At 43.4% G+C, this 284417-nt stretch overlaps 10 protein-coding genes across 29 annotated transcripts; 6 read left to right on the forward strand and 4 right to left on the reverse strand.

Moving 5' to 3' along the window:
- The first annotated feature begins 26699 nt into the window (after positions 1 to 26699).
- On the forward strand, positions 26700 to 121155 carry LOC139408987 (prolyl 3-hydroxylase 2-like). Of its 2 annotated transcripts, XR_011634345.1 has the most exons (16): positions 26717 to 27332; positions 89440 to 89592; positions 94966 to 95155; positions 106129 to 106260; positions 108410 to 108537; positions 112734 to 112823; positions 115285 to 115325; positions 116030 to 116121; positions 116462 to 116589; positions 117032 to 117127; positions 117516 to 117666; positions 118007 to 118124; positions 118343 to 118418; positions 118661 to 118801; positions 119046 to 119468; positions 119994 to 121155. XR_011634345.1 is itself a non-coding variant. In XM_071153566.1 (15 exons), the coding sequence occupies exons 1-15, from the start codon at positions 26916 to 26918 to the stop codon at positions 119145 to 119147; spliced, it is 2055 nt and encodes a 684-aa protein (XP_071009667.1). In that variant the 5' UTR covers positions 26700 to 26915; the 3' UTR covers positions 119148 to 121155. The 2 variants fall into 2 exon arrangements, 1 of the variants encoding a protein (XP_071009667.1); XM_071153566.1 differs by having other exon boundaries at positions 26700 to 27332; positions 119046 to 121155.
- A 1124-nt stretch (positions 121156 to 122279) lies between these two features.
- Positions 122280 to 127149, reverse strand: LOC139410078 (coiled-coil domain containing 181). Of its 2 annotated transcripts, XM_071155514.1 has the most exons (6): positions 126946 to 127149; positions 126167 to 126271; positions 123725 to 124747; positions 123385 to 123531; positions 122920 to 123077; positions 122280 to 122615 (listed from the first exon to the last, which is right to left on the reverse strand). In XM_071155514.1, exons 1-6 carry the CDS (start codon positions 127147 to 127149, stop codon positions 122444 to 122446), a joined length of 1809 nt encoding a protein of 602 aa, XP_071011615.1. In that variant the 3' UTR covers positions 122280 to 122443. The 2 variants fall into 2 exon arrangements, with proteins under 2 accessions (XP_071011615.1, XP_071011616.1); XM_071155515.1 differs by lacking the exon at positions 126946 to 127149 and having other exon boundaries at positions 126167 to 126336.
- A 556-nt stretch (positions 127150 to 127705) lies between these two features.
- LOC139410079 (oxygen-dependent coproporphyrinogen-III oxidase, mitochondrial-like) lies at positions 127706 to 139823 on the forward strand. Its single transcript, XM_071155516.1, has 7 exons — positions 127706 to 128368; positions 129261 to 129404; positions 129616 to 129726; positions 129826 to 129967; positions 130567 to 130785; positions 133265 to 133369; positions 139118 to 139823. Exons 1-7 carry the CDS (start codon positions 127831 to 127833, stop codon positions 139200 to 139202), a joined length of 1344 nt encoding a protein of 447 aa, XP_071011617.1. The 5' UTR covers positions 127706 to 127830; the 3' UTR covers positions 139203 to 139823.
- Positions 139824 to 140241: 418 nt separating this feature from the next.
- LOC139408989 (proline rich Gla (G-carboxyglutamic acid) 1) lies at positions 140242 to 144886 on the reverse strand. 4 transcript variants are annotated; one of them, XM_071153569.1, is made up of 4 exons: positions 144810 to 144886; positions 143978 to 144023; positions 143299 to 143462; positions 140242 to 142653 (listed from the first exon to the last, which is right to left on the reverse strand). In XM_071153569.1, the coding sequence occupies exons 2-4, from the start codon at positions 143985 to 143987 to the stop codon at positions 142222 to 142224; spliced, it is 606 nt and encodes a 201-aa protein (XP_071009670.1). In that variant the 5' UTR covers positions 143988 to 144023; positions 144810 to 144886; the 3' UTR covers positions 140242 to 142221. The 4 variants fall into 4 exon arrangements, with proteins under 4 accessions (XP_071009670.1, XP_071009668.1, XP_071009669.1 ...); XM_071153567.1 differs by having other exon boundaries at positions 140242 to 142671; positions 144810 to 144869; XM_071153568.1 differs by lacking the exon at positions 144810 to 144886 and adding an exon at positions 144279 to 144348 and having other exon boundaries at positions 140242 to 142671.
- Positions 144887 to 150295: 5409 nt separating this feature from the next.
- Positions 150296 to 161603, forward strand: LOC139408992 (transmembrane protein 47-like). Its single transcript, XM_071153584.1, has 3 exons — positions 150296 to 150654; positions 157906 to 158046; positions 158143 to 161603. Exons 1-3 carry the CDS (start codon positions 150429 to 150431, stop codon positions 158319 to 158321), a joined length of 546 nt encoding a protein of 181 aa, XP_071009685.1. The 5' UTR covers positions 150296 to 150428; the 3' UTR covers positions 158322 to 161603.
- A 125-nt stretch (positions 161604 to 161728) lies between these two features.
- On the reverse strand, positions 161729 to 172398 carry LOC139408991 (TGF-beta-activated kinase 1 and MAP3K7-binding protein 3-like). Of its 11 annotated transcripts, none has more exons than XM_071153576.1 (9): positions 172171 to 172382; positions 170772 to 170946; positions 168684 to 169343; positions 167990 to 168611; positions 167674 to 167834; positions 167175 to 167268; positions 166977 to 167060; positions 165615 to 165671; positions 162305 to 162608 (listed from the first exon to the last, which is right to left on the reverse strand). In XM_071153576.1, the coding sequence occupies exons 2-9, from the start codon at positions 170871 to 170873 to the stop codon at positions 162460 to 162462; spliced, it is 1929 nt and encodes a 642-aa protein (XP_071009677.1). In that variant the 5' UTR covers positions 170874 to 170946; positions 172171 to 172382; the 3' UTR covers positions 162305 to 162459. The 11 variants fall into 11 exon arrangements, with proteins under 11 accessions (XP_071009681.1, XP_071009680.1, XP_071009679.1 ...); XM_071153574.1 differs by having other exon boundaries at positions 168666 to 169343; XM_071153573.1 differs by having other exon boundaries at positions 168648 to 169343.
- Positions 172399 to 173463: 1065 nt separating this feature from the next.
- On the forward strand, positions 173464 to 175942 carry LOC139408993 (uncharacterized). The gene is made up of 5 exons (XM_071153585.1): positions 173464 to 173654; positions 173940 to 173997; positions 174182 to 174552; positions 174774 to 174965; positions 175318 to 175942. The coding sequence occupies exons 1-5, from the start codon at positions 173518 to 173520 to the stop codon at positions 175394 to 175396; spliced, it is 837 nt and encodes a 278-aa protein (XP_071009686.1). The 5' UTR covers positions 173464 to 173517; the 3' UTR covers positions 175397 to 175942.
- Positions 175943 to 190638: 14696 nt separating this feature from the next.
- Positions 190639 to 205086, forward strand: LOC139408994 (nexilin (F actin binding protein)). Of its 4 annotated transcripts, XM_071153587.1 has the most exons (15): positions 190639 to 190968; positions 193413 to 193929; positions 194252 to 194443; positions 195058 to 195142; positions 195447 to 195595; positions 196904 to 197101; positions 199142 to 199318; positions 199904 to 200092; positions 200279 to 200470; positions 201213 to 201260; positions 201828 to 202025; positions 203127 to 203348; positions 203453 to 203644; positions 203826 to 204189; positions 204390 to 205086. In XM_071153587.1, exons 2-15 carry the CDS (start codon positions 193459 to 193461, stop codon positions 204401 to 204403), a joined length of 2691 nt encoding a protein of 896 aa, XP_071009688.1. In that variant the 5' UTR covers positions 190639 to 190968; positions 193413 to 193458; the 3' UTR covers positions 204404 to 205086. The 4 variants fall into 4 exon arrangements, with proteins under 4 accessions (XP_071009688.1, XP_071009690.1, XP_071009687.1 ...); XM_071153589.1 differs by lacking the exon at positions 201213 to 201260; XM_071153586.1 differs by lacking the exon at positions 204390 to 205086 and having other exon boundaries at positions 203826 to 204310.
- Positions 205087 to 238327: 33241 nt separating this feature from the next.
- On the reverse strand, positions 238328 to 250606 carry LOC139410080 (ALK and LTK ligand 1). 2 transcript variants are annotated; one of them, XM_071155518.1, is made up of 5 exons: positions 250333 to 250606; positions 246917 to 246970; positions 244186 to 244266; positions 240476 to 240549; positions 238328 to 238857 (listed from the first exon to the last, which is right to left on the reverse strand). In XM_071155518.1, the coding sequence occupies exons 1-4, from the start codon at positions 250604 to 250606 to the stop codon at positions 240485 to 240487; spliced, it is 474 nt and encodes a 157-aa protein (XP_071011619.1). In that variant the 3' UTR covers positions 238328 to 238857; positions 240476 to 240484. The 2 variants fall into 2 exon arrangements, with proteins under 2 accessions (XP_071011619.1, XP_071011618.1); XM_071155517.1 differs by having other exon boundaries at positions 244186 to 244269.
- Positions 250607 to 251667: 1061 nt separating this feature from the next.
- On the forward strand, positions 251668 to 260773 carry LOC139409709 (dynein regulatory complex protein 11). The gene is made up of 19 exons (XM_071155109.1): positions 251668 to 251717; positions 253664 to 253991; positions 255264 to 255383; positions 255741 to 255932; positions 256221 to 256292; positions 256582 to 256787; positions 256970 to 257054; positions 257142 to 257252; positions 257342 to 257417; positions 257570 to 257676; positions 258138 to 258224; positions 258334 to 258395; positions 258580 to 258662; positions 259076 to 259183; positions 259401 to 259600; positions 259758 to 259844; positions 259955 to 260132; positions 260293 to 260531; positions 260654 to 260773. The coding sequence occupies exons 1-19, from the start codon at positions 251668 to 251670 to the stop codon at positions 260771 to 260773; spliced, it is 2511 nt and encodes an 836-aa protein (XP_071011210.1).
- The last annotated feature ends 23644 nt before the right edge of the window (positions 260774 to 284417 follow it).

The following is a 284417-nucleotide window of genomic DNA, read 5'->3' on the forward strand; positions in this document are numbered from 1 at the left end:
GCAGTAAGTAATTCCATGTGGCATGATCAATGCAATGACTATACTAGTTACATATATTAAGGATTTTAGCCTGTTTAATTCATAAAATCTAACGAGGCTGTCTAGGCTCAAACATTTACGACAGTTTGGCGTTTTGAAGGAGCCATTGCTTCAGTCATGTAGGTTGGTGACAGGTTATTCAGGTTAGTGACAGGTTATTCAGATGTTTACCTGTGCCGATTAAACTTTTAGTCAGAGTCAAACACTTGGAATTACTATTAAAACACTAGAAAATTGTCAAGGAACAACACGACGTATGGCAATGAATATAACATGCTTGACAGTTCAAGGTGTGCGTGGGCTAACTCACCTGCGGTGGCCTCGGTGTCGTCGAAATGTTCCATTTTAATAATCATGTAAATAATGAAGTCGAGCTGGTCAAGTAGAGCAGTCACTCGTTGTATGGCTTGCCTTACCTGAGAATTGAAAGTAAATGCAGCCGTCCCGAACCTAGAACATGCCTTGTCGAGACATGGAAAAGACACACGCCCAGTTGAATCAGCGCAACTTTCGCGCATTCATCATTGGAGAGGACAGCCAACTCAAACAGTCACCCGAGACACTTTTTGTATTGAGTTTTGAAAGTGCAGTAACTGCAGTCGACTGTGGCATTTTTTTTGACGCAGTATTTGCAGAATAGCTGCAGTCTACTGCAGTTGTACACAAATTACTGCAGTAAAAAAACTTATTTTGGACGCAGTATTTGCCTCATACTTCACTCAGACTGCAATCTTTTTTTTTTGTTGTAAGGGAATGGCGCTTGTGTTGTTGACGGCGAGACCAACATATAATTTTGACCAAATGCATTTGCCATTCCAAATGCCAAATCCTTTAATTCATGCCGTTTACGCTTTTTTCTTAATTTAAGTTAATATGCCTTGGGCACATCTTCAGTGGTCAAAGACAGAGGATGTGTCAGGCAGACAAGCACCTCTACCGAATTAAACCAGCCTTTGAGTGTTGACTCAAAATGTGTGAAATTAGTTATTAGTTCTCCCTAGTCTGCTATTTCCCCTTAAAACGTCATGGTTATCAATTAGCATTGACACATATGCATTGTTTACCTTTTTTCTACTATACTACAGTTCAGTGCCATTTTGTCAATGTTTGTCCATTTCTAGCTGAACCTCATGAGTGTAGGCTACGAAGAAAGATTCATGACTTATTTCATTGTAGCATTTCATCTCATGCGGTATACCATGAAGTGTCAGTGGAAATATTAGATGTCATGCTAAATTATGAAGTTATTATTTTTTTCAGTTGATAACAGTGAGATGGGAAAGATTATGGAACTTGAGTAACATGTTCCATGTGAGTCCCCCTCCCCCCTTCCTCTGATTAGGTTGGCTTGAGAGTTCTCTCTGAATCTGAGAGTTCTCTCTGAATCTGATGTCACATTCCTTTGCATTAAACTAAAGCTGGTGTGGTTGTGTGGTGCCACACCTTTTGGTTTCTGCATGAGGACAAGATCAAAAACGGCGACGACTTTGACTAATAAACATTTGGTGTTATGATTTCCATTTGCAAAAACAATTTGACAGTCTGTATAATCTCATTTCGGCTATCCCCTCACTAAAAGTTGCGGATCGGGAACCTATTATTTGGGCTCCCGAGTGGCGCAGCGGTTTAAGGCACTGCATCTCAGGGCTAGAGGCTTCACTACAGACCCTGGTTCGATTCCAGGCTGTATCACATCTGGGAGTTCCATAGGGCGGTGCACAATTGGCCCAGCATTGTCCGGTTTAGGGTTTGGCCTGGGCAGGCCGTCATTGTAAAAAATAATTGTTCTTAACTGACTTGACTAGTTAAATAAATAAAACATTTGCCTGTATAGTGATTTAAGCTGCATCGACACCCTGAATGCTGGTATGCGGGTAGAGAGAGATCAAATGCAAACATTCTCATCATTGGGTGTTAGTTAAAAATAGGCAACAGGCTGTTTGGCCCAGGGCACTGTGTGCTGTGCCTGATGCAGGAATGATATCGGACTGGTTTGACAACAGCAGTCCTGGTGTCTGTGCTAAGAGGGAGTCACCTCTAATACATGCCAAGACAGTCTGCATGTGTTCAGTCACATATCTGTTTTAAGGCATAGTTTAAAGTCACTCTACCGCAAAGGGACTTTCTGTTGTACTGATCTACTGGCAGTGTTTAAATCATTATAATTTTACCACTTTTAACACTCTTACACCAGGTAGTTAAACTTACTCAGCTAGTCTGTAACTGCAGATAAGATACTTTCCTGGACTAAAAAGCCTTCTCAATGGAGCTTCTCAATGAAAATTCTCAATTGAGAGCGCCAAGACGAGCGAGCGTCCAAGACGAGCATATTCGGTCTGGGAAACTGACCCAATGAGTAAAAAGGTAAATAGTGTCACAGATTGTTTTGAAACACTACATTTCTGAAAAAGGGGGAAATACAAAAAATGAAATACACAGACAAGGGAACATAAACTTAACATAGACTGATATTCATTTTTACAGATCTTACCTCAACTTGTCACATAGTGTCTTAGGTGTGTTACTTCGATAGTCCACTAGATGGGGACCTTAACCCAATAGAATGACAATGGACAGCACTCTCCTCCACAGATGTGTAAATATACAATAGACCCTCACTAAGCTGGCTTCTCTTATGGATCTGGGAATTCATTTTTTTTGCAGGACATAACATGTTTTATGAAATATTTGAATTATTTATGGGTGTTTTGGTTCGTGGGCTCCATTTTTCAAAACAACTGGCTGAAATTATCCATCACTTTAAATCACCATTGTTCAGAGAGTCCCAATAATTCAAAATTACCTGCAAAATAATTGACCTGGAAACAATTTTAACCACTTATTGTGTTTTACCTACTGACACAGTGAGTAGCCTTGATTTCATTGATTGTAAGGTGACGGCCTCAAACCTGTGATGCGATGACAGTATCCAAGTAACATGATAAGACATTAGAGGCCTGTTTTAAGTATTGTAGTTATCCTGCTGTTTTTTTAGGATAGGGCGGTGCTACCCTAAATAGAATCCCATTCTAGTTCTGTGGTGCAACGTATGGTCCTTGAGTGCTAAAAATAAACGTATTTTTGTTTAAATGCACCCATGTTAATATTGTACGTCATTTTAAACATTATTTTAATTGGTTATGCTTTGCAAGTTTACAGGTAGGCTACGTATATAATGTTAATTATGCCATATTATATGGTAATTGTCTCAAATCAATAGATGACTCACTTTTTTTTTGTCAATAAAATCAAGTATATTTCAAATGTTTGTGTGTACTGACCCTTTCTCTGGCAGTCATTTTTACCACATATTTGATTATTTATTTAACCAAAAGACCCTTGAGTTTAGAAACCTCTTTTGCGAGGGATACCTGGCAAGAGGTCAGCAGGAAGTATTCAGCATGTAGATAAAGTACAAAATAACATACAGGAACAATACACTAAAAACCACCCTCTCCAGTTTTAAGGTCTTTTGCAGGTCGTTCCAAGACTGAGGAACGTTGTAGGATAATTATCTTTTTCCCCATCTCAGGACTGGCCTTATGAACAGCTATTTCCATGTACTCTTATACAAACTCATACAAATAGGTTAAGAAAGGGACCACAGTTCCCTCAGACTAACACGATCTTTTAGGTGTGTGTCACTAGGCCTCGTTAAGCTGTCCCGTTCTAACAGCTGGAGGCCTACCGTACATGTAATGCTTATCTCCAATCAATTTGCATCAAAATGGGCAATCCTGAAATGTTAATCAAGTCCATCATGTAAGCCTACAATCCGCATTGGTAGAATTTAGATTTTGTGTCAAAATAAGGATCAAAATACCTCGGTTTGAATTTCATATGGGTTAGAAAAAGTTGTGTTTATTAAGAAAATGAATGGAATAGTTCAGACTGTGATGCATCAGATGACCTGGCCTCCACAATCACCCGACCTCAGCCCAATTGAGATGGTTTGAGATCAGTTGGACCGCAGAGTGAAGGACAAGCAGCCAACAAGTGCTCAGCGTATGTGGGAACTCCTTCAAGACCTTTGGGAAAAACGTTACAGGTGAAGCTGGTTGAGAGAATGCCAAGAGTGTGCAAAGCCGTCATCAAGGCAAAGGGTGGCTACTTTGAAGAATCTCAAATATAAAATATATTTTCATTTGTTTGACACTTGTTTGGTTACTACATGATTCCATATGTGTTATTTCATAGTTTTGATGTCTCCACTATTATTCTACAATGTAGAAAATAGTAAAAATAAAGAAAAACCCTGGTATGAGTAGGTAAGTCCGAACTTTTGACTGGTACTGTATTACAACTTCAGTTTTGTATAGTGGTGAGTGAATTCATTTGAATTGATCTCTTAAGAAATTAATACACGAGTTGCCTTTCCCTTTCTAACACACCCATTTTGAGAAATTGCCAACCTTTTAATTCAAAAATATATTCAAGCAAGTCCCGAGGGGGTGTGGTATATGGCCAACATACCACGTCTACGGTGACTCCCATGTCTTCTTATGCACAAAGCAACGTGGATACAGCCCTTAGCCTGTGGTATATTGCTATTATAAACTGGCTACCAATGTAATTAGACGTAATGTTTTGTCATATTCGTGGTATACGATCTGATACACCAAGGCTGTCAGCCAAACAGCATTCAGGGCTCGAATCACCCAGTTTCTAACTATGTATAACCACCTGCAGGCTCAAGTCAGCTGTCCTACAGATGGTTTCAATACAGCCAAAAGTGGATGCATAACTCACTGAACACAGGTGCAACGCAGAGAGCGCAAGACAATGGTCCACACCCTGTCAGGAATTTCACTATAGAGGAGTTTACTTCAAGAGATTTAATATACATTTAGTCAAGGATATTGTATCAATCTGTCAGCGTTTTTTCCTATTGTCCTTTTGTTGTGTCTTTTTTTTTTATCAACCCACATTTTAGTAGACCTATCCTTTATTATCTGAAGCTTGTCATCTCATCTGAATACCATGACCAGCTTCTCAGATATGTTCTTGCTTTAATCGGTCTCTGTGGCTCAATGACTGCGAATGGACTTTTACAAAGAGAGCACCCGGTAACATCAAAGGAAACATGCCTGTCGACGCCACCAAACACACGATGTGCGCCAATTACAGGTCGTTCTTTCAGCCGCCGGGTAAGTTTTCCTACGTGTCTGCCCCCCAGTGGCGACCCGTCATTCAGGGCAGGTGGAGCAGAGCCCCACCTCTGTTGAGCCCCACTTGTTTAGCTAAAAATATATATATATATATAATCTGGCAGTAACATGTCTCACATATTAGTTTGCAAACAATGTAAAAAAAACAACAACATTGAGTTAACAAACCCGGATACAAACATGGTCTCTTTTATGCTTTCTTGAGTGAGGCAGCTCCAAAATGCAGGTGTTTCAGCCTAGTTCAGTGATTTCTGTGGTGGGGCAGCCAGAGGAAAATACGGAGCTTAGGGGTTGGTAATGTTCTCTAGTTGCGCCATGATTGGCTCAGTGTTCTGTCACTCATGGGGACACTACATCCACTGCAAAGATCTACAGGGAGAGCTAGAAAGTTCAAGCCCCCTTGGTTGCTGCCATGGATTTACATAGAAGTGCCCATCCATGAAGGTTTAAGGTCATTGGCCACTCACGATATAGCATCTAATGGTGCGGTAAGTTACTTGATGTCCTATTGCAATGTAAAAGACACAGCTGAGTAATACACTATACATTTAGAGAAATATAACTGATGACGGCAACCATTTATTGTTACAAATAGTAATAGTTTAAGTATATATCTTCTCTCAGTCAGTTTTACACTAATGACTTTGATATGGATGTGTTCAATGTACTCAATGTTTGGGTATGTGTGAGAGTGTGGGGAGTATGAATTTACTTTTGACCTCTGACTTGTGTGTGTGAGTAGCGGAGATTCAGACGACCCGAGTGCTGATGATCCTCAGTATCCTGTTTTTAGCCATTTTGATACTGGTGCCTACACTGGGGGTGAGACGCACCCGATGCCTGGAGGAGGACGAGAAGGAGAAAGTAGCCATTGCTGGAGAAGTGCTCTTCATCACCATAGGTACAGTAGGCTTTTTCATATCAGTAACGGCTGTTGTGTGACCGCCTGCGTTCAATCTACTTAGCTCTGAACAGTGCATGCTACATAGTGAAATGCCAAAAGTTTTATCGAATGGCGTAACGCAACTCAGCTCTGTCCGCAGAGCTCTGTCCCATCGCCTAACTGCAATGCTGCCTTAGGCCACTTGTGCAACTGAAAATGCTGATACTGTAGCCAGATCAATTCCATTTTGAGTGGCAGAAGCTGTTAATACTGTTTAGTAAGATATGCTAAGATCACTCTTCTCTGTAGGTGCTGCTCTGTGGTGCTCACAGTGTTTTATTTTTGTAAACCAACAGGTTTGAAATTGGTTGTGCTGGTGAGCTGGGGTGCAGCCCTCTGCTCTGTGGTGGGTGGATCTCTGCTGTGCTACAGGTGTCCCCGGGGGTTGTCCACGGGGCTCGTGCTCAGCTCCATCTTTCTCTCATCCCAAATTAGTCTCCATCCCCCAGGCCCAACTCCGACTAGGTTTCAGGGGCTAGACCATGTCTAGAGCCTACTACTCAAAACTATGGAGGAGTAGAGCCGAATACGTGTAATTACTGAAGCACGAAACTGTGTGTGACTCGCTTACACTATGTTATGATTGTGAGAGTTCATTTGGGAAGTCGGTGTGCTCACCTGAAAGTATTTTTTGTAAGGAATTGTGTTTGGATGTGTGAAGATGGTTGGCAACAGCCTCTGGTCATGATGTCTTGCACCTACCATTGCCATATGTGTTTTCAACCTAAAGTAAGTAAGTGCATTCAGTAAGGAATCTACTAATATTGCCAATGTCTACCATTTCATAACATACCATTATCAATATACAGTACAATACTGCAGAGTTGGTTTGCAACATTCTATTCTACTCTCAAAATGTCCAGGTTTTCCAGAAATACTGGTTGAAAGATCCCAGAATCAGCCTGGAGGGAATAAGCAGGAAAGTTACTGGAACCTTAAAACTATATTGCAGAGTAAGTGTCTATAAATATCAGCTTGATAGGACTTTGCCTGATTGTGTCCTGTTGTGGCCAATAGTTTACTGTTTCCTGTGAGTCTGATATCCCATGGAACACTCAAAAGTCAAGAGACCAGTGGCCGAGCAGGGAAGGGTGTTGCGGGCGTATTCCACCCACAAGAGTTGCTGGCTCCAGGTGGTGGGGTTTGGTGGAGACGAGGCAACGAAGAACCGTCTCCAGGTCCTGATTGGCTCGCTCCGACTGGCCGTTGGACTGGGGGTGAAACAGTGGAGGATAGGTTGGCTGACGACCCAATGAGGGTGCAGAACGCCTTCCAGAACCGGGAAGAGAACTGAGTAGCGCGATCGGAGACCCAAGTTGCTGGGTCCATGGATCTGGAAGACGTGCTGCACCATGAGCTGGGCATTCTCCTTGGCTAAGGGTAATTTATGAAGGGGAATGAAATGGGGGGCTTTGGTAAACCTATCCACCACCGTAAGGATAGTGGTGTTTCCATCTGATGGAGGGAGACCATTGATGAAGTCCAGGGATATATGAGACCAGGGGTAGTGAGGAACATGGAGTGGTTGAAGGAGGCTTACCGCGGAGTCTTATTCTGAGCACACACAGTGCAGGGGGTGGCGAATGCGGTGACATCAGGAACCATGGTGGGCCACCAAAAGTGTTGTTGTACAAAGGCCAGGGTCAGACGGGAGCCAGGATGGCAGGCAAGTCTGGAGGAAGGAGTCCATTCCAGGACCGGGGAGCGAGCAGAGTCCGGGACAAACATCCGGTTAGCCGGGCCCCCCCTGGTTCTCTATACGCTGGGACAGGACGGCCCCCACTCCGACGTCCGAGGCATCAACCTCCACCACGAACTGATGGGAAGGGTCTGGATGGACTAAGATGGGAGCTGTGGTGAACCGATACTTGAGGTCCGAGAATGCCCGGTCAGCTGCTGAAGACCACGAGAATGGAAACTTGGGAGAGGTGATTGCTGCGAGGGGGAAGCTAGGGTGCTGTAACCCCGGATGAAGCTGTGGTAGAAATGAGCAAACCCCAGGATGCTTTGAAAATGCACTCTGGATTTGAGTTGAGGCCAATCCACCACCGCTCTCACCTTGTCAGAGTCCATCTGAATATTTCCAGCAGCAATGACGTACCCTAGGAAGGAGATGGTGGAGCGATGCAGTTCACATTATTTTGCTTTAACAAAAAGCTGGTTCTCCAGGAGACGCTGAAGGACCTGTCGGACGTGGAGGACGTGTTCTTGAGCTGACCGGGAAAAAATGAGCTGACCGGGAAAAATGTTGTCAAGGTAGACAAACATGAACCGATTCAACATATCACAGAGCACATCGTTGACCAGGGCCTGGAACACTGCGGGAGCATTGGTCAGTCCGAATGTCATTACAAGGTACTCATAGTGCCGCTAGCCATGTTAAAAGCTGTCCATTCCATTCGTCTCCTTCCCGTATCCAAACCAGATGGTAGGCATTCCGAAGGTCCAACATTCAGAAGATCCTTGCCTCCTGGAGAGGCTCGAAAGCCGAGGAGATGAGTGGTGTAGGGTAACGTTTTTTAACGGTGATGTAATTTAGGCCCCGGTAGTCGATACACAGATGCAGGGTTTTGTCCTTCTTCTCCACATTGAAGAACCCTGCCTCGGCGGGGGAGGCAGATGGACGAATACTCCTTGCAGCAAGAGAATCCTCAATGTACCTCTCCATGGTCTTGGTCTCCGGACCTGACAGGGAATACAGCCGCCCCTCGAGGTGATGTAGTACCCGGGAGAAGGTCGACAGCGCAGTCGTATGCTCGAGGGAGATATGTACAGTAGCGTGAGCCTTATTGAAAACCTCCCGGAGGTCCTAGTATTCCGCGGGAATGGTGGAGAGATCTGAGACTTCTCACAAGCCCGTAGGAAGACGTCCCAGGGCAGGCTGCGCTGACTTCAGACAATGCGCATGGCAGAAGGGGCTCCAACCCATGATAGACCCATTAGCCCAGTCGATCAGAGGATTGTGCCTCTGGAGATGTGAAAACCCCCAAACCACGGGTGCATGAGGGGATTCAATGGACAGGAACTGCAAAGACTCACTGTGATTACCTGACACTCTTAGGTTAATGGGAAACGTAGTTTGGGTGACTGTCAATAGAGCGCCCATCCAGCGATCTGATGTCCATGGGAATGGAGACGGGTTGTGTGGGGATTCCAGCTCCAACACCAGGGTATCGTACATAAAGCTCTTGTTGGCCCTAGAGTCAATGAAAACCTTGAGAGACTATTGCAGTACTATTTGTTCTAATATTTGTTCTGTCTTTTCTGGTGGATTAAACTGAAATTGTCGGCATCTTTCTATTGGATGTTTTAAAAACAGGGATATTTTGGAGATTATTTCCTTTTCAAATAACCGAAAGTGAAAGGTTGTAATCTGAATGAAGGGGAAAAGACCATCACCCCTGGTGAGACAAAACCGCGACTCATCAGTGAAGACTGTCCATCCTGTCTCCTTGTAGCGCTGTCTTAGGTGTCTCACAGTACGGACATTACAATTTATTTCCCTGGCCACATCTGCAGTCCTCATGCCTCCTTGCAGCATGCCTAAGGCATGTTCACGCATATGAGCAGGGACCCTGAGCAACTTTCTTTTGGTGTTTTTCAGAGTCAGTAGAAAGGCCTCTTTAGTGTCCTAAGTTTTCATAACTGTGACCTTAATTGCCTACTGTCTGTAAGCTGTTAGTGTCTTAACGACCGTTCCACGGGTGCATGTTCATTAATTGCTTATGGTTCATTGAACAAGCATGGGAAACAGTGTTAAACCCTTTACAATGAAGATCTGTGAAGTTATTTGGATTTTTATGAATTTTATGACAGGGTCCTGAAAAAGGGACGTTTCTTTTTTTGCTGAGTTTTGTAAGGTTAGTAGTAGTAGTAGAAGCTAACGAGCTAGTGGAAGTAAGTTAATGTTAGTCCCTCAACCTGCTAAGATGAAGTGTACAGTAGGTACAGTACCTGCTGCAGAAAGGTGAGAAAGGTGAGATTTAAATATTACTTTCTGTAGGTAACTTAGCTAGCAAGATCTTATGTCTGGCTGGTGCTTATTGACTAAGTAAGCTAATAATGATGTCACGACTTCCGCTGAAGTTGGCTCCCCTGCCTGTTCGGGTGGTGCTCGGCGGTTGTCGTCACCGTCCTACTAGCCGCCACCGATCCCTTTTTCGTTTGTCTGTTTGTTTTGTCTTGTTAGTTTCACCTGTGTTCCATTGTATGGCTTTATGAGCTTCCCTATTTTAAGTACGTGTACCCGCCCTTGTTTTGTGCGGGATTGTCTTTATGTTACGTGTGTGCGTTTTAGGTAGAGGTGGTTATATTTTCTGGACTTGGCACCCTGTGTTTTTAGGTAGTCACTTTGTTGTCCGCGCCCTGTGTTGTTGGGCTTGTCATTTTTGTGTGCCGTATTAAAGAGCACTTTTCCCAAGTGGAACTCTCTGTGCCTGATTCCTTCACCCACCTAGTCCCGCGTGACAGAATCCCGCACCTGACAACATGGAATCAGCAGGAGCAGCCGCACCTTCTCTCCCATCGATGGAGGAAAGGGTCCTCCATCATACCAGTGTTCTCCACAAGATTGGTTCAGCGATTGATCTAATGATGGAGAGGATCGATCGATGGGAGAGGAGTGGCCTTCCCACCTCATCTCCAGCACCCCCTCCTCCAGCACCTCCTGCCCCTGCTACCGCATCCGGCTCCGGGGCTCTTCGGCTGGCGTTCGCACGGGAGTATGATGGAACGGCGGCTGGGTGTCAGGGGTTCCTCCTACAACTTGAACTTTACCTGGCGACCGCTCGCCCTACTCCCTCCGGAGAGGAGAGCGTGAGCGCCCTCGTCTCCTGTCTGACTGGACAAGCCCTAGAGTGGGCAAACGCAGTGTGGAATGGCCCAGACTCGGCGAGCGATCACTACCCCGAGTTCACCCGCCGATTCCGAGCTGTATTTGATCACCCACCAGAGGGCCGTGCGGTGGGTGAACGGCTGTTCCACCTGCGTCAGGAGACGAGGAGCGCGCAGGACTTTGCCCTGGAGTTCAGGAACTTGGCCACAGGAGTGAGGTGGAACGACAGGGCCTTGATAGACCATTTCCGATGTAGCCTCAGGGAGGACGTTCGCAGGGAGCTAGCGTGTCGGGACACCACCCTCACGCTGGATGAGCTCATCGACATGTCCATCCGTCTTAACAACCTGCTGGCTGCACGCGGGTGTTCGGAACAGGTCCTGTCGTTTCCACCTCCCGGCCCTCCTGCTCCTATCCCTATGGAGTTAAGGGGGGCGGCTTCGATGGGGACCAGAGGAGGAGTTTCCTCCTGCACCAGTTGTGGTCGGCGAGGACACGCGGCCGACCGGTGCTGGAGGAACTTGTCTGGGAGTCGGGAGGGCAGGCGGAGCACTACTCGATCACCCCAGGTGAGTCAGCGCCAGACTCACCCAGAGCTTCCTGTCGGTCATATGTATGTGTTAACCTCTTTCCCTGGATTTTCTCCCTCTCTACAGCATAAGGCGCTAGTCGATTCAGGCGCAGCTGGGAATTTCATGGATCTGGGGCTCGCGTTAAGGCTAGGGATTCCCCTTGTGTCGTTAGACCTACCTTTCCCCGTGCACTCCTTAGATAGCCGACCATTAGGGTCAGGAGTGGTCAGGGAGGCCACGGTGCCGCTGGACATGGTAACGCAGGGGAGTCATAAGGAGCAGATTAGTCTGTTCCTTATCGATTCACCTGCGTTTCCAGTGGTGTTGGGAATTCCCTGGCTAGCTCAGCACAACCTGGTGATTTCCTGGCGACGGGGCTCTTAAGGGGTGGTCAGAGGAGTGTTCAGGCAGGTGTATAGGAGTTGCCGTTGGTGCGACTACGGTGGAGAGTCCAGACCAGGTTTCCATCGTGTGCATTCCCTCTGAATATGCCGATTTGGCTATCCCCTTCAGTAAAAGGAAGGCAACCCAATTGCCACCCCATCGTCGAGGGGACTGCGCAATAGACCTCCTGGAAAACGCTGCACTTCCTAGGAGTCACGTGTACCCCTTGTCCCAGGAGGAGACAGTAGCTATGGAGACTTATGTTGCTGAATCGCTGGGACAGGGGTACATTCGGCCCTCCGCATCACCCGTTTCCTCATGCTTCTTTTTTTGTGAAGAAGGAGGGAGGTCTGCATCCGTGCATTGATTATCGAGGTCTGAATTCCATCACAGTGGGGTTTAGTTACACACTACCTCTCATCGCTACAGCGGTGGAATCATTTCACGGGGCGCGCTTCTTCACAAAACTGGACCTGAGGAGTGCGTATAATCTGGTGCGTATCCGGGGAGAAGATGAGTGGAAAACCGCATTTAGTACTACATCTGGCCATTATGAGTACTGCGTCATGGATAAGGGTTGAAAAATGCTCCAGCCGTCTTCCAATCCTTCGTAGATGAGATTCTCTGAGACCTGTTTGGGCAGGGAGTGGTAGTGTACATCGATGACATCTTAATCTATTCTGCCACACGCGCGGCGCACGTGTCTCTGGTGCGTAAGGTACTTGGGCGACTGCTGGAGCATGACCTATATTGCAAGGGTGTGTTCAATGTGTGTTCTTCAAACAGGCTGTTTCCTTCCTGGGTTATCAAATTTCCACCTCCGGGGTGGTGATGGAGTGTGACCGTGTTACAGCCGTGCGTAATTGGCCGACTCCGACCATAGTGAAAGAGGTGCAGCGGTTTTTAGGGTTTGCCAGGGTTTTGGTCAGGTGGCTGCTCCCATTACCTCACTTCTGAAGGGAGGACCGGTGTGCTTGCATTGGTCAGCAGAGGCGGGCAGAGCTTTCAGTCGTCTGAAGGAGCTGTTCATCAATGCGCCTGTGTTGGTGCATTCGGACCCCTTTTAGCGTTCATAGTGGAGGTGGATGCGTCCGAGGCTGGGGTCGGGGCCGTGCTGTCCCAGCGCTTGGGCGTGCCACCCAAGCTCCGCCCTTGTGCCTTCTTTTCAAGGAAGCTCGGTCCGGCGGAGCGGAACTATGACGTGGGGGACCGGGAGTTGTTAGCTGTAGTCAAGGCTCTGAAGATGTGGAGACATTGGCTTGAGGGGGCGAAACACCCTTTTCTCATCTGGACTGACCATCGTAATCTTGAGTATATCCGGGCAGCGAGGAGACTAAATCCGTGTCAAGCTAGATGGGCCATGTTTTTTACCCGGTTTCGGTTCACCATCTCCTACCGGCCAGGCTCCCAAAACACCAAAGCTGACGCGCTGTCCCACCTCTATGAAACCGAGGAGCAGTCCGTTGAGCCAACTCCCATCATTCCACCTTCATGTCTCGTGTCACTGATAGTATGGGAGGTGGACGAGGAGATAGAGAGGGCCTCACGGTTAGAGCCGGCCTCCCCTAACTGTCCAGCGGGGGCTCAGTACGTGCCGAGGGGGATCCGGGATAAGCTAATCCGTTGGGCTCATACTCTCCCCTCCTCGGGTCATCCTGGCATCGAGAGGACAGTGCGTAGTCTTAGAGGGAGATACTGGTGACCCACGTTGGCTAAGGATGTGAGATTTTATGTCTCCTCCTGCTCGGTGTGCGCTCAGAGCAAGGCTCCTCGACACTTGCCTAGAGGGAAGTTACAGCCCCTCCCCGTTCCACAAAGGCCGTGGACACACTTATCGGTGGACTTTCTTACCGACCTTCCCCTGTCCCAGGGAAGTACTACGATCCTGGTCGTTGTGGATCGGTTTTCTAAGTCCTGCCGTCTCATCCCGTTGCCCGGTCTCCCTACAGCCCTGCAGACTGCGGAGGCCTTGTTTCCCCATGTCTTCCGGCACTATGGGGTGCCTGAGGACATCGTTTCTGATCGGGGCCCCCAATTCACGTCAGAGTTTGGAGGGCGTTTATGGAGAGACTGGGGTCTCGGTCAGCTTGACCTCGGGTTTTCACCCCGAGAGTAATGGGCAGGTGGAGCGCGTAAACCAGGATGTGGGCAGGTTTCTGCGGTCATATTGCCGGGACCGGCCTGGTGAGTGGGCGAGGTATGTTCCTTCGGCTGAGCTCGCTCAGAACTCCCTCCGCCACTCCTCAACAAACATGTCCCTTTTTGAGTGTGTGTTGGGTTACCAGCCGGTCCTGGCCCCATGGCATCAGAGCCAGGCCGAGGCTCCTGCGGTAGAGGAATGGGTACAGCGCTCCAAGGACACCTGGAAAGCGCTCCAGGAGTCACTAAGACTAGCGGGAGAACGGCAGAAGAGGAGCGCTGACCACAGTGAGGCCACCGTGTTCGCACCGGGGGACCGGGTCTGTCTCTCGACCCAAAACCTGCCCCTCCGCCTGCCCTGTTGGAAGCTGGGGCCGCAGTGTGTGGGGCCATTTAAAGTCCCGGGGAGAATAAACGAGGTGTGTTACAGGTTACAACTTCCTTGGTATTACCGTATTAACCCCTCGTTTCATGTGTCTATCCTCAGGCCAGTGGTGGCTGATCCCCTGCAGGAAGGTGAGGTGCCTGAGGTCCTTCCGCCCCCTCTAGACATCGAGGGGTCCCCGCCGTACACAGTACGTGGCATTCTGGACTCGAGACGCTGGGTGAGGGGCCTACAGTACCTCGTGGACTGGGAGGGGTACGGTCCGGAGGAGAGATGCTGGGTTCCGGTGGGGGACATTTTGGATCCTTCTCTGCTGAGAGACTTCCACCGCCTCCACCCGGATCGCCCGGCGCCTTGCCCTCCGGGTCGTCCTCGAGGCCGGTGGCGGCGCACTGCAGGAGTCGCGCGTCGGGGGGGGGGGGGGGTACTGTCACGACTTCCGTCGAAGTTGGCTCCCCTGCCTGTTCGGGCGGTGCTCTCTCTCCCTCTGTCTCATTCACATGACCATTCACACAGTCCAGTCCCTCAGTCCTGTCCAGAATATCTCAAGGTCCTACAACACCCTGATGAGAAGCCAAAAGCCTGGCCCCTTGACTGGTCCCACAGGCGAGGGGTGCCTGGATTGTGGGAGAAAGTGGGCACAGGTGGCCTAAAGTGCCTGGCAGAGGGCCCACCAGAAATGCAGGGGGTGGTAGGTCTGGGGACAGCTCAGGTGGTGATGAAACCATTCTTTCCAGTGTTAATGGTTCTGAAAGTTAAGGTTTCTCTAAGTTAAGCACACAATAGGCTGCAGCTTTACAATTTTACAGCTACAGTAGAATTCAAAATGTGTTTGACAGTAATCTATGTTAAATTATAGGCCATATCAAGATGCATTGTCACAGCTCAATGATATCACTCACTGATGTGTTTAGATCGACAGATCTAAAAAAAAAAAAAATTCTATTGAGTTTAGAAACAAAATTATATACTTCGTTCAGTTGTGGCTGTCTAGCTCTGACAAAGACTTACTCATGTACAGTACCAGTCAAAAGTTTCGACACACCTACTCATTCAAGGGTTTTTTCTTTATTTTGACTATTTTCTACATTGTAGAATAATAGTGGAGACATCAAAACTATGAAATAACACATATGGCATCATGTAGCAACCAAAAAGTGTTAAACAAATAAAAAATAGATTTGAGATTTGAGATTCTTCAAAGTAGCCACCTTTTGCCTTGATGACAGCTTTGCGCACTCTTGGCATCCTCTCAACCAGCTTCATGTGGTAGTCACCTGGAATGCATTTCAATTAACAGGTGTGCCTTGTGAAAAATTATTTCATGGAATTTATTTCCTTCTTAATGTGTTTGAGCCAATCAGTTGTGTTGTGACAAGGTAGGGGTGATATACAGAGACAGCCCTATTTGGTAAAATACCAAGTCCATATTATGGCAAGAACAGCTCAAATAAGCAAAGAGAAATGACAGTCCATCATTACTTTAAGACATGAAGGTCAGTCAATACGGAAAATTTGAAGAACTTTGAAAGTTTATTCAAGTGCAGTCGCAAAAACCATCAAGCGCTATGATGAAACTGGCTCTCACGAGGACCGGAAAGGAAGACCCAGAGTTACCTCTGTTGCAGAAGATACGTTCATTAGAGTTAACTGCACCTCAGATTGCAGCCCAAATAAATGCTTCACAGATTTCAAGTAACAGACACATCTCAACATCAACTGTTCAGAGGAGACTGCATGAATCAGGGCTTCATGGTCAAATTGAATTGCTGCAAAGAAACCACTACTAAAGGGCACCAATAATAATAAGAGACTTGCTTGGGCCAAGAAACACGAGCAATGGACATTATACCGGTGGAAATCTGTCCTTTGGTCTGATGAGGCCAAATTTGAATTTTTTTGGTTCCAACCGCTGTGTCTTTGTGAGACACAGAGTAGGTGAACGGATGATCTCTGCATGTGTGATTTCCACCGTGAAGCATGGAAGAGGTGTGATGGTGTGGGGGTGCTTTGCTGATGACACTGTCTGTGATTTATTTAGAATTCAAGGCACACTTAACCAGCATGGTTACCACAGCATTCTGCAGCAATACGCCACCCCATCTGGTTTGCGCTTGTGGGCCTATAATTTGTTTTTCATCAGGACAATGACCCAAAACACACCTCCAGGCTGTGTAAAGGCTATTTGACCAATAAGGAGAGTGATGAAGTGCTGCATCAAATGACCTGGTCTCCACAATCACCCGACCTCAACCCAATTGAGATGGTTTGGGATGAGTTGGACCGAAAGAGTGAAGGAAAAGCAGTGATCAGCATATGTGAGAACTCGTTTAAGACTGTGGGATAAGCATTCCTCATGAAGCTGGTTGAGAGGATGCCAAGAGTGTGCAAAGCTGTCATTATAGCAAAGGGTGGCTACTTTGAAGAATCTCAAATATATTTGAGATTCCCCAAATATTTGTGCCCCCAAAAATGTGTTTAACACTTTTTTTGGTTACTACATGATTCCATGTGTTATTTAATAGGTTTTTTTATGTTTTCAATATTATTCTACAATGTAGAAAATAGTTAAAAAAAATAAAAACCCTTTAATGAGTAGGTGTGTCCAAACATTTGACTGATACTGTACGTGTTCATGTGTAATGAGTGCGCTCAGAGTCAGGAAGCAAGTACAAGGGAGTGAGTGTTTTAATAAATAAACAACGCGCCGACACGAAACAGAGTCAATAACACCTTAGGAAAGAACCAAGGGGAGAGACAGGTATAGGGAAGATAATCAAGGAGGTGATGGAGTCCAGGTGATGAGGCGCTGGTGTGCTTGACGATGGTGACAGGTGTGCGGGATAATCAGCAGCCTGATGACCTAGAGGCCGGAGAGGGAGTATACGTGACATAATGTATGTGTTGAATAAACCCTTATTCCATATCACGGTGGATTCAGTTTATTACTGTAACAGAGTTAAACATCAAATCAGGTTAAAAGTGATTTGAAACAATGCCAGCAAAATATAACCTAGACTAATTTACTGGCTGACTGCAGTGAGTTGGAAGAAGCTACATATCCAGTCGTCTTCCACATGATTAGTTGAATCAGCTGTGTAGTATTATGACAAAAACCAAAACACGCACCCCTTGGGGTCCCGAGGACCAAGTTTGGTAAACCCTGGATAATAGGCACATTTTGTGTGAACTCAAAGACTTTGGATCTCAAGCCAAACCCTCCTGTTCTCTGCCCTTACTCATTTGGGCTGCTCAGTTATTGAAGGTGAATTACTGCCATCTGCTGGATCATAAAAATACTGCCACTGTATTACATTCCTTTACCACTCTTACATTCGTAATGTTGATCACAACCATCAAAGCAACATTTGCCATGCAAATGAAGGGCATTTCATTAATTTTCACATTTGCTCAGTACATGAAGGGTGTCATTTCCAATGCTATCGAGTTGCCGACACCGATTGGAGGGTGAGTGTTGAGCCAATATCCTCTCTGTATCTATTTGCAGATCCAGAGGCGTCGGGCAGTAGGTCCTCTGTTATCCTTGTCAAATGAATTGTGGTAGAAAATTCCCATCAAATTCTGATTCATAATATAGCTTTTTCTTGTGGCCATGGAGTCTTTGGGCCAGCATAGTGCCCATCTAAATTCTAATGACAAATACCATACTAGATCGATTGATTATACCTAACCCCTACTTTCAGCCTTGTACACTTTTGGAATTACTATGTCCTATGGGAGCAGCCAGAACATTTTGGATACTGAACTTTCCAGTCCAAGGGCACAAATGAGCTAAATTTACTACAAAAAATATCAGATATACCACGTGGTACACATTGTTGAAATTAGGACAGGGTTTGATGTGTCTTACTGAGCCAAAAGCAACTGGAAAATGGGGTTTGTGCTTCAAGTTACCCTTTGAAATGTCAAACTCCATACAAGTGTCATCTGTCAACTTTCAGTAAAAAATAAAAATCGCACTTGAAGTGACCGTAAACATTTAATTAAACCGATTGAATCAAAGTTGAACAAGAGTTAGCAAAGTTTAGGATGAAGGGTATAAAGTCGTCGATGTTGTCTGGCAGCGTGGGATTGGTGCCAACAGCAAAACAACGTCCCCTAATGTATCCTGGAGAGAAAGAGAACAGGTGGCAGTGGAGTTATCGTTCAAATGATGTGAAAGGGATTGAGTACTCTAACACACAGGAAACAAGAAAATAGCCTGATGTGGACACCAGTTCAGCGGGAAACTATGTGAAAGTGTCAAGGAGTCATCTATAGTTAATACCACACAACATGAGAAAGAGACACACCTTGAGAGCATCATGCCAAACAGGAATTGTAAAGAAGGGTCTTTCCTTGAAATACAGGGAAGGAGAGGAGGGTCTCAGCTGAGGTTCAAGCGTTCCGATATGCTCTGTCCAGTTGTCCCTCAAACAGGCCTGTAGGTGCCATCAACCGGCCTACATACCATCTGAGTGAGTGAACTGTGAGGATGGCAGAGAGAGAGAGATGAATTATCAATGTTGAGCATTCAATAAAAAAATATAGTGTAATACTGTTCCAGAGTCAGATTGTCTCAGCACGGTAGGTTACAGCAGAGTTAGAGAGATATGCAAACATACAGTCATGGGGCCAGGTGTATTGCTTCTCATTAGGGTGTTGTAGGAGGAAGTAGTGTAGGACCTTGAGAGCTTCTGGATATGTGAATGGTACTGTGAATGAGAGAGAGGGAGAGAGGGGGGTCAGTAATCAAGTAATATCAGACTTTCTCCATATCACTGATCATCAGCCCCCCCTGAAAAGGTGTTAGGTTTGCATTCAGAAAAGTAGGCCAACGGTTGTAGCAATTCAATGTAGCATCCTCACCATTGTGCTTTTTCTACATCTGCCTTTCAGTAAGCAGGGAAATAGGTTCATGAGTTACACACACAACAATCAAAAGTCAGATTGCAACTCACTGTATTGGCTGGTGTAACTAGATAAAGTTCATGGTGATCTGCACAGATGCCACACTGTGTCCTTCTCCTGCGGGAACATTCTGCACCCACCCACACACACACAATATCAGCATGGGCTATAGAAAGGAGGCCATTCTAATAATTTGGTCAGGTACTTAAAAAAAAAAAATAATAATTAACGTGCATATCACAATCTAGCATAATGGTAACCTACTTTCTGGGCTTTACATGGGAGATTTTCAAGCATTTTGAATGAACAGCTGGTTGGGAGCCAAATGATGCGGCTATTTTACGTGAACCGAGCCAAATGAGCTCCTTGAGTGACAGGGGGGCGGGACGGGTCTCCGTGGAAAGCGGCGTGTAGAGAGAGAAAGAGAGAGATACTCCTTATGGACTCAAACGGGAAATATATACAAGAAAATACACTTTTTCACAAACACACAGTGTCTAAACTCTGGTGTCCAAACACCCAGCGCGTCCTGGATCGTCTGTCGGATGGACAAGGTAGGGTCACCCAGCCACATAATAATACACACAGGCACAAACGACCTGAGAGCACAGCAGGAAAGGGTGGCCACAGCACTCAAAGGAGTGATTGAAAAAGCTTCTTCTACAAGCGGTTATCTCCACCTTGTTACCACGAAAAGACTTCCACCCGTCTACCATGCAGCGGGTAAACGCAAGTATTTCCCGTGACTGTGCCTCAAAACCAAATGTTAACCTGGCCCACCGCTCTACCCCGGACTTCAACAGCCTTTATGACCAGGTCCACCTGTACAAGGCAGCAGTGCCCAACTTCGCCCGGACCCTAAAGGTCATCGCCCTCAAAAGCAGCCCCAACAAGTCACACAGGAGCAACAGATCAATACACACCTCAACCAGACCAGCGAGACACTCTCCCAGACCTCCGGGTCACAACTCCTGCAGCTCTGTTGCACACTGGGTATGTACATAGTCAATGGTAGGCTACAAGGGGACTCCTATGGTAGGTACACCTATAGCTCATCTCTTGGCAGTAGTACTGTAGACTACTTTGTCACTAACCTCAACCCAGAGTCTCTCAGAGCGTTCACAGTCAGCCCAGTGACACCCCTATCAGATCACAGCAAAATCACAGTGTACCTGAACAGAGCAATACTCAATCATGAGGCATCAAAGCCAAAAGAATTGAAAAATATTAAGAAATGCTATAGAAGGAAGGAATGCAGTGTGGAAACATACCAAAAAACAATTAGGCAACAACAAATTCAATCCCTTTTAGACAACTTCCTGGACAAAACGTTCCACCGTAATAGTGAAGGTGTAAACTTGGCAGTAGAAAACCTAAACAGTATATTTGACCTCTCAGCCTCCCTATCTTATCTGAAAAGGTCAAACAGAAAACCTAAGAAAATTAACAACACTGACAAATGGTTTGATGAATTTGAGAAACATATCCAACCTAAAACATAGTGACCCAGAAAACCTGAGTCCATGCCTTCACTATGGTGAATCACTAAAATAATACAGAAATACACTACGGAAAAAGAAGGAACAGCACATCTGAAATCAGCTCAGTGTAATTGAAGAATCCATAGACTCTAACCACTTCTGGGAAAATTGGAAAACACTAAACAAACAACAACACGAAGAGTTATCTATCCAAAATGGAGATGTATGGGTAAACCACTTCTCCAATCTTTTTGGCCCTGCAACAAAGAACAAACAGCAAACACATATACATGATCAAACACAAATTTTAGAATCAACTATTAAAGACTAGCAGAACCCACTGGATTCTCCAATTACATTGAATGAACTACAGGACAAAATACAAACCCTCCAACCCAAAAAGGCCTGTGGTGTTGATGGTATCCTCAATGAAATAATAAAATATACAGACAACAAATTCCAATTGGCTATACTTAAGCGCTTTAACATCATCCCTAGCTCTGGCATCTTCCCCAATATTTGGATCCAAGGCCTGATCACCCCAATCCACAAAAGTGGAGACAAATGTGACCCCAATAACTACAGTGGGATATGCGTCAACAGCAACCTTGGGAAAATCCTCTGCATTATCACTAACAGCAGACTTGTACATTTCCTCAGTGGAAACAATGTACTGAGCAAATGTAAAATTGGCTTTTTACCAAATTACCATATGACAGATCACATGTTCACCCTGCACACCCTAATTGACAAACAAACAAACCAAAACAAAGGCAAAGTGTTCTCATGCTTTGTTGATTTCAAAAAAGCCTTTGACTCAATTTGGCATGAGGGTCTGCTATACATATTGATGGTGGGGGAAAAACATACGACATTATAAAATCCATGTACACAAACAGCAAGTGTGCGGTTAAAATTGGCAAAAAACACACACATTTCTTTCCACAGGGTCGTGGGGTGAGACAGGGAAGCAGCTTAAGCCCCACCCTCTTCAACATATATATCAACGAATTGGCGAGGGCACTTGAACAGTCTGCAGCACCCAGCCTCACCCTATTAGAATCTGAAATCAAATGTCTTCTGTTTGCTGATGATCTGGTGCTTCTGTCACCAACCAAGGAGGGCCTACAGCAGCACCTAGATCTTCTGCACAGATTCTGTCAGACCTGGGCCCTGACAGGAAATCTCAGTAAGACAAAAAATAATGGTGTTCCAAAAAAGGTACAGTTGCCAGGACCACAAATAAAATTCCATGTAGGCACCATTGCCATAGAGCACACAAAAAACTATACATACCTTGGCCTAAACATTAGCGCCACAGGTAACTTCCACAAAGCTGTGAATGATCTGAGAGACTATGCAAGAAGGGCATTCTATGTCATCAAAAGGAACATAAAATTTGACATACCAATTAGGATCTGGCTAAAACTACTTGAATCGGTTATGGAACCCAATGCCCTTTATGGTTGTGAGGTCTGAGATCAGCTCACCAACCAAGAATTCACAAAATGGGACAAACACCAAATTGAGACTCTGCATGCAGAATTGTGCAAAAATATCCTCTGTGTACAATGTAGAACACCAAATAATGCATGCAGAGCAGAATTAGGCCGACACCCGCTAATTATCAAAATTCAGAAAGAGACATTCAATTCTACAACTACCTAAAAGGAAGCGATTCCCAAACCTTCCATAACAAAGCCATTACAGAGAGATGAACCTGGAGAATAGTCCCCTAAGCAAGCTGGTCCTGGGGCTCTGTTTACAAACAGACCCCACAGAGCCCCAGGACAGCAACACAATGAGACCCAACATAATCATGCGAAAACAAAAAGATAATTACTTGACACATTGGAAAGAATTAACAAAAAAACTGAGCAAACTATAAGGCTATTTGGCCCTAAAAAGAGAATACACTATGGCAGAATACCTAACCATTGTGAATGACCCAAACTTAAGGAACGCTTTGACTATGTACATACTCAGTGAGCATAGCCTTGCTATTGAGAAAGGCCGCCGTAGGCAGAACTAGCTCTCAAGAGAAGACAGGCTATGTGCACACTGCCCACAAAATGAGGTGGAAACTGAGCTGCACTTTAAAATCTCCTGCCAAATGTATGACCATATCAGAGAAACATATTTCCATCAGATTACACAGATCCACAAAGAATTCGAAAACAAACCCAATTTTGATAAACTCCCATATCTACTGGGTGAAATACCACAGTGTGCCATCACAGCAGCAAGTTTTGTGACCTGTTGCCACAAGAGAAGGGCAACCAGTGAAGAACAAACCCCATATTTATGTTTATTCATTTTCCTTTTTGTACTAAAACTATTTGCACATCCTTACAACACTGTATATAGACATACTATGACATTTGAAATGTCTTTATTCTTTTGGAACTTCTGTGAGTGTAATGTTTACTGTAAATGTTTATTATTTATTTTACTTTTGTTTATTATCTATTTCACTTGCTTTGGAAATGTAAACATATCCCATGCCAATAAAGCCCCTTAAATTGAAATTAAATTGAAATTGAAATGAGAGAGGGACGAATCTTTCTCCCTCTCAGTGGCGATTTTATCATGTAATCTTGGTAGGGTGCAACTTTGGTTTTAGAAGTGGGGGGGACATAATTATTATATATATTTATTTTTATCCAGTCAGATAAACACTCCAAACAGCCTACTCGACCGCTCTGAGGCATCCGCATGGTCCTAAAGCACACCATTTCCTCGGTTTGTATCACATTCCAATGCTAAACTGGGGGGGACAAAAATGCAATTTAAGATTGTGGGGGGACATGTCCCAGGACTGAAGTGGCACCTTCGCACACATTGCTGAATTTGAGATTTTCAACTTGTGTAATGTTTATCTCCAATGGCCGATGAGCACCGATACGTTTTATCTATAATTTATCTTCATATGAAAAATATTGAAAAGGATTTGCCAGTAGATTGCCGACCTGATGCATGATGATGACTGCTTGTCTACCTTGCTAGCTAAGATTTTGAAAGTATGGTGTTGACATGATTCGTCCAATCAAAGCCACGGTAGATATAATGTGATTTGACGTTGTTTTATCTGTGGCCAATGACCTTGAGCCTTCTTGGATGGCAACTTCTGATGTAAGTCAATGGCAGCACCCAAGGGGGTTGAATTTTCGAGCTCTCCCTTAGATTTTTCAGTGATGTCGTGTCCCCACGAGTGACAGAACACTGAGCCAATCACAGCGCAACTAGAGAACATTACCAACCCCTGTGCTCCATATTTTCTGCTGGCTGCCCCACCACAACAGGAAGTACTGAGCTAGGCTGAAACACCTGCATTTTGAAGCTGCCTTACTTAAGAAAACAAAAAAGAGACCTTGTTGGTATGCGGCTTTATTAACTTTTTACATTGTTTGCAAACTGATATGTGACACATATTAATTCCAAAAAAACATGCAAAATATCGCGTCGCCACTGCTTCCTCTCTACCGCACCTGCTGTCTCGACCTCAGAATGCTCGGCTATGAAAAGCCAACTGACATTTACTCCTGAGGTGCTGACATGTTGCACCCTCTACAAGTACTGTGATTATTCTTTGACCCTGCTGGTCATCTATGAACATTTGAACATCTTAAAGAACATTCTGGCCTTAATGACCATGTACTCTTATAATCTCCACCTGGCACAGTCAGAAGAGGACTGGCCACGCCTCAGAACCTGGTTCCTCTCTAGGTTTCTTCCTAGGTTCTTTCCTTTCTAGGGAGTGTTTCCTAGCCACTGTGCTTCTACAGCTGCATTGCTTGCTCTTTGGAGGTTTTGGGCTGGGTTTCTGTATAAGCACTGTGTGACATCTGCTGATGAAAAAAGGGATTTATAGTCAAATATGGTATATCGCCTAGCCCAAGGGACAGTTCATACACTATATATACAAAAGTATGTGGACACCCCTTCAAATTATTGGATTCTGCTATTTCAGCCACACCTGTTGCTGACATGTGTATAAAATCGAGCACATAGCCATGCAATCTCCATAGACAAACAGCAGTAGAATGGTCTTACTGAATAGCACAGTGACTTTCAACATGGCACCGTCATAGGATGCCACCTTTCCAACAAGCCAGTTCATCACATTTCTTCCCTGCAAGAGCTGCCACGGTCAACTGCAAGTGCTGTAATTGTGAAGTGAAAACGTCTAGGTGCAACAACGGCTCAGCCACAAAGTGGTAGTCCACACAAGCTCACAGAACGGGACCCATTGCGAGTAAAAATCGCCTGTCCTCGGTTGCAACACTCACTACCGAGTTCCAAACTGCCTCTGGAAGTAACGTCAGCACAAGAACTGTTCATCGGGAGCTTCATGAAATAGGTTTCCATGGCTGAGCAGCCGCACACAAGCCTAAGATCACCATGCACATGCAAGAGTTGGCTGAAGCGGTGTAAAGCTTGCAACCATTGGAGCAGTGGAGACGCGTTTGCTGGAGTGATGAATCACGCTTCACCATCTGGCAGTCCAACAGCCAAATCTGGGTTTGGCGGATGCCAGAAGAACGCTACCTGCCCCAATGCATAGTGCCAACTGGAAAGTTTGGTGGAGGAGGAATAATGGTCTGTGGATGTTTTTCATGGTTCGGGCTAGTTCCAGTGAAGGGAAATCTTAACACTACAGCATACAAATACATTCCAGACTATTCTATGCATCCACCTTTGTGGCAACAGTTTGCGGAAGGCTCTTTCCTGTTTCAGCATGACAATGCCCCACTGTACAAAGTGAGGTTCATACAGAAATGGTTTGTTGAGATCAGTGTGGAAGAACTTGACTGGCCTGCACAGAGCCCTGACTATACACCCATCGAACACCTTTGAGATGAGTTGGAACGTCGACTGCGAACCAGGCCTAATCGCCCAACATCAGTGCCCGACTTCACTAACGCTCTTGTGGCTGAATGGAAGCAAGTCCCAGCAGCAATGTTCCATGTGGAAATCCTTCCCAGAAGAGTGGAGGCTGTTATCACAGCAAAGGGGGGACCAACTCCATATTAATGCCCATGATTTTGGAATGAAATGTTCGACAAGCAGGTGTCCACATACTTTTGTAGTGTATCACAATGGCTCATGTTGTGGTATGAAAAGTTATTATTTCCCTTACCACACATGTTTGATTTGATTCGAATAATATGCTGTCTGGTAAGAAAGTGTTGAAAGGGGAAAATTATATAATTTAAGTATTTCTCATAAGAGCAAGTAATGACAAGTACCAGAAAGTACTAGAATGACTACATGTGGCCTGCAGGGGGAGACTATATCCAGTGATTGGACATTTTGAGAGAGTTACGAAAGGTGATATGAGGTACTCCAGGTATCCTTCGATCTCTCAAAGAAAATGGTTTATGTTTTTTTTTTAAATAATGTTTTAAAAATGTGAGTCCCATTTAACATTTCCAAAATTGTGTATGGTAATATCTAGAGGGTAGGCTTGCAGTGTAGCCTAATAAGCTAACAGTTACAACAGTACTCTAACACCTCTACAACTGAACAGTAGTTAGTTACACTCTACCCTGTGTGTTTACTAGTATAGACTACACTTCAAACAGTTCATCCAGATTGGATTTATACTTTTTCTTGTGAAGTAGCCTAGCCTATAGATTTAGGCTGATTGTTGCTATGATACAACTGTTATTCGTGCAGTACCATAGCGCAATTCATAAACGTAGTAACTAATTGTGTCTCAACAACACGGCAAAAATCACAAGAACTCAGTGAGATGTCATGACCATTAATTTCATAGCAGAGGGGGAGGAGTTAGTGTGTGTGAGGGGGGTCATTACAACAAATGTGTCCCTGACTGAAGTAGTCCAATTTCCGCCCCACAGCCGTCCGCAACATCTACCAAAGGACGCATTTAATGGGACTCGAATCTTCATTTTCAACTCTTACGTGACTGTCACGTTCCAGCTGGACTCCGCAAGCCGCCCATGGTAATTGTATTACATGACTGAGGATTTTGTACAAACTGCAAGCTAGTGCGCTTGAGTAGTGTCCCACCAAAGATAACTAACGACAGAAAGATGGATGTGCACTTTCCCACTAGTAGTATCTTGTCCATTGTCCTTCAAGCGCTCTTGTTGTCGTCTTCATATGGTTCGCTGGAGCCCTACGACCTTTTATACAATAATGCCGTCGACGCCTTTTACAGAAGTGACTATAAAGATGTAGTGCGATACATGGAGGGAGCGCTCAGCAGCTACGCAGAGGTCCGCCAGACTAAAGTCCGATGTCGACTGAGGTGCCAGGACCAGCACCCGTTTGACTCTGTTTCCATGGACCTGCAGTTCTTTGACGTGGTTCTCCGAAGATCAAATTGTCAAAACGAGTGCATCGAAGAGAAGGTTGGAACGCAGTCCATGCACAAAGTCAGCGAGGATGTCAACCAGGATTTCCAGAGACGAATCCCGTACAACTATCTTCAGTTGGCGTATCAGAAGGTAAGGTGTTTTTTTTGTATATCTGACAATCAGCGTTTGATAGGAAAGTTCTGGATATTAGTCACCCACCTTTATTCGGCTTACAGCGTATCATTCGGTGACCTACATACAAAGGCTACTGCGATAAACTCGTGCGCAGCTGGATCTTCACCGCTGTTGCTGCTGCTGAGCAACGTGAAGCCGTCGGTGTTGCAGTTTCTGGGGCGACGCAAGAAGATATACAATGTTTACATAAGTCTCTGATAGAGCCTACCTACTGTATCAGTTTTTGTTGCAAATCATTTTTGGGACTTTGAGTGGAACTTTGTTTCCGTTTCAGGCGTGTTCTCCTTCCCAGCTCTGTTATTAGCCTATGTATAGCCCTAACACAAAGGGCTATTGTAGCCAATGATAAGCAGCTTTGTGCTTCAATTTCTGTGCGTTTTAGTTCTGCGATATGTTGTGTGTCTATTGCAATATAGACCTGCGGGGAAATGAAGCAAACTGTGTGCGCAGGTTCGAGGCTGAGGGAGGGAGAAATTTCCATCACTCACATGAAGTGTGATCACAAAACTTGCTATCTTTATAATTTAACGTAAACACGACGTGCTCACACACGCACATATCCATCAATACCAGTGACATGCGGCGAGGTCTGATACCGCGTTCAAAACAACTGGGAACTCGGAAATCTCTGACTTCAGTGCGTTCAAGACAACTGGTAACGCAAAAAAAAAAACGAGCTTTGACTGGGAAAATTCGTTTTGAAAGGTCATCTAACCCGGAATTGCAAATCGGAAACTCTGGCTTCTTTCTAGAACTCCGACTTTCTGACTTGAAGATCACTGACATCATGTTTGACCTCGTCATTTTCCAAATGTCTTGAAGCCAACCATGAGGTCAGTCTTTCCGACCACTGAGATTGAAATTATTATATTATTTATTTTCTGGCCCTTCCTTTGAAATGGGTCCTTAAACTCAGGTCTTGGTCTTTCATCCCTTATCACCCCGTTACGCTAGAAAGTCACACGTTTAAAACGGTTTCAGAGGCAATATGCTAGCCACCCTGATCAGTTTACTTTTAGTTAGCGGTAAAACGGATGTAACAGCCAAAAGGCCGATTACGTGTGACGTCCGTTGGTAGGTGAGAACACAGCCTTTCCCATAACTTTTTTTCACTCCAATACCCATGCGCATTTATTATTGGAGCGCAATGAAAATGGATGGGACATATTGGGCGTTTTAGTGGATCACTTTGTCAAAATGAGTTGTGGATCACGCCTTTCAAAATGAGTTGCATTATAGGGATACAAATGTTCGACAAGGGCCTACATGTCACGTGAACTTTACCACAACCTTGTGATCAAAGGTCACGAAGTTTAAACTGCAGTCGACTGCTCCTCACCAGCTGCAACTTGTTGCCACCACCTGCATTGTCAACCAATCATTAGTGTTTTTGTTTGACCCACTTGAACGGGACAACTTTGCCTCGATGCTATGTATACAGTGTACAATAGTATTATTGACTAAAACAAATGTATTGATGTATTTTTCATTTGTTATTTTTTCAATAATTATCACAGGGTAGGTAAGCCGCATGTCACTGAACACTACACACATTAGCCCCTCTCCCAGTCTCTCCCCGCACTCATTCATAAAGTTTTCCAGACATGCCTCTGCCATTGAAGGGAAACAGGTACACACATCTGTTCACTTGTTTTCAATTTTAGAGAATTCTATGCGTTTTTACAGCCTGGTGGTTTGCTGTGCCATGCCAACTGCTGGCCGCAACTGCTGAAGTGTGTGTTTTTGCTTTGGCTGCCAGTTACTCCTTGATTTCCGTCCCATCTCACAGAAACTAATGGTATCAGATTGCAGGGTGCTTCTCAAACCCAGATCTGCAGCACTTTGTATGACATTGGACTGTCTGAAAACATATGCATACGCCTAACAACATCACAGAGCTGGTGAATGATTGTGATCTCCCCAGTAATTAAGCACCAGCAACATCGAATACTGCATCTTGTGGTCAGTTGATTGTGAAATAATGCAGAAATACCCACAAGTAGACAGAATCATCATCACTGTCCCAAATTGTCTCGGATAAGTTAGGCCCTATAGCCGACATTGACGCTGAGATCAACCCTTTCCTCAGAGCTCTTAGATTTTACTGTGCTGCTGGCAGATGGGTGTGGGAACAATGAGAATATCTATTTGAATTGTAGAAGAAATATCATTCCCTTTTTTTATAGACTCAAGTGCCCAGTTAATCATTCACATACCCTAATGGCAGTAATCGGGGCGACCCGACCAAATTAACATAGAATTGTGAGTTATAGATCTATCATTCCCGTTGAAAGCAAGTCTAAGAAGCGGTGTATCTTTTCTATATGCTCTGTTTCTATGTTTCCCATTATTTATTTTCATTTTTGCATATTTTACCCCAGCTTAAAACAGCTGGAAATATATTTCACGGCCTCCCTAGTGGTGCAGCTGTCTACTGCACTGCATCGCAGTGCTTGAGGTGTCAGTGCATACCCAGGTTCGATCCCAGGCTGTATCCTGACCTGGAGTCCCACAGGGCGGTGCACAATTGGCCCAGGGTCGTCTGGGTTAGGGGAGGGTTTGGCCCAGGGGGCTTTACTTGGCTCTAGTGACTCCTTGTGGCGGGCAGGTTGACCTCAGTTGTCAGTTGAATGGCATTTCCACCGACACATTGGTGCAGCTGGCTTCTGGGTTAAGCAGGCGGATGTTAAGAAGCGTGGTTAGATGGGTCAGGTTTCGGAGGACGCATGACTCAACCTTCGCCGAGCCCGTTGGGGAGTTGCAGCGATGAGATCGCAATTGGATATCACGAAATTGTGGAGAAAAAGGGGAGGTAAAAAATAATACATTTATATATTTCACAGCGGTTTAGATGGCATAATGATTCTCTACAGGATGTATTGCTTGTTTTGTCACATAAACTGAAATTAGGCAAAATATTAGAATTTTTGCAACCAGCTAATGGCAAAGTGATTTCTGCATATTGAAACTTTAAGGTCTATAATAATAGGGGTTAATTTAGGGCATGTAATTCACAATTGCATGAGTTTGGCTTTAGAAGGACAATTCTTTAGTTTGTTCCTAATTAATGTACGCATTGAGACATCTATGTCTCATTCATCCTTTACATGAACTAAGTGTGTAATTGAGATGCTATCAGAAGCCCCTGGATTTCCCTGAACTTTGAACTCAGGATGGGCATTGCGGCTCATCAAAGAGCCTAGTGGACACCCGGCTACACTTCCCCGGCTGCCTACAGACGTATTCGTCTGCCGCCTGTGTGAGTCATGGGGGATCCAATGCCAACTCGCTGACACAGGTCCCCCACCTTAGAAGTGGTGGGGAAGTCACTGTCTGCAGGCAAAGATGGTTCTGCTTCCCTCTATCTGGATTGGCCCAATGCTTTATAGACTGGGGGTGCTGCGGCCCATAAAATAACAATGTACAAGTCTAGACATTTGGGACAGACATCCTCTTAGGCAAGACCTTGGCCCAGCCCTGTAAATATTACTCATCTGTGCTGCAAAGGGGAAATTATTTTACCACCATCTGCACAACAGAGTTTGGTGGCATTATATTATGATATTTTCAAACAGAATAATAAGCACACAAAAAAAAGGCAGTAACTAATACCACCATGGCTGTTTAATAGATTTACTCCTCTGCGTCCCTGCATGTCTCCCAGCATGTTGATGTCTTTCTGAACTAACATGGCAGCGCATCAAGGCCTAGGGGTCCTGTGTTGACCTCACAACAGGTCGAGGGGGCGATCTGAGGCATTCCTATTGGTTGGCTTAATACGACAATGTTAGTAAGAGCAGGCTCTGTGAATGTGTGTCGGTGTGCATCGAGGTGGGGGCGCGTACTGGTGATTGTGAAAATAAACAACATTCCTCCACTATTTAACATTCCACCTCTGGACCCAGCCTCTGGCATAATGACCCCTTTCGGCCTGGCAGAGGGGCCCATAGACACCAACACAGACACCAACTGTTCTGCCCTATTAAGGCTGGTACATGTGTCCCCAATTCGCTCGTCATTTAGCTGGGCAAATATTTGTTTTCTCCCTTTTGTGGCCTGTTTGCTTTGCTAAAAGGAGAGACACGCTACGCTTGTGCATGAGGTAAAGGGAGACACTTGTACGGGCCGTGGGGCCTGACCCAGGTAGACAGCAGTAGTACCTGGTGGTTGGCCAGAGCTGGCTCCACAGCTTAAAGCCACAGCAGGATCAAAGGCCCTCAGCAGCCCCTGGACTCCCAGGACCTGGTCCCCCTGGCCCCAGGGCTCGATGCTAATCCAGTTTTTTTTTATCTGGATCAAAAAGGGTCTTAGGTGGTGGGCACGGCAATGGGTCGGGCACGGCTGAATTTAAGAGAACATTTTGGAGGTCCTGCCACACCAAATAGTGTCCCCCTCTACATCACCATGGGATTCGGTAAACTATTAGCGTCCGTTGCTATGTCAACAGTGTAATGACCTAATGATTTGAATTTTTGGAGATTGTTACAGCCTAAATGGCGTTCTTTTCATCCTCGCTATGCAAACAAGGCTGGTTTCCAGGGCAGTTTCGCTGTTTAAACAAGTTTTGTTGAGCTAATAAAATGAAAACATTCATTTGAACTACTTTTGGGTACCTTGTTAACATTACAACATGAAATCCATGTCTTAAACGTTGCTACGTTTCGGAAATGGCAAAGAAAACGTGTAATCTGCTTTACACATTAGAGTTACTTACCTTACAGATCAGGAAGACATGCTAATTCCCACTCCATTCATATGCAAATCCATTTGATTCATACACTGGCTTGTCTGGCTGCCATGTTTTTAATTTAACCTGCCCTTCCCTTATCTATACTGACATAATATCATTTCAGTAGTCCTGTTACGATAAAAAAAAAATCTGTCTCGCATAGCTCATTAGTACACCCTGGTGGTTGAATATATATCTATCTATTGTAGGTCCTAGGATACAACAATGAATAGTGTGGAGCCTAATAGATACAAACAAAGGATAACGAACAATAATGAACACCTTGTGAAACAGCTGTGAAAACCAACCTGGCAATATTTAAGATTTGAATACATTAACTTTGATTGTTTTTGGTACAATTGTGTCGTTCATTTCATTTATTTTTTGGGGGGAGGGGCTCACTCACATGGCAATCATAGACTAAAATACTGAATTCTGGTGTGTGGAATATGGAGGAGGTGGTTACTGTGTGGGTGGAAGGTTCTGCCTGTCACTTGTTTTCAACAGGCAGCCAGTCTCGGAAGGGGGACGTGAAGAGGGAGACTGCAAAGTCCAGGCACTGCTGCTCTCTTTGTTCTGAGCGTTTGCAGTGCTAGTGTTTTTAATTCATCTGTGTATCTCACATATTATGAGCCCGGTATGATGGAGCAAGAAAACATTCATAGCAGATAATGACAACATGACAATAACAGTAGATGATGTAGATGATCATATAGACAATAACAGGAGATGACTAACTCTGCTCCTGGAGAACAGGAGCAGAGTTAGTGGTTTAAGTTTACAAAGAAAGCGTTTCAATCCCGAATATTTGACTGTTACACTGTTTGAAAAAATGCTTAGGCAGCCCGTCCAAGGATTTCGATGGCAGAACAATCCTTGTAATCGCCAACCCATCTGGGGGAGGGCCACTCCATTCTGAGGGGAGTTTGAACTGGTGTGAACCAGAGATCCTAACCACAGTGCAGTAAGGCCCGGTGGGTGCCGTTTGTAATGGAAGAGAAATGTAATTAAATAATAACAGGGATGCCTCTCTTTAAGTACTTATTTCCCTTGTTATGAAGTTTGTTTGTGGCTAGATTAGTTACTGTATTAAAAGTATTTGCCATGTATTGCCAATTAACTGAAACGTATTTGAAGAGACAAAGGAACAATTCAATTTGATCACTTGAATAGCTGTATTTCTTGGAGATACGACTGGGGCCAGAGGTTCTATATGGCTTTGTCTAGGGCCAGATGGCGCAACGGTTTGATTTATAATGAATTCATTTATTACTTGACATATGAGGATAATCTGCCTTCACAAATTCCGTCTGCCCACCATATGACACATTGGACTGCACGTCGCTCTTGTATCTCATTGTGGACAAACTGATTTCCCATTGTTGCTTTGTTTTGGAAACTTTCCCCACCTCTCCCAGCGTGACTTTATGAATCCTGCTGTTCTTGTTCCCTGCTCTCTCTGTCCGGAATGCCTCGCATATTACAAGTCTATCTCAAGGCTCTACATCAGCGTTTCCCTAACTCGGTCCTCTGGACCCCAAGGGGTGCACGTTTTGGTTTTTGCCCTAACACTACACAGCTGATTCAAATTATCAAAGCTTGATGATTAGTTGATTATTTGAATCAGCTGTGTAGAGCTTGGGCCAAAACCAAAACGTGCACCTCCTGGGGTCCCGAGAACTGAGTTTGGGAGACCCTGCCACATCATGAGGACTCTAGGACTTGTGTTTTCCACTGTGAATAACTTGATGATTTGATATCCACTCAGCAGGCTACTTGTTGTTGTTCAGCTCCAACTGTCTCCAGCGTAGATCTCCTCTGAGATTAGGACTTGGACGGGGCTTCTGTTTCACTCAAATCCCTGCCTTGATCAGAGTGGATGTGTGTAAGGGAGTTTCAGTACGGAGGGATAGGGGAGGCTCGTGACCCTAACCAATTACAAGGACTCCTTTTACACCACGCCACCGAAGTATTGATCATCGTCGCATCTGTCTCATTCAAAGTGCTGTCATCACGCTGATCCAGTTAGCTAACCCGCCGACAAGGGCAGGAGAAGGAGGAGGTGTCTGTTTCTAGGAATGCTGGAGTTGGAAGCTGGGTTTTTTTTCGAGTGGAAAAAAAACTCTCTCTCTCTCCACGACGTTTCTATTACCCATGATACTCCAGCACAGTATGTGTCTGGCATGGGGGGAGTAGATCCTGTTATTGTCGTCTGTTACTGATAGTGGAGGATAGAAGAGCTGAGAAGAAGGAAGGGGTCGAGGGGATGAATATTATTTACACCAAACAGAGATCCAGAGTCAGGGTGACTCCAGGACAGAGAGCAATTTGATTTTCTTCCTCTGGAACCTTTCGATAAGGGATATTCCTCACAGATGAAGGATAGGACCTAGGAAAAAGGATAGAGGCTTAGGAGAAAGACAGGGAATGCATATGGTGAGAGGCCCCCCCCCCCCCCCCCAAAAAAAAAAAAACTTCTCCACCTTCCTGTGTTTTGAGGGCCAGCTCTAGCCTACAGATTAAGGACCCGGAGAGATAGATGTCATGTGGAACGAATGTTTTAGAAAAGTGTCTCTACGTACTCTGCCGTGTTGCTTTCATGAAACCTTTCGCCGAGTCGATAAAACTCTCCTTACGGTGCACCTTCGCTTCAGCTCATGGGCCAATCCCGAATCCTCCCCTGGCTGACTCTGAAGCATGCTATAACTAACTTCCTGCACTCTGCCCACGGTGAGCGTGGCCGGGCCTAGACGGAGTGGCACTCGGCTCTGCCAAAGACCTTCTGCATGACTACCTCTGAGCGGATAACAGCACAGCAGGAATGTGGGTGAACTTTCTCCAATGGACTGTACTGTATTACTGCATCACCCTAATGCTGTCTACCTTATTAACGATCAGAAGGCTAGGGGAAAGAAGGGAGGAGAATCCTGAGAATGACTTTCTAGAAGACTGCAGTGTTTGCACGGGGAGATGAGGCTGCAGACTCTGGAGGGAGAAGAAAGAGAAAGACCTGGCCAGGAAGTGACACTGTCAAGTGTTGACACAGTGTAAAGCCGTAATCAATCGACAGAGAGAAATTGCCCGTGCTCTTGTTTCTGAATCCAGGAACAGAGAAATCAAGCGTCTGCTGCTTATTTGATATCGGTTTCAGTTCCTTGCCATAGATCACAATATCCCTTGTCATGGAAGTAAGCAGTTGGATGGCGACGCAGTATCCTGATCCAACCAGCCAGTGATCAGAGAGCATGTCTCTCTCAGTTACTCTTGTTTTAATTAAAGAGGCATTCATCAGTTTGAGCGGAGGGCTCAGGGGTTGGCATTGACTGTGTGAGTGTGGGATGTGAATTATTGTGTGGGCTGTGAGGGGATGAACCCTTGGTTGTCTCCTTGGGAAGGATCCTGCCTGTGGAAAAAGGTGGAGTGTCTTGCCAGGCCCAGAATCTGTTAGGCTTGATTAATGACTATGTGCTGCTGAAGGTTTGGATCAGCAAACTTGTGGGACCCTCCACCTTCTCAATTTTGAACGATCTGCTTTTGTCCCCTGCCAGTATAGCAGAAGGCCTGGCTCTTTTGAATGACCAGAGGAAAAACCGTGAGAGTGTGTGGTGTGCACATGCAAACACGTTGTCTACCGTTATGTTTATCTACGTGGGTCTATGTGCATGTTCACACAAAAACAGGAAAGTGAAACTTTGACAGCTTCGAGGATGAACTGCTGTCAGGTGTGCGAGGCCAGAGAGAACATCCATAGAGACTAAAGGGACATTTGTCTATGAACTGACAGTTTGCTGTAAATCCCACAGAGCTACGCTATGGGCCTAGAGGGAGATATCTGAGTTGGGATTGGGTAGGAGGGGGATGATGTTGAGGAGAAAGACAAACTGTGGTGGACTTATTCCTAGGTCTTCCGTGGTGTGACGCACCGTCCGGTCTTTCACAGTGGGGAGAAATGGGAAGGGGGTAATGTACACTAAGGGCAGGACAGAATTGGTCACCACAGGTTTTTTTTTTTTTTGACCGAGGTGATATTGTCCACAGTCAGCCACTGGCTGATGATGTGTTCTTATTTTCTTGAGTGGTTCTCTGTCTTAAGAAAGAGTCCGTTTCAGCATGGACAAAGTCCTCGTTTGAGAAGTTTCCACAGGGAAAGTGACATTTCCCTCAGGTACTTTTTCCGCCCTACACTTTGAATGTTTACACCATTGTGTTCAATAAAGACATGAAAACGTGTATATATAATTGTTTGGGCGTTATTAGTTGAAGCAGACTGTGTTTGTCTATTGTTGTGACTTAGAGGAAGATCAGGTCAAATTTGATGACCAATTTATGCAGAAATCCAGGTGATTCCAAAGGGTTCACCTACTTTTTTTTGCCACTGTAGGTCGGCCGATACCGTAACTCTTTCTGCCTGACCTTGTGCTATAAAGTCATCTCGGCTCTCGTATTCCTTCCCTGGAAGTTTCTGGAGAGCTGGGCCCTTCATTTATAACTGTTGCATAAATGTAACACTAAATATATGCGCGTGCCACTCCTGAAAAGACTGCGCACACACAAAACTATTGAGATTTCTAAACTTACCGCACGCCACACGTACGCGTGTTTCCCCATTTATATATCTGGCCTGTCCTGAAACTGTGTGCACGTGAGCAAGCATTATAACTCCACCTAAAAAACAAAAACGCCCATCATTCACCTGTATATGGTGACAATCAATGTTGACACATTTTTTTTCCGGCACTGAGCAAGTTTGTGGTCTGCTGAGCTCAAACTTGAACATTGTGAAAAAGTGAAGTGCAACTACCAGCTCACGTTTACTGTGGACACTGAGTCTATACCCGCTTTAAGTTACAGTTTTAACAGTGGCCAAGTAGGCTACTCTGGCTACTTGGTCATAATGTAGGTGTACCAGAGTGGCCTACCATCAAAAACAATGGACAAAAATGCATCCCATAACATTTTAACATGGAAATAGCTGTTCTATCATTCAGCCTACAGTAGCAGAAAATGTGTGGTGTTCAATGTAGACCTACATTCCATGAGACTTTTGGAGAAAAAAAAACATGCAGGGCTTGACATTAACCTGTTTATCCACTTGTCCTCCAGACAAGGAGGTGACTGAACATGTTTTGTTGTTTGATGCAAGAAACCACTTTACAATGTCAAATTAATTATTATTCCCATACCATTATTACAGAGAATCAGACAAATTATACTACCCTCTGCCTATTGGCTACTTAGATTATTCAAGACTGTCTCAAAATATAACACTGCCCCTTTAAGACTTAAAAAAATGCTCTTTACCTGACTCGCTTTTCAAAGATGGCTAGAAATTAGGGATGTCCCACGCCTAAAAAAAAATGTGTAGAACGAGAGTCGTCCTGTACTTTCGATCAAGCGATTGGTCGAAATGTTTAAACTTGTTTTTCCCATATATAGACAGACACCCTATGTGTTTGAAAAAACATCTACTTCATATGCACTGAGCTTGTCTGATGCTTTAAGCACACTGTTTAATTAAATAATGAAGACACACAAATCACTCAAGAAAGAGCCAAATGGTCACACTGTTTAAAAAAAACAAACAGCGAGTGCTTGTGTGACTGGCGCACGTTGTCTCATTCTCCTCCCTACTGCAGTTAAAAGGCACCACAGCACAGCAAGTGTTTATTGCGCTGTTCGTGCTGTGACATCATTTCAGCCATTTTAGTTTCTTACTAGTTTCTGACTGAAAAGTTCTATTACCGAAATCCCTTAATTGTTTAGGAGAAACATTCCCTATTCCCTCAACCCTTTCTCTCTTTATGTGAAACATGTAAGCATCGCATGCATGTGACCAATAGGCTACAGGTATAATTGATAATAACAAACTCCGAAAACAGCAAGACGTGACAGTAAAATGGATGCGGCGAACGTGAAAAAGTCACTTGAAACAGGGAAATGTTTACTGGTTGCTCAGGAGGGAAAGAGGAAGTCAGATCTGTGGAAGACATTTGACCTAGTTGTGGAAGCTTCTGGAGATGTAAAAAATTTGACCGCTTGGATCAGTGTAAGCAACACTAAATTAATAGGTGTACCAGAGAGTCTGTTCTAACAAAATAAAAAAATATATAAAGCCTTTATTACAGCAGACTAAAAACAGTGGCATGCAGTATGAAGCTCGCTCATCCATTTATATGCAGAAGATACAGTCTTATACTCAGCTGGCCCCTCCGGATTTTGTGTTAAACGCTCTACAACAAAGCTTTCTTAGTGTCCAATAAGCCTTCTCTGCCTTTAACCTTGTACTGAACAACTCCAAAACAAAGGTCATGTGGTTTGGTAAGAAGAATGCCCCTCTCCCCACCAGTGTGATTACTACCTCTGAGGGTTTAGAGTTTGAGTTAGTCACATCATACATCACATCATCATTTTGGGGCAGCAGGTAACCTAGTGGTTAGAGCATTGGGCCGGTAACCGAAAGGTTGCTGGGTTGAATCCCCAAGCTGACATTGTAAACATCTGTAGTTCTGCCCCTGAACAAGGCAGTTAACCCACTGTTCCCCGGTAGGCCGTCATTGTAAATAAGAATTTGTTCTTAACTAACTTTCCTAGTTAAATAAATGTACAATAAAAAAAAATATACAAGTACATGGGAGTATGGCTGGACGGTACACTATTCTTCTGTCAGCACATTTCAAAGCTGCAGAATGAGGTTAAATCTAGACTTGGTTTCGTAATCGCTCCTCTTTCACCCCAGCTGCCAAACTAACCCTGATTCAGATGACCATCCTACCCATGCTAGATTACAGAGACATAATTTATAGATCGGCAGGTAAGGGTGCTCTCGAGCGGCTAGATGTTCTTTACCATTCAGCCATCAGATTTGCCACCAATGCTCCTTATAGGACACATCACTGCACACTACACTCTGTGAACTGGTCATCTCTGTATACTCGTCGCAAGACCCACTGGTTGATACTTATTTATAAAACCCTCTTAGGCCTCACTCCTCCCTATCTGAGATATCTACTGCAGCTCTCATCCTCCACCAACAACACCCGTTCTGCCAGTCACATTCTGTCAAAGGTCCCCGAAGCACACACATCCCTGGCTTGCTCCTCTTGTCAGTTTGCTGCAGCTAGCGACTGGAACGAGCTGCAAAGAAACACTCAGTTGTGGCTGCCTCGCGTGATGTATTGTTGTCTCTATCTTCCTTCCCTTTGTGCTGTCTGTGACCAATAATGTTTGTACCATGTTTTGCGCCGCTACCATGTTGTGCTGCCGCCATGCTGTTTTGCTACCATGTGGTTGTCATGTTGTGTTGCTGCCATGTTATGCTGTTGTCTTAGGGCTCTCTTTATGTAGTGGTGTGGTGTTGAATAAAGGTTCAATGACAACAATAACAAACAAGTGGTGAATTGCGGTTTATTTATTGTTTAGGCTAATTATTCAAAGCTCCCTTTGTTATTTAATTTTTAACCCCAAAATACTTGATTGCGTTTCAAAGCATGAACGCCTCATATGCTGTGAGATGGCACGAATGAATGAATGATCGATTGATACAGTAGCCTGTATAGGTATTGAAACATAGGCCTCTGTAAGTTACGGTATTAAGACTGAACAGGATGCTCTCTTAGGCCTACAGCTCGATGGTGGTTATACAAGACTACTACACAAAGGCTACTAATGATAACGACATTACTTATTATTATAATAGTAATAATAACAATAAGAAGGAAATCAAGAAAAAGGAGGCTACAGGAGTGAGAGCTGCGTGCATATTATGTGTGACAAACAGGTGCTGTTAGATTACAATGTAATTTTTCTGCCTGTTTGGAGCAGTGTAAACAACACTAAATTAATTCTAAGTAATGCCAGTCTGTTCTAACGGGGGGGAAATAAAGCCTTTATTACAGCATAGCAAAGGTTCAAAACAGCCGAATCTGTGAAATTGCTTTATCCAACATTTTGCCTTTGCATGAGGCTTTGTGCTTGCGGAATCAGTAGACTGTTAAACAAACACTCAAACAGGAAACAGATGCAAGATCTACCTTATTTCTGTAGATATGTATGGATGATTTATAAAGCCAGGCACATTTAACAGTTAGGGTCTTGATTATAGACCTAATTAAGTTGGTTTCCTCTCTCCTCAATTTTCTTAGAGGCAAGGGCTGTTTCCTCATCTCTGCTGCTGCTCCCTCTGCCGCATTGTTCTCAATCCCAATATGCTGGTGTACTTTGCTATTATGCACATAGCAATTTAGGGAAAGGCGCCAATTCTACGGCGCACTGAAGATTATGTTTCAGAACCGAGGACAGCGACCGTATCCAACACGGCAGAAAGCACTTTTGTTATAAAATAATATCAGATTTATTAGTGTTGCACCATTATTTTTGCATAATATAACCATATACAATTTCAGTATCACATCTCTTACAGTACAGCACTGTGCCCTCTGCGTGGCATCCGAAATTGATAATTCCACTGAGACAGGCGCAAATCGTCCAGTCGACACACATTTTGTGCTCTTGTAGAAAGCAACCCATCTTTGACTAGAAATTAACTACCTCTGGGCTAATAACTCACTAACTAGCAAAGAATATGAACCAATGTGCACAGGTCGCTACATGTAGCTCTCGCTTTGATCTCAAACCAAGTGCATCTACTCACGACAGCTCATGCTGTAAACACAGTCCAGTTCAAAGTGAATGGCACAGATCCATATGGCAATGGCTATTTGCTTATAGGCCTACTGCAGCTCTAACCGTTTATGGCACACTGGTCTGTGTAGAGTACGGGCCTGTGTCCTGCCTGTCAATGCAACAGAATCCATCTCCAATGCGCTCTGCCTACAAGAAAATCTGACATTTGCTGTATCTGACCGTGTCTGAAAGACAAAAACAATGCAAATTGTTGTGGACCTGTCAAAAGATAGTTTGAATTCAATAATGTTTTGCATTTACTTTTTCACTAAGCAAAATATACTGCACTCCCCACTGTCTACTCTGATTTTTCTGTTTAATTAGCCTACAGTAGGCCTAGTTACAGTAGCCTACATACTTCAATGCAAAAGATCTACTGTCTGTTCACTTGGTAAATTCTACTGTATGTTATAAACCGCATTCCCTTTCGGATGCAAAAACTTTAAATTATAATATCTAATAGGCATAATTAGAGATGTGCATGGTAATTTGTTGTATGGTTACTTCGGGAATATGAACTGATCATGGCCAGAAAAGGTGAGGAATTTGTTCCGCAATGGTTAGGATGTTAAGTGTGTTTTGAAATTGAAAAATTAAATATTGTTTACTCGATAAATTTGTCATTACGGTATTGCCGATAGTCCCGCTACAGAGCAAAACTGCTGCTATGCCAGGAGCCATTCAGTGCTTCGGCCACGAGCACTGCACAATGCCAAGGAATGTCAAGCGGCGAAAAAAAATAATCAGCAGCAAGCTAGCTCATTCTCCAACAGAAAGGTGCTATATTGAGAAATAGATTTTGGTCACTGTGTCAAACTCCTGTTGTAAATATTAGTTTAGGTTTAATTCACTAGTAAAAAATACTTGTGTCGACGTGCCCGGACATGCAAGCTAGCTAGCTACCTAAGCAGATAGCTGTGTGACTTGTCAGCAAAGATTATGTATAACTAACCCTTTCATCTGTGGTTTTAGCTACCTATATTAGCTACTATGCTAGCTAGCTAGAAAAACATGATGCTAAGATAACAAATAGGAGTTATTAGCCAACGTAGCTAGCTAATGTTAGCTGGTTATCATTTTGAACATGCACCATTTTCAACAATGAGCCATCTGACTTGCGGTGTTACCACAGTGTTTCTAATCCTCTTTGGTGTAATGTCAGCTATTTACTGGTGTGCTGATCTGACCAGCCGCAATCGTATCCGTAAATTGAAAGTTCATTGTCGGATTAGATGATTTTCGTAATAGGGAAAGAAGGAAGTGTTTTAGAATACCTAAATAAAGGTTGGCAATAGGTTTAGCTACCTAAGAAAATTCCTGCATGTTTATGGCCAAGAAAGATGTTCCTGTGTTCTCACTTCTCAAACTAAGTCATTCAGTGGCAACGCCATTGAACTAGTTAACATAGTAGCAGTAAACAGCAGCCAGCAAATGATATGCGTGGTCGAGAGAGATGTGAAAGGGAGCGGAATTACAGCCTCGCTCTATCCAATCGTAGCAGTGAGATCAAATTACAACACATCCATTTCTTGAAAGATTGCTGAACTAGCCAATTTAGTTGTTTCGAATTTTATCCTTGCAGCTGAGTTTTTTAGAGATGCGTCCTGACAGCTGAAAATGTTTAAATCTACAAATAAGGACGTTACGTTGGACCATTTGCATTAAATAGATGTTGTTTTATACCGTCAAACTAACAGCAGTGCCTATATGATGTCCTTCCATACAGGTATGACATAGGGCTCACGAGTGGCGCAGCGGTCTAAGGCACTGCATCTCTGTGCAAGAGGCGTCACTACAGTCCCTGGTTCAAATCCAGGCTGTATCACATCCGGCCATGATTGGGAGTCCCATAGGGCGTTGCACAATTGGCCCAGCATTGTCTGGGTTTGGCCAGGGTAGGCCATCATTGTAAATAAGAATTTGTTCTTAACTGACATTCCAAGTTAAATAAAGATAAAGAATTGATGCTTCTATGCAAATGTTGTTGATCAGTAGGCCACATCGAAGGAAAACAGGTTATTTTTCATCTGTAGCACCATACACTGATCAGTCAAAATGAGCTCAATAACTCTATGAGTAGGCCTATGCCATCTTAACTTACCCAGTTCATCATTGGGGCCATGTCTTTGCAAATGTAAATTGTAACAGCAGCTGTTATCTCCTTTCATCTTCGTGATTCTTTGCCATATGGGGTGCCGCGGGCAAAAGCCTCTTGTAAGGGGGTTTGTTTTGAGCACACGACTGTACTTTTTGGGTTCTCATCCGTAGACTCTCTCCGTATGATTCTTGCGTAGGTGGTAAGAGGTTAGTGGTGTTTGAGCCTGTTGTTGGGTCCGGCCTGCGGCATATTTTGCAGAGGACAGTTTTCTGGTCCGTGTCAGACTTTTCATACCCAAACCATGTCCATGTGACCGTAGTAGTCCCTCTTTTAGGTAGGAGCTTCGTGTCTCCGTGCTCTGTGTCACGTTCACTCTCCTCCACGTTTGTTTGTGTTGCAAATTTCAAATGCAAAGCTTCGTCCAATTGACAAAAAATATTACGTAAATATGATTTGCGACACAACAAAATAAACGATAGAGCATAATATGAAACGATTAGACGCTTTTCTATCGTCACACGATATATATCGTCATATCGCCCAGCCCAAATTACCATTTATTATGTTATGTAGTTAGGTTGGTAAAAAACTAAGTCAATTTTATTGTTTCTGGGAAGTTTTGTCATCAACATTTTCAAATGTAATAATATTCGAATATCGGCCTAAAATATCAGCCGTGGGGCCTCCTTGACCCCCAAAAATCGGTATCGGGCCCTCAAAACAATCCGTATCAGTCATTCTCTACTACAAAAGTCAATGGAAAATATGAACTGTCTGTTTTGCAGTTAAACTGTGCTTCAGCCCAGATAAAATAGAGCAAAATACTTGAAATATCTCATCTATTCACTTCTATTTACTACAATGAAGTGGGTCCAATTAAATGAAATGGCAGCTTATCACCACATGTTTTAGGCCTATAGGCTATTTTACATCACAGTCAGAAAAGCTGAGGAATTTATTCTGCCGAGGATCATAGAAGTAAAATAAATAATAAGAAATATATGCCTTTCTGAATTTATTTTTCAATTTTCCCTCTTCTCACTAACATCAAATGATTGCATCTTGTTATTGTATTTAGCTACCTGTTTTTTTTGTTATGAATAAGAGTGTCATCATATATTCCTGCACAAGGCTACTACTAAGCTACTTTTGGCTTCTTGCAATGCTTCAGACTTCAACCACTAAAAACTGTGCGTACGCAATGGTCTAAAGTTTGCGGGAGGATAAGCACATTCTCACGTCAGGTTCAGTTTTGATCAATTCCAACTTTTGTTTGAAAACTGGCACACACATGTTTTGGGGCATATTATTGTGTGTAGGCAACGTTTATAAATGAGGCCCCTGATGTGTTTAGGGTGGAGAAACTGAGTTTGGGGTGTGGCGAAAAAGGACTTTGAAATCGTCCTCTGGTCTTTTCCTAAATAAGGACGGATTTCGTCAAACGTCTAGATGTTATCATCTTTCAGTAAAGCCTGGACCATTGCTTGATTGGCCCACCCAGTTAAGGAGATTAGTTTAGCTAGCTTGTACTGCCCAGTCATGCAATGAATTGAACTCTGTCCTAGTGAATTGAATTAAACTTGACTGAAGTCCTCTGTGGAAACAGAGAATCTGTGGGGCTTTTGGATATGCCTGCGATAATATAGCAGGCAGCGGTCTGCTCCTCAGATGTCACGGCAGATCCATACGTTTCTGATTACCCACCGCGATTCAATCAACACACTGTGGTTCAAACAACGCAGCCAGGCTGCAGGAACTGATCGGGGGCCTGTGTTGTGCAAGCCGTGTCTAATCAGACTGCGGTGCCGTAAGGCCGAACGTAAGAGTGATGACAGCGATCTACGTTGTGATGCATGACTGGGTCCAATGTAGTGGCCATGTTAGAATTGTTTGCGGCCTTTTGAGATGGTAGGCTTGTGACATGTTTACATGTCTCTTTTAATGTCTCATAATGTGCTGAATGGGGTTGGAAAAATGTTGCTAACTTCCCCAAAACCCTGTTTTTACAGAAATCCTGTTTTGGCGGATTCTGGGTATTCCTGTCGCTCTCAGCTCTCACTCTCTCACCCCGAGACTGAGGCTATTTCCTGGTGAAATGTGGACCAGGGTGGCAGTATAACAAACACACACGTGTGTGTGTGTGTGTGTGTGAATTAGAGAGACAGAGAGCGAGACACATGTTTAAGCATAAGCTAATAGCCCAAAAATGATTTATTTCTGACAAGCTGAGCTTTTTCAATCTTGGAAAAATGTGAATATCCTGTTCCATGAGATTTGGACACAGAACACGATCTCGATATGGAGATTTTTTATAACACACCACTGCCACCCCAGATTCACATTCCACATGATGCTGGGCTTCCAAGTGGTAACCTCTTTTCTACTCCTCTTCAGAAGGGGGGGGGGTCATTTTCAAGACCTGACCTGGCTGCGACCCAAAGCCGACCTTTGAGGCAGGCATCATCTACACATCTGTTTCAGATTGTGTGCCACTTCTGTGAATTACAGCTAAATGCAGCCCTAACCAGCCATGATGGCTAACAGACTCCCTGCCTGCTCGATTACAGTGGTTTGAGTGGTTTATTTGACACACCTTTTACAACGAGTGCCTCACTGTCCTCCTTCCTCACCAGACAGCCCTGCTGAAAATTAAAGTTCAAGTCCTACATGTGCCAGGGTCACAACTCTTGACTTCCACTAGGTTATTATGACTAAGCAAAGTGCTGAGGGAGAGTGTATATGTTGGAATTGTCCACCACGTTATCCTTTATCAGTGGACCCGGGACAGATGTCCTTACAGAACCTTGACCGTACATCCTGGGGCTTCCCCCAAAATTCACAGGGGGGAAGTATGTCATGATCCTCACAGAAAGAGTGGGAGTTATTTCGCAAGATCTCCCGCTGGCTTCCACAGCACCCCAAGCAGATTAGCTCGGTTGATGAATGGGATGTGGAGAGAGTTTCGGAATGTAGTAATGAGTAGTGAATTAGAACTATGGAAATAGATGACGGTGATCTGGCATGACGTGATGACAATAGCCGCAGTCACTTGGGTTCATGCCTTTGGAAAGTGAAGTTTTCTTGTGCAATAAACCCGAGTAATAGCATTGTCTTGGAATAACGCGTAGTGCGAGGATGATTGGGTCGATGATTGGAGCAATGGGCATTCTTGGTTGAGATTCAATCAAATGCCTCTGACTGCTTCCTGACAAGGTCGTAACCCTGTGAAGATCCCACACTGGGGGTTGGGTTGGAGACGTTAGGTCAATTTTGTCTTACACTCCCCTGGCCTTAACGGAAGGAAATATGAGACTTCCCTTCTGAGGTACCTAGCTGTGAAAGTGTTCCGTCTCCTTCTCTTCATCTCCGATGAGTGTAACAGCTTAGAGATCAGTGTCAGGCCCTGACTTGGGCCCCTCACGGTCCCTGTTTGTACAGGACTTTTTGTTGTTGTCTTAGCTGTATAAAAGACACTCCACAAGCTTAACCCCCAGTTCAACCGATCAACGTTTCCCTTATGTCAGAGTCCTGTCCAGTTAAGTGGAGTCTGCCGACTTGATGTGGAGATTCCTCATACGAATGACTCCGCTCCTGGTGAGAACAGACCGGACCAGTGTGAGGAGATGAGGTGTCAATGTGACTGTTTGAAGAGCAGTGAAGGCCGGCGCAAAATCAACGTAGGCGGCTAGCCGCTGAGATCAGTGGGGGCAATGTACAGAACAAACAGCTAGATTGTGTCGTGTGCATTTGAAGTGAATGAGCAGGTCTAGTCGTAGTAGCTCTTCATGATCAAGGCTTTGCCCGATGGATGCTGTGATATGTACACAACTAGAACAGACTCCGCGTGGATGTCTTCCTGGAGAAGCAGGCAGCATCATGTGTTCTCTCTGTGTTTAGTACAGAAGGCTTATATGGAGAAAGAAGGATAGGGAGGAGGGATGGGGTAACTCATTCACTCTCTCTTTGAAGGTAGACGTTGAGTAGATGTGGATGTAGATGTGACGTTGAGGCGAACGGCAACGCGGGTCAATTTCCGCAACAACTAAGAAAGTTTTTAGCTCGAGGCTCAACTTCTCCTCTGTTTTGGGTTCCCAGGCTACCACGCTGTGAACGGCGTGAAATGAACCCGTGCACATGCGCAGATACCGTGTGTGACTGTCCACCTTTAGTAGTAGGCCATTGAAACCGAGTAAAACCCGTTTCAATTCTTTGACGACTATCAGCTCAAGTATACTGCTATTCATAAACATGTGTGAAGCTTTTTATTTTACATCTGTTTTTACAATGACCCCCTGCACTTGAATTTATTGGGTCTTGTCAGCTTTATTTGCCATGATATCAACTTGTCATTAGGGTGCTAGTTTCAAAGTCGGACTTAAGTAAAACGCTCAGCGGGCTGTGAATTGACACGGTGGATAAGCCCTCCTCGTGTTCATTTTCAAAAGTTGTGATTTTGAGAGAAATGACTGCGACCACCACATGACACATTGGGAAGGGATTCAGGGATTCAAACCAGCGACCTTTACCGGCCGGTGCCGCCACACGTCGACTTTGTACTGGTACCCCCGTATATAGCCTCGCTACTGTTATTTTACTGCTGCAGTTAAATTATTTGCTACTCTTATTTTTATTATTTTACTTGACATGTTCTTTCTTCTTAACTTCTTAAAGCATTGTTGGTTAAGGTGAAGATTATCACACCTGTTGTACTCGGCGCATGTGACAAATAAGATTTGATTTGGCCCAACAAAGTCCACATGCGCTCAATAAAAGGGAAGTTCTACATTTTCCTGGATGCCTTTACAAAGAAGTGACCATAAAATGCTCTCTGGAGATGGGAAACTAACCAGCAATGTGATTCCTTGGGGTGAAATCACAAACATCATGGCAAACCCCATGAGGGCTGAGCGATATGGCCAAATGATCATATCACAGTATTTGAAGAACTGTTGATGATATTTTATGTTTTTGATGAATAAATGTTCTAAATGTACTTTATGAGTGGTGCGTGAAACGAGGGTGGCAACACATACATTCAACACACGCAGTTGAAGTCGGAAGTTTACATACACCTTAGCCAAATACATTTACACTCAGTTTTTCACAATTCCTGACATTTAATCCGAATAAAAAGTCCCTGTCTTAGGTCCGTTAGGATCACCACTTTATTTTAAGAATGTGGAATGGCAGAATAATAGTTGAGATAATTATTTATTTAAGCTTTGATTTCTTTCATCACATTCCCAATGGGTCAGAAGTTTACATACACTCAATCAGTATTTGGTAGCATTGCCTTTACATTGTTTAACTTGGGTCAAACATTTCGGGTAGCCTTCCACAAGCTTCCCACAATAAGCTGGGTGAATTTTGGCCCGTTCCTCCTGACAGAGCTGGTGTAACTGAGTCAGGTTTGTAGGATCCTTGCTCGCACAGGCTTTTTCAGTTCTGCCCACACATTTCCTTTAGGGTTGAGGTCAGGGCTTTGTGATGGCCACTCCAATACCTTGACTTTGTTGTCCTTAAGCCATTTTGCCACAACTTTAGAAGTATGCTTGGGGTCATTGTGCATTTGGAAGACCCATTTGCGACCAAGCTTTAAATTCCTGACTGATGTCTTGAGATGTTGCTTCAATATATCCACATAATTTTCCTTCCTCATGATGCCATCTATTTTGTGAAGTGCACCAGTCCCTCCTGCAGCAAAGCACCCCCAAAACATGATGCTGCCACCCCTGTGTTGCACGTTTGGGATGGTATTCTTCGGAGCCTCCTCCTTTTTCCTCCAAACATATATTTTTCTTTCATCAGACCAGAGGACATTTCTCCAAAATGTACGATCTTTGTCCCCATGTGCATTTGCAAACTGTAGTCTGGCTTTTTTTATGGCTGTTTTGGAGTAGTGGCTTCTTTCTTGCTGAGCGGCCTTTCAGGTTATGTCGTTTTACTGTGGATATAGATACTTTTGTACCTGTTTCCTCCAGCATCTTCACAGGGTCCTTTGCTGTTGTTCTGGGATTAATTTGCACTTTTCGAACCAAAGTACGTTAATCTCTAGGAGACAGAACGCGTCTCCTACCTGAGCGGTATGACAGCTGCGTGGTCCCATGGTGTTTATACCAGACTTGTGGAGGTCTCTATTTCTTTTTTTTTAGGTCTTGGCTGATTTCTTTTGATTTTCCCATGATGTCAAGCAAGAGGCAGTGAGTTTGAAGGTAGGCCTTGAAATACATGCACAGGTACACCTCCAATTGACTAAAATTAATTCAATTAACCTATCAGAAGCTTCTAAAGCCATGACATCATTTTCTGGAATTTTCCAAGCTGTTTAAAGGCACAGTCAACTTAGTGTATGTAAACTTCTGACCCACTGGAATTGTGATACAGTGAATTATAAGTGAAATAATCTGTCTGTAAACAATTGTTGGAAAAATGACTTGTGTCATGCACAAAGTAGATGTCCTAACCGACTTGCCAAAACTATAGTTTGTTAACAAGAAATGTGTGGAGTGGTTGAACAACGAGTTTAATGACTCCTACCTAAGTGCATGTAAACTTCCGACTTCAACTGTATGTATAACTTTATCATCTGGACTGTCTGTTTGCGCTCATTAGTATATGTAGTTGGCACCCTTCATGGAAATGTACTATTTCTTGTGCTAATTGTTTTAGCATTCTAGTAATAGACGTCTGTCACGCCCTGACCGTAGATTGCTTTGTATTTTTCTATTTTTAGTTTGGTCAGGGTGTGACGTGGGTGGGTATTCTATGTTTGTATTTCTATGTGTTTGGCCTGGTATGGTTCCCAATCAGAGGCAGCTGTCAATCGTTGTCTCTGATTGAGAACCATACTTAGGCAGCCTGGTTTCGCCCTTGAGTTGTGGGGTAGTTGTTTTCTGTTTGGTGTGTATCACCTTGACAGAACTGTTTGGTTCTTGTTACTCCTCGTTGTTATTTTGTTTAGTGTTCAGTTTTGATTAAATTTCCAACATGATCACTTACCACGCTGCGTTTTGGTCTACTCCTTCTTCCACCAACGAAAACCGTTACAACGTCCAATGGGCTTTTTTGTGTGTTTTTGTGTACTAAGCCGGTAACACTAAGTCCCTGGATGAGAGTAGAACGGTAGGACGATATGAAAATCTGGATACTGCTCAACCCTAATGTTTACATTTATCTATTGTTTTGTTTCTGCTTTGTTTTGTTTGGGTTCAATTTACCACAGCATTGCGATTCACTGTAACTCTGCCTCGAGTAAAGAACTTCTTGAGGCTCTCAAGGCCACAGGAAGTGGGCGTCGGGGTGATTTTACTGGTGGAAATCCATCTCTCTCCGTCAGCACACACTCCAAAAACATGGAAAATGTTTGTTCTAGTTTTTCACTTTGGAAAAATATTGTTTTTTTTCTTTGGCAAGATATCGTTTAGAGTTCTCTCAGCTGTTTCTCTGGGGGTTTACCTCGTCACAGCATGTCCTCATCCGAACGGACCTGTCAGGTGTGTCTACACAGATCTGCTCCCCCCTACTTCTCAGTCTTTCCATCTCAATTGGCGTGGTAAATATAGATGTGTGTGAAAGAGATCAACCCGGCTCAACGTATTTTACTGGTTTGTGGCTCAGTGACACTGCCCCCGGTTAGGATAGGATAATAAAGGATAAAGCATCCCGATAGTTAGCACACAGGAACGTTATTTTAAACACGCTGAGGAAGATGAACACGGGGACGTAGATGGGGATGGTTCTGAGAGGCACAGAGAAAGGAATAATGACGATTCACATACAGGCTACAATGGATCGAGCAGAGTAGTGAATGAGCTGTAGCCATGTAATGGCACACTATGAGAAGACTCTATGATAATACATTGCAGCAATAAACTGTTACACAGCAATACTCGATAACAAGGACTGTCTAATAAGCATATATTCGAAAGCAGAGTAGGCTAATGACGAGCATGTTTGCTGACAAGGAATAAACAATGGCCGTGTAAGAAAGGAGGGTATTTACATGAAGGTAAGTTACCTAAAGCAGAGCTATAATTGTTATATTAGTAATTGTTAGATTACTAATGTATTATTATTATATATGCAGAGCCAAGTTAAACAACAACTACAACTTACTTGGAGGGCTAAACGTTTTTGGGAGAACTGCTGTTCCATAGAAAGCTGACATCGTAGAAGTTTAATTTGTCACAGATTGGGCGGTGTCCAGATTGTCATACCATCATACCCATCTTGTGCCATACCGGGATATTCAGTAATGCTGGTTCTGAACACAAGGGGAGTTGTTTTCAAACCCCATTGATACTATGTAATCTGAAGGTTAGCAATGCTATAGGATTCTTCTGAGAGGAACCCTAAACCAAATCATATCCATGGCCAGATAGATGCTTTGAGTGATCTCTGAGCGATGTCTCTGGAATGGCTTTCTGCTTAGTTATTACCAAGAGTGAATAAATACTTATTAATGAGGTCTACATGGTAGGATGTAGTCACAAATCAACTGTTTGAGGCTGGTTGCTAAGCAGTAATGAAACAAACAGAGGGACCAATGAGAAATCTGGTTCTCGGTGTGGGGACTGCAGGCAGCTCTTCATCAGGGAGAAATGTATTGGCTGAGCTGGTGGTAAGGATTACTTCACCTTTTGCCTTGTGGCCTCTAGCAGATGGCTAACTCCTGGTCAGTCAATGAAATGTATTTATAAGTGCTATACAGAAACCCAGCCTAAAACCACAAACAAAAAGCAATGCAGATGTAGAAGTATGGTGGCTAGAAAGGCAGGAATTTAGGAAGAAACCTAGAGAGGAACCAGGCTCTGAGGGGTGGCCAGTCCTCTTCTGGCTGTGCCGGGTAGAGATTATAAGAGTACATGTCCATTTAAGGGCAGATTGTTCTTCAAGATTTTCAAACGTTCATAGAGGACCAGCAGGGTCAAATAATAATCCGTTGTTGTAGAGGGTGCAACAGGTCAGTGCCTCAGGGGTAGATGTCATGCAGAGGTCGAGAGTGCAGGTGCGGTAGAGAGAGAGACGAAAACAGCAGGTCCAAGTAGCACGTCCAGTGAACAGGTCAGGGTTCCCTAGCCACAGGCAGAACAGTTGAAACTGGAGTAGCAGCATGACCAGGTGGACTGGGGACAGCCAGGAGTTATCAGGCCAGGTAGTCCTGAGGCATGGTCCTAGGGGAGAGAGAGATTTAGAGAGAGCATACTTAAATTCATACAGGACACCAGATAAGGCAGGATAATTCCGCCAGATATAACAGACTGATCCTAGCCCCCCGGCACATAGACTATTGCAGCATAGATACTGGAGACAGGGGTGGGTCGGGGGACACTGTGGACCCGTCCGAAGATACCCCCGGATAGGCCAACCAGGCAGGATATAACCCCACCCACTTTGCCAAAGCAAAGCCCCCACACCACTAGAAGGATATCAACAGAGCACAAACTTACTACCATGAGACAAGGCTGAGTATAGCTCACAAAGATCTGAGGGGGCGCAAAACCGGACGGGAAGATCACATCTGAGACTCAACCCACTCAAGTGACGCACCCCTCCTTTCCCCCTAAAGCACTAGTAAGCCACTGACTCAGCACCTGTAATAGGGTTAGAGACAGAAAATCCCAATGGAGAGAGGGGAGCCGGCCAGGCAGAGACAGCAAGGGTGGTTCGTCGCTCCAGTGCCTTGCCGTTCACCTTCGCACCCCTGGGCCAGACTACACTCAATCATAGGACCTACTGAAGAGATGAGTCTTCAGTAAGGTTGAGACAGTCTCTCACATAGATAGGCAGACCATTCCATGAAAATGGAGCTCTATAGGAGAACGTCCTGCCTCCGGCTGTTTGCTTAGAAATTTGAGGGACAATAAGGAGGCCTGCATCTTGTGACTGTAGTGTACGTGTAGGTATGTATGGCAGGACCAAATCGGAGAGATGGGTAGGAGCAAGTCCATGTTATGCTTTGTATGTTAGCAGTAAAACCTTGAAATCAGCCCTAGCCTTAACTTCTTGACGCTACCTATCCCATTAGCGGGATAATTGTCATCAACAATCTCTGAATTGCAGAGGGTCACATTCAAATAATATTACTAAAAATATTTATATTCATGAAATCACAAGTGCAATATAGCAAAACACAGCTTAGCATTTTGTTAATCCACCTGTCGTGTCAGATTTAGAAAATATGCTTTACAGCGAAAGCAATCCAAGCGTTTGTGTAAGTTTATCGATCACTAGACAAAACATCATGAACACCTAGCATAAAATAGCTTGGTCACGAAAATCAGAAAAGCAATCAAATTAATCGCTTACCTTTGATGATCTTCGGATGTTTTCACTCACGAAACTCCCAGTTACACAATAAATGTTCCTTTCATTCCATAAAGATTATTTTTATTTCCAAAATACTTCTGTTTGTTTGGCGCGTTATGTTCAGAAATCCCCAGGCTCGAGCGGTCACGACAACACAGACGAAAATTCCAAATAGTATCCGTAATGTCCACAGAAACATGTCAACGTTTTTTATAATCAATCCTCAGGTTGTTTTTAAAATATATAATCGATAATATATCAACCGGCACTGTCTTTTTCAGTAGGAGAGGGAGAGACGATGGCTGCCCAAGCTCTGTTGCGCAAGCAAAACTCATGCGAACACCTGACGCGATGTTATCTTTCTCGCTCATTTTTCTAAATAAAAGCCTGAAACAATGTCTAAAGACTGTTGACACCTTGAGGAAGCGATATGAAAAGGAATCTGGTTGATATCCCTTTAAATGGAGCGAAAGGCAGGCTATGGAACATGGAGCTTTCAAAATAGAAGCCACTTCCTGGTTTGATTTTCCTCAGGTTTCGCCTGCAATATCAGTTATGTTATACTCACAGACAATATTTTGACAGTTTTGGAAACTTTAGAGTGTTTTCTATCCCAATCTGTCAATGATATGCATATTCTAGAATATGGGCCTGAGAAATAGGCCGTTTACATTGGGAATGTTATTTTTTCCAACATAAAAATAGTGCCCCCTAGCTGAAAGAGGTTAATAGAACGCCAAGGTAGAGAGGCTAGCACTGGAGTAATATGATAAAATGTTTTGGTTCTAGTCAGGGTTCTGGCAGCCGTGTTTAACACTAACTGAAGTTTCATTTAGTCGTTTATCCGGGTTGCCAGAGGGTAGAGCATTGCAGTTGTCTAATCTAGAATTGACAAAAGCATGGATTAGCATTTCTGCATAATTTCTGGACAAACATTTTCTGATTTTTGCAATGTTACGAAAATGGAAAAAAGTGGTGAAAAGTTGGGGCTTCACCATGTTTCTTCGAAATGTAGAGCTGTGTGTTGTCCGCATAGCAGTGAAAGTTTACATTGTGTTTCCGAATGACATCACCAAGAGAATATATAGTGAAAACAATAGTGGTCCTAAAACGGAACCTTGAGGAACTCTGAAACTTACAATTACACCCTCACCTGTTAACAGCGCCTGTTGTGTCAATATAAGCTCCATTCTTCATTTGAGTCGTGGAAAATCAGCAGAATGTTTTATGTGCAGAAAGAGTTTCAGCCAATTGACTTGTGAAGGTGAAAAAAATGATCAGTCACATTACTTTAAATGTCAAGACAGTGCTGCCTGGAGGAACATCTATCTGCTCTTTCTCTCTCTGTATCATCTGAGCTCACTGAAAAGGCAGTGTGGTACCTGCCTTAATGTTACAGACATGCAGGTTGCCTGGGCTCAGGCTACCTGTGGTAGGAAGCCTAGCAGAGAGCCTCTGTAATGGGAAGTCCAGGCACTAAGCAAAGTCACACTCAGTATCATCTGACCTCAGACGGGCTGAGTGGTGCTGTAATAGGACAGGATGGGGACTGTAAAAGGAAATGAATGGCACATGAGTGAGTCTTGACTAAAATTGAAGGAAGATTTGTGTTCACTTGACTGGGCAACTGAATTCGCAGAGGTTTCTGTTGCAATATCGATTGAGTATTTTCACACCACTAGCCTACAGTATGACATGTGCCATAGGTTAGCCGGAATTATGTGAGTGAGGAATTTGATACTTGAGGGCTTTAGGGAGAGGCTCCCGATGAAAAGGGGGCTCCCCCCCCCCCAATAACTGGTTCTGAATCCAAGTACACCCACGAGCCACAAAACAAATCTGAACCCCAGAGTAATGCATCAGGAACTGTCTCTACCCCACCACATCCTGTGTGAAAATGACCGGAGTGTTGAGAAAGTAACTTATGACCTGTGTGTTTTCAATCAGGGCACCCCGTCCATTGGGGATGCTCTTCTGGATGGTAAAATAGCCCTCTCCTTCAGTTCACCCTCTTTTCCCAGTGCCCTTCAGCTTACTGTGACTCAATGGGGCTTGGACAAGGTTTAGAGACCAACACCACTTTCTGGCTAAGCTTTTTTTTGGATGAGGGTGGAGGGATATGTCTCTTTTTTTTTGTGGGGGTCTTTTCATAACTAAGAACGCTCCCTTCGTACAAGAACAAAAAGCAGTGTTTAGAACTCAGTGGAAAAGCTCTTTTGCCTATACACCTGAGACCGGTTCCTCTATTATATTGTGCCCTCTACGCTGCCAAGGGCGAGTACCGCTTACCATCACCTGGTTGAGATATAGAAATGAAGGTAAAGAAAGTTTTGAAGGGTTTAGGAGTGTCTTCAGGTTTCTTTTGTCAGCCCCACCACTTAACAACGTTCGCGGCTCTGTGTGGAAAAACTCCCATTCAAAACAAACCGCTATCTCTGCCCCAGGGCCCCAGGACAAAAGGGCAGATATTATGGAAGGATGTAACTATAGCTTACTCCCGACACAGCCGCGTGGAGTGCCTGGTGAAAGTTGAGCATGCAGACAGGTAGGGCACTTATCTGTCAACCTTTCCCTCTAATTAAACATGCTCTTTGGGAATTACCCCCCTTCTGGAAGATTCTGTTCTTACTGTACGCTTCTCCTTTGACATTAACTCACCTTGCTCCCAGCACTTAGCCGCACGTACTCCCCAGTCTGTCACAGAGCATTTCCCATTGTGACCGTTTCTTTCCAATGACGTTAGCCGCGGAATGCGAAGCCGCATAGTTTTATTGCTGTGATTATTTAATTTAGACTGCGCTGCTCCCTGCTATTAGTTCTCCGTGCCACACACGATCAGGACCCCAGGACTGCTTACTGCTTGGCAGTGAAAGCTGTGGGGAGACGTACAGCAGTGCTTTCAGAAACCCTTCACACCCCTAGACTTTTTCCACATTTTCTCGTGTCGCAGCCTGAATTTTAAAATGGATTCAATTCAGATTTTGGTCACTGGCCTACACATAATACACCATAATGTCAAAGTGGAATTATGTTTCTTGACAGTTTTACTGATGAATTGAAAATGAAACGCTTAACAAAGTCACGTAATAAGTTGCATTTACTTACTCTGTGTGCAATAACGGTGTTTGACATGATTTCAAATGACTACCTTCTCTGTACCCCACACATACAATAATCTGTAAGGTCCCTCATTCAAGCAGTGTATTTCAAAACACAGATTCAACCACAAAGACCAGGGAGGTTTTCCAATACGTCGCAAAGAAGGGTACCTATTGGTAGATGGGTAAAAAAAAAAAAGCAGACATTAAACATCCCTGTGAGCATGGTAAAGTTATTCATTACACTTTGGTCACTACAAAGATGCAGGCGTCTTTCCTAACTCAGTTGCCCGGAGAGGAAGGAAACTGCTCAGGGATTTCACCATGAGGCCAACGGTGACTTTAAAACAGTTAATGGCTGTGATTGGAGAAAACTGAGGATGGATCAACAGCATTGTAGTTACTCCACAATAATAGCCTAATTGACAGAGTGAAAATAAGGATGCCTGTACAATCCAAAGCTCTTAGAGACTTACCCAGAAAGACTCACAGCTGTAATCACTGCCAAAGGTGATTGTATCATGTATTGACTCAAGGGGGTGAGTACTTATGTACATAAGATATTTCTGTATTTATTTTTCAAATACATTTGCTAACATTTCTAAAAACATGTTTTCACTTTGTCATGATGGGGTATTGTGTGTAAATGGTCATTTTAATTAAATAAAATGATATCTGTAACACAACAAAATGTAGAATAAATCAAGGGGTATGAATACTGACTTTTTAGTTGTGTTACAGCCTGAATTCAAAATGGACTAAATATATTTGTTTTCTCACCCATTTACATACAAAACCCCGTAATGACAAAGTGGAAACTTGTTTTCTAGAAATGTAGCTCTGACATCCCAGGATATTGTGTATGATTCCTGGTCAGGAGCGTATCGAATGGATCTAATGGAGGTAGTTGCATGTGTGGCTGTCGGCCGCCACTTCCCCTCCTCTCGAGTTGTGACGGGATGCAAGAACTGAAGATCCGAGCGGAGCCACCTGATGGGTTCATGCTCAGGGGAACGTTTGTCCCACTCCCTTGTTGCCCGAAGAGGAAGTGAGGTCAATCACTACTCAGGGAGTTAAGGGAATACATTTTCTTCCACAGCCCCTGGTGCCTCAATCCCATCACATATAATAGTCACAGTTGAGTTGTTCATTTACTCTCTATGCCCTCCCCTGCCGTTTATTGTATGGAGAAACTATGGAGAATCTCCCTTCAGGAACCCTGTTACTGGCTCTGCCTGGCTGACTCCTCAAGCTGCAAGCCAGGTGGTGGCGATGCTATGGTGGTGGTGTGAGATTCCCAGACCCAGACTGCTTTGTGTGTGAGACGGCCTGGTAGTTTTTTTCCCTCCAGCCTGCCTGGGATTGCTGGAGATTTCCTTTCGTCCCCTGGGGACGGACAACTCTCCTTGCCATGACTTAGTGGGAGGATCCCGTCTGCATATGTCACTCCTTTCGCTTTCTTTTTCTTTTACTCCTTGTCGTAGATCTGAGAGATCAATACAGTAGCTGAAAGAAACAGAGGTTTCACTCAGTCCTCGTTTTGTCTGGTTAACACTTTTCACAATGGGCTTTTAAGCTATATCGTTTTTCTTTAATACTAACTATTGCCTATGGTCGTATAGGATCATACATCTTGTGGATTATTTCACTTGGGTTTGATTTTCTTTCCAGACTCTTCTTCGTGTTATAGACATTTCTCTTTCAGGGGTTCCTCAGTCGAAAAGGGGAAGAGTTATTTGCCGCAAGTGTGTGTCTTCTCCGGCACATCTCCTTAAAAGGGGGAGTGATTTATGTTAACGCTGTTGTAAAGGCCACGCCTGAAGTCAATCGCTTCCAGCTTCTACCGGTGACGGATGAGGAAAACCCTGGACTTGGTGGGCTTGATGACAAAACAAACTCGGGGTCTTCAATAAAAATAAAAAAAAATTCCCAAGTTGGCACATTTTTTCCAACAAAAATAATTTACTTATGACAGAACGGGGATGTAAACCTTAACTAATGAGTGTATTTTGGCATCTCGTCCCATAAACTCTCTGACACTGACCTCTGCCTGCTAGTTCAGACAAAGACTTGACTGGTCTTGCTCCATGCCCACAAAATTGGTTTCCATATGGCCATTAGACAATGCTGCCTGATGATTTAGACTAAGTGTTTTGTTGAGTGACCTCACCATCGTTTATCACCTCAATTAAAAATGTGTCTTCCGGGGTGCTCCCACTCTCAAGGCAGGTCAAATAGGCACTATTAAAAGGCTGTTGTTCAGTTTAGATTTCAGTTAGCAATGGCTCAGGTTATTAGCCCAGCGATGACATTGGGGGGGGGGGGGGGGGGGGCTCTGCTTTGCATCAACCAAGCAGGCCTTTTCTCGGGAGCAATTAACACCTTTAAGCACAGTGTATTGGATAATTACTTGCCCATAGGGCATATGAGAAGAGAAAGCCCTTCTGCTTCACAGCTGCTTGTTAAACAGCTGGGCGTAATGAACTCTGACCTCCCTGACCTGTAGTTGTCATCTTTCCCTCCTCTCTGTTGGGAGTTGTCGGACCATCTCTATTTGATCATCATTTGTCAGACCTAGAAGTCTCTTCTCTTAGTTTGTTTATGTCTGCCCCTCCCAGCCGAGTCTAACCCACTCGCTGAGTCACGCACTCAACTATGGGTTTTATGGTTAAACAGCTTTGGGTGGACAGTGTTCCAGACTCACCATCAAACTGAGACTTTTACCATGTTTAATACCAGTCTGGGACTCTATGGTGGATGACGATGGATGCTGAACTTTTCAACAAACTATTCAGAACCTTTCTCTTTCATTCTCACACTCTCTCCCTCGCTGTCTCTGTCTGCCTGTCTCGTTCTCTCTCTCTCTCTCTCTCCCTCTCTTTCTTCGCTCTCTGACAGAAAAGGAAGTCACATGTGGGCGAGAGTGTTCTCGTCTGGGTCACACGGTCTCGCACCTTGTAGTCAGGAGGGCCTGCTTGATGATAGCACATGGAAGCCTAGCGAGGAAGTCTTGCTGGCATGCTAGACAACGTGTCTTCCCCAGACGTTTGTTGTTAAGTATAAAGTAAGACCAGACATGCGTGTATGCTGTTAATTTACATCACAGACACGCGTCACATCACGGTGGCGATAAAGGAAAAAGCTTTAGGATCACATGACTATGGCGGGCTTGTTACTCTCTCTTTGATGCTTGCGAATGACTGTGTGTGTCATCAGTTAGTCTGGGATAGCAATTACTGCCCACTGTTCTGTTTTCAAGTTCAGCTCATGTTATGGTGTTTTTGTAATACACTCTGAATTGACACATGTATAAGCGCAGCTCCTAATTTGGCTGATGATAATTGCAACTGTCAAAATTGAGGATTTTGCCTTCCATTATTTATAAAAGTCGTTGAAAGTGTTGTCGCCTTTTAAGCACATCAAAGCTTGAGATGTATTTTAGGATATCAGTATTCATGCTTGTCCTGTTCAATTCCCCAGTGTGCAATATGTCTGTCAAAGAGCTACTTAAACACAAAGAGACACAAAAAAAGGCTTTCGAAGTTACCAGAAGGACCGGGGGGGGGGGGTTTCAGGATCAGATAAAAGTTGGGCCTTTCAGGAAACCCTTTAATGATGAATCACGACTTCACCGCAACATTGCTTTTGGGAACGACAGACTTTGCTGGTGAAAGCAAGCCTTTGACTGGTGTTTCTCCCTGCGGTGCTGGCACCAGGCCTCACACCCTCATTTAATGACCGTATAAATAGCCCTGGCAACAGCCCTCAGCCATCTCAGTAGTCGAGATGTGTGTTTTTAGCATTTTTATGACCGCTATTTTGCAATTCATCCTTTCGGTCAGGTGGGAAAATGTCTTTAATTTAAGCGATCTGGTGAGAACATGACATATGCAGTTGTTGTTTCAGGGTGCTGCCTCGAGCCATAACATTCCTCGTATGTTTGCCTAGAGAGACTTTTTTTTTTTTTAATGATGGAGCACGTTCCGTGCAGCCTTAGCGGTGGATGTTTAGAGGAAAAGTGTGTTATGCTCCAATTGGATCAGGTGAATATAAATATTTAAGCGGCATTCGTCAACTTGAAGTCGTCCTGTTTTCGTCCTGCCACACAGCCTTGTGCTAAGTTAGAGGTTGTTATATGCAAGGATTTTGCATGGGCAATGCCTTTTTAAAAGTCTGAATTTAAAACAGTGGGGAATGTTTGGGGGTCTATACATTTGCCACATCAGCAGCCAGAAAGAGCTTGGCTGCTTCCCAAATCACACCCTATTCCCTTCATAATGCACCACTTTTGACCAAAGCACTAAGTGAACTGAATAGGGCAGAGGGTGCCATTTGGGACGCAGACCCTTGTGTTACACTAAACAGATGTGTCATTGCCAACCTCCTGTTTGCCATGTAATGCCAAACCACTTCCTCATATACCCCTGTATATTCTGGGGTAAGGGCTGGAGCTGAAACTGAGACCTCTCTCACACGGAAAAAAATCAAAATTCCTCTAATACTTTTATAGTCCCTTATGGCCAAAGCTGATGCTGTAAACTATCTTAAAAATGGCGATGGCCATTGTTTATAGACACATTCATAGCTCTGGGAATGCTTTTAAGGAGGAGAGGTGAGTGCCAGTGTTTCCAGTGTCTGATTCTTGGAGGAACAGATCCCAAGGAGTATTATGAGGTTTGGCAGTAAAACAACCGAGAGGGAGAGCTGGTTGCTGAGGAGGGAGACACATTTGAAGAGAGAACGTCCAAATAGTTAGAAAGCATTCGTGCCCTGTTTTAGGGTCAGAAAACGGGATCAATTTACCATAGAGATCTCTTCAAAACAAAAACACAGGCTTCAAATAATTGTTAAAATTTTTTTGGGGGGACATTTATTTAACTAAGCAAGTCAGTTAAACATTTTTTTTTTCTTTACAATGACGGCCTACCAAAAGGGCTCCTGTGAGGACTGGGGCTGAGATTAAAACAAATAAAAAATAGATATAGATATAAGACCATGCACGCACGCACGCTATCTCACTGTCTTGTCTAACAAACAAAGAAATTACATGGTTTTTGTAGCAATTCCCATTACACAGACTACATCACAAACCCTAGCAATTACCTAATTGACAATCAACTTCAATACAGGTATGAAAAGAGTATACAAACACATTCAGGTAATATATTCCACATGATAAATATAAATGATATTTATAAATATCCCCTCATCAATAACATTCAATAAAATGTGCTTCTCATAATAAACGGCTGTTAAATCAATGTCTGGACGTGGTAAATCAGGGAAGACTTTAGCTTGTGACAGAGGACACACTGTAGGACAATCGTCACATATGTAAACAACATTTAATCTGTAATAGAAGGATAAAGGTCCTATGCAGCATTTTATATCTCAATATCAAATCATTTCTGGGTAGCAAATGTTTTTCAAACGGCTTATTAGCAAAGAGAAATCTCTCAAGCAGGAATTTTGCTTAGACAAAAGAAAACTATAAAAAACATTTTGCTAGGACTGTCTGGGTGTGAAAAACCCAGAGAGGTTTGGAACTCTCTTTCTTATTGTTCTATTAACTAATTTACCACCAAAAACAGGACGAAATTTCAGGCCGGTCTTTTCAAACAGCTCTTACACTAAAAGGGCATTATCATCATTTTCAAAATGTCACAGTATTATTCCAACCTCAAAATACACAGAGCTGGTAAAAAATGTGAATCAATTATATGTCGGTACATTATGTTTTCTTCCTTGTCTTCTCTCTCTCTCTCTGGCGGCAAATTATGAATAACTGTAGGCGTGTGTGCAGAGGCTTTGAGCGGGCCAAATCCGACATTTGAGCGGGCCACAGACAGAGAAGTCTACCAGGGGTTGCTAATGTAAAACGGCTGTCCTCAAAACAGTTTGTAATGTACTTGGGGCTCATGTACGACACACTTGAACTCGCACTACTGTCCGAGTGCTTAGCTTACAGAAACCACCTCTATTGCGTATGCAGATATGCGTATCCCCCCCGCATGAACCTTATCATCACACCAATGACATCTAGGATCCAAATTTACCGCGTGTCTGCCTTGATGTTCCCGAAAACTCCATGGACAATCTCTAGTGCGGTGGAACCAAGAACGATATGTGACCGCTAGGTTACGGTGCTGTCCTTTCTACACCACGATTCTAACGGCACTCAAATCAATTAAGGTAACCCTCATAAAGATCTGTTGCCTACACCAAATAGTCTTACTCATCACTTATTATTATTATTATTACAAATAGAAGATTATCACTTCTCACAATGATGCTCGCTTAGTAAAGTTAGCTCAGAGCTGAAACAATGTCTCGCAAGGTCACAATGATTCATTTGCATTTTACGTAACCGAACTGAATATAACAGCATATGCTGTAGCATAGTAGGTCTATAATATGTCACACCAAAAATGTAAGGCAATAAATAGGCCGTAGTGTCGAAGTAATTACAATTTAGCAATTAAATACTGGAGTGACAGATGTGCAGAAGATGAATGTGCAAGTAGAGATACTGGGGTGTAAAGGAGCAATGTAAACAACAATATGGAGATGAGGTAGTAGCATGGGCTATTTACAGATGGGCTATGTAGCAGCACCCACCCGTAGCACGCGCTCCAGCAGGTATATTTCCTTGGTCATCCCCAAAGCCAACACCTCCTTTGGCCGCCTTTCATTCCAGTTCTCTGCTGCCAATGACTGAAACGAATTGCAAAAATCACTGAAGCTGGAGACTCATATCGCCCTCACTAACTTTAAGCATCAGCTGTCAGAGCAGCTCACAGATCATTGCACCTGTGAGCTGAGAAGGCGTGGTTTTACGTAGCAAAGACTTATAGATGACCTGGAGCCAGTGGGTTTGGCGATGAATATGAAGCGAGGGCCAGCCAACGAGAGCATACAGGTCGCATTCGTGGGTAGTATATGGGGCTTTGGTGAAAAAACGGATGGCACTGTGATAGACTGCATCCAATTTGCTCAGTGGAGTGTTGGAGGCTATTTTATTAATGACATCTCTGTCAAGGATCGGTAGGATAGTCAGTTTTACGAGGGTGTGTTTGGCAGCATGAGTGAAGGAAGCTTTGTTGCGAAATAGGAAGCCGATTCTAGATTTCATTTTTTGGAGATGCTTAATGTGAGTCTGGAAGGAGAGTTTTCAGTCTAACCAGACACCTCGGTATTTGTAATTGTCCACATATTCTAAGTCAGAACCATCCAGAGTAGTGGTGCTGGACGGGCGTGCAGGTGCGGGCAGCGATCGGTTGAAGAGCATGCATTTAGTTTGACTTGCATTTAAGAGCATTTGGAGGCCACGGAAGGAAAGTTGTAGGCATTGAAGCTCATGTGGAGGTTAGTTAACACAGTATCCAAAGAAGGGCCAGAAGTATACAGAATGGTGTCGTCTGCGTAGAGGTGTATATGAGAATCACCAGCAGCAAGAGCAACATCGTTGATGTATACAGAGAAAAGAGTCGGCCCGAGAATTGAACCCTGTGGCACACCCATAGAGACTGCCAGAGGTCCTGACAACAGGTCCTCCGATTTGACACACTGAACTCTGTCTGAGAAGTAGTTGGTGAACCAGGCGAGGCAGTCATTTGAGAAACCAAGGCTGTTGAGTCTGCCGATAAGAATGTGGTGATTGACCGAGTCGAAAGCCTTGGCCAGGTCGATGAATACGTCTGCACGGTATTGTCTTTTATCGATGATGGTTATGATATCGGATTGCATGGCTGTGTGTGGCTGAAATAGCCAAATCCACTCATTTGAAGGAGTGTCCACATACTTTTGTATATATAGTGTATATATGAAACACAAGGAAATCACATTTTTGACTGCACTAGACCTTTAATTACCTTACTGTGATTGTTTTCCATTAACATTGTAAAAAATAAATAAAAATGCCTTCATAGCAAAGACCGATTTCTCAAGCAAGAATTTAGTTAGGAATGGAGGGGGAAACTGAAAACTAGCTGTTGTTGACAGAGGTTTGGAACTCTCTTCCTTATTGATCTATTAACTAATTTACCGCCTGGTAATGTCACCAGGCAGGCCAAAACTCCCTCCCACCAAAACATGCTGATATTTCAAACCACTCTTACACTAAAAGGGCATTATCATCAATTCCATAATTCCACAGTGGGTAAATCGAGACGTTTTCACAATTTTAAACGAGGTCAATCAAGATATATATACCCTACGCTTATTCACGTTATCTATTCTCCTTGCCCAATTTAGTTTGGTGAGTCTGTAACTTCTCAAACTCAGCAAGGGACTGGAACCTACACGCGTACCAGTGGCAGTCGGTGAGGTTTAAGATGAGGGAGTAGTTTTTGTTGTTGTTTTCATGAGCATGTCCTTATTTCTATTACAGCATGTTGGATGACTGTCCTTCGTATTCCATTCACCCAGCTCAATGTAATATCGATAGATTTAGGCTACTACATGATACCCTATGCCCATCATGAGGTTGCTACAACCTAGCCTATGAATGAAAGTTGAGAGAAACATTTGAGTAATCAAGGTGACAGACACATTCAATACCACCTTGCACACTCTTGCCTTCACCTAGCTGATCTAGGCTGTAATCGTGAGTCCAACAGTTGCAAACAAGAGTTTCTATTGGACAAATTCAGGTATGTTTATCCCCGTTTCATTCCGTTTGCTTGCGTTTAAGAAACGTTTTTCAACAGATTCGGCAGAATGAATACACCCCTGATCACACTCAAACACAGTTCACTTTCTTGGCAGCCACATATAAACAGCATGATCTTTTTGCTCGTTGTAGACTTTCCTCTAGCATCTACACACTCTCCTCCTCTCATCTTTTCTCTTCGCTTGTGGACTTCAGTGCACAACACATCAGCTGTATGACAAGGCGAAAAAACCTTTCCAAGCCAAACCTCTATATCATAACCGCTACACACAGCCTACATCTTTGCTAGTCAACATAGCTAATATAACTAACGTGCTAGTAAACCCTCTACAATCATGAAGTACAGTGTACAGTAAGCAATCAGTCTAGAAGTTATACCGGCGGGCCCGGGTGAAAAATAAATAGATAAAAACCAAAAGCTCACCTTGACTCGAAAGAGTTAAAGTGTTGGATAGCCATAGCCAGATAGATAACATAGTATCCTTCTCTGTTTGAGGCGGGTGTTTTAGTATACTAAACTACAGAGCTGCATTCCCTAGCTAAGTTTAAATGAAAAAACAACAACAATTAAATATAGCTCTCTCTCTTGCTTCTACTTAATTTTTTAAATAAATTAGTTTGTTAAAAACTGTTCAACTATTGTCTCAACTATTCACCACATTTTATGTACTGCAGTGCTAGCTAGCTGTAGCTTATGCTTACAGTACTAGATTCGTTCTCTGAACCTTTAATTGGTTGGACAACATGTCAGTTCATGCTCCAAGAGCTCTGAATGGTTGGAGGACGTCCTCCTGATGTTTTACTGTCTATGGAAGGGATTGAGAACCATGAGCCTCCTAGTTTTTGTATTGAAGTAATGTACCCAGAGGAGGATGGAAACTAGCTGTCCTCCGGCTACAGTGCATCAGAAACTATTCAGACCCCTTCACTTTTTCCACATTTTGTTACGTTACAGCCGTATTCTGAAATGGATTAAATCGTTTTCTACAATCTACACACAATACCCCATAATGACAATGGGCTCTGACTGGGCCTCTCAGTCGCTGTCCTGTTGGAAGGTGAACTTTGAGTTTGAGTTTATTTTATTTTTACAGGGACAGTGCACATTAATCAGCGTTTCAGTAAAAGTGACGGTTTTAGCCAGCCGGCTAATTTTCAACCGCAGTCCCTGGGCAGGTTATTAAAACCAATTACAATATAGACAATAGCAACATAGGACAAGCAAGACATAGCATACAGACAGAGCAACATAGGACAAGCAAGACATAGCATACAGACAGAGCAACATAGGACAAGGAAGACGTAGCATACAGACAGAGCAACATAAAACAAAAAGCAGCAAGACAAAATTCATAAAAGCAACAAAGTGTTTCCACACCTCACAAGTTACAGACACCCCAGTCTGAGCGCTCTGGAGCAGGTTTTCATGAAGGATCTCTCTGTACTTTGCACTGTAAGGATGGTGCCAGGTTTCCTCCAGACGTGACGCTTGACATTCAGGACAAAGAGTTCAATCTTGGTTTCATCAGACCAGAGAATCTTGTTTCTCAGAGTCCTTTAGGTGCCTTTTGGCAAACTCCAAGAGGGCTGTCATGTGCCTTTTACAGAGGAGTGGCTTCCGTCTGACCACTCTACCATAAAGGTCTGATTGGTGGAGTGCTGCAGAGATGGTTGTCCTTCCGGAAGGTTCTGCCGTCTCCACAGAGGAACTTTTGGAGCTCTGTCAAACCTTTGGGTTCTTGGTCACCTCCCTGACCAAGGGCCTTCTCCCCCGATTGCTCAGTTTGGCCGGGTGGCCAGCTCTAGGAAGAGTCTTGGTGGTTCCAAACTTCTTCCATTTAAGAATGATGGAGGCCACTGTATTCTTGGGTTCCTTCAATTCTGCAGATTTTTTTTGGTACCCTTCCCAACATCTGTGCCTCGACACAATGCATTCTCAGAGCTCTATTGACAATTCCTTCAACCTCATGGCTTGGTTTTTGTTCTGACATGCACTGTCAACTGTGGGACCTTATATAGACAGGAGTGTGCCTTTCCAAGTCATGTCCAATCAATTGAATTTACCACAGGTGGACTCCAATCAAGTTGTAGAAACATCTCAAAGATGATCAATGGAAACAAGATGCACCTGAGGTAAATTTCGAGTCTCATAGCAAAGGGTCTGAATACTTATGTAAATAAGGTATTTCTCTTTTTTTACATCTGAAATTTGCAACAATTTCTAAAAACTTGTTTTCAGTTTGTCATTGTGGGGTATTGTGTGTATATTGATGAGGAATATTTTTTATTTAATCCGTTTTAGAATAAGGCTGTAACGTAACAAAATGTGGAAAAGGGGAAGGGGTCTGAATACTTCACAAATGCACTGTATACCATAGTGCTACCCTACGGAGTGACGTTGAGGCTACTGTAGACCTTCGATGCAAAACAGTGTGTTTTAACCAATTATTTGGTGACGTTAATATATTTAGTATAGTTTTATCTACAAAGGATAACTTTTTGAATGTTTCACTTTACATTTTTCTGAAATTCACTGAGGAGAATGGTCCTCCTCTGAGTAGCTTCCACTGATGCGTACATGCACACACACATATATGCAGACACCTACCATTCCCTTTCCCTATTAAGGTGCCTGCATACTAGGTTTGTTTTGCTCCTAGCGGAACTCGGCTAGGCGAAACAAACGACTGTGCCTCGCATATGACCTTTGCTTGAAAACAAGAAAAAAAGCAGCCATATTACTGTTAGTTCCTCTTGAGACGCCGTAGCTACAACATGGCTAGTATACACTTCCTCAAAATAGTACGAATTAACATAAGATAAATCAAGAAATCCATAATAAATTGACGTTTTTACCTAGGAGTTCTTAGTCGTGCAGTTTTACATCTAACTGGGCGAAAAGGGTCCATATCAGCAGATGCGTTTACATGTTTTAGATATTCTAGAGAATACAGGCCATTTCTAATGCATTTTTGACATTCTGAATCCAGATGTCTCTTTTAAACATATATGATATTGGGATTACTCCGAATATTAGACCGGGACATTTACTATGGCCGGATATGGACTCATTCGATACACTGAGATATGTGACATCCTGTTAATTGACCACAAAATCAAAATGTTGCTATGGCCATCTCTGTCTCTGGACTTGAACACCATTGAAAACCTGTGGTTTGAATTATGTTCTCCAATCTCATTAAACATAGTATTGAAAACCGGGGTGCCAATAATTGGGACCCCTATCTTTTGGAGATGTTTTGTTTTATTACAATCTATTTCTCTGAGCAGTTGAATTAGTATAAAATAATATCATTTCCCAATTTTTTTGGAACATGCAATTTAACTCAGTATTTGTATTATTTATTTTATACAGTCTTTTTTTTAAATCAAGGACCCTACTGTATACATTTCAAACCCCGTGACAAACTTCACCATGGAAACAATGACAAGCGAAAGCGATGTCACCGAAATTACAAGTTTGTGCTGAGCCTGAGCCAGAGCATCACGCTCGCATTCCGTCCATGTCCTACAACCACAAACAACTTAATGACTGAGCACTCTCACCATCCCCTCCTAGACTTGCTAGCACTTTCCCTTCCTCATGAAGAGAGAAATAATCATCCTTCCCTTTTCTAGAACAGGCCCAAAACCAACACCAAGACCCTGCAACTAGTCGTCAAGCCATGCGAGGGCCATGACATCATCCTTTTTAGATATGCAGGTCTAAAACAGGAAGCTGCCCCTATGGCGGATGGATGGATCTACGGCTAGGCTAGTGGTTTAAGGAGGGTGCCGCTGCTAGGAGATGCCGTCTACCATAGCGTCATTTGTTTTTATCACTGGTGACAGTTATAATACTCAACATTGCATCGTGCATCAAAAGGTTTGGCTGGTCCTCATTTAAGTCCCGTAGATCACTTCGGGGTTCCTCGGGTGTCCACCGAACTAGGTAAATCCGCTTTTAGTTTTAATGCACCTCGTTGCTGGAACCAACCACAGAATACATTACAATTGGATGTTCTGGTGCCGCTAGGCAATTTCAAATAATGGTTAGGAAACTTCTTACTGGGGAATGTAAATGTTTTTTCTTGAATATTTGTGTTGTGCTCTATTTTAGTTTGTTTTACTTTGTATCTGATGTTGATTCGATTTTGTCTTATGAATTGTATATGCTGGGCTCCCTTGCGAAAGAGACTCTGGTCTCAATGGTGACTCACTGTTTAAATTAAGTTAAATTAAAAATGCCAGCTTGCTCTTGGGTGGTTGTCAATCTCCTCCGCTGCTGCCTCAATGATGACGTCTGTCAGTGTTAGTGGGCGCACCTCAATCTAAAGTGCCTTCCTTGATCTTGTCTCCTTTCCTTGGTCCTCACTGTATGTTGAAAGAATGGAAAAGGGAAACCAACGCCCTAGACATCACCTACCCAGTTCTTTCATATCAGTGCAGATGAAGGAGAGGAGACAAGGGGAGAAAGCCGTTTTAGACATAGTGACCAACCATAGTCACAGCTGATTTGTATTTATATTTATTATGGATCCCCATTATTTCCTGCCAAGGCAGCATCTACTCTTCCTGGCATCCAGACAAAATTAAGGCCAGTTATACATTTTAAAAACATTACAATACATTCACAACAGATTTCACAGCATATTAAGTGTGTGTCCTCGGGCCTCTGCTCTACTACCACATATCTATAACACCGTCCATTCCATGTGGCCTTGAGCTGCTTTCGCAGAGACTTGTTCCTGAGTGAAGACGTTGATCTTGGGTCAGTTTTGCATTTTCCCCACTAACGGTTAAGGTGAGGATTGGGGGAGGGGAATCTTCACTCCTTGTGGGGTTTCCCCTTCTGACCCCCTGACTGCATTTGGAATGCAGGCCACATAGTAACAGCCGGGGACATCTCACCATGAAGTCGTCAGCCAGCCACTGACACGACCCCTGACCTTGGACTGTCCAACTGCTCCCGGCCAATCACATCAATGTCACATCAAAGGGAAAGGGCCAATGTGAGGTCCTGACCTTGCGAAGCACATACGCACCTAATTGCACGCACAGATGGAAACGCATGCACTTCCGCATACCAAGACACACCTATATTCTGGACTCTCTCAGTGAAAGCCCATTTCTCCTACAGCACTGTGAGGGTTTACCTTATTTTAAGACATAATCCGTGACCCAGGATGTGTTATTGTCTTAAACACGTGACCTTTGGCCGACATAATTTCACTCTAAGCAAGGGTGGCCATTTGAGTTTTGTTGTACTATTGTGGGTGTCGAGGGTGGCTGGTCAATTCCTTTTCATGTGATACACAGGGCCCCCTCTCCTGTCTGTGTAGGGGGAAGTTGCCCCTAGATGCTGATTTTGCCTCAGTTTGGAATTTCTCCCACAAATGGTTAGGGTTAGGATTGGGGAGGGGAAGCTGATCCTACATCTTTACCTAGGCAAAACTTAAAACTGGATCATCTCCTGTTGGTACTGCGCTAATGCAGACCGTCAAACTGACAGGTCTAACCCATGTCAACCCTCTGTGCTATTAGTTGGCCTGGATTCTTGCTAGCATGCTGTGTCAGTAGCTCTGGTCATTCGTAACGTGACAAGAACTGCTACATGAACAGCCCATGCTAATGGATGGCAGAGTGAAAATCCATCCTATGGCTGGTATGAGGAAATCAGAGAGACCGTCTTCTAGATGAAGATAATTGTTGAATCCTCCGGAAGTTCCTTAGAGCAGGGGTTTTCAAACCTCTCTTCTTGTCCCCTAGTTGGTCCATGTATTTGAACTAATCCAGATTAAGCACACCTTATTCAACTTGTCAACTAATTATCAAGCCCTTAAGGTGAGCAAGCTCGGAGCTAGTTGAGGGCTGATGAAACGTCTGGGGGTCCCCGAGGAGTTTGAGAACCACTGCCTTAGCGCTGCTGATGTTGACGATGTTTAATGCCCCTCGGGAAGACATTCTTTCCACAGTCACATCAGCTGAACCATCCCTCCTGTCGTTCCTTGGTGAATGTCAATGGAGAGAGACACCCGAAAGATGAAGGTGATGTATTGGTGTGACCTTACAGTTTCTCCCCCCTCTTGCCCCTTTGGCCGCAGTCTCTTACCCCATCGTGTAGTATACGGTGTTGTTCAGGGTGTACTGAGAATCCTATCGTCAGTCAAGCCAGTCCTGATGTATGTGACCTGGGTGGAGTGCCAAATGGCACCCTATTCCCTACATAGTGCACTACTATGGGCCCTGGCCAAAATATTGTTTTTTGGGGTTTTCGTGAAGTGTAATCCATAGAATAGTCCTTTGGAGGATGGATTATTGACATATATTTGACATTTGTAGCTAAAAGTATAATTGAGGCCTTTAACCAGGCCAAAATGTAAGACGCCATATTATTGTATCTGTAGATGCTATATAGCAAAATATAGGGAATAAGTTGCCACTTGAGATGCTTCCTTTGTACAATAGGTGCTGGAGTTTTCAGACGACTGGGCATGAGTCCGGACTTGAGATGGTCTTTTATTAAGGACACTCCTCCACATAAACTCTTCCCAGCACTGTCCTGTTTTTACAAGATGTCGGGGGAGGATGTGAAGTAAGATTAGATATGAGGAGAGGATAGCCCTGCTGTGTTTCCACAGCTATGAAACACGGACGATAATGGACTTCTTCCATTTCACTGATCTGTGTACATAGTCATAAAGAGAAACGTCAAGCACACAAACACTTAAAGGGATAGTTCACTCAAAAACTATCCTTCCTCCGCTGTTGGTACAATCCCCTAAAATAGTGCATGTCAGCAGTTACGTTTTCAAGATGGTACACATTCAGTGCAGAGCTAAAATTGTACAGAGCATCTTGCATCATATGATGAGTCCACCGCTCTGCCGTGAGAGCCCAAAGTTCAACTATCTAACTAAGCTTACCCATATTGGATGAGTTTTATATTTTGAATGTTTTGATAAACTGCTATCACCTCTGCCTCCCCCGGAGCTTTCAGAAAACAAACTTCATCCCTGTGTCTTGTTGGCTAAGATAATTGACAGGAGGAGTCAAGCCCTCGGCTGTCGTCCTGGTTAAATGTATTTCTGGCCTCCCAGGCTGTTGATGCCCCTCAGGCAGGTTGGTCTGTTTCCTATTGCCTCCTCCGTACTGTTGCGGTGTTCTCACCAGGGGGGTGAGAGAGAAAGAGAGAGAGAGAGACTCTGACGGACAGGTTAATAGCTCCCTCTCTTTACTTCTAACAGGGGTCTAATAGTTCTCTCACCTCAGGAATTGTCTTGTCGTGGGCTAAGCTACTGAGAATTTTGCAGCTGGGGAGCAACCTAGGATCAGGTTCTCCCCTGTCCACGTTATCTTATTCATTGTGGTCTAGAAGGCAAAACTGATCCTAAATCAGCACTCCTACTCTGAGACGATTGATTGACATCCAGTCCTTGGAACGGTGTCTATCTCTACCCATTCACTAACCACCTAACCTTTCTTTTCCATTGCCATAGGGCAAACCTTCTTGGAAGACAAGTCTCACTGTTGAGTGTTCCGTGACATTTAGTGAAAGGTTATACATGTACAAATGAGATGGGATCTATTGAGTAATTTGCTGTAGGGAATGGGGAGGGAAAACGGGTACCTAGTCAGTTGCACAACTGAATACGTTCAACCAAAGTGTGTCTTCCGCCTTTAACCCAACCCTTCTGAATCAGAGAGGCGCGGGGGGGGGGGGGGGGGGGCTGATTTAAGGATTAAGGGAGGAGCAGACAGGTCTTGTCCTGAACCTAACCCCGAGGATGGACACAGATCTTCGTCATAGTCTGGATCGTGAGTTTTGAATTAGGAGCTGTGCCTGTAGGAGTCTTGACCATCTCATTAAATAAATGTTCTGCTCTGACATGGTTGTGACTTGTGGTGCCCAGTAGCACACTGCTTTGATGAGTTTGAGGATGTTGCCGCGATTGACTGGATGCTGACGCAAGTCCCAAGCCCCAGATCAACATTCTTGCTTGAACTGTTAACGGTAATATTCTTAAGTGCAAGATCCACTTACAACGTTCAGGGAAGTGTAGGAGAAAAGTTACAGGAAACATTGTGTTTAATGCAAATCATGCATGTGTTGCATTCTGAAACGGAGGGTCTTGAAGATCTGCTGATCCCTTTTTAAAATATGAACAATTTGCACAGCTGGCCCATGTGAATGATCCATTCATTTCAGATATGCCTTCAAATTCATCTCGGATTCCAAATGTGTCTTGAATGTGTTTCCTTTCAGTGGAGCCTTTCCCATGGACATGCCTAATACTGCAGGCTGTGTCCTGTCTGTCCTTTTTAGAACTCCTTCGTAACTACACGAGCAGATTGATTTCAACATGGACAAATGCATATTGTATTTGATATTTCTCTGGAGAGGGGTTGGGAGGGATAGAGCGAACGCCGGGTAGCTGGATGAATGTTGGCATTGTCTGGGCACACACACACACACACACACACACACACACGCCTCGGAGGGGTCCGTCCGTAATTGTTTCTATGAAATGGGACTGTACAATTGACTGTATAATTACTTCAGGGATTTTGCTTAAATGTTTTTCATGATGTTTGTATAGCCCGCACACACACACACACACACACACACACAGCCCTACAGGGACAAAATGCATATATTGGCAAGTTTGTGGGGGGACAAATAACTAATTGAAAATGTTTTACGTTTTCCACAGAAAGGGCTGCTTTATTCCAGTGGAAACCGCAGGTGTTTGAAAACGGCAAGAGCGGTTTAGAAATAACACTGGGGCCGGCCAGGCCTGTTTTTAGAGGCTCCTGGGAGAAAGGAGAGGGTGTTATTGTACATAGGGAAGGAGGGCACGTCAGAGAAGTGCGAGGAGGATGTTTGAAGCCCCATTTTCGTCTCACGCCTCACACACCCTCTGTTTTCAGGGTGCCAGCACAAAGCAGGCCTTGTGTGTCAGCGCGGTGCAGGAAAAGGGGGCAGACTGCAGGGAGTGAGTGATGGTTGGCTGAGGATACAGTAGCTGGTGTTGCCTTGGGATCGTTGAGGAGAAAGGGATAGTCTTTCTCTGTCACTGATTTGACAACCACTCCACGGAGGCTTCACTCAAGAGTCCTGAGAAGTGGAGTGAATGGTCTGTCATGTCCAATCACCTTAATGAGTAAAACGTCACACACGTGACCAGTTTCAGTGACAGAGTACTCCTGCACTGCATAATAAGCATCTCCATTTTAGATCTGTCCAAACACAGATTCCCATCAGGAAACTGGCATCTGAGATTCATCATAAAGGGCACGAATTGTATTTTGTTTGCTAATAAGTTCTCCGACCACGACCCGCTGTTCCCACTCTGGGTCCCTTCTGCGTTCCCGACCACTGTGAGGGAGCCTCCGTGTTCTCTAATCAAAACCAGCCGGCCCCCCTGTTCAGGACCAGACCACACAGCCAGGGTAGCTCTACACTACCCAGTGCTCCTGTGTACAACGGCAAGATTATCCCACCACTGTTTTCTTTCCTTTTCAACATACAGTCTTGTTGGATTATTTTCCTGCCGCTGCAGCCTCTTGTCCTCAAGCGGTCTTGTCTTAATGAAAGAGGCTGTGTATGTGGCAGCCGGCCAACAAGGCTTTTTAGGAATTCCTCAGACATTACCTTATTGGATGACCACGCATTGGGCCCAGGGTGGGGCGAGAATAACCAGAATGGGTGCAGTGTGCAGAGCTTCCAACGGGGAGGGGACATAACGAGGAAGAGAAGGGTAGGGTGAGGTAAGAAGCGATGGAGGGGGAGCTGAAAGCTCAAGGATGGCCAGAAAGCGCACCTATGACATCACATAGGAAAGTTCCCCTCTCACCCCCCCCCCCCCTTCTTATAGCAGCACAAACGTGTTTTTCATTGAGGCGTGTTATATGCGCTAGCCGTGTTGCAGCCTATGAAATACACACTGCAGCTGGCTGGCTGGTTTCCTGGTCGGTGTTGGTGTGAGTTATAGTGGAGCGCCAGTGTCTTAAAGTGTTGTGTGCTTTAGCGGCTGAGGAAAAACATGCCCACGTCTGGTCAGTTCAACCAGTCAGCAGAGGTGATCAAGCGCCTTATTCAGACTCCATGTACAGTAGCCTACTGACGTTCTGTGCTCCTTGTGAAGTTGAACCATGAAAGTGCTTTTAGTTCATTAGCTTAACGGGCGGACTTAATGAAAATCACTGTTTTGAAAGGCGCCTGACGGAACGGTTTATTTGTCAGCGTCACACTCACGTCACAACAAGCACTCTTTAGCCCTGTGTACTGTATGTACTATGTGTGAATGGGTGTGAGAGAGAGATTTCTCTGACCCCTGTCTAAGTGAGCTGCACAACTGATCGGACACAGACTTGATATAATCTGATCGCCAGGGAATGAGTGATCTGATCTACAGGTGGAAGCACCCTCCGCTGCATCTGTGACAAGGCACATAAGTTGTTTTCCCGTTTCCTCGGATTTCTAAAGCGTTCCTCAAACAGTGGATCTGGATCGACACAATGTAGGGGAGACTGGGGGCAGTTGTAACCGTTTTTGTATTTTACTCCATTGCTCAAACTAGGCCAGACATTTTTGATATAAGAAACGTACATATGTCTTCAAATCATTCATACCATTTATATGTCTGTACTTAAGATATTGATTTTATTGAGCGGACTGTTAAATTTGTGCCACAGGCAATTATCACGAGCTGTGGTCAAATGAAACACCTAAAAATAATAAACTATAAACCAAATTCACTTAACTTCAAAAACATTCATTATTATGAATTATAATCTTATCATAGACATGCAGTTGGAAGTCGGAGGTTTACATACACTTAGGTTGGAGTCATTAAGACTTGTTTTTCAACCACTCCACAAATTTCTTGTTAACAAACTATAGTTTTGGCAAGTCGGTTAGGACATCTACTTTGTGCATGACACAAGTCATTTTTCCAACAATTGTTTACAGACAGATTATTTCATTTATAATTCACTATCACAGTTCCAGTGGGTCAGAAGTTTACATACATACAGTAAGTTGACTGTGCCTTTAAACAGCTTGGAAAATTCCAGAAAATGGTGTCATGGCTTTAGAAGCTTCTGATAGGCTAATTGACACTATTTGAGTCAATTGGAGGTGTACCTGTGGATGTATTTCAAGGCCTACCTTCAAACTCAGTGCCTCTTTGCTTGACATCATGGGAAAATCAAAAGAAATCCGCCAAGACCTCAACATTTGTTTTTAGACCTCCACAAGTTTGGTTCATCCTTGGGAGCAATTTCCAAAGGCCTGAAGGTACCACGTTCATCTGTACAAACAATAGTATGCAAGTATAACCACCATGAGACCACGCAGCCATCATACTGCACAGGAAGGAGATGCGTTTGGTCTTCTAGAGATGAACGTACTTTGGTGCGAAAAGTGCAAATCAATCCCAGAACAACAGCAAAGGACCGTGTGAAGATGCTGGAGGAAACAGGTACAAAAGTATATATATCCACAGTAAAACGAGTCCCATATCGACATAACCTGAAAGAAAAAAGAAAAAAGCCAGGTTTGCAACTGCGCATGGGGACAAAGACCATACTTTTTGAAGAAATGTCCTCTGGTCTGATAAAACAAAAATAGAACTGTTTGGCCATAATGACCATCATTATGTTTGGAAGAAAAAAGGGTAGGCTTGCAAGCCGTAGAACACCATCCCAACCATGAAGCATGGGGGTACTTTGCTGCAGGAGGGACTGGTGTACTTCACAAAATAGATGGCATCATGAGGGAGGAAAATTATGTGGATATATTGAAGCAACATCTCAAGAAATCAGTCAGGAAGTTAAAGCTTGGTCACAAATGGGTCTTCCAAATGGACAATGACCCCAAGCATATTTCCAAAGTTGTGGCAATATGGCTTAAGAACAACAAAATCAAGTTATTGGAGTGGCCATCACAAAGCCCTGACCTCAGTCCTGTAGAAAATGTGTGGGCAGAACTGAAAAAGCGTGTGCGAGCAAGGAGGCCTACAAACCCGACTCTGTTACACCAGCTCTGTCAGGAGGAATGGGCCAAAATTCACCAAACTTATTGTAGAAAGCTTGTGGAAGGCTACCCGAAACGTTTGACCCAGGTTAAACAATTAACGGCAATGCTACCAAATACTAATTGAGTGTATGTACTTCTGACCCACTGGGAATGTGATGAAAGAAATAAAAGCTGAAATGAATCATTCTCTCTACTATTATTCTGACATTTCACATTCTTCAAATAAAGTGGTGATCCTAACTGACCTAAGACAGGACATTTTTACTCGGATTAAATGTCAGGAATTGTGAAAAACTGAGTTTAAATCTACTTGGATAAGGTTTATGTAAACTTCAGACTTCAACTGTATGTAATGATTTTGCCAAGAAATGTGTATTTCTATGTACGAAATAAAAATTCCTGGTAATTGCCAGGGACCTCACATTTCGATATTATCACAATACTTAGGTGTCGATACAATATAAATAACTATTATATATGTATTGATTTGATGTTCCAAATGACAGGAGGCTGGGCTGAGGGTAGGACGGCTCATAATAATGGCCGGAACAGAATCAATGGAACGGCATCAAACACATGGAAACCATGTGTTTGATATATATACCATCCACCTATTCTGCTCCAGCCATTACCACGCGTCTGTCCTCCCCAAGTAAGGTGCCACCAACCTCATGTGTTCCAATCACTATATACTGAGTATACAAAACATTAAGAACACCTGCTCTTTCCATGACATAGACTGACCAGGTGAATCCAGGTGAAAGCTATGATCCCTTATTGATGTCACTTGTTAAATCCACTTCAATCCGTGTAGATGAAGGGCGGGACACAGGTTAAAAGAAGGATGTTGCATTAAGAATGTTGCATTACGTTTTTTAAATCATGTTTTTTTTTAAATGGAGCGGTAGATCTCAGCCTGCCTTTTGACTCAAAGGGATCTTGACTCTGTTAACACTGTCAACGTTTTCCTTTACTGTGGCAATTGTGTTTGAATCAACCCAATATTAGCCCATTTCAATGCAACATACCGAAACAAAACAAACTATGCAAGAGATTTTGTTGTAGGCAGAACGCTGTCATGACGTTGGGACAACGCATTGGAGTAGGATTCTATTTCATTGACACGCACTACTCAGCCCCTACTCTACACAGACCGGTGCGGCATAAACAATCAGAGCTTCAGTAAGGACAATATGCAAATAGACCATATGGATCTTTGCCATTTACTTTGAACTGGACTGTGTTTACAGCATGAGCGGTCGTGAGTAGATGCGCTTGTTTTGAGATCAAAGCGAGAGCTGCATGTAGCCACGTGTTCACATTTTTGTTAATATCCTTTGTTAGTTAGTGAGTTGTTTGCCCAGTTATAGATCATTTGTAGTCAGCAATAGGGGAGCGAGGGCTTCCTTCAAGAGCACAAAACATATACATTTCTAGACATCTTTGAGTCAGGTAAATAGCTTTTTTGGTCTTCAAAGGGCACTGTTGTATTTTGACACAGGCTTGAATAAGCGAATTAGACAATAGGCAGAGTGTAGCATAATTTGTCTGAGTCTCTGTAATTATGGTATGGGAATAATAATGCATTTGATTTTGTAAAGTCTTTTCTTCCATCAAACAATACAACAACAATTTCAGTCACCTCCGTGTCTGAAGGATTCATTTCAACACCCTGCATGTTTAGTTTTTTTCAAAAGTCTCACGGAATGTAGGTTGTTATTTTTGATGGTAGGCCACTCTGGTAGGCCTACATTATGATCAAATAGCCACAGTAGCCTAAAGATAAAACTGTAACTTAAAGCGGGCACAGCCTCAGTGTTCACAGTAAACGTGCACAACATTTTCACTACCTTAAAGTTTGTTTAAGCAGACCTGAAATTTGCTCTGTGTCAAAAATGTTTTGAAGGAACATGGGCCAGCATCCCTGTGGAACTCTTTTGAAACCTCGACTAATTGAGGCTGTTCTGAGTGCAGGGGTGCAACTCAATATTAGGAAGGTGTTCCTAATGTTTGTTATACTCAGTGTATGTACGCTGCAAAAAGACGAGAGAGCATGTGAAGTCAGGGAAATAAAAGTGCTGAAAAAATATTGACTTTCTAGTTTAAAAGAAGACTGAGAAGAAGCTATAGGATGAACAATACAAAATTGGTACTTGGAGTCAAATATCCAACAATATAATGTTGTCCAAAAATAATATTGCGATATGTAACTACAATTTTTCCTCAATTTTCCTCAATTTTTCCTTTTAACAACAGTAACGCACATGTTTGTACATGGCCATTAGTTTCCTCTCAAAACATCTGAACAATCTAATGGTGCCCAGATTATATCTGTTTACAACTTATTTGGTACTCTACTGGACCTCAAGCCTGGGAAGTTAGTGTTTGTATAATTAATGTATAATTCATACAATCTTCAAGTTAAAATCATTTGTTTTCATAATTTGGCTCAAATATTTCTGCTCATTGATTGAGTCGCTTTAAACAGTCGTACAGAGGCCCAGTCGCAGGACATGATTGATTGACATTTTTTTACTCTTATTTTTTTTATTTTGTTGCTCTTATCCATTAATATGTTGTATACTTATGGATTTGTATTTACTGTTATATGAGTGTAATAAATTACATTTAAAAAATAAAAACTTGAAAAAAAGAGAACAATAGTGTGGTTTTAGCCATGAAAATTCTGCTATTTTGAATTTATGGACATTAATGCTCAGGGCAGTAGAAGACCAATCCGATGGGGGGAAAAACGACTTTCAACCCTAAAAAACAAACATTTGCCCATAAAATTTGAAAACAGTGAGATATTTGACTGTAACTTTTCAAGCAGGGAGAGATCCTAAATGTGCATGTGCTGTGAGTTTCATCACTCTAGCTTTTTTCAAGGTTTGACAATTGCCCCCCCGTTACAGTCTCCCCTACTTTTGAACTGAAATGAGCTGAGAAGAAGGCGTTTTATAGATTTACAACATAATCCCTTGTCTATTATACTCTTAACACCTCAGGTAATTGAACATTTACACATATTTTCCTATAGGTGGGGTTCCCAATGCCAAAAACTCCTGCCTAGAAGACTGCTACTACAGCTAGTAATGCCCATTTATACAAATACATTGTTTGGTTTAAGCACCATGGAGTGCATTTCCAATTTGATTTCTGGCCAGATGGAGATTCAATCATACTCCCCATTTGTTGATGATTTACAGTACACACTGTTGAATGGTTGTGGTAGTTTTCTTGGATGTTTTACCAGATGCTTTTATCAAGGTGCCAAGCAGTAGTCTCCCCCCCCCCAAAAAAAAACTTTCAGGCAGCATCCATCAAAGCCAGTAGGTTTACAGTGGAAACTATGAACACGGTTTGCGATGTATGAACAGGCCACATTTATCCCTATTGTTACAGTTTGCCTTTAGCCACACGTTAATCTACTTACGTTTTTGGGGCATTGATTTTAAAGTAGCGGGGAAAAGTACCTTAATTCAAGGTGCCATGATCAGTTCCATTCTCTCCAAATGGGTTCATATATTTACTGCCTCTCCTTTACTTTTCCTTGCCAAAAAAGATTGGCGGAAAGCACTCCCGATGTTGTGTCTATGCAACTAAGATGTTAAACTTATGTTTGGTCTACACACACACATAGCAACTAGACCACAACATCTTCTTGATATGACTACCATACTGTAGACATTCTGTAGTTTTCCTCCCTGTATGGCTAAGCAACCCCAGTCCAAATTGGACCCAACCTTCGTAACATGAATATCGGGTTTGCAACAGTAAACTCTTTCTTGGTTCAGCCTAATCAGTGAATAACTACTGTGTTTACAGACCACTAAATATTATAACACGTTATAAGAATACACCTAGTGTAGATTTAGTATATCTTCTGGTATTAACGTTACATAGTGACCTAAGAGATGACTGGAATGTATGCGAAAGATCAATGCAATGTCAATAGGTGATGATAGACTTTTGAAAGTAAAGCACATTTTTACAGACGTCTCCCAAGTCCTCAACTGGCAGCTGCATTAAATAGTACCCGCAAACACCCGTGTCGACGTCAACAGTGAAGAGGCGACTCCGGGATGCTGGCTTTCTAAGCAGAGTTCCTCTGTCCAGTGTCTGTGTTCTTTTGCCCATCTTAATCTTTTATTTTTATTGGCCAGTCTGAGATATGGCTTTTTCTTTGCAACTAGAAGGCCAGCATCCCGTAGTCGCGCCTCTTCACTGTTGATGTTGAGACTGGTGTTTTGAAGGTACGATTTAATGAAGCTGCCAATTGAGGACTTGTGAGGTGTCTGTTTCTCAAACTAGACACTCTAATGTACTTGTTCTCTTTCTCAGTTGTGCACCAGGGCCTCCCACTCTTCTTTCTGTTCTGGTTGGAGCCAGTTTGCGCTGTTCTGTGCTGGGAGTAGTACATAGCGTTGTACGAGATCTTCAATATCTTGGCAATTTATCAGATGGAATAGCCTTCATTTCTCAGAACAAGAATAAACTGACAAGTTTCAGAAGGAAGTTCTTTGTTTCTGGCCATTTTGAGCCTGTAATAAACCCCACAAATGCTGATGCTCCAGATACGCAACTAGTCTAAGGAAGGCCAGTTTTATTGCTTCTTTAATCAGGACAACAGTTTTCAGCTGTGCTAACATAATTGCAAAAGGGTTTTCTAATGATCAATTAACCTTTTAAAATAATTAACTTCGAATTAGCTAACACAATGTGCCATTGGAACGCAGGAGTGATGGTTGCTGATAATGGGCCTCTGTACGCCTATATAGATATTCCATTTAAAAAATCTGCCGTTTCCAGCTCCAATCGTCGTTTGCAACGTTAACAATGTCTACACTGTATTTCTGATCAATTTGATGTTATTTTAATAGACACAAAAAAATAGCTTTTCTTTCAAAAACAAGGACATTTCTAAGTGACCCCAAACTTTTGAACAGTAGTATATGTTAAAATTCCGTCACCTTCCACCTAGAGCCTTCCATTTTGGGGCCAGTTGAGGACATGCAGGTTCTCAAGAACAATGCCAGCAAGTCTAGGTCCTTCAGTGATATAAACACATGGAATGGCCCTACTGGTTATGCCTGGCCATGTATAAACACAGGTCATCACATCTTTAGAGATAATGGATATCATCGAAACGACAACAATCAAATCAAACAATGCATCTCATCGAAGCAGCGTTTCCTCTTAGATACGTTCTCTGGCAGATGTTTGATTTCTAACTTGACCCTAGTTAGCAGTGCTTGGCAGCTATTCTCTTAGGGGCCTTAAAACCATTATTGGCTGCTGTTGTTATCATACAGGCATTACTGCCGCTGGAATGTGTACTATGCTAAGTCCTGGGGCCAAGGTACTCACTGGACAGTACTTCTTTGAGGGAAACCGTAATCGTTTTAAATACCTTTTTCGCGATGGTCAAACTTCTGTCAGTGGAGGCTTAGCAGACTAGGCCGGGTGTTTTAATAGCAGCAGTGAGAAATGTTTACACGTATAACAGCCACAGGCATACATTTGACACCCCAAGCGCTACATGCGCTAAATGCTATTAGCGCGTAGTTAGGGTGTTGTTAATCTACTGGTCCCCATTGAAGCCTGAATGAGGATGGAAGCTGTTTCCATTTGTGTCCTGACCTAGGATACAGTACTGTAGACATTTGGCATACGGTAATTCCTGGCATGATTCCTCCGATAAAACAAGTAGAAGACAAGTACATTTTCTCAATGGGGTCAATCTCCATGCCAGACATGAACAGATCCATAGAGGTGCTGGTATGTGTGCATCCAAAACCTTAGCCTGTTAAAGACCCACAAGCTCTACTCTAGAACTCCGGTAGGCCGTAAACCCCCAGCAGTTTCCAAGAGTTTAAGGCTTAAGTTCTCACTCTTTGATTCTGGCCTTCTGTTCTAGAGTCCAGGGTACTAAAACTCAAACCATGACCCTATAGCCTGCCAATGACCTAGAGCAGGGGTCATCAACTAGATTCAGTCAAGGGACAATTTTTTTCTGGAGCGGATGGTTGGAAGTCCGGAACATACAGTAACTACAAATAATTTGTAGACTGCAAATAAATTGACTGCAAAAAGCCCAAACAGATATAATATTTGCGTAATTATTTCAAACCCTGCTTACATTTGTATGTGTCTCCTATATTATGTGTGGGAATTCTTTGGCATAGATTTCCAAAATTAAAATCCCTTGGAGCTGACTTCCTGGTGTTTTTGCAGTAGTTTATGTCCAACAGCTAAAATTCTCAACAAGTAAAAAAATATATTATTAGTATTATTTCCTTTGCTCAGAAATCTTTGGGAGGGCCAAATAAAATCACCCATGGGCCAAATTGGGGAAACCCTGCCAGTTGGGGAACCTGACCTAGGGTCTTCTAGTCTAAGGTATTTTCTGTGTTTTAGAAAGCAGCTTACTTAGGGATTTTATGAATATGTGTGCAGGCCAGTCACTGCCAGATTTCCCCCAGTTCTTCCAAGTTTGTGGGAAGACAGTGGTTGCTGGTTGCCTGGTTGGTGATTACTGCTGACTCTAGTCTTGACGCCAACCCCTGTCTCTTGTCTCCTGTCAATTTGTGTCGGAGGGATACGTGCTCGTCATCACAGCCCCGCTGTGTCTTTGACCCGGATACAGCGCGATTGACATATTTCTGAAGTGAGTGTGAGGCTCATGGGGAGAGAAACATGCAAATGGCTGTTTGACTTGGCTTCTCGCCAATCCCACAAGGTTTTTACTCAGTGAGAATGCCAAGGCGGCCCAACTAGGGCTATAACACAGGTTTGTTTTCTGTAGGGAGGACAGGGTGAGGGTGCATACTGGGCACTAGTTATTTCCCCATTACAGGTGCACCTTTGAAATTCATGAGGGGAAAAACATGTGCTTACTATACAAGGACTCTGTGTTCGATACCTGATGGTTAATGGTAAGGTTGTTACGGTTGTTAGCTTTGAAGCGTAAACAGGTGATGCTGGTGTGTATTGATCAATTATTATTTTTTAAATATGAAAGATTTAATATTTTGTTTTGGGAAAAGTCTTACTGTCTTAAGGAGCTGTTGATAACAAAGATTGGTAGTTAAACTGAAAGGTTGGCTGAAAGTAATTGTAATCTATTTTGCATAACTTACTACAAGAAGACTGTCTATATCAGCCTCGTAGTGATTCTGTGGGAAGAGTGTGGTTTTCTCATTACACCTAACCCCTCCTCAGATGTCCCCTTCTCAACCTGGTCCCGGGGTCCTATGTTTAGTATTGGACTGTCGCCAAGGCAACACAACGGAGGACAACCCCCGATACATGTAATAGAGATTGATCTAGGAGTTGTCACAAAAAAAACTAAAGATGTGGCTAATCTAACATCACTCTTCAACACGAGTCTCCCTGCTTGATAATGGAAATAATTGTGATATGCCTGGGAGTATTTGATAATGTTATTCCATAGTGCTATTTGGTCGTGCTGTAATCCCTCTTTAAAAAGTTGATCTATTCGCACTGGGCCTGCAATGTCATCCCGTGGGGGATATTTGGACTAATTTGGGGGTTTGATTTATGTGCAGATGTTTTTTTGTGAAATATCAGAGTGATTGCGTCATGCTTTACTATACTGAACAAAAAATATCAACACAACATGCAACCATTTCAATGATTTTACTGAGTTACAGTTCATGTAAGGAAATCAGTCAATTTAAATCAATTCATTAGGCCCTGTTCTATGGATTTCACATGACTGGGCAGGGGTGCAGCCTTGGGTGGGCCTGGGAGGGCATAGGCACACCCACTTGGGAGTCAGGCCCAGCCAATCAAAATGAGTTTTTCCCCACAAAAGGGCTTTATTACAGGCAGCAACACTCCTGAGTTTCATCAGCTGTCCGGGTGGCTGGTCTAAGACGATCCTGCAGGTGAAGAACCCGGATGTGGAGGCCCTGGGCTGGCAAGGTTACGCGTGGTCTGCAGTTTTGAGGCCGGTTGGACGTACTGCCAAATTCTCCAAAACGACAATGGAGGCAGCTTATGGTAGAGAAATGAACATTAAATCCCTGGCAACAGCTCTGGTGGACATTCCTGCAGTCAGCATGACAATTGCACTCTCCCTCAACTTGAGCCTGTGGCATTGTGTGTGTCACAAAACTGCACATTTTAAAGTGGTCTTTTATTGTCCCCAGCACGAGGTGAACCTGTGTAATGATCATGCTGTTTAATCAGCTTCTTGATATGCCACACCCATCAGGTGGATGGATTATCTTGGCAAAGGAGAAATGCTCACTAACAGGGATGTGCACATCATTTGAGATAAATAAGCGTTTTGTGCGTATGGAACATTTCTGGGATCTTTTATTTCAGGTCATGAAACATGGGACCAACACTTTACGTTGCGTTTTCTAATTTTGTCCAGTATACAGTGTGATACTGTACTCCTGGCAGTCTCCTCTTTAGCCCCCCCTCCAGCATCACAGATCTTTTCTCTTTCCATAAACCAGTGACATCACTGGATGTTTTGAGGTCAACACTGCGGGGTATCACTGTAAATCTATTATCACTATAGAGAATGAGTCTCTCAGCACGGCTGCCCAGTCCTGTATGTTGCTTATGGAATACCACTGAGGTCTTTATATGGCAGTTTTCATAGCGAACCTTCACCCTCACTTTGCTATGTTCTATTTAATTGCACAATTTTCTGAAACTGTGTTTTTCTTAGAGGAAACTACTTCACACAAGAAAGATTTAAAACGATGTAAAAGCGCTACTTTTGGTACTTTGCTCACTTTAATGGTTGTGCAGAATTGTGATCACAGATTCATGATGGTATTGTGGCCTCATGATCAAAGCCGGATGGCAGTGTGCTGCTGTCGTGCGTCAGATTGAGTCTCCTCCTCCGCTTTCTCGCTCTAGTCTCTCATGTCTCGAGACAATAGATCTGGCAGTGCTGAGACGCAGCTGTGTTGGTGCTGCAGCTGGACTTAATACCCCTTTCTCCTGACCCTGCCTTTCCGAGGCGTTAGGGGGAGGACTGGGGAGAGTAGTGGAGCAGAACGGCAGGTGGGCCTAGACAGTCCACAGGTGGCTGGATTCCACCCAGCCCATCTCCTGAACGTCACAGCTCCGTCCTTGGCTCTAGCTCTCGGACGGAGAGAAGTCCGTCGGAATTCATTGTGATTACCGGAAAAGTGGAGAGGTCAGCATTTGGATGGGACACAAAAATGCCTCCACCGTCCCTCTGGCTGTCCTCTGGCCGATAGGTCCTTAGCCTCAGCCTGGGCAGCACGGGGAGAGGTGGACAGTGCAGGAATGTAGTTGATGCCAGTTCGCTCTTTGGCCTTTCAGAGGTAACCAAGCATGTCCACACAGCTTTTCTTTCCCCTGCTCCTCTCCGTGGCTATGTCGCAAAAAGAGAAGGGAAAAAAAAGAGAGGAGATTGTTGATCAGCACAGCACCCAGATAAGGACTTTGCGGCCAGCATTCCTAGTCCGGAAAGAGCCTAGATCTGACAGTGGAGTTACAAGCTTGGAGCCTGGTCTTTGGTCTCAGACCATTCAAAACGGCACCTGTTTTTAACGAGTACAGGAAGGATTTAAAATGAGCAGGATCATGTAGTCACCTCCCTTCTTACGAGACAGAGCTAACGTTGCACCACATGAGACCCCCATCTAGACAGAGCTCACTGTCTCGTACACTTATTCCTTGGACGCTAAGCAGGAAGCCACCTCTGCTGCTTGCTCGCCCGCTACCACTGACCATAACCTCTCTCTGTCTCTCTCTGTCTCTCTCTCTCTGTCTCTCTCTTACCCTCACTCCCACACAGACAGAGGTCTGTGAAGCATCCCTAATCTCTTGGGAGTGTGTTATTGTATCCCTGCGATGTTGAGGGTCTGTCCATCTCTGTCCTGGGCATGTTTCTCAGGCCATGACATGCCACATCTGGATGTGAGCTATTGTGAAAGGTGGTTGTTTTTTCCGGCAATGTCCTAGAGAAAGATTGGCAAATATCTTGCTTTGTCAGGACTTGACAGTGATTTGATCAGATCTGATAGCACCCTGAGAGCTCTTCAAGCAACCAACACAGGACGCAACAGGAGCTGGAGGAAAACCATACCTTTCTTTCCCTGTTGATGTGATCCAATCTCTTAAACTGCGTTTCCTTATCTGACATGAGCAGGCAGGTTAAACGTTCGAAAAAGTGGAATTAAAAAGTGACATTTGAGGTTTTACGACCCTTTGATATGAAGGGAGATATGGCGGGATGGAGGGAGGGAGATGGGGAGGGATGGAGGGGGGGAGGGAGATATGGAGGGAGGGAGATATGGAGGGAGGGAGATATGGAGGGAGGGAGATATGGGGGGAGGGAGATATGGAGGGAGGGAGGGAGGGAGGGAGGGAGGGAGATATGGGCTTCTTAACTGTAGAGCCATGGGGGAAAAAAACACTGTGTCCTAAGTACAGCGGTGCTTGTGAAGGCAGAATTAAGACCTCAAATTTCACGGCACGTGGGAATCCGCTCTGTCTGCAGCTAGCCTATTAGAGTGGGCTGTTAGTGAACGATGCTGTTAGTCTGGTTATATTCAACAGCTGTGGAGCCTTTGTGTCAGTTCCCCAAATGGTGATGTGGGACCCACCGGTGTGTCATGGCTATTTCAGAGGAAAGAAACTTTGGCTTTTTCCATTTGTCAAAAGAACAATGGAAATAGCATGTTTTCAAGAACATTCTTAAAGCGTTATGGTTTTGGCCGAAACATTTTAACGAGCTACTGTCTTCCAGAACCATTAGAAGACCACTACATTTCTGGGTAAATATGAAGCGTCAAACAGACCCACTTGTAGTCAATGATCCCTCAACAAATGTCACACAGGTCATTGACTAGTTAAAAACATGGAACCCAAGTGAGAGTTCAGAGCACTTCTTAGCGGAGATTGCGTCGGCAAGCTGCCAAGCCTGAGAAATAGCAGCGGCTGGCTTTTTTACCATTTTGACCATGAGCTCATTTAGACCAGCAGCCCCAAGGTCTGTACAGTATCCACAGCAATTCTACTCAAACACCCCCACGTCTGTGTTGTCTTGTTCGGGAGGCCTCTGATAGGAGTCAAAGATGCTTGACAGGCCCAGTTTTATCCTTCTGAGTTTATTCTTGATGCATTTGGTCTGGGATGAAAGAAAATCCTTGGGTTTGGGATAATTATTTCATGCTAATGTGCCCAAATGTATGATTCCCACGTTTCCAGATGAAGGAAGCAAATCCATCATTTGGGGTGACATTGATGGAATGGATGGTTTCCATGTCGACGGGAAGTAAATGGGAACAATGTGTCCTTCTAAATGTCACGGTTCTTCTCGCCTGCTCGTCTTCCTGCTCAGCCAGAACCATTCATATTGCAAACCAGATAACTTAACAAAGGAGTCTTTTTGTGCTCAAGTCAGCACTGGTTTTAAAGGTCTTCTTTGATCTGTGGCTTGTGATATGCCACTCTCTGTTAGTGCAGTAGATTCTCCGCCAACCCTAAATCTTAGCACTATATTTTGTACAAAAAAAAAGGTGTGAGGTCATGGCCTTAACCCGTTCTTTGAATGGCACGGTACACACCCCATTTACTTCATTTGATTGCTTCTGCAGTCTCTGCCCTGTCCGCATAAATGTCGTCCAAGACTTTGTGGTCAGTGGCTGGGGGGAGGATTACAGGTAATTGAAGGGGCCACTTCAGTAGAAGTGATCATGTCCTTAGATCTCGATCTCGTCTCTAATGAGACAGTGTATCATCTTGGTGTGAGACCTGTGCCGTCCTCTATATTCCATGTGAAGGGAGTGGTGATGAGGAGGCGGGTCAGGGTGTGTCTCCACTCCCACTTCCTGAGGTGAACACTGTCATTAATATACTCCACTGTCCTGTACTTACCTCGGCCACACCAAAGTATTCCACGTGGCCACACTGCCCTGCTAGAGACAGCTGGACTACAGGACTATATCATCTGTGTGTGGTTGATTTCTCCAACTGTGGCGCAATGAATTTGACCCTGGGAAAGGCTATGTTTGGCTAAAAGCAGCTATTTGTCAGCCAGGTGCAGCTGGCGTACACTCATGTGTAGTGGTTTTCATGGATATCTGTGCTAATTTCTCTCTCTCTGTCGCTCTCTCTTTCTCTCTCTCTCTCTCTCTCTCTCTCGCTGTCTTTCGCTCTCTCTCTCTCCCCCGCTCTCTCTCTATCTCTCTCTCTCTATCTCTCTCTCTCTCTCCCCCGCTCTTTCTCTCTCTCTATCTCTCTCTCTATCTCTCTCTCCCCCTCTCTCTATATCTCTCTCTCTATCTCTCTCTCCCCCTCTCTCTCTCCCCCGCTCTCTCTCTATCTTTCTCTCCTCCTCTATCTATCTATCGATCTCTCTCGTTCTCTCTCTCGTTCTCTCTCTCGTTCTCTCTCTCTCTCTCTCGTATAGCTGAAGCAGTTGGACAAGGCAGCGGCGGCGGCCCACACCTATTTCCAGGCCAACCCAGAGCATGTGGAAATGGATCAGAACTTAGAGCAGTACAAGGCTCTGGAGGGATCCGACCAGGACCACTTTGTGGACAGAGAGGCCCGGCCTCATCAGGTAAGAGTGTGTAACTGCCTGTTTCTCGAGGCTAGGGTTACAACAATTTTGCTATCTTTTTTTCCGCAAATTCCCTGGTTTTCCAGAAATCCCAGGAATCCTCCAAACAGCATTTATGGGAATTTTGGGAAAGTTTGGAGAAAGATGCATCCCTACCCAAAGTACTCTCAATGGGGATTTTCCATTGAGAATGATTTTAATCCATCTTTACACAACTTGTTTGATTAGTGTAAAAATTCAGGGCCTGTTTTATTACCTTTAAATGGCATCCTTTCCAACTTCCATGACGTTGAGACAATATTATTTTCCCCTTCCCCCAATACGATCTAAACTCTACTGTCCCCAAGTAATTGTTCTTCTCTAGGAAGTAACGATAGAAGTAGCCGATGCCAATGAGCTACATGGACACTGAAAAGACAATACAAAAGATAAATTATAAACTGGGTGGTTCGAGCCCTGAATGCTGATTGACTGACAGCCGTGGTATGTCAGACCGTATACCGCGGGTATGACAAAACATTTATTTTTACTGCTCTAATTACGTTGGTAGCCCGATTTATAATAGCAATAAGGCACTTTTGTTTGTAGTATATAGCCAATATACCACGGCTAAGGGCTGTGTCTAGGCGCGCCTCGTTGCGTCGTGCATAGGAAAAGCCATATACCACCCCCCCCCCCCCCCCCCCCTTGCCTTATTGCTTATGTCAAGAATTGTTCGATGGGAGAGCAGTGATGGAAAAAGTACCCAATTGTCATACTTGAGTAAAAGTAAAGATACCTTAAAAGAAAATGACTCAAGTAAAAGTGAAAGTCACCCAGTAAAATACTACTTGAGTAAAAGTATTTGGTTTGAAATGTACTTAAGTATCAAAAGTAAAAGTATAAATCATTTCAAATGGCTTATATTAAGCAAATCAGATGGCACAATTGTCTTGTTTTTTTAAAATTTGCGTATAGCCAGGGGCACAGTTCAACACTCAGACATCATTTACAAACTAAGCATTTGTGTTTAGTGAGTCTGCCAGAACAGAGGCAGTAGGGATGACCAGGGACGTTCTCTTGATAAGTGAGTGAATTAGACCCTTTTTCTGTCCTGCAAAGCATTGAAAATGTGACTAGTAATTTTGGGTGTCAGGGAAAATGTAAGGAGTGAAAAGTACATTATACTCTTTAGGAATGTAGTGGAGTAAAAGTCACAGTCAAGAATATAAATAGTAAAGTACAGATACCGCAAAAAACGACGTAAGTAGTACTTTAAAGTATTTTTACTTAAGTACTTCACACCACTGGGTGTGAGTGTGTGTATGTGTCTGTGCATATGAATGGGAGTGTGAAGGAGGGTGAATATGTGTAGGAGGGTGGGAGAGAATGGGTGGGTGGCTGCACGGGGTATATGCTGTATGTGAATGAAGGCGAATGGATGAGTAAGTTGATATATGGATGTGTGTAAATGTGTCTAAGAAGAATGGAGGGTGGGAAAAAAGACACAAAGTGGGGATGAACTTTGCCTGGGTGGGTAAGGGAGGGCAAGGATGGGAGGGGGTGATAAGCTTTGCTTGGGTGTGGAAAAGGGGGGAGAAAACTGGGAGGCGGAGAGGGAGGATTTGGCATGGGCGAGGGCGAGGGAACTTATACTTATCATCTTAACCCGGCACAGCCAGAAGAGGACTGGCCACCCCTCATAGCCTGGTTTCTCTCTAGGTTTCTTCCTAGGTTCCGGCCTTTCTAGGGAGTTTTTCCTAGCCACCGTGCTTCTACACCTGCATTCCTTGCTCTTTGGGGTTTTAGGCTGGATTTCTGTACAGCACTTTGAGATATCAGCTAATGTAAGAAGGGCTTTATAAATACATTTGATTTGATTTGAAGGAACAAATTAACTATACTACACGCTATACTATAATGTATTTTAATTTGATTTTGTGGCTTGCAAACCTGCGGTAAAATGAATAAGAGTTCTGGACCGATTAGGAGAGGATGTCGAGTCATTATTGTCCCTTGTTTGTCATTATAGTTATGACTCAACGGTGGTTATTGGTGAGAGTGGAGAGGGGCTCTTTCCAAGGGATTGGGACGGGGTGACTGGGCGGACATCAGACACTACTCTGAAGTGTGTGTGGCCGGGGGGGCTTTACTTGGCTTATCGCACTCTAGCGACTCCTTGTGGCGGGCAGGGTGCCTGCAGGTTGACTTCGGTCATCAGTTGAAGGGTGTTTCCTCCGATACATCGGTGCAGCTGGCTTCCGGGTTCAGCGGGCGGGTGTTAGGCGCCTTTTGGCGGGTCATGTGTCGGAGGACACATGACTCGACCTTCGCCTCTCCCGAGCCCGTTGGGGAGTTGCAACGATGAGACTGTCTTCAATGGCCTTTTCTATTTCTAACTTTGGAAGCTTTAAACTTTCCAGCTGAAATAGTACATTTATAAAAAATATTATGTAAATGTCCTAAAGCGAAAAATATATACAAATAATACATTATCGGTTTAGAAATGAGCACAAGCCAGGGATGTCCTCTCTCCCTACTCCTGTTTGCACTGGCGTATTGAACCGCTTGCAGAAAGAATTATACAGAACCCAAATGTAACAGGTACCAGTATTGGTAAACATGAATATAAACTAAGCGTATTTGCAGACAGTCTCATGATATACCTGACCAATAATGAAAACTCAATGCCCCCCCCCCCCGACACGAAAAATATTTTCAAAATAATCTGAAATCTTAGGGTATAAAATGAACATGGAAAAAAACAAAATAATGGCAATAGGATAAATAAAAAGAAATACAAAATCTTACTTTTAGTTATCCAATCAATTTATGGGTTAGTAATTACCTAAAGGGAGGAAGGATGCATTTTAATGGTGTTGGAACAGGTCCAGAGACAGACAGAGGCTCCATCAGAGCTTCCCTTCCCTTAGAGCTTTGGCAGTAGGCTTGGGCGGTATCCAGATATTCATACCATCATACCATTCTTCTGCCATCTTGGAATTTGCGGAATTACCGGCATAGCAAACAAGGAGGCACTAAAAAGGCAAAAACAATCCCATTGGGTGTCTATTACCAGAATGCTAAATGCTAAAAAATCTGCACAAGTAATAGCGAAATCACATAGACGCTGTTAGTTAATGCTAACGAAAACAATAAACTAATTGCTAAGACAGGAAAATCCAGCTCATACAGTTATAATACAAGCATAGCTAGTAGCTACCAAATATAATTTTCGGTGAGTGTGGATATTTTCAAGCGAAAATTAACCAGATAAATTGTGAAAATGAACAAAGTTGTGATGCATGCTTTTCTGAAGGAAGAGCAGCAAGTGTACACAGAGGAGGGGGTGCAATGCAAATAGTCTGGGTAGCCATTTGATTAGATGTTCAGGAGTCTTATGGCTTGGGGGTAAAAGCTGTTTAGAAACCTCTTGGACCTAGACTTGGTGCTCCGGTACCGCTTGCCATGCAGTAGCAGAGAGAACAGTCTATGACTAGGGGTGGCTGGAGTCTTTGACAATTTTTAGGGCCTTGCTCTGACACCGCCTGGCAATAGAGGGTCTTGATGGCAGGAAGCTTGGCCCCAGTAATGTACTGGGCCATATGCACTACCCTCTGTTGTGCCTTGCGGTCGGAGGCCGAGCTGTTGCCATACCAGGCAGTGATGCAACCAGTCAGGATGCTCTCGATGGTGCAGCTGTAGAACCTTTTCTAGAAGAGGAGTGAAGAACGAAGGATAAAATAAACACTAGTAGGAAACCCAGTGGAAAAAAATGGCAGATGTACAGATAACTCACCAAGAGCTCTTGGACCACTCAAGCACAGCAGAAAGCCTTTATAAGATATCTGGCTAACATTTAGCAGTGAATTGCATACAAGTGTAACTTTATCACCTCATGTGCAGCTGCACAACAGAGAATCACTGATAGATATTGAAGGCTATGGACTCGCCAGCTCCCGCTTTCTCCCGTTGCGCTATTTACAAACAAACGTGTGACTGTCTCCACTGTCCTGGGAAACTACGGTAAGTTTCATAATGTAAAATAATGTGACAGGTGAAATGAAGAACGCAATCTGCTTTATCTCTTGAAGTATTGCACAAGGTTATTGCGGATATATAAGTAGCTAGAGAATATTCACATTTTACCCTGGCATATGGTAATACGGTATACCGCCCAAGCCTATTTGGCAGGACCAGGCTGGGCTTTCTCTCTTTAAACCCTCTTGCCTCTTTCTGCCAAACAGAAATGGGTGTACAGTCTTTCAATTGAACATTTTGGTGTTGACAGGTCTCTGTTTCTTTGAGTGCCATATGCATCGTGCCTACAAAACAGTAAGTACCTAGCCAGAGCATTGAGTGCCAGTTCGCATTAGCTGAACCAGTGTCTGTTTTTAACACATTTTCAGCTATTACCATTCCAAATAAAGTGCATTACCATTCTAAATAAAGTGCATTACCATTCTAAATAAAGTGCATTACCATTCTAAATAAAGTGCATTACCATTCTAAATAAAGTGCATTACCATTCTAAATAAAGTGCATTGCCATTCCAAATAAAGCGCATTGCCATTCCAAATAAAGTGCATTGCCATTTCAAATAAAGTGCATTGCCATTTCAAATAAAGTGCATTGCCATTTCAAATCAAGTGCATTGCCATTTCAAATCAAGTGCATTACCATTCCAAATCAAGTGCATTACCATTCTAAATCAAGTGCATTACCATTCTAAATCAAGTGCATTACCATTCTAAATCAAGTGCATTGCCATTCTAAATCAAGTGCATTACCATTCCAAATCAAGTGCATTACCATTCCAAATCAAGTGCATTACCATTCCAAATCAAGTGCATTACCATTCTAAATCAAGTGCATTACCATTCTAAATAATGTGCATTACCATTCTAAATAAAGTGCATTGTGTGACTGCTCTATGTGTAAATGGTTCTTTGTGTTGGTGGTTATCCGTGATCCAAGTCTTTTGGCTGACAGTGGTCAGTGCAATTTCATGAGCGGAGACGAGTTTAGGTAATTGACTGCTGCTTGTGGAGAGCACTGAAGCCCATTGAGGTTTGGTTGTGGAGGGATGTTGTCAATGCTCACACACTGTCAAATTCATTGTAGTGCTGCAGTGGTGCCTGACTGCAGGTTTGTCTCTCCATACAGACACAGACCACACACTGTTTACTCTGTGCTTTCGTCATTTAGCAGGCAGCTGCAACTTGTATGAGCTGTCTATGATTGTCTATACTACAACTCGATGTGTATAGATGTGGTCGCAAGCTGAGCTAAATTCTTTATCCCTATATCTCTCTGCCTCCCCTATTATTGTGTCTCTTCTCTCCCCTATCCTCCTCTCCTATTCCCACCCTCCCTCCCCCTCGCTCCCCACAGAGGTCCTTCTCAGCCGGGGTGAAGCTGTATGACACTGCAGACTACAAGGGCGCCATCGCCCTGTTCGAGGAGGCCCTCCAGGAGTACTACAGGGCCGACGTGGAGTGTCGGGCCCTCTGCCAGGGGCCCCAGAGGTTCGAGGAGCAGGACCATGTCCTCTACCGCTACAGCCTATACGAACTGGTCTCAGGTCAGTCACTATGTAGTTCTGTGCGGTGTCTGTGTATCTATAACACCTCCTATGTAATGGCTAAGTACACAGCTGTCACCATGTCTTGAGACGTCTTAAGACACGCGATGGCTGGGTATGTATGTAGTGTTTATAACAGATCCTATGTCGTGTCTACGTAGTGCCTTTAACACATATACACTGAGTATACAAAACATTAAGAACATCATGACATGGTGGTGTTCTTTGGTATACCTAGTCAGTCTATGCAGTGTCTAACACCTCCTACATAAGTCGTGGTGTCTCACATCTGGTTATATATGGTTTATTTTACTCAAATCTGAGTTTTCTGGCTCTGATTCGAATTCAACTCTTGTTGTACTCTGTTCCTTTGTGACTCGCAGATTGATTGCTCGGTGGATTTTGACACCGCGCAGTTTGTTGACCTCTGTGAATAGATATATATGGATATGTAATATGCGCTGCGTGGGTGTGAGCTGCTTGTTTTGTATGCTGTATTGCTGACTGACCAGAAGACCTTAGTACTTGATTTAACTGTGCTCACAGCTACTTTACTGCAGTGAGGAGTCTCTCAGCAGCCAGGGGTAGTATTTTTTATTTAAAAAACAGAGCTTTCTACTGGTTCACATTGCTCACAACCCCCTGGTGCAAAATGTCCCCCCCCCCCCCCCCCCCCCCCGAGAAACATAGCCTTGTGAAAAACAGCCATTTATCATGTTATGAAGTGGAGGTTTAATGTGGGATGGGAAACATCTCTTGCTTTCAGATGTTTTGAAATGGCATACGGCTATTGGGCAGTGGGCTGGTACATGGTGGGGGACTTGGCACAGGGTCAAAGACAGGGTTGGGTAGGTTACTTTCTAAATGTAATCTGTTACTAGTTACCTGTCAAATCAGTAATGTCACTTTTGGATTACCCAAACTCAGTAAAGTAATCTGATTACATTCAGTTACTTTTAGATTACTTTCCCTTTAAGAGGCATTAGAAGAAGACAAAAATGTATGTTACCAACTGAACGACATCTATTGCAGGATAAATCAATGTTAAAGTTTACATAGCTGGCCATATATGGATGTTACATTTACCTTTATGGGTTCGTTATGTAGGCTTCTTCTAACCCATCACTTTCTACTAAATATAATAATACGTTATATATGTACATAAAAAACAGAATTCCAGTCATTCCAATAAATGTTATACCCCTGAAATGTTCAAGAATAGGACTTGGAAATATGGAAGTATAGATTTGCCTAATTGTTTTACCTGAGCATGACCCCAAAACTAAGGACTTATTAGCTAGCCGTAGTCTGTTGTTTATGATTTGTTGTCAAGGACGGATTGCGCTCATTGTTTTGAGTTGAAAAATAAATGCTGCTCATGGAATGGCCTGCTTTCAGCACTACTGAAAAGTGCTATTTACATGTAAAAAATGAATGGCATATGTTGCATTTGTTATAGGCCTATTGTTTACCTTTTTGTTGGTGACACTTTATCTTAATAATATGCAGTTGTTTAAAGGGCAAATCCACAGATGAAACAATAACAAAACGTAGGCCTCTGTTTTAGTAAAAAGCTGAGGGATGGTGTCACCTTACAGAACCTTTTATTTCTCTATTCAGGGTGTGACTAGGGTGGGTAGTCTAGTTTTTCCTTTTCTACGTTGGCCGGGTATGGTTCCCAATCAGAGGCAGCTGTCTATCGTTGTCTCTGATTGGGGATCATATTTAGGCAGCCTTTTTCCACCTGTTGTGTGTGGGATCTTGTTTTTTTTGTGTGTGTAGTGCCTGTGAGCACGCCACTACGTTTTGTTTGTTTCTGTATTGTTTCGGTGAGTTTCAATAATTAAACACGTGGAACTCTACGCACGCTGCGCCTTGGTCCATTTATTCTACAGACGACCGTGACAGATGGGCCTGGAGAAATGTAACCACTCTCAGATGAACAGACAGAGCTATGGATGCAAGGACTGACCATCCATGATATCAAAATGATTGTTTTAACCATGTTATGAGGCTATACAGTGTCGGTTTACATTTACAATGTTTACAAACCTTGGGAGAAAAACAAGCTTATATTTTGGGTTCTCATGGAGTGTGACAGTTGAACTAACCTCATGAGGCATTTAATAGGTTATATTCTTCAAGAATCAATGGATATACTGTATATATCATTTATAAATCCCAAAATTGATGTAGCAACTACAGATTCAAAAGTGTGCGAGTTTCAGCATGTGTCCTTTAAGGGGAAAAAAATAATGTATCAGCTTGAATTAGATTGAGCAATAAAAGCCCCACTTTTATTCCATAGGCTGGGATCCACACTATGCAGCTGTTTGTTGCAAGAGCGCATTTTTCACTGGCTGTCCACTGGTTTCAAAATCAATGATTGATACGCAGCTTAAACTTCTTGAATTCAACCATTATTGGGTTGAAATACACATTTAGACATCCACAACCACAACAACCACAACCCATATGGTGCAATTAGCTAAATGAGAGAGCAGCAATGTGATTCACATCAATGCGCTATGTAGATATCAATAATAAGTGACATCGGAATCACCGTAGTCTACACCACTGCTGTCATCCTTACCTCCAAGCGTTTAGTCAAGTTGGATAATCTTTGGATGCCGACAGCAGTCGCACCATTGGAAGACATAGCTTGGACTGCAGCCGACAAAAGCCTATTCCTGCTCTTTTCCCTCGATCCATCAAACGCATTTGGTGTGTCATCATAGTGGACTTAAATTTAAATTTGCGCCTTTTTTCAATGCTGATTTGAAGGTCACTGAGAAAACGGAGAAGTGTCAAATATCTTTTTCCCGAAAACATCCTCTCTGAATTTAAAAGTAATCCTCGAAGTAATCATCTAGTTTTTCATAAAGTATCTGTAATCTGATTACAATATTTTTGCTGGTAATGTAACGGATTGCAGTTTCTGTTTTTTTTTGTAATCCCTTACCAAACATGTGGAAGAAGGTGCTCTGGTCAGATGAAACCAAAATTGAACTTTTTGGCAACAATGCAAAACGTTATGTTTGGCGTAAAAGCAACACAGCTCATCACCCTGAACACACCATCCCCACTGTCAAACATGGTGGTGGCAGCATCATGGTTTGGGCCTGCTTTTCTTCAGCAGGGACAGGGAAGATGGTTAAAATTGATGGGAAGATGGATGGAGCCAAATACAGGACCATTCTGGAAGAAAACCTGATGGAGTCTGCAAAAGACCTGAGACTGGGACGGAGATTTGTCTTCCAACTAGACAATGATCCAAAACATAAAGCAAAATCTACAATGGAATGGTTCAAAAATAAACATATCCAGGTGTTAGAATGGCCAAGTCAAAGTCCAGACCTGAATCCAATCGAGAATCTGTGGAAAGAACTGAAAACTGCTGTTCACAAATGCTCTCCATCCAACGTCACTGATCTCGAGCTGTTTTGCAAGGAGGAATGGGAAAAAAATTCAGTCTCTCGATGTGCAAAACTGATAGAGACATACCCCAAGCGACTTACAGCTGTAATCGCAGCAAAAGGTGGCGCTACAAAGTATTAACTTAAGGGGGCTGAATAATTTTGCACGGCCAATTTTTCAGTTTTTGATTTGTTAAATTGTTTTGAAATATCCAATATATGTCGTTCCACTTCATGATTGTGTCCCACTTGTTGTTGATTCTTCACAAAAAAATACAGTTTTATATCTTTATGTTTGAAGCCTGAAATGTGGCAAAAGGTCACAAAGTTCAAGGGGGCCGAATACTTTCGCAAGGCACTGTATTTGAATGAGGATAATTGAATGAGGTGAAGTTTGAGATGGCTGCCATGTTTTAGCCAAATCGTTCTTGCAAACTGAATCTTTATTGATTTGACGGAAACAACCCCCTCAGTTTGGAAATGGTCTAATGTTTTTTTCATATTAATAGTTTAAAACAACATGAATCTTGAGATAAATAGACTGTTTTTTCATTATGAAGGGAGTACTGGTACACTCTACTAAACAGAAAATACCCCTACGCCATATCTCATGTGGTTCTGCCATTAATTTTTAGAGAGAGCTACTTACCGTAAGTTACCTCCTCGAGGATACTTTTTTTCAGATAAATGACTTTTCCACCTGGACTACTTCATGGGATAGTTCATTTTAAAACTACCTCCCTTCATCTCTTTTGGCCACTCAAGGAAAATGGCCGACAAGGCTTGAAACATGACTCCTCACACATATTTTGGTTCTTGGCATTTCCCGTGTAATATCCTGGTATTGTAATTTCAAAACATTGTTGTGGCCATGAGTCTGTGTTTGGCTAAGTGGTCCAACAGACCACTGAACATCTTGAAAGAACCTCTAAACGGGCGGAGATGAGTGCAGGAAAAACAATGAGCAGTGTATTGATTGTGTGAAGTCCAACACAGTTGGAGACAAATGTGTACGGTGTGCATATGCTTTACTCTTTCCTCTGGCTGTCTCTGTGTGTGTTCACGTGCAAAGCCTTTTTGACATCTTTTTGACTTGCTCTGTTACCATCTTAGATGATCCAAAAAGCCAACAGTCTGAAACTGGGCCAGCATGAGTGCCTAGCTATTGCCTAAAGACACAGCCATAGTGAGCCCTGCTTGTAAATCTCCCTCTCTCTCTCTCTCTCGCTCTCGCTCTCTCTCTGTTTCTCCATCCTTTGTATTCAAAGTGCTTTATTGGCATGGGGAACATTTGTTTACATTGCCAAAGCAAGTTGTAAACATCACACTCATAGTAAACATTACACTCACAAAAGTTCCAAAGGAATAGAGACATTTCAAATGTCATATTGTGGCTATATACAGTGTTGTAATTATGTAGTTCAAAAGGGAAAATAAATCAACTAAAATTTGTGTTGTATTTACAAAAGTGTTTGTTCTTCACTGGTTGCCCTTTTCTTGTGGCAACAGGTCACACATCTTGCTGTTGTGATGGCACACTGTGGTCTTTCACCCAGTAGATATGGGAGTTTATCAAAATTGGATTTGTTTTTGAATCTTTGTGTATAATCTTAGGGAAATTTGTGTCTCTAATATAGTCATACATTTGGCAGGAGGTTAGGAAGTGCAGCTCAGTTTCCACCTCATTTTGTGGGCAGTGAGCACACATCCTGTCTTCTCTTGAGAGCCAGGTCTGCCTATTTTTTTTGTTTTTTTTAATTAATTCTTTCCAATGGGTCAAGTAATTATCTTTGTTTTCTCATGATGTGGTTGGGTCGAACCCTGGGGCTGTCCAGGGACTCTGTGGGGTCTGTTTGTGTTTGTAAACAGAGCCCCAGGACCCATCTCTCTCTTTCCCCACCCACCCACCCTCTCTCTCTTTCTTCACTGTCTCTCTCTCTTTCCCCACCCCTCTCTCTTTCTTCACTGTCGCTCTCTTTCCCCACCCTCTCTCTCTTTCTTCACTGTCTCTCTCTTTCCCCACCCTCTCTCTTTCTTCACTCTCTCTCTCTTTCCCCACCCTCTCTCTCTTTCCCCACCCTCTCTCTTTCTTCACTGTCTCTCTCTCTTTCCCCACCCTCTCTCTCTTTCTTCACTGTCTCTCTCTCTTTCCCCACCCTCTCTCTCTTTCTTCACTGCCTCTCTCTTTCCCCACCCACCCTCTCTCTCTTTCTTCACTGCCTCTCTCTCTTTCCCCACCCTCTCTCTCTTTCTTCACTGTCTCTCTCTTTCCCCACCCACCCTCTCTCTCTTTCTTCACTGTCTCTCTCTCTTTCCCCACCCACCCTCTCTCTCTTTCTTCACTGTCTCTCTCCCCACCCACCCTCTCTCTCTTTCTTCACTGTCTCTCTCCCCACCCACCCTCTCTCTCTTTCTTCACTGTCTCTCTTTCTTTTCCCACCCACCCTCTCTCTCTTTCTTCACTGTCTCTCTCTTTCCCCACCCACCCTCTCTCTCTTTCTTCACTGTCTCTCTCCCCACCCACCCTCTCTCTCTTTCTTCACTGTCTCTCTCCCCACCCACCCTCTCTCTCTTTCTTCACTGTCTCTCTTTCTTTTCCCACCCACCCTCTCTCTCTTTCTTCACTGCCTCTCTCTCTTTCCCCACCCACCCTCTCTCTCTTTCTTCACTGCCTCTCTCTCTTTCCCCACCCCCTCTCTCTTTCTTCACTGTCTCTCTCCCCACCCACCCTCTCTCTCTTTCTTCACTGTCTCTCTCCCCACCCACCCTCTCTCTCTTTCTTCACTGTCTCTCTCCCCACCCACCCTCTCTCTTTCCCCACCTCTCTCTCTTTCTTCACTGTCTCTCTCTTTCCCCACCCTCTCTCTCTTTCTTCACTGTCTCTCTCTCTTTCCCCACCCTCTCTCTCTTTCTTCACTGTCTCTCTCTCTTTCCCCACCCACCCTCTCTCTCTTCACTGTCTCTCTCTCTTTCCCCACCCACCCTCTCTCTCTTTCTTCACTGTCTCTCTCCCCACCCACCCTCTCTCTCTTTCTTCACTGTCTCTCTCCCCACCCACCCTCTCTCTCTTTCTTCACTGTCTCTCTCCCCACCCACCCTCTCTCTTTCCCCACCTCTCTCTCTTTCTTCACTGTCTCTCTCTCTTTCCCCACCCTCTCTCTCTTTCTTCACTGTCTCTCTCTCTTTCCCCACCCTCTCTCTCTTTCTTCACTGTCTCTCTCTCTTTCCCCACCCACCCTCTCTCTCTTCACTGTCTCTCTCTCTTTCCCCACCCACCCTCTCTCTCTTTCTTCACTGTCTCTCTCTCTTTCCCCACCCACCCTCTCTCTCTTTCTTCACTGTCTCTCTCCCCACCCTCCCTCTCTCTCTTTCTTCACTGTCTCTCTCCCCACCCTCCCTCTCTCTTTCTTCACTGTCTCTCTCCCCACCTACCCTCTCTCTCTTTCTTCACTGTCTCTCTCCCCACCCACCCTCTCTCTCTTTCTTCACTGTCTCTCTCCCCACCCACCCTCTCTCTCTTTCTTCACTGTCTCTCTCCCCACCCACCCTCTCTCTCTTTCTTCACTCTCTCTCTCTCTTTCCCCACCCTCTCTCTCTTTCTTCACTCTCTCTCTCTCTTTCCCCACCCTCTCGCTCTTTCTTCACTCTCTCTCTCTTTCCCCACCCTCTCTCTCTTTCTTCACTGTCTCTCTTTCTTTCCCCACCCACCCTCTCTCTTTCTTCACTGTCTCTCTCTCTTTCCCCACCCACCCTCTCTCTTTCTTCACTGTCTCTCTCTCTTTCCCCACCCACCCTCTCTCTCTTTCTTCACTGTCTCTCTCTTTCTTTTCCCACCCACCCTCTCTCTCTTTCTTCACTGTCTCTTTCTTTTCCCACCCACCCTCTCTCTCTTTCTTCACTGTCGCTCTCTCTTTCCCCACCCACCCTCTCTCTCTTTCTTCACTGTCTCTCTCTCTTTCCCCACCCACCCTCTCTCTCTTTCTTCACTGTCTCTCTCTCTTTCCCCACCCACCCTCTCTCTCTTTCTTCACTGTCTCTCTCCCCACCCACCCTCTCTCTCTTTCTTCACTGTCTCTCTCCCCACCCACCCTCTCTCTCTTTCTTCACTGTCTCTCTCCCCACCCACCCTCTCTCTTTCTTCACTGTCTCTCTCCCCACCCACCCTCTCTCTCTTTCTTCACTGTCTCTCTCCCCACCCACCCTCTCTCTCTTTCTTCACTGTCTCTCTCCCCACCCACCCTCTCTCGCTCTCTCTCGTTCTCTCTCTCGCTCTCATCACCTCTCCTCATCAGCCATAGCCATAAGGTTCTGACCACAAAGTCATCCAGAGCAGGTCTGGTCAATGTTTAGTGAACTCATTGGTCAGTTACAGCCCCACGTATCCAGCCCTGCGTCTACAGCCGTTGAACTGAGAGAGAGAGTTGTTTCAGATTTGTTTTCCTTTTTTACTACTTCAGTTTCATAATTACTCCATAAAGTCTTGTCAGCAAGTACTCAGTGTACAGTCTGGCGTTAATGCTCCATAGAGGGAAAGCATTCGCTTAACGTACTGTCTTATTGTTACATTTTTGTTAGTCCAAAGTGTCATTGCGTCAGGCCTAGCTTGTGAGTCCATAGACTCCAGGGCCCATATTCATAAAGATCATGAATGCTGATCTAGGATCAGGTCCTCCCTTCTTAATGGAATCTTATTCATTATGCGCTAAAAGGAAACTGATCCTGCTCTGAGAGGCTTTATGAATGTGGGCCCAGAAGCAGCACAGCTGGATAATGTTGGATGTTCTGATGTGGAAGGATGTGTAACAGGCAGCGGAGGCTGCTGGGGGGAGGACGGCTCATAATAATGTCTGGAACGGAGCGAATGGAATGGCATCAACGCATGAGATTGATGTACTTGATACCATTCCGCTCCAGCCAGTACCGCAAGCCCGTCCTCCCAAATGAAGGTGCAACCAACCTCCTGTGGTGACAGGGGTGTCAGGCCTCTCATAGCACTGGAAAATAGTCATGTGATTATGCAATTATACACACACACACACACACACACACACACACAGACAAGCGTAGTCAGCTGTGTTTGTGTTGACATTAGCCAGTTGCGCAGTTCCCCTCACAGAACACTCTGCTTCTAGCGGTATTGTGGTGGCCTTGAAGCTAAGCTGAGTCGATGGCAAGCGTGCTTTGTCTCAATCACTCGTATCATTGCGCAAACATGCCAAAAACGTACAGTCTTGGCTTTGATGAGGCTTTTCTCAATGTCTAATCATGCCAAGAGTTATTTTTCCGTAGGGCTTCAACAACCGTAGAATCAGCGCAATTGTAGTTTCTTTGACCGTGGGACTATGTACCTCAAGTGCTGAATGAAGTCTAAAGTGCTATTTTGATCTTGATGGAGAAGTAAGGTTACATGGAAAGGCATTTGATTTGACTTGATTTGTTAGGATCCCCAATGGCGACAGCTAGTTTTACTGGGTTCCGACACATAATGAAAAATACATTACAGACAAAATACTTTATAATTGACATACATTTGAAAACATAAACACGTAGTGTGTGGATCGTAAAGTTTGGTGGAGGAGCAATAATGGTCTGGAGCTGTTTTTCGTGGTTCGGACTAGGCCCCTTAGCTCCATTGAAAGGAAACCTAAACGCTGCAGCATACAATGGCATTCTAGATGATTCTGTACTCCCAACTTTGTGGCAACAGTTTGGGGAAGGCCCTTTCCCGTTTCAGCTTTGCAATGCCCGCATGCACAAAGCAAGGTCCATACAGAAATGTTTTTTTGAGATCAGTGTGGAAGAACTTGACTGGCCTGCACAGAGCCCTGACCTCAACCCCATCATAAACGTTTGGGATGAATTGGAACGCCGGACTGCGAGCCAGGCCTAATTGTCCGACATTGGTGCACGACATCTCTAATGCTCTTGTGGCTGAAAGTCCCCGCAGCAATGTTCCATCTAGTGGAAAGCCTTCCCAGAAGAGTGGAGGCTGTTGTAGCAGCAAAAGGGGGGACCAACTCCATATTAATGCCCATGATTTTGGAATGAGATGTTCGACGAGCCGGTGTCCACATACTTTTGGTCATGTAGTGTACATGTGAATGGAAGGAATTAATTTTCCTTTACACTACAGTATTCACAATGTTATATATTTATGTGATCCTGTAGTGGTTTACTGTCTTCCAACGTACTTTCTTCCGTGGTTTTGGGGGTGGCACAATATAAGGAGTTACACAAAGCACCTTTCGTGCAATTTTATTTACAGTTGCAAGTGACAACATCTCAAAAAACGTTGCTGATACACGAAGCAACTCAAACGCGATGGAAATTGCTCGTGACAGCCAATCAAATTGAACCCTCTTTTGTTTACTTGATAGCTACCTACACCAACAGCTAGCTAGAATAATGTGTTGTTAACCCGATATAAATGTATTAAAATACTTAAAAGCAATACAAATAAAGTTGTCCAGCCACAATGGTTTGAGAATTATATATCTCTTCCTTGGAGAGCGTGTGCCTCCATTCTCCTCTCTCCTCAATGCAGAGTGTGGTTCTGTGACAGCATGCTCACGCTCAACCTCATTGGCCACAAACACTCCATCTGGCTCCTGTCCCCCTCCCCCTCTTCCTCTCCAACTCCTGCCCCCAGCCCCTCCAGACTGACATCACGGAACGATACAGCAACCTTACACAACGGCGCCATGAAATGAACATGACTGACTCTCTCTCCTAAAGAACGGACATGTTTGTTGATAAACTTAGGGTCTTCTTTTCTCCATCCATGTGTGAGAGCAACAAATTACAGACCTGGCCCGGGCAACGAATCAACAAATGCAAAGAAGAGATTATTGTTGGTGTTCTTTAGTTATAGAGATACAGGAGTATCCGGTTGTCTGACCTGTGATTTCACAGTGGTTGACTTCACAGGAGCATGTCACCGGGGGGACATTGGTTAACCTGAGTCCCACCTCGGCCATCTCTTTCTTTTTTTGTTTGTCATTAGAGAAAGGATGACGATAGTTTATACATGCATGTCACTAGGTCCATTTTATTCCTGTGCTAAATGTTTCATTCACCCACTACTGTTACCCACTGTGTGTGGAAGGTGATGAAACCGTTGAACGCTAAGGTTTGTTGTGTGGCTTTAGGATGTGAATTCCTCAGTCGACCTGAGAGTCTCAGTGAGTGAAGCTAAATGTAGTGCAAATGAAAAGAAAACACATTTTGAATCGGATCTACTAGCCACTGAATCTGAACCAAGTGTTGGGCTGACGTGTCCATAGTGATTGCACATCTAGTACGGAGAACGCAAAGCACAATATCTACAGTAAATCGGTGGCGACCTGGCTGAAAATAAACTTTTTGGGATCGCAATAAAGAATGTACGGCAGTCAGTCGGATGACGACACTGCATGAGACATTACGGTAGGCATTGCGAATGGTTCCTCGTCGTGATCACACGGCTCAATGCTTTTCCTTTAAAACTCTGCTTGATAAATGCTCATGAATATATGACTTCCCCCTGTATCCCCACCCACCCTCCTGTGTGTGTTTCAGACCACTTCACCCAGGCGCTGCACTGTGAACACGAGTGTGTGAGGGACCTGTCGACCCGGCCCGGCCGTCTGTCTCCCATGGAGAACTACCTGCCTCTACACTACGACTACCTGCAGTTTGCCTACTTCCAGAGTGAGCAACAATCCCCCTACTGCACCCTACTTTCACCTCGGTTTTACCTCTTACGCTTCGACTGCCTGCAGTTCACCCGCTTCCAGAGTAAGGGCTGGAAGTATCGCCGGAGATCCGCGCTATAGCTAGATGGCCATTTAAAGGCAACGTACCCGCGTTCGCGGAGACTGCATTCGCGGTAAAAACCGCTGCATGTGTCGGCTCAATCGGATATTACCTTCGCAGTTGAATGTGGATCTTCCGAGATTCTTCCCCCAATACGGATTGAATCCAACCCCAAGTCTTACCTAACCGCACCCTGCTTTACCCTACCTGACACTGCTTGCCGACTTTCCAAACCACAGGGTGTGGTGTTCAGACTGCAGCGATGGCCAACCCAGATCTTGGAGGGATGTCGTGTGTACAGGCTTTTATTCACTAACAATAACACACCTATATCGAATTATCATGAATTAGGTCAGTATTCCCCTGTTGACTCTGAGAGACAGGGAGCTGAGGAACACCTGGTCGCGGGCATTTGAAAAGGCAGGGATTAGAAAGGCCAGAACTCGTATTCATAAAGCTTCTCAGAGTAGGAGTGCTGGTCTAGGATCAGCTCGACCTTTTAGATTGTAATAAATCGGGACAGGGTGGACCTGATCCAAGATCAGCACTCCTAATCTGAGACACTTTGTGAATACAGGCCCAGACAATCAACACCAAACAGACCAGGACCACACCTCAATAGAGAAGCACACACTGTTCCACTCAAACTGATTCAGCAACATTTGTCCATGATCTGGTCTGTTGTTGTTCATAATAGGCCACCAGCATTTGTGTAGTCTGAGCTGTTTGGGGATCAGACATTAGTGGAAGGGGGGGGGGGGGGGGGGGGGGGGGGGTTGGCAGGACAACATAGGAAAGGAGAGAAGGAAGGAAAAGCCAATGAGCTCATCATATGTCTAATAAACCCAATTGGCTCATGGGATCCTAGGAAAATCACAGAGCTCAGTGAATCATTCCCAGCAGCAGCACTTAAAGCGATAGTTCAGGATTTTGGCAATGATGCCCTTTATGTACTTCCCCAGAGTCGGATGAACTCATGGATGCCCTTTTTATGTATCTGTGTCCAGTATGAGGGAAGTGGGTTAGTTTCGCAGGCCAATGCGTTAGTGCAATGACTGGAAGTCGACAAGTCTTGAGTCGCCTGTCAAGTCAAGTCTCCCCATCACTCAGCAGCCTCACATTGCTCTGCGGGAAGCTGTTTCCTCAATGATCCGTTCGGTGACATTGTCGGGGGGGGGGGGGGTTTACGGCCTCAAAGCCCCTCACTGTTTACGACCTGGGAACCAGGAGGAGACGCGCTGACCGCAGAAATGCTGCTGCCTCAGGCCTGGCCGCCCCACCAGGAAGTGATATGTGAGCCCAACTACTTTACAAGATGGTAAAGCGCACGTGTCCGGGTGGATGTATGTGTGTGCATGCGTGTGAGTGTTACTTGCAATTCACTACTTGCTATAAGCACTTTAGGGACGGGAGATACTGCCCTAGCCTGGAGCCTGGAGTGTGTGTGTGTGTGTGTCTCACTGTTGTAGCGCTACTGCTGCTTGCTCCATTGTGGTCATGCCCCTGGAATGTTCAGCCGCGCTAGACTTCAAAATCTCATTTAGACCTAGGGGTTGCTTTATGACGTGGACCTGCGCCGAACTTTGAGTGGAAACCTATAGGAAGTGTCTGTCATACTGTCTTCATCCCCAATGGCACCCTATTCCCTATATAGTGCACTACTTTTGACCAGAGCTCCATGGATGCTATTTGGGATGCAGTCTTACAGGGGAGTTCAGGGAGGGAGTCTATAATGGAGGTGTGATGACAGTCCCTCTTGTTTAGGCGGGGCTCAGAAGGATGGATGGAGGTCTTTTCTACCTCTCTACCTCGACTCATTAAACACCACCTTGCCTGAAACCTATTTCTATTGATTTGTCTCTCTCTCTCTCTCTCTCTCTCTCTCTTGGGTCTTTGTTTTTCTTTCCATTCTCTCTCTCTCTCTCTCTCTCACCCTTTCTTTCAATTTCAATATTCAATTCCATTTTCAATTGTGTTGTCAAAGCAATACAACAGAACTTAACACTAACGTCCATTTTGTAATGTCTTCTCTCTGTCTCTCCAGTGAACATGGTGGAGGAGGCGATGGAGTGTGCCAAGTCCTACCTGCTGTTCCACGAGGGGGAGGAGTTTATGACGGAGAACGTGGACTACTACAGAGAGGCCGTGGGCCACGAAGTCAAGCCCCGGGAGGTAGGACCTTGGTTGCATCCAAAATGGCACCCTATTCCCTATATAGTGCACCATATTTAATCCGGACCCTCATGGGCTATTCCCTAGCCTGGTCCCGGATCATTTTTGTGCTATAATTTAAGCTATTTGTCAACCCAAACTGTTTGGCATGATAATGAGTGGCAAGGAGTGGCATGTTGGCACAAAAAGACTGGCACCCAGGCTAGCTATTCCCTATATGGTATAGTGCACTACTTTTGGTAGTAATAAATAGTGCACTGTAAGGAATGTAAGACGCACCTTGTTATTTGCTTTGTTCACATTGGAGGGTACTTTAATCAGTTACTGTTGCTCTTTCTACGTTGTATGGCCAAATAGTTGGGGCCCAGGGTTTAGTTTTAATTCCTACAGATTTACTGCCCAATAGGTTTTATAAGCCTGATATTGCTGCGTGAATTTAATGCCAGATTTTATTTTTTTGTGACTCATCGTTTGTGTTTACCGGCAACTATATCCCCTTGGTTGTTCCTAATTATCAGGTTATTGGGAATGTAAATGTGCTGATAATTCAGAGCCGACGTTTGGAATAGGCTGCGTCTCAAACGGCTCACTATTCCCCGTGGAGGGAATAGGGTGCTATTTGGGGTGCATCCAAAGTCAGTTTGCCTGGAGAACTATCTCGAACTGGCAAATTAGCAGCCGGTTTTACCCCAAAGAACTTGTCCCCCCCCAAAAACGGTTGACTTTAAACCCTCAAAACCTGCTGCACTCTCTGTACAGCCAAGGAGTCTCTTGTTCTGCGCTCCCTCCCTTGCAGGCCCATTTTCCTGGAAAGCCTGGAACCTATTAGAGTGAACGTGAGTTCTCCCAGTAGGGCCAGGGTGTGTGTGCGAGAGAGTTTGCGTGCGTGCGTGTGTGTGTGTGCGTGTGTTTGTGTGTGTGTGCATGCCAGTGGACAAACCGGTGCAGCTAATGACTGTGGTTAGGACTCTGACATCAACCATCTCAGTCCCTCTGGGTCTCTCCTCTCGGCCCCTCGACTCTCCTTTCCTCCATTCCATCTTTCTCTCCCTCTCAGCCCCTCTTCTCTCCTCTCCATTCCTCTCTCTTTCTCATCCTTCTCTCTCTGCGGCTTCAGGGACCTCATTTAGCCAGCATTTTGAGCAGTGAAGAGCCGTGGTCTGTCTGCCTGCCTTCCTGGCAAGGCCTCCTGTCCTTCAGGAACAGGGAGGAGGGGTTATATCATGCATCAATGCCCACAGAAACAATTTAGGAGCTGTTTACATTACAGGTGGAAAGAGGAGATTTTTTTCGCCCACCACAAATGCCACTGGCTACTCGGGTTTCAAAACAGCCTCGCCACTTCATGTCTATTGCAGATGATCAACCATTCTTTCCCTCATTCCTCCTCTGTAACAACATGCCATTTGACACCCACCATCTCAGATTGTTCTGAAATCGTTTCTGTAGTTAGAAACAGATAAGATTAGCATTCCTGCAACAATATTTTGTTGAAATATAATTAAAATGTCCAATTTGGGTGCAATCAATTCGTCTCAGAGACTAATTGATTGCACCCAAATTGGACATTTTAATTTATAGGATTCATTTAATATTCAATAAATATAGTACCTAACATCCGATTTGGGCCAAACTTTTTTCTAACAATGAGTAAGACATAAGGAATCCAAATAAATGGTCAAAAGACCAACCCAACCCAACATTGAATATACAGTATCAGTTCTCTATGTCTGACAAGTAGTATGGGGCTGCAGCTTGGAGTATTGTTTCTTCATCCTATGTAATGTATTCTCAGCGAATTTGGTTTTTTTTTTTTCGCCTGTTCAAAGAAATTAGTCACTGAAGTTGTTAGGTTTATGTCCCATCCTACATCCTGATATTACCAGCTTCTGACCACTGCTGTTGTTGCTTTCAGGTGATTATTTTGTTACTCTTATTATACTGCTCAGTTTATACACTGCCCCCATCCTCCCCTTCCCAAAATACACATGTAAATGTTGGCCTATAAATTGTGCCATCCTGTATTAAAATTATGCTAAAATGTTTATTATATTCTACTGAGCCATTTATGTATACTATGCGTATCCCGTACATACAACTAATAAAACTTGAAACTTGAGGGGGGAATCTTCAAACGTTTTTTTCACCTAATAGCAGGAACAGCACCATCTAGTGGTCAGAACATGGCAATATCAGGATGTAGGGACATAAACCTAACAACTTCAATGACACATTTTTCTGAACAGGGCAAAAAAAATATATACACAAATTCACTGGGAATACATTGCATAGGATGAAGAATCAATACTCCGAGCCGCAGCTCCATAGTACTTGTACTAGAGAACTGATACGACACTTAACAAAAATCTAAACACAACATGCAACAATTAAAAATATTTTACTGAGTTACAGTTCATATAAGGAAATCAGTCAATTTAAATAAATAAATTAGGCCTTAATCTATGGATTTCACATGTCTTAGAATACAGATATGCATCTGTTGGTCACAGATACCTTAAAAAAAAGATAGGGGATCAGAAAACCAGTCAGTATCTGGTGTGGCCACCATTTGCCTCATGCAGCCTGACACATCTCCTTCGCATAGAGTTGATAGGCTGTTGAATGTCGTCTGTGGAATGTTGTTCCACTCCTCTTCAATAGCTGTGCGAAGTTGCCGGATACTGTCGGGAACTGGAACACGTCGATCCAGAGCATTCCAAACATGCTCGGTCAATGGGTGACATGTCTGGTGAATATGCAGGCCATGGAAAAACTGGGACATTTTCAGATTCCAGGAATTGTGTACAGATCCTTGCGACGTGCATTATCATGCTGAAACATGAGGTGATGGCCTCAGGATCTCATAACGGTATCTCTGTGCATTGAAATTGCCATCGATAAAATGCAATTGTGTTCGTTGTCCGTAGCTTATGCCTGCCCATACCATAACCCGCCACCATGGGGCACTCTTTTCACAACGTAGACATCAGTAAACTTCTCACCCACACGACACCATTCAGTCTGCCATATGCCCGGTACAGTTGAAACTGGGACTCATCGGTGAAGAGCACACTTCTCCAGCGTGCCAGTGGCCATCGAAGGTGAGCATTTGCCTACTGCAATTGGTTACAACGCCAAACTGCTGTCAGGTCAAGACCCTGGTGAGAACGACGAGCACGCAGATGAGCTTCCCTGAGACCGTTTCAGTTGTGCAAACCCACAGTTTCATCAGCTCTATGGGTGACTGGTCTCAGACGATCCCGCAGGTGAAGAAGTGGGATGTGGTGGTCTTGGGCTGACGTGGTCTGCTTTGGAGGCGACTTATGGTAGAGAAATGAACATTACATTCTCTGGCAACAGCTCTGCTGGACATTCCTGCAGTGAGTATGACAATTGCACCCTCCCTCAAAACTTGAGACATCTGTGGCATTGTGTTGTGTGAAAAAACTGCACATTTTAGAGGGGCATTTTATTGTCCCCAGTACAAGGTGCACCTGTGTAATTATCATGCTGTCTTAATCAGATATGCCACACGTGTAAAATGGATGGATTATCTTTGTGAAGGAGAAATGCTCACTAACAGGGATGTAAACAAATGTGTGCACAAAATCTGAGAAGAATAAGCTTTTTTGTGCTCATGGAACATTTCTGTAATCTTTTATTTCAGCTCATGAAATATGGGACCAACACTTTACATGTTGCGTTTCTACTTTTGTTCCGTATATCTACACATTGTTGGGAATGGATTGGTGTGTGGTGTACGTGGTTGGCTTTTGACAATTTCATTGGATTCCTCATGTCTAACTCCTTGTTAGAAAAAAAAATGTTTGTACAAATCGGATGTTAGGTACTCTTTTATTGAATAATATATGAATCCTATTCATTAAAATGGCCAATTTGTATACAATCAATTCAATGCAATGCAATATCGCACAGTCCATTTGGTCCAGCAATGAGGCGAAGAGAGGGCTGGAGGGGGCTTGGCTGCTGAAGAGGTGTAAGGGTTGGGACAGTAAATAAGATATAAGAGGCACAGTGGTTATAAAACAATAGTCTTCCTTAAACGTTCTGCTTCAAGGGGTCAAATTTGGGAGATCCAGTCGCTCGGTAATATGCTAAAGTGATGTCATAAAAAAAAAACTGTTTTTAACCTGTGGAGATTAACATGGCTGCCCGATATCTCTGTGTTTCTATAGAAGGCCGAGTGGTACCTGAGACGCCATAAGCAGGAGCTGGAGCTACTAGTGATTGGCAGTGAGAACATGCACGTGGAATTTACAGAGGGGGTGAGTACAGTGCATTGATGACAAAATGGAAACTCAGCCTCTTATTTTGAACTTTTTGGGCTGTCTCTGATACTTGTGAATGGCTTCCATGACTACTGAAAGGTCAATTGGGGGTGACTGTTCTGGTCCTGTTACTGGAACGAGTCATTTTTGAAATAGGGACACAGAAAATGAGAGCCAGCGCGCTGGGGCCAGATTACTGATTTAGGATCCGTTTGGCTTTTTAGATCACAATTAATAAGATTAAATTGAGTGGGGTGGGGTCTGATCCTAGATCAGCACTCCTACTCTGTGACACTTGTTGATACATATGGGCTGTATGTAGGACAGTAACAGGTGCCTGGTAGTTACACCATTATAGCCGCAGGACACAGCACCACCTAGAGGCCATGATGGAAAACCATTGGTGCTCCAGCTTTTCATTCATGTACTTTTTGCACTTTAATGCTTCTGGATCTGCATCTATTCCACATAGTTGTAGTATAGATTTAGTATATATATTATAATATCAGGAGTTTGTATATAGTGTATACACTGAGTGTACACAACATTAGGAACATGACACAGACTGACTGGCTGAATCCAGGTGAACCCTTTTATGACACTTGTTAAATCCACTTCAAGTCATTGTAGCGGCCCCCCTCTTGACAGTGAAGGTAACAATTAGCGGTTTTACAGGTCATTTCCTGCTATTCTACACATTTTGCCATAGGAGGGAGGCAATTAAGCCGACATGGGCTAAATGGTGACTGCTGATGCACAACCACATTTCTAAATTGTACCTTGTGTGTTCTATTATTTTAACTCTCAGCAGTAAAAATATATAGACAGTACCGGTCAAAAGTTTGGACAAACCTACTCATTCCAGGGTTTTTCTTTATTTTTACTATTTTATACATTGTAGAATAATAGTGAAGACATCAAACCTATGAAATAACACGTATATAATCATGTAGTAACCAAAAAAGTGTTAAACAAATCAACATACAGTACCAGTCAAAAGTTTGGACACACCTACTCCTTCACGGGTTTTTCTTTATTTTTGACTATTTTCTACTTTGTGGAATGATAGGGAAGACGTCAAAACTAACAGACATCCCACTAATCGCAAACAGGATGGGATGGCGTATCGCTGCAGAATGCTGTAGCCATGCTGGTTAAGTGTGCCTTGAATTCTAAATAAATCACTGACAGTGTCACCAGCAAAGCACCCCCACACCATCACACCCCCTCCATAGTTCATGGTGGGAACCATACATGCAGAGATCCTCCGTTCACCTACTCTGCATCTCACAAAGACATGGCGGTTAGAACCAAAAATGTCAAATTGGATTAATCAGACCAAAGGTCAGATTTCCACCAGTCTAATGTCCCTTGCTCGTGTTTCTTGGCCCAAGCCAAGCTTCTTCTTATTATTGGTGTCCTTTAGTAGTGGTTTCCTTCTTGACATTTTCCGGATTGACTGATCTTCATGTCGTTTCTCTTTGCTTATTTGAGCTGTTCTTGCCATAATATGGACTTACCAGATAGGGCTATATTATGTATGCCACCCCTACCTTGTCACAACACAACTGATTGGCTCAAACGCATTAAGAAGGAAAGAAATTCCACAAATTAACTTTTAACAAGACACACCTGTTAATTTGAAATGCATTCCAGGTGACTACCTCATGAAGCTGGTTGAGAGAATGCCAACAGTGTACAAAGCTGTCATCAAGGCAAAGGGTGGCTAGTTTGAAGAATCTCAAATATAAAATACATTTGGACACTTTTTTGGTTACTACATGATTCCATATGTGTTATTTCATAGTTTAAGTCTTCACTATTATTCTACAATGTAGAAAATAGTCAAAATAAAGAAAAACGCTTGAATGAGTAGGTGTGTCCAAACTTTTGACTGGTACTGTATATATTGGTGAAATTGGTCCGTGGGCCGACAAAAGGGGGCAGCCCATCCCTGATTCAGACAAGTGAGACATGGATTGTGTATGTGTACCATTCAGAGTGTGAATTGGCAAGTCAAAATAATTAACTGCCTTTGAACAGGATGTGTCTGGAACTTCAACACTGCAGGGTTTTTCACGCTCAAAAGTGTCCCGTGTGTATCAGGAATGGTCCACCACCCAAAGGACATCCAGCCAACTTGACACAATTGTGGGAAGCATTGTAGTCAACATGGGCCAGCATCCCTGTGGAACTCTTTCGACAACTTGTAGAGTCCATGCCCCGACAAATTGAGGCTGTTCTGAGGGAAAAAGGGGGTGCAACTCAATATTAGGAAGGTGTTCCTAATGTTTTGTACAATCAGCGTAGGTTTACTTACTATGCCTGTAATATGTGGTTGTCTAACCTAGAAACCTTAAGATGAGCGCTATAACTGTAAGTTGCTCAGAACAAGAGCATCCGCTAAATGACTCAAATGTAAAATTCTGATCTGTCAGTATTTTACCTTGTCTTGTAGCATTACTGGACCAGCACAGGTGGAAGAGAGGATTCGAACAGGTGAGCAAACCCAGAAATATCCTCTTGGAAATGTTAACTTGTTCAATAGTTGTCCCATGGAATGTCCTGTATATTAACGAATATCAGATGTGTAGTTCACAAGGACAACACTGTGTCAGATAGATAGTTTAGACTCGAGTGATTCTTTTCACTTATAGACAATAATAAATGAATGAAAACTGTATTATGTCCTGTGTCGTATTTGACTGTAGTACCTCTGCTTTGTGTGGTATACACCACTGACATCTATTGGATACTTTCAGTATGGCATGCATCTTGTGTAATCTGTTGTGGCAAATAGTTGCACACTCTATATATGCTCCCAATAAATACTATTTAGGGTATTTCAATTACTTTCAAAGACATTTCAGAGTAAGTGTTTATATATATATATATACTTTTTTAAATACAAGTAAAATACAAGTCAGTTGAATATCGGAATATATTTGGAGATACTTTCAAACACATCAAATAGAAGTAGGCAATTCGGCCACATTATTTGAAAAATACTCAGAAAGAAAATAAGTATTTCAAATACAAAGACTCAAATACACATGTATTTGTCTGCTAGCTACTTCCGTAGATGTAACATAAGAAGACACTGAAGGCCTACCGCAGCCCGAATGATTGTCCTCAGCCTTGTTATAAGCATGTACTGTCTGCCTGTTTATGTGGCTCTGTGCTCTGTTCTTGCATTCCCCCAGGATCCCCTCTGGTACCGATGGATGGATGGAGTATGTACCCATCTCAGAGAAGAAGAACTTCACTCTGGCCCCACCACAGGAGCTCAGAGAAGGTAGGACATCCTCTGTTCCCGACACCAATGCTTTTCCAACCTCTCCTTCGGGGACCACCGGACGCTTCACAATTTCGTGGTAGACCATGAACTAGCACACTTGATCGGTTGGCAAATGTGTGCTAGCTCTAGAATGGTTGAAATACATGGAACGGCTTGACTCTGAGGAGAGGTTTATAGGACTCTGCAAATAAAGCAGAATTTAGATTGAACTAACCCATGATGTGATGTGTAAACAACTTGACAGATGAATGTGTTCCAGCATAGATGAGGTAACACTTTGCCCTCATCCTCTATACTGGTGTGTGTGTTTGTGTGTTTGTCTGCGTGTGTACTGTAGGAGGGCCCTTGGTGTATGACAGTGTGCAGCTGGTCCAGAACTCAAAGGCCCTGAACGGAACTCAGAGGGTTCTTCTGGATGATGTCATATCTGTGGACGAGTGTGCCGAGCTCACAAACCTGGCCCATGTAAGACGGCTAAATCTTATATTTGGTATTTTGGGGTATATTATTAGGATCCCCTTTAGCTGTTGAAACATGACAAAATACAGAACATTAATAGACAAGAACAGCTCAAGGACAGAACTACATCCAAATATTCACTATCATGAATTGTACTGTGTGTAAACGTGCATTTCAAATGATCGCTATTTAGTGTGTCGTTACAGGCTCACAGTGAACACTATGGGCCGGTTCTCCAGACACATATCAGGCCTAATCCTTGGACTGAAAAGCGCTTTCAATGGAGTATTCTCCGTCAAGTATGCTTTTTAGTCCAGGACGAGGCTTAATCCGTGTCCAGAAAACTGGCCCTTAGTGCACTTTGTGAACATGGCCATTGTTTGGTACTTGATAAATGCATTTCTAGAATATGAGAGCCAGGGGTTCAGTGCTCTTGTTTGGTCTACAGACTGTCACTATGGCAGGAGACGGATACCGAGGGAAGATGTCTCCTCACACGCCCAACGAGAGGTTTGAGGGAGCCACTGTGCTGAAAACACTGCAGGTAAGCAACGCGCCTATACATAGACACAATGGAGAAGATTAACTGAACCTCTGTTTGAAACCGCTTGATTCGTATTGCCCTTTTCATATAACAATCTCTCAGTAACGCTCTTGTCTCAAAGTTATCAAATGTCACTCTTTCAGTACCTTAGTAGGCAACTACAGAATATGTTTGGTTCCTTACAAGCAGGGATGCAAATTAAGATACCCTGCTAGCCTGAGGCTCGTATTTTTCAGACTGGGCTAGTAGAACAAACTTTGGAAAAAGTGGAGAGTGTCACCCAGGCTAGTAGAAGTTGCAGTCTACTAGCCAGGCTGGCCAGTGCCGTTCTATCCTTGGCAACATGCTGAGGGAATATTTACCCATGTTTCTACTGTGTTACCTGCAGTACGGCTACGAGGGCCGTGTCCCATTGAGAAGCGCTCGTCTGTTCTATGATGCCAGTGAGAGGGCCAGACGCATCATCGAGTCCTACTTCCTGCTCAACTCGACGCTCCACTTCTCCTACACACACCTGGTGTGCCGGACCGCAATCACAGGTGAGCCAAGTCGCCAGTGATGCTACTAATTATAATGAAATTCTTGACTTGAGAAACATTTTGGAATTCAGTTTACTTCCTGAATTGACTTCATTTAAATGGAATTGACCCCAACCCTGTTATGGTATCATTATATCATTATCAACCTTTCATTATAGTGTCACACAAAATTGAGCATTATGTGACTTTGAGAGTTTGAGCATGTAGGTTTAGTCAAATTTGGTTTAGTTTGCCTCTTTGTTGCTTTAGTCAAGTTCGTCTCGGTTTGGTGCGGTTTTGGGGTTAATAAAGTTGGCCTCTGTTTTGGGTTTAATATAAGTTTTATGTCTGTTTGGTATAGGGCAACAGGACCATAGAAATGACCTGAGCCATCCCATCCACGCTGACAACTGTCTGTTAGACCCAGAGGCCAACGAGTGCTGGAAAGAACCACCAGCCTACACCTACAGAGACTACAGGTTACCACCTAGCTCTGGGCCTTCATTTTTCCGCGATGAATATACATTTCAATGTAGTTAGGAAGCAGCTTAGGGTACAAGCTCTGGTCCATGGCTAAGCTGCCTCCTAACAACATTGAAACATATTTGCGCTGTCAATGGCACCATATTATTACCGTTACCTAGTGTTAAATAGTCATGGCTCGAACACATTTCAATGGTTTTCATTGTGTCCTAAGTGCTCTGCTGTACCTGAATGGAGACTTTGAGGGAGGAGAGTTCATCTTCACAGAAATGGACGCCAAAACAGTCACAGTGAGTCCTCTCCTGAGAAGGGAAATCTTAATTTTTTTGAAGAGTGAAGTGATCAAAATGTCTCATGTCATTGCCCGTCTTTTCGCATGTTTTTATTAGTCCTACTGTCTTACCCTTTCTTCGTTTGGAGCCTTGTCTAAATAAAGTTGGAATTTCCCACGTCCAATGTGATTCCATTCCACCACGACAGTCAGGTACTGACCCTGGTCTCCCCCCTCCTCCGTCCCCTCCTCCTCCCCTAGGCACAGGTGAAGCCAAAGTGTGGTCGTATGGTGGGGTTCTCGTCTGGCGGGGAGAACCCCCATGGCGTGAGGGCCGTCACCAGGGGGCAGAGGTGTGCCGTGGCCCTGTGGTTCACCCTGGACCCCCTCTTCAGAGAACTGGTAAACACACTACAGCCGTGGCCCTATCATAATGTCTTCTTTGATTATGTCTTTCACAGAGACACATGTCTAGAGTATAGTACATCATGTTATGTACAAGATGTTTATAATGGCTATTGATTTAGGGATATATTTATTGCTCTTTAGTTAGGAAGATGATTATTTCGGGAAGATGTTTATGTCATGAGACATAACTCCTCCTCTGTTTTCTCCCTCTCTCCCTCCCTCTCTCTTTCTCCTCTAGGAGCGCCTGCAGGCAGATGAGGTGATGCAGGCGTTGGACAACCAGAGCAGCCAATCACAGTGGGACACAAGCCTCAACATCAACCCCAAAGACGAGCTGTAGTAGTCCGCCGGCCCCCAGCCCAGCACCCCCCAAATCTTTATATCTATCTATTTATTTAATGAAGTTTGGATCAGAACAATTTTATTTTTGTACTGTTTGAAGTGCAAGGTTATATAGTTGTTTGTGTTGCCGTCGTGGCATTTAGTCTGTTGTTGTGATTTTTTTCTCCTTCTGTACATACCAGTACTTGAGTTCGCGTTTGGGTCTTTGTTTTTCTTTCCATTGACTCTCTCTCTCTCTCTGTCTCTCTGTCTCTCTCTGTCTCTGTTGGGGTGAAACCCAGTCATTGTGCCTCACACTTTATAAGGTCCAGTTGGCTTTGTGATGACTTTATAAGGTCCAGTTGGCTTTGTGATGACTTTATAAGGTCCAGTTGGCTTTGTGATGACTTTATAAGGTCCAGTTGGCTTTGTGATGACTTTATAAGGTCCAGTTGGCTTTGTGATGACTTTATAAGGTCCAGTTGGCTTTGTGATGACTTTATAAGGTCCAGTTGGCTTTGTGAGTAAGGTCCAGTTGACTTTGTGATGACTTTATAAGGTCCAGTTGGCTTTGTGATGACTTTATAAGGTCCAGTTGGCTTTGTGATGACTTTATAAGGTCCAGTTGGCTTTGTGATGACTTTATAAGGTCCAGTTGGCTTTGTGATGACTTTATAAGGTCCAGTTGGCTTTGTGATGACTTTATAAGGTCCAGTTGGCTTTGTGATGACTTTATAAGGTCCAGTTGGCTTTGTGATGACTTTATAAGGTCCAGTTGGCTTTGTGACGACTTTATAAGGTCCAGTTGACTTTGTGATGACTTTATAAGGTCCAGTTGGCTTTGTGATGACTTTATAAGGTCCAGTTGGCTTTGTGATGACTTTATAAGGTCCAGTTGGCTTTGTGATGACTTTATAAGGTCCAGTTGGCTTTGTGATGACTTTATAAGGTCCAGTTGACTTTGCGACGACTTAAAATGCTCAGTTCCCTTTGTGATGACTTTGTGTAGTGTGCGGGTGTGCGCGCACACAAGGTTGTTACAACACAGACCTGTCATACAGATGAACAGTTCTTACTGCACTGTGATCAAGCGAAAGAGAAGAACAGCAGTCGACATTGCCGTTCTCTTGTTATAGAAAAGACAACGGGCTGTTTATAACGTTTCAAACATGAACTCATAAAACAAATCGGTCGTGGGATTATCTCCTTCGGGCGGTGTAAAGACAGTTGATATGATTCATCTACTTATTCACTGAAACATTGGCTGGAGTATATGCATTCACCGAGAGAAAGAGGTCAGGCTTTTCTTTACAAACAGGGAGCTGTAAATCCCTTTCGGTGACTGACAACGATGACTGAACTGATCTGTCACTATTTTCCTGTGCACTTTCTTCTCGTTTGTGGTGTGGTGAAGAGACACCGTTTTCGTGACTCACATCCCTCCCTAGCTCTGGTCCATGGCGTTAGCAAGCCTTACTAACGCCTTGGACCAGAGCTAATCCCTCCCGTCAATTGCAATCAAACGCCGAGCAAGATAACTGTTTACAAGTTAGCTGACACACGGGCATGGAGTGTGTTTTGTTGTTGTTGTGTGTTTTACGTGTCTGTTTTTAAGATAGACAGCTGCTATTGCAATTGTCGGCATTTGATATTAGAAGCTTTTTAATAAAAGATGTCATTTATTCCTGTTTAAAGGAATTCCTATTTTAAGGTGGCTTATAGGTGTCCTTTCCTTTCGAAACTTCCTCATTTCCTGGGTCAAAATAGACAGACAGGCACACACACTGTTAAAATTCAATGGAAAGAACGTGCCTTGTGTACTATGATATTTCAATGATTACAACTGCTAACTATACGTAACTTATGCATTTTAAGTTAGATTAGGGGTTTTATCTTATCTTTTGATAGGGAGGATGGCCACTCACTAATATTTAAATATAAATTGCTGTAGCACAAACAAATTGTTGTATCCATCTATTTTGTTGTTAATGTGTACTTATAAATTAAAAAGACAATATTTCAATAAATAACTTAAACCGTGTCCTTTATTATTTGGGAACGTGTAAATTGTTTACAATTTGTGAACACATTGTCTATAGGTTCAGTTGTAAACCAACAGCATTTCATGTAGTGGTTTTACAAAAATGTATTTGAAAATCTATACATGAATATGACGATAAGTAAATCGATCTTAAATATCAAGATAAACATAGAGGTGAATTATTCATAGTACTGACTGTTCCAACTCAGACTTGTCTAATTACAAACGATGTATGCCGTATCAAACCATCGTTCTTTTTAAATCTCTTAGCATCTATAGTCAGTGCATTGTCTCAAATCAGATAGCCGCGGGAAGTAGGGGTGCTCCAGCACCCACTGAGAAATCGGGAAAAAATGCACACACCCAAAAAAATCTTCGCAGCACCCCCACCCTCAAAACATCTTCAGAATGAAGCCGTAGAATGACGCCCTCTGACGGAAGACAATGTGGTCGGCGTAGATGCCACTACTACAAAGGACCTAATTTAAGATAGATTTAAGAATAAACTTAAACACTCGGTGACAAACAGTTTATAAAGGCATTGTGGTAACAGTGGCAATATGGGCTACCCACACCGAGACGACCTACTAGCACTGCAGGCATTGGTGAGCTCAATGTCTTCTAGTAGGCTAGGTTAAAGTGCATCAGCAACAGAGAGGGAGGGGGCTGTTGACAATGTAGAGAACAAGTGCCAGTAGACCTATGATCACATTCTGTATATATATTTGTCGTCGCACAGCTATTGAGCCAGTCACCTTGGTTATAATCATTCATTTGATCAAATAATCTCTTTATATACTGTACACAGCGAGCACGGGATTGATCCCCGACGCCTGATCAATTCGGAACCCTGAGGAGTTGTGCATGTCTTACGAGGTAACGTCGAAGGGAACAGAACTTCGGAGATCATCTGTGACAAATGAAAAGGTAGAAAACAAAGCCCTTCTCTCAACAGTAGTCAACAACAGTGCTGATCCCATCTAAAGATTCACTTTCAGTAAAAATGCCTCATTTTAAGTTGTATGCTAGTTGATACTGGAACAGAGCCTAGATTTCTTTGGTGATTCCCCTCTCCCCCCCCCCCCAAAAAAAATGTTTCCTTATGAAAAAGTGTAGATTAGTTGTACCTTTATAGAGCAAAAATTGACAACTATGTAGGCCCTAAGTCGTATACAATTTCATCCGTGTCCATGTGTCTCTGTGTATCCTGTACCCTTAGCTTTGCTCAGATCTCGACTATTTCCTCTCGAGGTATGATGTTGCGAATGGTGGGTTCAGAAGCGGTACGCCAGGTGCTCAGTGAAGCGGAAAGGCTTGGTCTCGTTGACGGTGCACAGGAGGTCCTGCATGCGCCTGGCGCGCCGCTCCTCAAACACCAGCCTGCGGGAGCGCTCTCTGGCCGCCTGCTGCTCCGCCCGCTTCTCTGCCCGCTTCTTCTTCAGCCACCTGAGGAGAGAGAGAGAGAGAGAGAGAACCTGACACATTATTTAAAAGATCTTGAGTGTCCAGGACCAGGGCGATCCAACCCGGTTCCTGAAGAGCTACCCTGATATAGGTTTTTAACTCCAACCCCAGTTGTAACTAACATGATCCAGCTTATCAACCAGCTAATTATTAGAATCAGGAGCGCTAGATTAGGGTTGGAGCGAAAACCTACAGGATGGCAGCTCTCCAGGAACAGGTTTGGAAAGCAATGGTCCAGACTATCTCCAAGGCCCTTCAACAGTAGACAGACTGAGTAGGGACTCACAGTTTGAAGGCTCGTTCACACTCTTCTCGGTTGTGCATGTAGAATCCACTCTCCTCCTCCAGCCTCTTCATCTCCTCCAGCTGTCTGTCTCTCTGCTGTTGTTCGTGTTTCCTCTGCAGCCACGACTTAAAGGCCTCGCCTGGGTCACTGTGCTCCCTCTGAGGGAGGCGGGACACGGGGAAAAATCTAGTCAAAACGTTTTCACTCACTATCCTACTTTCTTGGTTTGCTTTACACAAGCTTTCTGGTGCAGTATATTCTATGATTGCACAAAAGATTATAGCAGTTTAGCATACAGATACCCAATAACAACTTTTTCATTTCTTTATAATACGTATCAGAAAATAACTTTCTTCCCTTTATTTATTAAATTATTTAAGTAAATAGCATGTACATTTAGCTGAAAGCACTGATTTCTAGCCTGTGCTTGTGTGCTAGTGTCGCCCTCTAGTGGCCTGTGCGTACCCTGCCATTCCTTCTCTCCATCTCCTGGGCTCTGTCGATCCTCTTCTCATCCTGCAACTGCTCCCTCTTCCTCACCAGCCATGCCCGGAACGCCAGCTCATTCTCCTGACGCTTCTGCTCATCCTCCTCCCTCTTCCTCTGCTCCTCCTGAGAGAAGGGGCAGGGGCAGGGGTAGAAATAGAGAGAGAGAGAGAGAGAGGAGTCGGGGAGATAAAGAGAGAGGGGAAGCAAGGAGGATCATATAAAAGCAGAAGGGGGAGAGGTAGAAAGAGTTACACAGGAAAACAGAAAAGGGGATTTATCTTTCATGATAAGCATTGGGACGTCCTGTGCTCCCCACCTCTCTGGCGAGCCTCTCTCTCCTCTCCTGTATTTTGTTCAGTAGCTCCTTCTGTTGGGGCGAGAGAGTGAAGGTGGCCTGCTGGGTAGCGGCACTGTTGGCCGACTGCACCCTGCGCTTGGTGCCCCTCCCCCCGCTGCCCCTCTGGCTGTGACTGGCCGAGTTGGGCCGGTTCCTGGGCTGGGCCGGAGGTCTGGGGGCGCGGTGGTGCTCGATCCCTATGGACATAGTGCTAGAGATGGGACGCAGCGGGGAGGATGTGGGGGTCTTGTTCGGGCTTAGGTCACTTGGACGGGAGGACGAGCGTGAGTTGTCGCTGGGGAAGCTCGCTAAAGGTGGCAGCATCAGGCCACGGCTCTCCATCTCCTTCAGGCTGACAAGGTCAAACTTGCCATCTTTCTCCACCAGGACTTTGCCCTCTTTCCCCAGTCCACTCTGGCCAGCCTCCCCACCACCCCCACCCTTGAGCCCCTGCCCTCCTCCTTCCCCTTCCCGAGGGTTGAGCTTCAGCTCAGAGAGCTTCCCTGACACCTCACTCTCTACCTCCATTTCCTTGCTGGCCGTGCTGCTCACCTGCTCTACCACCCCTGTCTTTTGGGGGGTGCTGCTGTCTTTCTCGTACTCCAGTGGCGCCACCACCAAATCCACCAGCGTTTCTTTGAAGTGAAGGCGTCGGCGCCGAGTCATGTCCGGCGCTTCCTGGTCCTGCAGCTGCCGATTGGCTAGCTGGATCTTCTCCAGGATGTACTTCTTCTCCTCTTCCGGTTGGTCTTCCAGCACCGGAGGGGGCGGCGCTAGGGGGGATCCGCCTTTATATGGACTGTCTCGGTCGGAGTCGAATTCCAAAGGTTCCATGGGCGAGGGCCACCTCTCCTCCTCCTCCGCCTTCTCTGACTCGCTCGCCCACTTCTCCTCCTTCAGGCTTTTCTTGTCCTCCTTCCTCCCTCGCTTCTTCTCTTCCTCCTTCCCCTCCTCCTTCAGCTCCTTGTCTATTTCGGCCTCGATGTCCTCGTAGTCAGGTTCCTGTTGAGGAGGAGTGACGGAGTTCTATTCACCTGAGTCTCTCAGCAGACAGTGTGTCAGCAAACGATATGTTAATTAGGTACTTTGATACTTTGTGAGAGACATGACGACTGTGTGTATGTGTGTGTGGTTATCAATGTACCCAGTCCAGAGCCCTATAGCTGTGGCCCAATGAAAGTGTCTGGATGTGTGTCAGTGGGTTGGATTTCACACACATACACTGAGATGCAGGCGCACGGTAACACAACACCACAAACTGTGGGCGCATTTGAGCAGATCACTTTTGTCAGGTTGGTGACCATCGTTGGTCACCGCCTTCCAAAGTGTGTTGTATTATGAGGATAAAAAACTAGTCCGATTTGCGCTTGCATGACGACTGCATGAGCTTTACAACAGATCAAAAGTCATGAAATTTTGACTGCAAATGTATTTCTGCAGTTGCTCTTCACCAACTTCATCCTGCAGCCATTACCTGCGTTGTGGGAGGCTCTATTGCCAACCAATCATTAGGGTGTTTTTGTTTGACTCGTGTGATCATGACCAAAGACCTGACTAAAACAGGAACCAACTTTGCCGCCATTCATGTATAGTTGAAAGTGATATTTGTGGCTCTCTTTCACCAATTGATAGTACAATGTTAACAACTATATTTACAGTTTGTGAGTGTGTGATATGGGGGTTGGAGACGTGTTTATTTTTGACATTACAAAGAAAAACCTCCACAAACACTGGCAACACTGCCATGTTGCACTGAGCCTTGCTGTTGGAAAACCGCATCAGTGTCCGACCTTCGGCTGTCCCAGATGCACTTTCCCCCACTTCACTCCTTAACTTTTGTTTACAGTTGGTTGCTTTCGCCTTCCTACTCAAAAGATCCCTGTGACATTGTCACAGGAAGTGGGCAAGCCGGGCGACCCAGCGGCTCACTGACCTACTTGGCCGTCGCTCCTGAGGTGCATTCAGTTCACTTGAACGGTTTGTACTGAACGACACGTTTCCCCAAAACGTTGTTATATGTTCTTGAATAGACTTTGAAGTGCGTTTGCTCCCATTTAGTGGGTGTGGCAAGGTGTGGCTTGAAGCAATGAGTGACATTAAAAGGCAGTGGCTATGCTGACAGCGTTGCCCAACCCACAACCCAACCCTCCCCTTTTTTCAACTGGACGTTCAGTACAGCTCCGTTTCCGGTCAGTGGAACGTTCCAGAACATAAAAACATACTTAACGCAGCCCTGGGTCCTCACTGATCAGCTAATCCCCGCTGACCTACCTGGCGCTCCTCCCCTTCCCGCTTATCAGCCAATCCCTCTGACCTACCTGGCTGTCGCTCCTCCCCTTCCCGCTTATCAGCCAATCCCTCTGACCTACCTGGCCGTCGGTCCACCCGTCCTCGCTGATCAGCCAATCCACACTGACCTACCTGGCCATCGTTCGTCCCCTCCTCACTGATCAGCCAATCCAGGTCCTTCTCAAAGTCGTCCTCATACTCCTCCTGGGTCCTAGTGCTCGTTGGCACCAGACTCATCTTCTCCAAAGGAATAGCGTGAAGGACAATAGAAGATCAACCGGAGCATTGTATATGCAGGGCCATTTGTGATGATAGCCCCATAATTATACTTCCAAGGGTATACATACGTCCATTGTATTTAAATTCACACCAGTTCAGTTCGAGTTTGTGCATTGACAATCCCTCATAAAACTAAAATAGAATAGCATTCCCGACTGTTTGAGCACACATCACAAGCATACAACTTCTGAACACTCACAGATCATATGTCACACAATACTATAGTGGACCTGTATTCAGGACTCCCGTGGCCCTCCCATGGCCAAATGACGCATAGCGCAGGATAAACACTTCAACCTGGGACAGGTGCAGTTGTTTGCATTATTTTTTATTATGGGATCGTATTGTGAAATAGGCCAACTTGTCTTAACTGTTGTTGGAGTTACTGGCAGATTTATTGCAGCTTGTAGAATATTACTGATTACAACAGGACTGCGTGATGTGACAGACAGACATAGCCTGGTCTCTAGGCCCCAATTCAAGAGGAAACATAGAAGCCTAACACGATGATGTAACATTAGAATAGGCTACTATTTCCACAAGCAATAGCCTACACACTTTATTGTGAGGCGCAAGTCTGAAATAGTTAGAAGCACAACCGTACCGTTACCCAAACATCGAAATGAACTCACCACTACCAGATGCTTGTGCGTCTCCTTTTTACTCAGAATAAAAATAAAATAATGTGTATTATATCCTCTTATGTGGGAACTCGTTATTCGTTTTAATGGCCTACATTTTGGTGATACAAGCCGGCCGGAGCACCTGTCCAGATAATCTCCTGTGCGTGTCCCTCTCCCCTGCTCCACTAAAGGCTTTAATAGTCCTGTTGTCATAGAGACCTACAACACGCACATGCGTAAAACAGAAAACAAGTCTCTCACACTCGCGCAAACACACACTTCTTCACCTCAATGCACACAGACACATCTATACATCTATCAAACTGTCAGTCATGAGTACTGGGAAGGATTTTATAGACTAGCGTAGGCTACACTCTAAATATGTGCTCCAAAATGGTATTATGAACATGTTATTATGAGGAATTAAGTGCACGTCTTGTCTTTGTGTTGTTGGAAATAGTGACATAAATAAATGAAGACCTACGTGGCATATTTTACGTCATGCTTTAATAACATGTGAATAAGAAAATAAATCCATTCGTCATTATGCGACAATTATTATTTTTCAATGACTATCTTGGCAAAGAGCGGATAAGCAGAGACGAAAGGGGTCTCTTATCACGTTCTGGATAATAACGACACGCCTACAGAAAAGCACTGGCTTGTGGGTCTTGCTGTTTGCTGTAATTTACTATCAATCAAACAAACCTGGACAGACTCATCGAGAACACCATTTCCCATGCCTCCTCGCTCGGTTCAAGACAAGGACACACCCCCGGACCTTAGCGTGCCTGCACGGCTGTCTACTTGTGATTGTAGTTTTCAGTTTTGCTAGATGGATGTCTACAAACTGTACATTTTACATGGAGATGACAGCTAGATCATTTACAAATCATGGCGACCATCGTTCTTTATTCCATGAACAGAACGGCGCAAACCACGGCGAGACTATGTTTTTTTCCGTATTCAACGCGAGGTTCCATAGTGGACTCGCGCATATCTTTCTTCCATAACACTTCAGTCCGCAGGTTAACTCCGCTTCCGGGAGCGAGATGGGTTCCCAAAGCTACTGGAGTGCAGTTCATGTCCAATGGGACTGCAGGCAAAACGGCAACCGGGCGAACCAGGAGAAGCGCCCTGCTGGTTGCTGGAGCAGCGGCGGCAGTGGTGGGTTTTGTGGCTAGCGCTAGTCACTTTCAGCGGGCTGAAATGGCAACCATGATCACCAAAACAGAGGAGACGGAGATATCGGAGAAATGCAAGAAGTTTATGTCTCCGCCGTGTACTGACGTCAAAGTGCTGCAGCAGAAAAAAGAGGAAATGTGCACGAGGATGGAGATGCTGATCATGGAGACTCAGGCGGAGTTCTGCAGAGCGCTCGAGGAGGTGGACGGCGGCAAGTTCAAAGTGGACAAGTGGGAACGGAAAGAAGGCATGTAATCGCTCCCTTTGGCACGTGCCATTTGGTACAGACGTACCCATCCCGCATGGATAGTCGGTTAGGAACCCCAACCTAAGGCCAGAGCATCTTACCTATAGGCCAACGTAGACCAACACTATAAGACCAAAAGTATGTGGACACCTGCTCATCTAACATCTCATTCCAAAATCATGGAATGATTTGCTGCTATAACAGCCTCCACTCTTTAATAGATGTTTGAGCATTGCTGCGGGAACATGCATTCAGTCACAAGAGCATTAGTGAGGTCATGCATTGATGTTGGGGAATTAGGGCCGGCTCGCAGTCTGCGTTCCAATTCATCCCAAAGGTGGTTCGATGGGGTTGAGGTCAGGGTTCTGTGCAGGCCGGATGGTGAAGCGTGATTCACTGCTCCAGAGTCCAACGGTGGTGGGCTTTACGCCACTCCAACCGATGCTTGGCATTGCGCATGGTGATCTTAGGCTTTTCATGAAGCTCCCGACGAACAGTTTCTTGTGCCGACTGCTAGAATTTTAGCAGTCGTTCAATCTTCTTGGCGTAACAGTTGGGATAATGGGACAATTCTGAGTACGACACATTTCTCACCTCTGGATTGAGGTACGTTTTCCGAGCCATAGTTTGTGCCGGCTCTGCGGTGTCTTAACCTAATCAGGAAGCCTGTCCGACTCCAGTGCAGCTGTAAACTAAGATCGGAGTCTATTCTGGCTAATCCAAAGGTTATCCACCCTGGCCTTGTTTTTAAACTGAGCCCAACATCCACAGTAGCACCTTGCAACATTCGGCACCCATGCCATTGTCTCACTGTCTGTTTTACATAGCATCATTAAGGTGCCTTGGTGTTTGGCTCTTTCTTCACTGTCTTAACATCTTGCGTCTGTATCAGGCGGCGGGGGCATCAGCTGTGTGCTGCAGGATGGGAAGGTGTTTGAGAAGGCGGGGGTCAACGTGTCCGTGGTGTTTGGGAACCTGACCGAGGAGGCCGCCAAGCAGATGCGCAGCAGAGGGAAGGTTCTCCGAGGGAAAGATGGTGAGTGGCCGCCCTAGGTTCATATCAACCTCATTCATTTCAGCAATACCTTATGTTGTCTTGCAGTACCGTGTGTTACCTCATGCTACGTGTGCCATTCCGACAACCTGATGTGTTCAAGGAATCAGGAATGGGATCCTTGAGTCCGACTATGGTTGAGATGTATATTACAGTATTGTATTGTATAATATTGTATTATGTTCACTCCTAGGCATCCTGCCATTCTGTGCCATGGGCGTAAGCTCAGTCATCCACCCCAAGAACCCCCACATTCCCACAGTGCACTTCAACTACAGATACTTTGAGATAGAAGAAGAAGATGGTGAGTTTCAGGCTGTGACGTCACACCATTCAAGTGTTGGAGCTGAGATAATGAATGATGGCTCTTGTCTTCTCGTGTGTGTGTGTGTGTCTGTCCCAGGCACTAAACAGTGGTGGTTTGGTGGCGGTACAGACCTGACTCCTACCTATGTCAATAAGGAGGATGGCGCTCACTTTCACAACAGTCTGAAGGAGGCCTGTGAAAAACATCACCCCAAGTACTACCCCGACTTCAAAAAGTGGTACGACCCATATCGGTGACTTCATGGGTGGGTGGGTGACTACACTGGGTGGGTGGGTGGGTGACTACACTGGGTGGGTCTCTACTGTTCAACGGGGATAAGGAGATTCTCGTCATTATCTTCAGCTGTTGAATGGCCATTTCTTCAGAGCTAGTGAATGACGTGTCAATGAACGGGAGGGTAAGTGAGTATGGATACTGTACATGGATGTGTGTGTCTGTGTTACTTTAATGGCTAGGTTCCTATAACCTATAAGCATACAGTAGTTGTATTTTTAAAGAACATTGGATTACATTTTCATTGAGCGTAATCATATCTAATAACTACCTCTGTGTTTAGTCATTGAAACCAGTAGCTCAACATTTCTACCGTGTTTCAAATACCTGTAAAAGTACTGCATTGTACAAGTTATGCTGCAATTATGGAAATTAACATTGGTAACACTTCAATTAAACCCTGCTGGTATAAAATCATGAGTATAACAAGTTATACAGCAATATACAGTACCTGCGGGCAGGTATAATTCAAGTGTTTCCGTAACCTGCAACATTTTTTGTCCTCAAGCTTAGTTTAATTCAAAGCACTCCTGCTGCCTGCAGGTGTGACCGGTACTTCTACATCCGCCATCGTGGCGAGACGCGGGGCATCGGTGGCATCTTCTTTGACGACCTGGACTCTCCCAGCCAGGAGGAGGCGTTCAGCTTCGTTAGGAGCTGTGCCCAGACCGTGGTGCCCTGTTACCTGCCCATCGTCTACAAACACCTCGATGACCCCTTCAGCCCAGAGGAGAAGGACTGGCAGCAGGTGCGGAGAGGCAGGTGGGTACAAATGAGAGGGTGTGGGTGTACCTCGGGCTGTGGCGGTCATGACGTTTTGTGATTGTCAAGCAAATAACTGCATGTCTCAAGGTAATTGACCGTTAATTAACATAAACACATTTAGCATCTCCCTGGCTTCCACGCATAGAGGACAAGCCACTGATGCAGACCTTTTGGAACGTCTAATAAATCCATTATGTATTTTAGACACGTCTAAAGAAACATAATATGAAGAAAATGTAGTCTTATTTCAGAAGAACAGAATGGCATACTCCTTGTCCTTATGTTAGGCCCTGATCTGGCTATGCAATATGGCTGTGGGCTATACTAGTTAATTTAGCAAACCAGATTTGCATTGTTTTATATTATTTTATAGTATGAAGAATACAATTGAACATAGCTGAATAAAATAGAAAGGATGTTTTCTCCAAAAGATTTCTGAGGGAGTGCGCACATGCCGCTATTCTGTGAGCAATTAACAAAGAAACCGGTCTTCCTATATGCTTAATTTAGTTATTTATGCAACTTTAGTTGTGATCAAAGAATATAGACCAGCGTTAGAATGTCAAAAAAAAAAAATCAAAGGCTGCATGATGTGACTCTGATTATTTGAAAAAAGTCACATGAAAAGGCATGAGCTCTGCTTTGTTTTTTTGCGCAGGCTGCACACACTTCATCAGTCTCTCATTCACAATTTGACATGCACTTGCTAATACCTCGAATTTCCCTGTGACATCCCCTTTGTGTAGCCGTAATGTACCCTAAAGAAATCCATGCCTTTTGCGGCCAGTGGCCGCTGTGCCCTTGGGCTGAATATAATAATTATAATTCCCTTCTCCCGGCTGCGTGCTCTGAAGCACCTCTCACTCACATGGCTCAATTCTTATTAGCCAATGCCCGTCACATGATCGGGTCTTTCTCACAGGCTACAAGCGAAGACAAACACATCGGGGATGCAACTGTGCTCATCCTTATCCAATTCCGAGGTGCACATTGAAGATATTGGAAGAACTGTCCACATGTACTTTGTCAGCCAACAAGATGAGTGGGCCTAACGAACAGCAAAAGCACTAGCCTATCAACGTTTGTACTATGGGTGATAGGCAGCTTATGTCAATCTACTATGTCATTCTACTATCCACCATAGTACAAAAGTTGACCTATTCTGTGCGAGAAATAAATATTTCAAACATAGTCTGGGACAGTTGTGGGATGCGATAGATCCCAAATTAATACAACCACTAACATAATAAAAAAATAAAAACGTTTTTAAGCAATGAGGCTGACGCAACATATCAGAACTTTTTTAGCTTCAAATGTTGATCAACTATTAGACTATTTATTCACATTATAAGCGCAGCAATGTGCACACGGCAGGAGGCTACAAACGCGAATGTTCCAAAATGCAATCACGTAGCGGGAAAACACCATTCTCAAACGTGACCACAAATGCGATTTATGCATGTCATGCTTTTAGTTGTGATACAAACCTTATCAAAACATATAGACATATGGGCTAAGCTACATGAGGTATGCAACTTAAAAAGGCATGCGCTTTTGATTAATACAGTATATCATTCATAAGTCACCCATCAGACTGTTCATTATTTAATCTTTGTCTTTACATACATTATTTAGTATATGTGTGAAATTTGTTTTAATTAGACTGGCCCATTATCTTGCACGTGCCTCGAAACAGGAAAAAAATAAATACATGTCATCTATGCACTTAAATAGCAAATTGAGGACGCATTTCCCGTGGTTCCTTTTCATGCCAGCCAGGAAGGCTATACTCCTGTTGTAAAGATAAGCAATGTGCTTAATATTAGGAAAGTTGAGAAATAAATATAGTAGGACTAGCCTATAAAAAGCTGATGGGATCCTCTTTTTAGTAGAGGCCATCACTCTGTTTTCTATTGCAATTCCATAGCCTATAGAAATTATGTGTAACATTTCCCGAGTGGCGCAGCGGTCTAAGGCACTGCATCTTTGCTAGAGGCTCACTACAGACCCTGGTTCGATCTGGGGCTGTATCACAACCGGCCGTGATTGGGAGTCCCATAGGGCGGCGCACCATTGGCCCAGCGTCGTCCTGGTTAGGGTTTGGCCGGGGTAGGCCGTCATTGTAAATACGAATTTGTTCTTAACTGACTTGCCTAGTTAAATAAATAAAAGAGCTCATGTGAGGTGTTTGATTAAATTTGCATTGATGTCAGAGTGATTAGAGGGACAATAGAGTGCTGAGTACCAGGCAAGTTTGGTAGGCTACTAATGACCATCAGCAGGATCAGAGCTTGGAGAAGCCTAATTACCGTGACTAAAACGATCACTTGGAATTTGACTGGCAACGTGTCGGTAATACGGTCACAGTAACAGCCCTAGGTGTACCTACATGCTTGTGCATGTGTAATAACAGTTTGGTTCTGTGTCTGTGCTTGTGTCCCATTTAAGCCTTTGGTCTGTGTGTGTGTGTTTTCAGGTATGTGGAATTTAACCTGGTGTATGACAGAGGGGTGAAGTTTGGACTGGCCACCCCAGGCTCCAGGATCGAGAGCATCCTCATGTCTCTGCCCCTCACAGCCAAGTGAGTACTGTTACGTCACAGTCATGCTGCTGCTAGCACTGGATGTATAGCACTAGTGATTGGGAATGAGTACTGGGGTTGCGTCCCAATAATCTCTCCTTCCTCCTGATGTGTTTACTCTTACACTACTTCTCATAAATTGCACTTTTTAAACCCATAAAGGGAAGTGAACACTTTGGGAAAAAGTGAGAGATTATTGGGACGCAACCTTGAACCAGTGAAGACTCTGTGTGTAGTACTGTGTGATCTACTGCGCACGCTGTGTGTGTGTGTGTGTGTGTGTGTGTGTGTGTGTGTGTGTGTGTGTGTGTGTGTGTGTGTGTGTGTGGTACTGCGTACGCCCTGTGTGTGTAGTACTGCGTACGCCCTGTGTGTGTGTGTGTAGTACTGCATACGCTAGAGGTCGACCAATTATGATTTTTCAACGCCGATACCGATTATTGGAGGAACAAAAAAGCAGATACCGATTAATTGGACAACTTTTTTTATTTATTTTATTTATTTGTAATAATGACAATTACAACAATACTGAATTAACACTTATTTTAACTTAATATAATACATCAATAAAATCAATTTAGCCTCAAATAAATAATGAAATGTGTTCAATTTGGTTTAAATTAAAAATGCAAAAACAAAGTGTTGGAGAAGAAAGTAAAAGTGCAATATGTGCTATGTAAGAAAGCTAACGTTTCAGTTCCTTGCTCAGAACATGAGAACATATGAAAGCTGAGTCTTCAATATTCCCAGGTAAGAAGTTTTAGATTGTAGGAATTATAGGACTATTTCCCTCTGTACCATTTTTATTTCATTAACTTGTTATGGCTGCAATCCCGTTAACGGGATAATTGTCATCAACAACCGCTGAATTGCATAGCACATAGCAAATATTTATATTCATGAAATCACAAGTGCAATATTGCAAAAACCAGTTTAGCCTTTTGTTAATCCACCTGTCGTGTCAGATTTTGAAAATATGTTTTACAGCGAACGCAATCCAAGCGTTTGTGTAAGTTTATCGATCGCTCGACAAAACATTAAGTACATTTAGCATCAAGTAGCTTGGTCACGAAAATCAGAAAAGCAATCAAATTAATAGTTTACCTTTGAAGATCTTCGGATGTTTTCACTCACGAGACTTACAGTTACACAATAAATGTTCCTTTTGTTCCATAAAGATTATTTTTATATCCAAAATACCTCAGTTTGTTTGGCGCGTTATGTTCAGAAATCCACAGGAAAGAGCAGTTACGACAACGCAGACAAATTCCAAATAGTTTCTGTATAGTTTCCGTGTCCACAGAAACATGTCAAATGTTTTTTATAATCAATCCTCAGGTTGTTTTTCAAATATATAATAGATAATATATCAACCGCAAATGTCTTTATCAGTAGGAGAGGGAAAAGCAATGGCTGTCCAAACTCTGTTGCGCGAGCAAAACTCATGCGACCACTTGACGCGATGTTATCTTTCTGGCTCATTTTTCAAAATAAAAGCCTGAAACTGTCTGAAGACTGTTGACACCTTGAGGAAGCGATAGGAAAGGGAATCTGGTTGATATCCCTTTAAATGGAGCAAAGGGAGGCTATGGAACATGGAGTTTTCAAAATAGAAGCCACTTCCTGGTTTGATTTTCCTCAGGGTTTTGCCTGCAATATCCGTTCTGTTATACTCACAGACAACTTTAGAGTGTTTTCTATCCAATCCTAATAATAATATGCATATATTAGCAACTGAGACTGAGGAGCTGGCCGTTGACAATGGACACCTTTCATCCAACCTACTCAATACTGCCCCTGCAGCGATAAGAAGTTAACCTTTGACTATTGGATGATCTTATAGGCACTTTAGTATTGCCAGTGTAACAGTATAGCTTCCGTCCCTCTCCTCGCTCCTCCCTGGGCTCGAACCAGCAACACAACGACAACAGCCACCCTCAAAGCAGCGTTACCCATGCAGAGCAAGGGAAACAACCACTCCAAGGCTCAGAGTGAGTGACGTTTGAAACGCTATTAGCTTGCGCTAACAAGCTAGCCATTTCACTTCGGTTACACCAGCCTCATCTCGGGAGTTGATAGGCTTGAAGTCATAAACAGCACAATGCTTGACGCACAAGGAAGAGCTGCTGGCAAAACGCCCGAAAGTGCTGTTTGAATGAATGTTTACGCGCCTGCTTCTGCCTACCACCGCTCAGCCAGATACTTAGATGCTTGTATGCTCAGTCAGATTATATGCAACGCAGGACACGCTACATAATATCTTGTAATATCATCAACCATGTGTAGTTAACTAGTGATTATGATTGATTGATTATTTTTTATAAGATAAGTTGAACTAGCTAGCAACTTGCCTTGGCTTACTGCATTCGCGTAACAGGCAGTCTCCTTGTGGAGTGCAACGAGAGGCAGGTCGTTATTGTGTTGGATGAGTTAAATGTAAGGTTGGATCCCCCGAGCTGACAAGGTGAAAATCTGTCGTTCTGCCCCTGAACGAGGCAGTTAACCCACCGTTCCTCGGCCGTCATTGAAAATAAGAATGTGTTCTTAACTGACTTGCCTAGTTAAATAAATATTATTTTTTAAATCAGGCAAAATCGGTGTCAAAAAATACAGATTTCGGATTGTTATGAAAACTTGAAATCGGCTCTGATTAATCGGTCGACCTCTAGCACGCTTTACAGTGTACGCTAGAGTGTGTGTGTGTGTGTAGTACTGAGTACGCCCCGTGTGTGTGTGTGTGGTACTGCGTACGCCCGGTGTGTGTGTGTGTAGTACTGCTTACGCCCTGTGTGTGTGAGTGTGTAGTACTGCTTACGCCCTGTGTGTGTGTGTGTAGTACTGCTTGTGTGTGTGTGTGTGTAGTACTGCGTACGGCCTGTGTGTGTGTGGTACTGTGTGTGTGTAGTACTGCGTACGGCCTGTGTGTGGTACTGTGTGTGTGTAGTACTGCGTACGCCCGGTGTGTGTGTAGTACTGCCTACGGCCTGAGTGTGTGTAGTACTGCCTACGGCCTGTGTGTGTGTAGTACCGCTTACGGCCTGTGTGTGTAGTACCGCTTACGGCCTGTGTGTGTGTGTGTAGTACCGCTTACGGCCTGTGTGTGTAGTACCGCGTACGCCCGGTGTGTGAGTGTGTAGTACTGCTTACGCCCTGTGTGTGTGAGTGCGTAGTACTGCTTACGCCCTGTGTGTGTGAGTGTGTAGTACTGCTTGTGTGTGTGTGTGTAGTACTGCCTACGGCCTGTGTGTGTGTAGTACTGCCTACGGCCTGTGTGTGTGTAGTACCGCTTACGGCCTGTGTGTGTGTAGTACCGCTTACGGCCTGTGTGTGTGTGTAGTACCGCTTACGGCCTGTGTGTGTGTGTGTAGTACCGCTTACGGCCTGTGTGTGTGTGTGTAGTACCGCTTACGGCCTGTGTGTGTGTGTGTAGTACCGCTTACGGCCTGTGTGTGTGTAGTACCGCTTACGGCCTGTGTGTGTAGTACCGCTTACGGCCTGTGTGTGTGTGTGTAGTACCGCTTACGGCCTGTGTGTGTGTAGTACCGCTTACGGCCTGTGTGTGTAGTACTGCTTACGCCCTGTGTGTGTGAGTGTGTAGTACTGCTTACGTGTGTGTGTGTGTGATACCGCGCACGGCCCGTGTGTGTGGTACCGCGCACGGCCCGTGTGTGTGTGGTACCGCGCACGGCCCGTGTGTGTGTGGTACCGCGCACGGCCCGTGTGTGTGTGGTACCGCGCACGGCCCGTGTGTGTGTGTGGTACCGCGCACGGCCCGTGTGTGTGGTACCGCGCACGCCCGTGTGTGTGGTACCGCGCACGCCCGTGTGTGTGGTACCGCGCACGCCCGTGTGTGTGGTACCGCGCACGGCCCGTGTGTGTGTGGTACCGCGCACGGCCCGTGTGTGTGTGGTACCGCGCACGGCCCATGTGTGTGTGGTACCGCGCACGGCCCGTGTGTGTGGTACCGCGCACGGCCCGTGTGTGTGTGGTACCGCGCACGGCCCGTGTGTGTGTGGTACCGCGCACGGCCCGTGTGTGTGGTACCGCGCACGGCCCGTGTGTGTGTGTGTGGTACCGCGCACGGCCCGTGTGTGTGTGTGGTACCGCGTACGGCCCGTGTGTGTGTGGTACCGCGTACGGCCCGTGTGTGTGTGGTACCGCGTATGCCCGGTGTGTGTGTGTGTGTGTGATACCGCGTACGCCCTGTGTGTGTGGTACCGCGCACGGCCCGTGTGTGTGTGGTACCGCGTACCCGTGTGTGTGGTACCGCGTACCCGTGTGTGTGGTAGCGCGTACGCCCGGTGTGTGTGGTAGCGCGTACGCCCGGTGCGTGTGTGTGTGTATTACTGCGTACGCCCTGTGTGTGTGTGTGTGTGTATTACTGCGCACGGCCTGTGTGTGTGTGTGTCGTACCGAGCACGGCCTGTGTGTGTGTCGTACCGAGCACGGCCTGTGTGTGTGTCGTACCGAGCACGGCCTCTGTGTGTGTCGTACCGAGCACGGCCTCTGTGTGTGTCGTACCGAGCACGGCCTGTGTGTGTGGTACCGCGCACGGCCTGTGTGTGTGGTACCGCGCACGGACTGTGTGTGTGGTACCGCGCACGGACTGTGTGTGTGGTACCGCGCACGGACTGTGTGTGTGGTACTGCGCACGGCCTGTATGTGTGTGTAGTACCGCGTACTGAGTGTGTGTGTGTGTGTGTGGTACTGCGCACGGCCTGTGTGTCGTACTGAGTACAGCCTATGTGTGGTACTGCGTACGGCCTGTGTGTGTGGTACTGCGTACGGCCTGTGTGTGTGGTACCGCGCACGCCCTGTGTGTGTAGTACTGCGTACGGCCTGTGTGTGTGTGTGTAGTACTATGTACGCCCTGTGTGTGTGTAGTACTGCGTACAGCCTGTGTGTGTAGTACTGCGTACAGCCTGTGTGTGTAGTACTGCGTACAGCCTGTGTGTGTAGTACTGCATACAGCCTGTGTGTGTAGTACTGCATACAGCCTGTGTGTTTGTAGTACTGTGTACAGCCTGTGTGTGTAGTACTGCGTACAGCCTGTGTGTGTAGTACTGCATACAGCCTGTGTGTTTGTAGTACTGTGTACAGCCTGTGTAGCGAAGTGAATGCTCTAGGGCTTATTCAATGATCAAGTAGGAATGTGTAGTGTTGAACTGAATTGACTGTCACAGAATAGGGAGTCATGTCATAGCAACTTGTTTGGAGAGTGAAACACTAATGTCTTCTAAATTAGCAAAGTGCTAGTGGGAAATGAGAGCTGGCTGTTTCCATTGAGACAAGCAGACAGTGCTCTGTGAATGCATCCCAAAAGGCACACTATTCCCTACATAGTGCTCTAAATTTCTTTAATGACCTTAGTGATCACTGTTTTACAGCCTGTGTTCGTGGGGCGGCAGGTAGCCTAGTGGTTAGAGTGTTGGGCCAAAAACTGAAAGATTGCTAGATTGAATCACCGAGTCAAAAATCTGTCGTTCTGCCCCTGAACAAGGCAGTTAACCCACTGTTTCTAGGCCGTCATTGTAAATAAGAATGTTCTTATTGCCTCGTTAAATAAAATACAAATTGAGCAGAGCCCTGTGGAACACACACTGTGCATGTCCCTCATGGTTCGTACCATGACCGAGCTGCACCACAGCATCAACCAGAGCCCTCTAATGTCAGCTGTGTACATTACATTTCTATAGGCACTCACTGAAAAAGCCCCAGACGCCTCATTCACGCCGACTCTCTTCACAGGTGGGAGTACATGCATGAACCTCCTAAAGGTTCCCAGGAGGCCGATACGCTGGAGGTGTTACGAAACCCCAAGGAGTGGGTCTGAAATGGCCGTTGCCGTGGAGATACCAACCTGACTCAGCCTTCAGAACAGGAGCCGACATGAGATGTTGACTGGAACAGGCGTCCGTCCCTTTGACTGCTTTGTCATTGGCCAACTCACCGCTGATGCGATTAGCTAGTTACTGGAAAATGCACACCTGCCTTTGTTTCTTATTGCTTGATATAATATTGTCTGTGTCAGATAAGCCTTAACACTACCATTTAAATGTTTTATCCAGAGTGACTTACAGGAACAATTTGGGCCTGTTGATTTCAAACTAGTGACTTTTTCGGTAACTGGCCCGACGCTACCCCTTTGCCTTCCGCCCGACTGCTTCAGTTAATATTTCCTGTGTACCAACTGGTCTAGATTGGCTTGCTCTGCTAGTATATTTGTCTCTCTAGCTGTAGTCTGAGAGCCCTCTTGGTCTCCAAAGCAACCCAGGGTTGTGTTCACCAGGCAAGGCACTTTGAAAGAGAATTCATGTTTCAAACCGACCCGGGAAAGTGGACTGACCCCACTCAGGGTGTGTGATAAGCCATTGATGTAAAATATAATTACAATATGTTATGTCTAGCACTTTGTACATGTCATACATTTATAAAATACATTGAGGGATCAACATAACCTGTGATTCTCTGGACTCAAACCCAGTACCTCATCTGCTGCGCTAGACAGGGGGAATGCACCAGTCGTGTTTTTCCACATAGGTCAAGTTAGAAATGTGATTGTTTTTAATGCCCTCCATTCACCTCACAAGGCATTTTTCTATTTGTCTTGCCTGTAAACTCCACTCACTATGCTCTGCCCACTGATCTTTTATCAATTAAGCCAGACTACTTCCTGAATGTTGACACGGTTAGGACACCAGGGCTTTAGAGAAATATAAAGTCTCTTCATGCATGGTTAGGTTTGAACAGCCTTTTTAAAATAGAGCATGTCCAGTGTTTTTGGACTGCAGAAGGACCAAGACAAGTCATCCATCATGCTTTTTACATTAGACAGAGTGGTTTGATAAATTGAGGCACTGACAACTGCCCCGCATGTTTAAGTATTTTTATTATAAATTACAATTCAAGCTCAGTACATATTCAAAGGTTTTTTTTTTACATTTGCTTAAGGCGTAAAAACTGGATTTCAAAAAAGGTAACAGTACAACAAATTGGCCCTGCCCAGAATTCCTTGCCCCCGTTACCTATACCTGAACTTAACGGACAGGTGGAAGCAATTTAGCAACAATTCCACCTCGTCTGTATGTCACCACATACTGTGTCTATTATATATTGAATCCTCAAGTGGGTGGGGGCTGTGTCTGGACAGGGCCATATGGAGCGTTCATGACAGCTCAGAACCTCAAGTTAAAATGAACAATAGTTATTTGCGTAGGTTGATTCGGATACCTTCCAAGTGGGAAACTCGGGCCTCATCGTTCGAGTTGTCTTGAACGTACAAATAGACCATCAACACGTCACAGGTCATATAGCATTGGGACAAGTGCTGAGATCCACAGGTCAACAAAAAACATCAGTGCTCGCAAATCTGTAATGAACATATTACGCAGGCCCCGTACATTAGTTCTACAACTAATGTACAACATATGGCACAATAGAAAGTTTTTTGTAAAATATGTTTTATTACAAGCGTTGGAGACACTGCACAATTAGTGTGTAAACATTTACTGTGCAGACAAAGGCCAGGATTCAAAAATCGGTAAAACGCGGTCGACAATGCACCTTTTTAAAAAGTCAATGTTCCTGCATTAACAAAACACTAGATGACGGCTTAATGGAAATTACTTTCAAAGGGCGAGCGCGCAAATAACGTGGATAAGATTGAATCCCGGCCAAACTATCCGTTGTTTCATAACCAGGGTGTCAAATGAGTAGTAAATCAGTTGTACATCCTAAAGTGTGTACAGGGCCATTGACGTATTGTGATAATGAATATTAGGCAGATAGTCGGTGCTTAGGATGTCTGCAATTAGTCCCCCAGCTGCATAATTAGCATGTAAAATAGACCGTTGTATCAATAGGTGACATTGCTGAGTTGCGCTGAATAGACCCAAACCAGACTTGCCTTAGAATTCATGAGCAAACGGCTCAGTTTGAGCCTTAACAGAAAGTGACTTCAGTCACGCCACATATATCCACTACATTAGTATCAATGTAGTCACTACAGTTATCTGCAGAAAAAAAAAAATAGAAGCACTCGAGTGCACTCTTATACATGCTCACCCACACACTGTCCATAATGGCATTTATCGCCGTGAGTGAAAAAGGGCCATTGTCGTTTCATATTCTGCTGCTTCCTGGCCCATATTCCCTTGCAGGTCACTCCACGCCAGCACAGCTCAGATAATGTCACTCCGACAGACAGACACAGGCTTGCATCCCAAACTACCCTATACCATATTTAGTGCACTACTACCCATAGGGTTCGGGTTAAATGTAGTGCACTGTATAAAGATATAGGGTGCCATTTGGGACAGTCTTCCACAATTCATACGACGCTGGCATAGATCCAGTAAGTCTACGTGTACATAGCCAATACTGGCTTACCAAAACATATGGCTAAAACGACAGCAAAATTGCTTGTTTTTTTAACAATTCACTTCCTGAACATCCAAAACAACTTGTTTGTTCTCTCATTTTTCCTTTACACCACACAATTGTCATGCACCGTTCATTTGCAAGCCCCGAACCTCCAGGGTAGTCATAACATAAATCTATGGTAGTATGGAGGAAGCTAAAAAAATACAATGAAAAAAAAAAAATACATTTTGGTTTTGTGATATCAAACATTTGGTATCGTCTCTGCTATCACTCAACTCCTATCCGATGGTCAGTGCAAGCGTAGACGTTATTGCATCCACAACTCTCCGTTAGTGTAGTAACGTAACAGTTAAAGGGAGGTGAGGTGTAGGCTGAGACCAAGAGGATGATATAGCTGGATGGGGGCTGGAGAGAGAGGAGGGGAGCTGGTGGGGCATCAGGTAAGACAGAGCATGGGGGGGGGGGTTACTTCACTTCCCATGGCCAATGATGTCGTCATACTGAGGCGGCGGCTCGGTCTCTATGTGCACATCCGTATGGCCAACTGCCTCCTCGTAAGACGGCGGTGGCTCTCCCCTGCTTCCCCTCGCAGACGTGACCTCTGAGCCCGGGTATGCAGGGCTGCTATGGACGCTGAGCTCGGAGTGGTCGTGGAAGTCCCGTCCCCACTGGTCCATGGAGACCACTGATAGTGTGGGGTCCCGGTGGGAGCCCCCCAGGGCGGGGCTGCGCTCCGAACGCTTACGGGAGTGGCAGCGCCACACAGTGATGGCCACTGCTGCAATGAGGAGGAGCACCAGGAGCAAGGGGAGGATCAGGTAGAGGGAGTGGACTCCGCCAACCGCCGACTGCAGCCCGCCACCTGGGCTGCTCTCCCGCACATACTCCTCCCAGAACCGTTGCTGCAGCCAATCAGAGAGCTACATCAGACCAATTACTGGGCAGAATTATCAATTCCTGGGCATTTACGGTAAAAGAAACATGTGAAGTCTACAAATGCCATTTGCAGCATTCTGAATGCCGTACTCCAGAGAGCACACACGCATACAAAACAAAAACACAAAGCTGTCCACATATGTGCGTGCTGCACATCCCTCTGCAGGACGGACTGTGCATTCCCTGTCCTGACAATAGTTGCAGCAATGACCCTCTCCCTACTGAGCAGCACTATCAGAGTCAGCTACCCTTCCTGCTGATTATAATCACTTCCTGAAAAGCAGGAACATTCCACAGGCCAGCACACTTGGAGTAGGATTACACGTGTTTTTGTTATCAAGTGCGTGTGTGTCAATGAGGGAGCAACAGCGAGACAAAGAGCATTGTGTGTGCATCCGCGTGAGCGAGTGTTGCGTACAAGGTTAGGGTCAATTCCATTTCAATTCAGGAAGTAAACAAAGGAGGTCAAATTTTCCTCAATGCTTCCCATATAAGAAACAAAAAATAAAAATGGAATTTGAATATCAGTTTACGTCCTAATTAGACGGAGCTGAAATGGAATTAACCCCAACCCTGGTTGCGCACGTGTGTTGCGTGTGTGTCTCACTCACAGTTTTCTCATCATTCTCAAAGGCCTCCCTGGCCTCTTCGTAGGTGCAGATCTCCTCCCTGCACTCTCTCTGGATGTTGCCCTGCCGGATCTCCTCTAGCAGGTAGCTGTTGTCCCTGCGCTGCCGGCTCAACACGGAGTTGGCCAGGTCCGACGGCAGGAACACTGTCAGAGAGAGAGATGGAGGGAAGAGAAAAGAGCGAGAAGGGGAGGAAGAAAGAGAAAATGTGATGAAAGATTCAGAAATGGTAGGGAGAGAACAGAGGACAAAAAGACGGGAGAGAGGGAGAGATGCAGAGAGAGAGAAAAGAGGCAGAGGATAGTACAAAGCCAGCAGAAAAGAGGGAGCTGCCTACTAACTGCATTTCTGTATAAAACAAAAGCTTCTTTGATTAGAACGGCCAATCCGGGTCGGTATAAATGAAACTAACTCTGGGAATCAAGAGAGGGGCACAGAGCGGCCCTCTGTTGGACTGATTTGGGACTCCATGGACAGGAACCATATTGTGTGTAAAAAAACATTGATTAGACTCACAGAAGGGAGAGTTGGCTAACATTTGTATTTTCCTGGACAAACCACAGTGTTGAGTAGTTGTTTAAACAAGGACCAGCCTTGCCTGTAGTACATTTACGTAAATGTACATGCCGAAGCCTGTGAATAGCCTAGAGAACAAACGTACCACTCCCCATGATTCCTGCTGGTCTGTTTGGGGTGGGTGACAGTGTCTGTTGGCAGAAAAACATTCACCAGAAACAGTCAGTTCCATGTTTTTAAACTGGGACAAAGTCAATGAGAGGAAACAAGACAATAGTAATCCTAGTCAGAAAAAAAACAATTAAAAAAAACCCAGGTGATTCAGACATTTAAAGCATTCTACATATACAAACCATAAAGTAGGCCTAGGTTCATAATTGCCACAGTGTTTAAGGCTAACGTTACTCTTCCCATAGAGCATCCGAGTTCGCATAATCCTGTTATACCTATTGAACTCCTGACAGACGTATTAACGGAACTGGCCGTCACACACGGTGTACTGTGAATTCCAGACATCCGTGGCCAGCTAAAAGATGAATTACCAAACGCTGACCAGGGTTACACAGGAATGTTACCGCGATGACCGAAATAGAACACCAGCAGAAATGTAACAAACAACGCGCCGCCCGCCCCGTTCCTTCCATCTCTTCAAAAGCGCCACAGGATGTGAATCGCGAAACCGTTATTAGAACAATAAAAACTGCTTTATTCTCTGGCGATATTATCACAGCTGCCTATAGGTGTGAACAGTGAGAGAGATGGACAACATCCGAGATTGAAGCTGGCTGACGTTTAGCTTGCTGACAATCGGATGATTTGTAACAATTTCGCTGACTGATTTGCTACATTGTAGGCTAAGGAGAGACTCCTATCGTTCCGATGAGCAAAGGTTTTAGCTGACCGCTTCAAGAATAAACGTAGGATTCAAAGCATTTATTATTCAAATGAAAATGGTAAATAATTCAACTTTTATTTACCTGTTTTCCTTCCCGAATGCGCTCTAAGCTCCACTAACGCCTCAATGGCCAAAATGTTTCTACGCACGCGTAAAAGCCTGTTGGATAGGCGTTTTCTCTTTTTTCCATTTTAAAGGGACAGTCAGGTGACTGGCATCAAATCCCTAGAAGGCTATGTGCTATTTCTACACAATATCATTATTTGTTTCACATTATATCATTTGTGAGTGTGCAGCAAGAACTAAAGAGACTGTGTAAAGCTACTCACGGCGCACAGTTAGGCACCCTGGAGATATGTAGTCCACATTTAGTTAATGATTAAATGCACAAGAAAACGTTGCCTGTCGAAGGCATTGACTCGCGAGTCAATAGCAATCTAGGCCCTAGCAATCTACTGTCTAGTGTCTAGGCCCTAGCAATCTAGGGCCTAGACACTAAGCATTTTGTCATTTAACAAAGTGTACTGAAATGACATTATCTAAATGATCTCTTGAATGATAAAATAATAGATAGCACTGTACAATTTAAAATCGGTTGTTAGTCTCATCACTCAGTAGCATTAGACTATCAATCAATTAAACTGAAGAGTTGACAATGTTGTGACAAATTCAGGGGGTGGCCCTGACCGGGACTCGAACCAAGGTCCAACGGCTGTCAAGCCAATACCTTAACCATTATGCAAGAGGTTCGAAACCACTTGAGGAGGTCGCTAGTTGTTGGGTTAAGGTCACTACATTACTCCCCTTCCTTCGGGGGAGTGTGTCCCTCTCGTGCACACACCTCTCAGATGACCGCCTTTGCACCATCCCACTTCTTTTATTTTTTATTTTTTGTGAATTTTACCCCTTTTTCTCCCCAATTTCGTGGTATCCAATTGTTGTAGTAGCTACTGTCTTGTCTCATTGCTGCAACTCCCGTACGGGCTCGGGAGAGACGAAGGCTGATACACAACCCAACCAGCCGTACTGCTTCTTAACACAGCGCCGGAAGCCAGCCGCACCAATGTGTCGGAGGCTACACCGTGCACCTGGCAACCTTGGCTAGCGCGCACTGCGCCCGGCCCGCCACAGGAGTCGCTGGTGCGCGATGAGACAAGGACATCCCTACCGACCAAGCCCTCCCTAACCCGGACGACGCTAGGCCAATTGTGCGTCGCCCCACAGACCTCCCGGTCGCGGCCGGTTACGACAGAGCCTGGGCACGAACCCAGGGACTCTGATGGCACAGCTGGCGCTGCAGTACAGCGCCCTTAACCACTGCGCCACCCGGGAGGCGCCATCCCACTTCTGACACCAATTTTGTGAAATCAGGGGGTGCCCCTGACCGGGATTCAAACCCAGATCCAGTGACTGTCAAGCCAACACCTTAGCCGTTATGCCAAGAGGTTTGAACCTTTGAGCCATGTCACTAGGTGCGGGGTTAAGGTCCCTAAAATATTCTAACATCCAATAGCACAACACCATTGACAAACACATTGACTGTAAATCTCTGGTATTAATAGCTTAGATATCCGACTGACAGACCCAAGGTTGTTGGTTTCAATCCCATTCAACCCTATCTCCTGAACTCACTGCACTGGTGTCAGACGTAGGATGCCACTTCCCTGGGGCCATTGGAGGCGTGCCCAGGAGTCACATGAGTAACTAGAGACAGGGATGAGCGCAGGGCCAGGCATGTTTCCCAGATGATGGAGGTAGTGTAGTTGTAGCATCCTTAGTAGAACACCATCCACTTAGTAGGACCACAACGCCAGCTCATCAAGAGGTTCAGATATCTTGGTATACATGGCTTAGATGGTGGACTCATTCCAGTGGTGAAAAAAGTACCCAATTTTCCGACTTGAGTAAAAGTAAAGACAACTTTTAAAAAAAATGACTCCAGTAAAAGTCACCCAGTGAAATACTACTTGATTTAAACAATAAGGTATTTGGTTTTAAATGTCCTCAAGCATCAAAAGTAAAAGTATAAATCATTTAATATGTCTTATATTGAGCAAACCAGACGACACACTCTTGTTTTTTTAATTTTTATTGACGGATAGCCAGGGTTCAACACTCGAGACACAATTTACAAAATAAGCATTTGTGTTTAGTGAGTCTGCCAGATCAGAGGCAGTAGGGATGACAAGGGATGTTCTCTTGATAAGTGTGTGAATTAGACAATTTTCCTGTCCTGCTAAGCATTCAAAATGTAAGGAGTACTTTTTGGTGTCAGGAAAAATGTAAGGAGTACATTATTTTCTTTAGAAATGTAGTGGAGTAAAAGTAAAAGTTGTGAAAAATCTACATAGTAAAGTACAGATATTCCCCAAAAATACTTAAGTAGTACTTAAACATATTTTAACTTAAGGACTTTATACCACTTACTGATTTGGATCTTGCTCAGGCTTACTGGCAAATTTGCTGCAATTTACACAATGTGTGTGTGTGTGTGTGTGTGTGTGTGTGTGTGTGTGTGTGTGTGTGTGTGTGTGTGTGTGTGTGTGTGTGTGTGTGTGTGTGAGTAAGTGTGTGATGTCTCTTAGTGTTGTGATTGATGTATTGTGTTGTTGTGGCTCAGGGGGTGTTGTGTTAGTGTGTGATGATCCACTCGGTGCCTTCTTGTTCCCCTGAGAGCCTCTTGATTAGAATCTGTAATCATCAGTGATTATGTAGAAAGACTTTGCCACGAGGCACAGTCGTCCTACAGTCCTAAAACACACAAATGCAAACACAGATGCAGGAACACACACACAGACAAGCGTGAACCCACACGCGCACGCACTAAACACAGATACTGAGTTTTTTTGTAAATTATGTTGGAATGTTGGAGTGTGCCCCTGGCTGGCCTTAAATAAATACAAATTACAAATTGTGCTGCCTGGTTTGCTTAATATAAGGAATTTGATGTATAGCATTTACTTTTTACTTTTACTCAAGTATGACAAGTAGGCCTACTTTTTCCATTACTGTATTTAAGTACATTTAAAACCAGATACTTTTAGAATTATACTCAAGTAGTATTTTAATTTGTCACTTTTACTTGAGTGATTTTCTATTAAAGTATCTTTACTTTTACTCAAGTATGACAATTGAGTACTTTTTCCACCGATGCACACTTCTGCTTTATCTTTGATGGTTGAAACCCTATTATCTGGCTATGACCCAAATGTAGAGCGACATGAACTCCTCTTTGTTGTCGAGTCATTTTTCCATTTCTGTTGTCTTGGTTGAAACTTTTTGTTGGCCTAAAAACAATACCCCTATGCATTTTAATTGCAGTAGAGGTACAGCTAGGGGCTTTTTTAAATGTAATTTCTTTATTTTATTTCACCTTTATTTAACCAGGTAGGCCAGTTGAGAACAAGTTCTCATTTACAACTGCGACCTGGCCAAGACAAAGCAAAGCAGTGAGACACAAACAACAACACAGAGTTACACATGGAATAAACAAACGTACAGTCAATAACACAATAGAAAAGTATATATACAGTGAGTGCAAATGAGGTAAGATTAGGGAGGTAAGGCAATAAATAGGCCGTAGTGATGAAGTAATTACAATTTAGCAATTAAACACTGGAGTGACAGATGTGCAGAAGATGAATGTGCAAGTAGAGATACTGGGGTGCGAATGAGCAAAAACAAATAATAACAATATGGGGATGAGGTAGTTGTATGGGCTATTTACAGGTGGGCTATGTACAGGTGCAATGATCTGTAAGATACTCTGACAGCTGAAGCTTAAAGTTAGTGAGGGAGATACGAGTCTCCAGCTTCAGTGATTTTTGCAATTCGTTCCAGTCATTAGCAGCAGAGAACTGGAAGGAAAGGCAGCCAAAGGAGGTGTTGGCTTTGGGGATGACCAGTGAAATATACTTGCTGGAGCTCGTGTTACGGGTGGGTGCTGCTATGGTGACCAGTGAGCTGAGATAAGGCGAGGCTTTACCTAGCAAAGATTTATAGATGACCTGGAGCCAGTGGGTTTGGAGACGAATATGTAGCGAGGGCCAGCCAACGAGAGCATACAGGTCGCAATGGTGGGTTGTATATGGGGCTTTGGTGACAAAACAGATGGCACTGTGATAGACTGCATCCAATTTGCTGAGTAGAGTGTTGAAGGCTATTTTGTAAATGACATCGCCGAAGTCAAGGATCGGTAGGATAGTCAGTTTTACGAGGGTATGTTTGGCAGTGAAGGATGTTTTGTTGCGAAATAGGAAGCCGATTCTAGATTTAATTTAATCTAACCAGACACCTAGGTATTTGTAGCTGTCCACGTATTCTAAGTCAGAGCCGTCCGGAGTAGTGATATTAGACGGGCGGGCAGGTGCGGGCAGTGATCGGTTGAAGAGCAAGCCACTAACTGACAGTTAGATATGGGATGTATCATGCATGCCTATGCAGCATGCAAGCTTAGGAGAAACCAATTAATTTTGGGATGTTTTAAATCAAAATATCAAATACAAAATGTCTAATCAAACTCCAGTCTATGATCACATTTGACTGTAGTTTAAAATGAACACTTCACCTATAGGTCAAACAGCCTACATGGGAGTGAAATTAACCATGAATCATATCAAATAATTTCACTCCCATGAAAACCCCCATGTTCATTGAATGGGCGGCCTAGTGGTTAGAGCGTTGAGGCAGTATTTTTTTCAAAAAGTTGATGATAATGTATATTTCCGTTTGTTTACGCCATCAAAATGTCATGAATTCTAACCACTTTTAAATGGACATGTTACCAAATTTAGTAACTTACTTTGAAGAGATGGTGATTGGGGCTTAAAAAAAAAGTGTTTGGCAGTCTAAATTCAGTGTAGTTGTCTTTAACTGCCATTTCCCTAAAGTCAGACTCTTCCCACACTCAGCCTCAGTAGCATCTGCATTCACCAAATGTTGTGTGGGTATCCTTAGACTTTTTCTCCAGACTTATACATCGGGAATTGTTGATATGGCATACCATTTTTATACACTTTATTCATGTTTTTGTTGTTGCCCAAAATTGATTTTAGGTAGGCCTTTAGTATTTTACACATATCCAAACATGAACGTGTATTTATCCACAATCTGCTATGTATAAATCCGGTCTTGGAGTGTTTTAATAAAATGGAACAAAATATTTAGGCTGAATTATCACCTAATTTGCGTATTTTAATACAATATTTCTGAAATATTTTAATACAAAAAAGCTATATTTGTATCTACATTCAACTGGTAAAATTTGATTGTGATAGAATTAGGCAAAGGAAAATGACCTTGTTAGGGTGTGGTGCCTGGCTACCTTGAAAAAATAAGAATCGGTTAGGTTCAATTATAAAAAATAAGATGACATAGCCCCTGTTTCCTTCTGAGAGAAAGGGGGAGAGAGTTAGAGAAAGGGAGGGAGAAAGAGAGAGAGAGAGAGAGAGAGAGAGAGAGAGAGAGAGAGAGAAAATGGGAGGGGGGGTGACCCTGCAGGTGCCGCTCTGTGATATTTCAGCAATGTGCAGTGCAGTCACATCAGCAGTTGTGGTACGGCTGCAGCAGCGTCCCTGACGCGCAGAGGCTGCCTACTCTCCATACCGCGGGGGATAATCCCAAAATTCTTAGTTTGCGACCCAACCGCAAACCCACGATCCTCGGAGAAAGATACTTTTGTTTAGCACCCAATAAGCCATCCATGGCTTCATCCGGGAGTGGAATGGAGGAAGTGCGCGTATCGGCGTTGACGCCCCTGAAGTTGGTGGGCTTGGTGTGCGTCTTCCTCGCGCTCTGTCTGGATGTCGGAGCTGTGTTGAGCCCGGCGTGGGTAACGGCGGATAACCAGTACTACCTGTCTCTGTGGGAGTCCTGCTGGAAGCCCGTCACCTCGGACACATGGCAGTGCAACACCACACTCGAGACTGGTGAGAGAGACCTTCCTCATGCTTACTAAAGTCAACAGTTATGACTGTGTTTTAACTGTTCAAATTGCCCGTATGCATCTATATTGTGTTTGTGATTAGGGAACATGTGATAGGGTTCTATTTTGGGGGATTTGGGGATATTTTTGATACCCACAGTCATATTCAAAGCATCCATTGAGATGCATATTAATTCAGAAATGACAATGGATCCTCTGCTGCTGAGTCCACTGGTGCATCAGCACAAACATTGTTTTTCTCTCTGCCCAGTAACAATTTATGGGGTGGATGGGGCTAAAAGGAAATAGCAGGAGCATCATTTTTCCCCATTTAAGATGTGTGCACTCTAAAACAGCTGTCTTTTCTCAGTTAAAAATAGTTTATTTCAAAGTAATACTTATAATATAAGTACATGAGACTTTACAAAGTTCCCAGTTACCCCCTTTTCTATTTGCCCAGCGTGCCGCTAAATGATGTGGGTAATATGCCTTGCGAGCGGTGGTGCAGCTGGGGTTTTATTGGGCTTTTGTTGCCGACAAAATCAGCCTTTGTTAGGGTTCCTCCGCCGGCCACGGAGCAAGGGAAACTTTGAGAACCGAACGTCCCAAAGATCCAAATATCCTGCCGGGAGATAAGTGTAACCAGGGCAACAAGTGCCGCATTCGAGAAATGCTGTGTTTCTCTCTGAAAAGGGGACTTATTTTTCATCCAGCACAGAATCTTTTGTAGAAACAATCTGTATTCAATTATTCCGCCACGTGTGTTTAATGTGCCTTTTTAGCGAGTTATTTTTGGCCTGCTGATTGTTGTCCTGTGTGTTGTGCAGGCAGAAAGTAGGTTTTTTGTTGTTGTTTGTCTGACAACACTGTTTTGTTTCTGTGATGAGTAACTGAAGGTCATTTTGTCCCTGCTTCTTCCTACTGTCACTCTGACACAAAGTGCAGCTTGATTCCTTATAAAGACATGGAGTCTCCATGTCAGCAGCAGCCAGCAGGCCACATTAACTGCACACAGCAAACTGCTATTTTTTGTCAGGCTTGGCCTTGCACTAGGCTTACATATTGATTTGACTCACAGTAATCAGTCGGTTTCTTCTCCCAATATCCAGGTTTTCTCGGTGTCAAGCCCTGGTCATTACACAAATGGTGTTAGTGTTGCAATTACCAGGTTGGCACCCTTAAATAATGATCTCTGCAGGGTTGTTGTGCATAGATGTGCATGTTTGCTGATGTCCTATATGTCTGTGCCAAAGAGCATTCTGCTAACGCAGATGACAAATGGAAATGGGTGACGTTTGGATGTTACGCTCAAGCACACACACGGTTTCTCTTTTTTTTGATGTCCCTCTCTATTATTATGCACACACACACACACACACACACACACACACACACACAGGGCAGAGGTCGGGTCAGATACAAAACATGCAGGGGTTGACACAGTCTCAGGAATATGGAGTGTCTCTGTGAGAACGTTTTGTGCTGATGCCAGTCCAGTGGGAGGGGCGCAACGAATGTGGAGCGAGTGTGTGAGCACTATGCAGGCAGCACTCATCATTATTAGCACTGATTCTAGTTCAGTCAGAGGTGATGATGGGGGAATATGAGACTCAGGCTGCATCCCAAAATGGCACCATATTATTCCTCACATACACTCTGAGAATTAAAGGTGCAATCTGGAACCTAAAAAGGTTCTTCGGCTGACCCCATAGGGGTTGTTTTTTACATTTTTCTTGAGCGGATGGTCAGGGGGCCGGAACACAATTACAAATCATTTGTAGACTGCAAATTGACTGCAAGAAGCCCAAACAGACATAAAATATAATCGTTTCAAACCTTGCTTACATTTGTATATGATCGCATACACTCCAGTTTAGTAGGTACACCCATCTAGTACCGGGTCGGACCCCCCTTTGCCTCCAGAATTATTTGCCTCCAGAATTATTTGGGCCACGGATTCGACAAGGTGTCGGAAACGTTCCACAGGGATGTTGGTCCATACTGACGTGATGGCATCCCGCAGTTGCTGCAGATTGGACTGCGTTACCATTGTGTTACCATTCATGCTGCGAACAGCCCGTTCCGTCTCACCGCAAATATACTCTATTGGGTTGAGGTCTGGGGACTGCACAGGCCACTCAAGTAAACGGAACACCCCATGGTCATGTTCCTGGAACCATTCTGAGACAATACATGCTTTGTGACATGGCGCATTATCCTGCTGGAAGTACCCATGTGACAAAGGGTAAATTGTAACCATTAAGGGATGCACCTGGTCAGCAACAATGTTCAGATATGCTGTGGCATTCAAACGTTGCTCAGTTGGTATCAAGGGACCTAACGTGTGCCAGGAAAACATTGTGTAAACACAATTACACCAACGCTACCAGCCTGGGCCGTTGACACCAGGCTGGATTGGGCTTATGCCAAATTCTAATTTTGCCTTCCAAATGACGCAACAGGAACCGGGATTTGTCGGACCAGGCAATGTTTTTTCACTTCTCAATTGTCCAGTGTTGGTGATTGCGTGCCCACTGGAGCCGCTTCTTCTTGTTTTTAGCTGATAGGCGTGGAACCCGGTTCTGGTCGTCTGCTGCAATAGCCCATCCGTGACAAGGACCGACATGTTGTGTGTTCCGAGATGCCATTCTGCACACCACTGTTGTACTGCACTGTTATTTGCTTCCTTGTGGGCCGCCTGTTAGCTTGCACGATTCTTGCCGTTCTCCTTCGACCTCTCTCATCAGCAAGCTGTTTTCAGCCACAGGACTGCTCCCGACGGGATGTTTTTTGTTTCTCACACAATTCTCAGTAAAACCTGCCTGCGAATTCCGCCAGTTGGGGTACCCTGCCACAGGAGAACCCTTTGAATAACTATTTTTGGTTCCAGGTAGAATCCTTTTTGTTCCAGGTAAAACCCTTATCAGTTCCTTGTAGAACAACAAGTAATCTAACAATTCCCCAACAACTTCCTAATACACACAAATCTATAGTGGTGAATGAGAATATGTACATATAAAATATATGGATGAGTCGGCCATAGGCAAGGTGCAATAGATGGTATAAAATACAGTAGATACATATGATATAAGTAATGTAATATATGTAAACATTTTGAAACTGGCATTATTTAAAGTGGCATTGTTTAAAGTGACTAGTGATTCATTTATTAAAGTGGCCAGTAATTGGGTTTCAATGTAGGCAGCAGCCTCTCTGAGTTAGTGATCGCTGTTTAGCAGTCTGATGGCCTTGAGATAGAAGCTGTTTTTCAGTCTCTCGGTCCCAGCTTTGATGCACCTGTACTGATCTCGGCTTCTGGATGGTAGCGGTGTGACCAGGCAGTGGCTCAGGTGGTTGATGTCCTTGATGATCTTTTTGGCCTTCCTGTGACATCGGGTGCTGTAGGTTTCATGGAGGGCAGGTAGTTTGCCCCCGGTGATGCATTGTGCAGTCCCTCTGGAGAGCCTTGCGGTTGAGGGCGGGTGCAGTTGCCGTACCAGGCTGTGATACAGCCCGACAGGATGCTCTCGATTGTGCGTCTGTAAAAGTTTGTCAGGGTTTTGGGTGACAAGCCAAATTTCTTCAGCCTCCTGAGGTTGAAGAGGCACTGTTGCACCTTCTTCACCACGCTGTCTGTGTGGGGTGGACCATTTCAGTTTGTCCGTGATGTGTCCCCCGAGGAACTTAAAACGTTCCACCTCCGCCACTGCTGTCCCTTGGATGTGGATAGGGGGGTGCTCCCTCTGCTGTTTCCTGAAGTCTACGATCATCTTCTTAGTTTTGTTGATGGTGAGTGAGAGGGTGTTTATTATCTATGCATAGTCACTTTACCCCGACCTACATGTACATATTACCTTGACTAACCAGTACTCCTGCACATTGACTCGGTACCGGTACCCCCTGTATATAGCCTCTTTATTGTTATTTTATTGTTGCCCTATTATTTTTTGACTTTAGTTTATTTAGTAAATATTTTCTGAACATTTCACGGCCCTACATATTTCAAAAGGGTTGGGAAGAGATTTTTGACGTATCGATTCCATGGTACAGGGTGTATGTGTTGCTATATAAAACAACGCACGATTCAAGTCTTTTCAGTTGAAATTATTATATAGAATTCTTGCCACCAACAAAATGTTGAATATTTGGGGCATACAATCATCGAAGCTCTGCAGATGTTGTTGTGAGGATACAGAATCAATAGACCATTTGTTTTGGCATTGCTCTCAGGTAGCCTGTTTCTGGTCTCAGTTTCAGGTTGTTTTCTGCATTGTGGTGCAGAAAACCTGGCATTGTGGTGCAGAGGCCTGGCGGTTGGGAGCTTGGGCCGGTGGCTGATGGATCGCTGGTTCGGGTCCCCGGTTTTGACCTTGTGGGAGATCTGTCAATGTGACCTTGAGCAGGGCGTTGACCCTGGTTGCTTCTGTGGGTCGCTCTGGATGGGAGGCTGTTAGATGACTAATGTGATGTAGTTGTTGAGCGTCTTCACTTCAAGTATATTGTATGTTTTAAATATATATATATATTTTTAAATAATACATTTTACGGTAAGGTCTATTGTATTTGGTGCATGTGACAAATTAAATTTGATTTGATCTTCCAACAATGCAGAGTTAAAGATAAATATATATATATTTTTTTTTTATAGAAATAGTGACACAATAAATATATACAGTGAATAACAATAATGACTAAAATAACCCTTTCCACAGAAGGGGAAAGAAAGGGTTCTACCTGGAACCAAAAAGGGTTCTCCTTTGACAGTGTTTCCAAACTCCGGTCCTTGAGTACCCCCGACAGCACACATTTTAGTTGTAGCCCCCGACAAAAACATCTGATTCAACTTCTCAAAGGCTTGACGATTAGTTGACAAGTAGAATCAGGTGTGCCTGTCCGGGACCACAACAAAAATGACACATTCCCTCTACTGTCTCAGGCCGAGAGGGGCCCTGAAGGCCAATACAGATTTTTCGATTAACAGGGATGGCTGCTCCTGAAATACACACAGGGATATGTAATTACTGATCAGATTGGATCTTGCATATCACCATTTCCCTCTGTCATCATTACAGTACCTAGGTTGCATCCTAAATGGGACCATATTCCCTTTATAGTGCACTATTTTTGACCAGAGCTCAAAAAGTAGTGCATTACATAGGGAATAGGGTGCCATTTGTGACTCAACCCCAGATTAATAGTTAGCCCTTCCTGTCCTTCAAGCACTGAGACTTCTGGCTGTATTTCTCGCGCAGAACATGTGGGTCCGTTCCAAATCTCTGAGCTGCTGAGATGAGTTTCTGTATCCTGCTGTTACACAACTGATACAGACTGATAAGAACCGCAGTAGCTCTTCCAATTTCAGCTGTAGTCTGATAGGGGGAAAATGACCGAAATGACTATGAGATGACTAGAATGATTAGATACAGACGGACAGGAGTTAGTGTAGCTCCTGCGGTCTGAGAGGCAGCCAGTGAGGTGGCTGCAAATGAGAGGTCAAGGGTCGTTCCGAGTCAGTACCGCATGTTATGGAAGCACTGAGGCCGCAGGGAGCTCTGCGTTTTGTGGGTTCCCTCCAGCTTCCTGTGATGGATGACATGACCATTTTTAAACTCTAAATTGTAGAAGCCATATTTGGTCAAAGAAGTGAATGTTTGTTTATGTTCGAGCAGCTCGGCCTATGGAATGAATCCCCCCCCCCCCGACAACGAGGACGGGGACTGTAGTTGAAGCGGCTTACACGCTGTCACATTCTCTCATTGTCGAATGGTTTGATGGTTCTCGTATTGCTATAGAGGGGTTAATAATTTGCCATGCATCATCCTATTTAGCTGTGACTGTAATGAACATTGTGTGATTACATATTAGATCTGCCTTTTTCTTTGTGTCTTAACTATGAGTATATTTTATCATTAGAAACCAAACCCTTTCTGTGATGGTATTTACTTTGTTAACATATATTTCTTATAGGTAATCAACAACCCCATCATAACATTGCCTTGTTTGTTTACATATGCCATTTCCCCACCCAGAGTCCAGACTGTTACTCCCAACAATGATATAGTTATATCACTCAGCAGTCCAGTCTTGATAGCCCACTCAGTCTACTAAGATTATGTGCCTAGAAGCCAGTTTACCCCCCACACAGTCTAACCTGTTAGATAAGAGTGTCTAGCAGCTAGCTATGTGAGACTATGCTTGTTTAACATTCTATCGCAGGGTGAAGTTGGCCCAAGTAGACGCTGATCTTGGGTCATTTTGCATTTCCCCCACTTCTGGTCGATCTGATCCTAGGTCTGCACAGAGGGGAAACTTCACCACGGAGAACATTGTATCCCAGCTTTCTCCCCAAATGCCGCCTATTAAATTCCAGAGCATTTCTATCCCTTACTCCTCAACCCACCAACATTTTTATTATACCGAGAATATTTTTAATTCCATACATGCAGAGAAGTAGATCAATATAGTAGACCTAGCTAGTAGCTCTCTCTCCCTGTCCCCCCCCCCTAGCTGCTAGACACCCCCCCCCCCCCCCCATCCCTGTTAGCATTCCAGCGAGTGCTATTTCTAGTCTCTACTTTAGTTGAATGTTTTGCAGTTCTTCTGAATGAAACGCTGAGACTGCTGCTGATTTTGCATCGGGCAGTCAGGATGGATACCTATTACCGGAGTCACCCAGATAATTACTTTGTCTACTTCTGCTGCTGCACTGGTATTCATTAAGAAGCCTAGCAGCGAGAGTGTGTGAGAAAGAGACGGAGAGAGAGAGAGTGTGTGTGTGTGTGTGAGAGTGCTATTGTGTGTGTGTGTGTGTGTGTAAGAGAGAGAGAGAGAGAGAGAGAGAGTATGCGTGCATGCATTTGTTTGTTTTAGTCCATTCTTCTGTGTTGGGTAAAGATCTGATTTTAGTGCAGGGTTAACATTCTTGGACCATACGCCACACTGTAAACATGGATCACTAGGCTTATAACCCCCACGAAAACATTTTCTTTGCAAATCTCAGTCAAATTCTCAGAATTCTCTTCCTATACCCATGAGGAATAGGAAGCCTTCTGTTACCAGATGGTGTGTGTGCAATGTGATTTGTCACCTGTATGACTTTCATGTCGGTGGCTGTGGCATTTTTCACTGTGGCTGTGTGACCCCCCCCCCCCCCCCCCCCCCCCCCATAACTGAACATGTTTTCTTAAACCCCCCCTCTCTCTCTCTCTCTCTCTCTCTCTCTCTCTCTCTCTCTCTCTCTCTTTCTCTTTCTCAGACTGGCAGATTGCCACGCTGGTTCTGTTGCTGGGTGGTGCAGCCCTCATCCTGTTCTCCTTCCTGGTGGCCCTGGTGTCAGTGTGGTTCGGCTCCAGGAGCCACTGCTACAGACCCATCGCTGTCATGCTGTTCGCTGCAGGTACGTTATTGAATCTGCCTTATTCTCTCCTTTTCTGTGTCAGTTCATGTGCTCCATTTCTCTCCTTCACGCCCATTCCTCCTCTCTCCCTAACAGTGGTGCTCCAGGTCTGCAGTTTGATCCTCTACCCTGTTAAGTTCATTGAGACGGTCAGCCTGAGGATATACCACGAGTTCAACTGGGGCTATGGCCTCGCCTGTGGGGCCACCATCTTCTCTTTTGGAGGGGCCATTCTCTACTGCCTCAACCCCAAGAACTATGACGACTACTACTAAACCCTGCAAGATTAGAGAGGAGGAGAGGCCTCTACACAACTTCATTTCCCCCCACACTCGCTGTGAAAGCAGCTGAAACACTGAACCTTATCGAACTGGTAGAGAAAACACATGTTCACACACATCAATTGGAGAATCAACAACAGTAGTGTCTATCTATACATTCAAACCTTTACAATACTGTACTATACCAGACTTAAAGGGACACGCTTTAGCACAGTATGAGCTTGTGGCCTCCACAGGCATCTCCAGGCCTGTGTTGTGACCAACATCTGCCATAGGCTAAGTGGTGAGGCTAAAGAGCCAATCAGACAGTTCAATGGAATACTACTTACCAATCAGATTCACCAGTGAAATCATGTCCACATTCTGAGCCAACAGTAGGTCCCCTTTAATGCAGGAACTCCAGTAGGAATTGGCAGCACAATGCTTTGTCATGAATAAACCACAGAGAAGGGACAGCTGAGAGTGACGGACACACAGACCAATCGGAGAGCAGAGGGATGGGCCAGGTGGACAGATTGATCTTGAGGAAAGGAAGGTGACTCACCTAAGAAAAGGAATCAAGGATGCATGACATCGCCCCCACTCATATGTGATTACCTTTGCTTGTGCCTTTATTTAATCTGTGCCAATCTAAAAGAAGATTGGATGGGTTAAGGCAGGCAGCATAGAGTCATTTGCTTTTACCTATACTGCTCCTCTAGATCAGTGCAGATGAAGGGAAGGCAAAATGTGTAGAATTGGAGAGAATTAATTAATTAGTAGTTAGTTACTTGATTCTCTCCACCCATGGCAACATGTGTAGAATTGCAACAAACTTGTTTTTAAAACTGCAACATTTTCTCTACGCCCCATGGAAGAATTTGTAGAATTGCAGGAAATTGAAACTCTAAAACTCTTTTTTTCCTCTCCGCTGTCAAGAGGGGACGCTAAAATGCTCGCAGGGTGCCTGTGTGGGTATGGATGTGGGTACGCAGACCTGCGATCCACTGCTGCCCCTCGTGATGAGTTCAGATTTTTTATGGCCCCCAACTCTAATCTAAAACCAACTGTACCCTGCGGCCTAACCCCATCTGTGCCTGCTTCGAATAGCAGCAGTTGTATGATATGTAAATAGAGTAGTTAGAGGTGCTTTTGTGTGGTAAATGCATTTCTAATACAGTAAATTAGAGAAGTAGTAGTAGTTTATTTAAAGGGACAATGTGCAAATAAAAACACGTTTCAGACAGTGAAATATGATGCTTGCACCAGAATACGCTCAACACAGCTAATTTTAATCCACAGTCCCTAACTAAGCAATACGAAATACATAAACATACCTAAATCCACACACATCACTCATACAGTAGTATAGTACAATATAACACAGGGGTGTCAAACTCATTCCACGGAGGACCAAGTGTCTGGGTTTTTCTTTTTTTCCCATTTAATTAAGACCTAGACAACCAGGTGAGGGGAGTTCCTTACTGATTAGTGACCTTAATCCATCAATCAAGTACACTCGGCCCTCTGTGGAATGAGTTTGACATATGTGATATAACAGATGAAAGCAAACACAGGAAACATAAAATACAACTAATAGAATAAAACACATTGAGACTTTTGTGCATTAAGAATTAGTCAATGTGTGCAGGATTGATGCACCTTGATCCAAGCTTTGATTTAACCTTCATGGAGAAGGATTTAAAGTCGCTAGTGCTTCTGAAGGTAGACGGGCGGGAATTCCATTTTCTGATGACTGAGGTGGAGAATGCTGACTTTCCATTCCTTTTAGGAATGACACAGTCTCCTCTTGTTGAGGTTCAGGTCGCTGCTGTTTTGTTCCGCAACCTGGTCTCAAAGCATTTTGCTTTATTCTGTATGCAAATCCATGACACTCCATTTAGTATCATATAAGATTTGACATGTTTGGTATGTTGGGTTTTGTGTGGTATGTATTAATTTGTGGATGTCCATCACCCATTTCGTACAATATGTTACGAATTCTAGCTAGGTGGCTAACGTTAGCTAGGCTAGGGGTTTGGGTTAAGTTTCGGAGTTAGGTTAAAGGTTAGGGGAAGAGTTAGCTAAAAGGGTTGAGGTTAGGGTTGGGGGAAGGGTTAGCTAACATGCTAAGTAGTTGAAAACTAACAAAAAAAGTTGTAAGTAATTGAAAAGTTGCTAATTAGCCAAAATGGTCCGTGATGAAATTCTAACACACAACCCTTGGGTTGCTAGATCGCATAGTTCGCATTAAACACCCACCCAACTTTCATATTTACCATAAGTAACCATCTGTCTTATGTAACCATACCAAACGTAACATATTCATTTCAGTGTCCCGGATTGACATGTACTATGTTACGCTCAGTCGGAGACCAGGCTGTGTTCAGAGTTTAAAATGACAAAATCTTTCAGAGGTGGGGGTGCAACGTAGTTGATAATCTTATAAACTAGACAGACAACTGAGAAAACAAAGTTTTGTATTTGGGGAGATTACTATGGTGATGGTAATGTGATTTCCCGTCAAGGATATTCAGTGCTTGTTTACATAGAGATCGAAGGGGCTTCATTTATGTTTCATTGGCTTGAGGCCAGCTGGTTATACAATAGGTGAGAGAAGATCATTGCATGTAAATTCATCCTGATGTATCGGAAATTTGAAAGACATATCCGATTTTGCTGGACATCTTAATGTTCTGTTGTCGTTCAAAGTAGGGTCTAGGTCAATGCCCAAATATTTAAACTCTGTGGATGAGTATGTCTGGGTAAGCATGTTTAGTTTTGAATTACATCACTGCCGTTGTTCCCACATTGACGTTGAGCCATTTAGCCACTTTCTCCAATGATGTGTGTGAAGAAGGCAAACGACCATTGTGTGTGTGTGTGAGAGAGAGGCCTGGAGCGATATGATCAGTCACTCCCACACTCCCCATGCGATGCCTCTTATTGGTTGAAACTGTTGGGATCTGCATCCCAAACGGCACCCTATTCCCAATTTCGTGTAACGCTCGTCTTGAATACTCTGTATTAAAGACAAGAGTATATTTGTCTAGAATATACTACAGTTCCTGATCCATAACATCTTAAAATTAAAGTTAGTTGGCCTTTATATTAAAAACAATACAGGTAAATGGAGTGTGTAGGAATGCATGTGTGCTTGGAGGTAGAAAGTGTGTGCGTAGGAAGAGCGAGGCGTGTGTGTGCCGAGAGTGGATGAGTATGGATTGCTGCTGCCGTGTGGCTGATGCCTATTAGTTTGTTCACTACCACAATAAAACAGGTAATGGAAAAAGACAAGTGTGTGTGTGTGTGTGTGCGCTTTTCATTTGCAAAAGGGGGGCAACCACATCAGAGCAAGCAGTAGTGCATTAAATGAAATGCCACTAAACTACAGGAAAGATATTCCAGGCGTAAAGCATCCGTCACATAGAATCAGCTCCTTTATTAAGTACAGCAACTTGAGGCATTTGCACGGGGAAATATTTTTTTTAACATGGAATACAGTGTGGGCATAATATGCATAAAAGTACCAGGAATATATTCATATGCAAGCCTCTTTAGTGTTGTTCATTCGATGAAAGAAGGAGCTCTTGGTAAAGAGCTGATACAGTGTATAATCTACATTAGGATTAGTTCATCAGACCCTTTCTTTATGCAACTGCATTGTCCCACTGCCAGAGAGTGCAGCCCTGGTCATTTTGTAAGGGAAAGAACGTCCGCCCGTTGGTGGGGTTTGGGAATGGGCTCAGTCGTGTAAACAGGACAATCTCATTCATTCTGCAACGGAATGTTCACCGGATAAACCATGCCGCCTCCTCCGTATTCTAAAAACAACGCTCCATTGGCTGTTCTGTAGCCACGGCCACTGTCCACACAGCTAGTCCCTCCCTTTTGGGTTGCCATGGGAATAGTCTCCTGCTGTCCTCATCCTGGGAAAATGTTTTCCACCAATGGAGACAAGGGTCAAAGTGCATGGGTGAGTTCCTCTGAGACAAAAGGAGTGGGGGGGGGGGGGGGGGGTGGCTCTTCCTCAACAGGTGGGAGGGGGCTTATATATAGATTGACAGGGAAGGAGGGTCATTACACAAGAACATGGGCAGAGGAGTTTACAGGAAAAGGAAGTAAGGAGGGGGGGACTACTGTCCGGAACGGTTCAGGTGTAACGCGGCATTTCGCACTGTTCACAGCGGTTGAGTGCAGGGTGGTTGAGGAAGGTGCATTCTTCACAGCTCCACTGGGCTCCCTCAAAGTCCTCATCCCTCTGGGGCCCCGCGACAGCAGGCTTGGGGTTCCGCTCCCCCTCTGGGAGAGGGGCACACATACAGGCTTAGCGTCATTAACAAAGAACATACAGTGCATTCGGAAAGTATTCAGACCCCTTGGCTTTTTCCACATTTTGTTACTTTACAGCCTTATTCTAAAATGGATTAAATCGTATTTTTCCCCTCAATCTACACACAATACCCCATAATGACAAAGCAAAAACAAGCGTAGAAATGTGTAAAAAAAAAAACATTTTTAAATATCACATAAGTATTCAGATCCATTAATCAGTACTTTGTTGAAGCACCTTTCGCAGCGATTACAGCCTCGATTCTTCTTAGGTATGACGCTACAAGCTTGGCACACCTGTATTTGAGAGGCTTCTCCCATTCTAATCTGCAGATCCTCTCAAGCACCGCCAGGTTGGAAGGGGAGCGTCGCTGCACAACTATTTTCAGGTCTCCAGAGATGTTCGATTGGGTTCACTCAAAGACATTGAGACTTGTCCCAAAGCCACTCCTGCATTGTCTTGGCTGTGTGCTTAGGGTCGTTGTCTTGTTGGAAGGTGAACCTTCACCTCAGTCGGAGGTCCTGAGTACTCTGGAGCAGGTTTTCATCAAGGATCTCTCCATACTTTGCGCCATTCCATCTTTCCCTTGATCCTGACTAGTCTCCCAGTGCCTGCCACTTAAAAACATCCCCACAGCATGATGCTGCCACAACCATACGTCACCGTAGGGATGGTGCCATGTTTCCTGGCATTCAGGCCAAAGAGTTCCATCAGACCAGAGAATCTTGTTTCTCATGATCTGAGTCCTATAGGTGCCCTTTGGCAAACTCCAAGCGGGTTGTCGTGTGCCTTTTACTGAGAAATGGCTTCCGTCTGGCCACTACCATTAAGGCCTGATTGGTAGAGTACTGCAGAAATGGTTGTCCTTCTGGAAGTTTCTCGGTTCTCTTTTTTACTTAATAAATTTGCAGACATTTCTAAAAACCTATTTTTGCTTTGTCATTATGGGGTAGTGTGTGTAGATTGATGAGGACAATGTTTTATTTAATCAATTTTAGAATAAGGCTGTAACGTAACAAAATGTGGAAAAAGTCAAGTGGTCTGAACAATTTCCGAATGCACTGTATACAGTCTTAGCATTAGTAATGGGTGGGGGGAGAAATAAAATGAACCGAACCAAAATTTAAATATGCAACAATTTCAAAGATTTTACTGAGTTACAGTTCATAAATCAGCCAATTTAAATAAATTCATTAGGCCCTAATCTATGGATTTCACATGACTGGGAATACAGATATTAATCTTTTGGTTACAGATACCTTAAAAGAAAATGGGCCTCACAACGGACCTCAGGATCTCATCACGGTATTTCTGTGCATTCAAATTGCCATCGATAAAATGCAATTGGTGTTCGTTGTTCATAGCTTATGCCTGCCCATACCATAACCCCACCGCCACCATGGGGCACTCGGTTCATCAACAAACCGCTCTCCCACACGACACCATACACATGGTTTGCGGGTTGGGAGGCCGGTTGGACATACTGCCAAATTCTCCAAAACAACATTAGAGGTGGCTTATGGTAGAGAAATGAACATTGAATTCTCTGGCAACAGCTCGGGTGGACATTCCTGCAGTCAGCATGCCAATTGCACACTCCCTCAAAACTTGAGACATCTGTGGCATTGGTTTGTGTGACAAAAGTGCACATTTTAATGGCCTTTATTGTCCCCAAAACAAGGTGCACCCATGTAATGATCATGCTGTTTAAATCAGCTTATTGATATGCCACACCAATCAGGTTGATGGATTATCTTGGCGAAGGAGAAATGCTCCCTAACAGGGATGTAAAAACATGAGAAATACGCTTTGAGCATATGGAAAATGTCTTGAGATATTTTTTTTCAGCTCAGCTCATGAAACATGGGACCAACACTTTACACGTTGCGGTACAAACTGCAATATTATTTTGGGACGATAATATATAGATATTCGACTCCACGTGTGTGTGTATATATATATATTTTTTTTACTTCAGTACTTAGCGTTAACTAGCGCTAGTCAGCTGTTCCTGCCCCCAAAACTACTGTATGTTTCATCCTAGAGCTTGTTCTCAATCATGAGCAAACATGTTTTCAGCACTTTAATTTCCTTAACTTGACCAAAACTGGTTGTTTTCTCAGCAATATGCTTCGAACATTAAATTGCAATACATATAGAACTGTAAGAATCGTAATACATATTGCATTGGCACCTAAATATGGTGATAACATTGTCTCGTGAGGTCCCTGGCGATTCCCAGCTCTACTTAGTATCGCACCAACAAACACAGCAGATACCACAAGTCTTACAGAGGAGGTAAACTGGGGCGTTGGGAAAACAGTTTATTTTATTTTTATAGACGCTACACCGCATTTTGCCGGCAGGAGAAGACGGCAAGCCACTTTATCAAGTGTTCTCGGGCATGAGTCGCGCAACGGAATCTTGTCAACTGAACCAGCGTAATTTTATTCTGAGCAGCGCGAGCCTCACACGAAACCAAACTGCTCGCCCACTGGTTTCATCTAAATGAAGAGGCGGGTCTCGCCCTCTGCAAAACTGGCGTGACCGGTTCATCATCACAGTACCAAACATAACAAGGGGGGGGAGAAGGGAAAAAAAAGTCCTTCCAATGGGATGTTAACAGAGGGCCTAACTCTGTGTTCAGCAAGGATCCCATAGGCATTCATGGCAAGCGCAGGGGTGTCGACCACACTGGTGTCATGGCTAAATGCATAACCTGCTCCTTTATCCTACTACTGTCATATACAGGATCAAATTGCCACAATCCTTCCACTGCTATAGCTGGTGTGGTAGTGGTGAGCCTTCTGGTGCAAAATGGCTGTCGTATATCACCAAAGAGGGTGAGACTATTTAGTGGTGAATAAGGTGAGTTAACCCAAAATTACAATATCAAGCACGAAATTAAATGAATGTCGTCATTACACCACACACACACACACCAATCATACAAACACACAGCACCATTTTAAGACCTGTCTGAGAAGGAAATGCTTTCAAAAACATTTGGAGAATGTCCACACAGGGAGTCTCTGCAACACAAAAGTAAATCAACAAAAGCCATGGTCACTCGATCATTTATCACATTTGGTCTACTGAAGGGGAGTGATCAGAGAGAATTTGAGGAAAAAACTAAAACAAGCAATATTCTGTAAAATGTAATACAAGGCATTATAAAAAAGGCTCATACATGCATAAAACAAGTTATAAAGAGCTAGGCTATACCGCAGAGGGGAAACCTGCTGTTCAAACAATAACAAAGCACCACCACTGTTTTCGTAAACAGCTGAGGTACGGGGCTGGAGAAATGGAACCACTCTCAAACTCAAGAGATATAGATGCAAGGACTGACCATCCATGAAACCAAAATTATAGTTTTAACCACGTTTTGAGGCTATACAGAGCAGGGCTGCCCAACCCTCTTCCTGGAGATCTACCGTCCTGTGGGTTCTCAGTCCAACCCTAATTTAACACACTTGATTCTAGTAATTAGCTGCTCAACCTTAACTAGCTGAATCAAAACTGCTAAATTAGGGTTGGACTGAAAACCTACAGGACAGTAGACCTCCAGGAAGAAGGTTGGTCTGAAATCCTACAGGACAGTAGACCTCCAGGAAGAGGGTTGGTCTGAAAGCCTACAGGACAGTAGACCTCCAGGAAGAGGGTTGGTCTGAAATCCTACAGGACAGTAGACCTCCAGGAAGAGGGTTGGTCTGAAATCCTACAGGACAGTAGACCTCCAGGAAGAGGGTTGGTCTGAAATCCTACAGGACAGTAGACCTCCAGGAAGAGGGTTGGTCTAAAATCCTACAGGACAGTAGACCTCCAGGAAGCGGGTTGGTCTGAAATCCTACAGGACAGTAGACCTCCAGGAAGAGGGTTGGTCTGAAATCCTACAGGACAGTAGACCTCCAGGAAGAGGGTTGGTCTGAAATCCTACAGGACAGTAGACCTCCAGGAAGAGGGTTGGTCTGAAATCTTAATGGACAGTAGACCTCCAGGAAGAGGGTTGGTCTGAAATGCTATAGGACAGTAGACCTCCAGGAAGAGGGTTGGTCTGAAATCCTTACAGGACAGTAGACCTCCAGGAAGAGGGTTGGGCAGCCCTGTTGTAGTGTTGGTTTACGAGAAAAACAAGCTTCTATTTTGGCTCTGGGTGGGGTACGACAGTTTAACGAAGATCATGAAGCATTTACAATTTATATTATTCAAGAAACAGAGGGCATATATAATTCATTTAAGTCCAAAAACTGGATGTACCAACCACAGGTTGCCCCTTTAAAAAAAAGTCCTACCAATGTTTACAGTGGTACAACAGACGACATCCTGTTTCTCACCTTTTCTTCCTGGCTTGGGCGGTACCACCGGACCGGTCTGAATGTTCTTATAAAAGTTGTTCTCGGCTTGCGGATCAAACTTCCCTGATGACAAATTACACAACTCATACAGCATCTGTTATTTGACACCTGAATGTGTGCTCTTGTACATATTGCATCTTCAAACGCCTGTTTGTGTGTTTCTCTGTGTGTGTGTACCTAGAGACTGCAGAAGATCTGTCTCCTTCAGGGTACAGTCGACATCAATCTGTAGCTGTCTGTTCAGACTGCGCAACCGGGTCATCTCTTCAGGCTGGAACAGCCGCAGAACACCGGTGGGTTGGATGAGACCAAAAAAATATAAAATGTAGACAACTCTATACCCTGCATTGATTTACTGTTTGTATACAAATTTCACAGAAATATATATATATATACACACACACACATATATACATACACACACATATATATACATGTAGCTAATGTGCGTGTGTTTGTATGTGTGCCTTCAAACGTGTTTGTGTGCCTAAGCATTCAAAGGTGTGTGTGTGTGTGTGTGCAAAAAATAAAAAACATGTTACGTACTATGCCTTCAAAAGGAGTGTGTATATGCGTGCACGTGATCATGCATTTAAACCTCACCGATGTATGTGTTTAGGTGCCTATGCAATCACATCTGCGTGTTGCTCCCCCTGTATGTGTGTGTCCCTCTTACCCGGGGGATGAGGCTGGTGCTGTTGACTCGCCTGAAGCGTCTCTGGAGGGCGTCGTACTCCATGTCGTTGACGTCTGCCTTCAGCTGCTCCAGCTTCTGCCTCTCCATCAGCAGCTCCTTCAGCAGACGCTCCATCCGGGCCCTCTGGTGCAGCAGGAGAGCTGGGGGACACAGTGGTGGGAAAACAGGGCTTCAAACAGGTGGGACGGGTCGGGAGGTGGGCCGGATACGGCATGCGAATGTGCAGGAATGCATACATCTATGGTTCTGTGAGCGCGTGCACACACACACGTATCCGTTCATAAGCCGTGCTTACCCTGGGTGTAAGCGTAGTCATCGGAGCCCGAGCTGGAGCGGCGCGGCATGCGGTTGGCGATGTGGCTGACTATGTTACCGGGCAGGGCTGAGATGGGCAGGATGGGTGCCGGGGCCAGCGCGTGATGCTCCCCCTGGTCCACCATGTTGAGCAGAGATTCAGGAGAGGAGGCCACTGGAGGGGAACCTGAGAGCGGCCTCTGCTGCTGGGCCTGGCCTGGGGACACTTTGATCTTAAAGGTGTAGCCCGCCTGGCTGCCTGGCTGGGGTGAGGAAGTGGGCCGGGGCCGCGCGGGGCACTGGTGCAGGTATACCCCGGGGTGGAAGGTGGCAGAGCTCCCCCCGCTCAGGCTGAGGCCCCGCTGGGGTGAGCTGGGTGAGGGGCTGGTAGCCATGTAGAGAGTCTGTCCCGGGGGGCAGTGCACGGGGGAGTTGCTGCGGGGCCGCGGGCCCTCCAGGGTGATCTCGATCTGGTTCTTCAGGGAGCTCTTGGGCAGGTACGGCCTGTAGATGGGCTGCTGCTGCTGCTGTTGTTGCTGGTGGTGGTAGGGCATGCTGGCCAAGGTGGGAGGGCTGATGGGCAGGAAGACATGGGTCTGCTGCACCTGCTGTTGGTGCTGCACCTGCTGTTGGGGCTGCACCTGCTGTTGGGGCTGCACCTGCTGTTGGGGCTGCACCTGCTGTTGGGGCTGCACCTGCTGTTGGGGCTGCACCTGCTGTTGGGGCTGCACCTGCTGTTGGGGCTGGTGCTGGGGCGAGCTATACGGGGACTGGTAGGTGGGAGTGGTGTAGGGCGAGGGCTGATACACAGGCTGCCCGGACGAGGGCCAGGGGGAGGGCTGCGGGCTCTGGGAGGGGGAGGGCCGGATGTAGAGGGCATTACCGCCACTGTTGCCATAGTGACCGGCGGGGATCTGCAGGGCCTGGGGGGCGTTGGGCAGGTTCTGGGACAGAGTGACAGTGATAGGGTTCATGGTGTAGCGAGGAACAGGCGAGTAGGTAGGGGACATTCCCTGCACGGGAGGCGGAGTGGGGGTGCTGGCCGTGCGCCCCCCGTGGTCATTCATGAAGAAGGGGGTGTACCCTAGCGAGGGGGCTATGGTGGCGGGGGCCGAGAGGGGCTCCGTGAAGCCGACACGCTGGGGCTCGATGTAACCGTCACTGGAGCTGTGCACCAGGGAGCGCCCGCCTCCGTTGTCCTTGCCCGCCTCCGAGGGGGGGTAGCCCCCTAGCTGGATGTGCAGCATGTGGTTCCGGCTCAGACGGGCCTCCTCCGGACTTTGGTACTCCCCATAGAGGTATCTGTTACTCTCCTGAGCCAGCAGGTGACAGCATATATCCAGGTTATTGTTGTTCTGGAGGAGGAAAGGAGACAGGATACAAGGCTCAGTGATGGGGCCCAGACTGATGTTGTAGTTCTATAGGGGTCACTGGTCTGTCGATTTACAGTAGAAAAACAGAGGCATACTAACTTCCTGGGGTCATAACAGATCATCAACTAAACCACACAAACAACTGTAAATGTTTAAAAAAAAGAAGTTTAACTCTTTATTCTCCCAAATTTCATGGTATCCAATTGGTAGTTACAGCCCACTACAGGAGCCGCTAGTGCGCGAAGGGACAAGAACATCCCTTCCGGCCAAACCCTCCCCTAACCCAGACAACGCCGGGACAATTGTGCGCCACCCCATGGGTCTCCCGGTCGCGGCCGACTGCGACAGAGCCTGGACTTGAACCAGGATCTCTAGTGGCACAGCTAGAACTGCGATGCAGTGTGCCACTCGGGAGGCGATGTTCAACTTCATATATAGGCATACATGTGTAAGCCTAGAGCCGTGAAGCAGCATACAGGCATTTCAATGAGAGAATCGGTGCATGTTTATAGCCTGAGTGAGCCCCAAATGGCACCCTAATTCCCTATGCAGTACACTTAAAGCCCCTTTCCACTGGCCTTAAATGGGCCCAACCTAGGTTGACTTCAAAGCGTTTCCACTGCCTCCGGAAATGATAAATTATATAATGTTGCTAGGCAGCCAATATGTGACTGCAGCTGGCTTCTAGCTAGCGAGATGTTGAAGAATGAAATTCCCCCTGTAACTAACATTACCCCATACTCCTGCCAGTGCCAGCCAGACTCAGAGCCATGTATTTAGCTCGCTGACATTAGTGTTAATTCCTACCTCTCATGCCATGGTCTATTAGCTAGCTAGCTATCCAAGCAAACCAGATGACAGCTAGCTAGCTTTCGATAGAGCCTGGCCAGCTAAAATACCTGTTCGCTTCTTTAGACTGATTTGCTAGCTAATGTTAGGTAGCTAGCTAGCATTGAGGGCTCTGTTCTCAAAGGTTATTGTTTAGTGCATAAATTAATAAAGGATACAGCTATGGTGGTAATTTGTTTCATGTCTAACTACTGCAGTACTGCTTGTCCATGTGCTCAGAAGAGCTAGCTAAACGTTTTGTCCGCATCCAGCAGTGATCAGCTTGGTGGTTGCATGGTAACAGCATCCCCAACCCAAATTCTAATCGAACTGGCACCAGTTGTGAAACTGGGCTGCGCTGGCTCGGATTTCCTTAGATCCAGCTCGAAGTTGAGAATTCCATTCGAGCCAGCTCGAATTTGGCCCTAATTTTAAGAGCCAGTGGCAACAGGGCTTAAATGTTACTTTTGACCAGGGTCCATATGGCCCCGGCCAAAGTAATACACTATAGGGAATAAGGTGTCATTTGGGACACACACTATTATTGCGTGTGATCATAGCTGTCTGGCTACGGTAGCATACCTGCAGAAGGCACTGGGACACTACTCCCTCTGGGATCTCGGGGAAGCGCTGCTTGAGGTCCTGCAGGATGTGATAGTCTAACTGAGGGCCTCCCTGCGCCATCCTGAGCCCACAGAGAGAGTCACTGAGCTCACAGCCCTGAACGCTGCTGCTGCACCTGTGCTCTTCTCATCCTCTACATGCACACACACACACACACACACACACACACACACACACACACACACACACACACACACACACACACACACACACACACACACACACACACACAATCATGAAAAGCTCGAAACAATATGCAGTCTTCATTGCATCACATCAGCCCAGCCACACACCAGACAACATTAAAAGTCTGCTCCTCTGCCGCCAGATCAGTGCTTTAAATAGCAACAAGGGTTAGAGGATGTGCTTACAAACGGAAGGAGGCTTTTTGGCAGCTTTGGTCAGCGGTTCCTCTGCAGAAACAATGTAATTAGGCGACACATATGTTACGGACAGTTTATGGGCCCTAATGACCAAACAGACAGGCCGATAAAGCAGTAAGGAGAGGTTAGCCGGGCTAAAACTGGTCAATAACCCCATCCGACACTTCACACAACCGACGGGTTTGGCTGCAACAGACAGGCATGGTATCTGTCTCGTGTGATAGTTTAGTCATCTCACTGCACCAAGCAACGAACCAAGACAGCTTGCTACCTAGCTAGAGAACGCGACATGCACAAGTGTTACCTACGTCAGCTAACTAATTCATACGGATCACTAACGTGTTTGCGTTCGCATCAGCGTCTGTGGCATTTTAGCCATCTAAGTTACCTATCCATCTGCAGTGGATAATAGTGATCCGATTCATAATTTCTGGTCAACCATGCTATAACGTCAACTGACAAACGTTAGTTGTTCTTATTGGTCTTAGCTAGCTAGCGTTACTTACACGGAAGACAAAAACAAATTAATGTTAAATGGCTGACAACCTAAACAAAATAGCGCGCCGTCCACATACTAAATTAGCTAAGTAACTAGAGTAGCCAGCTAGTTGGCCAACGAAACTAGTTGGCTACCTACTATTGTCGTTTTTGGATAAGCGCGTTAACTAGACAAATAGGATGCGTATGTTGATAGCTAACGTTAACTAGCTAGCAACCACCAAGTATCGACACAAAACAAATCTTTGGTATCGAGTTAAAGAGATTAGCTAATGTTAACGCCGATAGCGTTAGCGGACAACTTCTTCCTAAAGCGCCGTTGACCAGAAAATCAAACACCAACAAGTAATCTGACATAGAGAAGCTAATAACGTTAACGTAGCGAGCCAGCGAATCTATAGGTGTTAGCTAGCTAGCAAGCTCACAATGTATCGAAACCAAGATTTAGCTAGCTAACGTTAGCTACTTCGACTTACCATGAGCTTACTCACTCCTGTCATGGACCATTATAGCTACAGTTTCAGAGAAAACCCATCGATCTGATATTTTCCGAAAGTGGCAGACGAATATGTATTTCACTCTTGATAGATAAAGCGATCGTGTTTCATTGCAAGACAAGGCCGTCGTCTCCACGTACGAAATTGGATCTATCGCGATAAATGTAAGCTTTTCGGAGCAGGAAGTGGTCTAAATCTAAGTTGTTGGTACTGCACATGCTTGTCTTTTGCGCCCCGTCCAGTAGAGCCCCCCCTCCTTTCCTTGATACATATGTAGATGTGGTTTAAGTACAGTAATTGTAATAACTGTATGTGAGGCGAATCCTATTATGTGTCATTTGATATTTCCTCTTACAAGGGACACACGCATTTCGTTACACCCACAATAACATATTTTAAATATGTGTATGTGACCAATACAATCTGATTTGACAAGGGAAGGCCGTCATGATGAGTTAGGTTATTATCGGACACAGTCCAGCCAGTGTAGGCCAAGCATGCCCAGGTATTGTAAGCTATAGCATATAGGCCCTGGGTCATTATATTTCTTAGGCCTATTGATTGCATATTGGAAAGGTTGTTCCATCTATGTGTTACAAATATGCTATAACAATTCAATGCAAAAAAAATATGCAAGACACTCCTCTTTTTAAGGCAATATATTGATTGCCTGCCCCGAAGACACATTTATTGACAGTTATCAAATACCTCAAAAGTTTAATTAATCATTTCAAAAACGAGTTAATAAAAAATTGTACTATAGTTAAAAAATCCATAGTTGTACGGCGTCATGACGGCTGATGCTGTGGTTACCATGTAACGGGACTGGAGTCTTTTACGCAACAATGTGGACCAATGTCATGAACATGGGCCTACAAAATCCTACGCCACAATTTATGAAGTTATAGGCTATGATAAAAGCAAAGTGACATGAAACGACATATTAAATGTTGTGCGAAAGAAGAACAGGATCGACTTTCAACTGCACATTTATTGGAGGTCGGCGATGACTGTGTTGATTACTATGATCAAACAGAGAGCAATGACGGAGTCGGTGCCTGGTCGCAAGATGCATGTAGTTACAGGATTGATATTTGCACCAAGGGCAAACTGTCCAGAAAAATAATTTCATATCAGAGAAGAGAGTGTGCAGAGAATACATGTGATGTCATATCGCAATCTCAGCATTACAACGACCCTGAGCGGTTCATTGAACAATACAGAAGTGACAGATTGCGCCGTTTCCCCTGTCACACACATATCCCTACACATCCGGGGACATGGGTGGTGCTGAAAAGCTGCGAGGAAGAGCCCTTCGATTTTACCATGCCACCAATCCGAGGTAAAAACAACAGCGCTACTGGAGACTACTTGGAGCAACAATATGCACTTATATCTGAAAAAAGAGACACGTTTTCCAAACACAAACAGACGGATGAATGTAAAAAGTTATCTTCTGCATGGTAAGCAAAAAGGTTACTTTCAGTCTGATGATGTGAACTTTTAGATGCGTGCTCAAAAATGATATTTCCAATAGGCTACACTTTATTCTAGAAAGCCTGGCAAAAGACAGATGTAAATGTCACACCAAAATTGATATGATTCTCTTCTATTCTATTATGTCTAGTTTTGGTTGATACAGATTAGAGCCAGCGAAAGTCTGTTCATGCGAAATCTTATGTAAGGTTTAATTACTAAAATATATGCCACTGTCACTGAGTTCAGGAAAAACTCTGATTTCCCAACAGTGTTCAAGATGATGAAATGCTCTGTTTTACCTGCCACGCTATGCTAAGGTCATTTCAAGTGAGTTAACCTACATCTAAGTTTTACCTTCCCAGTTTACTTCCACACTAGAATGATTGATATTGCTCAACAATACTTTGAATGCTCTGTAAAACCATGAGATTGAATCTGGAGACCTTGGTTACGTCCCAAATGGTCCCCTATTCCTCTACCTATACTTGATCTCTTTTTCCATTAATCTCAGAATTGTGGAGACAAGGAGCTGTCCTACTATGAGCCAAATGGCACAGTCTACTCACCTATCAACAACATGGGCATCAAGCTGCTGACAGTGCAACAAACACAGACCTCGTTGGACGCCTTGCGGAGGAACCAGCGACTCAGGAGCAGCGCTGTCATCAGGAGGCACCCACGAGCCAATAAGAGTGCCACCTTAGGGGACATCTCCCTGTCAACATTCAAAAACAACGTGGTGTGGTGTAACGGCTATCGAGAGACCTCTTCCATGCAGGCCGCCGCTCTCCCTGATGTTCCCAGTTCTTCATCCAAGAAAGGAAACAATAAGGCCAATCCTTTTACGGTCAAAGGGTTGAGAAGGCTCCCTCCAAGTCAGAAGTAAGTCCTGCAAAAGACAATGCCAGAGTTGAGCTCTTAGAGTGAATCTCTAAACTGTTCTTTAAAGCACATCCGTTCATTTTTTTAAACAGTTTTCCCAACTGGGATAATAAAGTGATTGATTGATTGATGTGTTTATGTGGGGGAACCTAGATCTTCGGTTTTATGAGAACAGAAGTGATGTGCAGGATTAATATGTCTGTCTGTGTGGGACGTGGCAGTGGGACCAGGCCTGGCCGCTCCTTTCCCGAGTCATCTCCTCCCAGTGGGAGATCCATCACCCCAGGCACCCAGCTCTCCTCCACCACCCCCCTACCTCCATCGCACCCCTGGAAGTCCAGCTCTACATGCTACCTGACCCCTCCACAGTTGGCACCCACGAAGCCCCTGGTGGTCCAGCAGAGGATAAAGAGGTCAGTCATGTCAATGCAAAGTAACAGCCAGATTATGACCTGATAACCAGGGTTTGGGGATCAAGGCTATTTCTATCATGTTGACTCATGTTGATTCAGAAAATCCCAAATTGAGATTTAATTCAGGTACACCTTACTTCAAGCATGCAGGTATAAGACCTTATGATCTGGTTATAAGGCATTGTAACTTGTCACGAGTATGTATGACCCCCTTATAATATGTTATTATCATCTCATAATGATTGTGACTAAATAACAGCCATTTGTGAGTATTAGAGCATTATAGATTGCATTGACATTGTGGAGGACTTTATGTTGTATTGTATTAACCTGAATGTCTTTCTCTCCACAGATGGTGCCCTCTCCAATACGGTGAGAGGGTTGGCTTTGCAGAGATTTTGTTGAAACAGAGGATAATGGTATTACATTAAATGCAGTTACATTTTCTATGCTAATTCGTATCATACAGACTCTTTGCTCCTTGTCCTAAAAGTAATACATAGGAAAAGTTATAATTGTGTTTAATTGTGAAATGTGTTACCTTCTATGTACTGTGTAATGAATTCCCTTTACAAAAAAAACAGGTGCACTGCCAACTTTATCCATCACCACTAGAGGGCAGCGGTGACTGTTACTAAAGTTTTGGATCGTGAATTATTATAGTAGGTAATAAGAACTTCCACTTGTTTCCCTCAAAATCGAAAAAATTAAGATGAGTAACTCAACATTTGTTTTGATATGTATATTTCCAACGAGAATGGATCAATTATGGAACAGAAGATTTGCATATATTTAAACAGGAGAATGGTGTCAAAACATAACAATCCCAGTTTACTGATGAATGGTGAACCTGATTTCTATGTTGGCATAACATTACTACTACACTGTATTGGCCATTGAGTTCACAGTTGAGAAGTGTCTACTGAATTATATCAGCACATAAATAAAAGAAGATGGTCTACAATATAAGATCGCGACAGAATCTCAGGTTACCAAAATTGCTCACGCTTTTCAAATGGGTAAACCAGAGTCAATCGCTGACCCAGATCAGAGCTGTGGATCATGGAAAAGTTATTTGTAATTGATAAGTCAACTGCTCTGCTTCTGGGCACTTGGTCACCGAGCCAGGTCTCACTTGTCATGGGCCTAAATATAGCCAGTGGCTGTTAACTGATAGTACTGACATTATACAGTGCCTTTGGAAAGTACTCAGACCCCTTGACTTTTTCACATTTTGTTACGTTACAGCCTTATTCTAAAATGGAGGGGGGGAAACCTCAGCAGTCTACACACGATACCCCATAATGACAAAGCAAAAACTTTTATTCAATTGTTTTAATTAGCAAATTTATCAAAATAAAAACTGAAATACCTTACTTAATAAGTATTCAGACCCTTTGCTATGAGACTCGAAATTGAGCTCAGGTGCATCCTGTTTCCATTGATCATCCTTGAGATGTTGCGACAACATGATTGGAGTCCACCTGTGATAAATTCAATTGATTGGACATGATTGTGAAAGGCACACACCTACCTATATAAGGTCCCACAGTTGACAGTGCATGTCAGAGTAAAAACCAAGCTGAGGTCGACGGAATTTTCCGTAGAGCTCTGAAACAGGATTGTGTTGAGGCACAGATCTGGGGAAGGGTACCAAAACATTTCTACAGCATTGAAGGTCCCCAAGAAAATAGTGGCCTCCATCATTCTTAAATGTAAGAAGTTTGTTTGGAACCACCAAGACCCTCCCTAGAGGTGGCCGCCAGGCCAAACTGAGCAATTGGGGAGAAGGGCCTTGGTCAGGGAGGTGACCAAGAATCCAATTGTCACTCTGACAGAGTTCGAGAGTTCCTCTGTGGAAATGGGAAAACCTTCCAAAAGGACAACCATCTCTGCAGCACTCCACCAATCAGGCCCTTATGGTAGAGTGTCCAGACAGAAGCCATTTCTCAGTAAAAGGCACATGACAGCCCTCTTGGAGTTTGCCAAAAGGCACCTAAAGACTCTCAGACCATGAGAAACAAGATTCTCTGGTCTTATGAAACCAAGATTGAACTATTTGACCTGAATGCCAAGCGTCACGTCTGGAGGAAAACTGGCACCATCCCTACAGTGAAGCATGGTGGTGGCAGCATCATGCTGTGCAGGTGTTTTTCAGCGGCAGGGACTAGGAGACTTGTCAGGATTGAGGCAAAGATGAACAGAGCAAAGTACAGAGAAATCCTTGATGAAAACCTGCTCCAGAGCGCTCAGGACCCCAGACTGGAGTAAAGTTTCACCTTCCAACAGGACAACGACCCTAAGCACACAGCCAAGACAACGCAGGAGTAGCTTCTGGACAAGTCTCTGAATGTCCTTAAATAGCCCAGCCAGAGCCCGGACTTGAACCCGATCGAACATCTCTAGAGAGACCTGAAAATATCTGTGCAGCAACGCTCCTCATCCAACCTGAGAGGATCTGCAGAGAAGAATGGTGAAACTCCCTAAATACTGGTGTGCCAAGCTTGCAGAGTCATTCCCAAGAAGGTTGTAATCGCTGCCAAAGGTGCTTCAACAAAGTACTGACTAAAGGGTCTGAATACTTATGTAAATGTAATGTTTACGTTTTTTATTTGTAATAAATTAGCAAACATTTCTAAAATCCAGTTTTTGCTTCGTCATTAAGGAGTATTGTGTGTAGACTGATTAGGGGAAATAACAATTGTATCAATTTTAGAATAAGGCTGTAACCTAACAACATTTAGAAAAAGTCAAGTGGTCTGATTACTTTCTGAAGGCTTTGTATCTACTTACAGAGACATCTAGAGGAAACAGAGGTCTTTTTTGTCCCACCGTGCAAATCATTGGAACCAGATTTCACCCTTGTGCCCTGTTCAAAAATGTGCCCAAGATTTGTCTGGAAGGATCTGGAATGGCAGAAAAGTTTCCCCAAAAGAATCTTGAATTCCCATTTTTCGTGTCTCTCAATAATATGGTTTACATTAACAAGGCTATGTAGGCACAAACTAATAATAAAATAAAAAAATACAAAAAAAAGACTATTCCATTGCAACTATTCCATAACTTGTTACTCTGTTGTGGAAAGGTTTATAGTCCTTAAATGATAGCTATAATCCAATGTGATCTCCTGTAGGCTCTCTATACTAGCAGAAACTTAACCAGAGACTTACACCTGTCATAGTAGCCTCTCACCTGTCAAGCCCCCCTGCAGCTGAGCTCACACACACCACAGCTGGGACTCTGTGACATTCCCCTGAAACAGCACCTTCCCATCGATGTTGTGGTAGCCATAATGTAGTTCAGTGGAGCACAGAGCCAATCTCTGGACTCCTGTAAAAAATAAAGGTCTACAGTAGTGGACCTCTACACATCCTGCCTTTAAAGCGGCAATCAGCAGTTGAAACAATAACAAAACGTTCTCCCCGTTCCCATTTTGGTAAAAAGCTGAGGGATAGGGCTGGAGAAATGTATCCACTCTCAAATTCATAGGCATCGCTATGGATGCAATGACTGACCGTCCGCGATATCAAAATTCTAGTTTTACATATGTTTTGAGGCTAAACAGTGTTTGTTTACATTTACTGTGTATAACAACATTAGAGCAAAACAAGTTATAATAAGCCGTATTCTTCAGGAATCAATGGGTAATATTATTAATTTACAAGTCCAAAAATGGATGTAGCAACTTCAGGTTACCCCTTTAAAGGGAGAAGTCTAATGACAGTAAGTCCCCAATCCCAGTAGCAAAAATTCAACAGAAATTACTTGATTTGCTCTCTATGTTTGTGTTTGGGGGGGGATCTTATCTTGCCACCTCAAAAGCAGGACACTTGTCTGTGTGCCACCACAGTTAACCGCACGGACAAGGCAGCTCCTGGAAAGGAGAGGCCCCCCACGCAGTCAGACCTGCCACCAGTTGGCAGCTTTCATCCACAACTTTCATCTCGTTTTACACACGTGTATGTGTTGTCTGTTTCAGCAGATGAGCCAATTATAGATAGGCAAGCTACTCATCGATACAGACATCTCTCTTATGTTGTTTTCACATAAAGACACCCTGATGTAGTAGTCTATCTTGTGAGACAAGATATACCAATATGTTGAGGGAAAAGCAATGTACGTATCTTAGCTTGGGTATCCTTTTGGCAGGGGTATCATATTATTTCACACTTACCAATTAAAGTGAATTAAATTATTACGGTAGTGGCCATCACTAGACCAGTGCCTCTGACCCAGCATAGTGAAAGTCTGACGAGACGTTCCACTCCAGGGCTGGACAGACATAGGGGTGTGTGGGCCGTACCATTCTGAGGCTGGTCGAAGGGGTGTTTGGCCGTGCCACAGCAGCTGAGGCTCAGGCCTGGCCTGATTCAAGCGACCTGTCGCCAGACTTGATTAGTTCCCACAGCTGTGGGGCTATATAAGGCAGTCTTCGTGTTGTCCCTGATGCCTTGAGGGTCTCTGGTTGGGACCAATACCATTCAGTCTTGGGATTCAAGGAACTGACTCCACCGTTCACACTACCCTCTGCCCCAAGAGAGGAGGTGGATGGATGAGGTGGGGTGAACACTAGAGAGCAGCTGTAATGACGCTGGCACCCGTTGCTTTTTTTCACATCATAGTAATCCGTGCTCTTGAAACACTATTTGGTGTGTCCCCAGCTTTGACGACATACCTTCTTCAGTGGACCTGTGTCAAAGACAGGCCCCACAACTCCCCAGTGTCCTTCTTCTCTGTAACCTGAGCAAAGTCTCACTGTATCCTATCTGTCAAATCAATGATTTAAAATCTTACATCGTAGCATACAGTAGGCCGATTACAGTGTGTCTTTTTTTACTGACTGTGACCTGTAGCACTGGTGATGCATGCTGGTCTGGCTGAGTGATGCATGCTGGTCTGGCTCTCAGGTTTCAGTTCCGGACATTAGCCAGAGAGTTGACTCTTGGCATGCTGGTGGCTTTCCCAAAGACCGGTACACTCTTAAAACCATCTCAGTAACTGAGTGAAAATTGTAACCTTATGTCATATTTCTTTGCATATTGACTGACGACATTGACATCAATGTCTCTGAGTTATTGGGGTTTCTTCCCATTCCATAACTCTATACAAATCACTGCTTATAAGAATGTAATGCACACATCTGCATTTAGACCAGAAAGGAATGACATTCCTTTTCGATGAAACATTTATTTTTCGATGTGTGACTGATGTCCTTCCCTTCATGCTAATTTGTTTGAAGGCCCAATTTCAATTCATGATGTGCGTGTTTTGGACAGTACTTCAAATCAAATTTGATTAGTCACATGCGTCGGATACAACACAATACAACCTTATAGTGAAATGCTTACTTACAAGCCCCTAATCAACAATGCAGTTTAAAAAATATGAATAAGAAATAAAAGGAATAAGTAATTAAAGAGCAGCAGTAAAATAACAATAGCGAGACTATATACAGGGGGTACCGGTACAGACTCAATGTGCGGGGGCACTGGTTAGTCGAGGTAATTGAGGTAATATGTACATGTACATCAATAACAACAGTAGGTAGGAGCGACGTAAAAGAGGGAGTGAGGGGAGTGAGTGGGGGGGGGGGGGGCAATGCAAATAACCAGGGTAGCCATTTGATTAGATGTTCAGAAGTCTTATGGCTTGGAGGTAGAAGCTGTTTAGAAGACTCTTGGACCTAGACTTGCCGCTCCGGTACCGCTTGCCGTGCGGTAGCAGAGAGAACAGTCTATGACTAGGGTGGCTGGAGTCTTTGGCAATTTTTAGGGCTTTCCTCTGACACCGCCTGCTATAGAGGTCCTGGATGGTAGGAAGCTTGGCCACAGTGAAGTACTGGGCCATACGCACTGTCTCGTCGTTGTCGGTGATAAGGCCTGTTGACTGTTGTGTCATCGGCAAACTTAATGATGGTGTTGGAGTCGTGCCTGGCCGTGCAGTCATGAGTGAACATGGAGTACAGGAGGGGACTGAGCACGCACCCCTGAGGGGCCCCTGTGTTGAGGATCAGCGTGGCATATAATGTATTTTATTTCACCTTTATTTAACCAGGTAGGCCAGTTGAGAACAATTTCTCATTTACAACTGCGACCTGACCAAGATAAAGCAAAGCAGTGCATCAAAAACAACACATGGGATAGACATATGTACAGTCATTAATACAATATAAATATCTATATACAGTGTGTGCAAATGTTGTAAGATTAGGGAGGTAAGGCAATAAATAGGCCATAGTGGCAAAATACACTGCTCAAAAAAATAAAGGGAACACTTAAACAACACAATGTAACTCCAAGTCAATCACACTTCTGTGAAATCAAACTGTCCACTTAGGAAGCAACACTGATTGACAATAAATTTCACATGCTGTTGTGCAAATGGAATAGACAACAGGTGGAAATTATAGGCAATTAGCAAGACACCCCCAATAAAGGAGTGGTTCTGCAGGTGGGGACCACAGACCACTTCTCAGTTCCTATGCTTCCTGGCTGGTGTTTTGGTCACTTTTGAATGCTGGCAGTGCTTTCACTCTAGTGGTAGCATGAGACGGAGTCTACAACCCATACAAGTGAATCAGGTAGTGCAGCTCATCCAGGATGGCACATCAATGCGAGCTGTGGCAAGAAGGTTTGCTGTGTCTGTCAGCGTAGTGTCCAGAGCATGGAGGCACTACCAGGAGACAGGCCAGTACATCAGGAGACGTGGAGGAGGCCGTAGGAAGGAAATAACCCAGCAGCAGGACCGCTACCTCCACCTTTGTGTAAGGAGGAGCACTGCCAGAGCCCTGCAAAATGACCTCCAGCAGGCCACAAATGTGCATGTGTCTGCTCAAACGGTCAGAAACAGACTCCATGAGGGTGGTATGAGGGCCCGATGTCCACAGGTGGGGCTTGTGCTTACAGCCCAACACCGTGCAGGATGTTTGGCATTTGCCAGAGAACACCAAGATTGGCAAATTCGCCACTGGCGCCCTGTGCTCTTCACAGATGAAAGCAGGTTCTCACTGAGCACGTGACAGACGTGACAGAGTCTGGAGACGCCGTGGAGAACGTTCTGCTGCCTTCAACATCCTCCAGCATGACCGGTTTGGCAGTGGGTCAGTGATGGTTTGGGGTGGCATTTCTTTGGGGGGCTGCACAGCCAGAGGTAGCCTGACTGCCATTAGGTACCGAGATGAGATCCTCAGACCCCTTGTGAGACCATATGCTGGTGCGGTTGGCCCTGGGTTCCTCCTAATGCAAGACAATGCTAGACCTCATGTGGCTGGAGTGTGTCAGCAGTTCCTGCAAGAGGAAGGCATTGATGCTATGGACTGGCCCGCCCGTTCCCCAGACCTGAATCCAATTGAGCACATCTGGGACATCATGTCTCGCTCCATCCACCAACGCCACGTTGCACCACAGACTGTCCAGGAGTTGGCGGATGCTTTAGTCCAGGTCTGGGAGGAGATCCCTCAGGAGACCATCCGCCACCTCATCAGGAGCATGCCCAGGCGTTATAGGGAGGTCATACAGGCACGTGGAGGCCACACACACTAGTGAGCCTCATTTTGACTTGTTTTAAGGACATTACATCAAAGTTGGATCAGCCTGTAGTGTGGTTTTCCACTTTAATTTTGAGTGTGACTCCAAATCCAGACCTCCATGGGTTGATAAATTTGATTTCCATTGATAATTGTTGTGTGATTTTGTTGTCAGCACATTCAACTATGTAAAGAAAAAAGTATTTCATAAGAATATTTCATTCATTCAGATCTAGGATGTGTTATTTTAGTGTTCCCTTTATTTATATTTACATGCATTAACACTGGAGTGATAGATGTGCAGATGATGATGTGCAAGTAGAGATACTGGGGTGCAAAAGAGCAATAAAATAACAATATGGGGATGAGGAAGTTGGGTGGGCTATTTACAGATGGGCTGTATACAGGTGCAGTGATCGGTAAGCTGCTACGACAGCTCATGCTTGTAGTTAGTAAGGGAGATTTAAGTCTCCAGTTACCTACCCTTACCACCTGGGGGCGGCCCGTCAGGAAATCCAGGATCCAGTTGCAGACGGAGGTGTTTAGTCCCTGCGTCCTTAGCTTATTGATGAGCTTTGAGGGCACTATGGTGTTGAACGCTGAGCTGTAGTCAATGAATAGCATTCTCACGTATGTGCTCCTTTTGTCCAGGTGGGAAAGGGCAGTGTGGAGTGCAATAGAGATTGCATCATCTGTGGATCTGTTAGGGCGGTATGCAAATTGGAATGGATCTAGGGTTTCTGGGATAATGGTGTTGATGTGAGCTATGACCAACCTTTCAATGCACTTCATGGCTACAGACGTGAGTGCTACGGGTCGGTAGTCATTTAGGCATGTTACCTTAGTGTTCTTGGGCACAGGGACTATGGTGGTATGCTTAAAACATGTTGGTATCACAGACTCGGACAGGGAGAGGTTGAAAATGACAGTGAAGACACCTGCCAGTTGGTCAGCACATGCCCGGAGCACACATCCTAGTAATCCGTCAGCGCATGCTTGCAGTAAACGTCCTGGTAATCCATTTGGCCCTGCGGCCTTGTGAATGTTGACCTGTTTAAAGGTCTTACTCACATTAGCTGCAGAGAGCGGGATGACACAGTCGTCAGAACAGCTGGTGCTCTCATGCATGTTTCAGTGTTATTTTCCTCGAAGCGAGCATAGAAGTAGTTTAGCTCGTCTGGTAGGCTTGTGTCACTGGGCAGCTCTCGGCTGTGCTTCCTGCCACATCCAACGAGCGTCGGAGCCGGTGTAGTACGATTTGATCTTAGTTCTGTATTGACGCTTTGCCTGTTTGATGGTTCGGTTTGATGGTTCGTTGGAGGGCATAGCAGGATTTCTTATAAGCTTCTGGGTTAGAGTTTCTTGAAAGTGGCAGCTCTAGCCTTTAGCTCAGTGCGGATGTTGCCTGTAATCCATGGCTTCTGGTTAGGGTATGTATGTACAGTCACTGTGGGGACGATGTCATCGAAGCAACTTATTGATGAAGCCAATGACTGATGTGGTGTACTCCTCAATGCCATCGGAAGAATCCCGGAACATATTCCAGTCTGTGCTAGCAAAACAGTCATGTAGCTTAGCATCTGCTTCATCTGACCACTTTTTTATTGACCGAGTCACTGGTGCTTCCTGCTTTAATTTTTGCTTGTAAACAGGAAACAGGGGGATAGATTTATGAACAGATTTGCCAAATGGAGGGTGAGGGAGAGCTTTGTATGCGTCTCTGTGTGTGGAGTAAAAGTGGTCTAGAGTTTTTTTCCCTCTGGTTGCACATTTAACATGCTGATGGAAATTTGGTAAAACGGATTTAAGTTTCCCTGCATTAAAGTGCCCGGCCACTAGGAGCGCCGCTTCTGGATGAGTGTTTTCCTGTTTGCTTATTGCAGAATACAGCACATTAAGTGCGGTCTTACTGCCAGCATCGGTCTGTGGTGGTATGTAGAATGCTACGAAAAATACAGATGAATGCTCTCTAGGTAGATAGTGTGGTCTACAGATGATCATGAGATACTCTACCTCAGGTGAGCAAATCCTTGAGACTTCCTTAGATATCGTGCACCAGCGGTTGTTTAAAAATATACATAGTCAGCACCCCCTTGTCTTACCAGACGCTGCTGTTCTATCCTGCCGAGACAGCGTATAACCAGTTGTATGTTGATAATGTTGTCGTTCAGGCCCAATTCCGTGAAGCATAAGATATTACAGTTTGTAATATCCTGTTGGTAGTTTAATCTTCCTCGTAGGTTGTTGATTTATTTTCCAATGATTGCATGTTAGCTAGTAGAATGAAAGGTACAGTGCCTTGCAAAAGTATTCATCACCCTTTGCATTTTTGGGATTTTGTTGTATTACAATCTGTAATTTAAATGGATTTCATTTGGATTTCATATGATGGACATAAACAAAATAGTCCAAATTGGTGAAGTGAAATTTTAAAAATATCTTGTTTAAAAATAATAGAAAAAATAAAAACAGAAAAGTGGTGCGTGCATATGTATTCACCCCCTTTGCTATGAAGCCCCTAAATAAGATCTGGTGCAACCAATTACCTTCAGAAGTCTCATAATTACTGAAATAAAGTCCACCTGTGTGTAATCTGTCACATGATCTCAGTATAATATACACACCTGTTCTGAAAGGCCCCAGTCTGCAACACCACTAAGCAAAGGGCCCCACCAAGCAAGCGGCACCATGAAGACCAAGGAGCTCTCCTAACAGGTCAGGGACAAAGTTTTGGAGAAGTACAGATCAGGGTTGGGTTATAAAAATATATCTGAAACTTTGAACATCCCACGGAGCACCATTAATCTCTCTGGGATATGGCCAACATCCAGTGAAAATGCAGAGCGCCAAATTCAAATAAATTACTATAAAAATTTTACTTTCATGAAATCACACATGCAATACACCAAATTAAAGCTACACTTGTTGTGAATCCAGCCAACGTGTCAGATTTCAAAAAGGCTTTACGACAAAAGCACACCAAACGATTATGTTAGGTCAGTACATAGTCGCAGAAACCATTTTTCCAGCCAAAGAGAGGAGTCACAAAAAGCAGAAATAGAGATAAAATTAATCACTAACCTTTGATGATCTTCATCGGATGACACTCATAGGACTTCATGTTACACAATACATGTATGTTTCGTTCGATAAAGTTCATGTTTATATTCAAAAATCTCCGTTTACATTGGCGCGTTAGGTTCAGTAATGTTTTGCTTCCAAAACATCCAGTGATTTTGCAGAGAGCCACATCAATTTACAAAAATACTCATCATAAATGTTGATGAAAATACAAGTGTTATGCATGGAACTTTAGATAAACTTCTCCTTAATGAAACCGTTGTGTCAGATTTAAAAAAAGTTTTACCAAAAAAGCACACCATGCAATAATCTGAGTACAGCGCTCAGAGCCCAAACAAGCCATACAGATACCCCCCGTTGTGGAGTCAACAAAGTCAGAAATAGCATTGTAAATATTCACTTACCTTTGATGATCTTCATCAGAATGCACTCCCAGGAATCCCAGTTCCACAATAAATGTTTGATTTGTTTGATAAAGTCCATCATTTATGTCCAAATACCTCCTTTTTGTTTGCACGTTTAGTACACAATCCAAACTGACGACGCGCGGGCAGGTCCAGGCGAAGTTCAGTCAAAAAGTCATATTATAGTTCGTAGAAACATGTCAAACTAAGTATAGAATCAGTCTTTAGGATGTTTTTATCATAAATCGTCAATAATGTTCCAACCGGAGAATTCCTTTGTCTGTAGAATTGCAATGGAACGCAAGCTACCTATCACGTGAACGCACATGACCAGCTCATGCCACTCTGGCAGTCCTCTGACTCATTCAGCTCGCATTCCCCCATCCTTCACAGTAGAAGCATCAAACCAGGTCCTAAAGACTGTTGACATCTAGTGGAAGCCTTAGGAAGTGCAATATGACCCCATTTCCAATGTATCTTGGATAGACAAAGAGTTGAAAAACTACAAACCTCAGATTTTCCACTTCCTGGATGGATTGTTTCTCAGGTTTTTGCCTGCCATATGAGTTCTGCTATACTCATGGACATCATTCAAACAGCTTTAGAAACTTCAGAGTGTTTTCTATCCAAATCTACTAATTATATGCATAATCTAGCTTTAAGGACTGAGTAGCAGGCAGTTTACTCTGGGCACCTTTTTATCCAAGCTACTCAATACTGCCCCCCTGTCCCAAAGAAGTTAAATCCATTCTAAAGAAATTGAAAGAATATGGCATCACAACAAACCTGCCAAGAGAGGGCCGCCCACCAAAACTCACGGACCAGGCAAGGAGGGCATTAATCAGAGAGGCAACAAAGAGACCGAAGATAACCCGGAAGGAGCTGCAAAGCTCCACAGCGGAAATTGGAGTATCTGTCCATAGGACAACTTTAAGCCGTACACTCCACAGAGCTGGGCTTTACAGAAGAGTGGTCAGAAAAAAAGCCATTGCTTAAAGAAAAAAATAAGCAAACACGTTTGATGTTCGCCAAAAGGCATGTGGGATACTCCCCAAACATATGGAAGAAAGTACAAAAATGTTGCTTTTTGGCCATCAAGAAGAACACTATGTCTGGCACAAACCCAAAACCTTTCATCACCCCGAGAACACCATGCTGCCACCACCATGCTTCACTGTGGGGATCTTTTTCATTGGCAGGGTCTGGGAAACTGGTCAGAATTGAAAGAATGATGGATGGCGCTAAATACAGGGAAATTCTTGAGGGAAACCTGTTTCTGTCTTCCAGAGATGTGAGACTGGGACGGAGGTTCACCAGCAGAACAATGACCCTAAGCATACTGCTACAGCAACACTCGAGTGGTTTAAGGGGAAACATTTAAATGTCTTGGAATGGCCTAGTCAAAGCCCAGACCTCAATCCAATTGAGAATCTGTGGTATGACTTAAAGATTGCTGTACACCAGCTGAACCCATCCGACTTGAAGGAGCTGGAGCAGTTTTGCCTTGAAGAGGGGGCAAACATCCCAGTGGCTAGATGTTCCATGCTTATAGAAACATGCCCCAAGAGACTTGCAGCTGTAATTGCTGCAAAAGGTGTCTGTACAAAGTATTGACTTTGAGGGGGTGAATAGTTATGCACGCTCAAGTTTTGTGTGTTTTTGTGTTATTTCTTGTTTGTTTCACCCCAACAAATATTTTGTATCTTCAAAGTGGTAGGCATGTTGTGTAAATCAAATGATACAAACCCCCAAAAATCTATTTTAATTCCAGGTTGTAAGGCAACAAAATAGGAAAAATGCGAAGGTGCGTGAATACTTTCGCAAGCCACTGTAGTGGGGGTTTATTCGATCGCCTCTGAATTCTCAGAAGGCAGCCCGACCTCGTTTTCTCCGTCTTCTGTTCACGCAAATGACGGGGATTTGGGCCTGTTCCCGGGAAAGCAGAATGTCCTTCACATCGGGCTCGTCGGACTTGTTAAATGAAAAAAAAGCTTCTGCCAGTTCGTGGTGAGTAATTGCTGTTCTGATGTCCAGAAGTTATTTTCGGTCATAGGAGACTGTAGCAGCAACATCATGTACGGAATGAGTTCAAAAATAAGTTACAAACAACACAACAACAAAACAAAAAAAACACAATTGGTTAGTAGCACGTAAAACGTCAGCCATCTTCTCCGGCGCCATGATACATGATACATTCCTGTGCATGGCCAGTGTACTGCTTACAAACATGCTACTAATGCTTTCCAGCATAGTGAAGAAGAGGCCAGACTGGCCAGTGAGTCAGCAGCTGTGAGACTGCCATTAGTGAGACTGATAAAGAGCTGACAAATGTGTCTGAATCAGGGTTTCTATTACATCCTTCACCATGGTGAGCACCATAGGTTAAAATTGCTACAATATTCAGAATAGGTCAATAGGTTAGTTTCTTTAAAATCCCCCTAAAATGTTTAGAATTGCAAGAAATTTGCTTTCAAGAAAAAAATTCAAACTCTTCTCTTTCTCAATTTTCAAACAGAAATTAGGTATGCCTTTGGTCGTTCATCGATGTGTTGTTCTGGTCATGCACACCGTGACGAACGAAGCTAGTTCGTTAGCCACTTTAGCTAGCCAGTAACTCCTCCAGTACGCGTTGACGTCATTTCACAAGATTTGTTTTTGGACGGAAGCTGTAGAGATCGGTAAGAAATGACACTTCTGTAGCCAAATATGTTATTCATCAAAAAATAAATGTAAACATTAAATGACCTGGTATGATGGTGGATTGATCAGTTATACAGTTTAAAGCAGTTATTTTTGTGTTTTTGACCCAAGTCGACCTTTAAAGTAACTGTCCAGTGTTTCCAGATTTCAATGAAATATGACCTATAATTAATTCCAGTATGGGTGAAATAGTTTTCCTTTCAAAAAATTGTAGTTAAGTATGTTATAAAGCAGGTTTTCTGTGTTGGAATGGTGTGGGCTTACCCCAACAACAGAATGGTATACCGGTCGTAAAATATATTCATGACCGCTGATTGGCCAGCTCATCCTCCTCATCACATACACTGCTGCTACTGTTTACTATCTGTTACTTTATTCCTAGTTATATGTACATATCTACCTCAATTACCTTGTACCCCTGCACACTGACTCGGTACTGGTACCCCTTGCATATAACCAAGTTATCGTTACTCATTGTGTATCTATTATTACTTTTATCATTACGTGTTTTACTTTTCTATTATTTCTCTAAGTAAGCATTTCACTGTCAGTCCACACCTGTTGTTTACAAAGCATGTCACGAGAAAATGTGATTTGATTTGATCTGAATTGACATCCTCTATGAGGAAATAGCGAGCACTTTTTAAACAGTTGAGATTTGAGGTGGGGTTTTTGAAGTGTTTTTTTCCCCCCACTTATACTGTGTTTTCAAAATACCCTTCCATATCCCCCTCAAAACCCCTCAATAGAAGGCTAATAAGTCATGCCAAACTGTATAGGATGGCAGGAAATTGCAGGAAATCTCAAAAACAATTCCAAGGGAGGACCCACCGGGTACTGTTCCCCCCCCCCCCCCAATATCTACACCACCATTTTTCCCTTGGTGAACACTACTTTCTCATCATACTTCAGAGGCATCAGCCTACTATGAGGAGTAGTGGGGTTAGTAATATCATACAGAATGGTATAGCCTTTGGACAAATGCTTGACCCTAAATGACTGATGCTGTATATGGAATATGTGGGTTATTATATGGCAGAGTAAGACTGTAAACCTGTTATTGTATGGCATGGCCCTTGAGACACTGATATGTAGCCTAGGCAGCTAGTCGTCATTGCATAGCACAGTGACAGTGATATTTGGGTTATTGCTGGGCTGCAGTGGGAAAACAAAGGCAACCTGCTTTCACTCATACCAGATAATCCATCCTGCCTCTCAACACCAACAAGCAGATAGGTGCAGTGAAATGTGTTGTTTTCCAGGGTCAGACATAGTAGTATGGCAACCCTGGAGCAAATTAGGGATAAGTGACTTGTTCAAGCTTTTTTACTGTGTCAGCTCAGGTATTTGAACCAGCAACCTTTTGATTACTGGCCCAACACTCTAACCACCAAGCTGATTATGAATGTATTCCATATAAAAGTTAGGGATGAACAGTGGAACTTGGAATGCGTCCTGAGAAGTAGGCATACCCTATCATGAGTTTGAGCCGGTCTCTCATGTAAACACAATTTTTACATTTGACATAGGCCTAATGATGAGTTCAGTATTGTGCAAGTTTCACACATGTTTATGTCTCAACCACAAGAGGTTGGTGGCACCTTAATTGGGGAGGACTGGCTCCTGGTAATGGCTGGAGTGGGGTAGGTGGAATGGTATCAAATACAACAAACTCATCAGTTGATACCATTCCATTCGCTCCGTTCTAGGCATTATTATGAGCCGTCCTCCCCCCAGCAGCCTCCACTGGACATGTTCAAATAGCAAGCCTACCACACTGTCAGCATTTGTTTTTTTTAAGACAATCTGTATGTTCTGGTGGAAAAGGGTCAATCATAGGACTAGTAGTAGCCAAATTGCTGAAAGATAACATGCCAACAAAATAGTTTATTAAATGTAGCCTTCCTTAACTCACGCAATGTCGTTATAACGTCAGGGAATATACCATTTGACAAATACAAACACAGGCAGGGAGACTGGCTGAGAGAACTGCAGCTGTATCTGCATCAAGCGAACAGAAAGCACCATGCGTATTTGAGGCGACAGCTGAAGCTAGCGCTGGCGCGCGCGGAATGCGTTAGACGGCAAAAGTAGCGGTAGGCCTACTTTTATGGAAGCTGGTTACGGATATGTAACCTCACCCATTCGACTTTGAGTCGTCTGACAGTGAACAGGGCGCACACATCTCCGTGCTTTGACAAGTTGGGATTTGTCATCTTGCCATTACTTTTGTTTTAATCCACTATTTGTACAGAAAATTCCTATGATAAAGGAGGATATTACACTGAAACAGGTAAACGTTTTTTTTTCCTGCAAGACTTTAGTTGAAGATAATGTGTGTTATGTGGATGTTAAAATTCACCTGTTGGGGAGAGTTTCAAATTTGCCCCTCAATTGTTGATCTTTAAATTGAGATTTGTAATGTATATTTTTTTTAAGAATGCTAGGCAAACTATAATTTAGTCATAAAAAAAGGTGAAATATTGAAAGTTATAATGTTTCAGTTAGGCCTAGTTGACTTTGCTTTGTCATTCAGCTGTTGGGTATACATTTTTTCACACAAAAACATGTTTTGTTTAGCTGTAAAATAAAACATTCTGTTAGTTTGGTACTCTTACTTTTTAATGTCAGTCTAACATGACCAAACATCAAAGAAATCCAGACATGTTCTTTTAAAACACAGATTATTTTTTATTTGAACACACAGATTCTTCTAGCACATTGTCATGGTATTTAGTGGCAGCTGAGTATATCTGTTAGACCAAAATAGGACTTCACTTGCCAGGCCTAAATGTGTTGGTTAACTATGATATGGCAGTTCAAGTTATTCGAGGCAAATCCTTGAAAAGTACTCATGGGTGTAACTGTAATTCAATAGACTGTAGATCTTTTTTTTTTACGGTAATAACTTTTTATTCCTCTTGCCAATATGTTATACTCTAAATGATTAAATATGAGGTCATGATTGATAGGCTACTTAAGTTTATATACCATATGGAAGTGCTTCAACAATACTATAAATGTGCCTGGAATTATATTTCTCTAATGGTATTTGTGTTTCAGCAAAGGCTTGACAACTTCTTTGTAGAGAGATGGTGACTTGGGCTTTGTGTTTGGTCACTGCATCCCTATATTGCATCCTTTGGATTAGTGTCCATTTGTGATATAAAAAGAGACAATTTTGCGATAAAAAGGGTATCATTTAAACAATTTTTTTTTTTACATGAATTATCACCTTTATTATGATGCCTGGTTATCACAGCTGGATTGAAGAGGGCAGTGTATTCTGATGACCAAATCCACAGCTGTAACAGATGTACTGATCCCAGTCTAATAGTGCATTGGTTGAGATACATTTTTTTTTAGAAAGAAGCCTTGGGTTTTTCATATATTGTTAGAATCCAGTTAATTACCTGTTACTCTCAGACTGGGTGATCCATACCATCAACGTCACAGTAGTTGTCGTACTCACAATAGTTGATGTGATATGTGCCAACACAGCTGTCTATCAGGTGTGTAATGGGAAATCGATCTGAACTTGAACTCAAAGTCAAATTTGCAACAGGTGGTCCTTTTGACAAAAAGTTGTGCGTGTCGTACTCTGTTAAGTAGGCCCATATAATCAACATTTGGCCAACATTGGGTACATTTAGGCCTACCTTTCAAGCGTTCAATCCATCAATCAGTCAAATCAATGACATTGTATTTGTTGGCCTATCTTTTAAAAAATTCAAATCAAATTGTATTGGTCACATGCACATGTCTAGCGGTACTTTGCACTGCACTTTGTTCACTGCAACCCCCTGACTGTTTACGTCAGTATTATTACCAAGTGAATTGATGAGAACATTTTCAAAATGTATAGCCATGCCAGATGCCAAGCTTAGATTTCTAACACACGGATCAACAGTAACCTTTTTAGTGTCTGATGACTCTATGGCCCAAACATCTCTTGCTCATCCGATTGTCTGGGACTAAGTCTGTCCGTTTTGTCAAGGGTCTGTTGGGCGACATGCGGCTGCCGACCCTAGCTCTATCCCACCGCATATCACTCATCAGAAATAACCATGATCACATGGCCTGGACACACAAGTGGGCTATACTTAGCGTTCTGACCCTGCACTGGGGAGGAGGAGGGGGAGGAGGAGGAGCAACCCTTTCCTCCCCTAAACTGCAGCAGCCATGAGGTGCCTGCCTCCCCAAACAGACACTCGCAAGACTTCAGATGCTCAGCAATTGTGTTTATTTATAATGTGATATTGTGTAGGCAGGGTATTAATTAATCAATCTAATGTATTTTATAGAGCCCTTTTACAGTAGTTGTCACAAAGTGCTTTACAGTGTAATATGTAGGGTAGTAAAACAATGACAGATATTCAAAGTTACACACATTCTTGAAGTCCATATAGGCTAGTCATTTACCACACCGCATTTCAGAAAGGGCAATTTGTAATGTTTACCTGTAAAATGGTTGCCTATTCAATATAGTTTGTTCAGTCAGCTCAATCTGAAGTCCATCATTGGTAGATCTGTCAGACCATTACATCTTTGATGATGGTTGAGATGAATGAGACTACATTTAGTTAGCATTTTTTGGTTGAGTAAGTTTGAATATGAGAAAGAGGAGCTTAATAAAATTGTTAAAGCGATATGCACAATAAATAATAAAGTGATTATGTGAAGATTAATAGGTTGTTATATGTACGATACCGTAATGCTACCTTTCTTTTTTGACAGGTAACATTTGAAGAGGACCTTGTCAATTTGTCAGAGTGGCGCAGACATGACTGAGGTGGCACAGAATGTTGCGGATGTCGCATACGACATGACTGATGTGGCACACGGCCTGAACGATGTGGCACGCGACACGAGTGACGCGGCACCCGATGCGGATGAGAACGCGCATGGCGACGTCGCGACCGAGTGGCGCGGTCTCGGGGCACACAAAGAGGACGATGCCCCACCTGACAAGCATGACGAGGCACTTAGCGAGAATGAGGAAGAGGTTCACACCGAAGAGGACGAGGTTCACACAGAGCCTGAGGAGGACGAGGAAGATGAGGCACATGACATGAGTGAGGTGGAGCACAGGGAAAATGGCACGGCAAAGGACAAGCCGATGGAAAGGTCAAGATCGAGGAAGGACAAGAAGGATGAGGCACAAAATGGTGTGGCTCACGACATGGACAATGAAAAAGAGGAAGAAGAGAAAGACCAGTTACAGAACATATCTGAAGTGGCTCTGAAACAAGAGGTGAGGCACGGCCATATCTGTGAGTTTATCCTGTTGGAGTTGACGTATTAGCTTACTGAATAGTAAGGTTTACTTCTGGACATGTTCAATATGAAATATAGTCGGTTGTCGAGACAATTCCTGATGTTACATCAGGGAGTGTGCCTGTAGATCTCTCATAAGGTTTCTGCAGCGTTCAACTGAATGGCACTATTCAAAACGTGTTTGAGTTCTGAGACTCTCAGCCCTATGGATCTCACTCCTATGAATCTTTCCCTTAGCACACTCCCAATCCTTTACAAAAGAATGTTACATTGACACGTGTATCTTCATCTTTCTCCAGAGACTCCTGCGCTTCAAAAAGCCAGTGGCCAGGAGCTACGTGCCTCAGATTGGTAAGGCTGACGTGAAGAACAAGTTTGAGGCCATGCAGAAGGCCAGGGAGGAGCGCAACAGTAGGAGGAGCCAGGAGGAGCACCAGAAGAGGAAGGAGCAGTATGTCAAGGAGAGGGAATACAACCGCAGGAAGCAACAGGTCGGAGGTCAAACAAGACAGAGATAACCCCAACTAACTGTGACCTGCATGGTATGGAGCACTAGCCTCAACAACCACAGTGTGGGTGTACTGGAGAACATCATCACATCACTTTGTGCAGAGAAATTACACATTTTTTATTTAATTGAAGTACCTTATAATTGTGTTTGGGTTGTGCTTTTATCCATCTAGGGTGATTATTCTAAAAAAAAATTTACTGATAATTACTGATAACATACTAAATCAACTGTGCATTTTATGCATGTTGTCCTTTATCACAAGCTGTATCACAGGTTGCAGCGTGGTAAAACAAACAGTGACCGATACGAGGGATTAACACATTGATACTCAGGAGGGGGGGGGGGGGGAGAGAAAACGCCCTGTACTATTGTAGTCAACTCTCCGAGACGGGATGCCTTCATGCTGATCTCCCCCCATGTCACAACCACATGATCCAATCAGAGGCCCCCCTGCAGGTCACATGCATGTGCAATTACACAGGATTAGGGGCTTGAGAACTTGCTGGGACCAGCATGGCTCCTGAGCGTGCAAAGCAGATGATCCCAGATAAACTGGTAACCTCTCAGCAAAGCTCTCCCTCTGATCCACCACAGATAAAAGAACTACTTGCCTCCAGTGATGAGGAGGAGGAGGTGAAGCCAGCCAAGGTAGAGAAATCCTACGTCCCCAAGATCACAGGTAGGAAATGGGGGTGTTGTTGAGGGTGTAGATAAGGGCAGGTGGGCTGTGGGAGAGGACTGAGGAAGAGGGCTCTGTTCTAATTCTCATCTCAACCCATGGGGCAAATTCATTTGGCAACAAACTGAAAGGATACGGACTGAAACAGGGAGGGACTACCTGGACTCATCCAATAAGGAGCGCTCATTTTCAATTCCAGCTGCAAAACGTTTTAAAACGTTGCATGCCTAACGGACACAACCCTGTTGTTTGTGCTGTGGCCTCATCTTCACCATCATCTACGTGTGGGTTCTACACTCTACAGGTAGCGTGAAGGGGAAGTTTGCCGAGATGGAGAAGCAGAGACAGGAGGAGGAGAGGAAGAGGATGGAGGAGGAGAGGAAGAAGCGCGCCACCCAGGACATCATGGAGAAAGCAAAGATGCAGAAGGAGCTGGCCAAGAAAGCCGCAGAGGTAAACATACGGGATTACTTCCAGGTATACTGTAGTGTATGTAGCCTATAGAGGAAGTGGGACAGTGTGGCTGGATTGCTCAGTCGCTGCCTCTACTGAGGGACGGGCCTCCATCGATGTGTAATCAGTCAGGTAATCCTCAGCTGCCACCCAGATGAGTTATTTTAAGTGCCATTTGAAAGGCTAACAGTTGGTGCAGGTTGGAGGGAAATCCTGCAGTGGAGTCCAGTGGGGCTGCAAGCCACAGCAGCACTGAGAACACACATTCAGGTCATATGCTATGAATTTTGGGTGTATCTGTCAAGTTGAACAAGGTTTTCCTCACTTGTCATCGCGTAGTGGCTTTAGTATCCTTAGAATGGATCACAAACTAAATTGCTGCTTTCGAAAGGCATTCAGCGCTAGTTGCAATGCTGTAGCTATAACCATGCCAAACTGGACCGAAGCCAGTTCTCCAAATGTATGTTGACCTAGATACAATAAGGTGGTAGATTTCAGTAAGTGACAACACACACTAGGAAGTACAAGTAAGCATTATGCCTTATGCTTGTATTCAGTGCTCACTGTACACACGTTGTTGATCTTCGTTCTACTCCAATGATCTATTTGTTTCTTGAACATGGTGAAAGCTATATGGACTTCAATCTTCATTGTCTCCTTTCACTGCAACCTACTGCATGTACCTTTACTGTATAGTAGTGAGACAAAACTTGGGGAAGTCTTTATTGAGGGTGGGCGGTAGCTTTAACCTGAGCCAGTACTGACCGAGTGAGCTATAAACAATTGGGCCACCGTGCTTACAAGTTCTGCTGCTGCTTGAGCCACATACACTGTCAGGTGTAGACAACATGTGACTGGCAACTGTTTCCCACACCACTGACTAAATTAGCCCCTGTTTCCCCCCCACCCCTCCTATTTTAGGGCTGACATTCACAGACTGACCCATTGAAAATGGTGGCCATTAGGCCGAAAGAATGTTCTCTTTTATGGGCTGTTAGCTTCTCTCTCTCTCTCTCTCTCTCTCTCTCTCTCTCTCTCTCTCTCTCTCTCTCTCTGTGCGTGTGTTTAGTTAGTGGGGATTTTTCTCTCTATTTTGACATGACATAGGCAGGTATCAACTAGTAATTTCATAATGTATAACATAGCTTTAGTCCTTTACTTGGTTATACACAACCACTTTAGCACTTGTCAAGTTCACAGACCAGGAAATGGTTTCCCCCTTTGGGAATCAATAAAGTACTGTCTTATCATATCTTATCTCATGTTAAATGTAATTTCCTTTTCTCACAATGGCTCCACTTATGTCAGGAGGGAGATGACAGCATCCTGGTCTGTGTGGTGCCATCGAAGCCGTCGCGACCTCCAGGCAGGATCAAGATGAACTTTGAGGACCTGGAGAAGAACCGTGAGGAAGAGCTGAAGAAGAGGACTGAGGAGGAGAAGAAGAAGCGCTACGACGAGAACAAGCAGTCCTTCCGCGAGGCCAAGCGGCGCTCGGTTGTACAGGTGAGCTGAGGAGGACCTTTCCAATAGGCTTTGGCAGGACTGGCAGCGTAGCTGTTTTAGGAGGAAATCTTGGAAAATCTAATATTTCAAGAAAGCCATTATATCCATGTGTCTGTGTCAATGCTTCAATACAATACTTCGTGGGAATATGGTGGTCTAGGTGTAGATTGTTTATGTCAGCCCACAGGACAAAGAAAGAGCTTAAGTGTTTCAAGGAAAATCTTTAATGAAATCTATTATGTCTGTGTCAATACCTTGTGGTAAAATGGGGGTCTAAGTGTAGATTGTTTATATCAAAGCAGGATGAGGAGCAGCCCACAGAGAAGTAGTTTCGGTAGGACAAAGGAACAGCTTAGAGTGGCTTGCGAAAGTATTCACCCCCTTGGCATTTTTCCTATTTTATTGCCTTACAACCTGGTATTAAAATAGATTTTTGGGGGGTTTGTATCATTTGATTTACACAACATGCCTACCACTTTGAAGATACAAAATATGTTTTATTGTGAAACAAACAAGAAATAACACAAAAAAAACTGAAAAATTGAGCGTCTGTAACTTTTCACCCCCCCAAGGTCAATACTTTGTAGTGCCACCTTTTGCAGCAATTACAGGTGCAAGTCTCTTGGGGCATGTCTCTATAATCTTGGCACATCTAGCCACTGGGATTTTTGCCCATTCTTCTCCAGCTCCTTCAAGTTGTATGGGTTCCGCTGGTGTACAGTCATCTTTAAGTCATACTACAGATTCTCAATTGGATTGAGGTCTGGGCTTTGACTAGGCCATTCCAAGACATTTAAATGTTTCCCCTTAAAACACTCGAGTGTTGCTGTAGCAGTATGCTTCGGGTCATTGTCCTGCTGGAAGGTGAACCTCCGTCCCAGTCTCAAATCTCTGGAAGACTGAAACAGGTTTCCCTCAAGAATTTCCCTGTATTTAGCGCCATCCAACATTCCTTCAATTCTGACCAGTTACCCAGTCCCTGCCGATGAAAAACATCCTCACAGCATGATGCTGCCACCACCATGCTTCACTGTGGGGATGGCGTTCTCGGGGTGATGAGAGGTGTTGGGTTTGTGCCAGACATAGTGTTTACCTTGATGACCAAAAGCTCAATTGCAGACCGGAGTTCCTTCTTCCATATGTTTGGGGAGTCTCCCACATGCCTTTTGGCAAACACCAAACGCGTTTTCTTATTTTTTTCTTTAAACAATGGCTCTTTCTGACCACTCTTCCGTAAAGCCCAGCTCTGTGGAGTGTACGGCTTAAAATGGTCCTATGGACAGATACTCCAATCTCCGCTGTGGAGCTTTGCAGCTCCTTCAGGGTTATCTTTGGTCTCTTTGTTGCCTCTCTGATTAATGCCCTCCTTGACTGGTCCATGAGTTTTGGTGGGTTGCCCTCTCTTGGCAGGTTTGTTGTGGAGCCATATTATTTCAATTGTTTAATAGTGTATTTAATGGTGCTCTGTGGGATGTTCAAAGTTTCCAATATTTTTTTATAACCCAACCCTGATCTGTACTTCTCCACAACTTTGTCCCTGACCTGTTAGGAGAGCTCCTTGGTCTTCATGGTGCCCCTTGCTTAGTGGTGTTGCAGACTCTGGGGCCTTTCAGAACAGATGTATATATACACTGAGATCATGTGACAGATCACTTATATTGCACACAGGTGGATTTTATTCAACTAATTATGTGACTTCTGAAGGTAATTGGTTGCGCCAGATCTTATTTAGGGGCTTCATAGCAAAGGGGTGAATACATATGCACGCACCACTTTTCTGTTTGTAATTTTTTTCATTTCACTTCACCAATTTGACCTTTTGTGCATGTCCATTAAATGGAATCCCAATAAAAATCCATTTAAGTTACAGGTTGTAATGCAACAAAATAGGAAAAACGCCAAGGGGGATGAATACTTTTGCAAGGCACTGTAGGTGTTTCTAGGAAACTAGGAAAATCTCATCTTTCATGACAGCCGTTCTGTGTCACTACTTCATGTGGATATGGTGGTCTCTAAGGTAGACTGTCTTGGTCAACGCAGGATGAGGATGAGGAGCAACCCACGGAGAAGGAACAGGTGACTCCTGGGAAGCTGAAGATGACGTTTGAGGAGGCGGAGAAGGAGAGGCAGGAAAGGCTGAGGAAGCAGGCTGAGAGGGAAGCTAAACGACGTCTGCAAGAGGAGAAGAAAGCCTTCGAAGTGGCCAAGCTGGAAATGGTGACAGATCTTATGAAACATTATTAGCTCATTCCTTATTAGCATATTACGTTTCAATGGCCTGTACTTTCCTTGTGATAGCTGAGATATTTCCGACTTGCTAGATACTGTAAACTGGGTAAATTATCAGCGTGGCCATTCTGTACCAACCCTGCATATCCCCTTCATACATCCTGCATATCTTTTCTCTTGTGCTTTTGAAGTGTCAAGTTGACTTGTGGCATCTTTAGGTCTTGATAAGACTTTTAAAGAAGCAATCTCAATCTGTCAGAGCTTGTATGTTGGTGTGTATAATGTAGTTATAAAGGTGAACATAATCTCGTAAACATGGGATGAGGCCTAAAACAATCCATCTTTTCTGAACAAGAAAACCCCCTGGAAAAAAAACCTGTATTAAACAGTCAGTGCATTCTTAACAGTAGCATTTACTTAGCACTACGTACAATCAAGCTTCGATAAGGTGCTTTGAGGCTCTTCCCGGATTGAACCTGCGCTGTTGTTGTTGTTAGCGCTGCGTTCTAACCAACTGAGCTATACTTCCCAGCCTTGTGCCTTGTGTGATTTTGGAAGTTGATGTGTTTGCAGGGCGACGATCAGGAGGACTCACAAGGAGCTCAGGGCGAGAGAGAGGTGATCCAGCCTGGTAAACTAAGGCTGAGCTTCGAGGAGCTTGAGAAACAGAGGGTAGAGAATGAGCGCAAGGCAGCAGAGGCAGAGTACAAGAGACGAATGGAAGAGGAGAGGAGGGCTTTCGCCGAGGCCAGGAAAAGCATGGTCAGTGAGAGTAATATCATGGTCACTACACCTGGTCCCCAGATCTGTTTGTGCTGTCTTGCCATCTCCTATGGTCATTGCCATGTCATTGGTCATTGTGTTTAGAGTTCCTTTTTCATACTGATCCCACCCAGAGATGTCAGACAGTTTAGTTTGAGCTCTTTCATTGTTGTCCTCCTTCTCCAGATAGTGGATGATGACGATGAGGTGTTCCTGGCCATGCTGAACCTGGAGGGCAGCAAGCCAGGGAAGCTGTGCATCAGCTTCGAGGACAAGGAGCGTCAGAGGAGAGAGGCGGAGGAGAAGAAAGCAGAGGAGGAGGCCAAGAGGAGACTGGAGGAGGAGAAGAGGCTCTTTGCAGAGGCCCGCAAGAATATGGTAGGACTGGGTAACATACCCATAAAGATCCTACAATTCACTAGTGGAATTTGGTATCTTAGCATCATGATAAAAAAATCTGCCATCTTGCCAGGAATTTTTTTTGATTTTTAGAAACATTTGTGAATCATAGGATCTCTATGAACACACCTCTGCAGGCAGCACCAGCATGTTGCTTATGAAGCCCTGCGCTAACATGTAGGTTATAGTAGGCTACGTTCAGAAGGAGCATGTGACAAGATTACATTTGTTTTGATTAATAATTTATTCCTGTTTTTTCATCATGATTAGAGCCACAGCGAGTTACTTTTTGTAACTTGTTTTGCGTGTGTATGTCACAGATGAATACCTTCAGTCTCTCACGCTGTGCGCTATTTTGAACTCGGCTTGATCCAGATGTGTCATCTGAGCTCATATCCAATGTAATGCTCACACTTTAAACAAACTGCAAATGACATTTGCTTATAAATGATTTGTGTAGGCCTTACGAAGGCTTTTTTATGTCTCAATGGTTCTTATAGTTCATTTAAAGTTATAGTCTGTTTAAAGTGGGACCAATGTTGCTATAATCTACTGAAAACTAACCCCAATATTAACATTTGAGGAAGTCTATATTTAATATAAGAACTCAATCTCTAATTGGTCTATAATAGGACATGGATTAATCCTACATGATGATGTAAAGTTACTGAAACACTACACTTGCAATTGCTGTTCCTACTTTCAAATTATCTTCTTAAAGAGCCCCCTGGATCGGGAAAAATCTAAGACTTCATATCAAGATGGAGAAGTAAGATATTTTCACTTTCAAATGACAATTGTACTTGTACACTGACTAAGAAGAAATAACACAGTGTTTCCCATGAACTGCTAATACTGTAAGTTCTTATTGTAAGTCAAAGGTCATATGCATGGATGTGAATGGTCTGTTTGAATGGGATATTCAGTAGGCATACTAACACTGCTGGCTTCCTTTAAAAGTGGCTCCCCATCAGTGTGTAATAGTGTGTCCTGGTTACTTGGATTGATTCTACAATGATGTTGAAAGACTTACTAGAACGAGATTAAAAATCTTCATCTCATTCTAGGGCTTTTTACAGTATCTGGTGAGAAGATCAATGTGATTTGGTTCTCTTAGCTTTGCTGTTCAATGTGACTATGTTGCTTAGCTTTGCTTTTCATTGGGTGCTTCACTGTTTGTGAATCATTCTGGGAGTGTTAAACCGGTGGATTAAATTGCTATTGGAAGCTGATATGATGATTGATTTGTGATTAAAGATTATTTGTGCTGTTTGATTCTGATTGGTTTATAGTGAAATGTCAAATGACACCATGCTCTGTGTTTGTATTCCGCCAGGTGCTAGATGAGGAAGAGGAAGGGATGTTCAAGAGCGAGTCCCAGGAAGCATTGCACCCTGGGAAACTAGAGATGAACTTCGAGGAGCTGCTGAAGCAGAAGGAGGAAGCCGATAGGAAGCGCAAGGTGGAGGCGCGCAAAAAGAAAATGGAGCAGGAGAAACTGGAGTTTGAGCAGCTCAGACAAGAGATGGGAGAGGTCAGTCATCAACATGGTATCCGTCTCACAATGCTGTTAACTAAAACCCACATGGGAAGTCTCATGGATATTGGCATGGAACTACCAACTGCAGAGATTGATGACAAGACGAGGAGAACCAGGCGTCTCAGAGTAGGAGTGCTGATTTATGATCAGTTTTGCCTTTTAGATCACAATCCCAAGATTACATGGACAGGTGGGACCTGATCCTAGATCAGCCCTCCTACTATGAGACGCTTGATACATACGGCTCCAGTTTAAACCATGAGACCTACAGTGAGCTCCAAAAGCATTGAGACAGTGGCAATTGTTTTGTTGTTTTGGCTCTGTACTCCAGCACTTTGGATTTGAAATGATAAAATCAGGTTAAAGTGCAGACTGTTTAATTTGAGGGTATTCTCATCCATACCGGGAGAACTGTTTAGAAAGTACAGCACTTTTTGTACGCAGTCCCCCAATATTAGGGACCAAAACAATTTGGACAAATTCACTTATATGCGTATTAAAGTAGTCAAAAGTAGAGTATTTGGTGCCATATTCCTAGCAGCAATGATTACCACAAGCTTGTGACTTTCCGTAATCATGGTAGAATTGACAATAATGTATAAGTGTTTAGAAACATATTCTATGCTTATTAACAATAAAAGTTTAATAAACTCCAAAATGACACAATACATTATTGACCATTATCATTTCAATTGGGCACAAAATAATCTGAAATACAATCTAAACAAACAGCAAATGAATCCAACAAGTTTGTAGAGTCACAAGCTTAATGTCATCATTGTGCGCTAGGAATATGGGACCAAGTACTAAAGTTTTGACTACTTTAATACACATATTTGCTGAATATTTTTTTTTTTTTTACAGTGCTGTAATTTGTAAATGGTTCAACCGATACAGATGAAAATACCCTCAAATTAAAGACAGCCTGCACTAACCTCGTAGTCAATTGTACCATTTCAAATCCAAAGTGCTGGACTACAGAGCCAATACAACAACAAAAAGATGTCACTGTCCCAATACTTTTGGAGCTCACTGTATGCTTCGATTGTGATCGTATCCTCATCACTCATCAGTTCAATGTGCTTCTTTCCAAAGGATGAAGTGAATGAGAGCTCTGATACAGTGAGTAAGGAGTATGAGGAGCTGAAGAAACTCAAGAGGACCGGCTCCATCCAGGCCAAGAACCTCAAGTCCAAGTTTGAGAAAATCAAGCAGTTGAAAGACGAGGAGATCCAGAAAACGATTGAGGACGTGAGAGCAAAGAGAAAGGCCGTAGACGAGGAAATCAAAGAGAGGGAAGAAGAGCGGGTCCAGGAGGTATATATTTGAGCATGGTCCTTCAGAATCGATTAGGAACGCCAACGTGTTGGTCTGTATCATGTTCTTCTGAAATCACTTACTGTGAGGGCTGTTTTTTTCAGGAGGATGATGAAGGCAAAAAGGACACAGAGAAGGGGGCTGAGGAGGCTCCGTTCAGACAGAAGGTGGACATGCGCGCACGGTTCGAACAAATGGCCAAAGCCAGAGAGGGGGAGGAGAGGAAAAGGGTGGAGGAACAGAAGCTGCAGAGGATGCAGTTCGAGCAGCAAGAGATTGACGCCGCTCTCCAAAAAGTAAATCCCTCTTTCATCGGGTTCAATCATCGGGTTTCTCGTTGTTAAACTGTGGGCATCCTTGACACGCATGACATTCTAAAAACGCATGACAGCTCAGTTCAGCCCGAAGTGGTAATGTGAGAGGGGGGAGGGGTTCCACAAATCTAAAATGTGATATCACGTGTCATGTCTTTGGCAGAAAAGGGAAGATGAGGAGGAGGAAGAGGGAAGCATCATCAATGGCTCGGCAGCCTATGAGGATGAGGAGGACCACGCCAGGTCGGGGGCTCCGTGGTTTAAGAAGCCCCTGAAGAACCAATCGGTGGTGGATGCCGAGCCAGTGCGGTTCACGGTGAAGATCACCGGGGAGCCCAAGCCGGAGGTGACCTGGTGGTTTGAGGGGAATATGCTCCAGGACTGTGAGGACTATCAGTACATAGAGAGAGGGGAGACATTCTGCCTCTACCTGCCAGAGACCTTCCCAGAGGACGAGGGAGAGTACATGTGCAAAGCTGTCAACAGCAGAGGCACCGCTGCCAGCACCTGTATCCTAACGATAGAAAGTAAGCAATCGTCCGTCTGACTGCCACTGCATGCCTGCATGATACCACTTCCTGTTTTGGTTTTCTGATCTTCCTATGATTGGATGGGATCGCATGCTCCTCTTTCTATGATTGGATGGGATCGCATGTTCCTCTTCCTCATTGGCTTGGTTCAGCTGGTTCATCTATGGGTAACACCTCCCTTTTCTGCTCTCTTCCAGCTGAGGACTACTGATGCTTTCCTTTTTCTGGAACTTTCCCTGTCTCTCTCACTCTTTTTGTATAACGTAATATCTCATGTTAGAGCCAAAAAGAGGAGGAAACAGCAGTATGCTAGCCATTCCTTCTAGGGATACACACAAAATGAAAAGTGCAAGATCATGTTGTTTACGTATTGCTCATCATTCATCCCTTTCATTATTATGTTTAGGATGAAATCTGTGCCAAATCACATATTGGTCCCATGAGTGATTGCTGCCATGAATGACGTTCAGATTGATTTTGTGATCATACCATAGATCACAACGCCTGTGCATCTGAGAAAATGTCCCTTCAAAGGTCAAATTTCATAAAGTTTCATTTGAGAATATGGTGCAACCCAATTTAAAGCCTTTTGATATCCCTGTGAAATAGATACAAGAGTATGCACAATCTAACTGAAACATTGGTTACTAATAAAAATATCTATTTAGGATTTTTGTTTCTTTTCTTTTTTAATATTTTGTTCATCTAAAAGGTACACAAAAGATTTTTCATATCCCAAAAGTTTTTTTCTTCATGTTAAGCTAAAATACAACTCTACATGATATGCATTATATAGTTGTATGGTTTGAAATATAATGACACAATTGGTTTTATGCTAGCCTAAATATTTGTGATACATTTATTTAAAGTTTTAATAAAATTTGCTAAATACCAGTCTCTGTGCAACTGTTGTATCATTTATTTTAACATGAATTACAGTAATGTAAATGCGTGGATGGAGGGATGAATGAATGGATGGATGGATGGATGGAGGGAGGGAGGGAGGGAGGGAGGGAGGGAGGGAGGGAGGGAGGGAGGAAGGGAGGGAGGGAGGGAGGGAGGGAGGAAGGGAGGGAGGGAGGGAGGGAGGGAGGGAGGGAGGGAGGGAGGGAGGGAGGGAGGGAGGGAGGGAGGGATGGAGGGATGGATGGATGGAGAGTTTCTACTTATTCCATTTGATTCTATTCTATTCTAGGGCATTTGTAGTTTATTACAATGTTGTAAGACATATACTATTTTCAGTTGCACCTTTATCAAGGTGCATAGATATTGATGTACATTGATCAAAAGTTACGTAAGTATGATATATATATATAAAAAATATACACTACCGTTCAAAAGTTTGGGGTCACTTAGAAATGTCCTTGTTTTTGAAACAATAGTTTGAGAAAGAGACGCCTCACAAGTCCTCTACTAGCAGCTTCATTTAAATAGTACCAGCAAAACACCCGACTCAACGTCAAGATGAGGCGACGTCAGGCGACTCCGGGATGCTGGCTTTCTAAGCAAAGTTCCTCTGTCCAGTGTCTGTGTTCTTTTGCCCATCTTAATCTTTTCTTTTTATTGGCCAGTCTGAGATAAGGCTTTTTCTTTGCAACTCTGCCTAGAAGGCCAGCATCCCAGAGTCGTCGCTTCACTGCTGACGTTGAGACTGGTGTTTTGCGGGTACTATTTAACAAATCTGCCAGTTGAGGACTTGTGAAGGGTCTGTTTCTCAAACTAGACACCGGGGCCTCCCACTCCTCTTTCTATTCAGGTTAGAGCCAGTTTACGCTGTTCTGTGAAGGGAGTAGTACACACGAGATCTTCAGTTTCTTGTCAATTTCTAGCATGGAATAGCCTTCATTTCTCAGAACAAGAATAGACTGACAAGTTTCAGAAGAAATGTATTTGTTTCTGGCCATTTTGAGCCTGTAATCGAACCCACAAATGCTGATGCTCCAGATAATCAACTAGTCTAAAGAAGGACAGTTGTCTTGCTTCTTTAATCAGCACAACCGTTTTCAGCTGTGCTAACATAATTGCAAAAGGGTTTTCTAATGATCAATTAGCCTTTTAAAATGATAGACTTGGATTAGCTAACACAACGTACCATTGGAACAAAGGAGTGATGGTTGCTGATAATGGGCCTCCGTACGCCTATGTAGATATTCCATTAAAAATCAGCCATTTTCAGCTACAATCGTCATTTACAACATTAACACTGTACACTGTATTTCTGATCAATTTTATGTTATTTTAATGGACAAAAAATGTGATTTTCTTTCAAAAACAAGGACATTTCTACGTGACAAACTTTTGAACGGTAGTGTACAGCATATACAGTGGGGCAAAAAAGTATTTAGTCAGCCACCAATTGTGCAAGTTCTCCCACTTAAAAAGATGAGAGAGGCCTGTAATTTTCATCATAGGTACACTTCAACTATGACAGACAAAATGAGGAAAAAAAATCCAGAAAATCACATTGTAGGATTTTTAATGAATTTATTTGCAAATTATGGTGGAAAATAAGTATTTGGTCAATAACAAAAGTTTATCTCAATACTTTGTTATATACCCTTTGTTGGCAATGACAGAGGTCAAACGTTTTCTGTAAGTCTTCACAAGGTTTTCACACACTGTTGCTGGTATTTTGGCCCATTCCTCCATGCAGATCTCCACTAGAGCAGTGATGTAATGGGGCTGTTGCTGGGCAACACAGACTTTCAACTCCCTCCAAAGATTTTCTATGGGGTTGAGATCTGGAGACTGGCTAGGCCACTCCAGGACCTTGAAATGCTTCTTACGAAGCCACTCCTTCCTTGCCCGGGCGGTGTCATGCTGAAAGACCCAGCCACGTTTCATCTTCAATGCCCTTGCTGATGGAAGGAGGTTTTCACTCAAAATCTCACGATACATGGCCCCATTCATTCTTTCCTTTACACGGATCAGTCGTCCTGGTCCCTTTGCAGAAAAACAGCCCCAAAGCAGGATGTTTCCACCCCCATGCTTCACAGTAGGTATGGTGTTCTTTGGACGCAACTCAGCATTCTTTGTCCTCCAAACACAACGAGTTGAGTTTTTACCAAAAAGTTATATTTTGGTTTCATCTGACCATATGACATTCTCCCAATCTTCTTCTGGGTCATCCAAATGCTCTCTAGCAAACTTCAGACGGGCCTGGACATGTACTGGCTTAAGCAGGGGGACACGTCTGGCACTGCAGGATTTGAGTCCCTGGCGGCGTAGTGTGTTACTGATGGTAGGCTTTGTTACTTTGGTCCCAGCTCTCCGCAGGTCATTCACCAGGTCCCCCCGTGTGGTTCTGGGATTTTTGCTCACCGTTCTTCTGATCATTTTGACCCCACGGGGTGAGATCTTGCATGGAGCCCCAGATCGAGGGAGATTATCAGTGGTCTTGTATGTCTTCCATTTCCTAATAATTGCTGCCACAGTTGATTTCTTAAAACCAAGATGCTTACCTATTGCAGATTCAGTCTTCCCAGCCTGGTGCAGGTCTACAATTTTGTTTCTGGTGTCCTTTGACAGCTCTTTGGTCTTGGCCATAGTGGAGTTTGGAGTGTGACTGTTTGAGGTTGTGGACAGGTGTCTTTTATACTGATAACAAGTTCAAACAGGTGCCATTAATACAGGTAATAAGTGGAGGACAGAGGAGCCTCTCTCAGGCTCTCTCAGAAGAGCCAGAAATCTTGCTTGTTTGTAGGTGACCAAATACTTATTTTCCACCATAATTTGCAAATAAATTCATTAAAAAAAAAAAATTATCTTATTTTGTCTGTCATAGTTGAAGTGTACCTATGATGAAAATTACAGGCCTCTCTCATCTTTTTAAGTGGGAGAACTTGCACAATTGGTGGCTGACTAAATACTTTTTTGCCCCACTGTATATTGTACAATCAATGTGTGCAAAGCTCTTAGAGATGTAGCCAGAAAGACTGCTGTAATTCTAACTTGTATTGACTGAGGGTTTTGGAGACTTATGTAAATGAGATATTTCTGTATTCCATTTTCAAATCAAATGTTATTTGTCACATATATATGGTTAGCAGATGTTAATGCGAGTGTAGCGAGATTCTTTTGCTTCTATTTTCGACAGTGCAGTAATATCCTACAGTAACAGTAACGATTCCCCAACAACAACCTACTACACACAAATCTAAAGGGGTGAATGAGAATATGTACATATAAGTATATGGATGAGCGATGGCCAAGCGGCATAGGCAAGGTGCAATATATGGTATAAGATACAGTATATACATGAGGTATGAGTAATGTAAGATATGGAAACATTTTTAAAGTGCATTGTATAAAGTGACTTGTGATCCATTTATTAAAGTGGCCAGTGATTGGGTCTCAGTGTAGGCAGCAGCCTCTCTGTGTTAGTGATTGCTGTTTAGCAGTCTGATGGCCTTGAGATAGAAGCTGTTTTTCAGTCTCTCGGTCCCAGCTTTGATGCACCTGTACTGATCTCGGCTTCTGGATGGTAGCGGTGTGACCAGGCAGTGGCTCAGGTGGTTGATGTCCTTGATGATCTTTTTGGCCTTCCTGTGACATCGGGTGCTGTAGGTTTCATGGAGGGCAGGTAGTTTGCCCCCTGTAATGCATTGTGCAGTCCGCACCACCCTCTGGAGAGCCTTGCGGTTGAGGGCGGCACAGTTGCCGTACCAGGCTGTGATACAGCCCGACAGGATGCTCTCGATTGTGCATCTGTAAAAGTTTGTCAGGGCTTTGGGTGACAAGCCAAATTTTTTCAGCCTCTTGAGGTTGAAGAGGAGCTGTTACGCCTTCTTTACCACACTGTCTGTGTAGGTGGACCATTTCAGTTTGTCTGTGATGAGTACGCCTAGGAAATTAAAACTTTCCACCTTCTCCACTGCTGTCCCTTCGATGTGGATAGGGGGGTGCTCCCTCTGCTGTTTCCTGAAGTCCACTATCATCTTCTTTGTTTTGTTGACGTTGAGTGAGAGGTTGTTTTCCTGACACCACACTCCGAGGGCCCTCACCTCCTCCCTATAGGCTGTGTCGTCGTAATCAAGTCCACTACTGTTGTGTCATCTGAAAACTTGATGATTGAGTTGGAGGCGTGCATAACCACGCAGTCGTTGGTGAACAGGGAGTACAGGATTGGGCTGAGCACGCACCCTTGTGGGGCCCCAGTGTTGAGGGTCAGCGAAGTGGAGATGTTGGTTCCGACCTTCACCAACTGGGGACGGCCTGTCAGAAAGTCCAGGACCCAATTGCACAGGGCAGGGTTGAGACCCAGGGCCTCCAGCTTGATAATGAGCTTAGAGGGTACTATGGTGTTGAATGCTGTGCTGTTCATTAACAGCATTCTTACATTTATATATTTATTTTTATTTCACCTTTATTTAACCAGGTAGGCCAGTTGAGAACAAGTTCTCATTTACAACTGCAACCTGGCCAAGATAAAGCAAAGCAGTCCGACACAAACAACACAGAGTTACACATGGGATAAACAAACGTACAATCAATAACACAATGGAAAGATCTATATACAGTGTGTGCAAATGTAGTAAGATTATGGAGGTAAGGCAATAAATAGGCCATAGTGGCGAAATAATTACAATTTATCAATTAAACACTTGAGTGATAGATGTACAGAAGATGAATGTGCAAGTAGAGATACTGGGGTGCAAATGAGCAAAAAAAAAAAATAACAATATAGAGATGAGGTAGTTGGGTGGGCTATTTACAGATGTACGCCACAGGATGTTTTTGTGCTGGTCAAGGACAGTCAAGTCTGGAGTGAACCTAGGGCTATATCTGTTCTTAGTTCTACATTTTTTGAATGGGGCATGCTTATTTAAGATGTTGAGGAAAGCACTTTTAAAGAATGACCAGGCATCCTCTACTGATGGAATGAGGTCCTTCCAGGATACCCGGGCCAGGTAGATTAGAAAGGCCTGCTCGCTGAAGTGTTTTAGGGAGCGTTTGACAGTGATGAGGGGTGGTCGTTTGACCGCGGACCCATTACGGATGCAGGCAATGAGGCAGTGATCGCTGAGATCCTGGTTGAATACAGCAGAGGTGTATTTAGAGGGCAGGTTGGTCAGGAATATCTATGAGGGTGCCCGTGTTTATGGATTTAGGGTTGTACCTGGTAGGTTTCTTGATTATTTGTGTGAGATTGAGGGCATCTATCTTAGATTGTAGGACGGCCGGGGTGTTAAGCATATCCCAGTTTAGGTCACCTAACAGTACAAACTCTAAAGATAAATGGGGGTTAATTACTTCACATATGGTGTCCAGGGCACAGCTGGGGGCTGAGGGGGTCTATAACAAGTGGCAACATTGAGAGACTTATTTCTGGAAAGGTGGATTTTTAAAGGTAGAAGCTTGAACTGTTTGGGCACAGACCTGGATTGCATTACAGAACTGTGCAACTCTGCAACTCCACCCCCTTTGGCAGTTCTATCTTGGCGGAAAATGTTGTAGTTGGGGATGGAAATTTCTGAATTATTGGTGGCCTTCCTAAGCCAGGATTCAGACACGGCGAGGACATCATGGTTGGCGGACTGTGCTAAAGCGGTGAATAAAACAAACTTAGGAATGAGGCTTCTGATGTTAACATGCATGAAACCAAGGCTTTTACGGTTACAGAAGGCAACAAATGATAGCGCCTGGGGAGTAGGAGTGGAATTGGGAGCTACAGGGCCTGGGTTAACCAGGAGGAGTAGGATAAGGATACGGCTAAAGACTATAAGAACTGGTCGTCTAGTGCGTTGGGGACAGATTTCTGGGCGTGGTAAAATAGATTCAGGGCATAATGTACAGACAATGGTATGGTAGGATGTGAATACAGTGGAGGTAAACCTAGGCGTTGAGTGATGATGAGAGAGGTTTCATCTTTGGAGGCACCAGTTAAGCCAGGTGAGGTCTCTGCATGTGTGTGTGGTGGGACAAAAGAGGGCATTTTGGGTGGGACTGAGGGCTCTACAGTGAAATAAAACAATAAGAACTAGCCAAGACAGCATATATAAGACAAGGCATATTGACATTAGAGAGCGGCATAAAGCAATCACAGGTTTTGTTCAGGAGAGCTAAGACAACAATGGGTATGGCGATGAATGGGCAGAGCGCGTCAGTTAGGTACATGCAGGATCTGAGTTCGAGGCTGGGGCCGACAGGTGAACAAAATTAGGTACCGTGTTATTGAAACAGTCCAGGGGGCATCAGCTGTGTAGCCGAGTGATCATAGGGTCAAAAGAGCAGTACCAGGTGAATCAGGGTGCCATTCGGTAGTCACTACTACGCTAGGCCAGCAGGGGACACAGCATTCAGAAAAGCTAGTAGATGGTTCTTCGGTGACATCGTAACAGAATAGCCTGTTGAGACCACATCGGGAGATCACGTCGGTGGTCCAGTCGTGATAGATCGGTGGGGCTCCGTGTTGACAATAAAGGGTCCAGGCCAATTGGCAGAGGAGGTATTGTAGCCCTAGAATTAGCTGGTGGGCCTAGCTCGAGGCTAGCTCAAGGCTAGCTGGTGCTTGCTTCGGGACAGAGGCGTTAGCTAACAGTAGCCACTCGTTTGCAGCTAGGTAGCTGCGATGATCCGGTGTAATGATCCAGAGCAGCAGGAATCCGGTGATGTCCCCCTGATGGGTGAGAATAATATACAAGGAATTTCTCAAAGCTGTTAAGGAGAACCTTGACGACCTTTTACCTAGCCGGTGGGGATTCCGGTGGGGTGCCCCCACCCAGTGCTGGCAACACTAGCTGCAGTAACCCATGGGGAGGTGGTCACACTCGGACAATCAGAGAGGAGGCAAATTATGCTTGGGAAAATGGTCACAAGGGGAACCCGTGTGTGTGTGTGTTTCAGGGAAAGGAGGTGTATCTGATTTCCTTCAGCTAGGACTTGAAATTGATTAATCAAATCTCCCCATTTTTCCTACATCTTGCATGCCTTCTCAAACAGCTGCAACTGTATAGACATTCGCACATCAAGTCCTTTCTGGAGTTGTGCTCGGGGATGGAACAACTGTTGAACATCTGAGCTTGTGGTTGTTTGTGAGGGAAGGGTGGGGAGTGTGTGTGTGTGTGTGTGTGTGTGTGTGTGTGTGTGTGTGTGTGTGTGTGTGTGTGTGTGTGTGTGTGTGTGTGTGTGTGTGTGTGTGTGTGTGTGTGTGTGTGTGTGTGTGTGTGTGTCCCACATCTGTTGCTATGGGGTAATGACGTTAGGGACAATATAGGATGAATCACAATAATTGTTTGCTAAAATAATAATTGCTTGCCAAAAATGTAATTTTTGTCATGGAAATCCTTCCTTAATTGTGGAAATGAAGAGATTCAATGTACTGATTCCATGCCACATGGCTTATGAACTTATACTCAAAACGACGCCGGATTCAAAACTTTGAATTTTTCCATTTCTATTATTATACAGAATTCTTGCAACCAATATAATGTTATATATATGGGGGGGATACAACCATGCAGATTTGGCTGTGAAGAGTGACAGAATCATTAGATCATTTGTTTTGGTACTGTCCACATGTAGCTTGTTTTTGGTCACAGGTCCAGGAATGGCTGAAGAATTGCAACATTTACCTGGAGCTAACTCTGCAGATGGCACTACTGGGTGATTTGAAAAGTCATAGTCAATCGATCAACAATATAATAATACTTTTAACAAAAATGTTCATCTTTAATTTAGAAAGGTTCAGGACTTTTGTGAAACATCACAGCACAGTTGACAAATATATGGAAAATAGAAATCCAATAGGAATGGTGTTATGACATAGATGGGAGGTGTTGAGTGGAGCTGAAGGGTGTAACTAATAACAACAAGATAACTAATGTAAGATATACTGTGTCCGTAAAATGTATATACTGTAGGTCCCGAACTTTTGTGAAGCAACACAGTTAAAAATATATGGCAAATAGAAATCAAACTGGATGGTCTTCAGAAATAAATGGGAGGGGTTGATGGTGGTGGAAGGATCGGAGTAAAACAAACAAAAGATAACTATTTTAAAATAGATTGTGTCCGTAAAAAACATATATAGTATGTATAAGCTGTAAGTAGAAGCCTAAGTGTTGTTGATCAGGTAGCTGCTGGTGGTTAGACTGGTTAGAGCGCTGGGCCAGTAACCGAAAGGTTGCTGGGTCCAATCCCCGAGCTGACAAGGTAAACATCTGTTGTTCTGCTACTGAGCAAGGCACTGTTCCCCGGGTGCCAAGACATGGATGTTGATTAAGGTTAAATGCAGAAGACACATTTCAGGCATTCAGTTGTACAACTGACTAGGTACAGTGCCTTGCGAAAGTATTCGGCCCCCTTGAACTTTGCGACCTTTTGCCACATTTCAGGCTTCAAACATAAAGATATAAAACTGTATTTTTTTGTGAAGAATCAACAACAAGTGGGACACAATCATGAAGTGGAACGACATTTATTGGATATTTCAAACTTTTTTAACAAATCAAAAACTGAAAAATTGGGCGTGCAAAATTATTCAGCCCCTTCACTTTCAGTGCAGCAAACTCTCTCCAGAAGTTCAGTGAGGATCTCTGAATGATCCAATGTTGACCTAAATGACTAATGATGATAAATACAATCCACCTGTGTGTAATCAAGTCTCTGTATAAATGCACCTGCACTGTGATAGTCTCAGAGGTCCGTTAAAAGCGCAGAGAGCATCATGAAGAACAAGGAACACACCAGGCAGGTCCGAGATACTGTTGTGAAGAAGTTTAAAGCCGGATTTGCATAAAAAAATATTTCCCAAGCTTTAAACATCCCAAGGAGCACTGTGCAAGCGATAATATTGAAATGGAAGGAGTATCAGACCACTGCAAATCTACCAAGACCTGGCCGTCCCTCTAAACTTTCAGCTCATACAAGGAGAAGACTGATCAGAGATGCAGCCAAGAGGCCCATGATCACTCTGGATGAACTGCAGAGATCTACAGCTGAGGTGGGAGACTCTGTCCATAGGACAACAATCAGTCAGTCGTATATTGCACAAATCTGGCCTTTATGGAAGAGTGGCAAGAAGAAAGCCATTTCTTAAAGATATCCATAAAAAGTGTTGTTTAAAGTTTGCCACAAGACACCTGGAAGACACACCAAACATGTGGAAGAAGGTGCTCTGGTCAGATGAAACCAAAATTGAACTTTTTGGCAACAATGCAAAACGTTATGTTTGGCGTAAAAGCAACACAGCTGAACACACCATCCCCACTGTCAAACATGGTGGTGGCAGCATCATGGTTTGGGCCTGCTTTTCTTCAGAAGGGACAGGGAAGATGGTTAAAATTGATGGGAAGATGGATGGAGCCAAATACAGGACCATTCTGGAAGAAAACCTGATGGAGTCTGCAAAAGACCTGAGACTGGGACGGATATTTGTCTTCCAACAAGACAATGATCCAAAACATAAAGCAAAATCTACAATGGAATGGTTCAAAAATAAACATATCCAGGTGTTAGAATGGCCAAGTCAAAGTCCAGACCTGAATCCAATCGAGAATCTGTGGAAAGAACTGAAAACTGCTGTTCACAAATGCTCTCCATCCAACCTCACTGAGCTCGAGCTGTTTTGCAAGGAGGAATGGGAAAAAATGTCAGTCTCTCGATGTGCAAAACTGATAGAGACATACCCCAAGCGACTTACAGCTGTAATCGCAGCAAAAGGTGGCGCTACAAAGTATTAACTTAAGGGGGCTGAATAATTTTGCACGCCCAATTTTTCAGTTTTTGATTTGTTAAAAAAGTTTGAAATATCCAATAAATGTCGTTCCACTTCATGATTGTGTCCCACTTGTTGTTGATTCTTCACAAAAAAATACAGTTTTATATCTTTATGTTTGAAGCCTGAAATGTGCCAAAAGGTCGCAAAGTTCAAGGGGGCCGAATACTTTCGCAAGGCACTGTATCTCGCTTTCATTAGTTACCTCCAATGACAAAAGTAAAACATTTCAAAAATATATATATTCAGGAGTAAATATTTCCGTAACCCTTTCCTGCAGTCAAACGACGTAGTGGCCTCATAGGTGGAAGGTTATTAATATTTTCCATAAACATTATTATTTTTTAAAGCAGCTGACAATCCTGGTTTTCTACTGTATGTCAAACGTTTTTATTATATTTCATTTCAGCCTTATGTGATTAGTGTTTTATTTTTCAGGATCTTTTTAATAAATGTTCAAAAAAAAATCCACTTTGACATTACAGAGTATTTTGTGTAGGTCGCCAGCCCATCTATTTTGTGTAGATCGTTGACAAAAAAAATGACAATTAATTCCACAATCATCCAGCTATAGAACATAACAAAATGTGGAAAAAGTGAAGGGGTACGAATACTTTCTGAAGGCACTGTGGCTTACAAAGAAAGGGATTTTCCATCATATTTTTTTGTTTGTTACAAAGTACATGGTCCAAAAGTAATATATTTGATGTATTTCAAATCTTACACAATATGGTAACTGGAGACAAACTTGCAATCAAGTTCAACAGTCATCACAAAACAAACAACACAACTACTGTACCGCCACACATGGACACCAAAAACCAAGGCAAGTATATGCCATAGGCCAGTTCAGTTTCGGTGCCACAAAGTTCTCAAGTAGCCACACTGTATGTAATGTGAAAGGAATAAAGGCCATTTTCACACACATGTAGAGTTATTACACCCCCCACAGGAGAACACCACAGCCATGCAGATGCTGCCTAGGCTGTTGAACCAGAAAGCCAACCAATACTGCCGTCTGACAGCATTTCTATCCACTGGTGGGATCATAGTTGGGGGGGGGGGGTATATAGATTACATCTACACACTGCCTAAACAGATAAACAGAAACACAATTAATATTGTTAGACAGTAGGCCCAATAGCCATGCATATTGTGTAATAACTGTATTGTTTACTTTGTGACATAAGCTAGCTGTGTGACCCAACCATGGAAATTTAATTCAAACCATCAAGCACTATGATGAAACTGGCTCTCATGAGGACAACCACAGGAAAGGAAGACCCAGAGTTACCTCTGTTGCAGAGAATAAGTTCATTAGAGTTAAACTGCACCTCAGATTGCAGCCCAAATAAATGCTTCCCAGAGTTCAAGTAACAGACACATCTCAACATCAACTGTTCAGAGGAGACTGCATGAATCAGGCCTTCATGGTCAAATTGCTGCAAAGAAACCACTACTAAAGGACACCAATAATAAGAGACTTGCTTGGGCCAAGAAACACGAGCAATGGACATTAGACCGGAAGAAATCTGTCCTTTGGACTGATGAGTCCAAACTGGAGATTTTGTTTCCAACCGACGTGTCTTTGTGAGATGCAGAGTTGGTGAACGGAAGATCTCCGCATGTGTGGTACCAACCGTGAAGCATGGAGGAGGAGGTGTGATGGTGTGGGGGTGCTTTGCTGGTGAAGCTGTCTGTGATTTATTTAGAATTCAAGGCACACTTAACCACCATGGCTACCACAGTATTCCGCAGCAATACGTCATCCCATCTGGTTTGCGCTTAGTGGGACTATCATTTGTTTTTCAACAAGACAATGACCCAAAACACACCTCCAGGCTGTGTAAGGGCTATTTTACCAAGGAGAGTGATGGAGTGCTGCATCAGATGACCTGGCCTCCACAATCACCCGACCTCAAACCAATTGAGATTGTTTGAGTTGGACTGTAGAGTGAAGGAAAATTAGCAAACAATTGCTCAGCATATGTGGGAACTCCTTCAAGACTGTTGGAAAAGCATTCCTCATGAAGCTGGTTGAGAGAATGCCAAGAGTGTGCAAAGCTGTCATGAAGGCAAAGGGTGGCTACTTTGAAGAATCTCAAACATAAAATATTTTGCTTAACACTTTTTTGGTTTCTACATGATTCCATACGTGTTATTTCATAATTTTGATGTCTTCACTATTATTCTACAATGTAGAAAATAATAAAAATAAAGAAAAACCCTTGTATGAGTAGGTGTGTCCAAACTTTTGACTGGTACTGTACATAAATATATGACTAGTATGTAAATAGTATTTTCTGTTGTTATTGTCTCTTGGTGGCTTGACAATATGACTTTTAATTTACATTTTAATGTAATAATATATTATGTTGTTCTTGTCTATAACTGTGTACTCAGTCATGTATTTTATGTTTTATGTGGACCCCAGGAAGAGTAGCTGCAGCATGTGCATCCTCTTACAGGTTTTTGATTTTTCCATTTATGTTTTGAGATTGGACTTTAGCATGTTAGCACATAGGGCACACCGAGTGTGTCACCTCTTTGGTCAGTGTGTTAAACCTGTGCTGGTTGCCATCTCGTTAGTGTGAAGGTGTTTCACCTGTGCTGGCCAAGGTGCTATTTAAGAGTGGCTGGCTCCAGTTGTCTTGAGAGATGTGGATTTTCAACACCTTTAGATGGCTCTCCCTATTTTGATTTGCAGACAAGCAATCCTCTATTTGATCTCCACTGTTTTCATTTTGCTCAACTTTTTGGTGTATGATTTTATTTTGTTTTCCTGTTCTTGGACAAATTTAGTGGGTGCTCGTGGTGGTTGTCTTTTAGGTCCCAGTTGTTGCTAGACAACTTTCAGTGGACATCCCATGAGTGTCTTTTAGAACCCCCCCCGAAAACCCCACCTGTTTCGTTTTGGTTGTTGTCAGTGACTTTTTGTTAGCTCCCCTTTCTGTTTGAGCGACATTATTTGGTTTTCTTGCTGGGGAACTTACCACTCCAAATGAACTAAAGTGTTATATTCCTCACATTTCTCGATGTATTCTACTATGGAGACGAAAATAATTCCATTCAAGTTGTTTTTGTTGTAATTTATTTTTTTTTAACTACAAAAAACAGCTGCTTTTGACACAACATAAACTTTGCTGTATTTAACCATTCTATCAAGAAAGTTATAAAGACTATGGCAAAGCCAACCTCATTTGGCCCAGCCAGCATCACTCATGGCCCGTTACCATAGAAACAGATAGTTGTTTAGTGTAGCTGGTTAGCTAGCAACATTTTCGTTTAGGAATTTGTAATCCATGACAAAATATGTGTGTACGGGTTGAACAAGTTGCTGCATCGCTTGTGCGGGAATTTCTCTGTCGGAAGGTAGGTGGAGATATGTGCACATTTGAAATAGGAATAAAATGCAAACGCTTAGTTATCTCTCAGCTGGCTAACGCGTTAGCCCGTCGAACGTAAAACAACACCACCATATAATCTGGATTTGTGAAAAGTGTGTTTACAAACAGATAATATTAAAGAATGTAGCTAGACAGTCAGAGAACGTATTAGCCATAATTTGAACGGGTAACGTTACAGTTGTGCTAGCTAACAACACGCTCAGTCCATGTTTGTTTACCTGCACACACTAAATTACGGGGAGCAAACGATTGCTTGCATGGATAAAGTCAAGCGCATCAGATGCCAGCATCAGCAATAAGCCCGACCTGCGACAGATGTTTTACCTGATCAGTCTAAGAAAAACAAGGTAATCTAGCTAGCTAGCTAATAAAACAAAGATGCGTTTGAATTTATTGAGAGTGAAAATGGAACATAACTATGTATTAACTAATATGCTGATTGTAATATTTTATTCAATGATAAAGATTGTCCCTTAAAATCAATTTTGGGATTTTTTTTAAGACATCATATTAGACATAAAGATGACAGGACAGGCTTCAACAGCGATGCCATCCAGACCAAATCAACTAACGTTATACAGAAGTTATTGACAAAGTTTCCAACAGTGACACAAACAGTGTATGATGACAACCTCAGCACAGAAGAGAACACTACTGAATTTATTTTCAACAAAACTGAAATGTCAAGGTATTCATCATAAACTAAAGGCATTTTACTAGATCCTCTCAGCAACCAGAACTAGATCTCAGCTGTCATGAGGAACTAGGCAACATGTTAGTTAGATTATTTGCAAGGGTTCTGTGTTGATGTCTTCTTTGTGATTTGTTTCTGTCACAGGTCGCTTACAGAGGTTGTCTGTCCATCACATTGTACATTATCATCATTTGAAGCATCAGATACTCACCCCACAACTACCCAGAGAAGTATCTGGAGCCATAAACGTAGCTAGAGCCAGCAGGACCGACAGCCTGTACATTCCTTCCTAGATAATGACATCTCCACTAAGAGGGAATCCTTTTCAGACAAAAATACTATTGTCACCTCAGAGAGTACTCATAAGAAGAAAACAAGCCGCCTCAGACAAGGTATGATTGCAGGTCCCCATAGCTAGTATTTCCCAGGTACAGTGTTTGACTAAATGAAACCTGGGTAGTATTCATTAGTGCACACTGTAGTAAAACGCTTCACAACGGAAAACAAAAAGGAGGTTTTTTTTAATCGGCGAAGTTCAGTCCCTCCCTGTTTGACTGTTTTCTCCAGTTTGGTGCCTTGTGAATACAACCCTATATTGGTATAAGGGATTTGTATATTCATAATCATGGATACAGCATATTCACTGAACTGACACTTGTGATACATACAACTGATGAAAGCTCACTATTCCCTTATTTGGTGATTTGAATTGTGTTTTCTCTAAGGAATCCAATAGATAATGCCAGACTCGACACCCTAATCTTCTTCTGGTAAATGATGAAGACAGCAAAAACAGCAGAGATGGGCCTCCATTGATTGTCCAGTCACAGAGAATGGTTACGGGGCTGACCGAGCTCTCCCCTGCTGAGAGAAAGCCAACAGCCACGTAGCACACCGGGGAAAGGAAGTGATGAAGATGGATATGGGTTTGAGAGAGTAGGAAAAAAACAAGCAAGGAGCTTTGAGTTTCCTTCAACTGTTTTCATGATCAGAGAATTTCAGATTTCTTACTGTTGCCTATTTAATATATTTGTATTTACACTGCTCAAAAAAATACAGGGAACACTTAAACAACACAATGTAACTCCAAGTCAATCACACTTCTGTGAATTCAAACTGTCCACTTAGGAAGCAACACTAATTGACAATACATTTCACATGCTGTTGTGCAAATGGAATAGACAACAGGTGGAAATTATAGGCAATGAGCAAGACACCCCCAATAAAGGAGTGGTTCTGCAGTTGGTGACCAGAGACCACTTCTCAGTTCCTATGCTTCCTGGCTGATGTTTTGGTCACTTTTGAATGCTGGCGGTGCTTTCACTCTAGTGGTAGCATGAGACGGAGTCTACAACCCACACAAGTGGCTCAGGTAGTGCAGCTCATCCAGGATGGCACATCAATGCGAGCTGTGGTAAGAAGGTTTGCTGTGTCTGTCAGCGTAGTCTCCAGAGCATGGAGGCGCTACCAGGAGACAGGCCAGTACATCAGGAGACGTGGAGGAGGCCGTAGGAGGGGAAACAACCCAGCAGCAAGACCGCTACCTCCACCTTTGTGCAAGGAGGAGCAGGAGGAGCACTGCCAGAGCCCTGCAAAATGACCTCCAGCAGGCCACAAATGTGCATGTGTCTGCTCAAACGGTGAGAAACAGATTCCATGAGGGTGGTATGAGGGCCCGACGTCCACAGGTGGGGGTTGTGCTTACAGCCCAACACCGTGCAGGACGTTTGGCATTTGCAAGAGAACACCAAGATTGGCAAATTTGCCACTGGCGCCCTGTGCTCTTCACAGATGAAAGCAGGTTCACACTGAGCACGTGACAGACGTGACAGAGTCTGGAGACGCCGTGGAGAACGTTCTGCTGCCTGCAACATCCTCCAGCATGACCGGTTTGGCGGTGGGTCAGTCATGGTGTGGGGTGACATTTCTTTGGGGGGCCGCACAGCCCTCCATGTGCTCGCCAGAGGTAGCCTGACTGCCATTAGGTACCGAGATGAGATCCTCAGACCCCTTGTGAGACCATATGCTGGTGCGGTTGGCCCTGGGTTCCTCCTAATGCAAGACAATGCTAGACCTCATGTGGCTGGAGTGTGTCAGCAGTTCCTGCACGAGGAAGGCATTGATGCTATGGACTGGCCCGCCCGTTCCCCAGACCTGAATCCAATTGAGCACATCTGGGACATCATGTCTCGCTCCATCCACCAACGCCACGTTGCACCACAGAGTGTCCAGGAGTTGGCGGATGCTTTAGTCCAGGTCTGGGAGGAGATCCCTCAGGAGACCATCCGCCACCTCATCAGGAGCATGCCCAGGCGTTGTAGGGAGGTCATACAGGCACGTGGAGGCCACACACACTAGTGAGCCTCATTTTGACTTGTTTTAAGGACATTACATCAAAGTTGGATCAGCCTGTAGTGTGGTTTTCCACTTTAATTTTGAGTGTGACTCCAAATACAGACCTCCATGGGTTGATAAATTTGATTTCCATTGATAATTGTTTTGTGATTTTGTTGTCAGCACATTCAACTATGTAAAGAAAAAAGTATTTAATAAGAATATTTCATTCATTCAGATCTAGGATGTGTTATTTTAGTGTTCCCTTTATTTTTTTGTGCAGTGTATTTATTTTCAAAAACAAAATCAATGACCAATCAAAATGATGATCTGCACATGTCAGAGAAGATTTTGGGTAATTATACAATTTTATCAAGCTGAATGCAACATTCATTCAATGTCCATTGTTATCATTATGACACTTCTGTTGCAGTATTGGTGGACCATATATTTGATTGCAGACATTGATGATGATGAGAACGAGTTGAGTGAGCTCTCCAGAGTGTCCTTCCACTCCTCCAGTTTGCCTCAGCCCAGTTCTGATAGTCAACACATGGTTTGCATCCCAAATGGCACCCTATTCCTTACATAGGTCACTACTTTTGACCAGAGCCCTATGATCTCTGATCAAAGGTAGTGCGCTAAATAGGAAATAGGGTTCTATTTGGGCTCGTATATGATTACTGGACAGGAGCTCAAATATTTGGCCTGGTTTGAGTTCAAATGCTGTGATGTTTAGTGATAATGTCTTTCTGTGTTTTCTACCCTGAAATGGCGCATTCTTGGATCTAGCAGCAGTTTTTTGCAGTGCCGAGTGAAGAGTCAGAGTTTCACATTCTCAGATACACCGTATAGAAGAAGAAGGTAGGATTGGATCACCTTTGTAATGGTATAGTTATACCACCCTGCATAGAGATAACACATCAATCAGACAGAGGTGCATCCCAAATGTCACCATATTCCCTATATAGTGCACTACTTTTGACCAGGGGCTATATGTCAAAAGTAGTGCACTATATAGGGAATAGAGTGCTATTTGGGACGTAGTACTTATTATGGTGAATTAAATGTTCTTCACCAACCATTAATTAACATATAGGAGTGCTTTCTTGATTTACATCAGTGAGTATTAAGTCATAGAACGTTCTGTAAATTCCAGTATTTAATTCCGTCTTGACTTCACATGGCATTTTGTCACCAGGAGATTAAGACCCTCCGGTACTATGAGAACACGGGGCCTCACGTTGGCCACTGCTGAGATCCAATGGCTGTGTTGTTGTATTAAGCTTGGACAATGTTTTTTTTTTTTGCGCAAGGGGAATATTATATTACTTTATATGTTCAGTGTAATCATTTAAACATGATTAACCGTGACATTTATTTTGGTTGTCATCGTTCCATAGGAGCTTGTCAATTTATTGCGGTTTTGGACGGGCTTGTATTGAATGTCTTCAACAACCACAAGGAGCTCGATTCAGGCACTGGAAACCTGAACCTTCTCAAGGGAACAAGAGGTCGCAGTGACATTAAAATGGCGTCTTTATTTAGAACGTTATAATATCTGCAAGGTAAAAACACGTGGTTACATGACACATCTTCTGCCGTTGAAATTGCCATAGATCTACTGTACATTCTACAGATTGCGCCTTTAAAGGTAGACTCAACGAGATGATGTTGCATGCACGAAGTACACACACGGTGGGTCAATTAGCGCAACAACTAAGAGCCTTAAGGCGTGAAGCTAAACATCTCCTCTGTTTTTGGTCCTGTAGTTGCCACGTTGTACTAGCGTGAAGCGTCCCAGTGCACATGTGCAGATACGCTGTGCGACTGTGTGAGAGCAAAGTCTTGCAACACACTCATCTCAATACCTGCCATGCTGCTCGTTGCAACGTCACCTCGCTGAGTCTACCTCTACTCAATCCTTCTGCACTATTTTAAAATCACGACTAATTAGTTAATAACACGTTCCGCATAGAGCAACACTAACAACCAAATAAGTTTTTGTTTTTAGTCCACTCTTTTTGACTTAATCAATGCCCGTGTCTACTCCCGTCAACCAAGATGCTCCATTTCCAGATACCTTTTGCTTTTATGATCATGTATGGTTTGATATGTTTTGAGGGCTGAATTCCAACCTGAAGACTCCCAAGTTCCCTATCTGGGCGATGGGCAGCGAGAGCCATTTCAGCATGCTCTTCGGTGCACAGGAGCAGCTGTTGAGTGACCAGTGTGGGCTCAGTGTGGGCTCCTGCTGATGGCCGAGCCAATCAGCAGGAGGAAATCTGCCTCATAGAACACTGATGATGGGTTGGTTTGACCTGCTAGAGAACTAGGCACCGATGCATCCCGTTTGTATGTAGCTGTTCGCTTCTTGATTTGGTTATTGATGTGAAATGATCAGCCCCATTCATTCTTCACATGTCACAAATTAATGCGGTGCTAAGCATAAAGCATATCAAGATAACGAAGAGTTTGTATTCTTGTGTTTATTTCCAGCTGTAGCTGGCACAGGAATATCTGCCGCCTGCCAAGATATCAACACTGACCTCATTCCTCCTCTTGAACACTGTATATGGACAAAGTGAGTGAACTCATTTTCCTTGTTAAAAAAGTCCTTTAAACACACCTTTCAGTGAGCCTATGCATTCTGATGGACTCTGTTCTACTCCCACGTGTGTGCCTTCACCAGCATCCCCTATGTAATCTGTCCTGTTTTTCAATTTGGTCTGTTTGGTTTATTTGAATTGCACTAGGATTTCATTTGACTTCCACTTAGATTGTTATGTACTTTTAACGTGTCCGTGGGTGTCTTGAAAGGCGCCTGTCTACAAATGTGTTATTATTGAAGGATTTATGATGCTGCCTATTGATATTTCAAGTGATACTTTGAACAACATTTGTTGTACAACATTTTTATGTAACAGTAATCCGATTCCGATTGAGTGTTTAATAGTCACATGTACAGGGTTGCAGGTGGGATTGAAGGGTACAGTGAAACTCTTAGGCTTCGAGCTCCAACATGCAGGACTAAGTGAAGTATAATAATGAAAATGTTAACATTTACTATAGTCTGCTCTTTGACTAAGTTTATTGTGTTTTGTTTTCCTATATAGAAAGATGCCATTGTCGATTGGAACGACACCAAGCCCATACTTTGATTGGCTGGTGGATAGAAGGTGATGACAGTCGATGAGATTAGGCTTTCCCTGTGGCTGGAGACAAAATATACTGCTTTGTTATTAAATAGATGTACTTCCAAGTATATATTTGTATTGTATAAATAGTATTGTCTTTTATCAACAACCACACGTATCGACACGATCATGGAGGCCATTTTGTCCATGTCACTGATGTCTTGAGATGTTGCGTCAATATATCCACATCAATTTCCCTCATTGTTTTTGAAGATGTTACAGTAAGTGGTGCAGGGAGTGTTGATGCATACGCCCTAAAATGAGTCATTACCTCATGGTATCTTACATGGACATGCCCAAGATAAATAGGAGTGCCTTGGATTTGTCATAGCCTATGACACGCAGCTTTCAAGACCATTGGTCTTAATGTATTACACTATCCATAATGTATTATGATATGTGGTGTGTATTTTTGACTGTAAATATTTGATATGACTGGTCAGAGTAATCTGTTTTATTAAGATAAAAGTTGTGGCTCACCTGTACCTTGCCTTTTGTCTTCTGTGGACTACTGCGCATGGGACACATGCAATGCCTTGATTGTCCACACGCTGCCGCTGTTGAGTTGTAAATGAATCCTGAACGCAGTCAACTCTACTCATTCTTGGTTCCAGTGACAGAAGAGAAGAGAAGCTATGTGAAATGTTTATTTTTCCAGGATATTTACAACAATAGTGTTTTTTAAAAACTTGAAATAAGTCAGACGTCAGTGGATTTGTGTAACACCTATAATGCATCTATGTAGTTTATGTACAGAATTTGAGTAAATAGTGGCACTTCAAAGAAATGCAACAATATTTATGAACGTTGGTACTTCTTTCTCCATTTCGCAAGAACTATACTCAAAGGTGGAGCCCGGTCAGTTTATTAGTGGCCATATTGTATGTATTTGAAGCTTGAGTGTTTGCAGAAACATCTCCACCCACTCATGATAACGTCACACAATATATGAGCATGGGCCTCTAGCCGGGGCCAAATAGTTTATTTCATTCTTTTGGCTGGAGTAGATGTCTCCTAAACTTAAGGTCATAGCAATATCACACACCGATAAAATATGTGTCATTGAATTGCAAATGTGAGAATGATGACTTTGTATTTTTGGCATTTCTTTGACATTTTCAATCCCTTCAAATAATGTTTCTCACAGTAACATGTCAATTATATTAAGTGATTTATCTTCAAATGTATCTATTTCTCTTCTTTAAATAATAATACATTTTTATTGCATCACATCATCCATTGCTCTTTTTTTGTTGTTTTAGGGTTCATAGTTCTGGGATGTAATGCAGGCAGGGAGGGGGTGGCAAGAAGGATCCCTATGCCAACACCTCAAGCACCAAGGATCAAAGACACTGCAACTGGCACTGAGATAGAGAGCGATGTCGTCTTCATTTACTGTGAGACCCACTTATATCTACAGTCATGTCGGAAGTTTACATACACCTGAGCCGAATACATTTAAACTCAGTTTTTCACAATTCCTGACATTTAATCCCAGTAACAATTCCCTGTTTTAGGTCAGTTAGGATCACCACTTTATTTTAAGAATGTGAAATGTCAGAATAATAGTAGAGAGAGTGATTTATTTCAGCTTTTATTTATTTCATCACATTCCCAGTGGGTCAGAAGTTTACATACACTCCATTAGTATTTGGTAGCTTTGCCTTTAAATTGTTTAACTTGGGTGAAATGTTTCAGGTAGCCTTCCACAAGCTTCCCACAATAAGTTGGGTGAATTTTGGCCCATTCCTCCTGACAGAGCTGGAGTAACTGAGTCAGGTTTGTAGGCCTCCTTGCTCGCACACGCCTTTTCAGTTCTGCCCACAAATTTTCTATAGGATTTGAGGTCAGGGCTTTGTGACGGCCACTCCAATACCTTGACTTTGTTGTCTTTAAGCCATTTTGCCACAACTTTGGAAGTATGCTTGGGGTCATTGTCCATTTGGAAGACCCATTTGCGACCAAGCTTTAACTTCCTGACTGATATCTTGAGATGTTGCTTCAATATATCCACATAATTTTCCTCCCTCATGCTGCCATCTTTTGTGAAGTGCACCAGTCACTCCTTCAGGTTATATCGATATAGGACTCGTTTTACTGTGGATATAGATACTTTTGTACCTGTTTCCTCCAGCATCTCCACAAGGTCCTTTGCTGTTGTTGTGGGATTCATTTGCAGTTTTCACACCAAAGTACGTTCATCTCTAGGAGACAGAACGCTTCTCCTTCCTGAGTGGTATGATAATGGCGTGGTCCCATGGTGTTTATACTTGCGTACTAATGTTTGTACATATGAACGTGGTACGTTCAGGCGTTTTGAAATTGCTATTTAAGGATGAACCAGACTTGTGGAGGTCTACAATTGTTTTTTCTGAGGTCTTGGCTGATTTCTTTTGATTTTCCCGTGATGTCAAGCAAAGAGACAATGAGTTTGAAGGTAGGCCTTGAAATACATCCACAGATACACCTCCAATTGACTCAAATGATGTCAATTAGCCTATCAGAAACTTCTAAAGCCATGACATCATTTTCTGGAATTTTCCAAGTTGTTTAAAGACACAGTCAACTTAGTGTAAGTAAACTTCTGACCCACTGGAATTGTGATACAGTGAGTAATATGTGAAATAATCTGTCTGTAAACAATTGTTGGAAAAATTACTTGTGTCATGCACAAAGTTGATGTCCTAACCAACTTGCCAAAACTATAGTTTGTTAACAAGAAATGTGTGGAGTGGTTGAAAAACGAGTTTTAATGACTCCAACCTAAGTGTATGTAAACTTCCGACTTCAACTGTATCATGCTGCATCCCTGGGTTCCTGTCCTTTAAGAACCCAACAGACCGTTGTGTTATCAGAGTAGCCATTTTGAGTGCAAGGGTCAATACCGGGCCAAAACACTCTTGGTAATGGAAGTGGATAGAACAGGAAGGAATTTCTTGACTATGTCAGTCAAAGTATTAAGTATCTGATTTTAACTCTCTGAAATGTAGTGATTTTACCTCTCTGGTCACTTACAGCTGGTATATAGAAAGATCTACTGTGTGCAGAGCCGTGTCGAGTGGTTAAAACTCCTGGCCAGCACATATACAGTGGGGCAAAAAAGTATTTAGTCAGCCACCAATTGTGCAAGTTTTCCCACTTAAAAAGATGAGAGAGGCCTGTAATGTTCATCATAGGTACACTTCAACTATGACAGACAAAATGAGAAAGAAAGAATCCAGAAAATCACTGTGTGATTTTTTTAATGAATTTATTTGCAAATTATGGTGGAAAATAAGTATTTGGTCACCTACAAACAAGCAAGATTTCTGGCTCTCACAGACCTGTAACTTCTTCTTTAAGAGGCTCCTCTGTCCTCCACTCGTTACCTGTATTAATGGCACCTGTTTGAACTTATCTTTTTAAGTGGGAGAACTTGCACAATTGGTGGCTGACTAAATACTTGTTTTGCCTCACTGTATACAGTGCCTTCAGAAACTATTCATAAACCTTGACATATTCCAAATTTTGTTGTGTTTCAGCCTGAATTCTGATTAAATATATTTTTTCTTACCAATCTTCACACAATACCCCATAATGACAAAGTGAAAACATGTTTTTTGAAATGTTTGCACAATTATTGAAAATGAAATACAGAAATATCTAATTTACATACAATACTCATTCAAGGTTTTTTAAAATCTTTTTACTATTTTCAGCCCAAACCAGATGTGATGGCGTATCACTGCAGAATGCTGTGGTAGCCATGCTGGTTAAGTGTGCCTTGAATTCTAAATAAATCACAGAAAGTGTCAGCAGCAAAGCACCCCCACACCATCACACCTCCTCCTCCATGCTTTACAGTGGGAAATACACATGCGGAGATCATCCGTTCACCCACATCGTGTCTCACAAAGACACATCGGTTGGAACCAAAAATGTCCAGCTTGGACTCCAGACCAAAGGACATATCTCCACCAGTCTAATGTCCATTGCTCGTGTTTCTTGGCCCAAGCAAGTCTCTTCTTCTTATTGGTGTCCTTTAGTAGTGGTTTCTTTGCAGCAATTCGACCATGAAGGCCTGATTCACGCAGTCTCTTCTGAACAGTTGATGTTGAGATTTGAACTCTGTGAAGCATTTATTTGGCCTGCAATTTCTGAACTTATACTCTGCAGCATAGGTAACTCTGGGTCTTCCATTCCTGTGGCGGTCCTCTTGAGAGCCAGTTTCATCAGAGCGATTGATGGTTTTTGCGACTGCACTTGAAGAAACGTTCAAAGTTCTTGACATTTTCCGTATTGACAGACCTTCATGTCTTAAAGTAATGATGGACTGTCATTTCTCTTTGTTTTTTTGAGCTGTTCTTGACATAATATGGACTTGGTCTTTTACCAAATTGGGCTATCTTCTGTATACCCCCACTACCTTGTCACAACACAACTGTTTGGCTCAAACGCATTAAGAAGAATTAACTTTTAAGAAGGCACACCTTTTAATTGAAATGCATTATAGGAATGCAGCGATTACAGCTATGAGTCTTTCTGCGTAAGTGTCTAAAAGCTGTGCACACCTGGATTGTACAATATTTAAATTCTTCAAGCTTTGTCAAGTTGGTTGTTGATCATTGCTAGACAGCTATTTTCAAGTCTTGCCATAGATTCTCAAGCCGATTTAAGTCAAAACTGTAACTAGGCCAATCAGTATCGTCTTGGTAAGCAACTCTAGTGTAGATTTGTCCTTGTGTTTTAGGTTATTGCCCTGCTGACAGGTGAATTTGTCTCCCACAGACCGAACCAAGTATTCCTCTAGGATTTTGCCTATTACATTTATTTTTATCCTAAAAAAATCCCCATGATGCAGCCACCACTAGTTTGCAGTCTTTCCAGCTTCAATTTGATGTGATTGTTTTAGCCGTGTTGTTGGCTAGCTCCTCTGAACAACAGTGTCCTGACGAATGAGCACATTTTCTATGCCAGGCAAAATCGTGCCTCATTAGCTCATTGTTATGGATGTGTCCAAATGGATGTCATTAGAAAACAGCTTATGCAAATGCAGCTACTTTGCTTTTATTCTTGCTGCAGTTTTTGATGTGACTTTAAGTTAGCCGTAGTTGGCTAGCTAGCAAGCAAGGGTTAAGAATGTTGCCAGACAGTATGGCAATGGAACATTTAGAACGAACGACTGGGTCGTGTCCGTAGATACAGAACAAAAAGACTGAACGACTGGGTTGCGTAGGCCACACAAAATCACTGAACGGGACCGCAGAGTGCTGAAGCGCGTAGGGCTTAAAAATCGCCTGTCCTCGGTTGCAACACTCACTGCCTCGTTCCAAACTGCCTCTGGAAGCAATGTCAGCACAAGAACTGTTCGTCGGGAGTTTCAATAAATGGGTTTCAATGGTCGAGCAGACGCACACAAGCCTCAGATCACCATGTCAATGGCAAGCAAAGCATCCCCAAACCATCACACTACCACCACCATGCTTGATCGTTGGTATAAAGGTTCCAACTGTGGAATGCACTGTTTGGTTTTCGCCAGCAATAATGGGATCCATGTCATCGTAAAAGTTATGCTTTTGACTCATCTGTCCATAGAACATTCTTTCAAGAGTCTTGATGATCTTCCAGGTGCTTCCAGGTGCTTTTTTTCAAACTTGAGTCCACGTTTTGGACAAGATGGGTCACATTATGTCTGGCAAAAACCAAACGCTGCATTCCACAGTAAGAACCTCATACCAATGGTCAAGCATGGTGGTGCTAGTGTGATGGTTTGGGGATGCTTTGCTGCCTCAGGACCTGGACGACTTGCCTTAATAGAAAGAACCATGCATTCTGCTCTGTGTCAGAGAGTTCTACGGCAGAATGTCAGGCCATCTGTCTGTGAACTGAAGCTGAAACGCAGCCGGGCCATGCAACAAGACAGTAATCCAAAACACACAATCAAGTCTAAATGAAAATTATAAAAAAGCAAACAACTTGAAGTTTTGCAATGGCTTAGTCAAAGTCCAGACCTAATCCCAATTGAGATGTTGTGGCAGGACTTGAAACGAGCAGTTCATTCTTGAAAACCCACAAATGTTGCCGAGTTAAAGCAGTTCTGCATGAAAGAGTCAGCCAAAATTCTTCCACAGTGATGTGAGAGACTGATCAACTACAGGAAGCATTTGGCTAACTTTGTTAAATAAAATAAGTATTATATTTGTATGTTATTTGTGAACTCAGGTTCCCTTTATCTAATATTAGGTTTTGGTTGAAAATCTGATAACATTCAGTATAAAAAATATGCAAAAATAAAGAAGAAAAAAAATCTGAAATACTTTGTCATGGTATGTGTGGGGTACAGAGATGAGGTAGTCATTAAAAAAGCATGTTAAATTCTTATTGCACACAGAGTGAGTCCATGCAAGTTATTATTTGACTTGTTAAGGACATTTTTTTACTCCCAAACTTATTCAAGCTTGCCATAACAAAGGGGTTGAGTACTTATTGACTCAAGACATTTCAGCTTTTCATTTTTAATGAATTAGTTAAAATCAACAACAACAACAAAAAATCTCATAATTCCACTTTGACATTAAGGGGTATTGTGTGTTGGCCAGTGACACAAAATCTCACTGTAATCCATTTTAAATTCTAGCTGTAACACAACAAAATGTGGAAAAAGTCAAGGGGTGTGAATACTTTCTGAAGGCACTGTACAAGCACCAGGGTTCAATCCGTAAAAAGCATAACAATACTAAAGGTAGAGTGGTATTGTGACGGGTTTCTTCCTCCTCTGACGAGGAGTAGTAGGAAGGATCGGTGGACCAATGAGCAGCGTGGTAAGTGTTCATCATATATTTATTAAACCGAGAACACTAAAAAAAATAACAAAGGAGAAACGAAACGAAACAGTTCTGAAAGGTGACATACAGAACATAATCACCCACGAAACACAAGTGGAAAAAGGCTACCTAAGCATGATTCTCAATCAGAGACAACTAACAACACCTGCCTCTGATTGAGAACCATACCAGGCCAAACACAACATAGAAAAAGGAACATAGACAACCCACCCAACTCACGCCCTAACCATACTAAAACAAAGACATAACAAAATAACTAAGGTCAGAATGTGACAGTACCCCTCCCAAAGGTGCGGACTTTGGCCGCCAAACCTGAATCTATAGGGGAGGGTCTGGTTGGGTGTCTGTCCGCGGTGGCGGCTCTGGCGCGGGACGTGGACACCCCACTCCACCATAGTTTGTCCGCCTCCTAACCTGCCTCCGTGGCCTCTTTAGAGCGGCAACCCTCGCCGCCGACCTCGGACTGGGGACCCTAGCCACGGGTCCCGAATGGACGGGAGATTCCGGCCGCACAGGACAGGCGGGAGACTCCGGCAGCTCCGGAGTGAAGGGCGATTCCGGTAGCACCGGAGTAACGAACGGCTCTGGCAGCTCCTGACTGACAGGCGGCTCTGGCCGCTCCTGACTGACAGGTGGCTCTGGCCGCTCCTGACTGACGGGCGGCTCTGGCCGCTCCTGACTGACCGGTGGCTCTGGCCGCTCCTGACTGACCGGTGGCCCTGGCCGCACCTGACTGACCGGTGGCTCTGGCAGCTCCTGACTGACGGGCGGCTCTGGCAGCTCCTGAATGAAGGGCGGCTCTGGCAGCTCCTGACTGACGGACGGCTCTGGCAGCTCCTGACAGACGGGCGGATCTGGCAGCTCAGGACAGGCGGGAGGCTCTGGGAGCTCAGGACAGACGGGCGGCTCTGGCAGCTCAGGACAGACTGGCGGCTCTGGCAGCTTAGGACAGACGGGCGGCTCTGGCAGCTCAGGACAGACGGGCGGCTCTGGCAGCGCTGGACGTGAGGTAGACTCTGGCAGTGCTGGACAGACGGGAGACTCTGGCAGCTCAGGACAGACGGGAGACTCTGGCAGCTCAGGACAGACGGGAGACTCTGGCAGCGCTGAGCAAGCGGGAGCACCTGTAAGGAGGAGAAGGAGAGACAGCCTGGTGCGTGGAGGAGGCACCGGATAGACCGGAATGTGGAGGCGCACTGAAGGTCTGTACAACCCTACCTGGCTGGATGCTCCCCGTAGCCAGGCCAGTGCAGCGAGGTGGAATAGACCACACTGGGCTGTGCTGGCGAACCGGGGACACCATGCGCAGGGCTGGTGCCATGTACCCCGGCCCGAGGAGACGCACTGGAGACCAGATGCGCTGAGCTGGCTTCATGGCACCTGGCTCGATGCCCACTCTAGCCCAGCCGATACGAGGCGCTGCTATGTAGAGCACCAGGCTATACCTGCGCACCGGGGACACTGTGCGCCCCACGGCATAACACAGTGCCTGCCTGGTCCACCTCTCTCCACGGTAAGCACGGGGAGTTGGCTCAGGTCTCCTACCTGACTTAGCCACACTACCCGTGTGCCTCCGCCCAATACATTTTTGGGACTGCCTCTCGGGCTTCCAGCCGCGCTGCCTCGTCATACCACCGCCTCTCGGCTTTCGCTGCCTCCAGTTCTGCCTTGGGGCGGCGAATCTCCAGCCTGTGCCCAGGGTCCCTTGCCGTCCAAAATCTCCTCCCATGTCCAGGAGTCTTGCGATTTCGGCCGCTGCCCATTACCACACTGCTTGGTCCTTGGTTGGTGGGTGATTCTGTGACGGGTTTCTTCCTCCTCTGACGAGCAGTAGTAGGAAGGATCGGAGGACCAATGAGCAGCGTGGTAAGTGTTCATCATATATTTATTAAACCGAGAACACTAAACAAAATAACAAAGGAGAAACAAAACAGTTCTGAAAGGTGACAGACACATAACAGAAAATAATCACCCACGAAACACAAGTGGGAAAAGGCTACCTAAGTATGATTCTCAATCAGAGACCACTAACAACATCTGCCTCTGATTGAGAACCATACAAGGCCAAACGCAAAACACAACATAGAAAAAGGAACATAGACAACCCACCCAACTCACGCCCCTGACCATACTAAAACAAAGACATAACAAAAGAACTAAGGTCAGAATGTGACAGGTATTCCACTCTCCTTTAGAAAAAAACAAAGACATACTGTGAGGAACCAAGGTTTACAAATCTTTCTCAAGGAATTTGATGTAGGTTCTACTGATAATGCTTGACGTATTAGTCATCGTCATGTAGGGATGTGTGCATTCACAAAACGAGATACGAGAGCCATGAATTAATCATAAGGCCACACAAAATGAATCGAGAGCCCTCTATTACAGAAACGTGTGTGGGCACCTCAGTAAGAGAATGTCATGCAGCCATCTACATAATTATAGCATTAGCTATAAATAAAGGTAGTTTGCTTACACAAGGATGATTTAATTGGATTAAAGTGTTTACTTTTGATGCAAAAAAAATCATTTTGGCTGGTTTCTAATGCACGTCACATGGAGCCATGTTTTGAGTTATTCAAAATCTCTTACAGAATATATGGTGTGTCAGTTTCTCCATTCTGTATCACCATTGCCATAGGTTTGATACAGAAAATGCAACCTGGACTCAGGGGTAGACTTAACATAGTAAAAATGTAAATTCGTGACACCCCAATTATTCTGATATTAACTGATATTAACCGGATGTCCATCATCAATTTCGTATGATATTTTACAAATTACAATTTGTATGAAATGTTACGAATTTGCAATTCATACAATATGTTATGAATTTCCAATTTGGCTAACATTAGCTAGTGCGCTAATGCTAATGTTAGCTAGGTTGCTGATGTTAAGCTAGGGGTTGCGGGTTAGGGTTAAGTTTAGGGTTAGGAGTTAGGTTAAATGGTTAGGTGAAGAGTTAGCTAACATGCTAGATATAAATATAAAGATATAAAGTAGATAAAAGTTGTAAGTAATTGCAAAGTTGCTAATTAGCTAACGTTGTCCCTAATGAGATTTAGAACAAGCAACCTTTGGGTTGCTAGACGTTTGTGTTATACGACAACCCATCCACCCTGACCAACCACGCTACTTTACTTTTTGCCTTAAGTAACCTTCTGTCTTATGTAACCATACCAACCGTAGCATATCATACTAATTTGAATGTCCCGGATTTACATTTACTATGTCTATTCTATGAGACCAGGCTTGAAAATTGCAACCCAGAGGAAGAGGACTTTATCAGTCCCTGCTGAGAATTTAAAAATGATCTCTGTCTTCGCAGGGACTAATAAAGTGCGTTTTTACTATTCTATATCATTACTGACCATACCATTACTGGGGTACTATACAGACCAATTGAATGGAAAGCCATCACAAATAGAATCAGAAAGACTTTGAGGCAGCATCATAAACCTATTGGGCCTTGTGTCTGTGCCTGTGTCCCAAATGGCACCCTATTCCTTATATAGTGCATTACTTTTGACCACTACCCATAAGGGCTCTGGTCAAAGGTAGTGCTCCATGTAGGGAATAGGGCATCATTTGGGATGCCGCCACTGTCTCTCAGCTGACTGCTGCTTCTGGCTCTTCAGATGTATGGGAAATGACCTGGCTTTGGCTCTATTTATCTCAGTGCCTCTTAGAAGAGGCGCTGGGGCATTCAGTAGGGTTGTGTGTAATTGTGTTAGGGCCCTCCCACACTCCGTCCCCAGTGCATCTTCTGTCTCTTTCCTTAATCTGAACGGTTTGTCTCCAAATGTGATATCCTCCTCATATAAGGATCCAGTGTCTCTGCCCACCCACCCGCTGAGAAAGGGATCCCCCACCTTACCCCCGTGAGGACGGACCCCTTATTTATAGCACCCTAATCCTTTTATAGTGTTGGAAAAAACACCAGACCACTCCTGTGTTAATTGTCCCGGGTAATCATGGTACAGTGATGAGGAGCCATATAAAGATCATTATGATCGATAGTGCCATTTATGATTAAAATATATATATATAAAGAGCTCTGATGATAAATCGTGTGGAAGCATAATTTCCGTAGTTTGTTTTTTGTCTCCTTCTTTCCAAAGAGTGTGTATTGACGGTGTGTTTCGTGATGGGGGTGTGATTTGTGAAAAGGCAGCGGTATGACGGAGGCTTATGAGCCCTCAGGACCAATGAAAATGACATCCATTTTATATGGACTTGTAAATATTGTACGATCCACGCTTCTGGAGAACAGGAAATGTGTCTGTATGAAATGTGGTCCTAAAAGTATTGCTACATTCAGATCTAAGTTGCAGTGGTCGCATTGTTCTCCACTTTCAAAGCTGTAGAAGTGGAGGCCAGCTTTCAAAGTGGGGTGTAAACGCAGTCGGGAAACATGAGCTATATCACATGATGATGTATAACACATTCATTGTTGTGAAACTACGATGAAGTGGAAGAATGGCTTCTTTTCACGTCTTTCATTGATGGAGAGGTTTGATATCTCTTTATCTAATAGTGAAAAAGGGGAGATTGCTCATAAGAGAGCCTAGTGATTAGTCTTGGTTAAGATGCTCCAGCTGATGTTCCGAATCATTATAAACAGTCTATAGAGACATGCTGGCGTGAGAACTGTAGTGTTGTAATCTTTGGCCAAGTAAATGTTTGTTTAATCCTATCGGTCCCGAGATTCCTAGCAAAAATTGGCTTTTCATGTATCTGACTTCCATTTATCTGCATGTCCCTTATATTTAGCCTCACAATTAAGTATTTCACCATTTTCTTTTCAGGACAACCAGGGCTACAAGTAGAACACAAAACGATTTGACATAAACAGTTGCATTCATGTGTTTTATTGACAAATGTTAATAACAAAATAAGGTCGGCCAGAGCAAACAAATTAAGTATGAATCCTGTAAGTTAAGAAATGATTTGCTCACTGAGAAATGTGAATCCAATTGTGTGGAATTTGGAGTTTGTGACAGCAACTATGTGAGCTTATTACATTACAATAGACACTATGTCTTGGGATTTCCTATGATCTTTATGTAGAAGAACCCTTTACCCTCTAATGATTTGTGTAGCTTGTGAGCATCATAGAGCCGAACATGTTACATGTGCGTGTTCGTTCTCAGCTTTTCATAGATAGCTTTTAATACACTACATGACCAAAAGTATGTGGACACCTGCTAGTCGAACATCTCATTCCAAAATCATGGGCATTAATATGGAGTTGGTCCCCCTTTTTCTGCTATAACAGCCTCCACTCTTATGGGAAGGCTTTCCACTAGATGTTGAAACATTGCTGCGGGGACTTGCTTCCATTCAGCCACAAGAGCAATAGTGAGTTTGAGCACTGATGTTTGGCGATTAGGCCTAGCTCTCAGTCAGCGATCCAATTCATTCCAAAGGTGTTCGATGAGGTTGAGGTCAGGGCTCTATGCAGGCCAGTCAAGTTCTTCCATACCAATCTCGACAAACAATTTCTGTATGGACCTTGCTTTGTGCATGGGGATATTGTCAAGCTGAAACAGGAAAAGGACTTCCTCAAACTGTTGCCACAAAGTTGGAAGTACAGAATCATCTAGAATGTAATTGTATGCTGTAGCGTTAATAAAAACAATGGACGATCAACTATTCCCTAGGCGTGTCTGAACGAGACGATAGGAGAAGATAGCAATAGGAATATATAAAAAAGTTATCATACTGTTTATTTTGTAAGGACATTCCTGTTATAGATGCTATAAATATGTTTTCATTTCTTGGCAATACCAGACAAACTTGGTTTTGGGGTGCAATGTCCCTTTAATTTCTAGATGTATTTATATTCAAAATTCCAATGACAACAAGTCTCAGCTTCTTTTTTCTTCAATTGCTAAAGTCTCTAGCTATTCCTTTCGTTTGTTGTTGTTTTGTCGTTCTTGTGCAAGTGTCCTAAATGACAATACCAACATTTAGGACCTTTACAGAGGCCACATCCTGGATAACACCAGAAAATAAACACTAATGTTCTTTCTAATGTTCTTGTGATGTCTGAGCAGGCAACTGCAAGAGCATGTTATACCAGCGATCATGTCATTGTCCACAATGCACCAAAAGGGAGGGGTGTTCCATCTTTCTACCGATAACTGAACTTATGGATTCCTGAGCCATAATAATATAACGTTTTTTTGTTGTTGTTCACCGATCTCACTTGTTAAGTTATTGTAACTGCCAGACATATCACTGGACGTTTAATACCAGGTGCATGCAGGTCAATGTGAAAGGCACGCTCAAATAAAGGTCAGATGCATCCTGGCCCAAAGACCAAGTAAACAATTCTGTCAAGAACCCTACAATTTGAAACAGAACAGGATCAAAAAGGAGACTCTTTTCCAGTCCATTTGGTTTTGTCGAGTTTGAATTGCTTCACTTTCTGTTGTCCAACAGTCCAAGATTGGAATGCGTTTGGGTTCTCAAGGGACAAATTTAGTTTGCCAGCGATTTTGAAACCCAGTCACAGATTGGGAAATTCAATATAGGCTTTGCTAAGACATTGAGGAAAGGATTTTGCATGCACTCTTTTCCCTAAAACTTGTGTTGTTTTTCCGAAATTGTAGGGGTTATGAGGTGCAGACGGAATTGGAATAACCCTCTGAACGATTGCTTTTCTCAATCCTCATGGTCTTCCCAACAGCAAACTCTTGAGTGAAATATAGTTGTGTGTGTGTGTGTGTCACATGCTGATGTTTGGATTATGGTGTATCATCCTATTGGTAGACATTTTCCTTTGTCATGCACTACTTTTGACCAGGGCCCATGGGGTTCTGGTCAAAAGTAGTAGACTATAGGGAATAGGATGCCATTTGGGATACAGCCCTGCTTGCAGCTTCCTTATTGAGTGTCCTAACAGCCGAAACCTCAGAAATGGTTCCCTCAACATGCTCTTCTATAATAATTGCAAATATGCTGTGCTTGAATATTTGTTTATTGTTCAGTACTGCAGTGCATTATTACCATCGTCATCCTTCAATATGTTTTCATTGTGTGAAATCGTTCAAGTGCCAAATTAAATGCAATGTAGACAATGACAGTGAAAGACATATAGAAACGACCATGGTGGGACCGTCTCAAAAATGTAATATTGACAAAGCAAATAATATTTAGTGAGATGAATTCACACACTTCATCAGATGAGAACTTTAAGAAAAATAATTGAATATTTCAGAATTATTGTGAATAATTATATACATTTCAATAAATAGGTGTATTCAATATTAAATTAAGGTTTTCTTAAAAATACATGATACATGAAAATAAAATGCTAATCTATTTCATAAAACCATTCAAATCTGTCAACATTTTCATTTACATACAGTATCAACAACAAAAATAAAAATACTATAAACAATTACAATACTATGTTCTTAATGTGACTGCTGCAAATTGAAGGCACTTCCTTGGCAAAACATAGACCCCTCTCAATATTTTGAACCTGAAACACACAGCAAAATCAAATTACAAACATTTACATATTTTTCGAATGTAATTTTAAATTCTTTACATTCTCAGTTTCTAAAATAGGCAACAGGATCTCCCGTCTAGCAGAAAGACACAATCCGTGTCCTGTGACATTCTGGTCCTATGGTCCTATGAATATATATATAAATAATAGTTTTTTTTTTTTTTAAATGAGGTAGAATATGAAGAGTTTGAGCTGCCCTTCCGTATTTCCTTATTAGGGACTAAATGTTAAAGGGCACTTCATGACTTATTTCCTAAAGAGCTGGATGAATCAATCGATGATTCACCTAATAAGTCCCCCAGTGGCAGTAGGCCTCTCATTATGGTTCTGACTAGAACACATTCTCTGAATGACTGGAGAGAGGGAAAAACTGCTAATGTGCCAGCCCCCTCAATTTTCCAATCAAATGAATTCCAATGACACTCCAACTAAAGTGGTGCTTGTAATGGGTGCTTCATTCATGTTAGACCATTTAAAGGCTGTTAAATTCCATCAACTGACATGGAGTCAGTTCTAAGTGAGCCTGACCACAAATGTAGGCCACAGATATCCTCATCCCTGCTGTCGTCAGCCTCGTCAGGTGGAGGCAATAGACAAGTGTAACAAAGGGTTATCAACTTAACCACAATGACAATCTAGCATATTAGCTGGACCAAGACAACCAGGTCCTTCCTTTTTCATTGTCTGACCAAGTGGTGAGTAGCTTACATTGTGTGACTGACAGCTTGTTAAGACACTTGGTCGCGTTTCAAAATTATCCTCTTTTTACGGTTGAACTTTTTTTAAATCTAGGCAATGCTCATTGTACATACGCGGGCCCTAACTTAATCGCTCACATGCAACTTTGTCATGACCTTCAACGTAAAATGATTTCAGCTCGACAAATACTTGCTCTCATCTTTTTTGAGTTTTCCAAAAGAATAAGCCAGACTATAAATAATCAAGCATAAATGTATTTTGCCGAACGTATATTACATTAGGACCTCTTATTCGATGGAATACCGTTGGAATGACAAAGGGGTCCAATAGCATTATCTTTAAGAATATATGAATGTCGGACAGAAACTCCGGCAACACATGGATCTGATTATGTGAACATGATTTTTTTTTTTCCAAGCCTTACAGATCACTTGCAGATGTTAGACACAAATTAGAATAATGTTGACACAGCAACAACATAGCTCTCTCTCTTCCTGTGATTAGTATCACAAATAACAACTATACTCTGGTGGAGCTGTACAGCATGTGAATCTCCATCCACACTACACATGTATTTTCAATACATAGCACCTTTTTGTTGTGTGTGTGTATCTAGAACAAAAAGGGTTCTTCTTCTAAGTGGACAGCTACAGAACCCGTTTGGAAACCTTTTTAGTTACGAGGAAAATATTACCGGATTGCTCCTTGTCAATCTTTACAGTTAAATATTCACAATATAAATAAGATAATGTCAATCATTTATATGTATCATTACTTGTCGAACAAGGAGTCATACAATGCTCGACCAAGTGTACTAATCAACATAAAGCCTAAATATGCAAATCTAACCCCTGTGACAGTTTAACGCCTAAAAAGAAAGTATACTCACATGCAATGCCTACAATTGTGTGCAGAGTGGACTCATTGCTAGCCGTGTTAGCAATCTTGCACATCTTTTGTAGTCTGTAAAATGATAAAGAAAACAGTTAATCACTTTAAAAAATAAAATAATACAAATACTGAGCTATATTGTATGCTCAAAGAAATGGGGAAATTATATTAATTTATACTAATACAATTTCTCAGAGAAATATTTTTATTTTTTACAATTCAATTAATAAAATCCCCAAAAGGGGTTCAAAATTATTGCCACCGGTTTTCAGTACTCCAGCACTCTATCCTTGCAAGGAAAACAACACTGAACCTTAAAAAAAGAGTGGAGAAGACATTGGGAGGTGATCTTAGACCATTCCTCCATACAGAATCTTTCAAGATCCTTGATGTCTTTCGTCTGCGCTTATGGACGGCCCTCCTCGATTCAAACCACAAGTTTTCAATGGGTTTCAAATCCAGAGACTTTAATTAATTCATTTTATTTCACCTTTATTTAACTAGGCAAGTCAGTTAAGAACAAAATTGTTATTTACAATGACGGCCTACCCCGGCCAAACCCTAACGACGCTGGGCCAATTGTGCGCCGCCCTATGGGACTCCCAATCATGGCCGGTTGTGATACATCCTGGAATCAAACCAGGGTCTACTGAGATGGCCATTGCAAAATGTTGATTTAGTTGTCAATTAACCATTTCTTTGTGGATTTTGTGCTTGGGGTTACTGTCTTGCTAGAAGATCCACTTGCGGACAAGTGTCAACCTCCTGGCAGAGTCAACCAGGTTGTTGGCTAAAATGTCCTGGCACTTGGTAAAGTTCATAATGCTGTTGAACTTAAAAAGGGTTACAGGACCAGTGGAAGCAAAATAGCCCCATATCATCAAAGATGCGCCACTACTTTTTTTAACCATAGGTATGAGGTACTTTTCTGCATATGCTTCCTTTTTTCAATGCCAAACCCACCACTGGTGTGCGTGGCCAAAGAGCTATATTTCCATGTCATTTGACCATAGCACCGCCTGGAGTTCAGAGAGTAGAAGTGTGCGGTGGGGGTCGGGATTTGAATCCCAGCATACACAGTTGACATGTGTGCCAGAGGTGGTAGCATTAACCACGAGACCAGCCTATGCGACAATACTGTTTTATCTTCATTTGAATATAATATGTTTTTACAGCTGTTCCGAATATATGCAACAACAAAAACATGCCATTTTAAAAATCAGAAGGACATTCAAGTCTAGCCAGTCAACGTTTTAAAATCATCCAAGAGAGAGTATTTCACAATTTCTCCCTCCCTGGCCTAAGCACCACCCTGGAGACCAGGGGAATAGGGAGGCTAAAGAGAGAGGGCCTTCTATGATACTTGTGTCTTTTTTTCAATAGGAAAGGGGTTGGTGGTGAGCAAAGCCAACACACTGTAACGGACGACCAGTGTTTCACTAAACTGAGTTTCAGTAGTCTATGAGGCTGTTGTGGTTTGCTTTATTGACAAAAACAAAAAAGAAGAGAGCAAAACTCAATGCTCTAATTCACTGGTCCACAATGGTGGCAGGGCTGCTGCTCAGCCAGTTCAGTTCAGGCAGCCATCTGAGAAACTAACATACAATCTGGGAACATACTATCTGAGGCCATTCGCTACTTACTGTCTGATGTCATCTGTCCCTTTTCCAAGAAAACTACAATGACAACATGATTGTTCAGTAGATCCGCTAAATTGATATTTATATAATGGCACATGCTGTGGAACACTGACATGTTATAGGCTTTGATTCAAGTGTCCACTTATTGCTTCTGTTCAAAGACAAGTGAATCTATTGTTCAGTTTGTGTAAAAGAACGGTGAATGTGAGGTCATCGAAGAGAGTTTGGCTAACGTTAGAGCAAGACACCATGTTATGTCACCAAGGCATTCAATTCAGTCATAATGAGTATTTGGGTTCTAGCTCAAACAGATCTGGGACCAGGCTACAATAAAGTGTCGTAAGGCAGCCAGAAACATGGTATATACAGTGCCTTGCGAAAGTATTCGGCCCCCTTGAACTTTGCGACCTTTTGCCACATTTCAGGCTTCAAACATAAAGATATAAAACTGTATTTTTTGTGTGAAGAATCAACAACAAGTGGGACACAATCATGAAGTGGAACGACATTTATTGGATATTTCAACTTTTTTAACAAATTAAAAACTGAAAAATTGGGCGTGCAAAATTATTCAGCCCCCTTAAGTTAATACTTTGTAGCGCCACCTTTTGCTGCGATTACAGCTGTAAGTCGCTTGGGGTATGTCTCTATCAGTTTTGCACATCGAGAGACTGACATTTTTTCCCATTCCTCCTTGCAAAACAGCTCGAGCTCAGTGAGGTTGGATGGAGAGCATTTGTGAACAGCAGTTTTCAGTTCTTTCCACAGATGCTCGATTGGATTCAGGTCTGGACTTTGACTTGGCCATTCTAACACCTGGATATGTTTATTTTTGAACCATTCCATTGTAGATTTTGCTTTATGTTTTGGATCATTGTCTTGTTGGAAGACAAATCTCCGTCCCAGTCTCAGGTCTTTTGCAGACTCCATCAGGTTTTCTTCCAGAATGGTCCTGTATTTGGCTCCATCCATCTTCCCATCAATTTTAACCATCTTCCCTGTCCCTGCTGAAGAGAAGCAGGCCCAAACCATGATGCTGCCACCACCATGTTTGACAGTGGGGATGGTGTGTTCAGGGTGATGAGCTGTGTTGCTTTTACGCCAAACATAACGTTTTGCATTGTTGCCAAAAAGTTAAATTTTGGTTTCATCTGACCAGAGCACCTTCTTCCACATGTTTGGTGTGTCTCCCAGGTGGCTTGTGGCAAACTTTAAACGACACTTTTTATGGATATCTTTAAGAAATGGCTTGCCACTCTTCCATAAAGGCCAGATTTGTGCAATATACGACTGATTGTTGTCCTATGGACAGAGTCTCCCACCTCAGCTGTAGATCTCTGCAGTTCATCCAGAGTGATCATGGGCCTCTTGGCTGCATCTCTGATCAGTCTTCTCCTTGTATGAGCTGAAAGTTTAGAGGGACGGCCAGGTCTTGGTAGATTTGCAGTGGTCTGATACTCCTTCCATTTCAATATTATCGCTTGCACAGTGCTCCTTGGGATGTTTAAAGCTTGGGAAATCTTTTTGTATCCAAATCCGGCTTTAAACTTCTTCACAACAGTATCTCGGACCTGCCTGGTGTGTTCCATGTTCTTCATGATGCTCTCTGCGCTTTTAACGGACCTCTGAGACTATCACAGTGCAGGTGCATTTATACGGAAACTTGATTACACACAGGTGGATTGTATTTATCATCATTAGTCATTTAGGTCAACATTGGATCATTCAGAGATCCTCACTGAACTTCTGGAGAGAGTTTGCTGCACTGAAAGTAAAGGGGCTGAATAATTTTGCACGCCCAATTTTTACGTTTTTGATTTGTTAAAAACGTTTGAAATATCCAATAAATGTCGTTCCACTTCATGATTGTGTCCCACTTGTTGTTGATTCTTCACAAAAAAATACAGTTTTATATCTTTATGTTTGAAGCCTGAAATGTGTCAAAAGGTCGCAAAGTTCAAGGGGGCCGAATACTTTCGCAAGGCACTGTATGACTATCAGAAACCCAACGTTACTGATCACAAATATAGATACACACAATATTATGATATTAAAAATGAATACATACATGCTGGTTTTGAACAATCCCTTGTGTTGTGATAGAGCCGATGAAAATGTGTTCTACATTCCGATGAGAACTTGACTGGTCCTGCTTAAAAAGAAAGGTTCTTATCAGGGAACAAACAAAAAAAATGAATGTGTTCCATTTCATTTCCTCATTTTTTTACATTTTATTAACAGAACTGAAGTTAATTTTCTATTAGCAACATCATCAAAAGAAAAACAATATTTTTGGACAAGCATGCAAAGCATTATCTAGCAGTCAAGATATCCTTTTTTCACCAAGGCAGAGCTCCAACTATGCTAATTACAAACAACGCTCTCTCTCACTAACTACATTGATATGCATATTTACTGATTTAGGGGTATGCCAATTCGTTGTTTAGGAGTTATTTATGATGCACTGTCCATATAAAAGAAACATCCTCTCACTGTCAACTGCGTTTATTTTCAGCAAACTTAACATGTGTAAATATTTGTATGAACATATCAAGATTCAACAACTGAGACAAACTGAACAAGTTCCACAGACATGTGACTAACAAAAATGGAATAATGTGTCCCTGAACAAAGGAGAGGGGGTCAAAATCAAAAGTAACAGTCAGTATCTGGTGTGGCCACCAGCTGCATTAAGTACTACAGTGCATCTCCTCTTCATGGACTGCACCAGATTTGCCAGTTCTTGCTGTGAGATGTTACCCCACTCTTCCACCAAGGCATCTGCAAGTTCCCGGACATTTCTGGGGGGAATGGCCCTAGCCCTCACCCTCCGATCCAACAGGTCCCAGACGTGATCAATGGGATTGAGATCCGGGTTCTTCGCTGGCCATGACAGAGCACTGACATTCCTGTCTTGCAGGAAATCACACACAGAACAAGCAGTATGGCTGGTGGCATTGTCATGCTGGAGGGTCATGTCAGGATGAGCCTGCAGGAAGGGTACCACATGAGGGAGGAGGATGTCTTCCCTGTAACGCACAGCGTTGAGATTGCCTGCAATGACAACAAGCTCAGTCCAATGATGCAGTGACACACCGCCCCAGACCATGACGGACCCTCCACCTCCAAAAAGACCCCGCTCCAGAGATCCGGGGCCGGGTGTAACGCTCATTCCTTTCACGATAAACGCAAATCTGACCATCACCCCTGGTGTGACAAAACCGCGACTCGTCAGTGAAGAGCACTTTTTGCCAGTCCTGTCTGTTCCAGCGACCGTGGGTTTGTGCCCATAGGTGACGTTGTTGCTTGTAATGTCTGGTGAGGACCTGCCTTACAACAGGCCTACAAGCCCTCAGTCCAGCCTCTCTCAGCCTATTGCGGACAGTCTGAGGACTGATGGAGGGATTGTGTGTTCCTGGTGTAACTCGGGTAGTTGTTGCCATCCTGTACCTGTCCCATAGGTGTGATGTTCGGATGTACCAGTCCTGTGCAGGTGTTGTTACACGTGGTCTGCCACTGCGAGGACGATCAGCTGTCCGTCCTGCCTCCCTGTAGCGCTCTCTTAGGCATCTCACAGTACGGACATTGCAATTTATTGTCCTGGCCACATCTGCAATCCTCATGCCTCCTTGCAGCATGCCTAAGGCACATTCACGCAGATGAGCAGGGACCCTGGGCATCTATATTTTGGTGTTTTTCAGAGTCAGTAGAAAGGACTCTTTAGTCTCCTAAGTTTTCATAACTGTGACCTTAATTGCCTACCGTCTGTAAGCTCTTAGTGTCTTAACGACCGTTCCACAGGTGCATGTTCATTAATTGTTTATGGTTCATTGAAAATGCATGGGAAACAGTGTTTAAACACTTTACAATGAAGATCTGTAAAGTTATTTGGATTTTTACGAATTATCTTTGAAAGACAGGGTCCTGAAAAAGGGATGTTTCTTTTTTTGCTGAGTTTAGTTAGGCTGATTATATATTTCACTTATGTTGTAAATTGTATGACATCACATTTTATGTATGTTTCTGCAGATATACCAAGATGTTCAAATAAATCTAAACCTAGCTCTGCTCAGACTCAAGAATCATTGCTCCACTGGTCCATGACATCTTAAAAGGACTCAGACAATAGACTTATTGATCACTCCTAAGTACTTCTGGGCCTTTAGCGAGCCTCCGGATAACAGATTTTCACACCAATTCCTGAAGTCTGTTTTGAGGTCCTGCGACAAATAATCCGCTTAACATTACGCTGCCTTCAACTTTACCCTGGCTGTTTCTGTCGGAGTAATGTGCTCTTTTCTCTCCCCTATGGCCATCAGGAATTCATTTAATGGCAACCTTCTCCAGCAAATCTGTGAGGCCCATCCCGGGCAATAACATAGTTCTAGGGATAACATTGAATTAGGGTCTCTGACACCATGATTGGACTTTGGAAAGCTACTTGATTAGGCATTAAGGAGGTAGGACTCAGAAATTAGGGGTAATGTGGATTCAGCTCACAGAGCCGAGAGTCTTCCCCTGCCAAACTAAATAGCTCTACATGGATTTATAATATTTGTAGCTGGTCTAATGTGTGCAGGGCTGTATGTATCAAGGCTCTCAGAGTAGAAGTGCCGATTTAGGATCCGTTTGGCCTCTTAGATCCCAATGACAGTACATGGACAGAGGGGACCTGATCCTAGACTCCTACTCAAAGAGGCTTGAAGCATATGACCACAGATGTAAGGTGAGATTGATCCAGAAACAAATGGTCAAAATTGAATGTTGACGGAACATTTTTTTTATATCAGTTTTCTTACCTGTGAAATGCTTTATGAACTTGTCTTTCAGGTTTACATCTCTTGGGACAATATCTACATAAAAGAAGAAGAAGAAAATAAACCCATCTGTGAAACCTCTTAGCATTAAAAGGAGAATCCACTCAGACACAAGTTTGATGTCTTTTTGTTCTTCTTTTCTCCGCCAGTCCCACTGTTGATACAGTCCCAAAATGTTTTGCATGTCAGCAGTAAAGTTTTCCAAGATATTGGACTTTCAAGAAGCAAAGTGTCACCGACCACATGATGATGAGTTTTTTTTACCACACTGCCGGACGCTCCTGTCTTCCATTTCATCAACAAAAGTAAAACAAAAATAAAATGGCGCAAGAGGGGGGAATAGTGGTGCTGTTTCCCCCTATATGGATTTCAGCTTTAAGATGACCTATTACTAAAAGGTTCATGTTTAAATATTACAACATTTAAAGTAAGGCCATGTAAATACCAACAAAGACCCATCACACCTGTGCTTATAATATGAAGTAATAGGCCTATACATTTTCTAGCTTGGATGAGAGCTGATGGAATAATACAACTATGAGTTCTTAAGTATTTTGATTAGATTTTTTATTTACACTGAGTATACCAAACATTAGGAACACCTTCCTAATATTGAGTTGCCCTCAGAACAGTCTTAATTCGTCAGGGCATGGACTATACAAGGTGTCAAAAGCATTCCACAGGGATGCTGGCCCATGTTGACTCCAATGCTCCAATGTGTCAAATTGGCTGGATGTCCTTTGGGTAGTGGACCATCGTTGATACACACAGGAAACTGTTGAGCGTGAAAAACCCAGCAACAGTGCAGTTCTTGATACAAACCGGTGCGCCTGGCACCTACTACCATATCCCGTTCAAAGGCACTTTTGTCTTGCCCATTCACCCTCTGAATGGCACACACACACAATCCATGTCTCAATTGTCTCAAGGTCGTAGAAATCCTTCTTTAACCTGTCTCAGTACAGTACAGTAGAGCACAGAACAGTAAAGAAAAGTAGAGTATAGGTCAGTACAATGCAGCACTGTACAGTAGAGTTTAGTACAGCACAGTAGAGGACACTATAGTAGAGTGCAGTGTAATTTACTGTATTGTACTGTACTGACCTCTGTTGTCCCCTTCTGTTCTTTACTGTACTGAAATGAACAATTTTCTACTCTGCTATACTGAATTCCACTGTGCAATGCTTTACATCTGTACTTTTCTTTGAATAAATGTGTTTTTCTAAAATGTTCAGTGGAAATGGTTAGAAGCAGTCCTTGTGCATAGATGGTTTGTTTAACTTTGCAAGCAATGGTTTTTGTTTGGCGTACATTTTAAACTGAAAATTGGAGCCTCAGCGTCATTCTGTTACCGTGGAATTGCCCATACACTGATTTCCTCACAACTGAAGACAAGCCAACAGGCTTGGAGGCTCATTGCACACATTCTGTAGCTCAGCCAAGCCCATCCTCTCTACAAACATGCAAAGCACACAGGTGTCAGACGCATTCAGGCTAACAGTGCAAGGAGATTATAGCCCGGCAGTTCTAATGCTTATCAATGTCATAAGAATAATTCCGTGCAGCTAGTTGCTGTGCTAATTTTACCAGACTGGACTGAGGAATGAACAGTACTCTCTGATGCAGAAATCACAGAAGATGATCGGTTCAATTACGAACCACTACAGTAAGCTTAGGCAATGCGTTTGAAGTCCCGACATACCACTGGGCACTATGGAAAACAACGACTCATCACTCCAATATAAAAAGATGAACAGGCTATGGGTCTTTACGTAAGGGGAATAAGGGTCCTGAAACCTTAACCTGGCTCCAATCCAGATCAGATGTGAGTTGTGTAAGTGTTCAAATGGCCGGTAAATGCTAACACTAACCGGTAGGACATCAAACTTATTGCCTAAGTCCAATAATATTGCCTTGGAGATGCTGGAGATGTCTGGATTACCTGATGGTCAGGAAAGAGAGATACCTAGTGCACCTTGGCAAAGAGAACGGAAACTGTGTGCAGGAGGTATTTCACTTTCCTTCCTTGCGTGCAAAACATGGACAATCTAGTGTGACTGTGGGTCTTAAGGAATGGCGCACGCACCACTTGCTAATGTGCAGCCTTTTGACTTCCTCACAAGGTACTCTCTGTCTGGCCAGCAGCCTGTGTAGTTCTCTTGCCTGTTACACAGTTGGTCTGTGACGCTGCTTTGACAACATTGGGCGGGGATGTCCCAATAAAGCCTCTGACTAACCCTCAACGCGACATTTGACCGGAATATTAACGCAGCATTTCCAAAAATAAAAAAAATAACAAATATTTTGGATGGTAACAGACAGTCTGAGGGAATGTGTAGCATTGCTCACCCAATTGCACAGATTAGTATGAAGGAATTACTCGTATGGCTCAGTTTCAGTTAGCATATGCTATTTTGTAATGTCTTAAAAGGCACTGTAACACCACCCTTCCTCTCACAATGACTTCAAAGATATATCAAAGCCGTGCACATTTCTTTCAAAGGCAATGAGTAATGCTTCTACCAGGCACAGAATGACAAATTGAATCAATTGGCTCTAAATGTATGAAAGACTTCCCGTTCAGTACTTCTGACCACATTCCAAAAGCCCAACACAAATCACATGGATTCTATTGTTCCACTTGAGCAAAAAAAGGCTTTCACATTAACATAGTCTTTCCATCTTACACGTGAAATGAAGTCAGTGAATGTGGTGAAAATGGCTGTGTGATCACAGCTGACTAAACTGTGTGCCACGTGAGTGTCCTGGTCTCACATCACCTGTGATGCATCCCTGTGACGCTCACCACTGGCTGTCCAAGAAGCTGGAGGAGGCGGATCATTCGTGGTTTGAGATTCCGCAATGTGTCCTGAACTGAATGAATCATTCACAAGTTTAGTATGCTAATGAGCCTCCGCCCCTGGGCAACTTGGTTGGTGATGCCATTGATAATCTTTTGTTATGATGCAGTGATACGATACCTCACTAGCCAAGTGAGAGGATGGATTGTGGCTCTTTCAGGGTGCCAATAGGGAACTGCAATATAGATTCACAATTCATAGACTATCACATCAGAGACAGAAATACAGATAATGAATTGTAATGTAGAGCCTGTTGAATCAATTGCTGATATTGTCACATCCCCAAATAGTGAAGCATACTAGCATCGATTGCATTTGTAAAAAATTGTTTGTTTGTAAAATAGTCAGAATTTATTGACAACTCTCACCTCTTCAAATCATAAAGTATGCCATTTCCTACATGGAAAAGGACAAGTAATCATGAACAAAAGGCAACAGTAGCAGACATATTGATACAGACCAGAAGCAGCTGTCACACCCCAGTGAAATAGGGATTACAGTTTCATCATGGCCTAAAAATAAATCTTATCAGCTTACCTATGGGTCTACTGTTATCCAGCCTAGGAACATATAAAGGCTTTTCTCCAGAGGAGAACCTCATCTCTTGGGCTGTAGGGAAGAGGCCACTGTTATAGCGCCTGGAGACTGAAGGCTTGTCCCCTGATTGGCTGTCTCCGATAACCTGTAAAATAAGGTCCAGCAGGGTCCTTCTCCCTTTCTGCTTCACTTCCTTGCTGTCCATGCACTGGCTCGAGGTGATCAGCATAAGGATTATACTCAAAAGTATGTGCCATTTCCTTTCTGCCTGCATGGCTTTTCTGACTGGGTAAACGAGCAAACACAAATCAAGTTAGATACAGTGCTGGAAAGAAACAAATGGTGTCCAATCACAAGGTGTGAGTAAGTGCAAAGTGACTGCATACTTCTATCACCCCCAAAATGATGGGCATAACATTAATAGTGGTGGAAACAGTGAGAAGTAGTCTATTAAATGAAGCATACAAGTGAACATATACTCTGAATGACATTAGGGTAATAAATGCAACTATGAGTAAGATATTTTGTTACTTCGAATAATCTCATTTAGAGGGAATACAAATGTAGCCAACAAAACAATTGCAAATTCCTCAACATGGTGTTTGTCATACAAAGCCACAGTAATGCTGATATATTGATCTAATATAATAAAGCAAGGTGTGGTGTCTTCAATTCAAACAGGTGTGAGAACATTTGCTTTGGGGCAATTCCATGATAATGGAATTATGCTAAAACTCAAGATTTTTCACTTTTAAATGTATACCAAACAAAAAATTCAAAGTTTAGCATACCATACAACTCTCTTGGCATACATTTTAAAGTGAAAAATCTGAGTCTCTGCGTAATTCCATTGCCCTTTGATGAATAGTAACCGTCAAGTGATGATGACAGTAGTCTACTTATACAAAGCAAATTAATAACATGGACATAGAAATCAATCTCAAACTTACTTGGATAACAAAGTCAAACTTACTTTAAGTTACTAAAGGATCCTTATGTCCTGAAAAGTGGACACGAGTTGTCTGTATAAAATCTCTAGGCGTTGTCGGTTGTGTAGCTTATTGAGCGAAGATTCCGTTGTCTGCAGCCGGTCTTGAAATCATACGTCCCGTTTTATACGTTCAGCGAGGTTCTAATACAATCGATTTCGAGTGGGTGGTAGGCAACTGTTTATATCTTTGGTTTAATTTATTCCATGGTGGTCGCTACCTTTGGCATGCGCCCCTCCTTTACGTCCAAACCCATCACTGAAAGTGGGCTAAGAACACCACTTCACTTCTTATTCCTGCTTAGGTAAAACAATGTTGCAATGTCAAGTTTGGATGGGAAGGATTAATGCTGAGATTTCCATTGGGGAAAATATCATCCGAAGCGCGCAACGGCGGGTGAAATAAATTTCCAAAATTGCAAGACCTATTCAATGCAGAGTTGTTTAGTGGCATATGGGCTTGACCCTGACCTATGTCGGCTAATTGTAGTGTCTTTGTTTTTGTTCATGGATGTCCAAGTCTTGTGACTGCCTAAGCGCAGCAGAGAATGCGCTTTCAAGAACAGCCCTCGGACTGTTTCGAGCACTTGAGTTCAATATCTAATTTTTTTTCTTCTAACTGTTTTTAAAGTAAGAAAATCAGGTGGTTTGGTGGTCTTGGACAATTAAGAGAGTGTTGATACATGCCGCCTATTTTTATGAATTTGTTACAGAGTAGGCCCAAATGGAGTAATGATGACGAATCGAATATTTATTGAGTGATTTTTGTACACATGCGTGTCATGATATGCTGTCAGGAAAATGTAAACTATGTGATAGCCTAATATTTATGTTCTCCCTCGGTGTTATGATAGTGACATATTTGATAGTGCTATACCTTCATCTCTCATGTATGGCTTTGCATTGATCCAATGTATAGGCTTATGAGTCATAGTTGTGACTGGGTGTAAATTACATTGCAATGGAAAGCAATCCATAATACTAGGATATATAGGGCTATATCTATGAATCATGCATCAGCACAGGGCATCAGTTGAAATATGGCATACAGACATCAAAATGCAAACTGTCTTTCACATCATATCCATTCAAATCTGATCCTCTCAAAATATCATGCACTACTAGGGCCATTATGCGGAGCATGATGCTGATGATGAGCTCAGCTTCATATTCTCTCCTCAAAATGTGTAGCCCTCATAACAATAGATAAAAACTGCATTGTCATTTGATAATGCAGTACAGTAACGAAACACCTACTTCAAAACATGTTTCATACCAGGTTGTTATAATGCATAGCCTTAAAGCCTAGTAAAACATACAAATAAAAAAATATTTTCAAGTTAAAAGAATGTTGAACATCATTAGTCAAAGTAGTCTTTAAAATCGCACATAGCTTTCAGAGAAATAATGTCATCTGGTGGCCTGATAATTACGTTGCAGCCCTCGAGGCTCAGCCTGGCTCAGTCAGTAGCCAGCTAGGGCTAGACTACACTCTCAGATGGGGTCTGAAAATGGTGAAAAGCCCCCAAAATAGACTACAAATTTTAAATATCTTTTGGATAATTTAGTATAGGCTACAAAATACATTACAATTTTCTATAATCAATAATCGCCAAAATACTCACTTTCTTTCACTCGTCAAAAATGTCATTTTACTTTTACTCATCCTGCTATTGTTACAATGCTATTCACACATAATTCATTTGAAACCGTTTGTCATTTCTTCAAAATTGTGACAGTGAGGCAACAGGTTCATCCGCGTCAAAGATCCCACGTGGGCTGCTTCCAGAGCTCGTCAGTTGCTATGGGAACAAACGGGACACAAATAAAAAAAGTTGTAGACTGCCTTGAGTTTATCAAGCTAGCTATGTAGCTAACGATGTTTGTACAAACTGCTAACTGCCAGGATTTTTTTTGTATTAGTTAGCAAACATTGAATTCAAAAGGCGTCATTGGCTACATAGAGATAGTTGCATCATGTCTCACAGGTTAGTAACGTTAATTGACTTCAGTTAGCTGGCTAGCTAGCTAACTTTAGCTATTAATTTAGCTAGCTATGTTTACTTTATGTTGCCTGAACTTCTGCCAATTAACAAACCACCTGTCTATCAAACTAGCTAGTAGCAGATTTTGCATACCATAATTTTCTTAATAGACAAATATCAATGTGATAGACCTAATGTAAGCCTTTTATCAATGTTATGGACATGATCATACTATTGATGGCAAACACTCAGTTTTCAGTTGGGAATTCTTAGTTTTTACTCATTTCCGAAGTGCAAGCAAATTCAACTGATTTAATTGTCATGCTAAATATCCTTCCAATAACTGTCTCTCTTCCAGTACATACAACAAACTGTGGGCTGATGCCCAGGTCGAGTTGAACTCCCTTCTGACTCAGGAGTTTCCTGCTCAGCCTCCTCGCCCAGAGAAGGACCGAGTGGTGTTCTTCCAACGCCTGGCCACCCTCTACGTGCGCTATGTGCAGATCTTCAGGCAGCTGGAGGAGGCCTATGACCAGGTGGTTCATCCCCAGAAGAGGAAAGTGATCCGGGAGGTCCTGGATGGCGTGATGGGGCGGGTGCTGGAACTCAAGAATGAGATGGTGGAGAAAGAGTTCTCTGAGTACCATTACATGGACGATGTCATCCAGGACTTGAAGCTCACGCCTGTAAGTTCACCCCCCCTTCCCCCTTTTTGTTAATGAAAGTTGATAAGAAGTCTCCTACAGCAGGGGTTCTCAAACTGGGGCTCCCAAAAATGTTTTTAGGGGTTGCAAGTGTGAATGGGACAAATACATATTTTTCATAGATATTTAAATAGGCTACATATATTGCACCAAATGGTTGTCTCAAAAACATCTCATCTGTGCTTCAGAACCAAAAAGTTGCGTGTCTTGATTGTTGACCAATGACAAGTCATCAGCTTTGGCGCACAAAAACTAGCACACATATCCAGATTTTCTTGCTTAATTTTCTCTTGTTTTGCCTGACAAAAACAGAGTAGACCTACCCATATAAAATACAGTTTAAAAAAATCTACTATGGAGGCATCTTTGCCAGAACAATAATAGGCTACCTGGCAATTTGATTGATACTTTTCATATTTCAGATAGACTGTAACTGAAAGCGGTAATTTATATGGTAATTTTAGTATTATCAACAGTAAAAATAACTCTAAAATGTTTAACTGTAAATTATGGTGGATTGTGGGAAAATTGTTGTATTTTGAATGGTATTGTAATTACACCCAACAGAATACAGTACCGAACCATATCTTTGGAGTGCCCAAAACCTTTTGACCACACTGTAACAAAAATAGGTACAGAATGTTACTGTAAATTACAAAGAAACTTTGGTTCAACAGTACATTACTGAAAAGTTAACAGTAATGTACTGTTAAACCAAAGTTTCTTTATAGTGTATGGTAACATACTGTAACTTTTTTTTACAGTAAATTGCAGGTAACTGGATGCTAGTAAGGTACCAAAAAAACAACAGGATTTTTTTTTACAATGCACAAGTGAGTACATGGCATTGTTTTTCTGACTCATTAACATATTTTGAGGTGTGCCTTGCAAGAAGCTATATTTGTTGCACCCGTGAGTGAGAACGCTATACTAATTGAACTCTTATGTGGTTATAGTGCCTCATCAATTTAAATGTATGGGGACAGATTGAAGTCTTAAACCTTAAATAGTTGAGCGTTTTGCTATGTCCTTTTGGTCTGTTTTTCCCTGAAGTCGCTGCCAGTTTGGAAGCCTTTGTTAAGGTCTCTAGAATAGCTATTCCCAATATGGTGCTCTGCTTTTGGGCTATGGTCAAAAGTTGTGGCCTATGTAGGGAACAGGGTGCCGTTTTGGTATGTAGCCCATGTTTAATTTACTGTAATAAAATGTCACAGTATCTTTTTTGGACATAATGCATCTCATACCTCATCACAGGAGGACATTGAGATCCCCATCCCTCGATATTTCCTCAGTGAACGCAGCAAGGTGTTGCAGGAGAGACGGAATATGCTCTCCAACATCCTCAACCTCATCGAGGTAGTAGAGCGACCCAAAGTGAGTTTTTCTATACCACGTAACATTAGACTTGGTGTTATTACATGCAACTACACAGCAATTACACATAGCTACACAGTAACTAGATAAGATATCATCTTCAGTTTATCACAGAACCATGTGTATGTGACCAATAACATTGGGTTTGATTTGATTTGAGAAACTTCCTTTCAATATAATAATTCAATGCCAGTTAGCAGATACTTTGGTCCAAAGCGACTCACAGTAGAGTGAGTGCGTACATTAAAGTATGTGAACCCAGCGGGAATCGAACCCACGACTCTGGCATTGCTAGATACTTACCTACTGAGCCACACAGGACCACCTTTAATACTCCATGTTGTGTTGGGCCCCTAGCCTGTAGGAGTGCGTGCACTGAACCTGGAGGAAGCCATAAAGATCATCCAGGTGTCAGAGAGGGCCCGTCAGGGTCGCCTGAGGGCCAAGTTCATGAGGGAGATCCAGCGCGATGAGGAAAGGCAGAGGAGGGCCAAGGACAGGGACCTGGGGGCAGCGGCCATCGACACGGCGGTGGTTCGCATCCAGAAGGTATGGTCAAGCCTGTCAAAGTCAGATACTGTACCTTCAATCAGTCCAAGACCATAGGTCTCACACTCGCTAGGTAAATGAGGCTGCTTAGTCCAGACTATACGTCACTGGTATAGCCAAGTGATGATGTGGAGCATATTGGGAGAATACTCTGAAATCAGAGGTCTTTATCTAGCCTGCTGTAGTTGTTATTGTTATTGCTAGCCTTTGAAAGAATGCTCTGTGAGTGTCAGTCATTAAAGACACCATACAATAGTTGAACAAAGGTGCTACTTTTCTCTTTTCCAGGTGTGGAAGGGTTATGTGCAGAGGAAAAGAACAAAGAGGGAGCGAGAGGAGGAGATGATATTTTTGGGCATGGTGAGTCGGTTTGATAAGCTCTATCTGTAACGTTTCTATAGTGTAGTGCGTATTGTAAGCTACCAGCAGATGGAGCTGTAGGATTCCTTTATGATGCTCCGGGGAGAAGTTTTCCCTATGTATAGATCTAGGATCAGATACAGCTCCCCCAATCCTAACCTTAACCATCGGTGGGGGAAATTCTAAACTGACCCAAGATCAGTGTCTAGGGGCACCATCACCCTACTCCGCTTGGTGACAGCCTCATCCACCACAGCAGTGGTCTCACCTTTTCCTCCTGTACCCTCAGGCCATGGAGCCCAGACACACCCAGCCCTGTCCTGCCATAACAGCTGCCCTGGCCAACGAGGCCCGTCGGAGAGGCAAGCAGGAGGAGCATGAGGAGGACTACCAGAAGTCCATTGTGGCCATCACAGACAAACTCAGAGAGGTGGAGGGGCCCGACATGAGGGAGACCATGAAGGACCAGATCAGACAGTGGTTCATCGAATGCCAGTGAGTTTATTACAGGGAGATGGCTGTGAATCACAACAGTGATTATGTTAGGAGAATGTTTGTTCACACAGTCATTATATTATTCCATATTAGATGGAAATAATGGGGTGACATTGTCATAGCAGTGAAATGCATACTGTACATGACAATATGCAGCTGATGGTAATATGTTTGGATGTTAGTGATGCAACAGGAACTTTCCCTGACTACCCAGAGGAGGAGGATGGAGGCTCGACTCTCATCTTTGCGGAGAAAACACCTCAACAGGTATTCATCAATGAATCCATCTTCTGGTGTGAGATGGTAGTAATACACGCAGATTGACTTACAGTAAGCGGGTCTGCTGTCTTTAAGTTAATGGAGGAACTAGCAGCGAAAGATGAGGAGGACGCCAACAAAAGCACGAAAGGGAAGGAGGAGAAGAAGGACAAAGGGAAGAAAGACAAGGGAAAGGGAGGAGATGAGGTACGTGAAAGACTTTGGAATAGATAACCATGGTCAACGAGATGCTTTTACTCTGTCTGATCAATGACTGTAGCTTTGTTGAACCACAGGAGGAGGAATCTGGGCTAAAGATGCTGCCGTCTGCTTTCCTAGGAGAACTGGAAGTAGGACACAAGACCTTTGGTGGTAAGAGAAACGTATAACGGCATCCAAAGCATCGCAATGTTTTGGAGTTTATTCTTATTCTCTGGCAGACAAGGACCTTATAGATGTAGTGTGTTTTCTTATGTATCAATAGTCTACAGTACATTGAAAGTAGATGTTTGTATGACTGACAGAGGTGTGGCAGAATCGTACCGAGTCCAAGAACTTCAGCCAGAGGCACGAGGCTGAGCTGATCAAGGAGGAGAAGAGGAAGGAGATTGAGGTGGAGATCAGGTTGCAGGTGAGATCAATTATTCTGTCACTCTGAGAAGTAAGGCAGGCCAGGTAGCCTTGCTCTTACCACTGCACTGAGTGGATAAAAGTAAGGTAAATATTATAGGGATACTTCAAGATTTTTGTCTACTTAACTTGTAGATACCATTTGTATGTCCCTGCGTGCAGTTTGAAGGAAGTTGCTAATGAGCGTTAGCGCAATGACTGGAAGTCTATGGCAACTGCCAGCATGCTAGTAGATAGCATAGACTTCCATGCATTGCACTAACGCTAGTTAGCATTGAATCGCAAAACTACCTCTAACTTCCTTCATACTGGATGCAGAGAGAAACTCATGGATACCATTTTTATATCTGACTCTGGGGAAGTAGATAAGGGGCTTCATTGCCCAAATCCTGAACTATCCCTTTAATGTTGTTTATAAGGTAAACATATAGGCTACTGAGTGAGCTGTTGTGCTTGACACAGGTGGATGAGCTGATGAGGCAGGAGCTGGCTAACTGGAAACTGGCCGTGGATAAAGATAAGGGTGGCAAAGCCAAGGGAGGCGCAAAGGTAACAAACAGGAGGGAACATTTATCTATGACGATATTTCAATAATACCTTTATGTTTGGTATCTGTTTACTTGAGAAGTGTGCTGATGGCATTTATTTTGCTGCTTAGAAAAAGAAAGGGTCGAAAAGTGGAAAGAAGAAAAAGAAAGACAAAGATCTGACAGCTGATAGGTGAGACCAGACTCATCTACATTTCTCCCAGAGGGATAGGCCATTTGAGCTTTTTACCATTTACTTTTACGCATGGAATGTACATGACAGGTGCTTTAGAATTTGAATGGCACAACATACAACAATGCTTTAGATCTGAAAAAAAAAGCAATTTTTGAAATATGTAAATATTTGCATCCTATAGGAATATTGAGTCTCTGTATCAGGAACTGGTGGAACAGGGCTTGTTGAAACAATCAGATAACGTTAAACTGCAGGATTATTTAGGTAAGCATTACTGTTTGGTCCCTCCTGTCTGTAGATACGCACTACCTTTACCAATTACCTTCAGGTTAAGGTCTATTTTCTAACCTCTCTTTTCTCCTCTGAAACCACTTTAAAATGTGCTTAATCATTTTGTGCACACATCATTTTGTACAGACTGCCATTAATCATAATATAAGTGCTGTTATGTATTGTAGACAAAAAGGACAGCTCAATAAGTGTGCAAATACTGCCCTCACCTGGCTAGTGCTTGGCAAAATAATATTGAGGACCAGCTAATGCATATTTTAGGGAAATCCCATATTCATGAATCAAGATGGTAAATGTCACTGGTTTACGTTCATCTTTTCTTCAGCTTTTCTAAATGCTCTCCCCAGATTTGATCAGCCTGACAGCTTCTCTCTCCTGTGTCCCAGGCGACTATAGCTATCTGGGGACGACGTTAAGGCAAACTGACATTGAGCCCATGCCTTCGCTATCTGACGTGAGACAAGTTATAGCTCTGTACGCCGTCTTACCTTTAGGTATGTTTGGAACATCTGGAGTTGTCCTCAGATGATAAGAGTCTCACAGAATTAGAGACGTTAATCCTTAATACCAATACAATTGAATTCGTCTTGTGATTGATTTAAACTTGCTAGATTGTCTTTGTTTAGAATATACCGTCCGTTTTCAGCTAGACATTTATTCTGGAAGTTTCTAAAGGTTCTAGCTACAGTAAGTTCTGAATGTTGCTTGTAGGTTCTCAGGTAGTCCATGAGAAGGCTCCTCTGGTGAAGGCCATCCTGCTGGCAGGGCCCGCGGGCGTAGGCAAGAAGATGCTGGTCCATGCCATCTGCCAGGAGACGGGCGCCAACCTATTTGATCTGTCACCTCTGAACCTGGCAGGGAAATACCCCGGCAAGAGTGGCCTGGCCATGATGCTCCACATGGTGTTCAAGGTAACACACGATGTAATGAAAAAGTACCCCATTTTGAGAGTTTTGATTTGTTGATTATGTTGACATTTTCAATTGACTGATGGTTCTGAAGTAGATGTCCAGTCATTTGTTTGGTCACTCGATCATTCATTAATTTGTTCATTCATTCTGTTTGTAGGTTGCCAGACTGTTGCAGCCATCAGTGGTGTGGATTGGAGATACAGAGAAAATGTTTTACAAGAAAGTACCGAAGGAGGAAAAAGAGGTATTCATTCATACCCATGAGTTACTAGCTTAGGTTATACCATTTTCTATAATGCTAGGGTAAGAGAAGATATCTCAATTCTTAAGTCCAAACAATGTTCTCATGTACAGTTAGATCCAAAACGCTTGAAGAAAGACTTGCCCAAGATCCTCAAATCGATCAAAGGGGAAGATCGCGTTCTAGTCGTGGGAACGACTCATGATCCGTTCAATGCCGACCTCAAATCACTATGCAAGGTGTACAGCAAAATTATCCTCATTCCACGTCCCGACTACGCCTCACGATATGGTAAGAATGTATCTCCCAGTTGTTGACATAAGCATTAATGAACTGCTTATGTATGTACTGCCTGTGAATGTGCTATGCATGCATGCTTATGAATGTGTTATGAAGTCTTATTGTAGGCACCCTTCAAGTACTAATGGTCAAATCTATGCTCTTCCCTTAGTAATGTGGAGGCAGTTGATCAAGAAGAACGGAGGACAGGTGACGGCTGCCCTGGACCTGAGCTCCTTGGCCAAGATCTCTGATGGCTACACGCAGGGTCATATGGTGCAGGTGGTGCGCAGCATACTGACAGAGCGCCGCGTCCAGCAGCTGGCCAAGAGACCCCTGGGCGCCGCCGAGTTTGTGGCCCCGCTGGCCAAGATCGACCCTGTGTTTCAGGACGAGGAGGAGGCCCTGAAGGTAAATTATGAAATGTTTTATACTTAGCTTTTTTAAAATCTTAGTTTGTTGATGCTGAATGCATTTTCTCCACATGAAAGGTGTTTGACATAAAGACTTTGATGATGAACATTTGTTTACAGAATTGGTATGCTAAAACTCCTCTGGGTAAGAAGCGAGCCAAGGCTGCCTCAGGAAAGGAGGGAGAGGAGGAGGCACCGACAAAGGGAGGCAAAGATGCCAAGAAGAAAGGGAAGAAGTAAATCAAACAACGTCCTACCTTGACTGAACGCAACACTGAAAGAAAAACTGAGGTGGACACCAATAACATTTGCGCACCAGTTTCCTTGAAGTTATTGTATTTTAAATGAATCTGTATAATTTATTTAATTTTCTCTTCATGCATTGTCATTTTCTGTTCATTTTCTGTTTTCTGCTATTGGAGGGTTGCTTAAAGCAGAAAGTCAGGGGCATCCTGTAGTGGGTAGTGATATTTGTCATGTGTATATAGTATATACAGTATGATATTATAAATACCTCACATGCGACTCATAGTAACACTAAGTAATAAGCCTATTCAAATGTTTATCTGACTCCATAAAGAGGATTTAACAATATGCAAGAACACTATCGTTGAGTTACGAATAGGCAAGAAATGTCAAGAACTATCAGGTTACAGGTAAGACCCAAATGCAGACTGTGTTGAAGTAACAATGTTTATTACAGCAACAGGGACAGACAAACAACAGGTCAAGGCAGGCAGGGGTCGATAATCCAGAGTAGTGGGCAACAGTACAGGACCGCAGGCAGGGTCCGGGGCAGGCAGGCGGGCTCAGAGTCAGGACAGGCAAGGGTCAAAACCAGAAGGGCAAGAAAAAGAGACGGGAAAAGCAGGAGCTGAGACAAAACGCTGGTTGACTAGACAAACAAGACGAACTGGCAACAGACAAACAGAGAACACAGGTATAAGTACCCAGGGGATAACGGGGAAGATGGGCGACACCTGGAGGGGGGTGGAGACGAGCACAAGGACAGGTGAAACAGATCAGGGTGTGACAGTACCCCCCCCTCTAGGAGACCTAGCACCTCTCCTCCGGGCCATAACCCTCCCAGTCAACCAGGTACTGGAATCCCCTGCAATTTCCAAGCCCCCAGGAAGACGTTCCGTGGCAGGCAGAGACGATTTCAGGCAATGAGTGTGGCAGAACGGGCTCCAGCCCATGATGGCACCAGTAGACCAGTCAATCGAGGGATTGTGTTGCTGGAGCCAAGAGAATCCCAATACTCCAGGAACCTGTGGAGACTCAATTAGCAGGAATTTGATCGCCTCACTGTGGTTCCTCGAAAATCGTAGGTTGATGGGGGTGGTGTTGTGGGTGACCCGGCCTATAGAGCGCCCATCCAGCGCTCACATTCAAGGGAATGGAGAGGGGTTGAGTGGGGATGCCCAGCTCGGACGACCAGGGTAACGTCCATAAGACTCACATTGGCCCCCGAGTCGATGAGTATCTGGAGAGACTTAGACTGGTCACCCCACAGCTGGGTGGCATGGAGAGGGGGGCAAGTAAGGTGAGAAGCAAAATTGTCCTTAAGACCCACCAGAGTACTCATTCCTACAAATGAGCTAGGTCTCTTGAAGGGACAGGTAGACATAATGACCTGCAGTACCGCAATACAGACAACTCTGGGTGTTAAGTCTGCGTACGTGTTCGGCTGGTGACAGCCTAGCCCTGCCGTGCTGCATCGGCTCGTGAAAAGGGCTAGGCTGCATCGGCTCGGGGAAAGGGCTAGGCTGCATCGGCTCCGGAAAAGGTACAACTGAGCTAAAGGGTAGAGCTGCTGCTTTCAAGGACTGGGACTCTAACCCGGACACTTATAAGAAATCCCGCTATGCCCTTTGACGAACCATCAAACAGGCAAAGCGCCAATACAGGACTAAGATTGAATCGTACTACACCAGTTCTGACACTCGTTGGATGTGGCAGGGCTTGTAAACTATTACGGACTACAAAGGGAAGCACAGCCGCAAGCTGCCCAGTGACACAAGCCTACCAGACAAGCTAAATTACTTCTATGCTCGCTTCGAGGCAAGCAACACTGAATCATGCATGAGAGCAGCAGCTGTTCCGGACGACTGTGTGATCACACTCCATAGCTGATGTGAATAAGACCTTTAAACAGGTCGACTTTCACAAGGCCGCCGGGCCAGACGGAATACCAGGACGTGTACTCCGAGCATGTGCTGACCAACTGGCAAATGTCTTCACTGACATTTTCAACCTGTCTATCAGACCTCAGGATAAGATCCAGATGCAGAGGAGACAGAGGGCTGTGAGACAAAGGTTTAATTATTGATACATGAAAAGTGGGATGTATACGGAGGGTGCAGGGAAACAGAAGACGAACAGCAGAGAGGGTTAAGAATCTTAGAGATGGGGAAAGGGCCGATAAAATGGGGGAAAGTTTCTGGTACTCCACCTGGAGGGGCAGATCCCGAGGGGACAGCCATATCCTATTCCTCTCGCTCAGGCTAGAGTGGGGGCTGATAACCCATCAAACACTCAAAAGGTGAGAGACCAGTGGCTGAGCAGAGGTGTTGCAGGCGTATTCCACCCACACAAGTTGCTGGCTCCAGGTGGTGAGGTTGGCGAAGACGAGGCAGCGAAGAGTCGTCTCCAGGTCCAGATGGGCTCGTTCCGACTGGCCGTTAGACTAGGGATGAAACCAGGAGGACAGGCTGGCCGACGACCCAATGAGTGTGCAGAACGCCTTCCAGAACCGGGACGATAACTGAGGACCACGCACGGTCTGTTCCTTAGTGTCCACATCCCCAAAGAACAATGCATATTCCCCCTCAGGAGACTGAAAAGATTTGGCAAGGGGTCCTCCGATCCTCAAACGGTTCTACAGCTACACCATCGAGAGCATCCTGACTGGTTGCATCACCGCCATACGCAGAGGGTAGTGCGTACGGCCCAGTACATCACTGGGGCCAAGCTTCCTGCCATCCAGGACCTCTAAACCAGACAGTGTCAGAGGAAGGCCCTAAAAATTGCCAAAAACTCCAGCCACCCCAGTAATTCTCTCTGCTTCCGCACTGCAAGCAGTACCGGAGTGCCAAGTCTAGGTCCAAAAGAATTCTAAACAGCTTCTACATCCAAGTCATAAGACTCCTGAACAGCTAATCAAATGGATACCTGGACTATTTACATTGTTTCCCCCCCACCCCCATTTTTATTCTGCTGCTACTCTGTTTATTATCTATGCATAGTCACTTTACCTTTGCCTACATATTACCTCAATTACCTCGACTAACAAGCGCCCCTGCACATTGACTCTGTATCGGTACCTCCTGTATATAGCCTCGACACTGTTGTTTTATTGTTGCTCTTTTATTTGTAAAAAAATAATAATAATAATACTTTAACACGTACCTTTCTTAAAACATTGTTGGTTAAGGTACAGTGCCTTGCGAAAGTATTCGGCCCCCTTGAACTTTGCGACCTTTTGCCACATTTCAGGCTTCAAACATAAAGATATAAAACTGTATTTTTTTGTGAAGAATCAACAACAAGTGGGACACAATCATGAAGTGGAACGACATTTATTGGATATTTCAAACTTTTTTAACAAATCAAAAAATGAAAAATTGGGCGTGCAAAATTATCAGCCCCCTTAAGTTAATACTTTGTAGCGCCACCTTTTGCTGCGATTACAGCTGTAAGTCGCTTGGGGTATGTCTCTATCAGTTTTGCACATCGAGAGACTGACATTTTTTCCCATTCCTCCTTGCAAAACAGCTAGAGCTCAGTGAGGTTGGATGGAGAGCATTTGTGAACAGCAGTTTTCAGTTCTTTCCACAGATTCTCGATTGGATTCAGGTCTGGACTTTGACTTGGCCATTCTAACACCTGGATATGTTTATTTTTGAACCATTCCATTGTAGATTTTGCTTTATGTTTTGGATCATTGTCTTGTTGGAAGACAAATCTCTGTCGCAGTCTCAGGTCTTTTGCAGACTCCATCAGGTTTTCTTCCAGAATGGTCCTGTATTTGGCTCCATCCATCTTCCTATCAATTTTAACCATCTTCCCTGTCCCTGCTGAAGAAAAGCAGGCCCAAACCATGATGCTGCCACCACCATGTTTGACAGTGGGCATGGTGTGTTCAGGGTGATGAGCTGTGTAGCTTTTACGCCAAACATAACGTTTTGCATTGTTGCCAAAAAGTTCAATTTTGGTTTCATCTGACCAGAGCACCTTCTTCCACATGTTTGGTGTGTCTCCCAAGTGGCTTGTGGCAAACTTTAAACAACACTTTTTATGGATATCTTTAAGAAATGGCTTTCTTCTTGCCACTCTTCCATAAAGGCCAGATTTGTGCAATATACGACTGATTGTTGTCCTATGGACAGAGTCTCCCACCTCAGCTGTAGATCTCTGCAGTTCATCCAGAGTGATCATGGGCCTCTTGGCTGCATCTCTGATCAGTCTTCTCCTTGTATGAGCTGAAAGTTTAGAGGGACGGCCAGGTCTTGGTAGATTTGCAGTGGTCTGATACTCCTTCCATTTCAATATTATCGCTTGCACAGTGCTCCTTGGGATGTTTAAAGCTTGGGAAATCTTTTTGTATCCAAATCCGGCTTTATACTTCTTCACAACAGTATCTCGGACCTGCCTGGTGTGTTCCTTGTTCTTCATGATGCTCTCTGCGCTTTTAACGGACCTCTGAGACTATCACAGTGCAGGTGCATTTATACGGAGACTTGATTACACACAGGTGGATTGTATTTATCATCATTAGTCATTTAGGTCAACATTGGATCATTTAGAGATCCTCATTGAACTTCTGGAGAGAGTTTGCTGCACTGAAAGTAAAGGGGCTGAATAATTTTGCACGCCCAATTTTTCAGTTTTTGATTTGTTAAAAAAGTTTGAAATATCCAATAAATGTCGTTCCACTTCATGATTGTGTCCCACTTGTTGTTGATTCTTCACAAAAAAATACAGTTTTATATCTTTATGTTTGAAGCCTGAAATGTGGCAAAAGGTTGCAAAGTTCAAGGGGGCCGAATACTTTCGCAAGGCACTGTATTTGGCGCATGTGACAAAATTATAGCTTGAAAGGCCATGCCACAAAAGTCCAGAGAAAGAAAGAAAGAGAGAGAGAGAGAGTATCTCACCACTGCAGTTCAGGAACAAAAAAGATAAAGAACAATGAATCTAAGACCCTTTTACAAGCATCTGAGTTGTTCGATTTCAAAATATAAGTTGTTGATCAATAGTATTACTGTAAAGTTAACCTTCAATCAAGTATCAGACCTAATATGCATTTGGAAAGTATTCAGACTCTCTTTATCCACATTTTGTTACGCTACAGCCTTATTCTAAAATTGATTAAATTAATAATTTTGCTCATCAATCTACACACAACACCCCAAAAATTAAGCTCAGGTCCATCCTATTTCCATTGATCATCCTTGAGATGTTTCTACAACTTGATTGGAGTCCACCTGTGGTAAATTCAATTGATTGGACATGATTTGGAAAGGCACACGCCTGTCTATATAAGGTCCCACAGTAGACAGTGCATGGCAGAGCAAAAAAACAAGCAATGAGGTGGAAGGCATTGTCTGTAGAGCTCCGAGACAGGATTGTGTCGAGGCACAGATCTGGGGAAGGGTACCAAAACATTTCTGCAGCATTGAATGTCCCCAAGAACACCGTGGCCTCCATCATTCTTAAATGGAAGAAGTTTAGAACTACCAAGACTCTCCCTAGAGGTGGCCGCCTGGCCAAACTGAGCAATCGGGGGATAGGGCCTTGGTCAGGGAGGTGACCAAGAACCCGAGGGTCACTGACATAACTCCAGTGTTCCTTTGTGGAGATGGGAGAACCTTACAGAAGGACAACCATCTCTGCAGCAATCCACCAATCAGGCCTTTATGGTAGAGTCACCACATGGAAGCCACTCCTCAGTAAAAGCACATGACAGCACGCTTGGAGTTTACCAAAAGGCACCTAAAGGACTCAGACCATGAGAAACAAGATTTTCTGGTCTGATGAAACCAAGATTGAACTCTTTGGCCTGAATGCCAAGCGTCACGTCTGGAGGAAACCTGGCACCATCCCTACGGTGAAGCATGGTGGTGGCAGCATCATGCTGTGGGGGTGCTTTTTAGCGACAGGATCTGGGAGACTATTCAGGATCGAATGAAAGATGAACAGAGCAAAGTACAGAGAGTTCCTTGATGAAAACCTGCTCCAGAGTGCTCAGGACCTCAGACTGGTGCGAAGGTTCACCTTCCAATAGGTCAACAACCCTAAGCACACAGCCAAGACAGCGCAGGAGTGGCTTTTGGACAAGTCTCTGAATGTCTTTGAGTCTCCCAGCCAGAGCCCTGACTTGAACCCGATGGAACATCTCTGGAGAGAGCTGACAATTGCTGTGCAGCAACGCTCCCCATCCAACCTGACAGATCTTGAGAGGGTCTGCAGAGAAGAATGGGAGAAACTCTCCAAATACAGGTGTGCCAAGCTTGTAGTGTCATACCCAAGAAGACTCGAGGCTGTAATTGCTGCCAAAAGTTCTTCAACAAAGTACTGAGTAAAGGGTATGAATACTTAAGTAAATGTGATATTTCCTTTTTTTTGTTTATATACATTTGCAAACATTTCTAAAAGCCTGCTTTTGCTTTGTCATTGTGGGGTATGGTGTGTAGATTGATGAGGGGGGGGGGAAACGATTTAATACATTTTAGAATAAGGCTGTAACGTAATAAAATGTTGAAAAAGTCAACGGTTCTGAATACTTTCCGAATGCACTCCGAATGTAACCTCGGCTTCTCAGAGGTGAGACAATTAGGGTTAGAGAGATAACACAGAGAATCTGAATTCCTAAGACAACACAGGAAATTCTTGCATACAGTTGATAAGAAGAGTCACTTCGGGGGCTGCCCTCCGTAATATTTTGTGGAGATGGGTGAGATAAATCATCTATTTAATCCATTTTGAATTCAGGTGGTAACACAAAAATGTGGAATAAGTCAAGGGGTATGAAAACTTTTTGATGGGTCTGTATATGCCTATTTATATTTCTTCTTACATGTTCCTATAATAACAACATTAATGTCACATTCAGGCGCAGAAGTTGTTTTTTTTATTTACAGATGACGTTCAGGTCCACGAATGCTATTGATAATATTTAGATATACAAAAATAGATGCACAAAGTTGTCAATAAACTTAAATGAAAAAGAAATGCCTAGGAGCAAGCAAAACTGTATATACCAGTGAAGGCTGCTGAGGGGAGGACTGCTCATAATAATGGCTGGAACAGAGCGAATGGAGTGACATGGAAACCATGTGTTTGATCTTGTTGATACCTTTCCACCTATTCTACTCCAGCATGCCCATCCTCCCCAATTAAGGTGCCACCAACTTCCTGTGGTCTATACCATAAAGACCGGGTAGGGGTGTATCAGGCTCTCATCAGCCTCCCCTCACAATTAGCAAAACTAATCCATCAAGAAGCCCAAAAACAAAATAATATGTCATACAGTTGAAGTCGGAAGTTTACATACACTTAGGTTGGAGTCATTAAAACTCGTTTTTCAATCACTCCACAAATTTCTTGTTTACAAACTATAGTTTTGGCAAGTCGGTTAGGACATCTACTTTGGGCATAACACAAGTCATTTTTCCAACAATAGTTTACAGACAGATTATTTCACTTATAATTCACTGTATCACAATTTCAATGGGTCAGAAGTTTATACACACGTAAGTTGACTGTGCCTTTAAACAGCTTGGAAAATTCAAGAAAATGATGTCATGGCTTTAGAAGCTTCTGTTAGGCTAATTGTCATCATTTGAGTCAATTGGAGGTGTACCTGTGGATGTATTTCAAGGCCTACCTTCAAACTCAGTGGCTCTTTGCTTGACATCATGGCACAATCAAAAGAAATCAACCAAGACCTCAGAAAAAAATTGTAGACCTCCACAAGTCTGGTTCATCCTTGCGAGCAATTTACAAACGACTGAAGGTACCATGCTCATCTGTACAAACAATAGTATGCAAGTATAAACACCATGGGACCACGCAGCCGCCATACCGCTCAGGAAGGAGACGCGTTCTGTCTCCTAGAGAAGAATCTACTTTGGTGCGAAAAGTGCAAATCAATTCCAGAACAACAGCAAAGGATCTTGTGAAGACGCTGGAGGAAACCGGTACAAAAGTACCTATATCCACAGTAAAACGAGTCCTATATTGACATAACCTGAAAGGCCACTCAGCAAGGAAGAAGAAGCCATTGCTCCAAAACCACCATTAAAAAAGCCAGACTACGGTTTGCAACTGCACATGGGGACAAAGATCATACTTTTTGGATAAATGTCCCCTGGTCTGATGAAACAAAAGTAGAACTGTTTGGCCAAAATGACCATCGTTATGTTTGAAGGAAAAAGGGGGACGCTTGCAAGCCGAAGAACACCATCCCAACCGTGGAACAATGGGGTGGCAGCATCATGTTGTGGCGGTGCTTTGCTGCAGGAGGGACTGGTGCACTTCACAAAATATATGGCATCATGAGGGAAGAAAATTATGTGGATATATTGAAGCAAATGGGTCTTCCAAATGGACAATGACCCCAAGCATACTTCCAAAGTTGTGGCAAAATGGCTTAAGGACAACAAAGTCAAGGTATTGGAGTGGCCATCACAAAGCCCTGACCTCAATCCTATAGAACATTTGTAGGCAGAACTGAAAAAGCATGTGTGAGCAAGGAGGCCTACAAAACTGACTCAGTTACACCAGCTCTGTCAGGAGGAATGGGCCAATTTTCACAGAACTTATTGTGGAAGGCTACCAGAAACGTTTGACCCTAGTTAAACAATTTAAATGCAATGCTACCAAATACTAATTGAGTGTATGTAAACTTCTGACCCACTGGGAATGTGATGAAATAAATAAAAGCTGAAATAAATCATTCTCTCTACTATTATTCTGACATTTCACATTCTTAAAATAAAGTGGTGATCCTAACTGACCTAAGACAGGGAATTTTTACTTGGATTAAATATCAGGAACTGTGAAAAACTGAGTTTAAATGTATTTGGCTAAGGTGTATGTAAACTTCCGACTTCAACTGTAGATTTTGAAAATATGTATTTTACTTGGGGAAACAACAAACATTTTCAGTAAATAGTCTGATAATTGGCAATACATTTTTTAAGATAAGTCAAATGTTTTTTTTAAGATGTCTATTTTTTATGAACACAGGCAATGTTATGCAGTGTTGAATCTCTTATCAATGCTATTAAATCCAAAGCTAACCAGCTTGTGGTGCATCTTGATCCTTCCTGTCTCCTTATTGCCACAGTTAATTTTTTCCTTGTCATTGCGTCTTTTGGATGTCTGTTGTATAACATATGAAAAGGGCTGACAACTTTTGAAGAAAGCTTGGAGCTTGGAGTGATCTTGGAGTGAGATTTTCTATGTGAATTTCATTGCCCTCCTAGCACAATCCCTAGAAGGGGGACTAGGACAATTGTACTTTTTTGAAGCCCATTTCCTGCAATTTTATGTATTTTGACATGGCTTAGGCCTATGACCAGGCCTAAACCAAGCATGCTGGTAAACTATTATTATTTGTATTTTTTTTTTAGGTGGTTTGACACTTTTCAGACTGTAATGAAATGAGATAGGGAGACAGGCAAATGCTAGAAACAGTGGGAAGGTTGGAATCAGGGATTGATCCCTGTTCTCAGGTAGAAAGTTGTATGTGAAAGTTGGTGTAACCACTACAGCAAGACTCTGCATAGGATTTTTTATTATATTAATGGTTGATGGCAGAGGGTAACCAAATCAGAAATTGCAGTCTCCTTGTCCAAAGGCTGCTTTCAAGGTAAGGACATAAACATTTTTGGAATTTGGGTGAACTATCTCTTAAGAAATAGGGCTGGAAGAAAATCCTGCTTGCTCTCCAGGAGGGTTGGCCACCCCTGATTTTTGTACTGGGTGTTTGAAAATGTTCTTGTTCTAAAAATGTATTTCTCAGAAACACCCAACCTTCAAGAAAAACCTCATGAATATCAACATTCAGGTGGTTTATGCCTACTAGTTGAAGATCCTTGCCATCCTCTTACTCTACATAGACAAAATATGATGCCTTTATGAGTTGTGAGTCCCCCCTACCATCTCTGCTTAGCATGGGCACAATACTAAAATGTCAACAATTTGATTTGATTCCTGGAGCATTTTAATATCCAATGCTAGTGTGCATGACATTCAAAATTCTCTGGCTGCAATACATAGCTTCATTCATTTTCAAAAACACAAGTAGGCATATCAGATTTTCAAATATGTGATTACACTGGCAAAATTGGGAAGAAGTGGAATAATAAAATACATTCAGGGAATAACAGTAGTATTCTTGCTGACAAGCACAGTAGTTACCCTATATTTTAGCCCATTGTTAAGAATGAGAATTGTTCCACTGATCAGACCAAATAAACTACATGGATAAAAAGATATCTTGAAGACAAGATGGCATAAATTTGCCCCTACACCCTAACTAGACAAATTATTCTTATATGTACACTACCGTTCAAAAGTTTGGGGCCACTTAGAAATGTCCTTGTTTTTGAACAAAAAGCCCATTTTTTTTGTCCATTAAAATAACATCAAATTGATCAGAAATACAGTGTAGACATTGTTAATGTTGTAAATGACCATTGTAGCAGGAAACGGATGATTTTTAATGGAATATCTACACAGGCGTACAGAGGCCTATTATCAGAAACCATCACACCTGTGTTCCAATGGCACATTGTGTTAGCTAATCCAAGTCTATAATTTTAAAAGGTTAATTGATCATTAGAAAAAAAAAATTGCAATTATGTTAGCACAGCTGAAAAAGGTTGTGCTGATTAAAGAAGCAATAAAACTGGCCTTCTTTAGACTAGTTGAGTATCTGGAGCATCAGCATTTGTGGGTTCGATTACAGGCTCAAAATGTCCAGAAACAAATAACTTTGATCTGAAACTTGTCAGTCTATTCTTGTTCTGAGAAATGAAGGCTATTCCATGTGAGAAATTGCCAAGAAACTGGAAGATCTGGCACAGAACAGCGCAAACTGGCTCTAACCAGAACAGAAAGAGGAGTGGGAGGCCCCGGGGCAACAACTGAGCAAGGGGACAAGTACATTAGAGTTTCTAGTTTGAGAAACAGACGCCTCACAAGTCCTCAACTGGCAGCTTCGTTAAATAGTACCCGCAAAACATCAGTCTCAATGCCAACAGTGAAGAGGCGACTCTGGGATGCTGGCCTTCTTTTCAATATGTGAGATATAAGAGGTGTGCCGTGAGAGCGTGAGAAGAGAGTAAATTGCATGTCTCACGGCAAATGCGTGAGAGTTGGTAGCTCTGTAGCCTGGTGATTCTGCAACTTCGGGCACTTTGGCTCAGCAAGCTTTCAGAAAATAAAATGTATTGAAACACCATTTTACCAGTATTATAATCGGTCTTTGATTTGTCTAGAAATAATATCTGATAATGTCTGCGATCGTACTATTCAGGAATTGATATATTTGTAATTTTTCTCAGACAGCCATAGACATGTCATTTCCATCACATCATTAAACATCCATTTTAGTTGAAAATGAAATATTTTAAAAAATTAACACATTTCTTATACATTTGTACATGAACTTGCATTGAATATTATTTTAAGTACTTTTTAAGGTTTTCCTAAAATGAATAATTCAACACAATGCCTGAATGTAAAACTTGCCTTTGTGACAGCTGAAAATATTTATCATAAAAAAATAAATTTCCACCCAATCTTTTTGTGAGATTATGATAACAACCATATGATTTCCCCATCTAAAACAAATCAATGTAAATGATACACAATATACTCATTTACCTAATTTGTGGAATGTCCAACACAGGTGTGGAGGGTCACCTGCGTGTGAGAATTACCAAAGTGAACTGTCTGGATTTTACTGGTGTATTTGCACAGATAGTTCTCTCAGTGGCACAACTTGGGGGGGGGGGGGGGGGGGGGGGATAGTTATTATAATTTGTTTAATCCGCCCGGATAAACTCTCCAAACAGCCTACCCGACCGCTCGGAGGTGTCTGCATGGTCCTAAAGCACACCGTTGCCTCATTTTGTATCACATTCAAGGGGACAAAATTGCTGTGAAAGTTACACCACTGAGTTCTCTGCAAAGTCAACATGCACAATGATCTCTTTCCGCAGATTCTCTTCGTCTGGAGTATTGGTGTCGAATGTTGTACATGTTTCCCCAACTTCTCTTTCAATCCTTTGGAGAAGTCCTCCAGCAGAATATGCAGTGTGCCACACAAATGTCAAATGTTCAGTGATCTACTCCATGTTTCCCTCTTTGTTTTTCCTTCTCTCTCTCTCTCTCTTCAGCTTTGTTTTTCCACTCAAACCACCATGTCTGCTCACCAGCATCAAAGTCAGATTTTTGAAGCTCTTTGGTTTGGCAAAGGGAGAACTCTGTCGACATGCACTCTTTCTTCGGGTTCTCCCAGCACAAAGACTCAATAAGGTTCCCATTGTTGCTGCAGTTGATCACTTTGCGATGCTGTAGTTTGTCCCCCATGAACTGGAGGTTGGCGTGGGTTTTGGCATGGGTCCCTATCCTGGACCGTTTGGCTTGACAACCCAAAAATACATATTTTAAAGAATTCATAGTAGGACATCTCTGAAAATGCCCTCTTAAAATCCTGAATTGTGCCATTCAAGAAGCACTTCTGCCCCCCCCCCCCTTTCCTCATTAGTGTCCTTTTTCCCCAGTTGTTGAACTGTTGTTCATAAAATCAAGTGATTTTCTCCTCTGTGGCCGTTCTAATTGTGTTACCCTGCTTTTTCCTGGAGTATTGACTTGTTGGCCTGTTTTCATTTGCCCTCCATGCTTTTGCTGAAAATCAAAATTCTCTGTTTGCAGCTTTGACCAGGCCATACTTTCTCAGGATGTTGCCTCTGAGCATTTTTGAAGACAATTGTTTGTCCTTTGGCAATGCACTTTAAAAAAATAATAATTTTGCTTTAACTCTGCAATGATGGCATTTTGAAACAATAAAATCCTTCAAGTTCTTCAGAGTTCCCTTCATTTTCTGTTTTGTCTTTGTTGAATCTTGTCTATCAATTTTTTGGGGCATTTCTCAGTTTTCCATTAAGCTTTATCAAGTATGACTTTTGTCATGCAAGGATCTCTATGTTTCTGAGTGACCTCTTCCAACCTTTTTCCTTCCAGCAAGTATTAGACTTCTCGTTCCTGTTGCAGATTGTTACGCACGCTTCTTGGTTGGGGGGGGAAACGCAACACCCTGCTACACTCAACTCCCCATGGAGTGAAAGAGGTATGTGACGTAGGTACGGGTAAGGATGACAGAGGCAGAGAATATTACCTTTAACAGGGAATTTATTCTTCCTTCACACGGTAATTTGGGGAAAAGGGGCTGGACGGAAACAAAGCAAAGAAAGTAAGAGTTAAAGAGCCCCCTCTCCTACCCACTACTTATTCTTAACGCCACCTGGCGAGCTAACCAAAATACAGGGGGTGGTTCGCCCAGGTCTTACCTAGTGTACATAGACTGAGTACATACTACATATGTATGCCCACAGGCCTCTTGCCTAAACACTCCCAAGGTGCCTTCCCCTTTCCCTAGGGGAACAAAAACAGAATAATTACTAACATAAAGTGAGCAATTTCAACAATCAAAAACACAGTCCTTTTGACATACACATTCCTCTGCAGGACCCGCTACAAAATACTTTACATCAAATTATACAGACCCACAACAAAACACAGGCAATACAAAGAAGCTCTCTCTTCCTCAAAGGAACACTGGCTTTTCAAGCTGCAGAAGGAGTTTGTAATTGAAAACAGCTGTTTCCCCTGACGAGAGGGAGGGTTCAGAGCTCCAATCGTCAATGGGGCCGACCAATCGGCTGCTTAGAATCCAGGAAGCCATTTCCTGAAATACACACATACAAGCACATACAAACCCAAAACAACACAAAAACTGGGGAACATAACACAGATGATGAGGAAGGGGTATAATAAAGGCATGCATCAGGGCAGGTGAGTTAGGGGCATGTATGATGGATGGCCTCATGTTCTGGCTGCAGGTCATCTAGTGACTAAGGTGTTGTGTGTTACCTGATAGGTAGGTCTGCATTGCAACTGTTCTCTTTAAAGTCTGTCATCTATTCCGTTGGTTGCATTTCCATTGCCATCTCTTGCTTCTTTGTTCTCGCTTTGTAAGCTTAAAGATGGATATCACTTCTCCCTTCTCTTTTTTCTTCCAGTATCTCTCCCTGTCTTTTTGCAGATGTTCCTGGTATCATATAGGACCGTTTTTTATTTTGTTTCTGTCTGTGACCTCTGTGCTGTTTTATGTGGCATCTTCTAAAAACAAAGAAATACAAGTTAAGTTTTCCAATTGTGCACACCTTGGAGCATTTTCTAGATTAAAGTCATTTTAAACATGATTAAATAAGCCTAAATTAAAAATTAAAAAGTAATAACATATTGGATTTTTGTCATTTCCACCACGTCACAGTTAAGTTTGTGATGGAAATGACTGATGGAAATGACGCTTCTGCTGTTTTTGGGGAGATAAATGACAGACTGCTTAGCATGCTTTGGTCAGTATTACAGCTAGCACATGGTTTACAATAAATACATCAAATATATTTAAAAAAAAATCTAAATTCTACCACAAATTATAGAAATTGTTGGCTGTTTGGAAATGACTGACAATAAAAATATTCTCCACACAAGCAATATTTACCTCGGTTTTTCTTCAACTTCTGGACGTCACATCTGGAACAACTGTCCTCTACAGCCATGTACTTCAGTGTCACAATATGTTTCCATAATAACTAAGTTAACATTCTCTTGACAAAACTTTATTAATGAGGAATTTGCCCTCAGTGGTGGAAATGACACCACTCCCAAAGGACAGGTATAGCTTGTGTAAAAAACTATATAAAGGGCATACTCACAAAAAATATTGATATAGATTTTATTTCATTGATTCTTTCTCTAGAAGATAACATTACATCATGTGTAACTATTAATGTGTTCTCATAGGAAAACATAGTAGAAGCTCAAACGTCTGGGTCAGGGACAAGGGCAGAACAGTGAAATCGAGGTATAAAATGCATCTGAAAAGTAGCTAAAATACTTGATAGGGAGGTGTTGAAAAAAATGGTGTGATTTATATTGTGAACTTAATTAAGAATAAAAACAGTTTATAAAATCCCCAAAATTGACCCTGAGGACATAGAAGTTCCCGTAGTTGCAGAATTACCCATTATTATCTTCTATTTTGCCAAAAGGCATATGTCTATATAGGCCTCAAATGAAAAACAAAACAATCTGTTCTATTAGTTGACGATATGACACATTGGCCTCTCATCTTATAAATTCCTTGCAGAGTATCAGATGTCACAATGACTGGGTGTTTTACATCGCTGAATCACATAACAGCTCATATCAAGCCCAATCTGATTGGGCAACCATAAACGCAACCTGACTGTAAAAAAGACGGGTTGGTATGCAATTAATAGCCTATCAATTCTCATAAAAAGTCTGAAAATATAGGACAAATAAGTCTGGACACCTGATGAGTCGACCTGACCTTCATATTTCTAGTTGAAACTTTTCCCTGACGTTTGTTCACAATAAGATATTGAGCTGGCCTACCGACATCCTAACTGACTCTAATCAGGAATGCGACATCATTTTAGTGTACTGCACGCCATGGGCGTTACATTTACCGAAAGGTTGCAAGATCAAATCCCTGAGCTGACAAGGCACAAATGTGTCGTTCTACCTCTGAACAAGGCAGTTAACCCACTGTTCCTAGGCCGTCATTGAAAATAAGAATTTGTTCTTAACTTCTTCTGGTATAGGGGATGCTTGCCAAAAACCAGGGAAAATGCAGCGTGGCAAATTCAAATAAATTGATATAAAAATCAAACTTTCATTAAATCACCCATGTAAGATACTCAATTAAAGCTACACTCGTTGTGAATCCAGCCAACATGTCAGATTTTAAAAAGGCTTTTCGGCGAAAGCATAAGAAGCTATTATCTGGTGATAGCACAACAGTAAACAAAGAGGGTAGCATATTTCAACCCTGCAGGCGCTACACAAAACGCATAAATAAAATATAAAACATGCCTTACCTTTGACGAGCTTCTTTTGTTGGCACTCCAATATGTCCCATAAACATCACACTTGGTCCTTTTGTTCAATTAATTCCGTCCATATATATCCAAAATGTCAATTTACTTGGCCCGTTTGATCCAAAAAAAAACAGCTTCCAAAATGCGCAACGTCACTACAAAATATTTCAAAAGTTGCCTATAAACTTTGCCAAAATATTTCAAACTACTTTTGCAATACAACTTAAAGTATTTTTAAAAGTTAATAATCGATCAAATTGAAGACGGGTCTATCTGTGTTCAATACAGGAACACAACAAACCAAGCTACTTTTCAAGACTTGCGCAACTCTCAACAGTGTTACGCAGTTTATAGTTGGCCCTACTTCTTCATTGCACAAATGAATAACCTCAACCAAATTTCAAAGACTGGTGACATCCAGTGGAAGCGGAAGGAACTGAAAACAAGTTCCTAAGAAATATCGTTTGCCAATGAGAACCCAGTGAACAGACAGAGACCTAAAAAAAAAAAAATCTGAACGGTTAGTCCTCTGGGTTTTGCCTGCTACATAAGTTCTGATATACTCACAGACATGATTCAAACCGTTTGAGAAACTTCAGAGTGTTTTCTATCCATCTACTAATAATATGCATATCTTATATTCTTGGCATGAGTAGCAGGAAGTTGAAATTGGGCACACTATTTATCCAAAAGAAGTAACGAAAACATTATTCTGTGTCATCACAACTTTTGGAGATATTTCAACAAAAAATGTTGTGCTAAGTTTTTTTCAACTTTTGATCAATTTTCACAGAGTGCTAGATAAACGTGACACGTAGACGTGACAGAAAGCCTTAAGATAAATAATCCACTTGTTTAGAGAGAAACATTTAGATAATTTTTTGGTAATTGGATGAGTGTGTTACCCCTTTATGGTTAGTGTAAACTGTAGCCATTTATTTGCCTTTATAGTTAATTTGCCTAAGCATAACCTTCATCCAAGTAAAAACATTTTTCCAAATGTTGCTTTTTTGTGTCAGCAATTAGACATTGTTTTTAGGGGGGGCTTATTATCCCCTAGTAACCCACAGGAGATGCCAAACGGGAGGATTTCTATAAAATATCTTAAATGACCGATCTGCTGAAGTTGGTTACTTAACTAGCCAAGCTAGCTAACTTTAGCGACCTAACTATTGTTCCTGTTTTGAGGCCCTCAAGACTTCTATCGTGGCTGCTTTTTGTGGAGCTGCTGTAGCATAGTTATGAAGTATTTTGGACATTTTCCAATTTCGTTGTTATGCCAGTTATTCTCCTGTTGCTTGGCAGAACTGTTGTGTGTGTGTGTGTGTGTGTGTGTGTGTGTGTGTGTGTGTGTGTGTGTGTGTGTGTGTGTGTGTGTGGTGTTGTATTCAGTCCTAATCATTGCCCTTTTGATGCCCAGGCTAGAATAACACATTCATTGAATAGCCTAAGTAATTGTTGACTGCATCAGCTGACACTTGCTTGTTGTAGCTTCTTAGCATTCATTTTCGAAAATTAAAGATCTTGCTTGTAGTTGTACTTGTAACAAATGAGTTAGTAAGTCAGCCAACATTGAACGTAAGGGTACAAGGTAAACCACCTAGCTAAGCAGCTAATGTTACCCTGTGGGTAGCACACGGTGGCTAGCTATCTAGCCTTACAGCAAAGGGAGAGGAGAAAGTGGAGTACTGGTAGCCCATTTCTAGATCTGTAGCCATGCCAAAAACTGTCCAACAGTAGCCACGAGGGCATCCCCCCTCAGTGTGCAGTTGTCAGCTACAAGGCCATACATAGAGGTGTGAAGACTGTGTGTTCCACTCACTCCAGTCAAGGGCATCTAATACAAGGAGGGGATTTCAGCGGCAGCAAGTGCAGCTCCTAGTTATTCCAGTAGAGCTGAGGCTGGTCTAGGATGAAGCTCAGACGTTGTCCAGACTCCTTAGTGACCAACAAGTGGACAACTTCTAGCTCTGGTCCAGAGTGTTTCCCCACTAACTCCCCCAAAATACCTTGGCTAAACAGCACCTAGCCTTGAGAGTTGGGAAAGTATAGTTTTATTTTAACTTGGCCATAAACCACTCTGGAACTACTAAACCCCCAACTACCTGCGTTACATTCACTGAGCTTTACAACCCTAAAACTAGGCAGTGACATGTTTGAACTGAGCTGTGAGTAGATTCATGGGTCTTAGATTCCCTGCTAAGACTGCCGTGTTGGGAGGGAGGAGAATCCGAACCAAGGAAAATGTGAGACACACAGAGAGCGGGTTCCAGACGTGGACTCAGAGGCTTAGGTGAAGCGTTCAGCTGTTTTGTCGAGTTCATAATTCACTCAGCACATCCTCACATTGCCTTGGTTCCCCTTAGCATCCGGCTATATTTAACTTCCATGCACCATCTATAATATCCTCCGCAAGTGAAGTTACTTCAGGAGCAGCACCTTGAAAATGATCTGTTCTAGAGACGGCAAAGTATTTAGCTTTTTCACCTTTTCACCTGTCTTTCTGACCTGACCTTTTTAGCAAACGGTTAGCTAGTTTATACAGTAGATCCCCCTCCCTTCAATATATCACTTTTTATAGGGACATGGTATCCTTTTTCTCTATCACTACAGATTGAAAGAGACCAATATCTCCCGGAATTCTTTTGATCGTTTTATCAGAAAATTGAAAGATCTGAGCGGTGAGAGTGTTGTATCAGAAATCACTGCCTGCCTCTACTCTCTGATCCAGACAGTCAAGTTGGGAAATGGGCTGGTTTTCTACCGCAGCAGGATGGCATGGAGATTATCCTGTCGCTGGAGTTTCATCGGACTTAGTGGGGCTCTGGGACACATGGTTCTGTCCGTCAAAGTGAGGAAGAAAGCGGTACTGAAGAGATGGCGCCTGCTTTGTGTAGCTGTCTGGACCTGTTTAGGCTAGGAAACCCACAGATAAATACCACATGGATTGGCAAACTTATAAATGTTATTTGGCATGTTTGCCATGCCGGTGAGTGGTGGGAGGAGCTAGGTGTGTGATGGAGGAGTGAGGGCGGGACTCATCAATCCATTTGGCATCTAAGTACAGTGCCTTGACTTATTCAACATTTTATTGTTAGCCTGAATTCAAAATGGATTAAAAAGAAATGTTCTCACACCCATCTACATACAATACCCCATAATGACAAAGTGAAATCATGTTTTTAGAAATCTCTAAAAACATGTTTTTCTAAATGTATTGAAATTTAAATACAGAAATATCTATTTTACATAAGCATTCACATTCCTGAATCAGTACATTTTAGAATCACCTTTGGAAGCAATTACAGCTGTGTCTTTCTGGGTAAGTCTCTAAGAGCTTTGCACAATTGGATTGTACAATATTTACCCATTATTCTTAAATCAATTCTTCAAACTCTGTCAAATTGGTTGTTGATCATTGTTAGACAACCATTTTCAAGTCTTGCCATAGATTTTTCAAGCAGATTTAAGTCAAAACTGTAACTCGGTCTATCAGGAACATTCACTGTTTTCCTAAAAGCAACTCCAGTGTAGATTTTTAAAATTTAACTAGGCAAGTCAGTTAAGAACAAATTATTATTTACAATGACGGCCTACCCCGGCCAAACCCTCCCCTAACCCGATGACTCTGGGCCAATTGTGCTCCGCCCTATGGGACTCCCAATCATGACTGGTTGTGATACTGCCCAGGATCAAACCCTGGTCTGTAGTGACTGCGATGCAGTGCCTTAGACCACTGCGCCATTCAGGATCCCAAAGATAAATGCGGCCTGGTGTTTTAGGCTATTGTCCTGCTGAAAAGTGAACTAATCTTCCACTGTCTGGTGGAAAGCAGACTGAACCAGGTTTTCCTCTAGGATTTTGCCTGTGCTTAGCTCCATTCCGTTTATTTTTTATCCTAAAAAACACTCCCTGTTCCTTAACGAATACAAGCATACCCATAACGTGATGCAGCCAATACTGTGCTTGAAAATATGGAGAATGTTACTCAGTAATGTGTTGTATTGGATTTGTCTTAAACATAACATTTTTTTGTAGTATTATTTTTGTGCCATGATGCAAACAGGATACGTGTTTTGGAATATTTGTATTCTGTACAGGCTTCCTTCTTTTCACTCTGTCAATTAGGTTAGTATTGTGGAGTAACTACAATGTTGTTGATCCATCCTCAGTTTTCTCCTATCACAGCCTTTAAACTCTGTAACTGTTTTAAAGTCAAATCAATAGTCAAATCAAATTTTATTGGTCGCATACCCATATTTAGCAGATGTTATTGCGGGTGTAGTGAAATGCTTGTGTTCCTAGCTACAACATAGCAGAAATATCTAACAATACACACAAATGTAAAATAGTTTAATTAAGAAATATAGAAATATTAGGATGAGAAATGTCAGAGTCTGGAGTATAAATATATATCTCTGCACGGTTTCCTTCCTCTGGGGCAACTGAGTTAGGAAGGACGCCTATATATTTGTAATCTAGAGTGTAATCCAAAGTGTAATTAATAACCACCATATTCAATGTCTGCGTTTTTATACCCATCTACCAATAGGTGCTCCTCTTTGCAGGGGCATTGGAAAACCTCCTTGGTCTTTGTGGTTGAATCTGTGTTTGAAATTCACTGCTCAACTGAGAGACCTTACGGATAATTGTATGTGTGGTGTACAGAGATGAAGTAGTCATTCATATATCATGGTAAACACTACTATTGCACAAAGAGTGAGTCCATGCAACTTATTATGTGACTTGTTAAGCACATTTTTACCCCGCACTTATGTAGGTTTGCCATAACAAATGGGTTGAATACTGACTCACGACATTTCAGCTTTTCATTTTTTATACATTTGTTAAAGTTTTGAAAAAGATAATTCTACTTTTACAATATGAGGTATTCTGGGCCAGTGCTCCAAAAAAATCTAAATGTAATACATTTTACATTCAGGCTGTAACAGCAAAAGGTGGAAAAAGTCAAGGGTTGGGAATCATTTCTGAAGGCACTGTAGATGGTATATCTGCGATGCCAGATTCCGCTGGCACTTTTTTTTAAAGTATTTTATGTTTATTACCCTGAGCCATTCATCCCACTATTCAGAGGTTGTTGGGAAGTTTTAACCTAATGTGGCGCTACTGGGTGCGATACAATGGGGCACCAATTCATCCTGTCAACTTTAACCAATCCTGCTCACCTTGGCAGCAATACACACCTCACAGGGGAATGTACTGTAGACCATTATGCAGGAGGACAATTGAGCTGATGAATGATAGCCCAGTGAAATAAGAGCTCAATATCACTTAATCTCTTGTGACCTTTCAACTGTGACTGCTGTGGCAATTCCACCATTGGCCCTCCTGGCTTGATCCCTAACCTGTGCCTTTTTGGAGAATGACAGATATGGGTAAGCTATGCAAACACAGTGTGTGATTAAACCACATCAGTCATGGTGTGTGAAAGGCACTGGCAGGAAATGGGTTTGGAGTGAGGAGTGGGTCAAAAAAAAATGTTTTTTTTGTTGTTAAATTTTTACCCCTTTTTCTCCCCAATTTCGTGGTATCCAATTGTTAGTAGCTACTATCTTGTCTCATTGCTATAACTCTTGCAAAATAGTTTTCTAATGATCAATTAGCCTTTTAAAATGATAAACTTTGATTAGCTAACACAACGTGCCATTGGAACACAGGAGTGATGGTTGCTGATAATGTAGATGTTCCATAAAAAAAATCAGCCGTTTCCAGCTACAATAGACATTTACAACATTAACAATGTCTACACTGAATTTCTGATAAATTGTATGTTATTTTAATAGACAAAAAAATGTGCTTTTCTTTCAAAAACAAGGACATTTCTAAGTGACCCCAAACTTTTGAACGGTAGCATATATATTTTATTGGTCAAATATTTGGGGAAGCCTGGCTTTCCTTGGCATCCATGAATACAAAACACTGCAAATATTGCTAAAGTGTGACTGCCCTTGTGTTTCTTGGCCAGTTATATCATTTTGTTCACACATTAGGTTGTTTTTCAATATTACTTTGAGTTTGCTGCAACTGTCTGCTGCTAGGAAGACATCAGCCGTCAGAGATTTGTTTCATCACAGACAAGCCAGTGCCTAAGTTGCCACAGTAACGGCCAGTCACTTAAAGCGGCAGTGTAACATTTTTGTCTCACCTAATGATCGTGCTTGGTTAAGCATGGAGCAGGATTGTTTTTTGTTTTTAATGTATCATTTTGTCTGGCTTAGGTTCCAAATGAAGTGAAGTCGTTTTTGCTCATATCATTTTAAAAACGAGTCGTCTAGAGTAGGCAGTGGCATAAGTCAACTTTGGTATGACTAAAGAGTTAGTGTGATTTTTTTTTTTTGTTCCACACAAAAAAATGAAACCAACCATTCTGTATAAACAGGGGGGTAAGAAAGTGGGCCTCGACCCCCAACCTCCCATCCCATTACCCTAACCCCACCCAATGTGTATATATCTTTCAAATCTTGGAATGATCTCAAACCATTTAGGTCCATGATATCGGATTCGACATTTGGACCATTGGTGGGGACCATTGGTGGGGATGCAAAAGGCCGCCCTCCAGATCGCAAGGCATTGTTGTGAAAGATTGGAGTATGGTCATGCCATTTTGATTCCCAGTTACATTGTTTTTAAATGTTGAACCAAATAGAAATTGTGTGAGCAATAATAGGACAAAAGCATAGTTTACAGTGTTTCAGGGATATATCAGTGAAGACCACCTCTTCCAGGGCAATAGGAGACTCCATATTTATCTCTATACTCAGCCAGGGGGCAGAGGAATCATGTCTAAACCAATTTAGGTTGGGGCAAAATGCTAGTGCCTGGAAATACAATGTAAAGTCTCGTCTTTCCTTTTTAAGTTCCTTTTTAAGTTCATTCGGAAAATATTCAGACCCCTTGACTTTTTCCACAGCTATTTTCAGGTCTCCAGAGATGTTTGATTGTGTTCAAGTCTGGGCTCTGGCTGGGCCACTCAAGGACATTCAAAGACTTGTCCCGACGCCACTCCTGGACTGTCTTGGCTGTGTGCTTAGGGTCGTTGTGCTGTTGGAAGGTGAACCTTCACCCAGTCTGAGGTCCTAAGTGCTCTAGAGCAGGTTTTCATCACAGATCTCTCTGTACTTTGCTCTGTTCATCTTTCCCTCAATCCTGAATAGTCTCCCAGTCCCTGCCACTGAAAACATCCCCACAGCATGATGCTGTCACCACCATGCTTCACCGTAGGGATGGTTTGCCAGGTTTCTTCCAGACGTGACGCTTGGCAATCAGGTCAAAGAGTTCAATCTTGGTTTCATCAGACCAGAGAATCTTGTTACTCATGGTCTGAGAGTCTTTAGGTGCCTTTTGGCAAACTCCAAGCGGGCTGTCACGTGCCTTTTACTGAGGAGTGGCTTCCGTCTGGCCACTCTCCCATAAAGACCTGATTGGTGGAGTGCTGCAGAGATGTTTGTCCTTCTGGAAGATTATCCCATCTCCACAAAGGAACTCTGGAGCTCTGTCAGAGTGACCATCAGGTTCTTTGTCACCTCCCTGACCATGGCCATTCTCCCCCGATTGCTCAGTTTGGCCGGGTGGCCTGCGGTCTTGGTGGTTCCAAACTTCTTTCATTTAAGAATGATGTAGGCCACTGTGTTCTTCAATGCTGCAGCTATTTTTTG

The sequence above is a fragment of the Oncorhynchus clarkii genome, chromosome 5, assembly GCF_045791955.1.
Source record: "Oncorhynchus clarkii lewisi isolate Uvic-CL-2024 chromosome 5, UVic_Ocla_1.0, whole genome shotgun sequence".
In the NCBI taxonomy this organism is placed as follows: domain Eukaryota; kingdom Metazoa; phylum Chordata; class Actinopteri; order Salmoniformes; family Salmonidae; genus Oncorhynchus; species Oncorhynchus clarkii.

Bases quoted from the DNA above. Each gene is read 5' to 3' on its own strand.
- LOC139408987 (XM_071153566.1), top strand. From the start codon at position 26,916: ATGGATGTGCACTTTCCCACTAGTAGTATCTTGTCCATTGTCCTTCAA. The intron at 95,156-106,128 runs GTCAGTCACTAT...TGTGTGTTTCAG, and splicing joins CCTATACGAACTGGTCTCAG to ACCACTTCACCCAGGCGCTG. The intron at 106,261-108,409 runs GTGAGCAACAAT...CTGTCTCTCCAG, and splicing joins GCAGTTTGCCTACTTCCAGA to TGAACATGGTGGAGGAGGCG.
- LOC139409709 (XM_071155109.1), top strand. From the start codon at position 251,668: ATGCTGAGATTTCCATTGGGGAAAATATCATCCGAAGCGCGCAACGGC. The intron at 256,788-256,969 runs GTGAGTTTATTA...TTTGGATGTTAG, and splicing joins CAGTGGTTCATCGAATGCCA to TGATGCAACAGGAACTTTCC. The intron at 257,418-257,569 runs GTAAGAGAAACG...TATGACTGACAG, and splicing joins AGGACACAAGACCTTTGGTG to AGGTGTGGCAGAATCGTACC.
- LOC139410079 (XM_071155516.1), top strand. From the start codon at position 127,831: ATGGCGACCATCGTTCTTTATTCCATGAACAGAACGGCGCAAACCACG. The intron at 129,405-129,615 runs GTGAGTGGCCGC...GTTCACTCCTAG, and splicing joins GGTTCTCCGAGGGAAAGATG to GCATCCTGCCATTCTGTGCC. The intron at 129,727-129,825 runs GTGAGTTTCAGG...TGTCTGTCCCAG, and splicing joins TGAGATAGAAGAAGAAGATG to GCACTAAACAGTGGTGGTTT.
- LOC139408993 (XM_071153585.1), top strand. From the start codon at position 173,518: ATGCCACCAATCCGAGGTAAAAACAACAGCGCTACTGGAGACTACTTG. The intron at 173,998-174,181 runs GTGAGTTAACCT...CATTAATCTCAG, and splicing joins CTATGCTAAGGTCATTTCAA to AATTGTGGAGACAAGGAGCT. The intron at 174,553-174,773 runs GTAAGTCCTGCA...GGGACGTGGCAG, and splicing joins AGGCTCCCTCCAAGTCAGAA to TGGGACCAGGCCTGGCCGCT.
- LOC139410080 (XM_071155517.1), bottom strand. From the start codon at position 250,606: ATGCAGGCAGAAAGGAAATGGCACATACTTTTGAGTATAATCCTTATG. The intron at 246,971-250,332 runs GTAAGCTGATAA...TCTTTTATGTAG, and splicing joins GGATAACAGTAGACCCATAG to ATATTGTCCCAAGAGATGTA. The intron at 240,550-244,185 runs GTATGTATTCAT...ATCATTTTACAG, and splicing joins GGATTGTTCAAAACCAGCAT to ACTACAAAAGATGTGCAAGA.
- LOC139410078 (XM_071155514.1), bottom strand. From the start codon at position 127,149: ATGACAACAGGACTATTAAAGCCTTTAGTGGAGCAGGGGAGAGGGACA. The intron at 123,078-123,384 runs GTACGCACAGGC...CGCCTCCCTCAG, and splicing joins TGGAGAGAAGGAATGGCAGG to AGGGAGCACAGTGACCCAGG. The intron at 122,616-122,919 runs GTGAGTCCCTAC...CTCTCTCCTCAG, and splicing joins TGTGAACGAGCCTTCAAACT to GTGGCTGAAGAAGAAGCGGG.
- LOC139408991 (XM_071153572.1), bottom strand. From the start codon at position 170,873: ATGGCGCAGGGAGGCCCTCAGTTAGACTATCACATCCTGCAGGACCTC. The intron at 169,344-170,771 runs GTATGCTACCGT...TTCCTCCTCCAG, and splicing joins TGTCCCAGTGCCTTCTGCAG to AACAACAATAACCTGGATAT. The intron at 165,672-166,976 runs GTGAGAAACAGG...TTTGTGTTGCAG, and splicing joins GCCCAAGCCAGGAAGAAAAG to AGACTCCCTGTGTGGACATT.
- LOC139408989 (XM_071153567.1), bottom strand. The intron at 142,672-143,298 runs GTGAGTGAGACA...GGTCTGATGTAG, and splicing joins TTGAGAATGATGAGAAAACT to CTCTCTGATTGGCTGCAGCA.
- LOC139408994 (XM_071153586.1), top strand. From the start codon at position 193,459: ATGACTGAGGTGGCACAGAATGTTGCGGATGTCGCATACGACATGACT. The intron at 200,471-201,212 runs GTAGGACTGGGT...ATCTTCTTAAAG, and splicing joins CAGAGGCCCGCAAGAATATG to AGCCCCCTGGATCGGGAAAA. The intron at 202,026-203,126 runs GTCAGTCATCAA...TTCTTTCCAAAG, and splicing joins TCAGACAAGAGATGGGAGAG to GATGAAGTGAATGAGAGCTC.
- LOC139408992 (XM_071153584.1), top strand. From the start codon at position 150,429: ATGGCTTCATCCGGGAGTGGAATGGAGGAAGTGCGCGTATCGGCGTTG. The intron at 150,655-157,905 runs GTGAGAGAGACC...TCTCTTTCTCAG, and splicing joins CAACACCACACTCGAGACTG to ACTGGCAGATTGCCACGCTG. The intron at 158,047-158,142 runs GTACGTTATTGA...TCTCCCTAACAG, and splicing joins TGTCATGCTGTTCGCTGCAG to TGGTGCTCCAGGTCTGCAGT.